This window comes from Anopheles arabiensis, chromosome 2 (assembly GCF_016920715.1).
Source record: "Anopheles arabiensis isolate DONGOLA chromosome 2, AaraD3, whole genome shotgun sequence".
Taxonomy (NCBI): Eukaryota; Metazoa; Arthropoda; class Insecta; order Diptera; family Culicidae; genus Anopheles; species Anopheles arabiensis.
Window position 1 is genome coordinate 111,692,977 of NC_053517.1, and position 280,841 is coordinate 111,973,817.

General features: G+C 42.7%; 22 protein-coding genes and 2 long non-coding RNA genes across 126 annotated transcripts; 12 read left to right on the forward strand and 12 right to left on the reverse strand.

Moving 5' to 3' along the window:
* Positions 1-282: 282 nt before the first annotated feature.
* On the reverse strand, positions 283-3,242 carry LOC120908674 (glycine receptor subunit alpha-1-like). Of its 3 annotated transcripts, XM_040319923.1 has the most exons (11): positions 2,828-3,242; positions 2,683-2,754; positions 2,325-2,422; positions 2,163-2,233; positions 1,855-2,084; positions 1,702-1,784; positions 1,462-1,614; positions 1,138-1,376; positions 888-1,070; positions 628-806; positions 284-519 (listed from the first exon to the last, which is right to left on the reverse strand). In XM_040319923.1, the coding sequence occupies exons 2-11, from the start codon at positions 2,703-2,705 to the stop codon at positions 363-365; spliced, it is 1,416 nt and encodes a 471-aa protein (XP_040175857.1). In that variant the 5' UTR covers positions 2,706-2,754; positions 2,828-3,242; the 3' UTR covers positions 284-362. The 3 variants fall into 3 exon arrangements, with proteins under 3 accessions (XP_040175858.1, XP_040175857.1, XP_040175856.1); XM_040319924.1 differs by having other exon boundaries at positions 283-519; positions 2,163-2,230; positions 2,683-3,242; XM_040319922.1 differs by having other exon boundaries at positions 2,683-3,241.
* An 831-nt stretch (positions 3,243-4,073) lies between these two features.
* Positions 4,074-32,496, reverse strand: LOC120908670 (potassium voltage-gated channel subfamily H member 6). Of its 14 annotated transcripts, none has more exons than XM_040319898.1 (31): positions 32,138-32,496; positions 31,911-32,056; positions 31,547-31,846; positions 30,365-31,465; positions 28,644-28,852; positions 28,224-28,454; positions 24,037-24,174; positions 23,814-23,967; positions 23,580-23,736; positions 23,398-23,500; positions 22,537-22,641; positions 20,070-20,230; positions 19,905-19,973; positions 17,186-18,283; positions 13,383-13,626; positions 13,118-13,299; positions 11,256-11,276; positions 9,463-9,617; positions 9,260-9,383; positions 9,051-9,171; positions 8,830-8,948; positions 8,527-8,717; positions 8,314-8,456; positions 8,039-8,232; positions 7,408-7,499; positions 7,219-7,331; positions 6,734-6,808; positions 5,678-5,975; positions 5,223-5,582; positions 5,018-5,129; positions 4,074-4,936 (listed from the first exon to the last, which is right to left on the reverse strand). In XM_040319898.1, the coding sequence occupies exons 5-31, from the start codon at positions 28,717-28,719 to the stop codon at positions 4,898-4,900; spliced, it is 4,875 nt and encodes a 1,624-aa protein (XP_040175832.1). In that variant the 5' UTR covers positions 28,720-28,852; positions 30,365-31,465; positions 31,547-31,846; positions 31,911-32,056; positions 32,138-32,496; the 3' UTR covers positions 4,074-4,897. The 14 variants fall into 14 exon arrangements, with proteins under 14 accessions (XP_040175832.1, XP_040175834.1, XP_040175833.1 ...); XM_040319900.1 differs by having other exon boundaries at positions 30,502-31,465; positions 32,138-32,495; XM_040319899.1 differs by having other exon boundaries at positions 30,456-31,465; positions 32,138-32,495.
* On the reverse strand, positions 24,549-26,893 carry LOC120908673 (mucolipin-3-like). Its single transcript, XM_040319921.1, has one exon. The coding sequence runs from the start codon at positions 26,567-26,569 to the stop codon at positions 24,632-24,634; it is 1,938 nt and encodes a 645-aa protein (XP_040175855.1). The 5' UTR covers positions 26,570-26,893; the 3' UTR covers positions 24,549-24,631.
* An 865-nt stretch (positions 32,497-33,361) lies between the features above and the next one.
* On the forward strand, positions 33,362-47,588 carry LOC120908672 (rho guanine nucleotide exchange factor 18). 9 transcript variants are annotated; one of them, XM_040319914.1, is made up of 26 exons: positions 33,401-33,463; positions 33,628-33,687; positions 33,798-33,913; positions 34,178-34,438; positions 34,508-34,605; positions 34,688-34,860; positions 34,926-35,055; positions 35,141-35,274; positions 35,692-35,760; positions 36,322-36,428; positions 36,495-36,565; positions 36,641-36,696; positions 37,734-37,811; positions 38,833-38,904; positions 39,257-39,422; positions 39,515-40,209; positions 40,274-40,406; positions 40,490-40,647; positions 40,735-40,847; positions 41,573-41,596; positions 41,859-42,868; positions 42,963-43,131; positions 43,205-43,310; positions 43,377-43,503; positions 43,565-43,662; positions 43,732-47,588. In XM_040319914.1, exons 3-26 carry the CDS (start codon positions 33,859-33,861, stop codon positions 44,060-44,062), a joined length of 4,434 nt encoding a protein of 1,477 aa, XP_040175848.1. In that variant the 5' UTR covers positions 33,401-33,463; positions 33,628-33,687; positions 33,798-33,858; the 3' UTR covers positions 44,063-47,588. The 9 variants fall into 9 exon arrangements, with proteins under 9 accessions (XP_040175854.1, XP_040175847.1, XP_040175846.1 ...); XM_040319913.1 differs by having other exon boundaries at positions 33,380-33,687; positions 33,835-33,913; XM_040319920.1 differs by lacking the exons at positions 33,628-33,687; positions 33,798-33,913 and having other exon boundaries at positions 33,362-33,463.
* LOC120908678 lies at positions 43,533-47,821 on the reverse strand. Its single transcript, XR_005741161.1, has 2 exons — positions 47,571-47,821; positions 43,533-44,213 (listed from the first exon to the last, which is right to left on the reverse strand). It is a non-coding gene; the product is annotated as an uncharacterized LOC120908678 (long non-coding RNA).
* A 275-nt stretch (positions 47,822-48,096) lies between these two features.
* On the forward strand, positions 48,097-51,523 carry LOC120908675 (zinc transporter ZIP11). Of its 7 annotated transcripts, XM_040319925.1 has the most exons (7): positions 48,097-48,254; positions 48,325-48,409; positions 48,493-48,890; positions 49,813-50,275; positions 50,352-50,742; positions 50,821-51,078; positions 51,163-51,523. In XM_040319925.1, exons 4-7 carry the CDS (start codon positions 49,933-49,935, stop codon positions 51,239-51,241), a joined length of 1,071 nt encoding a protein of 356 aa, XP_040175859.1. In that variant the 5' UTR covers positions 48,097-48,254; positions 48,325-48,409; positions 48,493-48,890; positions 49,813-49,932; the 3' UTR covers positions 51,242-51,523. The 7 variants fall into 7 exon arrangements, with proteins under 7 accessions (XP_040175859.1, XP_040175865.1, XP_040175864.1 ...); XM_040319931.1 differs by lacking the exons at positions 48,097-48,254; positions 48,325-48,409; positions 48,493-48,890 and adding an exon at positions 49,015-49,152; XM_040319930.1 differs by lacking the exons at positions 48,097-48,254; positions 48,325-48,409; positions 48,493-48,890 and adding an exon at positions 49,186-49,350.
* Positions 51,524-51,726: 203 nt separating this feature from the next.
* LOC120908676 (ubiquinol-cytochrome-c reductase complex assembly factor 1) lies at positions 51,727-53,291 on the forward strand. Its single transcript, XM_040319932.1, has 3 exons — positions 51,727-51,863; positions 51,930-52,622; positions 52,693-53,291. Exons 1-3 carry the CDS (start codon positions 51,831-51,833, stop codon positions 52,783-52,785), a joined length of 819 nt encoding a protein of 272 aa, XP_040175866.1. The 5' UTR covers positions 51,727-51,830; the 3' UTR covers positions 52,786-53,291.
* Positions 53,292-53,949: 658 nt separating this feature from the next.
* On the reverse strand, positions 53,950-63,804 carry LOC120908821 (activated Cdc42 kinase-like). The gene is given in 10 exon segments (XM_040320209.1): positions 53,950-54,380; positions 54,457-56,022; positions 57,028-59,079; positions 59,995-60,322; positions 60,392-60,497; positions 60,587-60,860; positions 61,046-61,375; positions 61,440-62,880; positions 62,953-63,022; positions 63,281-63,804. Coding segments are annotated over 10 exon segments (6,390 nt in total). The 5' UTR covers positions 63,306-63,804; the 3' UTR covers positions 53,950-54,182.
* A 626-nt stretch (positions 63,805-64,430) lies between these two features.
* Positions 64,431-97,274, reverse strand: LOC120896718. 18 transcript variants are annotated; one of them, XM_040301070.1, is made up of 20 exons: positions 87,929-88,047; positions 84,975-87,866; positions 83,964-84,428; positions 81,547-81,603; positions 79,424-79,888; positions 79,034-79,195; positions 78,826-78,962; positions 78,666-78,738; positions 78,523-78,558; positions 78,058-78,187; positions 77,836-77,986; positions 77,448-77,480; positions 76,755-76,813; positions 76,305-76,480; positions 71,494-75,666; positions 66,842-67,181; positions 66,652-66,766; positions 66,356-66,574; positions 66,022-66,242; positions 64,431-65,948 (listed from the first exon to the last, which is right to left on the reverse strand). In XM_040301070.1, the coding sequence occupies exons 1-20, from the start codon at positions 87,945-87,947 to the stop codon at positions 65,780-65,782; spliced, it is 10,092 nt and encodes a 3,363-aa protein (XP_040157004.1). In that variant the 5' UTR covers positions 87,948-88,047; the 3' UTR covers positions 64,431-65,779. The 18 variants fall into 18 exon arrangements, with proteins under 18 accessions (XP_040157004.1, XP_040157008.1, XP_040157011.1 ...); XM_040301074.1 differs by lacking the exons at positions 84,975-87,866; positions 87,929-88,047 and adding an exon at positions 97,252-97,273; XM_040301077.1 differs by lacking the exons at positions 84,975-87,866; positions 87,929-88,047 and adding an exon at positions 88,898-88,915.
* A 5,796-nt stretch (positions 97,275-103,070) lies between these two features.
* Positions 103,071-106,909, forward strand: LOC120896719. 3 transcript variants are annotated; one of them, XR_005738454.1, is made up of 5 exons: positions 103,087-103,950; positions 104,020-104,095; positions 104,165-104,445; positions 104,642-104,899; positions 104,991-106,909. XR_005738454.1 is itself a non-coding variant. In XM_040301085.1 (4 exons), exons 1-4 carry the CDS (start codon positions 103,759-103,761, stop codon positions 104,701-104,703), a joined length of 399 nt encoding a protein of 132 aa, XP_040157019.1. In that variant the 5' UTR covers positions 103,071-103,758; the 3' UTR covers positions 104,704-106,909. The 3 variants fall into 3 exon arrangements, 2 of the variants coding, with proteins under 2 accessions (XP_040157019.1, XP_040157018.1); XM_040301085.1 differs by having other exon boundaries at positions 103,071-103,950; positions 104,165-104,233; positions 104,642-106,909; XM_040301084.1 differs by having other exon boundaries at positions 104,642-106,909.
* Positions 106,910-115,323: 8,414 nt separating this feature from the next.
* LOC120895738 (beta-1,4-galactosyltransferase galt-1) lies at positions 115,324-117,627 on the forward strand. Of its 2 annotated transcripts, none has more exons than XM_040299313.1 (7): positions 115,324-115,580; positions 115,657-115,855; positions 115,929-116,031; positions 116,169-116,375; positions 116,448-116,689; positions 116,774-117,175; positions 117,254-117,627. In XM_040299313.1, the coding sequence occupies exons 1-7, from the start codon at positions 115,410-115,412 to the stop codon at positions 117,475-117,477; spliced, it is 1,548 nt and encodes a 515-aa protein (XP_040155247.1). In that variant the 5' UTR covers positions 115,324-115,409; the 3' UTR covers positions 117,478-117,627. The 2 variants fall into 2 exon arrangements, with proteins under 2 accessions (XP_040155247.1, XP_040155248.1); XM_040299314.1 differs by having other exon boundaries at positions 115,326-115,580; positions 115,675-115,855.
* LOC120895736 (hornerin) lies at positions 117,498-123,572 on the reverse strand. 4 transcript variants are annotated; one of them, XM_040299310.1, is made up of 6 exons: positions 123,207-123,572; positions 121,572-121,942; positions 121,057-121,292; positions 120,889-120,985; positions 119,122-119,742; positions 117,498-118,075 (listed from the first exon to the last, which is right to left on the reverse strand). In XM_040299310.1, exons 1-6 carry the CDS (start codon positions 123,213-123,215, stop codon positions 117,829-117,831), a joined length of 1,581 nt encoding a protein of 526 aa, XP_040155244.1. In that variant the 5' UTR covers positions 123,216-123,572; the 3' UTR covers positions 117,498-117,828. The 4 variants fall into 4 exon arrangements, with proteins under 4 accessions (XP_040155244.1, XP_040155243.1, XP_040155246.1 ...); XM_040299309.1 differs by having other exon boundaries at positions 119,122-119,790; XM_040299311.1 differs by having other exon boundaries at positions 117,931-118,101; positions 119,122-119,790.
* A 3,869-nt stretch (positions 123,573-127,441) lies between these two features.
* Positions 127,442-135,758, reverse strand: LOC120893196 (chondroitin sulfate N-acetylgalactosaminyltransferase 1). 4 transcript variants are annotated; one of them, XM_040294935.1, is made up of 5 exons: positions 135,501-135,758; positions 134,736-135,013; positions 129,728-131,007; positions 129,490-129,638; positions 127,442-129,412 (listed from the first exon to the last, which is right to left on the reverse strand). In XM_040294935.1, exons 3-5 carry the CDS (start codon positions 130,932-130,934, stop codon positions 128,783-128,785), a joined length of 1,986 nt encoding a protein of 661 aa, XP_040150869.1. In that variant the 5' UTR covers positions 130,935-131,007; positions 134,736-135,013; positions 135,501-135,758; the 3' UTR covers positions 127,442-128,782. The 4 variants fall into 4 exon arrangements, with proteins under 4 accessions (XP_040150869.1, XP_040150868.1, XP_040150870.1 ...); XM_040294934.1 differs by having other exon boundaries at positions 135,184-135,758; XM_040294936.1 differs by lacking the exons at positions 134,736-135,013; positions 135,501-135,758 and adding an exon at positions 131,392-131,502.
* Positions 131,377-134,547, forward strand: LOC120893198 (synaptobrevin-1). Of its 10 annotated transcripts, XR_005738112.1 has the most exons (5): positions 131,377-131,490; positions 132,017-132,081; positions 132,252-132,574; positions 133,361-134,122; positions 134,206-134,547. XR_005738112.1 is itself a non-coding variant. In XM_040294940.1 (4 exons), the coding sequence occupies exons 2-4, from the start codon at positions 132,050-132,052 to the stop codon at positions 134,292-134,294; spliced, it is 444 nt and encodes a 147-aa protein (XP_040150874.1). In that variant the 5' UTR covers positions 131,377-131,490; positions 132,017-132,049; the 3' UTR covers positions 134,295-134,547. The 10 variants fall into 10 exon arrangements, 9 of the variants coding, with proteins under 9 accessions (XP_040150874.1, XP_040150881.1, XP_040150876.1 ...); XM_040294940.1 differs by lacking the exon at positions 133,361-134,122; XM_040294947.1 differs by lacking the exon at positions 133,361-134,122 and having other exon boundaries at positions 132,285-132,574.
* A 725-nt stretch (positions 135,759-136,483) lies between the features above and the next one.
* On the forward strand, positions 136,484-138,548 carry LOC120893197 (adenylate kinase). Of its 2 annotated transcripts, none has more exons than XM_040294938.1 (3): positions 136,484-136,866; positions 136,950-137,074; positions 137,635-138,548. In XM_040294938.1, the coding sequence occupies exons 2-3, from the start codon at positions 136,973-136,975 to the stop codon at positions 138,253-138,255; spliced, it is 723 nt and encodes a 240-aa protein (XP_040150872.1). In that variant the 5' UTR covers positions 136,484-136,866; positions 136,950-136,972; the 3' UTR covers positions 138,256-138,548. The 2 variants fall into 2 exon arrangements, with proteins under 2 accessions (XP_040150872.1, XP_040150873.1); XM_040294939.1 differs by lacking the exon at positions 136,484-136,866 and adding an exon at positions 137,144-137,327 and having other exon boundaries at positions 136,958-137,074.
* A 1,115-nt stretch (positions 138,549-139,663) lies between these two features.
* Positions 139,664-165,749, reverse strand: LOC120908763 (guanine nucleotide exchange factor DBS-like). Of its 6 annotated transcripts, none has more exons than XM_040320106.1 (17): positions 165,710-165,749; positions 165,344-165,625; positions 164,669-165,255; positions 164,487-164,602; positions 162,918-163,038; positions 162,522-162,839; positions 162,255-162,464; positions 161,787-161,966; positions 150,538-150,657; positions 150,371-150,466; positions 142,583-142,768; positions 142,316-142,518; positions 142,130-142,244; positions 141,859-142,056; positions 141,580-141,785; positions 141,053-141,480; positions 139,664-140,963 (listed from the first exon to the last, which is right to left on the reverse strand). In XM_040320106.1, coding segments are annotated over exons 1-17 (3,474 nt in total). In that variant the 5' UTR covers positions 165,711-165,749; the 3' UTR covers positions 139,664-140,856. The 6 variants fall into 6 exon arrangements, with proteins under 6 accessions (XP_040176040.1, XP_040176039.1, XP_040176038.1 ...); XM_040320105.1 differs by having other exon boundaries at positions 162,918-163,053; XM_040320104.1 differs by having other exon boundaries at positions 162,918-163,074.
* A 2,507-nt stretch (positions 165,750-168,256) lies between these two features.
* Positions 168,257-180,570, forward strand: LOC120895289 (glycogenin-1). 13 transcript variants are annotated; one of them, XM_040298493.1, is made up of 9 exons: positions 168,257-168,414; positions 168,517-168,683; positions 170,475-170,610; positions 170,683-171,147; positions 171,214-171,394; positions 173,325-174,155; positions 174,946-175,303; positions 177,301-178,404; positions 180,429-180,570. In XM_040298493.1, the coding sequence occupies exons 2-9, from the start codon at positions 168,677-168,679 to the stop codon at positions 180,461-180,463; spliced, it is 3,117 nt and encodes a 1,038-aa protein (XP_040154427.1). In that variant the 5' UTR covers positions 168,257-168,414; positions 168,517-168,676; the 3' UTR covers positions 180,464-180,570. The 13 variants fall into 13 exon arrangements, with proteins under 13 accessions (XP_040154427.1, XP_040154424.1, XP_040154426.1 ...); XM_040298490.1 differs by lacking the exon at positions 180,429-180,570 and adding an exon at positions 179,983-180,336 and having other exon boundaries at positions 168,257-168,434; XM_040298492.1 differs by lacking the exon at positions 180,429-180,570 and adding an exon at positions 179,983-180,336 and having other exon boundaries at positions 168,257-168,434; positions 168,585-168,683.
* On the reverse strand, positions 169,304-169,505 carry LOC120895291. The gene is made up of 2 exons (XR_005738307.1): positions 169,443-169,505; positions 169,304-169,364 (listed from the first exon to the last, which is right to left on the reverse strand). It is a non-coding gene; the product is annotated as an uncharacterized LOC120895291 (long non-coding RNA).
* Positions 180,571-182,078: 1,508 nt separating the features above from the next.
* LOC120895290 (E3 ubiquitin-protein ligase ZNF598) lies at positions 182,079-186,402 on the reverse strand. Its single transcript, XM_040298503.1, has 6 exons — positions 185,806-186,402; positions 185,576-185,721; positions 185,028-185,339; positions 183,242-184,955; positions 182,965-183,162; positions 182,079-182,876 (listed from the first exon to the last, which is right to left on the reverse strand). The coding sequence occupies exons 1-6, from the start codon at positions 186,013-186,015 to the stop codon at positions 182,652-182,654; spliced, it is 2,805 nt and encodes a 934-aa protein (XP_040154437.1). The 5' UTR covers positions 186,016-186,402; the 3' UTR covers positions 182,079-182,651.
* A 571-nt stretch (positions 186,403-186,973) lies between these two features.
* On the forward strand, positions 186,974-195,544 carry LOC120895288 (arfGAP with SH3 domain, ANK repeat and PH domain-containing protein). Of its 4 annotated transcripts, none has more exons than XM_040298488.1 (16): positions 186,974-186,991; positions 188,318-188,840; positions 189,415-189,487; positions 189,546-189,691; positions 189,784-190,038; positions 190,124-190,209; positions 190,430-190,869; positions 190,940-191,375; positions 191,449-191,629; positions 191,819-192,118; positions 192,205-192,727; positions 192,796-193,242; positions 193,314-193,430; positions 193,496-193,569; positions 193,647-193,883; positions 193,950-195,544. In XM_040298488.1, exons 2-16 carry the CDS (start codon positions 188,715-188,717, stop codon positions 194,148-194,150), a joined length of 3,642 nt encoding a protein of 1,213 aa, XP_040154422.1. In that variant the 5' UTR covers positions 186,974-186,991; positions 188,318-188,714; the 3' UTR covers positions 194,151-195,544. The 4 variants fall into 4 exon arrangements, with proteins under 4 accessions (XP_040154422.1, XP_040154419.1, XP_040154418.1 ...); XM_040298485.1 differs by lacking the exon at positions 186,974-186,991 and adding an exon at positions 187,095-187,644; XM_040298484.1 differs by lacking the exon at positions 186,974-186,991 and adding an exon at positions 187,095-187,303.
* A 695-nt stretch (positions 195,545-196,239) lies between these two features.
* Positions 196,240-200,693, forward strand: LOC120904096 (cullin-4A). The gene is made up of 7 exons (XM_040313857.1): positions 196,240-197,038; positions 197,169-198,550; positions 198,629-198,856; positions 199,480-199,587; positions 199,652-199,822; positions 199,883-200,035; positions 200,224-200,693. The coding sequence occupies exons 1-7, from the start codon at positions 196,906-196,908 to the stop codon at positions 200,317-200,319; spliced, it is 2,271 nt and encodes a 756-aa protein (XP_040169791.1). The 5' UTR covers positions 196,240-196,905; the 3' UTR covers positions 200,320-200,693.
* Positions 200,694-200,907: 214 nt separating this feature from the next.
* LOC120904105 (mitochondrial intermediate peptidase) lies at positions 200,908-203,517 on the reverse strand. The gene is made up of 3 exons (XM_040313870.1): positions 203,089-203,517; positions 202,496-203,025; positions 200,908-202,431 (listed from the first exon to the last, which is right to left on the reverse strand). The coding sequence occupies exons 1-3, from the start codon at positions 203,215-203,217 to the stop codon at positions 201,000-201,002; spliced, it is 2,091 nt and encodes a 696-aa protein (XP_040169804.1). The 5' UTR covers positions 203,218-203,517; the 3' UTR covers positions 200,908-200,999.
* A 1,509-nt stretch (positions 203,518-205,026) lies between these two features.
* Positions 205,027-210,241, forward strand: LOC120904110 (activin receptor type-1). Of its 4 annotated transcripts, none has more exons than XM_040313900.1 (10): positions 205,027-205,153; positions 205,809-205,923; positions 206,093-206,128; positions 206,337-206,647; positions 206,715-206,938; positions 207,007-207,221; positions 207,277-207,499; positions 207,570-207,757; positions 207,830-208,055; positions 208,132-209,134. In XM_040313900.1, the coding sequence occupies exons 1-10, from the start codon at positions 205,099-205,101 to the stop codon at positions 208,282-208,284; spliced, it is 1,746 nt and encodes a 581-aa protein (XP_040169834.1). In that variant the 5' UTR covers positions 205,027-205,098; the 3' UTR covers positions 208,285-209,134. The 4 variants fall into 4 exon arrangements, with proteins under 4 accessions (XP_040169834.1, XP_040169842.1, XP_040169817.1 ...); XM_040313883.1 differs by lacking the exon at positions 205,027-205,153 and adding an exon at positions 205,172-205,609 and having other exon boundaries at positions 208,132-210,241; XM_040313908.1 differs by lacking the exon at positions 206,093-206,128 and having other exon boundaries at positions 205,028-205,153.
* A 1,006-nt stretch (positions 210,242-211,247) lies between these two features.
* Positions 211,248-217,215, forward strand: LOC120894913 (trifunctional nucleotide phosphoesterase protein YfkN). 15 transcript variants are annotated; one of them, XM_040297788.1, is made up of 9 exons: positions 211,255-211,460; positions 212,234-212,387; positions 213,480-213,629; positions 214,072-214,462; positions 214,548-214,813; positions 215,090-215,212; positions 215,284-216,216; positions 216,296-216,391; positions 216,459-217,215. In XM_040297788.1, the coding sequence occupies exons 2-9, from the start codon at positions 212,334-212,336 to the stop codon at positions 216,537-216,539; spliced, it is 2,094 nt and encodes a 697-aa protein (XP_040153722.1). In that variant the 5' UTR covers positions 211,255-211,460; positions 212,234-212,333; the 3' UTR covers positions 216,540-217,215. The 15 variants fall into 15 exon arrangements, with proteins under 15 accessions (XP_040153721.1, XP_040153722.1, XP_040153724.1 ...); XM_040297790.1 differs by having other exon boundaries at positions 212,244-212,387; XM_040297787.1 differs by lacking the exon at positions 212,234-212,387 and having other exon boundaries at positions 211,248-211,273; positions 213,434-213,629.
* Positions 217,216-280,841: the final 63,626 nt, after the last annotated feature.

Genomic DNA, 280,841 nt, shown 5'->3' on the forward strand with positions numbered 1-280,841 from the left:
TGCTCGTATATGATTGGCCAACCCAGGAACTTAACCAACTGTAGCCCTCGTACTCCTACAACATAGCGAAACATTCAAGAGTTTGTAACGAACGATGCAGCACTTCACCGAGAGTGGTTTCATAGACTACCCTACCCTTCGACAACTTCCCAGACAGTGTGTTTGTTGCTTCCGTTGATGCTGTAAGTAGTGTAGTAAGCTATCAATTTCATGTGCTAACAACCCTCTTACTTATTTACATACATATACATATCCATTTTCTTCACGTCGAAAGAAAGTTAAGAATGAATTTACAACAGGCAATTCAATTTATTACTGTATCAACTATAGGGCTTGTTTGAAGCAATACTCGAGGAAAAATGTTACTTGAAATTTTTCTTAGATTCAGTTAAATACATAGTCCAATAGGATATGGTGAATATAAGAAAGCTGACAGGGAAAATGATTAAAGATAGCTGATCCAATCTGCCTCGCTGGGAGCCAGCATACAGGAGTGCAACATCTGCGACGTTCCGAAACCTGAAATGAACAAGTAAAATGTTCATTTTGGGGCAGGAAGGATGCAACAACCAACCTGTCTTGGCCTTTTGGTTGCATTCACTTCTGAGATATGAGGTTTAATCTCACCTTTTTCTGGTCATCACAGACGACACTTTCTGGGCGCTTTGTACAGTGTCTTGTATATTGCTGAGGGAAGCTGACGTTGTTTTGCTGTTGTGATCGTGCGGTTGAATCTTGTTAGTGCCTGAAACCTTCAGGGTGGCATGCTCAAGACCGTTTTCGCGTTGAAATGATGCCGAATTTATCTGTTGGGTGTAAATGTTGGTAAGGGTGGTGTGTGCTTTTACTAAAATGAAGCATAAACGAACAAAAAATGCACTTCTTACCGATGTGTCCATCGTGCTTTGAGCCATCGTCACTGCTGACTGCAGTGTGATGGAAGGTGGTATTGATGAGGCATGCTGAGCTTTGGCCACACGCCAATGCTTATCGTATCGTATCCCGAACAGCACAATAAAATACTCCATTAGTGCAAAGAACACAAACAAAGTACAGGATATGAGCCACACCTAAACGGAGATAGTTGATCATAAGTATAGAGTAGAGAGTCTAAAATCGACCTATGCAACTGCTTACTTCAAGGCACTTCAGTTCCAGCGCATCTGGTGAATTATTCCTCACTGTATCGAACATCGTTATCAATGATAGCAGTGTTGTGACTAGCAGCACCATCCGCCCTGGCACGATTTCTGGGACGACCACAAAAGACCCCCAGGATATAGAGACGAATAACGTGGATGGAAGATAGTTTTCTAGCAGATAGCTCTTTACTTCCCTCGACAGGGTTATTTCTAATCTCGCTGAACTATGATTATCTGCAAGTACAGTGCAAACAACATATGTACCATTTGCGTTAGTTGCGTTGCATTTTGGTGTAAGTTTTGTTTCGTTTTCAAGTACCATCGCTGTAATTGACTATCTGTGATTCCTGTTCAGTGTAGAAAGAAACCACATACTTTGGAAGCCGAAAAAAACCGTCCCCAAAGTCATTGGGGAAGGATAAGGCATTTTCGGATCTCCAGCGGAACCGTAAATCTTTTACTGGATATTTGTCTATAAACAGAAACAGTTAAAGTAGTGAGTAGTGGTCAAGATGAAACGCTTCGTATGTACGAAGCGCTGAAGAGGCGAGATACGTACAGCTGCTGAAATCGACAGGACATCTCTGCACATCGAGCGGGTACAGCACAAAGTCCATGTCGCATTTGATGATGATTGTTGCTCTAAAAGTGAGTTTAGAAATTGACTGTTTTCATTTGTATACCTTGTTGCGAATCATCTTTGCAGGCTTACCCTATGCTCAAGCTGATGGTGCTGTTTTCATATAACCGTAGGCTGGATATTTCCTCGAATAAGGTTAGCATTTTCATCTCTCGCAGTTGTCGAATGTAAAGATCCGGAACCCATATCATATCTCGGTCGGCTTTCGTCAGTTCCACATACTCGCCTACCTTGTTGTTAAACACAGGCTGTATTCGAAGGTCTTCCCATGTAATTTGAAGGAAGACATCGAAGGAAATTTCCTACAAGCAAAAACAGTGCGCGCTCTAGTGTGAGACAGCGTATGAAGCTTTGGGGGCATGGCAAGCTCGATAACTTACTTCCTTGTTTTCATCCACGCCTGATATTCGGTTAATGTAGAGCGAAACGGATACATCTGTAAGTGTACCTGCTGGTGTTGGCGTGTGCACAACAAAGTGGACGTAAAACATTACAACATTACCTGATTGTTAGAGTAAGACAAATAGATATATTTGTTTTACCTGGCTTTACGTTTTTATCATACTCGATGCCCTCTTGATACTGGTAATTGATAGTGGCCGTCCTAGCGGGGATACATAGTTCGAAAAGCCAAAACAAACTGCAACGAGAGCGATGCATCGAGTCATTAAGATAATTGAAACGATATTTGCTCCATTCGTTCATGTCCGCGCGTCAACTGATATTGCATACTAAAGCAAGACACTTTACAGCGTGCATAAGCATAGTCAAAATAAAGGCAAAACCTGCGCCAGTAAGTAGGGCGTTTGAACAAACCGCCAGCCGCCAGCCACTCAGCCAGCGAATGTGTGTTAATAGGTTAATGCCGTATAAACAATTAATTGGTTTCAACAGATTTACCTTGCTATGTATGTGCAACGCATAGTCTTTGTATGCTGTAGGCCACTTCATTCATGCTTCACATTTCACACTCTGGAACACGGGAACAAGTATTACTGAACGTGAATATATAGTAAGCGCACTGAGACTGGCTTTCTGATCGTACACCAGAGATGATAACGCATTTAGTTCACTGCACGATCCATTTTCAGCGACGCCATCATTAGGAATCGATAAAACTTTTCCTTTCTTATTGTTCACCGAAAGCTCGCACCATAGCACGTGTTTCGCAGAATGGCCTGCTTCGATAGTCCTGTTTGATTCACCGCTTTGAGTTTACGTACAGGAAAGGGCGCTTTTCTTGTGGTGGGGATGGGTATTTTTAGTCTTCGTACAATTAAATGTAATACCGATATTTGTTTGATGATTAAAGCGTAGTACACAGAATTTCTATTTATGATTCGGTTAAATTACGCACTGACAAACTTTCCCTGGGTGATTGGTTGGCGCCGAGCGTTGCACAATCGATGAATTCAGATCCACAACTAAAAACCACACCAGAGAGAGCTTATACCAACCACGACAGGAGGGTGCGTGTTACGAAAGTAGTGTGTTCAGCTCATTCATTCAAGCCGTTATGAATATTCGTGTGCCCGCGAGCGGTTTTTTTTATTCGCTTTAATTTAATCAATAATAGCTAGCTCATAAACTTGAAAGCAGTCTTAGTGCTGGTGTGTTGGTCTGACATCTACCAGCTCCTCCAGGGAACCGCAGGGTCGCGTTGTTCAGGCGCCGCCAAAGGTGCGGGTGTCCTAGGTGGAGCCTTGTAAGACGACACACAAGGCAAGGTAGAAATGAAACGATGACACGCAACGATATCATTACTTTTTTTTGGTGTATGTAGCACATGGCCACACGAACACACGGGGCCATCACGCTCGCTGTGTAGGAAGACGTGTAGGATGTGTAGGAGCTTTGTGTATTTTACTTGTAGCTTCACACTATTTACTACAACATTTCTTATTGCTCAGGTATTGGAAAGAGTGTAGCATTGACGTACGGTGGGTTCCTCTCGCGTTTTCCGCCATGCGTACGACCCTGTCCGAGTGCTGTTCGTTTCCACCCCACCCATACCGACACACACACACAAACAGGGCGCATGTTTGCAGTGTTTGTTATCATTGCGGAAACGGAAACGATATAAACGGCGGCTACTTAGTATGGCAAGGTGCTGGGGGCGGCCCACCGTTCCAACCAACTCGTGGAGGCTGACGAGGCAAACGGTGGATGCCGTGGTTAACAATATATACTAGAAGGTGGTGAAGTTGGGCTACTTTTCTCTTGCCCGATGTGCTGTGATATATCGCGGTGCCGCAAGAAGGTGCTAATAATGAGGCCATCAATCAAAAAAGTAAAGTATTATAAATCAGTTCATTAGCAGTAACTTTATTTGCTTTTTTCTGTGTTTGTTGTTTTTTGCGTTCGACTTAAACAAAGGCAATATGCTGTTTCCAATATGCGCTGTTGATTTGCTTGCTGATTTTGTGTGTTATTTCATTGATATTCATAAGTCTCTATTGGTTGTGATTTTGCATTAAGCTAGCATTCGTTCATGTACCTTTTTACCCTCAACGTTTTCCATTACCTTTACCTCGCTTGGGCGCTTGCTTCCCTAGTTTTTCCTAGCGTTCCGTAGCGTTCCTTCAAACACCTCTCTCACTTGGGTTGAATAGGGTTGAAATGTACTTCGCTCGAAAAAAGATTGCTATTAAATTGTCATTATTGCTGTTTTAAGACTTGACGCAGTCAATCAACAAAAAGCTTTTGGTTTGTCTTTTATTCTTCTTGCTGCATCGATTAATATAGAGTGAAAATGAAAACTAAAGACATTGCATTTTGTTTCACACGATTTTTTTTCCTGGTGAAGAATTCTATATTAATATATGAAATGTACGTAACGATCGATCTCTGAAAGTGGTGTTAAATGTGCCATAAATGTTGTGTTAGGGTGTGGCGTCGAGTATTCTCATGTGTCTTTCTAGTTGTGTGTTTGTGTGTCCTGGCTTTGACTTCGCTATGCGTAGAAGAATATGTACAAAGATTATTCTTGCTTTGAAACTTTCAAAAAACAGAAAAAGATAAAACAACATTTACTAGATAGTAGATTAGAACTGGATCGGTGTTTCTTCTCTCTGTCTCTTCCCAAGCGACGAAGCATTATGAACGTTTGATTTCTTCATTGCATCTTATCATGACTGGATGAGGGTTTGGTTTCCTGCAAGTGGCAAACAGAGAAACGTATCGTTAGCCTTACGGTACAATGTGCTTTGGCGATGATTTATAGTAAACAATCTACCTGATCTATTTCGTCCAGTGATTCAAGCTTAGCAATTGGGGCAAATATATTCCAATTTTGTCCCTCGGGCGTGTCATCCATGGGATGATTGAATGATGAGAACTTTGAACATCTGCAACAACGGAGTATCAGAATGTCCGTAAAGAGTGTAAGACGCTTTACCAGAGTAGTTAGGTGAACGAAGATTGTGGCTTTTCATACGTACTTAAATAAACTACGATCATCGGTGCACTCTGGTTGCGATACGGAACGAGCCACGTGTATGCGATGTTGCGATGAAGGAGGCTGCTGGTGTTTGACTTCTCGGCAGTCCATCGGAGGCCCGCACATGTCAAAAGAAAAATCACTTTCGGACGGTTGGTACGAAGACATTGCTGTCTTGCCGATGTGCATCTGATGCATTTGTTGCTGTTGCTGTGCAAAAGAGTGCTGCTGTTGCTGAATCTGCATCTGCATCTGTTGTTGCTGGTGTAGAATTTCTAGTATTGTTCTGATGTCGTGCTTGAGACTTGATTCCAGAACACCAATCCTATTCGTTAACTCAGAGAGCTGATGCGCCATAGTTCTAGTGAATATGAAACACATATTATAGATAAAATATGGTCAATTTATGATAAGTTTACTGTTTTAGCAATGCGTTCTAGAGATCCTAATGCTTACTCTAGATTCTGTTTTGATTCATCCGGTTTGCTCATGTTGCTACTGTTGGGTGCGGTATGATGAAAGATTTCCTCATCTGGGCTGCTCTTTGGAGAACAATCGCTGACCCGCATTGGCCCGACCGGGACATCGGTCTTAGAACCGCACGTGCAGGCACGATGGCTAACTGCACTCAACGTGACGGTATCTGGTACCCTTCCAAGTGCCGCCGAAGATGCTACAATGGCCGACGATTGATGTTCGTGATGATGGGGTATTGTCTGCTTGTGCGTACTTTTAGGGCTTTCGTTGGGTGAAGCTGAAATCGACATGCAAACAAATTTAATCAACCTTTCGTAGACATATCATAGGGTCTAACACTTTGGTGTCCATCGCTCAGCCATCAGAGCAGATAGAAGGAATTGACACAACTATTAACACATCAAGCTTTCCGAATAAACGTTTATCTGGTGGAAAGCAAAAGGTTACAACTCCATTAATCGTTTGGAACGGAAAAGACAAAAATATTGATAAACAAATGCGCAATATGTCCAAGCAAAACGTAACATACATTCACGTGCGAACGTAACTCGAGCATATAGAGTCTGTCTTCTCAACCATACTATACACGACGCAGAAAGGATGAACTAGAGCTCTATTTATGCAACTTGGTGAGATTTGGCTTTAGTTTTTATGTACACAACTGTAACAGCACTCATGCAGAGTACGTATGAAACCATGTCGATTATTCAAAGAAATAGAAAATAGGATATGATTTGTGTTCGAGTAGTTGACGGTTTTCAATAGCTTGTCAGGTTTCACAATTTTGCGCAATGGATGGGATAAGATTGCAAGGGCAGGAAAGGATTGGAAAGTGCTTGCTATTGTATTGGAAAGCCTGGGTGTAAAGGGGGTACTCTGGGCCGACCGACATTAAGGTGTAGGAAATACAGCTATTGTGGAGCGATAAATGATGTATTTTTTGCCTGAAGGAAATCAAAACATATGTTTTATAGGCTAATAATGATGATAGTGGGAACACACTGAACCAAACGAAATCAAAGATGCTTTGCTTACCACACTTGTTCGTTAATGGCTGATGTTTATATGAATTAAGGTCTGGTATGCTTCTTTTCAATTGATTTATAATACCTGTTTTAGGAGGCACACGCATTTTAGGTGGTTTGTAGTTGTTTTGGAATGAGTGGTGTGATATTTGTGGGTGAATGGTAAGATAGATAGAAAGAAATATTGTTATGTTAGAAAGGGTTTCTTATCGTTATCGGACATGGCTTCGGCAAGAGAGGATGGACAGTAACGAAATACGAAAATTGTAAGCAATTCGGTTGATTATCTATCAACTTATGTTAAACCACTACTGGCATTGCTTGCTACTGTAGCACGGATAGGAAGAGATCAAAACGCGCGGGAAAGGTGGGTGGGGTTTGGTGGGTACTGTTAATGCCATCACAGCAATACTATGTGTAGTAGAATACTTGGTATTTCAAATGAGGAAAGCAGGGTTGATTAGCAACGCACGAAAATGTGTTTGAGTTACATACCTGATAGGGAAAATTTACGATCATCATCATAGTTAGTGCTCATTTGTCCTATCGAACTTCTATCATTGGGCATATCACATTTATTGCCTGGTGGCCTGTGGTGCACGGTATTTCTGCAAGACAAATGGTGGGTCGGTTAGTGGCCTTAAAGATAGTTCACCGCGTACTAGGGTACAGAAGGACAGTTACAGTTTTCTAACGTAAGATCTCGTCTCACTCTCACGATCTTGGGATCCAGTCCGCATGTACCTATGTCTAAGTTCGACACCAGCTTGCTCTTCCTAAAACAACGGATGCACATCATATTTGACATTGAATAATTTGCAATCCACGGTACAGTCCACGATAGAAAACAAGGCTACAAATGCTTGCACACTAGAAAATTAGCGCACTAGAAGATGCGAAAACAGGCTAGCATACGATACGATAAATAAAAACGAGTGCACACACTAATAACTTAAACGAATCCCATGCAAAATCCAAACAGCGAAACAAAACATTTTATAGTTAAAATAGTAAAATGTGCTTTGTGACACAATCGAACATTGAATCGAATGCACATCGTACATATGCTGAACGCAAAACAGAGAATGATGACACACCGTAACTGTTATACCGTAGATGTTATAGTAAGAAAACAAATTGTTGATCTATTGTTGATTCGTTCTTGCTCCACTAAGTAATCGATCTTGCATTAAGGAGCATTGCTAATGGTAAAAAAACGTACAACTTAAGACAATAATAATCCAGCGTGCTCAAAATTGGAAACAGAACAATAACACTAGTGTAAAATGTATGTAATCGTTGAAAGTAGACTCACATCTCGCATATTATATGTAATTTCCAAACTATTTACAAAACTATCATAAAATTCCGGGAATAAATCTAACACGTCTAATAAGTCATCTCTATGAATTTTATGCAGATCACAATATGTCAGAGCTTTAACATTACTATTTGATTTTCCGAGAGTGGAATGTATGCACGGATTTTCTCCAAAAATATCATCCTTGCCTGGTGGTAGTAGGGAGAGAGAGAAAGAAAACACAATTTAGAGCAGTTGATGGATGCATAGTGTGAAGGTTTACCATTTACCTAGAATCGCCATTACAACGTCGTCTTTGAGAATTTCAATTGACCCTCTGGCTATGAAATAAAGGTACGTCAAAACATCCCCTTTGTGCACCAAAATATCACCCGGCGGAGCATGAGTGGTTTTAAATTTAAGGGAAAGCGCTCTGCAATGGAATTGTTATGTGTTTCTTTGTCAGTGCAATGTGTTTGGTTAGCGCACGCGTCTATCCTTACCTTAAGCATCCTGGACTAGCCGCTTCAAAAGCTGAACAATTGTTTAACAAATTTCTATTCAAATGCAAGCATATATCAGCTTGTAAGCACTCAGGGAACCCTTTCAGCACCGAATTCATATCGATACCATTGGTGTACGTCCAGGCGTGCTGGAAATATTCTTCTAGGCGTTGTCTTAACGGGTTCGGTATCTGTAAAGAGCAACGATGGATGATTGTAACGAAGTTTGCGCAAGAAAAAAAAAAGATAGTTAATTATTAGCTTCAGTTATACGCTTCAATAGCGTAACATCTCGTGACTTACCTGATGGAATCGTATGAATTCGCGTACCCGCAGCATCTGTGTGTGGTATCTTGCAGTTCCTGAGTAAAGCCGCTGTATGATGGCGGAAACGTTTCCAAAGATACTAGCGTACATAAGCGCTGCGAAAGAGAATGATTCACATATTTCAAATAGATATTACCCATTGGACAGTGCGTGTTCCAGCGACTGTGCGCTGGAGACTGTGCGTGTTTGAAACTTACAGCCAACAAGCATAACACATATCGTAAATATCTTTTCGGCATCTGTATTTGGCGCAACATTGCCGAAACCAACCGATGTGAGCGATGTAAAGGTAAAGTACAGGGCAGTAACGTAGCGGGACTGTAACGAGAGATGGTGTACATCAATTGCTTGCAATTTGTTTGGCAAATTGCGACGAAGAATGCAGTGCGGTAACACACAGGCTTACCTTCACAGAAGGACCTCCACCGGTATTGTTCGGGAAGTAATACTCCTGAGTATCCTGTGCCAGTGCATCCAGCCACCCTATCTTTGCTTTCAACAGTGGTCGTTCCGCATTTCCTATGGCATACCTGGATAATATATACGATGTTAATTACCCACCTTGCGCATTGTCCCACCTTGAGCCCTTTGTCATGGGTCAAAACTCACCATATGCAGGCTAACCAATGTGCGATCAGGGCGAACGTCGCCATTAAAAGTACGAGCACGGCTGCTCCGTACTCAGAGTACCGGTCGATTTTCCGTGCCACGCGTACTAGGCGAAGTAATCGTGCTGTTTTCAACAGCCCAATCAAGGTGGTTGTCTGTAAAGGGGAAATAAATTGTACGTTAAACCGAACATACTCAGTTTGGCTGTGTTCAGTAACCAAATTAGATTAAAATGGTGTGAAGCAAATATTTGAATTAAGTTCAATTGAATTGAAATTGGATAACATAAACGTTTACCACATATGCAACTAGCTTAACGATACTAAAAAGAGCAAAAGCTTATTAAGTGTGCTATTTATGATACACAATGGTTATCAAAGGAACAAAATAACAATGAGAAATAAATCGACAATATTATCATAAACGCATGTGGCAGCAGCAAATACTTTAAAGAACAACTTGTGTTTGCATAAACAATTAAAACAGAATGTAAATTCGAAATACAGGCATGGGGGGCTATGAAAAACATTACAATGAAAAAAAAAACAACAATTCTGTCAAAAATAGCTAATTATATTGATCTTCCTTTACATACTGTTAGTCAACATTTCGTGCTTAGTTGATGCTTAGTAGTTTCGTGCTAATTTTGACTCTAACGGGCATTCATTAATGCTAGATTATAACGCATTTACCTCGATTTATGACAACATTTATGTTTAATGCATGGATTGGAACCGTACACGTTAATAGAACTCTTGTATTGTACGTAACAAATTAGTGCTTTGTTATAGCTCTAATCAGTTATAATCAGTGTTTTGAGGTAAAATATTCAGTTTTTATAAACAAAACACAGAAAAAAATTATTCAAAACGCAAAATTATAAAATGAGCAATTTATTTATCCACTCTACTATGATTATATTCTGGTGTCGGTTAGTTTCTCTGTGGCGAAATGATAACGTAGTATCGCTAAGGTTGTTAACGCCGTATCATACAGCAAGCACATTTAAAAATAAATTATGTCTTGTGTAGGTTATGGTTATATCTTTCATTTTGTGACATTAAACACAACCAGTATTATTGAAAGAAGTGCAGGCATAACATATAAAACATGTAAAACAATAGATGTAGATTTATATCTAATTATGTTGATTTAGGCATGCCATCGAGAAAATAACCGATATCAATACTCATTACACTAAACATAAACTAGTGTCGAAATGCGGCACGCCTAGGGGGATGTCTTTAGAGATAGAATTAGGTTATATAAATGATACATTTGAACTGAACCAAGAACATGCGTGTAATACAAATTTTGTCAAGTTGAATGGAACGGTTCTACTGGTGTTGGCGTCTGTACGGTAAAAATGCATAAAAACTAGAACAGGATCTGACTTAATCCAAAAAAAGTAATGATTTGTACACGCGTGAGTGTGTGTCGAATTAGTTTGCTTTAATAGTCGTCCAAATTGTGTTCGCTCATGAAGCATTGCAATAAAATGATTATTTATTTTACTATTATTACAGAAAAACTCGATTATTGTAGGCAGTAGCATTCATTCGTAGGGTGCATTACGATTGTTCAAACGTGAAACTGTATACATTTCAGAGTGTATATATTTTGAACAGTGTTAGAAGAAGGTAAGGTTGTTAAAACAAGAGATTAGGAAACAAAACAAAAAAATATTTATAATACTTTGTTGAGGAACTGAGTAATATTTTGTTGGTAAGTGGTTTAAATGTCGTTTATAAACAAAAGACATAGTTATACTTCCAAAATCTCGAGTGCAATACCTCATCTTTGTCCAAGCCAAGCTGTAAAATACAAAAACTGGCGTCATTCAGTAAAATAACAATTAATGTGTTAAAGGTTATATTAAATTCACATTGGCACTACTAGGGAATAGGTGAATGTGAGAATGAAAGACGATTAGGGACTATATTTCATATACGTTTGTAGCGATCATTTGAGTGTTGGTTCAAAACGTCGAATTGAGCGCATGTTTTGTACCAAATTCAGGCAAACAATGCATAACAGGAGTCACTGATTGATTTAAAGTTGAATTTCACCAGCAGCAGCTAAACAATGTAGAACAACACTACTTTTTGGGCAGTCATTGCTCAAAGTTCGGCTTGCAAGCTTCGATAATCATTTGTTTAAACCTAACATGTCTTTTGGAATTGATATTCTTGGTATATTTCTAGGTATTACATAGTATTATTTGGTAGATGAAACGAGATGATAAAAACAGAAAAATAAATTAAGATGTAGCTATTTTAACCTCATCATTGTGCTGATTAAACAATTAACAACAAGTATGAACCTCACGAGATGTAGTCCTCCAATATGAGATGTGGCCTTTTCTAATAAGCCTTTGTTGTTAGGATTGTTGGAACTGTGGATACTATAGATAATTCTTGGGCGTATAACAGTATTGAAGAAAAAAATCTAGTTCGATTCGACTTAATTTCATGTCAACACCACATTAGTTCCACGGAGAGTAAAAAGGAACGAAGAATTGTACTTTAATAGTTTAGCAAGATTAATTAGTAAAACGCAATTAAAGTGGAATTGGCCATTGCTAGAGATTGAGCTAATAGTGATGAATGAGTTGAGTATAAACCATTATGAAACAAAAAGGAACTAATAATTACAGAGCAAATTGGGAAAAAATTATAAGCGAGTGGAAATATTAATGAATCTAATAGTATTGTAATCGATTCCTATTTGAAAAGAAGTTATAAGTGCATGTATTACGTTTGTAACTAATGTTTGAAGATGATTTGTGGTTACGAACGATAGACAATATACAGAGGGCATATTCACAAAAAGAATTAACAGTACAGTATAACAAAAAATGCGAGACCCGTTCAGAAGGCTAAACTAGCTAGTTTTGGTAGGAAAGTTAAAACAGAGACATTACATAAGGTAAAACATGTCTGTATCAATATGATCCTGTCTTATGATAAATTAGGGATGTAGAAAGAAGGTGAACAAAATAAACATAACAATGCCGAAACACAGGAAGTGATTGGGTTGGGTTGGGTTTGTATGGCGTTTGGTTTGATATATTTAACCTCAAATTACTGTTAATCATCGGGTGTTTAGATTTGTTTTTTTTTATTATCCTGTATTCGTAAACAGCAACTTCATTGGACAAATCAATGATATCGTTTGTGTCGAGGGTGTTTATTAAGGATTTTGTATGATCATATAATAATAAGCAATGAAAGTATAAAAACAACAATTGTGTATGAACTGTCTTTGTAAGTTCAAACAAGAATTTTTCGTGTAATCAACACTCGAATCAATCACACAGTATCCATTTGTACCATCCATCGCCGCGAAATCCGTTTCAGGCGTGTTGTCTTGTTGAAGACATTCTGTCTTATTTTGAAGAAAGAGCAGAAAACAATATCGCAAAATGCTTTGCTCCGGTTTCGAATGTTGCCTAGTAATCATATTTATCGTAATATCATAATTTTTATCATAGTGTGTCTCTCAATATCATCGACCACGACTTCCCTAGACTGGGGAACTAGTTTTGCAAATTGGAAGTTGTGCAGCACACAAAGATGCTCATTAGTATAGTACCGTACGATGTATAATTCGCGTATATTAAAACGAAAAACCCTAAAGTTCATAACCAATTTACCTCATCTGTGTCACTTCCCACGAGAAGCAGGTCGAAGGGTATGGCTGCTACCAGATCTATCAGAAACCATCCGCTCAAATAGTGAACGGCGATTCGTCCCGGGTGGGATACTACCTCGTCCTGCCCGTTTACGAACGTGGTTCGGAAGTTAATCAGTATATCAACAACGAAGGTTACGTCAACTGTAAATAGAGGTACATAGTGCGAGCGAATAGTTAGTATTGCATGTTTGTGTGAGTGAAGGATTGGTTTGGTGGTGGTTTACCTATTAAATCAATTATCACAATTGGATCATCTGCATATTTTCGATTCTTTCGCTGATTATAGTCCGGCTCGCTGAGCAGAAATGCGGCCACATACGGTGTAAATATTGCTGTGTACATAACTAACAACAGGATTATCCAATCCCAGACTGCTTTGAAGGGTGAGTAGTGCAGTATTGTCCATTTGTGAACACGAGGACTCTGCAGTTTGTACTCCGGCAGGACGTCAGCTCCCAGTGATAGAACCTGCAAGTACGCGCCATTGAGGCGACCCGGAAAGAGAAGAGAGAAAAAAACAACGTTCCGAGTGTAATTAACAGCAAAGTCAAGGGTATCTCCATCTTCTTCCGGCTTCGTTCGCAGTCCGCATTAACCGGTCGCCGGTGGCGGTTCGCGTGGGATTTGATATGGAAATAGAATTGAAATATTGATTCACAAAGCTCTCGATCATCATGCTAGCTAGCAGCTGCACCAAATCGTACACACGCTCATTGTTCCTGTGCTTTAGTTCTAGCCTCGCGATGACTGCCGAGGGAGAGAGAGGAGTTTCGGAAACGGTGAAGTTACGTAAACATGATCAAACATTTCTACCAATATTTTAATGCTATAAGGCTAAAAGTGCAGCAAAAGAAAGGGGAGCGTTTTAACTGTTCGATACACACGAGCTCTAACGCTGATGTGTCCGCGGCATGCTCTCGAAAGTCTAGCGCGGCCATGCCATAGCTGTTGCGTGCTCGTTGATAAGCAGGGTAGCGGATTAATAGCAAAAACTACTCAAACGGCCATGAAATGTTCGTACATGTACATGAGGTTCGCACATGAGACAGGGTGGGTAGGAGGTGGCGGAAGGTTGATTGGGCAAACGTATGTAGCGCTGGAAAATGCTTGCTGATACTGCTAAACGGCTTGATACGCGCGGAAAGAGCAGGATAAGCGGGATTGGAACTGGAGCATGAGCAGAATGATATAATTACCTCTTTTCCCAAATTAGCTTTGTCGCCACTGAGCCCATTGAGGTTCAAATTGGAGTGGGTGGATATATGGTTTTCAATTTTGATCTGATTTTTCTTTGAATCCGAACTGAGCCGAACACTGGACCATTTTTCTTGCGCCTGAGATGTTACAGCGGAGCAAAGGAATAAACATAGCATGTCAATGAGAAGAAGGACATCAGAGGGACATTTTTGTTTAACAGCGGTCGATGGAAGCTTCCAAACATGGATGCTTCCCGTTCTCGATAACCGCAGTATTGCTGTGAAGTTTACACAGACCTGTAAATTTTGGGGAACAGATTTGTTGCGATGTTCATGGCTTAGCTTCGATTGGCGCACAAAGCTACGGCAGGATTTGGTTTTAAACGCAGAGTCTAGGCTAGTCGCGGTCGATGAGCTCGGCTTAGCTCCGATCTCGTTAGTCGTTACTATAAGCGGTATGTTGGTTTGATCCTGACTGTGTGCTCTATTCATCTTCATGACACACGATGATAACGATCGTTTGATTTTCCTTTCTTCGGTGTAAACCTTATTCATATATGCTTCCTTGTGCTTGGACCGGTTTCTTGAGTAGAAGGCGCAAAAAGCGCACGCACCTAAGTGTAACTTCTTTGTTGTTTCTTTTTGTATTCACTCCTCAACTATGTTGCATTGTTGCCACACAGTATGGGAGTGACAGGCAACTGACCTCACGACAAAGTGTCGTGTTTAGTAGTGTATCACTAACACCAATACCACCACAATCGGAAATGGTTAAATTGAACCAATTCGCCTCAATTTGGCATTTCACAGCCGCAAAGAATGTCACGAAACAGGGTACGGAAAACGTGAAAATCCACCCTATTGCAAACGGTCAAAGTGTTGTTCGTTTTTGTTCTGTTCAGGTTTGTATAATAGTACCTGATGCATGTGTTCATGTTGCGAGAGAGAATTTTCTACACACTACTACGAAATACATCGCTCTCCTATGCTCTGCATCTCATCCTCCCACACTTCCACACACATAAACTAACGCACGAACATACACAAACACACACACACACATACATAAGGGCGCGCGCTTCGGCGCTTTCACTCCAAGTTTACTAGAGCTACAGTCCCAACGCTTGATCCTAGGATTCGTAGAAACGTAAAATTTTCCTTGCATGCGTTGGTGTGGATGCTCGGGTGGGAGCTCTCGCGTATTGAACTGTGCCGTTTCCGTTCCGCCTCAATATTGAAACACTACTATAGGGACGTTCAGAGGACGGCACTGTAGAAAAATATGTTGTAGATAATGCGGTCGGAGCAAGTTACACTTCGGCGAAGAGTGAATGATTATTGATTTCTCAATTACACACGCGATTTCAAAAGTAGTGGGATATAGATTTTATGTTGTTATCGTCGTGTGTCTTTGTCGTCTTCGGTTTTAACCATTCTCATCATATTTCATTGAAGATGCGCAATACTCCTAAATGGGACGGTCAGATATGCTGGACTTTCTGGCAGCGATTAGAAGGCTCCCAACACTTTATGTGACAAACCGAAACCGACATTAACGCGACAGTATCCGATATTGCTTGAGTAAACACGTGAATGGGTTAGATTTCCGTACTTTACTATACTACACGAGTATTTTTTTACTGAGCTAGCTTCACATCGCCGCAATTGTCTAACACTGCGGGACGACTCATTGTAAAATTCGCGTCCTCGCGCTAACGATTCTCGCTCTCCACTAAAACTCATCGTGGGCCTGGGAGAAACATCCCTCCATGGTTTGCGCGAGATCCGCGTGGCTTTAGATGTGTGTGCAATCGACACAACGTGTATCCTTTGGCAGCGCTCAGTCTCCGGAACTGGGATACGTCCTCTCCCGAAACCGGGGCCAACTCGTGACGGTATTGCTAAGGCTCGCTTCTATGTATTTGTTTACCGTTGCCCAATGCACAGCGAAGGATGTGTATGTGAAATGGATGAATGAGAGTGTATTGTACGTATGTGTGTTTTGTTGTTTGCTCTATCCTCTCATCTAGGTAGGACAAAAAACACAGAAAATATCTCTGGGAATCCCTGCGGCGACAGCTCGAATGCAGCGAGGGGGGGAGGGGTTTAGGAATCATCACACGGGGTATTTCGAGGCACATAAAGAACAAACGCTAAAATTATTTATTTTTCAATTGGCAAATGATCGCCGTAAAAGCTACGTATACGGGTGAAAACGTAGAAGAGTGGAAACTAGATGGATGGGACTGGCTGTCAAAAGTAGTGAGCACATCATGTGTCACCTGCCACGTTCACGAACAGATGGTTTGTATTAATCAAAGCAACCGGTTACGATACAACTGGGAATTATTGGACGTAAATATAATTAGGACAACCTGTGCAGCCCACCAGCCAGCAGTCGCACCTAACTAGTTTAGGAAATATTTATGATCTCTCCGGAACGTATCATGAGCGAGCACGGCGTGTTTTAATATTTACGGGCGTACTAAGCGAAGGGATTGAAATGGAAGTCGTGACCTGTCCCAAAGAAATTCAATAATTACTCCATCGAGCCAGCAATACCTCCAGCTACGAGAATATTGTACGCTACCTTAGGAAGCGATTTCCATCTTTATGGCATGATTTTCACATCCTTGAACTCGCTCGGTAATGTTTGCTAAGTTAATACGAGAGTACAGCATATTTTTACATTCACCGTTTCTAGCTCGACGACTCGACGGGAATATGTAATGAGCATAAACAGTTGGGAATAATGTACGTCACTATTCGCTACACCTAGAAGGTTCTACTTGGCTAATGCATTGATCGGAAAAAGCATGCTGAGAACTTACTGTTTCCACCGGCTCAGGGAGTATTTTTTCGAACTTGTGCCCCAGTAGAGACTCCTTCGCGCCCTCGGTAGGCTCCGTGTCGAAACTGTTGGTCTTATGTGAAACCTTGCGCGATAGCGGCGAGAACTTGGACCGCGACTTTACACTGTTGGCCTGCGAAAGTAACGATTTGTCCGACTTATTGTCAAAGGACTTCTGCGCTTTCGTCGTGTAGCACAGCCGTTCGGATAGGGCACTGTTGAGACTCTTCATAGAAATCGGCACTATGTTGGGCGTTTCGATGATGTTTACGATCCGATTGTCTTCGTCTGGAGCGAGACATTGATTCTTGCGATGCACACTTTTTCCACTGTCTTCACAGCTTTGCTCCACTGTTGCTGGGACGCCTATCGGTAGTTGTAGCGTATTCGGTGGGTTTGGGTTCGGGCTACTGGTAGAACATCCGCAAGTTTCTCGGTTAGCTGGTTTCACATGCACGGCATGAGCAGCTTTGCGTAAGTTGGAAAGTATAGTCTCGGAAAGGCTGCATAAGTTGTCCACCGGCTGCTGGTGTAGCGGTTTACCGATCGGCCCCAATCCGGCCGACGGATGAAAGCACATCCCTTTCGGAAGATTTGAGCAACTTTTCGTGGTGAAAGACTTCTGCGACAGAAGCCAGCAATCATCATTATTGGTACCCGACTTCAGCCCGCCCGGCCCGTTCATCGCGCCCATTATCCTTCGCGCGCCGTTGAGAATGTTCAGGCTTGAGAGCATCGATAGAGTAGACTTGTTGATGGGTGGCGTAAAAATACAGTTCCCAGAGGAATTGCGGCGCCTTCGGACGTGCTTTCTCTGTTCCATATAGTCCTCTAGCTCCCGTTCGCCATTGCTACCCGAGGACAGATCATCGTAGCTGAGCGTTTCGCACTGCCTCAGCAAGCTGTCCAGTTTGCGTATTTCGGACAGTTCGACGCACGAATTAGCCCGCAAACTTGCCTCGGACATGATGTTGTCAACATAATTTATCTTGCACTCTGTTGATGGTGTGCCACTTACTCTTCCATCGCGCGTCCTTCGCGCCAGCTGAACAGTGTCGCTAGTTACGGTAAGAAGGACCTGTTCAAGAGGCCATAAAGGTTCAATATGTATGAAAACGGTGTGCAAGGCAGGCAGTATGTTTGTAACAGTAACGTATAATTCACTTCACGAATATCGACAGTAGGCGTATACTGCACACTAATCACACCAAACCACCAAAATCCAGTGACGGAAAGCTTCTGCCAACACACGAACTATTATTAGGCTGTTACTACTACTATACAATGCTATCGTCGAGAGCTTCAATTGAGGGCACTTGGATGGCTGAACACGGGACACAATGTACTGATTTTTTTGTATGTATTGAATGTTAGCAGAAACAACATATCTACGGGAAACTAGATACCGATAGGCAACAATATTATATAATTATGTTTTTCGATATGTATGCTGCTTCGAATAGAATGGGCACTCGGGATACGAACGTGAATTGCGAGGAAACGGATTCCCAACAGGCTAGGGAAAAAGTGTATTCGCTACTTTCACACTCTCTCCTACCATTCAAGCACGGTTTCGCTCTGGTACTACAGACTAGCGGGATACCGATATTATGGTGCGACTGCGACACCTACCAAGCGTTTCGAAGGCTTAACTTCCACTAGTGGCTGGCGCTGTCGGGAATAGTCCTTTTTGCACTTGGATTTGAAGAGGGAGTCGAAGATATTCGTGTCCTTCCACCTACACACACCTTTACGCGTCTAGCTTGTAGGTCGGGAAAGGCTCGGCATGAGAGGGTGGCGTGAGATAGCATCGTGGAATGGGTTCGTTCCAAGAAACATGATTCGTTCTCTCACTGGCGCGTGCTCAACGAAACGCAGCGTCTTCTCTACGCGGCGTGGTGAGCTAAATCTCTATACAAGTGAAACATACATTCATACAGGGACTCAGGAACACAGACACACACACCCACACACCCACATACACTCCCGTGAATGGGGGCGCCTAGTGTTTGACGGTGTTGCTAGAACGGAGCACATAGACATGCAAAGCAGCAACTCACTCTACCTACCGTCGGTGTGATTGGCGTTTGCGGGTGCGTAGAGTGAAAAGGACATCCGGCTAGCGGATCCGGTGTGTATAGCGCGTAGTAGACAAACAACTGCCAACGAGAGAGCATAACAGGTGTGATGGACAGAAATGAGTGTGGCCCGCGCTGTATCTCCCGTGCTTTGCTCCCTAATACTCATGGAGAAGGCGTTTAGGGGCGAGTAGGGAAAGGAGCGTACCTTTATTTTCCTTTTTTGGAAAGAAGGGGAACAGGCCAAACACCCGCAGTCACTCACATTGCTCTCTGGCAAACGAATTCGGTACGATCTCAAGCTCCTAATAATGATTTTACATAATCAAACAGAACAGCCCGTGCAATCAAGCATAACAGGTGATGAAAGCACACCAAGCATCACAGATATAGAGCAAGAAGCGGAAAGCAGCAGGCAGAGAAGCAGACGGACAGGCAATTGAAGCATCTGGGCATAGAAGCAGTTGTGGCTAATAAATAGCGTTACTTTTTCTTTCAAGCAGTACGATGCAAGATAAGAGCATAGCAGCGTGCATGCACATGCACAGGACGGATAGATTCTTATTCGAAAACGTTGCAAACAGTGTCGACACATTGACACAGAAGGTCGTGTCTTCTTACCTGAGCCACCTTCTCTCCCATGTTAATGGTCTGCCTTGTACCTTGGAAATATTTGCCAGAGCCATTGTCCTGCGTTTTATAAATAATTTTTGAAGTGAATAAAAACATAGAAAGCGGCAAGTCCGGCAAAAGCCAAATCCATTGGGCAATAAAGTGAACAGGTACCTTAGCTTTGAGCGAGTCTGAAGGCACATTTGAAAGTGATGAACTGGTCCTCGCATCCTGAGCTGCCGCAGCTTGCTTCACGGGGACTGTTTTGTACCGCTGCAGGTCGCTTTCTGATGAGACGTAGGGAAAGTACAATCGTGCATTATGATTTACGGGACCTGTGTTGGCGAAAGGGACACACACGCAAAGAATATTCGATTAGTTTGCTACCAGAACGCACTTTGCTCAGCGAATAATAAATAATCCAATCGAAGGAAAATTTAGTAAGTTTCGTGTTGTAACAGTGTGTACACACTACTTTTGCTATGCCAAACTGCAGCGTATAATAATGAACGACAGCGCCGCATTACCACATAGCTAACGATCAAACGAACATATACAGGCCAGGCGTATGGATGAAACGGGATGATCTACTCTTGATCGAACTGCTCGAACAACAACCATTCAACAAATTCTACATGGGTGGTGCTTTTTTCACATGCATTTTCTATATTACAGTGTGAATCCAAGTGTTTGGCAAACATATTATTTTTGATACAGCCATATCCCGCACTACGCGGTTTGATAATATCACATACGGTTGATCAATTATTTACGAGGTGTGCAAATGCTGAATTTAATTGCATTTCGGAGTATTTCAGTGTCCCGGAAAATATCAGCTGATGGATCCATGAACTGCGACGAGCGGGATATGCTTGCATTTATTTTGGAATCTACTGCATTATATTCATTCCTCCATAGGACTTCATGAGTGTTCGTTTTATTAATACAGACAAATTGAAACCAAATCATTAAAACTAGGGTGCGTAAGCTTTCCTTACAAAGCAAAGCGAACCATTTAGTTTATCGTTTGCAGTGCACTTTCACTATTTCAATCAGCCAATCTTGTGTGGCTTATCTAGTATAGTTTGGTTGATTTAATGGCCCTCGAAAGCATACAACATATACATTACAGGGAACAACGGGCTATTGTTATATTACGAATGAACAAATAGAAAACACACTGTTTTTGTCCTAGTAACCCGAAAGCGTATCTCACAAATAACCATACAAAGCAAGAGCGAGAGACAGAGAGAAGAGGAGAATGTTGAGATAGGAAAGAACATTTAAAGCTTGTAGACAGAGACGGCGAGGAAATGAATAAACGGAGGCGCATATGGACACAGGTATTACGGGAACACGTGTTGTTGTTTTACGCAGGCATAACAAATATTGTGATCGGAACCGTTACTCACCTCGTGGGATGGCGAATGTTCAGCAACAATAAAAAAAGTTGATTCTTGATTGAATATTATACAGTTTCAGCCAGCAAACTAAAATAATGAAAATTTTCAACAATAGCAAATATACCCTCCATATGAAGCTTTTACAAATAGTAATATTATTTTGCAGCTGAAAATAGCAGAGTTTGATTCGAAAAACGTTAAGTGGAAATAATAAAACAAAAACAAAACAACAAAACAAAAAAAGAAGTGGAAAGCTCAACAAAATTAAGTGAATTTGTTGTAGTAGTGTACTTTCTACAATATAGCAAAAGGCATGCAGTTAAGAACAATGAAAGGTTGAATGTGGTTGTCCTAACATTAAGACGACGGTTGGATGAATAGTAGATATACAGCATGATATATGTGGTTTAACATGTTTGTAATGATGATTAAATAGTATTTGTTTTATTAAATTATCTACAAAACACGTGAACAATGCGTAAAAAATGCAATATTAATGGCATCAATTAATTGACAGCTGCATCTTGATTTACATCTTATCTAGTAAGCAGCATGTCGGTGGTACGATTGGCGGAGTAATGGAAAGCGAAAATAGATGGTAAAATTAGGGTAGATAGAGAGAGAGAGAGAATGAAAGAGACATATATAGGGATAGATGTATGGAGAGACAGAGAAAGAGAGAGATGTAGAGAGCAGAGAGAGTTAAAAGAGGATTTGCAAAAAAATCTAATTGTCAATCGAGTATCGGTTCTAATTTTGTGCTGTACATCGCGACAGTGTAAAGAAAGAAAAATGTTGGCTCGTGCTTCCAGTTTTGTTAACATTCGCGGGCTGTCGCGAAGTGCTTTTCAATTGCCAAAGGCTTTTTGCGTTCTTCGCAAAAGCAACGAGAGTTTAAACTGCTAGCGAAGAAGGTGCATTGACCTAAAAGCATAAACGGGAGCTGGTTGGTATGCGCTTGATGACCTATTCTGGTCTGCTCGCCGCAAATAATGTTTCAAATGATGCCTACAAGCAACTGTTGAGAAATGTACGCAAGATTGTCAGAATATTGTTGCACGTTGCAGGTGGTATCTGTATCATCTTTATGCAGATTTTTTGCATAATAAAAATGTGTCGAGCTTGTTATGGGTGCCAGAGCTGTAGAGATCAGTTGTAAAAATGTGGAAATGATGTTTTGTTCTAATTTTCTTATACGCAGGAAGTGTTGCAGATTCATACAGAAAATGTGGGTTTACCTCTCATGAAATCATCTACCGTATGGGCACGTTTTTCTACGAATCCACGGCTTGTTTGGAAATGTGTATTTTCGTAACAGCGAATTAGCTTAGCGCTTTCCACATCTACAAAGTAACCAAAACGTTAGGTTTGTATGAAAAAATCCACAAAGAAATGGGCAGCCATTGTAATCAATGTCCCATTTAGGTTCCCGCACCCTCGTTAGCTACGGTATAGAAGGTGCATTAATACAAGGAATGTTAACCTAAAAAGAATAATAGATCAAGTCATATCTGAATAATTTAATGCATTTTTTTGCCCAGGCTGAAGAAAGTGCAATGGCAATGGTGTAGTTGAACCCGATAGTATAAGAAGCTGCTAGAGCAGACAATCCACTTTCAACAAAGAATATCAACAACAAACATATTTGATCAATTATCATTTATAACAAAAATGTGGCTTAGCATTTCGATGCTACGAAGCGTCAATGTTCCAGCCAGCAGCAAAACATGTCTGATATGCACTCTAGCAATATCCCGCCTTTTAGTATCAACAAATTTAGTTTAGACATGATGTAACGTTCATTTGTTCGAAAAGAATGTGATTTCTTTTTTAAATAAGTGGAGTTTAACCATTTCGAACGGAAAGGAAAGAGTTCTGATAGGGAAAGCAACATAAAGATTAGAAAATCTCATTGTGAGCATTGTGATAGAAATAGAGAGAAAAGGAAGGAGAGAGGGAGGGAGAAAGGAAGATGGACAGAAAGAGAGATAGATAATGAGCAAGAAAAAGAAGAAGAAGAGACACAGGAATGGGAGAGAGTAGAAAATGCGAAAAAAGGGTGAATGGAAGATTTGAATGTGTAAGTAAAACGCACTTACGTTTTAATTGCGCTTCAAAATCTAAGCTCTTAGTTTGCACAAATTCTGGCTTCATATCTTTCGTACTTTGTTCCTTGCTTTCATCTCTCGTTGTTTGCGTTATCTGAAAGGGTTTAAAGCAGAACAGGAAATGAATCGGAAATTCGGCCCATTTTCACAAAAGGAGGGTTCATTCCTCGTACATCGGGAGCCGTTATAACAATCTCTCCTGGTCCGCTGAGTGTATCGATATCATGTGGGAGACAGTCCAGCTCCTTTGTTCTTGTCAGGGCAGGCGTTGACATGGGTGCCCAAATGTTGGCTTCCACTTTGAGGACTGTATTCTTGTTAGCAGGACTGCTGCAAAAGGTAACCAGCACGTCTTACTGTAGGATCACATTAAACAACGAGGATGATAGGTGATGATAGGTACGTACCTCTCGATGTGATGTTTCGGTGCAATAATCTCGTCCTCATCTTGTGTGGCATCGGAGGGAGGGGTCAGATATCCTGCCAGACGTAGACCTCGATCACGAAGGGCTATGTGACCGATTCTAAATGATTGTCGAAAACTAGCTCTCGCTTTGTCAACTGCAACGAGTAATACAGATTCTAATGGTGCGGTGTCAATGCCAAAAGTGATACAACAATCATACTTACATTTGCTTAGTTTAACTTGTTCGATCGGCTCTGGGTTAGATGGATTTGATAGATCCTCAAAGTTTATGATGAATAGAGAGATGTCATCGACTTCCGAGCGGATTGGAGCAATTACTTCCGAGCATAGAAACTTCGTACCTAAGATATAGAAACAAAAGTGATAAACAGTCTTAAACGTTATTTATCATTTTCGTTCATTCACCCTAGCGTGTATCTTATTTAAGAAAAGTTGTTCAATATTTGATTACTGATGAGCGAATAAATCACCAATTGAGTGATTCACCGTGCCCGTTATTTTATTAGGATAAAAAGTTTATTACTTTCAGTCTACATAAATGCAATGACACAAAGAAAACGCGCAAAGTTCCAAACCTTTGTTGCTTACACTGAAACATGCAGTGGCATAATTGCAGAAAAGAAATCAGGTTTAAACAAAAATTTACTGCACTTCTTGCATGCTCGAAAACCAGTATACCTTTCTTTCATTAAAGATAGTGGAACAAATAGTCAGGTGTATTTTTTATGGCTTTTTAAAATTTATTACATACTTCATAACAAATTAATGAACAACGATACTGAAGAGATTTGAAAGTGGCTAATTGTTGACATAGCTTGAAGAAGAAGCCTTTGGTAATAATGATGTGTAGCCCGTTGGGCCGTTGGTCCTGGTGGAAAAACAAAATATGCGTTTTACCACATCGAAAAACGACATGTTCTCCAGATCGAATTCTTCGTGCTCCCGGAAAACACCGCTAGAGAAGTCATTAGGACTGATCGGTCCAACAAACAGTCGAAGATCGGACTGTGGGAAACCATCCTTGTAATACTTCTTGATCGTATCGTACGCGTCCATAATGACGGATATGAACAAAGATAATACCACATATATATAGAGGCTGGTAAAGGAGTACAGATAGATTCGGCAAAACCACCACAGCATCAATGATTTTTCCGACATGATCGAGAAGGTTGCAAACATATCGTCACCGTTGATAAGAGCGAACAGACACTCGGAGGTGGTAGAAAGCGAACGAAACTTAATGTGGTACGGTCCAAGCACCAGCCATCCACAGAAGGTGAAGCCAGCATAGATTAAAAGAGCACAGAGCAAAAATCGGCTAATTTTAGGTGCAGCCTTCTTCAGTGTTAGTATGACGACATTGTACGTTTTGAAGAATCCAAGGTAACGCAAAACACCGAACCAAACTAACGAGTTGCCCACGCCCAAAAGCAGGGAGCAAACGTTCCAGTCGTCTGCAATAAAGTGCTTCCTTTCAATCTGCTCCTTAAGTGCCGATCCAATAATAAGCAGTATGTCGTTGAATACGATCATGATGTACCACATGTTGACGAACTCCCATTTGCCTTCGCAGCTAAGATCCTTGCCATAGGCTTGCTTGAAAAAATCACAAGTAGTCAGCCGCAAAATCTGGGCACGAAAAATTGCACGTGCACAGAGAGCAAACGAAACCAGACATATCACGATCACTAGAATGTTCAACAAGCTGCGCAGTGCGTCGTCTATTTGTGAGTTTTTGATAAACTCTACATCGCCGTGGCAAACCAACCGTGTAGGTTCTGCTTCCAGCCGAAGTACCATTTGGCCATCGTGGTCTTGGTTGTTGAAGAAAATCATTATATCGAAACGATAGCAATCGGGAGCTGTTATTGGCCCCGCCGCCTTGAAGTTAACAGTTTTGATGGCAAATTTCAATTCCGCCTTTACTAACGCCGAGAAGTTGATATGAATATCTTTATCGTGCAGGTACGCCTGGCTCCCGTTTGTGGTCACGTTCTGATACAGATCCACGCACAGTGTGTCAATTTCCGGGTTAAATACGTAGCTTTCGTTAAATCCAAAGATAGTACCATCCTTGTATCGGTACAGACACAATCGCATGGGTGCCATCGTATTGTCCTCGGTTGGGAAGGAGTAGGGCCCGATCGCCTGAGGAAGGTTTGCGTATCCTGCTGCAGCGTAATCAATCGTTTTGAAGAACTCATCGATCATGTACACCGATAGCGGGCCCGTCTCGGGTGGATAGTTGTTGACCTCCATCGTGATATCCCAGCCGCGGAGGAAGAGGTGTGAAAAGGTGACCGTGTTGTCCCATGTGTAGTTCACGTGCGTGTATCGCGAATGCGCAAAAAGACACAGTTGCAGCGTTACGAGCACTATTTTGATAACTTGTACCACAAACTTGTAAGGGAAACGTCGCTTCGCTTCCCATTTTTCGATTGGATTCATGAAGAAAAACTGCAACTTCCGCCTCAAACGTTCTTCCATCTCGTTGATGCGGGTATCCTGCAGTACGGGAGACTCAACGATGCCCTCGTCGTCAGTTGGTTCCTTTGTTTCCACCGCCATGTCACTGTTGCTTCTGGTTCGCTGGCTCGAAACGTAAGGGCGTATGGGTCTCATCGTATCATCGAATTGTACGTTTTGCGCTCGGCTAATACCTCTGTCTCTGGATACACTACTTTCTTCTTGATCACCAGTCGAGATAGTGGAGGATGAGTAAACACTACTCATTGCAGCAGTATAGATTAACGCGTAGCCAGCTTCTTTTTTTTTGTTCTCGCTTATCAGTTAGGTTGGAATGAAAAGTAAACAAGAACAATTGTGATGATACTGTCAACGGCAGGTTCTTGTGTGATTCACTGTTCTATCCCGTTTTCTATGTACACCAACGCAAACGAATTTTTCGAGCCATAGGAACTTTAGAACTCTTATAAAAGTTGTGCGTTGATTTGAATTGGTTTCATTTTTACCAATCGATACAGCTTTTCTTCGTGACAATGAATTTCTCTTCTTGGGTCATATTTATGTTGACGAACAGTGGGTGTACCATTCGGACAAGAGCGCAGAAGTCAATGTGACGTTCGGTCAAATATAAATAGAAGCGTGAGAAAACTATGGGCCCACTGCATGCCAGATGAACGAAATTTTTTGCCATATTTTCCAAATGTTCGTGAAATATCCACATCGCATGATACATTGACTGCTGATTTATTATATTTACAAAAACAGACATAATTTGCGCGATTTAAAGATATACTATAATGGCATACCATTTCAATGGAAATATATTCTGAAATGTTATGTGAGAGCTACCACTGTGCATAGCCATAATTGTGGCTAAATTCTGTTTTCAATCATTTTAGCTTCCGTTTTTTATGCTAAAATAACAATCTTATAAATATTCGTTCGTATAAAATTTGAGTACGCGGGGCATTCAAATTATGAAATACTGTCGAGTACGTTTACATTTAATGTTCTTATTTCTCTTTAACTTCTTAATTTATGACGTTTTTAGGAGCACAAGTCATACGAGTCTAGTTCCCATTTTTATAATAAAAATGTAGCATGTTTTCGCTAGCTACATATTTAATGCATTCATAAGAACTTTTACAAAGTCCTTTAGTTGGTCTTTGATTACAGATTATTGAACTGTTGAATGAATTGGTCATGCATCTTTTTTAATTAATTTATTCATACATGCGGACACGAGTGAAATTTTATTGTGAAAAGATTTCAACGTTTTAGTAGGAAGAAACGAAATAATGTAGGTAATAGACTAATTTTGTAATTAATGTAGTTTTAGAACAAATTTCACCCGTATTTCATGTATTTGAAATTTTAACGGGCAATCTCATATGCAGGTAAATTAAATCGGAGCGAGCTATTTATATGCACTGTAGTTTAGATTTGTTTGCTTACACATTTTACAGTGAAGTGGATATAAAAACTTTGGTGATTAAAAATGTCGTAAGTTGAATACGATGAAAAAAGTTCTAATAATTAAAAATCATATTGTTGTTATTCTTCTTCTTCTTCTTCTTCTTTTTCTTCTTCTTCTTCTTCTTTGGCTTAACAACCGTTGTTGGCCAAGGCCTGTAGCACTAATGGGCTTGACTGTCAGTGACTTATTTATTAAATAGCTGGATAGTCAGTCAGTATGAGGGCACGGTCCATTGAGGGCTTGAACCCATGACGGGAATGTTTTTTTAAATCGTACGGTATGACAACTGTACCATGAAACAAGCCCATTGTTATTATTATATGTATAATAATATTAAAAAGACAATAAATAACTTTTTCCGTTAGGATTGACCGATACCAAACAAGATAATATACTTGCCAAACGGAAAACTGCGAAATGACTGTTAAACGCACAAATACTTACCATCTTTTCGGTAGTAAAGAATTTCAAAATGTTTTTCTTCGCCTTTTCTTAGTGCTTCCTTTATAGAGTCCATGACACCGACGGAGGTCATTTGGCCCTGCAGGAAGTCGGTGCAGGCTGATCGCTGCATCACTTCCGCCCTGGTAAATCCCGTCATTTTGCAGAATCCATCGGAACAGAAGATAATGTGGCATGATTCTGGTTGTGCGTTCGCTACTAAAAAACTTCGATCTGCAAGTAGAAACGATAATTCAAGCTCTAGAATTCGATCGCTGCAGCGAAAGTAGCTAGTATGTAGAACAACTATTAGCATACGCCACAAAAAGACTAGTAATGTGAGTCATTATGCAGTAAGAAATTGAAGCAGAAATATTTGTGAAATACAATGTACGGTTTTTAGTATTTAGCAATAATACTTACTGTGTGTATCAAATTTTCGAATAATTGTTTCGATAAGCGTTGTTTTGGGAGCAACGTGTCCTCTGCGTACTGGCATTGTGCATCAATAATATTTTAATTGCGCTACTATTGAAAACAATCAATCGTGTCGAATTGATTGATATCACATTAATTAAATTTACTGCTATTCTCATTCAAGTATGCTGTACAGTATCACTTCACATTTCAGGCTGCAAACAACAATAGTTATTAGAACAATAATCAGTATGAGTGTATGCACTTGTATTGTTTTTTTGCTTATGGCAATGTTGTGGATTGATAGATTTGAAACATAATTTTGATTCGCAACAAACAACATCGATGGGAATTGAATATTTGATAATAGTTCAAATAAAAATGAATCTTTTGTTAACAAAATCTCTATGCTGTGTGTAACGAGTTGCTTGTGTAAGGTAAGCGCAGTTCCAAAGGCAGCTTTAATTCTAAAGGTGTGCAAACAACTATCCCTGGGGTAAGGTTCATTTGCTTTATTTTTATTTTATTGATTTTAATAATTCGCACCACTATTACCGCCCGAGTACGGGTAGCGAAACGCAACCAAGTTTGAAAAAAAGAACAGTACTAAAGAAGGGAACAAAGGGACAAATAGACAATAAAAACAACGACAAAAATAACAGCAAATGCAAATCGTTTTGAAAGTTGAGAGCTGATTGCATGACAATAAATAAATAGATCCGAATAAATACATGTAGACGGTGTGAAAATGCAACAAAATAACAGATCGTTGTATACAAACAACAAATAAACACTTTTCACTGCCTTGCGTTCAAGAACTAGTACATGAACTGAAACGCTAAATAGGACAACTATTTGCACATCGTCAAATCAATGGTACGATTTCTATGATGCCGTACAAAGTATCCTTTTGGAAATGTTCTCGCTCCTCGAAAAGTGGAACCGCATGATGTGCCATATACTCGATATCGTAGCAAATGCTGCTCGAGCCTCCACGCCAGGTATCACTTTCATGGCTGTATTTTACGTTCATTCACGCTCTCACGAATGGAATACATAATTGCTTATATACTCATGTAGTAAGCACTGCAGATGTCCATAACACGCTTTGTGTTGATAACTATTCAATGCCTTACTTCATTTTTAGGGAACGGTGACACTACACGCTTTTGCGCACTTCTGTGATAGCAGTTTTTCAGCTCTCTGCCATAGCAAAACAAAAAAGGAACAAAATGCTCCTGAAAAGGGTCCCTCCTTTTGCATGACGAACTCTTGTGACACTTTTCACCAACTTCTTCCCCTACACAACATTCTGTTTAATATTATTTTAATTTATTGAGTTTACTAAATAAACTGCACTGATGCTTTTCGGAACGATATTTTACAATTTCTCGCTATTTCTGTGACGTCATCGATATTCTTGGCCTGGGTCAGACCTTTTTTGTTCGTGCTATTAATCTGCACTGCACGTCCCCTCTGCTATGCGGATTGTTTTTTTGTGCACTCAATTATAACGCTTCATAATGAAATAGTGTAAAGAGAAGGCTCACGAGTCAGGAGCTTTTATAAGCGTAGATTGGTATTAACAAAGCCGAGGCGGATATGAACTCTCGTGAATTGTAAAATTCTGTACTCTGAGAATTTCCATAAAGTTTAGTACACAGAAAAGCATACGCCGGTACTATCACTTGTTATCCTTTGCGTCGAATAAATGTAATTGAGCGTACGGAAATGTATAATTTTGTGGCGCTTTCGAATATTGCCGTACCACGATGAACTGCGGAAACGCACAGCACTCGCACTCGTTTATTTTTGAACCTTTGTTCTATAATCACTAAGCGTTGAATAGGTGTAAAAAATGTACAAATGTAGCACGAAATTGAGCGTATCCTTGTGCAGAGGCAGGTGCCGCGCGGGCCGGACATGCGGGAACTATGACACTACACGGACGCGTGCAACTTCGCCTAAATGTCTGCATAAACTAACTGAAAATAAAGTAGTTAAATGCGGCTTCACAAACGTCATTTCTGTACAGGGGTTTTCACTTTGAATTTTCCAATGCCGCAATCTGCTTAGCAATAGCTCCATAAATATTTTCCCCAATTCTTATTGTGTAGTAGGTTACATTTTAATGAACGCAGGTGTTACTTTATAGTCGATAGTAAAATACAAGTTACTGTAAGCAAAACATGATATTCTCACTAGGAACGAAAGAAATAAGCATATCAATGCGGTATTTTGGAAAATTTCGGAAAACCCCTACAATCGGCTCTCGTGAGCGTAGGTAGTTTGTTTTGATCCCTGAAACCTAGAGAGCGAGAGAGAATGAAAGAAATAGAGAGAAAGAAAGAAAGAGAGAACGAGAGAAAGTGCGGCGTTTACCGAAGGATATGCTATTTCGACAAAAGTTCCAGAGGCTTTCTGTGTAAGGTATAAGCGCTTTATTTACTCAAATTTTCTTTTTCCCATCCGTCGCTTATACATTTTACTACTGTGTTGAGGGTGGTACGGCGGGTGGTGATTGTTGTTGGTATACGGGAAAAACTAACAAAAGAGACTACTGTCTTTCCACTACTGTTTTCGGTAGATTGATTGACGAATTTGCGGTTCACTTTACGTTTCGTATGGCAGAAATGATGTTGCAGAGACGCATGTTCTTTTTCTAGCCAATGGTTCTCGGTAGGATAGTTTTCTTATCAAAATGTCGTTGACTTTGGAGGAATCGTAGCTTTAAGAATTATTCTGCTTTTGCAAGTATATGCGTTGTGTATTAAACAGTACTGCTGGTAAGACCATGAATATGGCTCATAAGGTCAGCACAATGCAATCTGTAAAAAATATAAAATACGTTGTAAAACTTACGATACTGTCCATTTTAACCAATTGGGTGGAGTGCATTAAAATCATACCTTAGACATAATGAAACCCATGTAGCTCAAATCCAGCATAAGAAACACAAGGCCAAACGGTATGTTCGAGGACCACCAAAGGACGGTTAGTAAAGAAATTATTTGTAGTGCAATATATAGAATGCAGGTGTAGGTCAGGATAGTGAGAATAGCTTTTTTATAAAGTATTATCAAGTTTAAGATGGTTGGCTTTTGCGAATTTGTAATATTTGTCTTTATGCTGTGTCGAACATTTGCAATATTCGGAGTGACGGTTGTCGATGCTTCCAAAATATCACCTCCTGCAGCTGGATAGTAACCCTGCGTTGGATAATGAAAGTGATTTAAATTGGAGAAGAAAAAAAATCAACACCTTCCACAATACCTGCAGTTGGGCACATAGTTTAAAGATGTATTCGTTGAAGAGGATGGTAGTCATACATTTTAAATAAATCGAAATCACATAAGCTCGCGTTGCAATCTTCAGCAGTTTTATGACTGTTTTGATGTGTTCCTTATACGATTGAATTGCTGGTGGAAGGCCAAAAATATATTAAATTAAATTTATATTCAACATTTTCATGAAGATAAGGAAGATGGTCTTAAATTCACCTTCTATTTTGAAACTGTACGGTATAGAGCACAACTTCTGAAACGAGGTACTGCGTAACAGCACCTTTGCCTCAAAGTGAGACTTTTTTGGAATGTTCACAGAAGACATGATTGACGGTGTTCACTATGTATCGATATCACAGAAACTTTAACTCCACTGGTCGAAAAATCTCGGCACTGTATTTAAAAATTCGAAAAGATCTTCATGTTTGCGTTAGAGCAAATAGGAAATTCGACACACTCTCGTTCCGTCCTACGTGTTTACTACGACTGAGAAATCACTGCAGGTAGCAGCTCCGGTCGTGAGGATCATTTGCTGAAGATGTGTTGAATAAAGTCATACCGGACAATCGCGTAAGTAGCGTCACAGATTAAGTGAGTGCTTTTGAGCAAGGAAGAGACGGCAACACTATTTGGGCGTACCGTTCAGAACTGATAACTTCTGACCTTTTGGCATTAAATATTCAATAACATGCATCTACTTGGTGTTGGCGGTGCACATGCTTTTCAAAAGTGGCAGCGAATCAACAGCGGCAGTATGCGTTTACTGTTTTTGTTTCAGGAAGGAAATATGGTTTCAAGCAAGCATATTTTATCCGGTCATTTTTTACTGCTACAAAGTTAAATTTATGAAGGAGCTTCACGTTGCCAAAAATCACGTGAATGTTATTTCGATTCAATTACTTACCTAACATTCGACCTTATCGCTTCCTTATCGCTTGTGTTACACCGCCCCACACAAGTATAGTGATTGTTAACATTTGTACAAATAGGTACGAGGCACATGTTGACCATTTCCTGTTTCTCGCCAATATCGAGTGATTTTAGTGAATCAATCGTAGTTGCAGTAATGCAGAGTGCAATGAGATAATTTTTTTTTAAATTTCATCGTACACTATATGGCCATTGTTTGTACCTAATAACAGGGCTCTGCTCAGTTAGCATTGAGCAAATCAATCCATCAATGTCAGCTACTAGCCATGCTTGTGTGCTGCAAAAAGCTTATAAATATAAAATAGAACGTCATAAATATAAAATAGGATGTGTAATAAATTGATTTTGAACACGTGTAACGTATTTTTATTGTGATATATAAACGATCTGTAGTAATACTAGCTAGCGGTAGATGGCGCCAGTGTCGGTCAAGAAGAGCTGTCACAAAAGGTAGACAATGACATCAACAATGTCAAACAGGCAAATTGTGCTGCTTGGGCACTCGTCATTGATTTTTCTTGAAAAAAGGCAAAGAAGAAAAAGCTAAGAAAGATTATTAAGTTTATAAGTTAAGAAATAGCACAAAAATCGCTGCTAATACGTAGTAAAAACGTATGTAAATGTTTGTTTTGCATGTTTCGTGCTACAATGTGTGTCTAGTTTTGTGTGTGCGTGTTTATTTGCTTGTGTGTAAACGATATTTTGTAAAATAAATTTTCAACTAAAAGGTTGTATCGAACGTGTGCAAAAAACATACTTTTTCCTTCTTTCGGTAGTTGTTGTAGGAAGGGAACTAAGAATGTTTTTAAGTTGAATTGTACCTGTGCGAAGCAAATGTGAGTAGAAAAGGGCATTGGAGTGCCGAAGTGTCGCAAACAGGTGCATTTTCTTGCTGATGCAGACAAGCTATCTTGTTTGGTATTGCACGGGACGCTGAATGCTGTAGGTTGGCTATTTACACCCCCAACATCCCCTGTTTCTAGCTGTTGCACATTTTGCAGTACAAGATGGATGGTATACATCATAATGTGTTATCAGAAGAACTTTTGTTGTTGTCATCAGGTAAAGAGTTTTTTCGTTCCGCAACAAGTTAGTGGCACTTGGATGTAAATAGAGGAAACTAACCGCATAATAAAACAAGGGCGACATTGTATCCAGGAATGTAAAGAATTTGTATACGATTGAAATGCATAATGGTGTGCTTGGGCTTAAACGTAGTCTTTGTGTGCTTGTTGGTAGTTTGTGTGTTGCTTGAATCTTAACAAGGGTCTCTTCTACAGTAGCGCTCTTTCAACTTTCAATTTAACAAAATGTTTCCTATTGTAGATGATGAGAATGACGCAGATTTGGTTATCGATTATTTGAGCGAAGATCAATCCATCACTCCGAAATGCCCGGAAGCTTCGGCTTGCCCACAAGACATTGAGAATTACAATGATCTGAAGACAACAGGTGCAGGAAGCGTAATCGGATCGGCAAGAACGAACGGTAGCCACAACAGTGACGCGATTACAAATAACCACAGCAACATGGTGCCAATTATAAGTGTCACCCCTCACAGCCCTGGAGCCAAGTTCAACTTCCTTGGTAAGTCGAAATAATATACTAGCGATATGAGCTTCAAAATAAACTTTAAACAAAACATCCTTTTTGCAGAGGACACTCTTAATCAACTACAATGTCTCCGGGAAAGTGTAGCGCACATGAAAAATACCACACTACAAAATACGGCTCTAGGGGGCATTGGCTCAACTGTATGTAGCTTTGTTGTTATTGATACTTAATAATGCGATCCAGCAAGTGTTTATAAAATCTAAATCTACTCCATCTCCCAAGGTATCCTCGACAAAGCTCTTTTCCTCATGTCCTTCGCTGCCCGATCTAACCATAGCCAACCCTATCAACGTTTGGCCGCATCACCATGTGTTGTATGGGTTAAACAATGATAGGCGAAAATCATGGACGGCTATCGAGGATTTAACAGAGTGCACAAAATCATCACACAAAAGGTTTGGTTGTCGTTATCGAAATGACGATAAAACAGTAATGTAACTCATTGTAATTGTAATTGCAGTGTCAGTTTGTCGAGTCTCGACAGCGAAGAGCAGGAATCGTTGCGAGCAGCAGAACGGCTTCATAATCGAACTAGTCGAAATAGTACGGGTGGAATTTCGACACATTCTTTAAATGAGGCTGAACTAGCGGTTAGTGTTGATAAGAAACAAAAGAATCAAAATTGTTCGCATCCTTGTTGGACACATGAATTTATATTCTTATATATATTTGCAGAGAGACTTTGAGAAAGTAGTGGCCAAAAGAAATTTGGTTCCTGTGGTTCCAAGGATTCCGTTGCAGAAAAGCATATCGACTCCATCTATAGCTCCGGTTCGAAATCAAAATGTTAAGGAGGATAACCTAGTATCGTAAGTAGCCAATGTCCCCGTGCTTTGTAACTAAAAATATTAGCTATCATAAGGCAATCTCTTAGGTATAGCTGATGTGTGTTTTTCTTTCGACAATTTGGGTATATGATCCCTAGTTAAGCAGTGTAGTAATTCTTTATAGTTTGCAATATCAGATTCTGAGCATAATGCGATGTTTCAAATCCGGTTCCGTTCCCTGGGTGTAATATGAATTGGGTCCATCTAGCTATGAATTGCAATCCATGACAATTAATCATCGCATCCACTCAAACTTATCGTACACAATTACATATCGCAAGTTGTTGTCAATCGTAAATTGGCTACAGTTTAATTTTGATCATTTGGAAAATCGGCTTGTTATGCTTTATAATGTTGTATTTTCCTTTCTTTCCCTACAAAAAATCCTAAAATGGCAAGTTCGAGGCATCTTTCTGACAGTGAAGATGAAACTCATGATCGATCACTACTTTGTGTGAGAGATAAAAAGTAAGTGTGCCGTGTTGTTTAATCGATTTTGATTGATGTTGAATATTTTTAAGCGTTTTTATACAACGACTGAAACATCTCTTCTTCACTAGTGCCGCGTTACTATCCGATGTAATGTGAATGTAGTTGGTAGTTTGTTCATGTTTTACTGTCACACTAATGTTCGTACCTCTTTCAAAAGATTTCACATTTATTGGTTTGGGCCTATACCAATGATATGCCCATTCGCTATATTCTACTCTATACCTCTCTACTTCTTCTTGGGTTCCTATCTAGATTCTTACACCGGTCTAGATGATGTAACTATAATAGTTTGTTGTATATCTTTTAAAGGCCGGAGCAGGCTGACCATTTTTATCTTTTTTATGCTTTACCGATGTTTTTAATGTGTGTGTATACTTCATCCTTACATCGAATAAAATAATTAATATAACGGTTAATAAATACTTATGCAGAGGGTTTGGTTGAAATATTTTTCATTTCTATGGTATGGTTTTGCTCAAATCGATAATAAGTTAAACTGACGATTTCCTTTCTTTCTACAATACACTTCCAATTTAGTGAGGAATATCCCGAGCATCATGAAAAACGGCGTAAACGTGGGTCGTTATTCTTTCGTAAGAAGAAAGATAAATCAAAAACAAAAGGGCAATCTTCTGTTTGTGACGGTTTGTATAACAGTTTGTTTTACACGTAGTAAGTAATTTGACATTAATGCTAATATTTCATTGTAGCATGCGGAGCTGTAATAAACCTGGCTACATACAAAGAGCATGCCGTAGAATGCAAAGCAAAAATTGCAAAGGTATGTTTGAAGCTTACTTTCCTTCTGCACTATGCATCCATTGCCATGATATATTTCTCTTCCTCTATTTTCTAGAAATACTTTCAAGCTCAGCCAAAACCTAGCTCCAACAAGAAGAGCTCTGCCAACAGGTAATTAGATATTGTTTAAAGACGCTTTCTATGTCATGTACAATTTTTAGAAATTGAAATTGGCTGCATCAGTTTCATTCTAAATCGTATTGTAATGAGCCTGTCCATATATTGAATTTATATAAATAATGGATTACATTTTGGCCTGCAAATAATTTGGGTTTAATTTTTCTAATTTGCAACATACAAAAAGATTTGACTAACAAAAACGCAATTAGTGTCGCAAGACCGCTTAAATAAGGATTAAACTAAATTAAAACAAATTCCATGCATCCTTAATGAAATATTTGTATTTTTGCTTTTGATTATGAATTAAATTTTTGCATTGGTATGAACGTTGAAATTAGTTAAAAACTATGTTTTAGGAATGCATTTTCCAGTTGGTATAGTTTCTACGTTAATAACTCTGGCAAATAAACAAACTCGAATAATATCACTTACATTGTGAATGAGCTTGCTTTAAGCCTTATATTTCTTATATTTCGCCGTACGTTTGAGTATTAATTTCAACGTAATGTTTGGTTGCTTTTTATTGTATCAGTTCCGTTCCTAATTTAAGCTTGAAAGCCAATAATAAGTAGTTGTAATTTACGGCATGAACTATAGAAAATGATGCAAGAGTATGTGCGCTATTCACACAAGCAGTCGATAGTTAATGCTAATTCGCTTTGTATCATTATTGGTATACAAGATATTAGCCATTTTTATTGTTGCCCAAGCAAAAGAAAGCAGTTAAGAATGTACAGTAGGTGTTGGTCTTTTTTGAAGGTCACAGTTGGAACTAGTGCTAATACGAAACTGTCTTCTCTTGTCAGTTTGTTATGTTTTATACGGACTTATTGATCTACTAATGGTATATGTTGAGTTAGTATCCAGTTTCTGTGTCATATGTTTCATCAGCCGGGCAGTTATTTACTATCTATGAAAATTTAAACTCTGGGTAAAAATCTATTAAATGATCACAAATGTCTTTATTCTTATGTATTACTAACGCTAACCACCATTATGCATATTGCATTGTGTTAAAAATTAAAAAGTGGCAAAAAAATGACTGGATGTTACTCTCCGTGGCGATTGGTTGCTAACAAATTAGGCGTGGTATCACAACACGCTAGGTAACGCTAGTAAAAAACTTTTCACTCACTAACAACCTGATTATCTATCTATCTTCATTACCACCGCTATCCTTTTACTCCATAGTCTTCTTGTGAAGAAAACTATTGCTTTTTCCCTTCGAAAAATAAACACATTCTATTTCTTCTCTGTTCAGCGGTAGAATTCCTGAAAAAATGGTAGATAAATCTCTCACTATTTCTCTTCTCTTCATCTCTGTTAAACTTTCCTATTTGTCCGTATCTGTCTTCAACAAGTAAAATGCTACAACTTTCTGCTATGTTTGTGCGTGCAATTGGTACATGCATTTACCGTAAGACGCTATCGGTCGAAGCCTGATATACTATCCTGCCGCCCTTGATCTTTGTTTCTAGATTGCATTATTGCATTTGAACTTCATTCATACATAGATAAGCTGTTAGCTATGGTTATTATGTGTATTCGCAACAAAATGTGTGCATTGTTTTACATTTATAATTGTTTATATTAACGAAAGAAAATGAAGGAAACAGGCGCAACGCAGCTTATATTTTATTTTGCTGCTATTTTTGGATTATTATCCAAAAACAGCTTCTAAAGAAAGTAAGCAAAATGGAAAGATAAATGAGCTAGCATATTAGAGACTGAACAAACAAGCTTAAAGTAACAGCGGCAAGGCGAGATCGTTTTTTTTTACATTTCTTATAGAAGACCGTACTTAAAGCACATGTTTCTTTACTATACTGTCTGTTTTTTCTCTTCAATCTCTTCTGTATTCTCAATTGCAATCTTAAAAACCACATTCCACTGCGCACTCTCTTCTCTAAATATGTTTTAAAACATAGCGGCAGCAAATCGATGCCGATGTGTTCTACCCTTTTCAGAACTCTGCTATATTTTCTCTTTTATTTGCTATTTGCAACTTTTGTTTGTGTGTTATAATCTTCGTTATTTGCTTTGCAATTTTCTGTTGCGGACCGTGTGGTCATTTTTTTTATTTATACGTTTTCATGTGTTTTTTGTATTTACTTTCGCTTGCTATAGCCACAATTCCTCGCAACACGATGATCAGGGTAGAGACTATTATGATGGAAACGTGCATAATGATAACGCTAAGTGAGTATATATTGAATAGAAAAAGAAAGATATCTTTAAATGAGTTTGTGTCATCTTTTGCTCTCTTTTTGTAACTTTTTTATAACTATGAATGTATTTGTATTGAGTATTTATTTTTCCTACATCGTAAAAGGATCTCATTATTTTAATGCATTATGAAATAATACACAAAGCATATCTAAAACATTAAAATCGCATGCAGAAAATGTGTATATGTCGATGCTTCAAGATCATCGAATTATTTTATTAAATATTCAATACACAGTACCGGTGTGGGTGATGCTTCATCTACTGGTACTGATATCTAGGAAAATGTGAATTCAAACTTATGCATTCGTTACTTGCATTGCAGTTATTCTGACGACGTGCCGCTAATAAGAGACGAATTTCTGCACGAAGCGCCTATTGGCCCACATGATCTGGGTGCTGAACCTATCTTAGGCGTTGCAATCGATGAACATGACTCGTGGAGCCCCAGTGTCCCCAAAGAAGTTGTTAAAGCATTAAAAGATAAACAGGTGAGTAGTATATAGTTGAGAAAATGCGGATTCGTTGTAATACGTTGTTGAAACCTCCCAATACTTTATTATCTTTTTCTCTGATTGCTTAGGTGAAACGACAAGAACACATTTATGAATTTATCATGACTGAGAAGCATCATGTTCAAACATTACTAGTCATGCAGAAGGTATTTGTGGAGAGTCTTCAGAAACACTTCAGCCATCTGAACCTAGAACGGATGTTTCCCCGACTTGTTGAGTTAACCGAGTTACATACGGGATTTCTTCGTAAGCTGAGATTAAAACAAAGAGAACATCACGTAGTTGACAGCATCGCCGACATCTTGCTCGATTTCTTTTCCTCTATGTCGGCTCAAAAGCTTAAAAGCGCTTATGGTGAATTTTGTTCAAATCATCGATCTGCATTGGATACGTTCAAGTGTTATATGACTGGCGACAACGTTTTTGCTGAATGGTATAAGCATTGTCAGCAGAATCCACTTTTAAAGAAGAAAGGCATTCCTGAGTGTATTCTGTTTGTCACTCAGCGCCTAACTAAATACCCTTTGTTGATCGATCCGTTGTTGAAGAGTTCTCGCGAGGATAAAATTGAACAAGAGAAGCTACAGAAAGCGATGTCGCTGGTAAAAGAGATACTAGTTGATGTGGATGCTAGGGTGGCCGATAAGGAGAAAGAGGATCGTCAATTAGAGATATTCAAAAGAATCGATGCCAAGTCTTGTGCTACATTTAAAAAGGACAAATTCAAAAAGTCGGACATAATATCGTGTAACAGAAAATTGAGGTAAATACTGAAAGGGGATACTTTAACGAATGGATATAGATATGAAATGCCGAAACCGTTACAGATTTGAGGGAGTGGCCACTCTGATGCAAGGACGATCGAAAATGCAGACCGTGCTGGTGGTTGTCTTGTCGGATTGCCTGTTTTTTCTTTTAGAAAACTCGCATAAATATTCATTTTTCACTCCCGAGAATAAGGTATGCCTGTTATGGCGCTTTATCGATGTAACGGATCAGTATAATCGAACACGATGTTTAATGTATATTTGTTTGTATTTCAGGCTGGTGTTGTTTCATTGCAAAAGCTTTTAATTCGCGAAAAGGCTGGTACAGAATCAAGAGGTATTTACATAATATCTTCTAATCCGGCTTATCCGGAAATGTACGAACTGAAGGTACAAAATCCAAAAGATAAAAATGTATGGATTCAATCAATACGGTACGCATTATAATTTGGTTGTAGTATTTGCATATTTCATATTTCCCTGACGTAATCATTTTGGTTTTTATTGTTTGTTTGCTATAGCGCTGCTGTCATCGACTGTCCCTCGGATGAGTCGGAAGCAGAAGACTACATGAGCATGGAACAGCGACAAAAAATCATAGATCTGAAGCAAGCCAATATGAGAGAAATAATTTGTAAGTATATTATTTATTACGAAAGCAACTAAAGTATGTGTCGTTCTTAGAACTGTGTCATATTGTGTTGTCACATCAAAAGAATTAAGCTACACTTGCTGTAAATTAGTATTCAAAACGGATCCTCTATCTCTTGCTAGATTGCACCTTTCTTCAACTGATTTAAATGGCTTAATCTATTGAACTGTGTTATGTTTAAATATATGGCAGATCTAATGTGACAGCGTTTCATAATTGAAATTATTTATTCGTGGCGCATAATTGTTTGACATATTTAAAACATGTAATCCATCCGTACTATTAAAACGTCGTGACAACAACAAGTAATAGTATTTTACATTGCATTGAATATATGTGATGTACGTATACAAGTACAATAATGCGATAGTTCGACATACTGTTAACATGGAAGATAGACAGCAAAGCATATTTTGATACAGTTGACTTATTGATATTTTGGCATTTGTCAGTTTTTTTTCAAATATTTTGCTATTAATTCGTACAGGTTTGACTTTTTCAAAGACATTCTGAATACTTAAAGTAACTTTGCGCCTTAAGAAATGTATGGCTATTTATTCTTATGTTTGTAAAGTGGCAAACAGATCTTTATACACGACGTGTTGAAAACGACATCGAATGCTAACAAAATGACAGTCTTATATAGCTAGGAATTGGTGTACTAAATATAGATTGCTTGTTCTGTTTCTAACATTTCTACGCTGAAGCTCTCGGAACAACCGAATTGGAAGGTAATATTCTAAATCTTCGATTGATCGCGTCGTATATTATTTAGCATTATTATTGTATAAGTGGAGTGCATGAGCAGTTTTGGCATATTTCAAAGTTTTATTGACCTTTTATGTAGTTTTTTTTGTTTTTAATTAGATTGAATTTAAACACTGTGATATTTATTGATGATAACGTATGAGCAAATCATAATGAGGGTTAACAATATTAGTTCAATCCAGTTAAATCTACAGAACAATTAACCCCCACCCCTCCTTTCGACAGGTAAAATGCGACAGAAAGACTTTGAGCAAGCCATATTGCTCGAAGAAAAGATTGCACTGCAGCTGAGCTTGTTGCTGGATAATGAGCAAAACGCTGAGCAGCTGGGTCCCGCTGTAGAGTCTTTTATCTCGAACTACGGATCGTATAGAGATCTTATTTCCGATGACTGTGATACTATAGAAATATGGAAACGGGTGTTGAACTCTATTCAAGAAATAAGTTCTCTGGCTTCATCGCTCTATACGGCTGCTACGGGATTACCGCTATCTAGGTCCAGTAGCTCGGTTGGCGAACGTCAGAGTGAGTTGTTTATATCTCCTACTTTACCAAAACGAGCAGAAACGTTTGGTGGATTTGACGAACGTCGATCCAAGCAACTTATCACAGCTGCAGGAACTGGTGGTGGTAATTTGACAATGCACAGTGTCAACTCAAGAGATGCCGTTCTTTCAACATTATCTGCTGGATATTTTACCAACCGCGAAACGTATGAGAAACGCGAACAACAGACAAATGCTCATTCCTCGTCCTCCCCGTTGGACGTGGAGGCATTGTTGATGCTGGCTAATCCGTACGGTCAACAGAAACTTTTGGGCAGCAGCAACGCCCCAGAGGGGATCACATCTGACCTAGCCAAAGATCAGAATTACGCAGCATTACACGTATCACATCATTTGCATACCCTGCTTTGCATTATTTCACAACAAATGACAACTATTCAGAGCCTGCAACATCAGTTAAACAATTATCGCGAAAATCCAAAAACTCTGTATCGGCATAACGACCAGCTGGAAGAGCTGCGCAACTTACAGGATAAATTACAAGAGGAAAAGACAGCTTGGCAAAAGCAAAAAGAACAAGAGGAGCGAGAGCTCGAAGAAACTAAAAAGTCACAAAAAGCACAACAGGAACAAATACGAGCTGAGCAGGAAGATATCAGACAGCAACGCGAACAGTTGTATCGCAAGATGGAAATATTATCCAGCCAAGGACTTTTGCTTTCACCCAGCGTAAGTATACTTTTAATTGTTTGAACAATTTGATTTCGATATCATTTTATATTTTGCACTCACACTCATACCATCATACCATCAACAATTGCAGGTTGCGCTACCAATACCAACCGGGGTAGTTACTTCTTTAGACGAGGCTCTAAGTGTTAGTGAAGAGCATCACGTTGATAGTGCGTTCGCTGGAAGCATCCCGGCAAGTTCGATGATTGGATCTTCTGTTACAATCGATCGCAAAAAGGATAAATGGCGAACAGCAAGCAGTGCGTATTGTATTGGAAATTGTAACGTTTTGGATTTAATTTGATTGTAAAATTTCTTCCGACTGTATTTTAGTCACGAAGACACCTCCAGCTAACTTAGTGAGCGCAACCAATGCAGCAAAGATCAATGCAACAAACATAAAACAGCAGCTCCCGTTAAAACTATCCTCGTTATCTAGGTAAGGCTTAAGGGTAAGGGATGAGAGGAGGGAATTTATTATTTAAAAATAATATGTTTGTTGTAGTACAAAGGCTGGTTCTACTGCATGTAACATGGTAATGTCACCTAACAGTGGTAATGTAGCTGCGGCTGCTCATGGAACAAATAGTGGTGTGACACAAATGTTTCCCTTGAAGCTTGCAGACAAGAAGGTATGCGTGGCGTTCGTTAGTTGAAATTGTACATTGTATTAATGGTGCATTTATTGTTAAGATTTCTTCCACTGGTACTCCGAATCATTCACGGACCGGCAGCAGTCCTGCCGTGATACAGCAGCAAATTCAAGTACAATCGGGCAATCCTGCTACTAGGTATGTCTTCTATAATTTGGTACCTAATTTTACGTTCTTTTGTGCTAATGTTATTAATGTAATGTGCAGAACCAATACCTATCCAAAAATACCTGAACGCTTTCGCCTAAGAAGTTCGGACAACTATCCTCTTTCATCTGGCACCACGGCCAATTCGCCTGTTCCTCAAACGTATCAGTATTCGCCGTCGACACACTCTATGGGAGCAATGTCTTCGACTCCTCCGCCACTCGTTCCTGCTAGAAACACGGCTCACCACGAATCAACCGGACAGCGTACTTCCTCGCCAATATCCTCCCGTCATCCTAGCCTGCAATCTCCTCCTAAATCATCCGACACTACGACAAGTAAAAGTGACAGCAACAACAAAGCCAAAGAGGAAGAAGTTATGTACTTTTGATATACGCCAGTCGAGGTAGAAATCTAAGAACATACCATTCTGCTTTGGTTTTCGTCAATAAGTAAACAAACATTCCGCTTCATCATTCCTCGTCATGATTTAGACTTCTTTAAAACACTGAGCTCAGCTGTATGAGTATTAGTTGGTGTGACTGAAACCCCCCAAAAAGAAATGCATGCAATTCAATAGGTGATGGAGAGTTACTGTACTTAATTCTACATTATGGCCTATATCAAGTATTTTACGTAATGGTTATGAAAGACCATTAGGAATGAATGTTACATTAATGTCAAATATATGTGTTATTGAGATGTGCTGCTAATTGATAAAACGTGTATGGCATCTTTACGATGTAAAATGTGGGTAGCGATGAGAGCTGTTGTATTGAAGTAGAGCGACTTTAGTGATAGCGTGAAACATAGTGTTAGTTGAACGTGTTTTATATGTTTTATGGACATACGACTAACAAGAAGGATTAGTATGATATGTTTTCCGCAATGATATCTATCATGAGTAACGAAGCGTATATTAATAATTCAGCAAGAAATCGTGTTTCGTCAACATTTTAACCCATTTTTTTTTATTACCGCGCGCGTCTGTTTGTCGATCCTTCAATCACACTGCTCGACACACTTTTGTTTGGAATCACCGAACCTTCCATTACTACTACTCCTATCTACTTAGCACAACTTCTTATGAGTGATGAACTGTTTGAACTAAAACTGATTTATTGATACTGTGATGACGTTTTTGTCGGTTTGAGAAATCGTAAAAAAGTATTTTTCCCCCCTGGACTAGCAGAGACTAGAAAGATATATGAATTTTATTATTCTTCAACTTGTTCGCCCATGCACATCAATGGCAGTATGTGTTCATGGTAACTCCTATGTAGAATGTACCTAGAACTATATAATGCAAGCATGACTGTAAGACTGTACTGAACAAAAACTAGCCCTGTTTTAATTAAATGCGTAATTGTTAGCAAGAATAGTACTGGATTTCTATTCAACATTTGAAACTGTATATTCTACAAAGTGTATTAAAATATAACTTTGCGTCGAAAAAAAAAACGATATACTAACGTACATTAACACATACCCAACAAACGCACATGTACACTACAATCACTTAGGGACAATATATAGTAAATCATAAAACATCCTAAATGACATGAAAGGAAATTGTTTTTACCTAACTTCCACTACTACTGCTATTACTGCTATTACAAATACCACTTAAAATAATACCGATAATAATAATAATAGTGTTTAGTAGCAGTATAAAAGTTAAAGTAAAGCAAACCATTTGATTTAAACAAACAATCTGCCAAGGTAAAAGATGGTTAAAAAACAATATCTGTGTACAGACAAAAGCAAACCAAATGACGGAGGGTGTGACAAAAAAAAACGCTACAAAGGATGTCCTCAAAACTACAATGCTCTGTTTAGCTAACTTCTTGACAATACAATTATTGAATTTTATAAATGGTTAATAATGAAATGTTGCTATAAAAGAAATCTTAAATCAAACGAACGCTAGGAATGAAAATGAAGAAACTCAACGTGTAGTACGAATGAGAATGAATATTAAGGGGCTAGCAGAAAGCAAAAGAATGGCAGTATGTAGGAATCAACACTCGTAAGCAAACAAAATCATGCGAGTAACAAAAAACAAATAATATGATTATAAAAATAGAATGGCCGCCTGAGGCCGGCCAACATGATTCCACACTACTCGAATGCAATCACCAATGTGAAAGTTGTGTACTATTACGTAAATAAAATGTATTTGTAATATGATTAAGGACACAAGAGAACATAAAATCCCTTCGCATATGAACCATTCTTTTCGAACAACCCTCTTCGTAAGTGTACATTGTAAGAGTTTCGTCTAGTTTTGAGGGAAGAACACAAAGCTCCATTTTATCGGAACATATATTCAAACATATGAATACCAATGTGTTAATGCATACATTCATGTATATAAACCCTATGTATAGCATATGATGGCGTATCAAGTAATATGAAAAAGACTATAAACTGCTCAATCATTTTACACACTATTTATATCGAGAAACGGAAACAAACACTGAAGCGCTAAAGCCTTTGGCACATGTTGTTAACATTCCTTCCTACATTGTTCTTTAGACATGAGAAACTCAATAATCATATTTATTGAAATGATCGTTGAATGCCTAGTGCGCCTCCTAAGCTATGGATCTGGTGATAAGATGATGTATGTAACATGTTGTGTTCTGTTGCAGAATGCCAATTGCAGGCAAAACAATATAAATGGAGAAAACATGCTTTGTATCCACATTTCACGCATTGTTCTAATCAGTCCCATCATGTAAGAATGCTCAGCTCGCATTAAGTTGATCAGAAACCGGTCTCAAACGAAAAGATTTCTTATCTACCACCTGCAGAACCGCACATTAACGCTGTTTCCGTTTAGTTAATTTACCTTCGCTAATGTGGTTTAACTGTTTGTACTTTGTTGAAGGTAGGGTGGCGTTTCAACGAATACGTTGTTGGATAGCAAACAACAATAGACGTTAGAAAGCGAAGAATTAACGAGCATATTGTGTCACTCAATCCACCGAATTTCTCTACTAGAAGGAAAAGAACACTGCAAAACAATCATGAATTTAGACTGTCGAGAATGTAACGGCTTATTCAAATGTCAAATAGAATGGGTAGCGTGTATCGTGTAATAAGCAAGAAAAAAAAAACACTGTTAAACCAGGCGAAGAGAAAGGTATATTTAAAAAAAGGCAAATACTTTAAATTGTTACGAAATAATTGTATGTGAAGAAAGCAACAGGCGGAGTAACTATCGCTGCAGACAGACGTGTGTATCCGTAGTAGGATTTGTGTTGACTTCACTCACTCGATGGATTAGTAGTGGATCTTCTATAAAATTTTAACAAACAATCGTTGCCTGGGTCATTAGTGACAATACAGAATGTTGAACAAACTTTGTCTTCAGAAGCAACTATTTCTTCCTCCTTACTTCTTAATCCCTTACAAAGAATGAATACATATATTGCACATTATATTGCATAATATTTTAACAGTTAATGTATTTACGCGATCAGTATTGTTGTCTGATGAGTGTTACATACCCACCCACTTCCCCCAGACATACACGCGCATACACACATACATGCATTCACGACACGCATTGGACACACCACAATCAGGCCAACACACTACACACAACATACCAGCGATCAGCTTAAGCAAACGGTGTACCATTATGAATCAGTTGAGTAGTGAAGATTATTTGAAGAAATAAATGTACCAGTACCACAAACGGACTAATAAATTGAACTGTAAACCATGTACACAGCAAACAAAAGAAAAATGGAATGCAGCTGAAAAACAGCTCCTGCTATTTGCCACACACACATACACACGTACACACACACAAATTTTCGACGGCGGAAATGTTATTGAAATGTTATCATTCAATCACTGTTGAAATGTTAGAATAAATATGAACGAACAGATGAGAAACTCAATAACCGATTGTAGAGCGGAATGTTATTTTCGATCGTTTCGTTTTTGGTCCCTTCTTATCAACTGATGCAAAAATAAAAAGGAAAAGAATTCATCATCGTATTGTGTTTGGGAAGCATTCTATGACGTTTTTTTTAAATAATCGAATGGAGTAAATTTTTTTTCGTAGTGGCTTGTCACTGTTTTTAAGCTGATTAGAGCCACATTACATCATGAGCTTTGATCGTCACTGTGGTTCGGACATGGCTTACCGCAACAATAAAAATATTGCTTGGGATCGTGATCAAGGATGAAATGAATTGAATGGTCATTTGAAGCGTGATCATCTAGAACACACATAAAAAAAACGGACACAAGAGCGGTGGATGGACTAATGAGCGTGGTAAAAAGCACGGAAAGGAAGCATTACACGCGCAGACCGTTGATAGTGCTTATCAAAAAAAGGTCCATATTTCGTTCAATTATTTCAGGCTCTTTGCACTCATTGTATATCAGTCTGAACGCTGCAGAGTCGAGTGAGGCTCTGATGATCAATGCTTAGTACTACGTGACGACTGGATCGACAGGGATCGTATCCGACCAGATCAAAGGAGCCAAGAAAGCAACACGGCATGGATAATTGGCATAACGCCCTTTTATGGATGAGTTGGTTTTTTGGGTTGTGTGTTTTGGTAAGTACCATCATGCATCTTGCATTGTGATGGACCCATATTTCACGACTGTGTCGTTCTACCTTTTCAGCTATACGTTTGCACCGTAAGGGCCAGTCTTAAGCAGTGGAAAGGGCGGTTTGGGCAAGCGGTAACATTGAAGCCGAATCCAGCAGGTTCGAACAGCGCCAGTGGACTCCGGTGTGTGGACGCTCAAGAGCCTATGTTTTACAATTTCTGTTATGTACATATTTTCTAGGAAACTTGCCCGTATCGGTATATGTAATTGAACCCGACACAAAGCATGGACCATGCATTGTTCATTTAAATTACGACAGTTTGTTGAAAGACTCGAAGCCTTCGAAACCGAAACTAGAACTCCTTGATACCGTTCAGCACGGAAGTACGGTTAATTTAGTTGGCGATATTTGATAGCAATTTATTTAGTGTGATTTAGTGTTGCATAGGATAGTAGTAGTAATATTTAACGTAATAAAAATTAAACCCGCTTCAACAATCATTCCTGCGTGTCGGCGACCTAGACGTTTGCCACCCAACAAGATCAGCTGTCATCGTGAACTGTCATCGCGCGGAATAACAACGAAGCAAAACAACGAATAGTGGTGATTGGTTTTCCCCCGAAAGAGAAGCTGCTAGGTGAGTTTGTGAAGCGGTTCCTGTATTTAAGAAGTGTAGTAAACACCCTTAACAAACTCCATAGTTGCTGGCCACTAGCGGTATACTTCCTATTCCTACTGATTAATGGCTATGAAGGCTAAAGACTGATGTAGAGCCGCAAAAGCAGAAAGCTCTGTCGGCTGGAAATACACGGCCGCTTCATTAATGTGTGTTTGGTTGAGTGCGATTATTATACTATTGCGATAGCCCACAGAGAGCATTCGGAAGTTGTGGAGAAGATGTATGTGAATGTAAAAAATGTGTGTTTTTTTATTTGGTGTTTGCTTTAGCAGCTTAACAAACAAGTGTAACAGCATCTGTTACATTATTTGCGATGCGGGCAGCATCAACCTGTGTCGAATGATGGGTGTCGAACACCGTGTCGGGTTGTGAAGTAAAAGAAGCATTCGTGTTTGTTTTTGTGTTGGCATTGCGCTGGGTAATCAGTTTATAGTTTTATTACTTGATCACTGATACGTGCGAGATGTCGGGCATCAAATAGTGAGAAACAATCTTTATCAGCGAACGAGAGCGACGTGTCACTTATTATCGGGCTCAAGGAACGAAGCGACGGTGCACTATGTACCTTTGTACGTAGCGATGCGTTGTTGTTGTGTTGTGTAGCAGTTACACACACCCGCGAGCATACAACATATCTAAGGAGGCTAGATGATAATTTACCATCCCTCCTTTTGCTGTAACCTTCCTCATGTATATAAGTGATGTGCACCTGTGGAGCATTCTCACCCGATTTGACTGCATTGCATTGTGAGCTCTCTGTGGTGAACAGCCATTGTTCATACAGCGCACTGCACGTGGGTTTGGTGTGAATGTTTTTGTGCATTTTTCTTTTTATCAGTGCAACATTTTAACTAGCATGACTTGTTAATTTTCTTTCCAGAAACCGTTGGTGCATGCTCATCAAGCCGGCGCCAGCTTACTGATTATCTCTGGCGCATCCACTCCATCTGCTGCTGCCGCCTATGTACGGCGTAAATCAATCCGCAATTAATTTTTCATCATGATTCAAGGCTACGGCTCGGTCACTCAAGCCCTACTGGGGACGCTTTTAACATGGGGGTTAACGGCCCTTGGATCCGGGCTGGTGGTATTGCTGAGAGGTAATCAACGGAAATCGTTGGATATATCTCTTGGCTTCGCAGCCGGCGTCATGATTGCAGCCTCGTTTTGGTCCTTACTTGCACCAGCGATTGAACTGGCCGAAAATTCGCACATGTATGGCAGCAAAGGCGAGTTTGCTTTTATACCCGTTGCGGTAGGATTTCTGTTTGGCGCTATTTTTGTATACGGTACCGACAAAGTCATCTCTTACTTGGGCATTAACAGCCCAACGATGATGATTGGTAAGTATCTGTTTTTTTTATTGTGGAGCTACGATTAATCCGTTCGGTTTGAAATTCTTGTACGGTTTATTTCTAGCTCTTACCAATGCCAACAAAGACAAGGCAGATATTGCTATGGATGATCAAGTCTCTGCTGAGCATGGCAAAAGCTCATACGCTGGAATGGCACCAAATCCTGCAGATCATTCGTTAGCAATCGGAATGGACAGCTTTGCAGACTGCCTTAATGCACAGCACGGTAGCGTGTCTCGGAAGCGAAGGAAGGGTAGCGCTACGACATCGGTCAAGGAACAGGCTGTGTATACAAACAACAGCCAAAGTCAGTTGGACGCACAGTTGTCGCAGTGGAAACGAATTATGCTGTTGGTGGTAGCGATCACAGTGCACAACATACCAGAAGGTTTAGCCGTAGGCGTTAGTTTTGGTGCAATTGGAACGACCGAGTCGGCCACATTTGAAGCAGCTCGGTATGAGGAGATACAGTCTCTATTGGCATGCAATATTGCTTGTAATTGATGTTGTTTTATTTATGTTCTAATTCATAGCAATCTGGCGATTGGCATTGGTATACAGAATTTCCCAGAGGGCTTAGCAGTGAGTTTACCGCTACATGCTGCTGGGTTTAGTTTGGGGAAAAGCTTTTGGTACGGGCAGCTTTCGGGCATGGTGGAACCTATATTTGGAGTGCTCGGGGCAGTTGCTGTCAGTGTCGCCACCATCATACTGCCATATGCCTTATCGTTTGCCGCTGGCGCCATGATTTACATAGTAGCCGACGATATTCTTCCGGAAGCACATGCCAGGTATGATCTGTTGCAGCTAGAATGCAACTAGTAATTATCGGTTTAGTAAGATATTAGCTAACTGCAAGATTGTATACATTCCAGTGACAATGGACTAATAGCAACGTGGGGTACGATCGCAGGCTTCGTAGTAATGATGTGTCTAGATGTGGGGCTTGGATAAGACGGATCTGATGGAGATGTATGTAGTCTGAGTTTTATGGGAATGACTGCGTTCTGGATGACGGAACGCTGCATCTGGATTGAACGAGCCAGTGTCTACTAAATGGTACTTGATTCTAAGTATTATAATGAATTGTGAATTATATTTTTTGTTCCAATCACTCACTTGATTATGGATCAGTGTATAGATTTTAATTTAATTTTTTATCGGCACACTACAAATCAGAAACATAGTGCTTAAATAAACATCTAATTAATGCTGATTATAGCGGTATAATTTTAACTGGTTTGTCTGCTGTTTTGCATTAGGTTGATGTACGTTTCAATCGAAATAATGTCACATTTAGTAAATCAAAGCTCGTTGGTGGCATTTTCAGCTTCTACATTTTAACATTTCGTTCCAGCTGTGTGCACTTTGTGGTCAACAGCCAATTTATTCGCTGCCAAGCGAGCTGTCAAATAACTGTCTCCCATAATCCGTGGCGTTTGATTATTCGTGCAGTACAGGTGTTGTGAAATGCGAAGGTATTGCATGCTCCACAGCAAATAATATAAAAATAGTGCAAAAGTATTACGAAATTCGCAATAAGATGATTCGAGCCACGAGCAGGCTCACAGGATCGGTATAGAAGACGATTGGTAGTACTTAATTTTGTCATTCTGTTTAACCTTTGCAATTATGTTTACAGCTTTGCCGCGAGGTTCGCGTGGGGTTCGCCGTAAATCTAGTGCATTCGGAAAACCGGACCCCAACCGAATTAGGTTGCTCATATGTTGCTCACCGATGTCCCACAACTACAATCCGAAATGCGCGAAAGATATATACCGGACGTATATTGGCCACTGTATCGACGAATGTGCATGATGTGGAATCTAAAGATGGCTTTCTGAAACGATTTATCAAGAAAATGGGATGGATTGATAATTCTGCTACAAGATTGCGCGTTTCCAGCTGTTTACTTTACGAATCCGTCGTTGACCATATCAACTATTCGCAGTTCTTCGAGTACTTCAATATGCCAGATACGTTCAATACCTGGTTCTTGATCACGGAACTGCATGTATGGATGTTGCTTGTACGATCCATGGCAGAAGGGGATGAAAAGGGCGCCGCTGGACGATTTATGCGTAACTGCATCGTAGAAACCATGTGGAATGATGTGACTACCCGAGCCAAGCAACTGACAATGGACAATCCATCGGCGGTGCGTCCACAAATACAGCAACTCTCCGAACAGTTCCAGGCAGCGCTGATTTCGTACGACGAGGGTATTAGCTACGACGATAAAGCGCTAGCGGCTGCCTTGTGGCGCCGGTTTTTGGGCGGACGATGTGACGACTACGAAAAGCTGGAACTCTTGGTCGGATATGTACGCAAGCAGGTAGGTCGATGAATGAATGCATCCACCGTACAAAATATGGACTCAACATTTGTTCAACGTCATTCTGTAGGTCTCGATGCTTGATCAGCTAAGCAGATACGATTTTGCTATCAAACCAGCGATCAAATGGGCACCATTAGTTGAAAGTAGACAACCTACATAGCCTAAACGGTCAAAAGAGTGAACGAGTTTTCGGATCCATCGGCTATGCACTGCCGTATGTACTACCCGTGGCCGAATGGTTCGAGAAAGTAGTTCTATGTAAAGGTATGTGCATTATTTATACATAGCAGAACATGTCGTTGAAATGTGATGTACCTATAGGCGATGGTGCGCATAAGGGATGAAATGAAATAATTTATCTGTGTTGTGATGCGTACTTCTATGTTTTACTTCCACACATGAATAACAACAATCTTAAAGCAATCCATTTTAAATTCGTGTACAGCAGTGCAAAAACAAATATTTTTGATATTTTTTTGTTGAAATTCTTAACAGCAAACATCAAGCAAAGTTAAACATTTCAGTTTTAAGATTTCTTTCAATTTGTCCGCATGTAACGGATTGCACGATTAGCTCAACCAAATAGATTAATTAGTGTAAAGTAGCTATTTGAATCCTGAAAATTAGTTGAATAATAACGAAAATAAAAAGACTCGTTCGTCAGCATATCATGTCCAGCAAACAATAAAGTAATATCCGAAATTAGCAGAATCTACCTACATTTCAGAGATTAAAAAAAAAATACTTTTGCTACTACTTTTGACTGTTTTGCTTAGAAAAGATTAAAACGTTTACTTTCCCTAACAGTTTCAATTTGCTAGTTAATTTAACTTGGTTACAGGGCTACGCAATGAAATTTTAAATACCGCTTTATTATAAGGTGTTGGAATCAGTTCCCATAACGGTCCTGGAACTGATACTAAACCCATTCCGGTCTTGGAGCTGATACTAAACCCATAACGGTTCTAGAACCGATACCGAACCCATTCCGGTTCTAGAACGGATACTGAATCCATACCGTTCCCGGAACTGATGTTTAATCCCTACTGATTCTGAAATAGCTTCCGATTTAATTCTGCTCCTGAACGCTCCCGCCCCTTGATCTTTTCTGGATTCGGAACGAATCTTGAACCGGGTCCGGATCTGGAACAGACACAGTTGCTGTTCCGATCGAGTAACTGATCTCGCTGGTCGAAAACCCATACTCGCAGTATAAGTGCAGCGCAGGAAATAGTGTAGTAATTAATCGTAAGAATTTTAGCCCAATTTGTATTGCGATTATGATGATTAGTTCGGAACAATCTTCTACTCATACGAGAACACATTGAAAGCATATCGACAGTCCTTTTATTATTATTTGTTGTATATTTATTCAAATATCTTGTACTTCAAATATTTGTAGTTAAAATATGGCCTATATTACGAATACAATTTTAAAACGTTCAATCGTATGAAATTAACTGGCATACTCACGATTAAAAGAGAGCTCGTGAGTATTGTAGTTTTTAGGCATTTGCTTAGGGAGTATTTGTATTTTTATGCGTTGGTTTCTTACGATCACCTGGAGCTATTGCCACTTTTTAACTTTAGGGCCGTAGTATGAAGATCCCAATCGTACATTTGCAGTGCATCACTGCATTCCTGCAGCGAGAGATTAAATGATTCGAGAATGGTTTGCAGCTTGCATAACTTGATTGCTTTGTGTATATCCCAGTCAATAAACTCCAGCGTTAGCAAACATTGTGCAGGAGAAGGCTAAAGGCGAAAAAAAGAAAATAGATTGTGAAAAAAACTTTCTGCCTGCGGGGAAGAGTTGGCGAACGCTACCTACCTTTTTACCAAGGACCTTTGACATGATTCTTACTTCATCGGACTCTAGTCCTCGGGCACGTCCTTTAGGCTTTTCGGCAAACTCTAGCAAATCTTCACAGCTGACAAAGTTCATGGACTTTTTCAATTCGCCTTCGGCAGTTGGCTGTGTGGTACGATCATGCTGTTCATTTTCGGCACTGGGTGGTTTGATCGGTTGTCGCGTTTGGTGGAACTCGCTGCTATTAATACTGTCAAAGACAATGGACGCTTCAAATCCGTCCACCAGATCGGTAGCTGCCGTTGAACCTCCGATGCCGTGGGGTGTCGGACAGGAGTCGGCGTCATTCTCTAATATCGATTCACAGTGCAGCGAGGCTGTATCAATGCAAAAGCTGTTGTGCGTCTGAAAAATGTCTAAATTTTCGTACGTTGGATCGCGAGATTCCGACTCGGGGGCAATGGAAGAGAGCATCAGTGGTGCTGGAGGTGGTGGAGGTGGTGGTGGCTGCCTTCTTTGTGCCGACGCACCTAACACGCTTGCATCGCTTGCCGTTCGTCGACGCGTAAGAATTGCGCTAGCAGCTGGTATAGTGGCAGGAAGTGTTGTTGTGGTTATCTTGTTGGATAGTGTGGAAGAGTGTTGTTCACCGCACACCATAGGCAGAGGATTAGCCGATACGCTGGGAAAATTGTTCTGTAGAAATTCCTTGCTGTATCCCTTCTGCTGCGCCAATTGTTCAGTTGCATTCGAGGGCAAATCAGTAAGAGCTTCATCGATTTCGCCCAGCTTAATTGATTCTATGGACTTGTGCAATACATCCAAATTGCTGCACTCATCCGGATCGTTTCGCAGATGGTCGTCGTGGATGTTGTTGCCAGCTGTGGTGGGTTCTGCCGTATCCGTGATAGAAAACACGTTTGATTTTTCATCGATCGGTGTAACTTGGGTGACTTTATTCAACGTACGCTGCAATCCAGCCGCAGGTATTATAAGCGGATACTTCCTGACGTGCCGTTTTTGATTGACTGGTATCGTTTTGTTGCGGTCACGAGGAGGCAAGGGAATTGGATTATCCGTCCCTTCGGCGGCAGTCCTCGTTTCGGTCAGAGTTGATGTCAGCGCATTGTTATACGTGTACTCGGGATTCGTCAGGTAGCTTGGGCTTTCGGCCTGATTTGTTGAACCTGACGCCGTATCCAGCTGCTCTTCCCATGACACCTGATGGGTGCTAATCTTGTTCTTTGATCGCGGTACGATGGAGAAATTTTTGTTCCTCATCATACGCAGTGGATTACATTCGGCCGTAATATTGTCGCACATTGATCCTTCGGAGAGCAGCAAATCGGCTTCTTCTGGAGACTTGGGAGCAGGTTCTGACGGTGGGGAACAGCAATCGATGTCCTTGAATCGGAAGCTCGCGGTTGCAAGAGAGTTGGTCAATTTTGCCCGTGGCAATGTGGAACAGGTAAAGCTACTGTTCCCTCCTTGGCCGACACTGTTCGAGAAGCCGCCGCTGGCACCTGACGTACAAGGGTTTTCTACCAGGCTGTTGTACGCTATTCGTGCCTCCTCGGTAATTGTGCTCTGTAACAGGGAAACAAGGAAAACAGGGAAGGACGGCCAAAGCAAACAGTCAAAACAAAATTAAAGAAATAAAGGCAAAACCAAAAAATAATAAGCAAATACAAAACATAATTAATAATAAAGATACCAAATAAACCAATCTTAACATAACACTGGTTAGTACAACGTTTCTGAAATTTGGCGTTGTTCCACTCTTGATGCTTGAAACCATCAAACAGTGCTATCTAAATTTCGACAGGTAGAAAATTTGCATTAAATAATAATAGTGATCTCCTAGAGCACAAGGAAACACACTAATAAAGACACAGTTTTTTCTATGCATGCAGAAAATTTTCCCTTGTTATTCATGTATGTGTATTACGATACATCGTAAATAGAAAAGACAAATAGTAGAGGCTCAGTTTGAAAACGACCGATCTTTCCATTTAACGTCAGCTTCTGTGTGTCTAATTGGAAAGATATTTGGAGTATACCCTACCGCGTACCTTCGATGCTCGTTCAAACATACTGCAACAGAATTCCTCTTTCTGTATTTACACTGTGTTTCAAGCGTCAAGCCGCTTTCAACTATCGGTGCTTCAATATTGGCAAACGTTTTTAATCAATAGAACCTAATGATACGATTTATCGAATGGTGATACACTTGAGTAATTCTTACGACGTTGTAACATAATCATAATATGTTTGATTAATTTTAAATGTTATTTTCCAAAACTGTTCCATTATTGCTTTCAATATTGTGCAATGCAGTTAGTTTGTTAGTGTCGCAAATGTCTTATTTTAGAGCATATCTTTTTTTACACCCATATCATAATATAGTAAATGGAGTGTAAGATGTAGTCTTGATCAAACTTTTGCCAGTTGTGTGGTTTGAAAGGAAACATTTGGGATTAGATTCCCCATACACGATAAGAACCGCTGATTGGCGACTCTTAATGGTCAGAAAGCTAACGTAAGGTTCGCTAGTATTGTTGGGTAGTGCATACATATACCATTTCCAACGACTCAAGGTGCTGGAGAGGGAGGCATGATCGGTAAGCATTCCACAGGACGGCGGAAATCAATGGAGTCTGTCTCGGTAGAGGACGTATCACTGGAATAGTGTCTGTCCGATTGCCCAACGCTTTTGTAGATGGTTGCTGGCTGTTGCTGTCGCCAGAGCATATCATTGTGTTTCACGAATGCGCCATGTATCTTTTCTGGCCACTGAAATCCTGGCTGTGGCTGAGCTTGCAAGTGTGTGGCAAGTGTTGCGTTTGTTCCTGCGATTGGCGTCACTGGATTAGTTTTAGCAGTCGCTGGGATGACGGTCGGTTTTTGAACTGGTTGCTGTCCTTGCCCGGCTGCCGTTCCCGTCGGAAAGTAGCTTTGTGTGGTGGGGCTTTTGCCTGTCAGCTTCGAAACGTCGAACTCTGAGTAGAGATACTCTCGCTCGAGAGCCTTGTTTGTGTAGTTTGGCGCTTCGGTTCCGCCAAATTTGGCACCGCTCACTAGCGATACGGATCCTGGGGATGAAGCAGCTGGTACCATGGACGATGAAGCTGCAGCTACAGCTGCTGCAGGCACCGCGGCCGCCGGCAGCTTGTGCGTAGATGTGGTCGTTAGCTTTCCTTCCGATTGTAAATGCGCATGGCGTACTCCGAATTCGTAGATGCTTTCGTCTTCCTCGTCATTGTCTCTAATGCCGAAATCGTCAGCGTAGTGATAGGGAGGGTGCTGTAAATGATTATAATACTGGCGTCGGTCGCTGTGGTAGTTATATTGCGGAGCACTTTTGATGCTCGCATTTGAACCGTAGAGCTTATCCTGGCTGCTGGCACTGTTGCTATTTGATTTTCGAGTCATGTAATGATGCCTCCGGCGCCGAGTGGCCGTTGTGTGAAGCCGGGTCCGTATGTCACATTCGGAATGGGCTAGATTACGGTCGAGTTCGCTCTCACTGCTAGACGAAGAGCTGTCGACCATGTTTATCGGATTGTAGCTGAGACGTCGCAAGTTCCGAGCGCGAATGCTTCTAGGTTTGTAGGTTATTACATTACGCGCTGTTGTTAGTAGTGGCGGTACCGATGGCTGCGATTCACTCTGCGTTTTGACAATCATTCCACTTTTATTAGAAGTTAGCGATGGTTTCAGTTCATAGTTTTCCGTAAAGGATAAAGATCGTTGGCGTACTGCGGATGAGGATGGGGCAGTTATAGAAGCTGAACTATCTTCATACTTTCGGCCCTGCATTGGCGTGTTGTAAATTTGATAGAGCTGGTTTATTTTTTGGCTTTGCTGCTGTTTGCTACCAACAGCGCCCGTTTGCTGCAGAACGGAAGCCGAGCCAAGCACCTGGCTTTGCTGTTTGCGCGTCAGCTCTGAAAGATATTCATTCTTGATGTTGTAGTAATCCGACCGTTCCTTCGGGCGAGCGTCAAATGAGCGAAATTTAAAATCGCGAATACCATACTTATTGTTGTGATCTTGCTGCATCGTTGGCTTAGGAGACGTTCCGTTTAACTCCGAGAAACAGCGACTGACTCCGCCACTGGTTGGAACATTTCCAGCAGCACTTCCTCCCAAACCAATGCTTGGCGGACTCTTGCCGGTGACGGACGATGATCCGGAAGATCCTTTCTCGCTGAGAGCACAATTTACCCGCGAATTGGATGATTCAATTGAAGAATTTCGTATAAGCGATCCTGATGGGGGACTCTTTTGAAATGGCGACGATGAACACATCATGGAAGAGTAACATTCGACGAAGAGCGTTTCGGCAGAATCCGCCTTTTCGAGCTCGTGGTAGGTCTGTAGAAAGTCCAGATTCAGCGCATTTAGAGTTTTTTCGATATCTAGCAAATTTTCTCCAATCAAATCACGCGTTTTCTTGTCGAGCGTTTTGCTACCGTTCAGTTTAGCCGTCACCGAAGACAGGTCAGTCGTCATGTTGAATGGCTGTTTGCTTAACAACTCCCGCGACTTCTTGAAACAAAAGTCCGACGATTCTTTATCGAACAAGGGTATTCTGATGTCATTGTTCTGACAATTTTCTATCCCTGTCAGAGATCGATAGCGCTGTTTGAGGCAAAGCAGGATATTTGCCATTTTGAAATTCAATGCGTAAACCCGTATTAAACACGCAACCAAATAATATATATAATAAAGAAAAACAACAAATCCGTATGGGAAGAACATATCATAGTCGAGTTTTGGTTGGTGGCAGTATTAATGCGTGTGTTTGACGGTTTGTGGGACGTGTATGCAAACAAGAACACCAAAAGGATAAGGGAAAAGTAACGCAAAAATGGAGGGAAAAATCGTATGGGGAAACTTGTAGTTATATCCATTTGCGTGTACGAAAAACAAATTACAGATCAATAGAATCATCGAGTTCATCTATGAACTGTACGGTATTTCATATTCATGTTTGTGTGATAGTGAGCATTGATAATATATGTGATGATCATGTTGAATGTGATTTTTTTTATGAATCGAGTATGTAGATGGTTGAACATATTAGAACACACATACGGATATGAAAACGAAAGCGATTTAAAAGTTACACAATCAAAACAAAAAGATTAGAAAGAGAAATAGAGTGGGGGTAGACAGATAAAAAGATTTGAAACCCATTTAAAACACGAGCCGAAACATAAAAATTTAACACAATTCAGCAATAAAGTTAATGGAAATGCAACAGAGTTGTCGATGGGCGTGAGAGAAAAAAGAAAAGAAACATATTTTTGAATGATAACGGATGTTAACTCAAATACATTTATATACAGAGCCAATATGGAAATGAAGCGTATGAGATGTAGAACGATGTAGGCAATAGAAGTGGAAAACGGGATTGCTCATGCCGTACCGTAACGTGAATGTGGATCAGGTTACAACACGGCAGAGTGGTAATTTAATGAGCATATGGCATCTGAAATGGTGTGCATGCAAGGGTATTGGATAACCGATATATAGTTATTGACTATAGTGTACCTGTAAATCCGGCACATTGTTCACTTCCTGAGAAAAGTTACGTTTCTCGCGATACGAATTCGTTAACGTATTCGAACTGTGAGGGTGGTGCTGTCCAGCGCCTGACAATATACCGTGATCTTTGTCCTGTAAGCCGCGTCCGGCATGTGAAGAGCTTCCAGCGCTCAAGCCAGAGACGTGCGGCTGATTGCCCGCGATGCTACTGTTCGAGGAGCCCCGTAAACCATCACCTCCAACCACATTGTGGATGTGTGGAAAGCGGAAGCTGAATTTACGCTTCGGGCTCAATGTTTGATGGTTTGCATCCGTCACCAGGTCCGTCATGGATCTGTGCAAATGGGAATCAATAATAAACAGAGTCCGTACAACAGCTGTGTGGTTAGTTTTGTAAACTTACTTGGCACTTATTTCATTTGCCATTTCAATCACTTGATTCAACAATTTTTCATCTTTCATTGAAATGGGTTTAACTGTGCTGGCTTTCTTGGGTTTTGCTTTACTTCCTACAAATGAGAACAACGATAAACGAACATTAATACTCGCTGCGTACCAGGGCACAGGCGCTGCTACCAGTTTATGGCACGTTCATCACCTTTGCTACCAAGTGTTCCCGCACTAGTAGAGGAACTAGTTTTTCGACTCATTTTAGACGACAGTTCTGCCAGCTCGTTACGCATGTTAGTATTCTCCGCGTCGGGGGACAGCGGTACGCCCTGCTCAGAGATTGTGCTCATGGATTTGAACACATGTTCCATTTCGTCCATCAAAGAAGGTCCTTGATCGAAAACTTTCTCCGTGGCGATGTCATCGTCGGAGATTTCATGATATTCATGCTGATTTTGTCCATCCCTTGAGGACGTTGCGACCTTAGTGGGAAGAAGAATATAATTAAAATATTCAGCATGCAGCATACTTTCGGTTTTCAATTTACAGTGTCCATAAGAGAGAGAGAGAGAGAGAGAGAGAGAGAGAGAGAGAGAGAGAGAGAGAGAGAGAGAGAGAGAGAGAGAGAGAGAGAGAGAGAGAGAGAGAGAGAGTAGCTATGACTTACGGCTGTGTTATTGTAGGCTGCTGCATTATCCCCATTATCGTCAGCATTGATGAAGGGATTCGAGTCCTTGAAACCGCTATTACGGAAATCAAATGCACTAGTTGTGAGACCATCGACAACAGTACTTGCAGTGCCGCCGTGGTCAATTATATGATGATGATTTTCGCCGGCGTTTATGAAAGATTGGTGACCGGCTAGCTGCAGCGTTTCGGAAAAATAACCGCTCGCAGTTTGAATGGAATCCGGACTGGTAGGCGTTGGAGGAAGCAGCAAAGGCGTTTGTTCCAAATCTTCGGAAGGCTTGTACGGTGTTACAATTTGGCGTGGAAGCTATAATGAAAATGTGTGAGTATTGATGAGACAAGAGCATGCTATTGAACAGAACATTGCTTACGTTTTGTGGGCTAGATAAAAAGGCAACGTCTCCAAATGAAACTCCATCGATCCCAACGTGGCCGGTGTGTTTTAGATCGTTCTGTGGCCGGGAGATCATGTCAGTGCGTATTTTGCGCTTGCTAGATCGCTCAGCTGTTCTGCAGAAGTTGTCCCGATTTACAGACGATGGCAGACTATCTAGGTAAGCCACCGTATTCGCAGGGTTGAACAAACCCGTCTTGCCCGAATTGAGCACACCCTTCCAGTACGGCGCGTTATTATTCTTATCCAAAACGGTAATGATTTCGCCTTGACGGTACATCAGGTAATCTTTTTTGTGCTCACTGTATGCTACGATTGTTTTCAACTGTTCCGGCTTAATGTCGGGAAGCATAAGGAATATATCGCTGAATTTGGGTCGTTTGGCGGCATCATGTTGCCAGCATTTCAGCATCAGAGCGTAATATTCCTTAGGGCAGCATTCTGGTTTCTCGAGCCGTTGGTAGTGTGGTTCGTCTATTGCTTCCAAAATTTGATGTCCGGTCAGGGCAGCCCAAGGTTGAAATCCGTACGAGAATATTTCCCACAAACAAACACCAAACGCCCACACGTCCGATGCGTGCGTAAATCGCAGAAAGTTAATACATTCCGGTGCGCACCACGCAATCGGCAGCTTGAGATTAACGTTAAAGTTCGTTTGATAATAGTCCTTTCCGACGCCGAGCGCTCGGGATAAGCCAAAGTCGGAGATTTTCACCTTGTTCTTGCTGAACACTAGAATGTTACGAGCGGCCAGATCTCGGTGAATGAAGCGTTTGTTTTCGAGATACATCATACCGTTGCAGATTTGCGACGCAAATTCACACAACGTGGGCACGGTGAGAAAGCTCACTCGCAAACCCGGGTCTTTGAGGCACTCTAGCAGCGAGCGCAGATGCGCCAGCTCCGTTACGAGCATAAGTGATTCTGTATCGAGTACTACGCCATACAAGCGCACTATGTTTTCATGTTCGATGGAGTGCATCATCGCCGCCTCCTTGAGAAACTCCATCGGGTTGGACTGCATACGCTCCCGGCAAAGGCATTTGATAGCTACCTGTATTCTTTCGGAACCGTTCGTCCACACTCCTTGCTGGACAATGCCGAACTCGCCAGTGCCAAGCTGCTTGTTCACGCATATAGCATCGGGCGGGATGATATGTTTGTTGTTGGGTATTTTGCTCGGCGAAGGGCACGCTTTAATCGGTTCGACGCTCGAGGTCGGACTGTTTGGATTGTTCTCATCCTTGCGTGGCGTTTGCAGCAGCCGACGTATCTTGTTGAGGTATCCGTGCGGATAATACTTTTCGTAATACTTCCGCAAACGTCTGATTTCGGGTCGCGATAACCCACTAACTTGTCTTAGATCCTCATCGGTTGCATACTTAAGGTGTGTGACGTTCGTTATCTTCAGTTCGTTTCTGCAAATACAAAAAGGATATTTAACAAAAACAAACCCATTTTGAAGAATTTTAGCGGCTCAGGCAACCTACTTTAATGAGTTATAATACTGCTGCAACTCGGCTTCTGCCAAAAACTCGTACAAATCCGGCACTTTGGGCTCTGAAAGGAAAAGGAATGTTTTGTTTTTTGTTATGAAGCTTTCATGTTTCTGGTGTGGCAACGATTTGGGTGGGGTGGGTGTGAAGCGTTCGTGAAAAAAGTGAGCTTATCTTATATGTGCTACTTTTAAGTCAAATGCATTATGGATTGTCCCCAAAGCTCTGTTTTTTTAATAATTGTACAAGATTGAAAGCAAACTGCACTCTTCCTAATACATTTGTAGGACGTGAAAAACTGTACCACTTTGCCAATATTTACCCATGATTGGTGCCGCACTCCACATGATGGAAGATACACGCCCTGCACGATGTGTTGTTGTATGTTATTCTGCGGCTTTACACTGCCCGTCGATCGTTAAATGTGATATAGAAATGTTTCGCACAAATCATTACGCCTTTTTCCGCACATTCATCAGTTTTGCTGCGAGGGAGGTTGGTGTGGGAGGAGGCAGTCTGGTGATAATTGCACAGTTTGCATTCCCAAACCCAACACTGCCAGTGTGCTTTTCGAGAGTGCTGATTTCATTCACTGGTCAACTATTTGATTTTGCTTACACGCCACGAACTGAGGCATAAGTTTTGTATGTTTTCATGCTTGAAGATCTTTACTACGCGAGAATACGTGAGTTATTTTTGGGACGACATCTATTCTTGTAAACTCTATTGTGGCAGGTGTGTAGTTGTGATGGTTAGAGTCGCCATTGTGAAACATTATATTTCACTGCGTCTTGTAACAATCACGACTTTAGGCATTTTCTAGGAAAGCTTGAAATGTAACACTAGAGATTGTACAATAAACAAAAAAGAAATGAATATTTATGGCTTGCCTAGTGAGTTGTACATCTTAAAAACAATCTTAGAAGAGAAAATGGCAAAGAGAATAGCAAATTAGAGCGCTTGTGTCAGATGATAAAGTGTCAAAGTTGTCAAAATTGAAACAAGTATGTGCTGTCGTCACCTGACAAAACTGTTTGACAATTATGTTTCGTCAAATGTTGAATATCTTCGTTAAATGTGTGGGGTTTTCAAATTCTATGCTACGAAATTAATATGACCGTTAAAATGATACCACCGGTTCCATTTTCAATACTTGTCTTATCTGACACGACAACCGTTCCATCACTCGAGGCCTTCCTGTACCACTAATGGGCTTTCAGTGACTTACTGATTACACATATAGCAGGATAGTCAGTCCTATCTATGGGGGCACGGTCCATTCAGGGCTTGAACCCATCACGGGCATGTTGTTAAGTCGTACGAGTTGACGACTGGTGATACATATCGGTCTACATTTTCAATACACATTATTTAAATCTTTAGTGCATTTTATACTATTGCAAGTAAATAAGATCATAAGTAAGATAATGTTTCGGATACATTTGGGTGTTTTTTATTTAATAATATGAAAATTCGGCCAGTAGTTGTCTGGATGTTTATTGTATTATTATTAAACCACTCAAAGGAAAAGTTATACCACGTGTCATTAAAACCTAGCAATAGGATTCTCTTCGACTAAAACGTGCATATCTTGCTGAACAATTGGTTAAGTATCTGATTTGGGGGAGGGTTTCTCTTTAGATGACCGTTACAAGTTGTAGCTAGTTGTTATGTTGCTAATGGTGGTATGCTGGGCATAAAGTTTAATACATCTCACTAGCTGATAACGATTAAAGTTAGTGTGTGTGTTTTTTGTTTACCAGTTTTTGATTGTACACAATGTGATCGTTTATTGAAACATGTTACGTTTAATGAGGTGTCGACTCGGTTACGATAAACATCGAAAGTGAGTTATTCTTATGTAAGAAACAACAAACACAAATTTGAGTGTGTTAATGCACTGCATTATGTTATTAGGATGCGTGCATAAATGAAGGTGAGTCAGTGTTCACACGAAATTAAAATGTTCCTACTGTGCATTACAAACGGTTAAGGTATGAGATATCCAGACGAGATTTGCTTAAACTTTGTGGTGATGCTAACCCTGGTGCGCATTGTTTTGTTTGGCTTCACTAGATTTAATCAGTTGAACCGAAGGCAAGCAATATCGTTTGTTTTTTTTTGCGGATGGTGTAACGCTTCCGTTAGTTTTATCGAAATCTTTGTCGAAGAAAATTGAATTTGTAAGGCAATTTCAGTTTGTCAGTCCCTGTGAATCAAATCTGAGTTTTAATGGGATCGCAATTGCTTGTGGTATGAAGGCACCTCTGTTTTGCTTACGATTTGCTACGATTGTTTGCTACGACACTAGTCCAATAATTTGTTTTGTTGCTGTTGTTTGAAAAAAGGCAAATGTGTTTTTTCTTCTTCTTCTTCTGTTTGTTTGCATGTGGACCAAAAAGCTACAAACAACAACGGCTAATGTTCTTCTCTGTTTCTATGTTATGCTTTACAATAGTAATTAATTTGTACGCATAATCAACTCTTTCCACGTTTGGTTGTAAATGGTAGATATCACTATGACTAGCAAGCCACTACTTCGATAGAATTAGCTTTTTTTGTATGGTTGTGATTTTTTGGTATTGCTCTTTGTCGCATCACAAATGTAGGTGAATTGTTGGCAAGGGTGAGAGTTAGTTCTTATCTCGCGGTGTAGGCAGCCACTAAAACATTGCTATCGTGCTAGCCTTTAGCTGCCCTTTTGTGTGCATTGGCACGGTCGTTTCGTTTCGTTCCGCGTGCATCCAGAACCATGGGTGTTCGGGCGGGGTTTGGTGATGTTGAGTTGAAGATTTTCAAAGACACATCATCATCCGCTGTCTCACATTTTGTTGACGTAGTTTCCGGGAAACGTGCCGAAGCATCCTGTGCGTGCGGACGTGCCGACATACCAACCATCGTCACATTTCTCCAAAACGTAGACTACATCCCCTTCCAGCAGCTCTAGTTCATCGGTGTTTTGTGGTTTGTAGTTATACAAAGCGCGATAGCTGTAAGCAGACGATTGGAAGCAACTGGAAACTATAGCAACGCGTCATACGGTGGTTGTGCTAATACACTTACGATATAGGTTCATTAGATGTGTCTACGTGCAAAACTTCCGTTTTCTGAATCGTTTTCGTTTCTCGTACGATACCGGGCGAGATGCGGCCGTTGGTGTGCGAGTTGTCGAAGTGCGTTGTCAGTGCCTGTGACGTTTGGCTAGTGACTCCCAGAGCGGACTGAGGGCGGCTGACAATTGGTTCGATGTCGTAGCTCTCCTCACCATCGATGTCGGTCAGTATCTGTATGTGTGTGTTTGTGTGTGTCGAACAGCGAGAGAGAGAGAGAGAGCATACATTTTGGTTTAAAAGGGCGAACACACAGTGAAATGAGAACACTTTTGGCAATGGCTTACCTCTACATACGATACTGGAAAGATTCCCTTTTTGCTTCCTATTTTGCCTTCGAACCAGTTGTCATCCACTCTTCTCGTGAGCGTCACCAGCTCACCCTTCAGAAGCGACAGCTCGACGGCAGTTTGTGCGGTGAAATTGAACTTAGCCCTTGCCTTACCTTCCCGAGTGGGTTTCTTGGGTAGCGGTTGCTTTACATTCACGATGTCTCTAGTAAGAATCTGAGAACGAGTGTAAATGCATTAAATGCGGATTGATTGCTTTCCCTTAAGTTGGGATGGATGCTAACTGCACCTACCTCTATATAATTAGCTGGCAATAGGCCGACCGTGGCATTATGCTCTCCTTCGTACCAATTCTTATCGATTTGCCTTCTCAAATAAATTATATCGCCCTTGCGGAAAGACAGTTCCCTAGAAACGAGAGAATGTTATTGTGATGCATAAACGGGCGTGTACTGAAAACGAATACAACGGTGGTGAATTTACCTTACGCTCTGTCCCTGAAAGTTGTACAACGCTCGGGCAATGGTTTTGGGCTGCTGAACGATCAGCGGTTTCGGAGACAGATCAGCGGGAAAATCGTCATACCGGTTCAGCGGGATGGGCGATTTTTGCGACGGCAAAATGTTGTCCATGTGCCGCCGGGCATTCATGTCTTCCAATTCATGTATGTACTTCCGGCGGCGTTCTTCCTGATAAACCCGTCGCATATGCTCCGCCTGCCGATAGGCAAGTTCATCGTCCGGGATCGGTTCCTTATACTCGAACCGGATCGGCGTTTTGTAATGGATGTTGACATCACTTTCGATGTAGCGGCGCGGAGACTCTGTGAGACACAAATGTGGTTGAGGTAATGTCAAAACGTGATTCTGCTTTAGCATCGCAACAGTACTCAAGTTTGGCGGGAAATGGGGATTCGATCTTGTTAAGAGGGTACGTATCATCTTGTGTATAAGGAAATAAATGGAGTGGTGAATCATCGCCGTCTATTGCTTTAAATCCTAATGTGAAAAAAACAACTGTTTCCGTTGCCGATGTGTGTGGTTGATGTTACTAGCGGCACAAGAGCCGGCAAAAGTTAAGGAATCAGTCAGTTTTGTTTTACATCACTTTCACTTGCCTCCCCACCACTATGCGAAACAGTCCGGAGGGGGATGTTAATGCTCATGCGTCGTTCCTGTATGTTGCGGAGGCATGTTGTGCAAGAAGTATCATATTTTTATTGTACCTTGACCGCTGTTGGTCCCCTTGGTAGCTTGTTTATCTGCCCTGCAACTACGGTTTTATGCCCTTCCTCCTCAGGAGAAAGCGTGCAAATGCGAGTTGCGGCCTGTGGTGCAACTGACGCCACACGATCGTCCGTGTTTGGGGAATGACCACGCGTGCAGTCCGAGCGTGCACACACACACACCCAAACACACACTCCGTTAACATTGTTTCACAGGCTTGGTGGCTAGTAGCTATCTGTTTCGTTTTCGAGCACAACTTTGCCATGAACATAAATATGCGATTGGATAACTGCTTAATACTCGTGTATGATCATCTTTTCCGCAATTATAAAGCTGTTGAGAGCAAACCATTAGGAGTGTGGTATCGGACCCAAGTACATATAGCAGCATTGGGTAGCAGCAAAACAATAAGCAATGCCTGTGCACACTATATGCATTGTGATTCTATTAAGACGGGTGTACTAACGGTATATTTTCGTCTTCATCGTATCTTTAACGATGAACGGTCCGAATGCAGTACATTAACATAGAGGCGTCTGCCCGCGATCGGCAGAAAAGGGCAGCTAAAAGGACGGTGTCATAAACATAATCATGGTGACCATTACTAAAAAATAAAGGCACAGCAGTAAAATAAAAGCGCATCAAAACACTACCCAAATAGCATTACATCACATGTAAGACCCTCTCGGCGTTTAACGACTTACCTCGGTCGCTTCGTCTCCTGTTTTGTTGGTTGCTTTTGATAACAAACGTAATGCGCATAATTTCTTGCCCAACTAATTTCGCGTGTGTCAATTGCCAGTAAAAATCAACACTGCTGCTGTACCTTTTCTTTCACTTTATGATTTTGTTTTTTTAAATTGATGTTGCAAAAAATGCATATCGCTGCGGATAACGCTATTGTTGTATATCGGTACACTATTCCCGTAGCTTAACCTTGTGACGGATTGTCGGTGAATGATGTTAGAAAGAGCATCGGTGAGCCTAAGACTATAACGGTACGCGGTACCGGCCGCATTGATTACGCGGGAGTGTTACGCTTCGAATACAAAACCGCTCACTGCTTTTGATGAAAACGCTTCACGCGTGTGACGGACGGCAATAGCGCATTGAGAAACGAGCACAATATATTCAATTTTTTATGCTTGTGTTATCTCTTGTTTAGTCGATGATGTTTACGTCACCCATGGTAACGTATCACCATGGTACGACGATATTAGGTTGTGTATAAAGTAAGTCAGTGAGCGAACGAGCTGACATACGTGTAACATACAATTGAATTCTCCGCGAGAATGGATGAGCGATTGCGGATGGCAACTGATCTATACACTTCAGTTTCAGTTTTGTTAGCTGCATGGCAAAACGTGCTAATTTTCATTATAAACTGTTTGTTGCACACTACTAGCACATTATGCTTCGTTCAAATAACGAACCCTTTAAATTGTGTTAATTTGTCTCACTTTAACTGCAACTCGAACTGGTTAAAACATCAATCCAAAAACCACCAATTGCACCAGATGAAAAGAGGGTAGTATGAACGAACCTGCAAACATATTTGTTTAGAAGCACGTCGCGCTACTCGCACGTAAAACTGTTGTGAATCACACTCTCGAAAGCAACTGCACGAGTGACGCGACCCTTAGAGCGCGTGAACGGTGTGACCGAGAAGCGAAACCTTTGCGAAGCCACCTGTGCAAAGGCCCCAGAGCGACGCATATTTATCCCTTCCCCTTTGTACGAAGCAATCTGGCGCTCTCGAGCAGTGGCTCCCCCAGCACGCGATACCGGTAGTTTCGGTTGCATGTTGCTCGCGCATTTCTCGGTTCGCTCTCTTTTAATGTTGGGTTTTATGTGTTTGCATTCGATCGTACGCTCTTTCTCTTAGTTTAGCAGTTTTGATCAATATGTCCAGATGTATGATGTATGTTTGCTTTGAAATGTGTGCAGGTAATTATGGTTTGTTCTTCGGGTACCTCTTCCATGCTCTTCAATTCTTATGTCATTTAAACATTGTTTAACAGCAATGTGTGAAACACTGTTTCGGTGGAATACATAGTTAACACAGCATAGAGCTTGCTGTAAAGGCAGATTAGTATAGCCATAGTCAACTTGGACACAATAGATGAAGCCATCTTGTCTAAGCAGTTAAAAGAATCCTTTGAAATAAAGCAATTACATTGATTTCTGTATAAGCCTGTTTGGGATTGATACAACAATAGGCAGTTGCCACTTTTTGGATGAAAAATATAAAATAGGTAAAATAATCAAACCCCCTTATTCCTTATTCACTTGCATACACAAGTATGTTAAAGTGTTCAATACTGGATAATCAGCTGTTGCCGTATGAAGTTTAACTCGTGCTTTACTTTCACCTTCAACAGCCCTTCTAACTTTCACCAATTAGCCCCGCAATGGGACGAAGTTGCGAGAGTACCTGTGAATCCATTAGGCAAGAAGTGCCGGGTTGAGGAGGAGCAACGCATAGTAGCACCCCGAATCAGTTGCCAATGTCGCTGTGGCTTTGTTCGTAAATAACTTTTGTTGATTTTGTTGTCGCAAGATATCTTGAGATGTAATTAAAATGTGTGATTCGTTGTTCGATTGCTAATAACTTGATCAAAGGTGATGGGGGTTGGGTGTGAGGGATACGGTGCGATGATGATGCCAAGATCTCAGAAACCAAACCGAGGGGGGACGTTTTTGATCAGTGCTTCCGTCTGTGATGTTGATGTTGCGGCTGCTGTTACTGCTGCTGCTGGCAGAAAACGGACATGACTCACCTGGGCCGTTCGTGGTGATCGCGATCGGTGATGATGAAATTAAGGTTGGAGGTGGTGGTGGTGGTGGTGGTGGTGATTGTGCTCCTTTCAGGAGGGGCGAAGGGAACGTGACGTGCGGTTCTAAAGGGATGCGCAAACGAATTGAAGAGACAATGCAGTCGGGACACGGACTAGATGGTTTGATTTTGGACGATGATCGATGAGTTTGTTTGTGGGTGCGATAACATTTTGAGTATCCTCTGAACAAGGGGTAGGATATGTTAGCAGCTGATTGGGAGAATACACCAGCTTAATGCGTAATTGAGACAGTTAAACGGTTTGTTCGAAGCATAGCACAGAGTGGCAGTTGATGATGGTAAGAAGAGTATGAGACACAGAGCAGAGGGCTTAGGTTAAGTTGGTGACTAGACATGATACGTTACAGATAGCGAGCGAAAATAAACGTAAGACGTAATTGACAACATTGAGTTTAGAGAGTAGGGCTCGAAATGTTTCCACAATTGTTAGAAGAGTAATAAACAACAGTGGTTCATATAGAGTAAGTCTACGGTTCAAGAAGTAAAAATGTAAGAAATCAATTTAAAACCTTCGAATGTAACAGATGGTTTGTCGAGCTGTCCTCTCGTCCCTGCGGTTGAGTTGCCAGTCATTAATTGTATCTTTCTCCAGAGGGCTTCAGCTTCTAAGCGGCGGTTGGACTTGGAACGTTCGCAAGCATCCTTGTGATCGCCAAATGTATCACCATTGGTGGTATAAAATTGTTTGAGACAATCTGCCCCATCGTTACTGTTACAGTCGCCGTACACCTTTCGATGTTTGGAAGACTGCCGCGGTGCAGAAGAAGAGTGCAATTGAAGCGAGTCTGGTTGATTGGAAAGGGGACGGAAAGCATTGTGGTGGCGGTGAGGACGATCCGGGCTCGGAGCCGATCCCTTGCGAACAATCAGCTTGCCCGGGGGCGATTGATTTGGTGCAGCAAGCGAGCGTGCATTATCCGTCGGCCTGGGGAATTGATGTGCAATCCACGTACCGGACAAATAGCCGGAAATGTCCTTCAACTCACGAATATCAGGCACGGAAGTGTACATCTTTCCGAGTAGTGAAAGTTCCGCTGGGGGTTCAAACTTACTTTTGAGCTTTTCAAACTCCTCACTACCCGAGGACGCGCTGCGACGTGCGCTGCCAGTTGGAGTTGGAGTAGTTCGAGACGATGCGCACGTTTCATGAGGCGCCTGGAGTACTGCGGACGTCGTTTTGGCTGACGGATGATGCTGATGATGGTGGAGAGCACGCGTAGGCTTAATTTCTTGCTTAAGCGACGCTGTCTTACTGATGACGTTTATATGCGGCATGAACCGATCATCCTTCCGAAAGGGGTTTTTTGGTATGGGTGATATTACGCGATCTTTTCGTGATTTGCGGCACCGGGCACGTTCCGACTGTGCCTCGTATTTATGTGTGATACGGGAAACGTCCCCTGATTCGTGATGGCGCACGATCGTAGATGGTGTCGTTTGCTTGCTTTGGTCTTTCTTGCTGGAGTTTTCAGTGTCACGTTTCTCGTACTCACCGAACGGTTGGCGACTTAGCTCTGAATCGCTCTGATAATGTCGTTCTGAACTTGCTGCGATGTCTTCCGATTGGCGCCATATGTTCACGTCCAAACTTTCAAACTTATCTTTAATCTTTTTCACCTCACCCGTCTGTATGCAGGTAGCGTAGTCCGGGGTGGAACTTCGGGATCGAAAAGTGAAGCGTTTCGGTGACATTTTTCGCACTGAAGTACGCTTCGATTCCTGGCTGGAACTATTGGCAGTGTAGGCGGAACAGGACACCGATCGTTTTTCGCCGAAAAGATCTTTCAGATCAGTGAATGATTGGGATAGCGTTATCATTGAACCGGACGTTCCTTTAGCTGCGCTTTTCTTGCTTGCTGCTTGTTGTTTAGTCCCGGACTCATCCTCGGAGAGAGACGAATCCTCTCGGGCATGGTAAATGGTCACAGTGGGAGTGTCCTCTCCTTGCTTGTTTTCAAAATACTTGATCTTAGTTTTGATATCCTCTACAGGTACATCGTCTGCTGCAGCCTGGCACAATGTCTGACTGCGAAAAATGACCGTTTTGTTGGAGGTTTCTGAGGAGATACTTTCGGTGTCGCAGTGCGACTGTAGCCTTTCTTTACGTGCCCTATCCTCAATATGTTTGTTGGCACCCTCACTTGTTTGTTGTCGGATTAACGGTTGTTGTTGTGGTTGTGTTGATGAAGTTGTGTTTGCATCGTCCCTTTTCTTGGTGTTCTCTAACGATGAGAATATCGATGCCTCCGACGCAAGAATTGTTGGTCGAGCATTTTTTTTCTTTTTACCGATCGATGGTAGTGTATGATGCTTTTCCAAAATTTTATCCTTTAGCTCCTGGCAGAGCGATCGTGAAAGAGCAACTCGATCAAATGTTTTTGAAGGCAAGGAGTTGCTTTGAAAGGTTTGTTGATTACTCTGGGGGGATGATTTGCTGGCTAGTTTTTCGCCGGTTTTATGCTCGAGTTTAAGCGATTGCGCTCGAAGCTGGCATTGATTTACTTTATCCTGTGTGAGCACCGAGTGGCTGCGTACTTTAAGCAACGATTCCAGTCGGCTAGCTCTTTCGGGCACGTTGATAATGTATTCCTCTTGATGATGGTACATTTCGGAGGAAACGCGCGATGGCGTGGCCGGGTCCTTTGGGGTACTGTTGCTATAAATTTCACTCAGTTGGTTCTTTAGTTTTTTCATTTGCTCCGACGATAGTGTGCTGAGCAGGTTACTGCTGATAATATCCAGCGACTGGGGTTCATCTCTTTTTTCGCCTTGAGTAGAATATTTTTCCTCCAAATGGGAGGCGACATCAATGACTGATGATCCCCGCCACAGCGGTTTGTAATGGTCTTTGCGAGTTTCGAGATCGCGTAGTTTTGCATCCTCAAAGTTAAGCGCCTGTTCATTCAGAATACATTTTAAATCCTCTACCGATTTTTCTCGATTGCGCAGTCCCGTATCCAGGTCGCTTCGCCAGCGTACATCTTCTGGATCGCGAGGCAAGAAAAACAGATCCTTCTCGCGCTGATCTTGTTTGAGCTTGCTCTTCAGCTGACTCAACTCACGTTCTGCTTTCTCTTGGACGCGTACACGCTTCCAGAGATCGTAGTCGATGATTTCTTCTTCTCGCATGCGCCGAGAAGGCCGTAAGTCGTTGGACGAAGATGACGTTTCGCGTTCTAGCTGTCCGAGTCGCTCGAGGCTATTGTAGAAAGTGTTCAGCTCACGAAAGCGGCTACGCGAAACACTGGAATCTTGGCTGAGATTTAGTGAGTGGCTGCGGACCAGCTCATCCTTGGGTTTGTCCAAACGACCTCGCTGCCCGTTGGTACCACTCAGGCTGCGTGCTCGTATGATTTTCTTTACCTGTCCTTCTTTCCCTTTGAGATACTGAATGCGTCGACAGGAGGGCGACCGGGATGTGCGTTGAGCAATTTGGCACCGTCGACCCACGATTGTTCTTGGCGTGTCTGTACCGATCAGCTCTTCCTGTATAATCGTACTAGTGGTAGTGGTGGTCGTTTTCTCTGCCGGTGGCTCACTGCGGCTGCGCTCGTGGAAGCTGTAATCTATTTCCATACGTCGCCCACGAACGTACCCAAATTGATGTTGGTCGTCTTGCTGATTATCCGTGAGTTTTATCATCGATTCGAACCGGTTTACTTGTTCGACTACGTCTCCACCAATCTGGCGTACGATTTGATATGCAGTGGATAGCTCTGAAATATCGGACCGGTCGTTGGTTTTAAATTTGGAGGATGATACGGGTTTCACTTGAGAGAGATAGTAATTAGATTGTTTGAGTGAAGGCTCCGAACGGCACGTAAGACTATTCCACATGCGGGCTTTTTCTAGTACACTTGTCGGTTTTCCATCGCCATCTGTTTCACCTTGGGGCGGATGTCCTCGAAGGAAAAGTTTCTGGAAAAAATCATCACTGCGCATACTTTCGTTACGTTGTACCATAGACTGAAGGTGTGTTTCCTGTAACACTGGTGTGAGTGATTTGGTCTTTACAGTCTTAAGTCCACGGTCTAGACTGTTGCCCAGAAATATTTTTTGAGCAGATCTCGGATGGTTTCTGGTCGGTGGTATGGTGCTTGATGGACCGTCTGAAATACGGGATCGTCGGGTCTTGGAATTGGTAGAATCGATTGAATAAGTCGAGCAAGTACGGGCGAGACTTTGATTTGAGGATGTTTTGGCTTTGAGTCCGAAAGCTTTCGATGCTTTTTGGAAGCTTGTTTTAATTGTGATGCTTGGCGTCGTGGTGCGCACTGTGGAGGATTTCCGATTGAAGGATTTCTTTAGCTGGTGATGATGTGAGCCATTCTTCTCTTCCCTCTTATACGTCGAAGCAGGAGATGAAACTCGATTAATACTTTTGTTCGAAGAATAAATGCTTGATGCGCTGCGATACGTTCCATACGATGAGTAGCGTTTCAGTGATGACCTTTCAGGGGTTTCTACTCTGCCCACTATCGGAAGATACGAACTGCGCAAGGCTTTCTTGACTTCATTCGGAGATTTTAGTTCTGGATTGCGCAAAATGCTTGTTGAAACTGAAACAATTTTGGGTAGTTTTTCCTCGATGCGTTTCTTTTCTTCCGCGAACGTACGCTCCTTCGAGATGCCTCTACCGAATGCCACCGGACTTTGACTCGCCTTTCGCTGCTGTCCGGTGGGGCTGCTCGAGCTTGTTCGATACGAGCCAGCGGTATAGCGTTTGGAAGCTACTCGTGTACTGTTTTCTTGATTTTTTTCCTCTTTCATCAGCGACGCGGATGTTACAATCGAAGAGCTCGAAGTAGCACCCCCGTAGAATAAGGGTCCCGCCGATTTTGATCGGAATTTTGATGGTTGTTTCATTCCAGACGATGACGACGTTGTGGTGGTGGTTCGTTCGAGCATCGTACGTCTATTGAATGTGTTTGTTTTGACCTGCGACATGATTTTTAACGTTGAGTTGCTGCGCGAAGACTTTCGGCTCGGCGGTGCGGGTGGTACGAACGTGCGGTACTCTTTCGGAAAAGGTCCAAACATGTCCAGCGGTCGGTGAATGTTTGTAATAGGATAACAGGCAATGGTCTCCCGATGGCGGAATGGATTGGTACTGCCGTCAGCGGACATGGCCAGTTTTCCGGCATTTGCGCCGTTGGATTGGCTGCCAGTCATACTTTCCTTGATTTCCACCATCAAATCCGACTCGATCTGTTCTTCACTGTGATCTGTTTGGAAACATGGGTTACGGTAGACCGATCCACGGAACCCGGGAGAGATAACTCAATGAAAATCGGTTCGTTTATACAATAGATTGGTGCAACTTTCGGCAGGTGTGCGTAGGATCAATTCTATAATCAGCAGCAGTGCTCTTGCCACACTCACACTTTTGTGTTCCACGCGATGCTGGTTGAACCGTTTGCTAAACTGGTACATTTTTCATGTGCATCAAACTGTGTTGTAAAAATGGTCACACATTAACTTTAAAGTAATATATTTATTTTGCGTTAAAAATAGGTGCCTTTGCTTGTTGGTAAATTTACTCCATTTGTACTAACGTACCCACCATCACCAATATTGTGTTGTAAAGTAGAAGAAGTAATACTCTAAAATCCCTCCACCGTCACCCTAAACCCGATCCGTCCTTGATGTAGTCTAATTATTGCACACATTTAAGACAATGTGAGACCCGCATGAAAAATAAGCCAACAGCTTGGTCATGAGATTGTTATCTAGTATCAGTGTTAGTGAGTACATGAAGAAGAGGTGAATGAATAGATCAGGAAATATTAATGGTAGTTTTGAAAAGTGACATGTATGGTGGTGTGGTAGGGTGCTATAGTAGATCAATAGCATGACGACTTACCTTTTGGCCTTTCTGGAGCAGGTTTCCGAAACCCTTGTAGTGGGACTTCGCCCCCAGCTTGCATGTTTTTATAGTATTGCTTTTGCTCTACTGGACTCAATGCAGCACTGGCGGGAGGATCTCGTTTACGAAAGACCAGCGTAGAATCACTCTCGTACCCTTGCTCTTTCAGTGCTCTGAAATGATTGAATAGATGTAGGGATCTTAGGTTAATATGCTTGGAAAACCTAGATAAGATTTACCGAACCGAGAAGAATGTTGCATTAAATCAAATTAAATACTATGATCGATTATATACCCTTTTCGCTCTCCCTAATCGGGTTTTGCTTCGTGTACCTTAACACAATCACGGTTACTTACTGGTGGTCGGCTACCTCGTTGCGTTATGTGACAACAATATGTATTTAATTCCAAATTCTGTTTAACATGGGCTATCGGATGCACTCTTACCTTGATAAGTTCCCTTCAGTGTATGTCTTGCTAGTCGTCAGTTTCTGATGCTCTAATTGCTGCAAAAGACATAAAATCGAGCGTTATTATGTTGGTAGTGCCTGCAGAAGAACAATTCAAGGAGTGTTATTGGACAGAAATCCTAAGCTGGCTGATAGTCTGAAGGATTAGTTGCGCCGTAAAGGATAAAATAAACTATAGCAATTTGAAGCAGCAAAAGTGTCTTATTGTATGAACGGTCCCAATTTTATATGTTCACTTGTAGACAAATATTTATTTTGAAGAAATGTTTCATTGGCTATTGTGAGCATTAAACTTTGAGTAGTATAGGGCGTGTTAGAAAAATGGTATCTATTATTTACACATACATGATGCGGTGCGGTTTTGCGGTGGTGTTAGGTTTGCTAGTTGTATTTTATTTTGTACAAGCGAATAAATTCAATCGTGTTAAAGAATCAGATACACATGAGCTATGTGACCTAGTTTTGCATGATTACATACACATCACATGTTAGCACAAATTAAATCCCATAGGAGACGGACAAGCACCGATCGATTCTTGGATCATCCTAAGTGCAGTAAAAATACGAGCCTTCTACGTGTAAGTTTTAAAAAGTAAGCAAAACATTGATAATCAACCCAAAATAATGCGTAAAACGTAGATTAAAGATCAAATTTGAAGAAGATCCGTACCCCGTTAAAAATGTCCATTACTTCATCCCACCACTGTGTTTTGTATGGTGAGCGCATACATTTTACACACGTGATTACACAATAATAGGGGTGGAAGATCGTTAACAGTGGGAATGTCATTCGTGAAATGAGAAGAGTAAAATAATCGAATAGATTAACCGTGTGGCAGGAACATACATAGTGGAAATTGATTCAGCATTTTTAGCTGGTGTTATAGTAGAACAATGTGTCGCCTTTTTACAGTCGCTATGCTCATAAGTTGCTGCAAGTGATCAGTGAATTGTTTATAATTATTTAGTTTATGGTAGCGAGTACGATTGCAATTGCAAGTTGTAAGATTGCTCCTTTTTTGTAACCAATTCCATCCGTATGCTGCATGCAACATTACCTCTTTAGATTCTTTTTCCGAGATTGACGAGCGGCCCGGAATGTAATCTTCAATTTTTCCTGGCTGATTTTTATAGGAAGAATGTACCGACTTTATCGACTGTTGGTGGTACTGTTGAGGTGTTGTGGGTTTGTTCTGCAGTGTGTTGAACCTGTTAACAGATGGGCATAGATAGTATCATGGGAGAGTATCGAGTAATAAACAAATGTCTGTTTTACTTACTTGCTGTAGCTAGTCGAACTTAGCCCGATCGGTGTTCGTCTACGATCGAGTGTGCTATACTTGACGGTGTAGTCCGAATCGTAGTTTGGTTCCGGCTCCGACTGATAGCCGCTAGATTTGTAAGGATATCCTAAAACCATATTTGAAACGATTAAGAACAGTGATACACTACCAGAACTAGCTAAGTATATAGCTAAAGCAAACTGGCACAAACACGTGCTCCCATGTAAAACGTTGGTTTCAGTGCAAAATGTTGTTACGTGTTGTAAAAAATTGCTATGTCTGGTTAGATGTTACGGAGGTACCCAGATATAATTTTATATAACTTGATAATAATGATATGAATACGATAAAACGGGTGCAAAATGTATGACAAAAGGAGACGAGCAAATGGCGCATATGTAATCTTATGGTTAGGATTAAAGTAAATCGGTAGAAACTGAAGATAAATCAGACTCTTATCACCTCTGCGAGTTTTGTATCGAACGGTAACATAATCGGCTGAAAAGGGAAAAATGCGTGGTGTAAAAAGTATAGAAATATGCACTGTTTATTTGTTTTTGTTCGATTCTTTGTTTCAATAAACAAAGCAGACCCCAATTACTCACCATCATCCTGGGTTTTGTGCAGCGTTTGGTACATTTGTTTATACCATTTGTCTCGATTGCCTTCATCAATTTCCTAAAAGCAAGTTAGGTCGTTTTACTCATTTTGAAACTTCTGTTGATTGATTGATTGAAGATCATTTCACTATGCTTTGAAACTTACTGATCGTAACGTGAGTGGCATTCCTTCCCTGGTAATAGGGCCGATGCCATCAACCTTGTGAGCTGTCTGTTGCATCTTGCGATCCTGGGAATAATTGTTATCTTGCAAAGATGTGCTAGCTTGTTCCGATCTTTGTCCTATTGAACATTGAGGACAGAAATTAGTTTACAAATACTTTTGCGGCTTCCATTTTGATGCAAGTACTGACCTACTAAAGGCTTTTGATTAGCTGTAGGATTTATGATGCCCGCGCTACTCTGTCGAGAGGAGTTCGTCATTAAAGACGATGAGGTGCGAATAATACTAGTAGTTGAGCCTTTCTGCTGGCTCTCTGATGTTTCAGATGCTTTTATAGTCGCTGTTTTTCCATCTAGATATGAAACTTATTGGTTAGTCGTTAGTTAACACACTTGGTGCGGATATTGATAAAGCAATGTATTGTGCCTAAATGTTATTACCCGTTTGCCCGCACACTCAACTGTAGAATGCAGATCAAACAATAACCGTAAGATCTGGAGAGAATTGTGCTACCAAACCGGTGAGATGGTTGCACTCTTGCATAGGTTCGCGTCGCAAATTTTAATAGAACATTTCTTACCTTTCGATTTAAGAAGTGTATTTATCGTTGGGTCATGTGAGATGGTAGATTTTTGCTGGGGTGGAAATCGTACTTGAGTAGCCTGACCTTGTGAGGTTGTGGATGCGCTTGCCGAGCGAACAGGTGCCCCAAGTGTTGGGTTTGAGGCGGAGTTTTGAATTGGGTAAGGTTTGAAGTTGTCTGAAATGGGCAGTGGGGGATTGTAGCCGGGCTGGTTCCAGGGGGGCGCTACCACGGTCGAAGGATCAGCCGGACTTGGGGTTAAAGTTCTCCGTGTTGGTTTCGGCGATTCAAACCCGATTGGACGGAATTCGCGACGTTCCGTTGCGGGTGATGGGGGCGCGCTGCGTGGTGTCCAAACGGGAGATTGTTGTGATGTGTTAGACTTGTTCTTGGATGACGATCGTTCGGCAAGTTCTTCCTTGGTTAGGACTTCTGTAGATCGATTGAAGGGGGACCACACGCCTGAAATATTCAATCTCAAATGAGTTATGATAGTTTTCAACAAAACTTCAGAAATGTACATAGCAAGTACACATATAAACGCAACAATGATTTAAATATAACAACAAGATCAGTATCAAAGCATATTCGTGGCATATAATACAATAAGCCAGATAATACACGTTAGCTAGAAGTATTTATATTATTTTATTGGGTTTTATGTATGATTTGTGTAAATGTTGTCGTTTAATAATTATTGAATAAGCGATTGATATAAAAAATTCTCCTTTAAAAACAGTAGAACAGTAGAAACAGAAGCAAAACAGTAGAATGGTTTAAAATAATCAAACGAACTGCACCAATATTAGACCATTTCAGCAAGCCTTTCGATTACAATGTTATATGTAGTTGAATACAAAATCGCGCGTGATTTATGAGTATAAAGCAATATATTTCAGAACTTTTGATTTAATCTTTATCAGCACTGTTAACACATTTCCTTAATCGTATCTCAATGAGCAAGGACATTTTTGAAAAAAAAAAGAAGTTTTTGTGAGTTTTTCTTCTATCGTCGTTCATCGTTTTCCATCCGCAGCGAATACAACGTACAACCATGTGGGCGTGATTCAGAGGATATTATTCCCACGCCTGCTTTCAGACAGAGGTTGGTCGGACTTGCGTCCCACGATTGTGGTTTGCTTATGGTAAACCGTGTGGCATTACAAAATTAGGACTGCGCGCTAGGATGGATACAAGTTTTATTTATAAATTCGTCATTTTTTGACAAACCAGATCTGAATTGGAGCGACGACTTTTTTTTTCTATGTGGAATGAGCATGAATGAGTTGGAAATAAATATGCATTATTGTTTATGTACACCACAAACATAAATATATTGTTTGAATATTTATAATTAATTTTAAACCATGCGTGTATAGTTATATATCAACAAATATATCTACAATTTTGAGTCGCCTGAACCATGATTACATTCAACACTGTTATCAATCGCAAATTCTCTTCAGTATGTCTTGTGTTCGAAATTTGTTCGTAACAAAATCATAATTACGTAACAAGAAAAAAAAACAAAGCATACAAAAATGCGTATTACATTATCTAGAAGACTCATGTATCTTGAACCTGTATGTGAACTGTATGGAACACTTCCATAAGTACATACAGAAAAAATGAACTAGCTGTAAACATCTGGACTCAATTTTTAGCATTTACCCTCGCAACTGAACGGCAAGAGTTTGCGAGAGCACGACAGCACATCGATGGGTGTTGATTTGTTGAGGTTTTTCATTTTCAATTGTAAACATTCGTGTTGGATTACGCTGCCTGAGACTTTAAATTACATCATTAGGCACGAGAAAAGACGATGAACTAACCACTGCCAGTATCGTAAGTCTTTGATATGCGATCGGGCTATGAATGCTTGTATGAATGTATGCTTGTTTTGTGTAAAAATAGCGTACATTACGTGTTAAAATGATTAAAAATTCTGATATGTATCACGATTTTAACATCTTATTTTATGTTTTTTTAAAATACGTATAAATTAACACTAAATCAAATTAGGATATCTTTAGGAATATAAGTTTTACAAAAAATCTTAACAAAAAAAAGTCCTTGAACTTTGTGTATCTTAGGTTATGCATTCATACAACCTCACTTACCTAGGCTAGATGTTTTTGCCTTAAATTTAGGGCCAATTGTTAACGTTGTTCCGCTCTCTGCAATCATATCGACCACCATGTAATAGCTATAGTATATGCTAATGTCTGTTTAGTTTCGCAACGTATAATATTAAACGTTTATGATGGTTTATGATGTACAAAACAACTATCGCTACTGATTTAGATGTATTTGTGCGCTAAACAGATTGTCCCTAGGATTAAGCCAAATATGTTTTTTTTTCCAATAAGAATCTTCCCAAGGAAGACTATGCATGAAATTGAAAGACAAACTCGACTACTAACCCTGACCCATATTCGACGTCTTAACGATCTTGAATGGATCTTCAACTTCGTTTTGGTAGTCTGCCGCACGAGTGTGTATGTTTACGTTATATCGCAAGCCGATCGCAATTCGTCAATTCAACTTTAATACGTTGGCTTTAAGTTTGCAACATAACAACGACATTATAGATACACAAATGTAATGATCAGTTTCAAAAACAAAAAAAGAGAAAAAGAGAACTAGAGTGAAGGTGAGAGAGCAGGGATATACACTGGATCATACACACGACACGCATTCACTTGGCACATATGTAGATGTCACTTAACACGATGTGATCGATGTACTAATGAGTGCTGTTTTCATTTAATAAAATTAAGATCAAGTATGTGTATAATAATGCACTGTAGAATTCACGTGGTGCCTTTCACTGTGATTAACAATACGAAAGCAATCACTATTATTGTTGCCGTGTAATGAACAAATTCACTGCCGTAATCAAATCGTATCTATCTATTGCAATCAGTAAGCAAGTATGCAAGTTTTTATATTGAAACTACATCCTATGCATAAATTGGCACAACATGGTGATGGCGAATTTTCTCATTTCATCTCATGCCATATAACACGATTACACTGATCTTTCAGCAAAAGATTTGAAAATTTACAAAAAAAATGACTGTTCGGTTGGACTCTTTTTCTCAGACTACGCGTGAAGAACCATCGCCCGCGTCGATCGTTTAGAACGAGTTTTCTCTCGCTGCTGTCGTCCGGCACAACATTTTCTTTTCTCCGTTTTAAGTATAACCCTGCGTTGGTGTGTGTATGCATACTGACCATGCGCACTTGGTATTGCTGAGTGCACAACGGTTATAGCTTTCGTCTACTCAGTTGGACCGAAGCCAATAGTTTACAAAAAAAAGATACTTTCTTCCTATCTAATTGTGAAGAATCATCTCTGTTCTCTTGATCCGTTCAACTGGCGTGGTATAGGGTTTGAAAAAGGTGTATTCGTTATAACGGTATTAGAGTAGCTCTTGTTTACCATTTTTTCACGCCGTCACTCGTCCGTACGCCGTCACTCGTATCGTAATATGTGAGCGTATATTTGCGATCAATGGCTAAAAATAATAATGTCTACGTACCGCGCTCTACCTTTGCTTTCTACCGTCTACTTTAGAGTCTGCGTTTCATCATCAGTTCAGTATCGGATAAGATTGATACTCTGCACTGCACACTCACGTTCATCGTATGCCGCTAAAACTACTACGTCAATGTTTTGAATGGCTTGATCCAATTGATCAGTGGAAAAGGTGGTTGCTCCAAGAAGATAAATACAAAAATCACACATCATTCGTCTTTCTCACTGTTATGGTTATTACAGTAAGAATATTACAGGTTCGAAACTTAATAGTAAAGTATTGCCGTTTGATTTAACATGTGTGTTATCTGGTCTTAGTGCATTGGTTTGACAATTATCCTAATAATCCAAATTCAACTATGCAGATACAGATGATTGAACTTTCGGAACTTTTGCACTCCCATCAATTGACTGCATCATTAAGCAGTCAATCTCATCACATCGATGAAGCACAACAAATGTTGTTGTGGTAGCACATGATAAACAAAACCAAACAAATGGTGAATGTAAAGTATTTTCTCAAAGGCTAAAAGAACATATCGTTACAACAGTTATCATGGCTTAGTGAGTGTTATAATCGTCGCGTTAAAGATGTTAGACTGTTGAGAAATCAGGATTATGTTACCTCTTAACACAAACTGTACACGCAATTACGAAGCAGCAAACAGCAACAGTACAAAGTTACATAATAAATCCTTCAATTTTACATAACACAAGCATTGTTTAAATGCATCAGTAAATCAACATCATCAGGTATTAGTCGGGAAAGACAACAGGGCATCAAATGCGTATAAGGATACAGTTCCTTACAAATGCAAATCATTAGCGGGGGAGAAAAAGGACAAACATTAAACATACCGCGCGAAAATAAGAAATCTTTAGCAAGCACTAGTGCGTGATCAATCTCATGCAGCAAGTCGGCTCCCGAGAAAGAACCATTATCAGCATTAACAGCATCACAATAAACTTGTCCATAGATACCATTGTTGGTCGTACCGGGTTTTGGCTGCGATTCGTCCAATGACGCAGAACTGTTGTAGGGTTTTCGCTGGGTAATCGTATTAACACTACTATCAATAGAGTTTTTTCTAATACGCTGTTCGAACTGTTGGCACTTGTCACTGACGCTAACTATCGGTTCGGAAGTTGCTTCATCTTTTTGTGCCGAAACAATACTGTTGTTATCGGCATGTTCTCGTTGGTAAGTAGAGGCACCTTTTAAAGGTTGTGCTGCAGTTGTGGAACCAATACTTTGATGCTGCTTTTCCTGGTGTGTAGCAATGAGTGCCGCTACATTAACCTTGATTTCGGTAGAATTATTATCTTCCAAATGTGATTCATTGTCGTGATTTGATGGGTCTCCTGCACGGGCTTTTCCCGGTGCATCATTGGGTTTGTTTCGTGATACAAATGATATTTTAGACGTTGCGAGAGGAATTCGTGACGGCGAAAAGTTTCTCACTAGTGGAACGCATAAAATTGGAAAAGAAAAATAGAAACAATAAAAACCTCATTTTATAGAAAATCAACGTGTAGAGTTTACTTTGACCTTGTTTAAAACATGAGTTTGGAAATAATACAACATAGTCGGTGCACAGATATGGAATGTTGTAGGATTTAAATCGCACTAATTATTTATTGTGATTATTTTACAGTCATTCACAGTTTCTGTCATTGTTTTTAGGGAATCATTGGGAACAAAGCATTTTTATATCGTATGATAAGGACCAGTCTTCACGCACAAAACAATATAATGAGTATTTTATGTATGGAAAGTACAACAAAAAAATACAATGGATTCTTATGTGTCTATAAAAGCCGTTCACAAAAAAGGTTACAAATTTCAAACACAAAGCAAAACATATTGCAGAATGCTTGTGGAAAAAGGATATTATGAAACGGAAGACATTGCTGATCATTTGCGGAAAGAGGGTGATATGAGACGGACGACACTCCACACAACTATCCCAACGGTGATTGGGACTAGAACGGACATCCAGGACCTACTTGCGCTGTTAGTTTGATCCCGTCGTTCCGCAGACTCACCGGTATGAGTAGGTTGTTGTTTTGCCGAAACGTTGTTGTTGGGCGTAGTCGTAGATTCAAAGTGCTGCCTGTCGGCGATCGCTTCGCGTTGACGGATTTCTCTAAACGCTTTAAACTCTGCTTCGATGTTTTTCCGGCTTGCTGTAGGTGTCGATGGTGCGCTGGCAAATCCACCGCCGCGTAATTTGATGACGTGGTTTGCTTCTTCAGCTGCGGCCTGCGATGCCATTAATTCTCGCACACGATCTTTGACTTTTTTGGTGAACGTTTCTTCGCTATTTGTTGCGGGTTCAGTTAAAGTGTTAGGTGGTGGTGGAGGTGGAGGAATTGGTCCAAGGCCGGATGCAACGGTAGCATTATTTGCGCGATGGTTATTGATGAATGATCTTTGCAGATCATGTTGTTCAAGTTGATCAATCGTATTAAGACTGTCATCTTTTTGTCGATTGTCAGAATCAGTACCAACCCCAGTGCTTATCATCATCGTATTATTGATATTGGCAACGCTAGATCTTTCTATAGCAAAATCCCTCTGTTTTGAGACAAAATATTTTCTGCCGGGCTCAGCATTCCTTGGTGGATTGGACTCATGGGAGGGTACTGTGATTTGTTGCAGCTCTCTTTCAAATCTGGCCGTTTCTATTTCCAGTTTGCGAAATTCTTCCTGTAATTCAGCATCTTTTAAGAAACTGATCTCTGTACGCATATCGGCTACCTTTACTTCCTTCGGTTGGTGCGGTGAGGTGGAGGAATCATTTGCAATTTCTAACGGTTCTGCACACCGGTTAGGAAATTTTGATTGATCTTTGTGCACAGTTTTATGCTGGCTTACAAATATGTGTGTTCCAGTCGTATTGGTACTCCCATTAGTAACTGTTTCATAACTAGTATTTTGTGAATTTGAGGGCAACCGAACAATAGTTTCTTCATAACTGGCACATGAATTCTGTCCACCGTGATCTACATCGCTCTGTTCTATTTTTGGTTCACGGTCGATGTTGTTCCCATGGGCCGCTTGGTTTCGTGTCAAATCAGCTACCGTGCAACCACTCTGGGCATGGATTGCCGGGGAAACTTTGCAGAGTTTTTCTGCGTTTTCTTGATGATGTCTTTCCGATGAGCTCGCGGTGCTTCCTTGTTCTTGTATTAATTTGAATAAAACACTTTGATCATCGCACGAAGCGCTTTTCAAAATTGTCTGCCGCTCAGGTGATGCTACTGCATCGACACAATCTTCCGTACTAGTTTGATTAGCATTTGCATGATCACTTTTACTAGGATGACCGCTACTATGAGCTTGAGCATTTTGCCCAATGGTAGAAGATCCGGTCGAATTCGACGAGAGCGCCTCTACGGTCAGCGGAACTAACTGTGCAAGGGGTGGTGTGTCAGATCTGTTGATTTCTGCTGAATCGGCCGAAAGTTGACCCAGATTAGTCACGTTTGCCTTTTCGTGTACCGGAGGTGGAGGCAACGGGATTGCCGGTTTTGCCACCACTCGCGGCGCAGGAATGGGTTGCGGTGTAGGTGTCTGAACAGTTTGATTTTCCTTTTTCACAACAGTTTCAACAGTAGAGTCTGCCTCCGAGGGGTACATGTTTTTCTCGATTAGCGATGGTGTTTCCTCGTCCCGAACACAATGATTCACCGTAGAATCGATGCCGAACTTTGATGCACGATCACGATCGATCACTGAGAATGGCGGATCCTTCAAATCCGTAATGGCATTGTGATTATTACCGAGGACAGCCGATGCGCGATCACGATCAACGACTACTACAGAGGAGCTACTAACCCCGAGCGATGACCAATTTTCAGTTGCTACGGTTGTATCGGATGCTCCGCTCTTTAGAGTATTTCTATACTCGCTCATCGCTTTCGCTACGTTATGGACCTGCCGGTTGGCTCTCTCAGCATTGTGAAGCTCACACAGATCATCACGAACGCCACCACTTAACGTAGAATCATTAAGAATAGCGTCTTCATACTCGCGCATTTGGTTTGGCTGAAAATTGCTAGCCTGCGCATGCGTTGCAGAATCTCCACTGTGGTTGAGAATATCGTACTGTAAACACTGATCTCCTGAAATCGCAAGATTTTGCGTACACTCATTTGCCTTACAAATATGCGGATCAGTTGGTTCGTCGGCATCTATATGATCGATAAATTCTTCAAAACTGGGTGTATCGACAAGTTTTAGTTCAAGGTGTGCAGGTGTTTTCTCCCGATTGTCCGCGTCTAAATCGCTAAGATCATCCAGACTGCTTGAGTTTGAACCGATATTGATTACTTCAGCCTGCATCATTTCATTATTGACCGTTTCCGTGGTGCAAATGCTTCTGTACTCCACTGGTGCCATGTCGCTCTCCTTGGTGTCTACTAACATACACGTTGTTGCAACCTGATGCTCTTTTTGCTGAAATCGAGTTGAAGCGCCCTGGCGCGGAATATCACGTCGCCGCTTTCTCCGTTGATGGTGTTTTATAAACTCGCGCAGTACATTTGCCGGACTGAATTTGGTTGTTACGTGCGCAGCAGTGTTTTCGTCTCCACCTGCTCCATCAACTAAATTATTCACAGGCGCTAGTTGAACTGTGTGATCGTTTGCCGGTAAAATGTGTGAATATTCACTGTCACTGCATTCGCTGGTTTCTTCTTCTTGTATCACTTCTAGCCGCGAAGGGTGTGTTGAGAGACGAATAAAATTATCACCGGTTGGATCATGACTGTCCTCGTACTGTTGGTAGATTGTAGATGGGTTTCTTTCCCTATCTGCAACGGCACCGTTATCGTTGTCGTCGTCGTAAACATCCTCAAGCTCTTCGATTATTATCGATGGATGGCGATAATCACCTGCAACAGTGGACATTCCGTTTAGGCACTCTTGTTTTGAGGAAGGCGAATCCACCCTATACTCGGGGCTATGCTCTCCATCCGGTTGTTGATCCATGTTCTGGTGGCTGTGTACCAAATCAGCTGTTCTATTCGCCTTCACCGCTGATGTTGATCCATAGTCGCTACTCGATTGACTACCTCTGTTGCCACTGATACACGAACTACACCTCATGTTTTCCGATTCAAAATGACACTTCTTCTTACTCACACGATCGCATTCTGCACTCGCATACAGCCATGCGCGTAAGTGCTATCGTATCTATACCCTATCGTATCCGCGACTTAACCAACACACGATCGTTCACAAATCTACCACCACATAGGTTTGGTAGTGTGTTTTGCCGACACTCATTATCAATGTCACTACCGTGAATGCAAGAACGCCGCGAAACGTACCGAACAAACGTAAATGGTGTTGGCTGTAGAGTTAGTTAGGCTGTCGAATTAGTAACAGATGCTACAAGCTACGATTTTTGAAAATTACACAATGTTTTCACTAACACCACTATTCGATTACCATCGTTGATATTGTTGATATACCAATGGCATCAAACCAAACGTGCCTTTGCATGCACTCCCAAAATAGCGAGCCATCGTAATATTCTTTTCGTTCACGGTATAGAATCGTACATATGCTTATGGCAATCACTACGCACAACAGTTTCAGACATAAAATCCCAACGCAGTTTTCCGGCACTCCTATTTGGTTCTAGCGCTTACGTAGGGACGTGAATTGAATGCAAAAGAGGTAATTTGGCACTCAACCAATCTAACACGGCAATGGAATGTGTCTCGGCTCGTTTTCATAAAACACCACGCGCAGTCAGTTCTAACAGAGGATCACTATGCGACTCACTTTATATTTTCCTTGCGTCTCTGTACTGATATCTGGACCGTGCCACTGTGTTCTAGCGTTTGAACAGCTGATCGAAAAATTCAAAACTGTGTTAAGTGTATGATCATGATTATTTGTTTAAACAGATATTTACTGTACGCTTGCTACGTAAATTCGTCTATTGCGCTCACGTGCTTTAAGCAACGATAGAAAAACACACATAGACTGATTATGGCACTACCACAGCTTTCTCATTTCACTTCAGCAAACAACGAACGGTGTTGAAATGTATAATTTCACTTTTAAATAGTATCGTGCCTGACGCCGGCTAAAACTAAGAGAATGCTGCCGAATCTTGGCAAACGCAAACGTCGAGTGTTTATGTCCCGTGTGCACTCTGCAGCCATCTGATTTGGATAGGCCGTTTTCGAGTGAATGAGAAATGGAGCGATAGAATGCTAAAGGGGTGTTTTTTCTCGTTTCAAATTTCCTTTTTTGATGCATATTGCCATCGCACCACCGCGAAAAGATTGGCTCTTCTGTGCAATGGAACGCAAGATGGGATGACGTATGTGGCTAAAAAGCTGCTTCCCTCGTGCTTTATTAGCTCAAACTCAGTTTGTGGAGGCACGTTGTTTTATAGAAATTTTGTTAGCACGTATTTTATTAAATCAAAACAGCACTACTTTGAAAAGGAACTATATGGCCAAGAAAAATATACACATTCACAGGGACTTTACGGTTCGGAGCTTAACTTTTTTCATCAACAAATAGGCCTGGGTCTGCCTTTTTCACTGTTGAAAACTTCGCTTAGAATATACAAGTTTACCCATTTCAGGCTGTTATCAAAATTACTGATAAGGGTTTACACCGTTTCACTGACACTCATACGTTCATTGGATGTGCGTTTCTCTCCAACGTTGGAGAATAGAACGGGAATTATAAAGTTGACCAGCAATGCCGGGACACGTTTTCACAATACATCTAAGCAGAGGTAACACAGTGTGGCGTGTACTTTTGATAAGAGGTGTAAGTCGCAATCATTATAGTATACTATAACAGATGCTCATATTTCTGTTTAACATCAACAATGACGGTCTTCCCATGCACAAACAATCTGGCTTCTAAATTTACCACAAGTGGGTTGAGATAGTTAAAATTGGGAATTTGAAGAGCATAACAGCTTGAAATCTATTACTTTAGTGTATGTTATGTTACCATCTGGTTTTGAGCTATGCTTCGAAAGTGTTTTATCGATTATTTAGAAATAATAACCATATTCGTTTGGAATATATTATGTCCGATCGCTTAAGAGCAGTTTGCATGACTTAAGTGAAGCTAGTGCTTTTTATATAGTTATTCGCGAACTACTAAATCAAAGTTATTTACAAACTACACATACCTGAATGAAATTTCTCCAAAGATTTCGTGTGTTGAATATTTAGTTCTGGACTGTTTAATGGAGTACCTGAAACAAGTTATAATTCTGGCTTTGAGCATCTGTTATACAAACAAAGCACAAATTAATGCCACATATTAAATTAAAGCATTTGGCATTTCACTCAGAGCGTGCTGATTTCACAAATTTTAAGATTGGTTTTATCACGAGAGTACCGCTTTGCAGTGTCAAAGATTGGTTTTATATAGCCTACATTTAGGCGTATATGCTACATGAACGGTAAGATGATTTCTAATATTTTTGTAGAATCGGTTTCATTGCATACCGATATCATATCTATAAGATTGATGCAATTTATAAATTATTTCATACTTCTATTAAGAAGAAATTATTGACCAAATGTGAACTGAACCACTGTATTATGTTAAACATTGCAGTTATCAAGCACAACGAATCCTAAAAAATGCCCATTTTCGTTTTTTTGTCAATCACAACTCAGCAAAGTTTTTCACATCACCATTCGCCGACTTAGCAACGGAATGCCGTTCGCTGTTGATTACTGCGAGAGAAGCTTGAAGATTCAATTGTTGAGAACCTGTCAACAGCTCTCCGAACATGCATAATTAATTTACAACGGCAAATTTAAACTTATGCTTAACGATCTGTCCATTGTATTGCTATGTCCAATGCGTCGGACGTCTCATATGACATAATATCAGAAGATTTTGTTTACACACTAACACACTGATGACTGAATTTCAAAATAAAACTCAAATATCTATCCCTCCTCCACGATTCGTATCCCTCTAATTCGCTATGCAATTTCATACACGGGGAGTTAATGAAACTCGAACACACACTGCTTCTTGCTATTCACAATTCTTACTCACGGCTCACTAGCTTTTGTAGAACTTTTCGTTCCATTATTCACAAATGACATTTGTTGACGATCATTACATGCTCACTAACGCCGAACAGCAAATTACTGATTTGTGTTGGCCTTGTGCACCTGTTCATGCTTTTGTGGTTGGTTCACAATCGTAAACTTGTCCTGATACTTGTTTCATAATCCATACACATACCATGTATGATCACTGTTTCATAATTGCAAATCCAATAACATCATCTTTTATCCGTGATTGGTTTAGATTTTCCGATACATATCTAGTCGGGTATGGAATTCTGTATTTGATCATGCTTGGTAGTAGTGGTTTCAGGAGACCGCAAAATGGTAAAGGTAACGCTGTCCACCGCACGTAAACCGGCATCGATAACGTTTTCGACCTCTCTTCCTTATGAATTATACATTCTTAAACAAACTGTTTGGTTGTATGCTAATATGCAAATTAGTTTAAATAATTCAAGTTTTAAATATTCGTTTTTTGTGCGATATTTCTCCAGGTTACTGTTAATATAAATCAACTCTCGCGGTTCCATGATTGTGTACATTGCAGCACGAATGGAGTAAAAACACATTTAAAATCGATCAAGTTAGTCCATTTTTCAATTATAGAAGCATAGACAATTAAAAATACAACAACCAACCGTAGAGAGTCTGTGCCTCTGACTATTCTGCTACGTGGTAAAACTACATTAGTGACCCTGTATACACGGTAGACATGGTGATCGGGTCGTTTCGCAAAAGAAGATGAACAAGAACTACCTAGTAATGTCGTGCCGGAAACGATGAGATCTGTGTTTCACGATGCTGTGAATCAGCCTTGCTCGAGTATGTACGATCGTAGAAACACTGTGAGAACGAAACACAGCCGTGTATGCAAAACCAGAGTAAATGTGTATTCTGGAATGCTCAGTTCCGTTAATCACAGCAAATAGTTCGGTAGGAGCTATGGATTACTATGCATGCTATAGTACACTGATTCCGATGTCGTTGTGGTGCTCTGATGGACACGTTAATGTTATGCTTAGGAAATCACTTGCAACATAACTGGAATTAGTGGGTCGCACTTTCGCGTTCGACGGACGAAACACCGCACAGCACACTCTCGGCGGTATTGGACGGACGGTTTGAACTTTATCGTTCAAGCTGTAACGCGATACTGTGCGCGACTGGTTTCATCGTCGACATCATCGTCGTCGAGGCACGCCGATCGCGATGTGGTGCTAGATGGCACGGTCTCTCTGTGTTGAATGCTGCTGTTTGTTGTTGTCGCTCTACCACCATCCCATCCCTTCTTCGAGGCTCGTTACTCTGCTCCCCCAGTGGTTTGACCGATTCGGGTTCAGTTGGCTTAGGAAGGGATACAGCGTGCACAGAACGCGCGAGCCGCGCTCTATCGCGCACATTCACACAGGGTTACCAGTGATTGTTAATGACTTTGCAGTGGAGGCTTCGTCAAATTTTTGTACACCAATACATAAGCCACATATCAAAGCATTACTATAGAAATGTTCTCGGTAATACAAAAGAACTTGTTTTGAACGGATGTTGTAAATGGCTAGTACTTATTTGAAACAAAACACCTCTAATATAATTTATAATATTATAAACCTTTTTAGTTTAGTATAATCATTAAAAAATAGTACTTATGCACATCGTTTACATCCGGGTATCTATTTGTAATATCTATTTCAGCTTTTGGGATCGGTTGTTGTTCTTCTGATACAACCGAAAATGACTAAATAGTTACTTGAATGTATGCGCGATCTCCGTAAACGCGGCAGACTAGCGGGATCTGCTTGCTGGAGTTAAAAAGTTATGCTTCGGTCACAGTAATGCAGTGTCGACAAAGGCAAAAGAGCCTAGCTGAAAGAGCATGGTGTGATTGCCGTGATGATGTTAATTAAGTGGACGCACACACGCATGCAACATCAATACGCTGCAGTGCAGCGTTTAAACGCCAAAACGCCGAGAGCAGCGGAGTACTGGTTGCTGAGAATGGAATCTCTTCTCTCGGGTGCGCCACTCCGAACGGTCGAGCTTCGATCGTACGAACCTAACACACTTTTACGCATGTGTTTGAAATAATGGTAGACAATACTTTTAACAGTTCCGTTGTGTGTTTGTTTTCATTTCCATTTCGTTTGACCGCTGACTTTGTTCAGGGTGTTTCGAAGGTTCCGTTTCAAAGGTGGGGTACATTGGGTTCGAGTGACAATAGAGCAGTACAACCAAACAGAGATGAGAAGTGGAGCCCCAGCACTTGATCATTCGTTCAAGCAAATGATTGATGCCGGAAAAGTGTACGAGGGAGGACAATGAAGATGAGCTACTAGTATTGTGTTAATCAAGAAGGGTGTGGTCTAAAATTGAGTATTTAGACTCTGTGAGATCATTGATGTTTGTGCTCGGCCGACCTAATAGATGGTCTAAGGTATCGAGGCATTGGCTCCAAAATAGTCTGACAGATATCGAATTCCAACTGGGTTAAATGGCATAAAAATGCGTCTAAGAGGCAGCTTAACAAAATGATGTGTAACTAGTTTGTAACGACGCTGAATAATCTCACAGACCATCGATGCAGACATATTTTTACTTTTTCGTTTTATCTGGTCTGATCGTGTATCGCATGCGTAAATTAATTCACTATTTATATAAAGGTCCAAAGTATTGAAAAGAATCATCGCAATACGAAGGTATATGAAACAAATTTTTCTATCATATTCCAATACATGTGTTTAAACATATTCCTCTAGCAGTCTGGAATTTTGGAACAATCATCTGCCGCATTTATAAATTGCATACGCAATCAACCGTACCCGACTTACCCTGGATTCGGATCAATGAACAGCATGAACAGTAAGTATAGGAAAGAGAGGGCACAAATGAGTCTATATCACCAGTCAGAACATATACGCTTGACAACTTATGTAGGCCTTATTGAATTGTAAAAGCAAAATAATTTATGTTATTCTAAATTTATTATGTTGACATAATAAATCAAATGATTTATATTCTGGAATGATTTATTTCGACAAAAAATTAATTCAATTTAGAAAAAAGTAACATCAGGCCTGTTTTTTCGATTAAAAGGCCAGTTTTAATAACAAGTACTACTTAAACCTCACCACAGTTCCACGAACACGATCGTTTTCCATCTAAACTTTGCATTGTGTGTCGTTTTTTTGTTATTGTTATTTTCGTCGCCATTCGTTACACTTCAATGCAGTTCAACTAGTTATGCGAATTGGCAACCATGTATCTGCGTATACTGCTACTCGCATTGACTCCCAGGTTGAGTGAAGTCCATTATGGAATTTTGTAACTTGAGGGCCAATGGGAGCAGCATAGCTGGCAGATTCTGGTGTTAGATAAAGATAGAATGAAAAAATACCTTGAAAATCGATTTTGTTCATTCCGTTGTATGCGTTTCATTCTTTACCCCGGATATCGGGAGTGTACTATTGTACTGCATGATTGTGATGTTCTGATCACTGAAAAGGGATGAGGACAGGGCCGGAACTATCGATTAACATACACAAAAGATCAACTTCCGCTTTTGCACCTGTGTTGGGTTGGGAGTTGGGTGTGCTCTATCTTTTATGCAAGAAAAATAGTAACACAACTCTTTCTAGGTAAATGGTTAACAATTGACACATTATTCAAACACTTTTTTAAGGCAATATAAATATACTATACAGGCATGTCATAATTTTAAAACTGAATCATACCAATCGTTTCTTTTTCTTTTCTGAATATCGATTTATCAACTATGATATTAGATATTAGGAACTCTAAAGTATTGATTTAAGAAGGCGACAGTATAACTCCAATGAACCTTTGTTTTTTCATGGCTCCAAGATTCAACTTGTCATCCTTGTCATTTGATGTTAATCATTCTATTGACACTGTCAATCGTCACAAATTAGCTACTTTTTATCATGGATAGTTTTTAAGTTACTTAGGCGACAATCAGAGTATTGCAAATAAATCAAGATGATCTAGATGATCTTCGTATCTTCACGTTGATTAATGTTTTTAAAAAGAAGAAAAACTTTAAGCCTTTCAAGTTATGGTAAATAAATATTTACTAATATTAACCTCCATTAAATGAAATGAGATTGAAGGAAGAGGCTTGGTTATTTCCAAATGCTGTGTTATGCAGGTGTGTTTCATTTGCAATTTTCAGCCACCCTTTATTGTGTTTTCATTGGTACGCTATGTTAGTGCTTTGAAGCGGACTCATAAACCATTGTTATTTTTTGTTTGTAGCAAAGTCGAAGAAACGTTTTCGATTATGTATTACCTCCGCATATTGCTATGTGGCATTATTCAGTCTGTTTTGCATTTGCCGAAAACCAAGTTTGCATTATATTAAATTATCCAAAAAATGTTAATTGGCATTGTTAGTGATATAATAGTCTTTTAAATATATGTTATAGTTAAAACATCTAAAATGATGTTTTTTTTGACAGCCTGCAATTGTCAATTGCGTATATAGAACCATCCTTACATTAAATTTTAGACTGCTCGACGAAGTCAACACTAGATCAAAGGTGTTTTGCTACATTTGTCGCCGCATATTATTGTTTATCTTGATAGATGATGTGAAAGTTTTTGTTGACTATTATGCATGCCTTACCCGTGCGTATGTCACTATTCGTCGCAAACGATTCACGTTGTGTTTTAGATTCAGGCTTCATTTGCTTCTGCGGACCTTTGCGGAATTCCTTATTGGTCTGCTGTGATTCCTGCTGACTCTGCATTTGGAGACGATCACGTTTCTTCACTTTATGCTTCCGCTCGATAGTATATTTTCCATTTCCAACGTGAGTCTGTGGCGTGAAGACATATTGGTGAAAAGATCGGTAGATGCATCGATTGCGATCGCCGTGTAACTCAGAAGTTGAGCCTAGGGCCACTGAGAAAGCACGTAGATCACCGCTGTTGTTTCTGGCATCACTTTCAAGGGTGGTGATGGTGTCATCTGTCGAAGTAGCCATCAATGGCGGTGAGAGGTTTGTAACAACTCGGTACAACGAAGGTGGCATGTAACGGTCCTCATCAAAAGCACGATAAACCTGATGGTCTGTGGTGTTTGAAGTTTTCGAGTTAGCTCCTGTGCTGAGATGGAGCAGCATATTGTTGCCAATTCGCTTCAAAAATGCGACCGATCTATTCCTGGTTTGTTTCTTGCACGTATCACATTTAACATTTTCAAATGCACTATCTTTCGTGGCACTATAACTTTCACTATATTTCTTCTTCCCAATGCTCATGCAGTTGCAAGCTTCCAAGCGTTTTCGAAATGCATTATCTGACTCCGAGGTTATACACAACGGCGAAGGACATTTTAACTTCATATTTAGTGTTATGATTCAAATATTAGTATAATAAATAACTAAAATCAATTCCCTTCGACATTAACAGTGATACCGAAACAAAACAACACATGTAGCGAATAAAAGTGTTACATCCAAGACAGCAAATGACGTACCGTACTGCTCGAAGGCCACACTTTCAATGAAATTGTGGCACAGTTTCTCTGTTTCGTGACACACTGTTGGCGACACTAATTCTTAAACCTAGGACCGTCTCTTCCATGATTGTTGTCTTCAGAGAGTAACGAAGGAGAAGCCCTGGGAAGCAGATTGTTTCCGTTTGTTCATAAGCATAAAACAATGCAGAACACCTAATTGTACACAAGAACGACAAAACAATCGAAATTAATGGTAGTCGCTCTAGAAAAAGTATCTTACTTTCTTTGTTTATCTTCTATCTCGCTCATTTTAATTTCATGTATTTCTGTATATTTCTTCTCTCTCTCTCTATCTCTCTCTCTCTCTCTCTCTCTCTCTCTTTGTCTGTCTATCTCTCTCTCTTTCTCTCTCTTACTGTATTTCACTCTCCTTTTTTGTGATGGATTTTATTCTCTCCGTTTTCTTAGTATTATTGCGCACAGACACCATAACAAAGCTGCTTGATCTGTCCTTCATTTCATAAGATGATACGCATGATCGATCGAGCTTTGGTTTTGAACGAAAGCCGTATTATCAAAAGGCATGAATAAGTAGAAGAAACTGTGATTAAAGAGGAAATGTGTGTACTTCTGATATTTAATTCAATGGTACAATTGTTTTAAAATCAAATAACTTCTTAAAAAGTAGCGTGGTTTATATTTAAGGAACACGCAAAGGTAATTATTTACCTGACATCACAGTATGTTGAACATGTGAGGCACTGTGAACGACAACAGAAAACTTAAAAACATGTTTAAAAACCGATGAGCTTTCTTTTCAATTGTTTACCTCGAGGTTGATGAAAGATTTTGAAAACGAAAAGATTTTACACCATTATTAGCCCTAGAACCCCTTCTAAACCGCGTTGAATATTGTCGCACAAATGATAAAAGGGTTTCTTGCACACTTTCACTTTCACCAAGGTCACTTCGTTTCGAGGAAGACGTTTTAAACTTATGTAGTTTACAAAATTTCAACATGGTGTTGTTGGTACAAAATGGTTCTGAATGGACGATCTCTTTCCAATCAGTAGCACTGCAATAATGAGACAACTAATAGAAATGGGCGTTAAGTTTCTCGAGCGGTCTTGTTTTCTATCTATTTTTTGTTCGTAGTTGTACGCAACCCATACAAACGTGTTCACGAGTGACCGAACACATCATGTAGAGTATGGGATAACAGGCAAGCCTCATATTTAATTGCAAAAATATAGCTTCATCATTACATTGTGAGAAAAATACAGTTACAAATAACATATTCTTCTGATGTTTAATTTTGAATTAAATATAAAATTATACAGATTATTGAATTATATGAGTTACCTCCATAAAAAGGTTGTTGAACTGTTAGATGTAAATCGCGGTGTTCATTATGTAATGTAGTTTTTAATTTGGGGTTTTCCAAGTTGAAAAATTCATCTGCACTCATTTTAGTACTTAAAAAAAATAACTGTATTTTTAAGCGTTATGGAATAGCATACGCATAGCATTTGAAACGCCAAAATGTATGCAATACGTAAAACACGGCGCAATGCCTGTGTCGATCTGTGATTTGCCATCAGCTGCAAGCTGTTTCGTCTTTGGTATATAGTAATTGTTACGAATGTTTATATGGCCTACGATGCAACATTACAATTAGAGACATTTCTCACACAATATGTTGGCTTAATAGTTAACACAAGTTAAAAATATGACCAGACGGATGATAAAATACTGACTCGGGTCCGCGTAACACTTTATTTTAGATTGATTTGTAAATATGTCCCAAATCCCTGCGATATGTTGTAGTTTGTTACTTACATTGTGGTGATAGTTGGTATCAACTCGATCACATCATTTTAGACTTTAGTTGCTTGAATCATTCTGATGTCATATTATGCTATGTTTATTTTCTTTACATAGAGACTCGGCAAATAATGGTTTATTTTCTCTGTCATTGTCAGCTGTTGATACTCTGGTAAGTGAATAAAAAAAAATTAACACCGTACAAACTCACATGCACATACGCACACAAAATAATTCAGAGAAACATTTAGCATCACAAACACTTTATCATTCCAGCAGCTCTAATTTAGTTCAGTTTGCTATATGGCACTAAGGTTTAGATGAATTAAATTAGTGATAATACGGCTACATAAAAAGATGTTCCAATGCTAGTTTCTCTTTGCATTGTTTGTAATTTGCTATAGGCTGGCGGAACTGCCAAACCGATAGAGCTTAATGTCAGTTCTAGCGTTTGCGCATTACGGTGTTTTCATTTCTTTCATTTACTTTGGCGTCATTATACACATAGACACAGGTTATTTAAACATAAAATTGAGCATGCTTATTATTACGTTAGAAACAGTATGATTAATAATTTGAACTGATTGGTCATACTATCTAACCAAAGACACATAATTTAATACACAACATAAACATTGGAATGTGTCGTGAATACATGATTTGAGTGTTTTCAATGTTTTAAATTTAAACTGTTAATGTTTCTCGATTATGAAAATCAAATTATAGCTTCGAAGAAGAAAATTGCCTAAAGCTATGCTGTGTATTAATTGATTAACATTACTATTTTCACCTGGGTTTTAAAGATCAATAAGTTTTGTTTTTCTGGGTTTTTTTTTATTATTAACTTGCATCCATGTTCCGGTGTTACGGTATATGGCACACCAAGAATCTCCTTGTTTTGTTCACACTATCTTCTTAAAACTAGTCAACAGATGATAAAATTTTTATGTCACAACAATTTGTTTGCGCTATACTATATTATTACGTATGCAGGATACTGATAATATCATATGATTGTGCCAGGAGAAAGAAATTAACGCTTTGTTGTATTGATAAACGTAATGATTGCTTGGGCTATTTCAAACGCATGGATGTATAATTTATCACAATTATCGCACAATAAAAGATAAGGAAATATGTATGCCGAAGTAAGTAAACTGAAAAGGTAATGTAATTTAGATCAACTTGAAAGCATAGTACTGAGGCAAGTTTTTTTGACCAACATTAGTCCATGAGAATTAGTAACAAGAACCAAAATGAAAACATTTTAAACATTAAAACACTTTCCGTAATTCAGAACTGCAAAATCCAACATTGATTAACATTGTGAAAAGTAACAAAAACAAACGATAAGCACAAATGAAAAAGAAAACAAAAGCAGGTACATCAACAGCATCAAAAACAGGCCTTAAACAATGCTGTATGAAGGATAACAAACAGTGTTGGCTTTGCAATATACTGTATTCAGCAAAACACTACAGCTTTAATAGAGCTAACGGTAACTGAAAGATGTGTAATATTAACATTGAAGAATGTAACAATAATAGAAAACAATAATAAATAACAAAAAAATAACAACAAAACAATCTGCGTATCAGATTGTTGCTAAACGATCATAATGTGTCGAATTCACCTTAACATTTTTGTAGAAACCTTTTCTTCAATTATTCTGACTGTATTATAACAAGTGTTATGCAAAACTGTTTTCGAACTGACAGGAACAATAATTGGTTTTTCATTTTTAATGTACTAAAAATGAAAAAGCAAAATGTTCGCTGTAGGTTGATGACACTATCACGCGTAACTCATTGTAATAACACGAAACTTAACAAATTGTTCAAACATCAAACTTAACGATGCAACAGTTAGAAAAAGCCAACGAGGAACAAAACAATCTCAAAATAAAATTGAAGTTCAAAAATGGACATGAAGGTCAAAAACACCCTACTCAACTATGCCGCTATACTTTTGTATGAAAATCAAAAGGCACACGTTAGCAAACGAAACGTAACAGCAGAACAGACTATTGTTTGTAGTGCGATATAAAAACGGTGAAATGATGCATTTGGGAACTGAAATACCAGTAATGGTTATGTTAATGCTGATTATGAACAGTTTATAATGTACGGAGAGTGTAAATAGCCAACAGCGTGCAATCGTCCAGCGTCCAATGTGGTTTGTTGTATCTGCTTTATGTATCCATTTTTCAGCTTCCATGGTTCAGGCTTGAAGTTTGTCGTCCTAAGCAGAATCTCTTCATGTTATGATTTCTCTAACATCTTAATCATGGCAGATTCTGTTGTACAGCAGTTGAGCTCAACAATTAGGGTTTTTTTTTGTTGGAGCTAGCAGTTTACAGTTGATGATGTTGACGTCATATTTACGATTTATCAAAGTCTCTCCAGTCCAATCATAGAAATGTATTCTTCAGAAAAATAGTACTCCATAGCGATGCAATCAGTGTTATCTTTACTCTCCTTTCAGTGTGATGATCTCCAATTGCAATAGCAGAATGCATCTTCATTTGTGAGTGAATAGCGTAAACGATTCTAAAATTGAAAAAAGGTTCCGTATCGTTATGATTAATTTCAACATATTTTCATTTTAGTAATGTTTATAATAGCAATTTAAAGTTTAATTATGTCTGTGATTTCATGCAATATTGTTTCATGTTACAATCATCCGTGGTTTATGAAAATAAAAAAATAGATATCTAAATTAATTTTTCCAAAGTAAATGCAACGGAAACATGTTTTATAGAAAGCGCGGTTTTAATATCAGGCAACATTGTATGCATTAAAAGTGAACTTGTTTTAGCGATTTTGGTAAGAGCTAAAAAAAAGATCCGTAATTAGCTCAAATCACGTTTTGGATCGCCTCCTTGACCTAGGAGGCTGGATCAACCGATCGAGAGGCGAGATAGCACTTGAATAAATCGGTCATTTATATCCAAAAGGAGGTTTGATAATATTTCTACTCTGGTTTCTAGACTGGATTTCGTTTTGGAATGGAAAATGCGTCATCTAATAGTCTAATAGACTGCCGAATCACTGATTGACTGATACACTGACTCACGAATCATAGACGAATTTTACAACATCCACATTACCAAACCACAAGTTATAATATGGATAAATAATCCACGCTAACGTTTTGCTAAGATTCCTACTCTGGTTTTTATACTGGATTTCGTTTTGGAATGGAAAATGCGTCATCTAATAGTCTAATAGACTGCCGAATCACTGACTGACTGATACACTGACTCACGAATCACAGACGCATTTTACAACATCTACATTATCAAACCACAAGTTATAATATAGATAAATAATCCACGCTTACCTCTTCCTTTGTTGTAGCCACAGGTGTTACAAGTTTAGTTAAACAGTTTTTATCACACATTACTGAATGAACAGCAATATTCTAGCAATTGATTTTCAACAACAATGTTTTAGCCAACAACACAGTAATTGAAGCTTTCATTTACAACTTGGAATTACATCACTGCTGTATCACACATTTCGCTTTCTGTTCGAATCCTGGCTCGACCAGGTTTTGCGCCCTGAGTCGAGCCAGTGAAGACTGCGTTGCAAAGTTTGGCACTTTATACGAAAGCAGATCTGCCCGGTTCGATGATACAAACGGTTATGGGTGATGTTTTCTAGGTGTACGGGGTTTATATACGTTTAACTCTACGCAACGCACACCCCTCCACTATCAAATGTGCAGTTATTTCTCCTTGCGATGGTACCGGCATGGGAAAAATGATTTCACACCACCATTATCTTACTACCACCATGGTGCATACGCTCCTTGATGCCCAGATTTAAGACCCCTGTAAAACTTTTTTCTTTTTTTGTTTTGTGCATAACAACATTGAGAGCATATCATAACGTACCGAAACGTTTTTCTGCATCAAAAGAAAACCAGGTGAGTATTCATGCGTTCCGTTGCCCTTGCCCAATGCCGGGATAAAGAATATGGTAAGGTAAATGTCCTTTTAAGGGAGCTAAGAATCCACGGTGTAGGGCCGAATGATGCGTTACGCAGTTGATTTAAGAGGGGAATAGTCCCGAAGGGTCTTTTTATTTTTGAAAAAATATCATACAAAATCCTGGGAAAACTTTCCCCTACCTTAATTGACACTGTGTCTTCAACTACGACGAATGATAGTACGTACTAGCATATCCTATGTATTAAAGTCATACCCCATATGCTCGATTATAGTACATGGTAGTCAAATTATACCGAATAACAAGTATATAAGAATAAATAATTTATTTTACTTATGTTATTTTACACAGTACTTGCACATTGGTACGTAATTTAGAAACATGAATGTGCTAAAATGGGCTTTGATAGTTGCTCTATATTACTTGATATGTAGTGCTAGCAACCCCTCTTATGTGACAGAACGGTACAATCCCGGACTAGTTGATGCAGTTGGAAGACAATTGAACCATCCGCATTGTCCTTACTTTCTTCCCTAGTTTTGTGAATATAATGCATAAGGGAACGAAAACCAGTCACGGTAGATGTCTTGGTTTGTTGTGTTATGGGAAAAGGTAAATTTTAAGAAATAGGGGTTGCATACGGACCTCGGCTTGCCCAACTTTTCGGCAATAGTAGGAAGGTAAAAAAAAACAACGGATTATGCACCCTATAAGAAATGAAAAATGCGCCAATGGTTTCAGCCATTTCCTAGCTATGCATCTTCTGCACGCCGTTGAATTGAGCGAAAATTGCGTCGCAGCTGAAGTTGAGAAGACACAGAAAGGTAGCAGCCAGCTGTTATAATACTTAAGAAAATCGAAAGCATGTCATCTTGTAGCGAAAACAGTACACAAATAGGACGAAAAGGATGTCCTTTTGTGCTGTTCTAGCAGACAATAGAACAAATTGAATTTAAAACCCGTTACAACGGCGCCCAAGATACCGTTTCATCTTCTGTTCTGGCATTGTGATAAGCGCCAGGTGATACCGGTTACACGCAAAATTATCTATTTGCGTGCCATACTGTAAGCGTTGATTGCTATCGATGTCTCCTACCTGTACAACCGACTAATAGCAATAACAAAACTATCACATTATGTGTAAAACTTGATTTAATTAAAAAGTTTATGTTGCTGTTGACCGATGTGTATGAGTATACAGACCATTTCAAAAACAAAACCATCGAAATCGATTTCTGCTGCCATTGAAAGGTTTCATTCCAGGCATGACTTGAGCGATACGTCACTTCAGTTGTAAGTTTGACGAACTGTAGGCTAGTTTGGAAGCGAGTGCGCTACGTACATTGTTCTTTAATTATAATACGATAGTTAACTGGAAATTTAATTGCTGTGTGATTGTAACAACGTAAAAAAATAAAACAGAGTTAAACCATTTGTTTGAACCTAGACGATCGTGAAAATGGCAAAACATACAATTACGTCTTTAGCATTTAAAATAATTATTGGAGTAGCTAGTGTTATGCTTATGCTGCATTATGCACCCATTTCTGAAATACCTAGCATGTATGCAGTAGAGTGCTATCAAAGCTATCATGTATCGCACCACTCCAAATTGTACGATTTTGTGATGATGACAGAAACTGCAAATAAGGTAATTTCAATTTAGTCCAGCCAATGGGCAATTACATTCAATTTTGTATCTTATTTTTGCATGCTGAAGTGGATGAAATTCGTAACTTTCGTCGCTACAGACCACAAACCCATTGGAATCGGCAAAATATATAAGACTGTAATAGGTTTGTAATTTATCTGCTTAAATGTTTATGCTGGTATGCGTTTAAACTTTTTTCCTTCTTATTCTTCAGACACAAATATATTTCTGCTTGCTGTTGTTGAGCACCAGCAAGGTCAATATGCTGCTTTGGAAACGATGAGTAAGGATAGCACACCGCAGTTTCGCATTGAAATACGCTTTACCAGTGATCTTTATGCACCATGTCAAAAACGGCAACCAAGTGATTTCGATTCACGACGTTTAGATCTATTTTCATTGTTGCGCGTTAAAGCTGCTAGCCCTTCAAATAGAATCAATGCAAATGGATTAACATTAAAAATATTGTTGTTACACGACTCATTGCTATTTCAGGTAATTTTTTGTTTGTTTTAAAATTGCTAATGCGATAGTTTTACAATCAAAACTACATATTGTGGTAATTTTTAAAACGACAAGTAGATCAAAGCAGACATTTGAACGATTTTCAGACTAATACATTTTATTCATCTTCAAAATCAAGCAGTAAATACCGATTGTCCAAATTATGATTTGGCTTTTTCTTTTTCAGAACACTATCGGAGCGTTGTATCGATACTCTTTGAGACGGCATCTCAGACGGTCCTTGGCTAACCTGGCGTACGTATTACCACACTTAGAGGAGCAGGAACGTACCTTATCACCATCTGCATGCTTAAACCACTGACCTTACAAAAAATACACACGTTTTGTGATTTAAATCCATTCTGCAAGTGGATTTTCGGTCGGTCGTTCATATCTTCGAATCATCGGTAGCATGGTTGTGTTGAAAAAACGTTGAAAATAATCAGTAAGTTGCTAAATCAGAAGCAGTAAAAACAATCGAATTAGAACTACCGTCGGATAGAGTAAACCAAATATTCATACCTTCATCATATCAGATAGGTCGAAGCCTCGAACATCTTTTAAAAGCGTGAGTATCATCAAAAGGGAAAGCGGCAACATGATGATCCACCGGTTGTGATCGCTCATTCTCAACTGTGAATTATCGATGTGTAAGCACTACAAACAGGTCACATTTTGCAAAATATCATGGTGTTTTGAAGCTTACGAAAATATCACGCTCTATCGAGTAGTTACATCAATACACAACACATACAAAACAGATTTAATATCTAATGACTGCAATAATACCGATTTGGTCTAGCTGTTCCATCTGTAGTAGAATTAAAAAAATTGTTCTAAAAACAGGACTAAGGCGTCATCCATTAATTACGTAACACTGCTTCTAGACGACCAACTTACTGCGACAAATTTTCTGCGAGCGCTTTGTGCTAATAACACTTCACAGTGTTAGAACAAAATCAAGGGCAACCGTGATTGTCGCGGGTTTTGTGAAATGTACACAGAAACGCAGCGCTCGCGTTTCGCGACAAAACAATCGAAGTTAGCCATACTATTGTGCTTAAACGTAGACGGTTTGACAGATGGAAAGTGTCGCCAAAAATTGTCACGGACGATTTGTTGGGTCGTCTATAAGCAGTGTAATATACCAATTGATAACTATCAAACGCTAACAACGTCTCGGGCGACAAAAAGTAGCTCAATTAGCTCAAGTAGCTGTTATTCGATGAATTGCGATGCAAAATTTCACTCTGCATGCCGGCCTATACAGGCTTTCAAGACTTTGACTGGTATTATTGAAACCGTTCGTAGCGGGAACGTACGGCGCTCACATGAAATTCTAGGGATGGCAACACATTTCTTGAGCCCGGTCCTACAACGCCGCGGAAAATAACTGTAGCTACCATCTAGTACGTTAGGAAAATGAGTGTCGGGACGTACGCCGCCGCTACGAACGGATTCAATAATACCAGCCGTTTTTTTGTTTAAAAACAGAAAAAATAAGTTAAAATGTGTTCAAATGTAATTTTTTGGGTTTGGCATTAAGTTGGTTCGTAAAAAAACTGGATAATTCGATTGTTTCGAATGAAGCAGAGATGTCGCGCGAGACAAGTTGCTCTGTTTGCAAAACTTATTGTTGTTGCTCTATGTCTATTTGAACGATTAGGTAGCGGTAATCACTACTGCGGGCGTGCGGGCGTGCGTGCGGAAAAATCAAAACTGTTTGATTCTGACGCATGCGGTTTCAAACTGTCATCCGCTGCGGGTGTCAAATTCCATACATTTTCAGAAAACGCACGCACGCCCGCATCAGCTCATCATGATAGAAGGATCTCAACTGTTGAAGTAGGCATGTATTTTGCATGCTGCATCAAAGAGGCAAGCACGATATATAGTAGACTATGAGTAAAGTTACGTTAATGTTGTGGATACTTTGGGCCCTGAGCGCAGAGCCTTGCTACTCAGCCCTGTCGCTAAATGACGGGTGCTGACGTACGCGTTCGGCTCCCTCCGGCTCTACCCGGAAGCGAAGGGCTCGTGCCGTCGATCGCTCTCTTGCACCTGGCCCTTCGACCCGATCGAACATGAGCGCGCTCCCACGTCGTTATCGTCCAGTGTGCGTCAAACGTGTTAGTTTTAAGATCCGTACAATGTTTAATTTGTGAAATAAAGTAATTTTAAAGTGTATGAGCGGTTGAACATTTTTACTTATATTGACGACACAAAAGATAATGAGTTAGGAAGAAATATAAATTAGATACGAGAAGGCTTATTTCAATAACTCCAAGACCAACGACCAGTTCACGTTCGAACATTCGCATTAGGAATTTGTTAGAGAGAAAAATAGATCGATAAAAATTGAGAAAAAGTTATTTTAAAACGATAAAACGATCTCGAAATGCAAGTTCGACATTTACTACGAAGCAGTGGAATAAAGAGACTAATTGTTTGGCTATTTTTTTGGAATTTGTTACAGAGAAAAATAGATCGATAAAAAGGGAGAAAAACCTATGTTAAAACGATGAAGCGATCTCGAAATGCAAGTCAGACTAATTTTTTTGGCAACATCTAAAGTAACACAAAAAACCTTTAACGTGTTCGGCACTTATTTTACTGCTTCGATTTCTAACATCGGTACTGTTTGCAGGAGTTTTGGCTACATTTTCGATCCATAAAATTATAAACAATGATCAACTCTGACGAAAGAATAGCTAATTGCATTAACTCCATTTCCATTCTGGTCGAAACTAATTGGAAAGAAATTTGGATTGCTATTACTTGTTTCCAGCGTTACAGTCAAATCTCGTGCAATTCGAATCGATTGTCGTCGCCTGCGAATCGCATGTGTGCCACTACGATCAAATGTGTGCCATTGCAATGGAATACATGTGACTGCGATCGTAGCAGTAATGGAATGCAACTTTATTACGACGATCCTATGGTAAGTTTTTTCCGTCCGTCCATCCGTGGTAATTAAATTCCCTAGCAATGACGGTATATTCGGTTGCGCGGTACATAAAAAGTAGCGAACTCCAATTTAGGCCAGCATTACTGCGAAGGTGAAGTAAAAAAGAATCAACATTAACATATTACTCATTTGTTATTCGAATAAAAACAAATAAACCAACTTAATTTGCGTTACATAACAAATGTTAAATGTCTCCCCCATGTAAAAAATCGTAACGTTTGAAGACACCCCCTTCCCAACCATCCATTAAGCTCTATCGATCCACACTCTCACCACTAATGTGAGAAGATCTATTGCTTACTTTCTCTTGTATCAGGCGCTGTTCACATACTCTTATCATACGAGAGGAAAGATGACGAGCGTAGTGTGTATCCTTTCTCTCGCTCCTTCCGCTACCTTTGAGGGATGCTGCGACCAATCGAAACGCTACTAGCGCGGACCAAAATACCAGGCATTGTAACAGGAGATCATCCAAATCAGGAGGTAGCTCTATCGATCCATCCACTCGCTCTCGCTAGTGTGAGAAGATCTACAGCTCCTCTCTCTTATTGGGCGCTTATCGCCTTATCGCTTATCGCGAGAGGAAAGATGACGAGCGTAGTGTGTATCCTTTCTCTCGCTCCTTCCGCTACCTTTGAGGGATGCTGCGACCAATCGAAACGCTACTAGCGCGGACCAAAATACCAGGCATTGTAACAGGAGATCATCCAAATCAGGAGGTAGTTCTATCGATCCATCCACTCGCTCTCGCTAGTGTGAGAAGATCTACAGCTCCTCTCTCTTATTGGGCGCTTATCGCCTTATCGCTTATCGCGAGAGGAAAGATGACGAGCGTAGTGTGTATCCTTTCTCTCGCTCCTTCCGCTACCTTTGAGGGATGCTGCGACCAATCGAAACGCTACTAGCGCGGACCAAAATACCAGGCATTGTAACAGGAGATCATCCAAATCAGGAGGTAGCTCTATCGATCCATCCACTCGCTCTCGCTAGTGTGAGAAGATCTACAGCTCCTCTCTCTTATTGGGCGCTTATCGCCTGCTCTTATCATACGAGAGGAAAGATGACGAGCGTAGTGTGTATCCTTTCTCTCGCTCCTTCCGCTACCTTTGAGGGATGCTGCGACCAATCGAAACGCTACTAGCGCAGACCAAAATACCAGGCATTGTAACAGGAGATCATCCAAATCAGGAGGTAGCTCTATCGATCCATCCACTCGCTCTCGCTAGTGTGAGAAGATCTACAGCTCCTCTCTCTTATTGGGCGCTTATCGCCTGCTCTTATCATACGAGAGGAAAGATGACGAGCGTAGTGTGTATCCTTTCTCTCGCTCCTTCCGCTACCTTTGAGGGATGCTGCGACCAATCGAAACGCTACTAGCGCAGACCAAAATACCAGGCATTGTAACAGGAGATCATCCAAATCAGGAGGTAGCTCTATCGATCCATCCACTCGCTCTCGCTAGTGTGAGAAGATCTACAGCTCCTCTCTCTTATTGGGCGCTTATCGCCTGCTCTTATCATACGAGAGGAAAGATGACGAGCGTAGTGTGTATCCTTTCTCTCGCTCCTTCCGCTACCTTTGAGGGATGCTGCGACCAATCGAAACGCTACTAGCGCGGACCAAAATACCAGGCATCGTACCAGGAGATCATCCAAATCAGGAGGTAGCTCTATCGATCCATCCACTCGCTCTCGCTAGTGTGAGAAGATCTACAGCTCCTCTCTCTTATTGGGCGCTTATCGCCTTATCGCTTATCGCGAGAGGAAAGATGACGAGCGTAGTGTGTATCCTTTCTCTCGCTCCTTCCGCTACCTTTGAGGGATGCTGCGACCAATCGAAACGCTACTAGCGCGGACCAAAATACCAGGCATTGTAACAGGAGATCATCCAAATCAGGAGGTAGCTCTATCGATCCATCCACTCGCTCTCGCTAGTGTGAGAAGATCTACAGCTCCTCTCTCTTATTGGGCGCTTATCGCCTGCTCTTATCATACGAGAGGAAAGATGACGAGCGTAGTGTGTATCCTTTCTCTCGCTCCTTCCGCTACCTTTGAGGGATGCTGCGACCAATCGAAACGCTACTAGCGCGGACCAAAATACCAGGCATTCTAACAGGAGATCATCCAAATCAGGAGGTAGTTCTATCGATCCATCCACTCGCTCTCGCTAGTGTGAGAAGATCTACAGCTCCTCTCTCTTATTGGGCGCTTATCGCCTTATCGCTTATCGCGAGAGGAAAGATGACGAGCGTAGTGTGTATCCTTTCTCTCGCTCCTTCCGCTACCTTTGAGGGATGCTGCGACCAATCGAAACGCTACTAGCGCGGACCAAAATACCAGGCATCGTACCAGGAGATCATCCAAATCAGGAGGTAGCTCTATCGATCCATCCACTCGCTCTCGCTAGTGTGAGAAGATCTACAGCTCCTCTCTCTTATTGGGCGCTTATCGCCTTATCGCTTATCGCGAGAGGAAAGATGACGAGCGTAGTGTGTATCCTTTCTCTCGCTCCTTCCGCTACCTTTGAGGGATGCTGCGACCAATCGAAACGCTACTAGCGCGGACCAAAATACCAGGCATTGTACCAGGAGATCATCCAAATCAGGAGGTAGCTCTATCGATCCATCCACTCGCTCTCGCTAGTGTGAGAAGATCTATAGCTCCTCTCTCTTATTGGGCCCTTATCACCTGCTCTTATCATACGAGAGGAAAGATGACAAGCGTAGTGTGTATCCTTTCTCTCGCTCCTTCCGCTACCTTTGAGGGATGCTGCGACCAATCGAAACGCTACTAGCGCGGACCAAAATACCAGGCATTGTAACAGGAGATCATCCAAATCAGGAGGTAGCTCTATCGATCCATCCACTCGCTCTCGCTAGTGTGAGAAGATCTATAGCTCCTCTCTCTTATTGGGCCCTTATCACCTGCTCTTATCATACGAGAGGAAAGATGACGAGCGTAGTGTGTATCCTTTCTCTCGCTCCTTCCGCTACCTTTGAGGGATGCTGCGACCAATCGAAACGCTACTAGCGCAGACCAAAATACCAGGCATTGTAACAGGAGATCATCCAAATCAGGAGGTAGCTCTATCGATCCATCCACTCGCTCTCGCTAGTGTGAGAAGATCTACAGCTCCTCTCTCTTATTGGGCGCTTATCGCCTTATCGCTTATCGCGAGAGGAAAGATGACGAGCGGAGTGTGTATCCTTTCTCTCGCTCCTTCCGCTACCTTTGAGGGATGCTGCGACCAATCGAAACGCTACTAGCGCGGATCAAAATACCAGGCATTGTAACAGGAGATCATCCAAATCAGGAGGTAGCTCTATCGATCCATCCACTCGCTCTCGCTAGTGTGAGAAGATCTACAGCTCCTCTCTCTTATTGGGCGCTTATCGCCTTATCGCTTATCGCGAGAGGAAAGATGACGAGCATAGTGTGTATCCTTTCTCTCGCTCCTTCCGCTACCTTTGAGGGATGCTGCGACCAATCGAAACGCTACTAGCGCGGACCAAAATACCAGGCATTGTAACAGGAGATCATCCAAATCAGGAGGTAGCTCTATCGATCCACACTCTCACCATGTCTCACTCTCGCTAGTGTGAGAAGATCTACAGCTCCTCTCTCTTATTGGGCGCTTATCGCCTGCTCTTATCATACGAGAGGAAAGATGACGAGCGTAGTGTGTATCCTTTCTCTCGCTCCTTCCGCTACCTTTGAGGGATGCTGCGACCAATCGAAACGCTACTAGCGCGGACCAAAATACCAGGCATTGTACCAGGAGATCATCCAAATCAGGAGGTAGCTCTATCGATCCATCCACTCGCTCTCGCTAGTGTGAGAAGATCTATAGCTCCTCTCTCTTATTGGGCCCTTATCACCTGCTCTTATCATACGAGAGGAAAGATGACAAGCGTAGTGTGTATCCTTTCTCTCGCTCCTTCCGCTACCTTTGAGGGATGCTGCGACCAATCGAAACGCTACTAGCGCGGACCAAAATACCAGGCATTGTAACAGGAGATCATCCAAATCAGGAGGTAGCTCTATCGATCCATCCACTCGCTCTCGCTAGTGTGAGAAGATCTATAGCTCCTCTCTCTTATTGGGCCCTTATCACCTGCTCTTATCATACGAGAGGAAAGATGACGAGCGTAGTGTGTATCCTTTCTCTCGCTCCTTCCGCTACCTTTGAGGGATGCTGCGACCAATCGAAACGCTACTAGCGCAGACCAAAATACCAGGCATTGTAACAGGAGATCATCCAAATCAGGAGGTAGCTCTATCGATCCATCCACTCGCTCTCGCTAGTGTGAGAAGATCTACAGCTCCTCTCTCTTATTGGGCGCTTATCGCCTTATCGCTTATCGCGAGAGGAAAGATGACGAGCGGAGTGTGTATCCTTTCTCTCGCTCCTTCCGCTACCTTTGAGGGATGCTGCGACCAATCGAAACGCTACTAGCGCGGATCAAAATACCAGGCATTGTAACAGGAGATCATCCAAATCAGGAGGTAGCTCTATCGATCCATCCACTCGCTCTCGCTAGTGTGAGAAGATCTACAGCTCCTCTCTCTTATTGGGCGCTTATCGCCTTATCGCTTATCGCGAGAGGAAAGATGACGAGCATAGTGTGTATCCTTTCTCTCGCTCCTTCCGCTACCTTTGAGGGATGCTGCGACCAATCGAAACGCTACTAGCGCGGACCAAAATACCAGGCATTGTAACAGGAGATCATCCAAATCAGGAGGTAGCTCTATCGATCCACACTCTCACCATGTCTCACTCTCGCTAGTGTGAGAAGATCTACAGCTCCTCTCTCTTATTGGGCGCTTATCGCCTTATCGCTTATCGCGAGAGGAAAGATGACGAGCGGAGTGTGTATCCTTTCTCTCGCTCCTTCCGCTACCTTTGAGGGATGCTGCGACCAATCGAAACGCTACTAGCGCGAACCAAAATACCAGGCATTGTACCAGGAGATCATCCAAATCAGGAGGTAGCTCTATCGATCCATCCACTCGCTCTCGCTAGTGTGAGAAGATCTATAGCTCCTCTCTCTTATTGGGCGCTTATCGCCTTATCGCTTATCGCGAGAGGAAAGATGACGAGCGTAGTGTGTATCCTTTCTCTCGCTCCTTCCGCTACCTTTGAGGGATGCTGCGACCAATCGAAACGCTACTAGCGCAGACCAAAATACCAGGCATTGTAACAGGAGATCATCCAAATCAGGAGGTAGCTCTATCGATCCATCCACTCGCTCTCGCTAGTGTGAGAAGATCTACAGCTCCTCTCTCTTATTGGGCGCTTATCGCCTGCTCTTATCATACGAGAGGAAAGATGACGAGCGTAGTGTGTATCCTTTCTCTCGCTCCTTCCGCTACCTTTGAGGGATGCTGCGACCAATCGAAACGCTACTAGCACGGACCAAAATACCAGGCATTGTAACAGGAGATCATCCAAATCAGGAGGTAGCTCTATCGATCCATCCACTCGCTCTCCTAGTGTGAGAAGATCTACAGCTCCTCTCTCTTATTGGGCGCTTATCGCCTTATCGCTTATCGCGAGAGGAAAGATGACGAGCATAGTGTGTATCCTTTCTCTCGCTCCTTCCGCTACCTTTGAGGGATGCTGCGACCAATCGAAACGCTACTAGCGCGGACCAAAATACCAGGCATCGTACCAGGAGATCATCCAAATCAGGAGGTAGCTCTATCGATCCACACTCTCACCATGTCTCGCTCTCGCTAGTGTGAGAAGATCTACAGCTCCTCTCTCTTATTGGGCGCTTATCGCCTTATCGCTTATCGCGAGAGGAAAGATGACGAGCGTAGTGTGTATCCTTTCTCTCGCTCCTTCCGCTACCTTTGAGGGATGCTGCGACCAATCGAAACGCTACTAGCGCGGACCAAAATACCAGGCATTGTACCAGGAGATCATCCAAATCAGGAGGTAGCTCTATCGATCCATCCACTCGCTCTCGCTAGTGTGAGAAGATCTATAGCTCCTCTCTCTTATTGGGCCCTTATCACCTGCTCTTATCATACGAGAGGAAAGATGACGAGCGTAGTGTGTATCCTTTCTCTCGCTCCTTCCGCTACCTTTGAGGGATGCTGCGACCAATCGAAACGCTACTAGCGCAGACCAAAATACCAGGCATTGTAACAGGAGATCATCCAAATCAGGAGGTAGCTCTATCGATCCATCCACTCGCTCTCGCTAGTGTGAGAAGATCTACAGCTCCTCTCTCTTATTGGGCGCTTATCGCCTTATCGCTTATCGCGAGAGGAAAGATGACGAGCGGAGTGTGTATCCTTTCTCTCGCTCCTTCCGCTACCTTTGAGGGATGCTGCGACCAATCGAAACGCTACTAGCGCGGATCAAAATACCAGGCATTGTAACAGGAGATCATCCAAATCAGGAGGTAGCTCTATCGATCCATCCACTCGCTCTCGCTAGTGTGAGAAGATCTATAGCTCCTCTCTCTTATTGGGCGCTTATCGCCTTATCGCTTATCGCGAGAGGAAAGATGACGAGCGTAGTGTGTATCCTTTCTCTCGCTCCTTCCGCTACCTTTGAGGAATGCTGCGACCAATCGAAACGCTACTAGCGCGGACCAAAATACCAGGCATTGTAACAGGAGATCATCCAAATCAGGAGGTAGCTCTATCGATCCATCCACTCGCTCTCGCTAGTGTGAGAAGATCTATAGCTCCTCTCTCTTATTGGGCCCTTATCGCCTGCTCTTATCATACGAGAGGAAAGATGGCGAGCGTAGTGTGTATCCTTTCTCTCGCTCCTTCCGCTACCTTTGAGGGATGCTGCGACCAATCGAAACGCTACTAGCGCGGACCAAAATACCAGGCATTGTAACAGGAGATCATCCAAATCAGGAGGTAGCTCTATCGATCCACACTCTCACCATGTCTCGCTCTCGCTAGTGTGAGAAGATCTACAGCTCCTCTCTCTTATTAGGCGCTTATTGCCCGTTCTTATCAACGCATGTCGCATATGCATGTCGCAATCGTGTTCTGCAAGTAGTGTGCCGGATCCAATAATTGGTTCTTGGCTAGCTACGTAAAGGATGCTCGGGAATTCCATTGTATTCGATGGAGTAAGTCCCGTTTTTTCTTTAAAGAACTATGTTGCTCTTTTTGGGTTTGTGTATGACTCGAAGAGTTCCATTGAGAGTTTTCTGATGCCACTCTGCCACTGATCACTTGCTCTATTTCCATTACACATACTAAAGTATAATAATCTTATAAATACTTTCGTCCTTCTCTAGCCTGGGGTAAGATGCGGGACTTATCATCATCATCATCATCATCATCATCGTTATAAGGAGGTGCTGCATGTTCGATCCATGAAATTACGGACAATGATCAACTCTGACGAAAGAATAGCTAATTGCATTAACTCCATTTCCGATTTGTTTGAAAGAAATTGGATTGGTATTACTTGTTTCCAGCGTTTCAGTCAAATCTCGTGTAGTTTGTTTCAAATCGCTTGTCATCGCCTGCGAATCGCATGCGTCAAATCAAATGTGATCAAATGATCAAAATCAAAATCAAAATGATGAAATGTGTGCCTTTATAATGGAATACGTGTGACTGCGATCGTAGCAGTAATGGAATGCACCTTTATTGCGACGATCCTATGGTAAGTTATAAGTCCATCAGTGGTAATCAAATTAATTACATAAAAAATGTTAAACGTCTTCCCCATGTAACAAATCGTAACGTTTGACGACACCCGCCCCTCTCCTCCCTCCATTAAGCGTTACGTAATTGATGGACGACGCCTAATGCGTTTTGATGTATGCATACCACTCTAACATATTTTGTCGCTCTCTCTCATTATTGTTTGCTTATCAGTAAAAGATAAGGCCATCATACCAATACACAGGTGTCACTCAGGGCGTGGATAGATTGCGACCTTTTGTTGCTCAGTAAGATAATGCGTTCGGATCGTGAATGTTAGTTGCGATACACAGTATTAAATGCGACCCAAAATGGTTCGAGAAATATCGTACGTTTCCATCAAATCTCGTTCTAAACCAGTGATTTTTGTGCACTCGTTAGTATCAAATCGATTTACGCGAAAATATGGCGTATTGTCCCTAATTCTGTTGACAGCCCTCGGGCTGCTTTATTACCGACGAGTTTTGTTTGTAAGTATGCTTAACCACGCTCATCCCGACGAGTGTGTAAGCGATAGATAAAAAAAAAAAACAAATCAAAACACAGTTCTGTGATGATTTGCAGCAAAAGTACATCCATCAAACACTACCACTGTATCAGCGTTCCGTATCCTTAACGTTTGGAAATGAAAGCTGGTTACAAGGTGAAGATACAGGAGAACGTGATCACTGGCTACCGATTGGTGAACCGAATAAAAGGTTTAAAATATATTCAGCTTATTTTGATCCCCGGCTTGAGGTGGTTGGTGAGTATCGGTGTGTGGATTGCTCAGCAACCGAACATGACGTTGCTAACAGCGTTTTCTAACCTGCTTTAAGAGTCCTTCCCTACGCCAGATGGATTTCTACCGTTCGGCAGTGTTCGCATCTTTGCAATATTGCCATTTCACGTACAAAAAGGAGACATATTTTGCAATTTCAGGTAGGCTGCATGGTTCATTTACGTGACATGTGCTATCAGGAAAAAAAAATCGAAAAAAGGGTTACCTGTGACTAACACGAGTGTATCTAATTTCTTTTTTTTCGATAATAAACGTGATAACACACACACATCAACAGATCAGATAACACCTATGTAGCGCAACATCAAGCAGACCGGGTTGAAGCGGTTCATGAGCATTGGAATATGGAATTTGCCGCCAGTTATGTGATATGCAAACTTGCCGGAAATATTACTAAACGCGAAGCCCGCCTACCGGACGAGGTAGCTTTAAGCTATCTTTCTGAGCCCAGCATGCGGGAAGCAACCAGCTTTGTTCGTATAAAGTAGGGTAATCAATAGCATGGTAAAGTATAGCAGCAGGAAAATTGCATTATCAAACCGCTTCGATGTTGCAGATACCCTACCACGGACCGACTTCTCCGATCTGCTCCCACCCGATCATTGGCTGTTTGCGTTGGTCCATTGCATCACGACTTTGCACATGCTCTTCGAGTGGTGGAATTTTTTGAATATTACCAAATGAATGGAGCAGAACGGTTCTACGTGTATAACAAATCGGCTACACCAGAAGTAGACACCGTGTTGCGACACTATCAAGCCGCTGGGCTGGTACAGGTTTTGGACTGGCATTTCGAAGGTAGGTTGTAGCAAATATGACTACCTATTTAACGAGGAATTTCTCTATAAATGGAAAGTTAACTCCAAGATTTTACGTTCATAGGATACAAGTTCGAGAGCGAGCTGCGCTACGAGGGCATATTTGTGGCCCTAAATGATTGCTTTTATCGTGCTACAATTGCCGGAGGGTTTAAATACACAGCGATAGTCGATTTCGACGAGCTGCTATTTCCGACCAGTGATAACGAAACGCTTCTAGAGTATTTGCAAACAAAAGACCGATACGATGTGCATTCGTTCAACTTCCAAGGTGTGTTTTTCTACGACATCTATTCGCCTGATTTCTCAAAGGTTCCACCGTGGGCAAACAATACTTACCTGTACACACAGGTGCGTAATGTGCGCACGAAAAACCCTCTTTTACATCACAACCGCAGCAAATATGTGCTGAAGGGTCGCAACGTCTTAGAAGCTGGTAATCATTTTGTCTGGAAGGCGGTAAGAGGTAAGAACCATTATGGTTTCAAGAACCCGTTCACAAAATGATTTGAATTAAGCACGTTTTCAATAAAAATTATTACAGATACTCACGAATATGCCGTACCGGAAAATGAAGGACTTTTGATGCATTATCGCGATGGCAGCCTGGGCTACGACTTTGAAAACGTTGTACTAGATAACCGAGTCCGGGAGCGGTTTGGAGATGCAATATGGCGAAGGGTGAATGCGCAGTGTGCACTTATCTTTCCTGAGACGACTATGTGTCCCCTAGGAGAACACTATACTCGAACTGCATCAGTTCGATAAAACAGCAAATGCATCACAAGTGATTTTTGAGAGCTTTATTTGACTTATAAATAACCTTATGCCTAAAATGCTACGTACTGGAGGACATAGGTGGGCTTAGAAGATCGTTGGTAGTTGGAAATGAAGAAAAACACACCATCCCTGGACAGAGAGACTGTGTCATTGTTCATTTTCTTGCCCTGTGTTTTAGTTTTACCGTGTTATTCCCTCAGCATCCAGCGTTGATAGAAGGATCTGAGAATTCCGAAGATACTACCGTTGGCTTCTGTTGTGCCATGCAAGCCGTCTTTGCGCGAGGCTGTTGAATTTATTCCGTATCCTGAGTCATTCTATTGCTACCGTTACCAAGCGTTATGCGTTTGGAGTTTTGTTTTCTGACTCGGTACTTTCGACACTTTCAACAATTCCGTCTTTATCCTTTGGTACATCAGATGCAGAGGATCTATTGTCTGATTTGGCACGCGTATCGCTATCGTCGTCAATAGTTCGTTCGGATTCCTGACCCAAGGAAACTCTATTGCTCTGATTGTTATCACGATCCATCAGGTAGCTGGTGTCCCCTAGTGACGCTGGCCGCGGACGTCCACCATAGGCAACGCTAGTAAAGGAGAAAGTAATATTGCTCTGCTTTTAATGGTTAGGAAATAGGGACATCTTTAATTAAGGGGGTGGGGAACTACTAAAGCATCAAGCGATACCATCGCACAGACTCGTATTCTCCATGGCCTAATGGCAATGAAAGTGTATACATTACATAGCGTTTCATTTGTATGGAAGCAATCTACGTCGGTTTGATAATTTGGTTTGTCCTGGCACGCAGTTTAAAAGTTTGTTTATCAATTACAATACGCATACGAACTGATTGAAAAATTCAACATATTCATAAAAAAGCATTCGCATGCTCTGCACAATCATTTAAGTGTAATTTACGCTACCAGAGGAAAAGTAGCGTTATCACAAGGAAAGGTGTCTTTCATAGCGTTACCATTTTCTTCCGATATTTCCTTTCTGTTATGCTGCGTTGCTAAATGACAAGCTTATCAGGTGTGGTGGTGCAAGTGTTTAGCCGCTGCCGCAAAAATCTATCATATAGGACTATGTGATTGTGAAACGATGTGCGTGGGTTGTGAAATGCTGTATATACGCTGATTGATAAGATTATGATTTGAAATAGTTTTATAGAAGAGGTAGTGTTATTGCTACAGAACAAACAATATAAATTACTGCTCGTATTTGTTATTTGAAGTAATGGTGTTTGATACCATCAGCTTATACTTGTTATTTATATTTAGATTGTTTGTTGTGTAATTTGTATTGTTTGTGCTAAAATAATAACATAAATTATTGGTTCCTCGAAGTAAATGTGATGATTAAAAGTGCACTGCTTGTTGTTTAATCTTACCTTTTATACTTAAAACATGTTTCAGTTTGCTATTTTACTAACGAAAGTGCATTGAATCAAGAAAATACGAATTGAAGGTGTAATTTTTCCAGCAATACAATAAAACAGTATATGTTATGAGTTTTGCTATTCTGATATTGTATGTTATGGTTAGTTGCATGTAGTTGCTCCAACTGATTCACATCGATCCTGCATTAGTTCCATGCCAAGCATTTTAACGACCTAAGACAGATACTACATACCTTTGTTGTCGGTGATCTGTTTCTCGACGATTATCGCTACCACGATTGGTCCCGTACTCATGGGCAGTAGCACTACCTCCTCCTCCTCCTCCTGAATATTGTCCTGGAGCGCTATGAGCCTCACCGTAAGATCCATGAGTGTTAATATTTACCCCAACATGGCCACTGCTCACACCATGGCTACCACTGCCGGAGCCCGTAGTTCCGCTACTAGCGTAATGCCAGCTACCAGCAGAATTGGAGGGTCTTTGAGCACCTGCCCCACTACCATAAATTCCTGCACTGGGCCCCGGGGAGTTGTGTCCAGCGTAAGAACTGCCTTGATTTGTGTGGCCGTGAGAAACTGTTTCTGGGTGGCGATTTTTACAACAGTTTTGCGTATAGTCCGATGGCTCATAATCGGGGCGATCCGATCCAGTGTATTGATGTTGATGATGTGCAGGTGCTACTGGACGATAGTTAGCAGAATTCGCATGATCTGCAGGACGTTGATCGTGACCGTTGTGTTGATCTCCGTAGCCTGATTCCGACGCTTGATGTGAGTGGGCATGGTGTGATGCATGTGCAGACAAGGGGGATGAAGGTGATGATAGTGGTGGTTGTGATGGAGAAGATGGACGACTTGCAAAATAATAACCACGTCCAGAATTATCAAAACCAGAAATTCCTCTGAGGGTTGAAGGAGGATGGGTGTCGATAAAAGTATATATTTATACATGTATATTCAATTCAACATCTGCAACCAATGGATGTTAGTGCATCAAATGTTAGGGTGCTATGTTTTTTTATTCTAGAATTTTTCTACACGTTTTTCTAAATATACACAACATATAAATGATTCTATGATTTTATGATTCTATTTATACAACACATATATGTCAACTATAATATTGCTTCTAACGGACCTATCTGTGCAGAAAATTAGTTGCCTCAATATTGAACAACATAATACTAACTTGTTAGCATTCAACCAACTATTCTCATTGCATTTGCTCATAGTTTAACGCTATAGCCTATATAAAAAGAACACAAATTAACAAGCAGCATAGATTTAGGAATGATGAATGCAAAGAATAGTATTGTGTATTGTACAAATTTAAATGATGCATGATTAAATAAGAACATATGTGTTAGGTGTTCTCGAAAACGTTAAATTGATAAATGGGTTGAAACACAGTCTCTATCGTTGACAGTTAATAAAACACGCAATATTAAATGTCTGATTATGTTTCTCAATTTTTCTTGATGTATTCATTGAATTTACAAACAGAAGGGATAATTTTTAACGGCTCATTTCATCGGAATGGATGAGATTTCGTTACTGTGATTTACATAAAGTTGTCCTAACAATGCTATTGGCTTTTTTATTGTTTGTAATATGAAAAACTAGTTAGTTAATAAAATTACGCACTGTATTGTAATATTTGTGGTGACATGCCTAAAAAGCAGTGTTGTTTATGCTTAAAACACGTTTAAGCAAAGAACAGGATTTAATGTTGTTAATCGATCTACACCAGAATAAATGTACAGTTTTGAAAATGCGTAACAGAAAAATGCATATATTTACACAAACCACATTCATAAACAAAGAAAATCGTAAAGCCAAGTTGACGTTAATGCACTAATAAATAAAGTTCATTGAATTTGGAATTAAGCATGCTGGTTTACAAAGCACAAGTTATTGTAATACCTCGAGTGAAGGTATAAAGCGACTAATAATAATTATAATAATTATAATAAGGATTGTAGCTGTATGTGGGGTAGTACCTGTATGTTTGATCCCAAGGTCGGAAATTCTTCTGGTCGTACTGTCCACCGTAGCTCATACGATCGTCATAGATACCTTGATTGCCATACATTCGATCTGAATGGGAGTGCAAGCACAGAAAATACAATTACTTTTGCATTTCTATTGGATTTCTAAAATGGTATTACCCCTGTTGTTCATTCCAATAGGACTACCTCCACCACGTTGTGTCATGTAGTACTCGTAATGTGGATCAAGATTATCGTATCCGTTGCCACGATAACCATAGCCGCGCATCATTTCCGGATAGTACGGCATTCGACTGACGCCTCCATCATAGTAGCCGGCTCGCATTGCCATGGCTGGGTAACCATACCCATATCCTCGATCATCTGGACGATTCATATAGCGATCATATTCGTATCTGGAAGAAAAATATCACATTCTTGGTTGGTGGTGAACTGGTTAAAATATAAATTGTTGGTTGTGGTCATTCAAAATGGGTCAATACGATTTTATCATCGTTTCAATTGTAAACTTCAGTTATCTTTGTTTAACCATCAGTAAATCAGAAATCTTTACGCACACTAATTCTGTCACTTTACGTCTACAGGTTTGAGGAAAAACTTTTCCGAACATACAAGGTAAAGATGGATGAATGTGTTTCAATTAGAATTGCTCACCATTAATCCCTTTAACTTACCCCATATACGGAGACTGGCGATATGATCCCGAGTACGATGCGTGCATTCCTGCACCCCGGTAACGATCATCAAAGCTTTCCGGACGATAGTACCAGTTTCGGTCATCTTCTATTGGACCCATACCACTGTAGTATCCTGTAATACCAGTAGGGCGTCCATAGCTGCGCATATCGCGTTCATATCCTGGTCCACAATTTGAACAGTGTCTTCTTGAGTTGTAGTCATCTCTGGCACTTCGATAAAGGCTACCGAGAGATGTAGTGGGCAATGGTGGCGGAGCGTTGATGAGCTTTGCTGACGTTACAGTACTTTCGGCGGCCAGGTTAGCACGTGCTAGGTGCACCACCAGTAGAAATAGTGCTCCAGTAAGCTACCGTTTATGATGGAAAAATGGTGATGAATACATAAGAAAGATCTATTCAAAATTCTACAGCAAATAATTTGGCACTAAAATTATCAATTTAATTCGTATGACCTTCTCGTCATTACAAACCGATCTGTTTTTTGTTGTTTTTTTTTGTTTTTTTTTTTTAAATTATACTTAGAGGCAATGAGATATGTCGATGATAACATAGTCAAATTGGGCAATTGAAAATTAAACTACACCCACATGCAAGCACCCTCGCAGCCATGGGCAAAGTAATATAACGTTTCACTCATTAATGATGTCCAGTCACAATTGACGTATCACCCCACATATAATCCCTAGTGCCCCTGCTAGGTCCACATCCGACCATATGAATCTATGCATGGTTAATAAAGCGTATCATGCGTACACGAGCACGTTTACGTAAGTTTGACAAAAAAAAAAACAACGAGCATGTCTCCACACAGCCTATTTCTACTACATTCTAAACGATCAACGACATGAATGGTCTCGCAGAACATTTGAATGTTAAAGTTGGAATGACAAAGTAAAATGAATTCGTTCCGTTGTTCTGGCGTAAGAGTAGCAGATTTTGTTTGATGTAATATGTAGTGAATAAAATTACGCTATTAAGAGTCCAAAACCTTACAACAAGTGGGTCATTTTTTGTTTTGGTGGGTGAAGGTGAAAAAAATACTGAAAAGGTGAAGTGGATGAGAAGGTTCACCATATATGTATGCTATCATATATATAGTTTTGTGTCGACTGTATTACTTTATTGCCATGCAGTTCACTTACGGCTGTTCCGAACTTGCCACGAAAGGAGTCGCAATTTCTCTCTAGTCGTTGTATTGTATGGTATCCCAACATATAGTAGCTTATTTTGAACAATCGGACACTGTCACAAAACGATCTCATGTAAGCTTACAGCAATAATCGTGGAAATTGTATTGAAAATAATAGATTTCACGCTCCATTTACTCTATTACACACCATTCACGAAATCACAATTGACAAATACGGAAATAATGTCTGTTCTAGTGTAGTGTGGGCTGAATGAAGCACATAAAATCATGGAGACATACTTAAGTACAACTTTGACGTACACTTTAAAACACTACTCTAATGACAGCGAAACAACGATTTCACATCTCTTATAGTGAGCACGAACAATATGTTTACGTTTATATATACATATTCATGTATTACACGTCTCTAGATTAACCTTATTCGTTTTTCAGTTTCGAGAAATATTTCACAAACTTACCTTGAACATGTTGTTGATTTTAGTTGAAAATATTTAAAGTAACGTAGTTTTTGTATCAGTTGGTACCAAATCTTCGCTTGATATTTTTTTCAATTTCCACGCGATTCAGTATCATTTGGGAACTATAATTTTCACAAGACCCGTTCACGGACACGCGACTGAATGAATTGAAACCTAGATGGTGTGGGAATTTTTTGCGAAATACTTCGTCACACAAAACTTGGCTCTTCAAGTACACTAACCGTTCCCAGGTAACATAACGCACAAAACTCAAACACTTCACGCTGACACAGGCACATAACAAAAGTCTGGTTCCACCAAATGTCCGCCACAGCCGACGATCGACAGTGGAATCGAGCAAGAACTTTCCTGGACAAACCATTTTATATAATACCCTCTTAATTTGAGTCCATCATCATCACCCCGCACACTAGTCTGGTGGAAAACCGACGGAAGGGTGGGGGGGGTGGGGGATTTTGAAGCAAAAAGCTAACCTTTTTCTCGCGATACACTTTTTAACCCTGTTTCCTATCTACCTTTTGTCACGTTCTCTACCCAACAGTAACACCAGTAGAGAGAAGTGTTTATGTTTTGTTTCATCTCACTGAACAATGCCATTTATGCCTGAAATGTGTGGCATGTTAGAGACAGAGAGAGAGACAGAGAGAGAGAGAGAGAGAGAGAGAGAGAGAGAGATGGATAGAGAGGGAGAGATATGTCCACCTTATTTAGCTGGCTTGTGTTATTCCTTATAATTACATTCCAACATACATCACATAAATAGTTGTGGCCATAAGCTAGTAGACCGTAGTCAAAAAATAGTTCTACCCTCTCTGTGTAGCGTGTGTATGAAAATGGTAGAAAAAGAGGAAGAGAAGAAGGATCATTGTGCCAAGTTCACAGACCGCAACTACTAACCCTTGCCGGAATGAGCCGCATATTGCCCTCGAGCATGTAAAATCCAGTCAATGATTATCATTCTCCGATGATCGCAACGCCGTCGTCCAGTGGTACAGTCAAATGCAACGGTGACGACCTCTCCGCATTCTATCCGGTTGCGCATAGACGCGTGAAAATCAACACGCCACCGCATGGGTTGCGGGTGGAACTGCCGCAGTGTGTTTAGCTTATTGCGGTCATTAGCATTTTCACTTCGTCATATTCGTTTTCCATCGTATTTTGTGGGTGTACTACCGCCACGTCAGGTAATCATCAGGTACGCTGCCTCTGAGAGGGAGCCTCGAAAGCACTGTACAATGTCATCCCCCCGAACCTGTACGAGCAATGTCCGACAGAGGATGTGAAGCCTACCGTGTCACAAACCGTAGTAAACTGCGGTTGTTGAACTACAGTTCAGAAAATCATCTTTTCTTTATCACCATTTACTTAACCAATTCTTGCTTTGTCACATAATAAGAGTCACGCAAAATGTTCGAATATATTTCATGGCATTTTTTTAGCACACAAAATGCAGAGTCTTCCTCATTGCGTAGCATACTAAACATTGATGCGTTCTTTGAACTTAAATAAATTATTTTTACATCGTGATATCGGATGTCAGTCCTTACGCTATGCACTATAGTGTTGGGTAAATCTGATCCAGATTCATGAACCTGAATGAATATTTGGAATGATTCAATGAATCTAAATCTCGATTGGAAAGATTAATGAATCTCAAACATTCATGAATCTCAAAAGAACTCAAAAGATTTATGAATCTCCAAAGATTCTTGTATGTCGAAAGATTAGTGACTCTGAAGGGATTCATAAGTCTCTAAAAATTCATAGAGCTTTAGCTTTTAACTATTCTGCTTCATGGCGTAACTATCTATGTGGTCATGCCAGCCTATACAAGCTTTCGAGACTTCTTGGCAAGTACCACGCAGCCGGATAGTTTGTTTTGCAATGGGGAGACGGTCCATGCTATGGGGAGGCTTGAACCCATGACGGGGATGTTATAGGTAGGATTGGGAAAATTCAATATTTTGAAAATCGTATACTTCTAAAGAATCAAATATCCCTAGAGATATATGAATTTTAATGGATTTGTGAATTTTGTAGATTCATGAATCATTCGAAATACATGAATCTTCAAAGATTCATGATTCCTTGGAGACTCATAGTTAGAATATTAGAGATACATATTTATTTAGAATATTTATATTCATGAATCTTTTAAAAATTCATGTATCGTTGAAGATTCGACTCGAGAAATCAACGAAAGATTCATGAAACCCAACACTAATGCGCTATGATGTTACTGAAACCACTGGTTTCTAAACACTATATTGTGGAACCCTTTTTATCGATCAGTTGTGCACCATTACACAGCATAATAGTATTTTCAATTGAACTGTTTCACTGTTTAATCCAATTTGATGATTGTAACATTTATTATTTCCAAACATCATGTTGTTGATATTAGACCGGAAGCGTTTGGCTGAAAGCTCATACTGCATCTTCTTTTTCATTGGCACAACAACCGCTGTCGGTCAAGGCCTGCCTCTGTACCCACTTGTGAAGTGAGCTTGGCTTTCAGTGACTTATTGTTACCATAGCAGGATAGTCAGTCCTACGTATGGGGGCACGGTCAATTCGAGGGTTGAACCCATGACGGGCATATTGTTAAGTCGTACGAGTTGACGACTGCACTACCAGACCAGCTCACACTGCATATGTTTCGATTATCCTCTCAAGCAACAAAATCAACATGCTCTCTCGCTCTGTCTGGTTTGATCGTCTGTTGGGTAGAACAAGAGAGCATGTTGATTTTGTTCGTTGGGTTGTTAAATTTTTACGCTCATCGTTACATGAATCCGGATTATTCTATTGAAAAAAATGGTTTAACCTTCTTCCGTAACCATGCGCCTCTCAGGGGTCCATCGAAGCGTTGCGCAAGTCCGTTGACATTTTAACTGCTGGCGGACAAGGAGTCCATGGAGAAAGAGTGCAGGGATGGAGGAGGCGTAGAGAGATTTTGAAATCAGGTTGGTTCTGCTAACGTATCTAAACACATATGTACATACATACATACAGCGACACGAGCAACGAATATTGTGAAAATAGGTTTTCCACTCTCAACCGGAACTAAATGGATCAATCATCATTGATAACCGCTACGGACGAATCATGCGAGATCATCATCAAAGATGTAACATACATGTGTGTGAGTACCTATGTGGATGTTTGTTAGCATTATGTGCGGCTGCGACAAATTTAGTTCATGATGATGCTCTCTACCATGTTGTGAGGCGAAACAAATCAAAATTATTAATCTATTTCACTACTCCAATGTACTCATGCCCCAGATTTAAAAAAAAACCCAACTGAAATGTTTTAAACATGAAAAACTGAAGGTGTGAAAAGTTACTGCAGTTACTACACAAGCACGACAAAAAAACGTTTTATTTAATTCTCCCTTATCGTGCTTTCTGCAGCACTGCCTGTGTGTAATAATCATTCGTCTTGAAATCCCACAATGCTGTTTTCAAGTTCATCCCATTTTCTCCTGTCATTCGAAATGATGTTGCGTTTACCTCCCTTCATTCGGTGGCTGTTTGTCTTCGCTCTGAAAACGCTTGTCTCATTTGTCTGATGCTGTCGACGCAGAAACTAAACTCGTCACTTTCAGTACTTCCACTATGCACCATATTTCCCAGAACCTTGAAATCAGGTGACCCCTGCCAGGTGCCTTTAACCTTCGAATCGTGTGTACTTTTGTTGTGAAGGAACAGCCGACCACCCAAATTCTGGCAGCTATGAATTTAATTTGCTTACGGTAGCAGAACGGAAACAAAGCAATTTCAACGTTCCGAATGCTTCCGAAATTTGAATGCCGCTAACTCAACAACGAATAAAAAACGAATTATCAAATGGGTGTTATAAAACTCATCCCTACCTTTAAGCATGTGGGTGTTCACCACATGTCTCATGTTTTATTGAGTAAATTAATAGGATTAAAAACTCCCAGATAATATCCATTTTAGATTAACAAAATTGACTTGTGTTTACGAAAATTGTACGAATATTTTGTTATTCTACATTATTAGGACGGGTTATAGTTACCATACGATCTCGTAGTATTGTAATATTGTGTCAACTAAGTACCCACGAAATGTTTTGTGATATTTGTAAACGAAATTGTAGCGCTAGTGAATTATTAATTTTAACCATTTTACCAATGTAGCTAATGTGAAAATGCAAATAATGTATTTAATAATGGTGTGAAAGCAAAATAGTTCCTTATGTCTGTTTATTTATATCTGGTTATTTATCTTTGGCTTTGTTCTGTGCAATTATAATTATAAACTGTTTTAGCACTGATAGTTCGCTTACTGTTTTCTTTCATTGCGCAATAAATTACAATCGATTGCATTTTTCTTTTTTGTTGGGAAATTGTTAAACATATCAGAAGGAAAACTAAAGAAGTATGCCGTATTTATGTGGCGGTCTACGCTATTATCGTAAAAATGTTTGGATCGTTGATGTTATGAAATTTCATAAAGTTTTACGCAACAATTGAATGGTATATACAGTTCGACAGCGGATGTACTATTCTTGTTTATTTCATTTCAATTTTATTTAATCTTTGAACAATTTCCATACCCTATGATATGATTACCGTCACTATCAAAATAAAGTAAAATAGAAAATTAGTAATGTTTATGTGCCCATACTGCCTAACAAACCTCAGGTTTCAAAGGCCTTCATTTGAAATTCAATTTGGAATGAATGCACTGTGGCATGTTTGTTTCTTTACGATTCTATGCTCCTACGGATAATTGTATAAATGTTGTAACGTTAGAACATTTCTTTTGCGCACGATTCAAATTTTCTCACTCACACACAGCATACATCATGTATTCCGGAAAGTCATGAAAAATAAACATAATAGGTAATGCAAATTGTGAGCAGCTACTAGTCTTACTAATTAAAACTAGGTAAAAACTATTTGGATTTGAACAAGTTATACGCTATTATTTAATACGTAATGCGAAACAGCGGTTATTATAGAATCATCAATTGCGGTTGATACTGCTAAGTAAGTTAACAAAGCAAATATTTTTAATCAAGTGTAAATTCTTTTTCATTCTTAACTATCGCACTTTTATCTTTCCAGTTATATTTTATGTATGAGTATTTAAATTAACTCATGCATTGCCAAAAATCAATCCAACGACTCATATCAATGTAAACTTCAAAAAAGATTTCGCCTATGACATTTTTATAATTAAAAAAAAACGTTCATTATTAAGCAATACGGCGGATCGTTCCTACTGAATAAAAAACGTCCTTACTCGCTGTGTTATTTATATACAGCGCTATGTACATAAAACCCAACTGATAATATCCTTTATCGATCGGCATTGTCAGGATTGTACATTTGGCGTGAAATGAGTAATCATAATAGATGACACATGTATTGTTCTTTTTGTCCTTTACCATCAGGGATTATACGCAAAATTAATTAAAGTTGTCAAATTCAGAAGAGGATACGAAGGATCATTATCGATGTTATTGCCCCAATGCTAAAATTCCATCCTCCATATGCTCTCCTGATGCTTTGTCATGAACGATCATGTAGCCTTCTTACTGTCGATGCCTTTATTTGGTGTCCAGCTCGAACCGTTCGGAACCATTACACTATCTCTAATGGAATTCGTGGGACTATGAACGAAAGCATTATCCGGATGAGTAAGGTTAGTTTTGGTCGTAGATGACTCTTGGTTTAGTTTGGCACCCTGTGCTAATATGTATTCATTGGCCGCGATATCATCCCGGAAGGCTAGAAATCCTAGTTGTGCGTGTGATGCTTCATTGAGTGCTCGTGACCGAATGCAGGCCCGGTATTGGTCGAGAGTAAGCCGTTGATTTGAGGTGACGGACATCACTGGACCGGTACACACCTTCGGATGCCAAATATGAAAGACTCCAGGATCGGTAGCTCTTATCACCTTTATATGTGATCTCACGTACTTTCGATAAAGCATCACATCCTCTCCACCCCAACCAATGATCTCCTCGTCAAAGCCTCGAACTCGTAAAAAGTCCGAGCGATATTGACAAGTCATACCGTAACCGAAATCCCGCCAAAATCCGGAATCCTTCGAAATGACTAGCTGGTCAGTCTCGGGAGGCACATCTTTGCCCTGTAGTGTGTACACGACATGAGGATTATAGAGACTGAAGACAACTGGATAATAGACCTGAGACGTTTGGGAACACCATAATTAGTTGCCACTCTAAGGACTGACGAATGTTGATGCTAATATGTAATAGTTACCTTTTTATTTGGCTTGGTGTTCCATCTACATCTATCTAGAAACTTGGCGCTAAAAACGATATCTACATCACACATGAATAATAATATGTCGTTGTTTTTATCTGCCTGTGAACTCCACACATTTTCTGCACCCACTCGCAACGCCTTGGCTGTGAAGTAAAAAGTGCACACCAAGCATGATTGGTTTGTCATGAATTGTTATAAATATTCGACTGTTTTCGGCCAGTGTCTAGCTTACCTCTGGAGAACGTTTCATTTAATGCGAGCAGCTTCAAATTAGAGTTCGTAGCTCCGCTGTTTTTCATTCCGATTACTCTACTCATAATTGTACGTGCCTCAGCTAAGCCTTCCTCGCCGAAATACACGACAGTAAGGTGTACACGTTTATCGTGTTTGAGCGCGATCTTTACGTATTTCTCCATAAAGCTTTGAAACGTGCTGGTGCGTCCGGACAAGGGCAGGATAATGTAAATTATTTCCTTTTCTTGGTGTTTCGAATACGCTTCCAGTTGGACTGTCTGCAGTGAGGCAAAGGGTCGCATGACTATAAGCTTCGTAGTACCATGTGATTCGTGATGCTGTGCAATCTGTTGCTGTTGCTGACTGCGATTAGCGGATTCCTTCGTGCGAAAGTACAGCTCGTACTGTGTACCAGTAGTTGGCTCGTTTCGATAAATACCTTCGATAAAGTCGTCCAAAGTGTAACGCTGCGCTGACGAACTTGCATTACGATTGAGCGTCTCCAGCGCCTTATTCAGTGCACTTAGAATATCTTTTCTTTTGTAACCGATTGGTTTTTCTACCACTCGCTTTCCTAACCCAAGCTCGATTGGATAAACACGGCTAAATGTGAAGTGGTTGAACGGGATTAGTTCGTACTCATTGTTTAGAGGTAAGCCGTGCAGTATTTCGGCTGAACCAACTTGACGTCGTATGAACGCCGTGCAGTCGTGTAACATTTGCGATGTTTGAGGAGCATTAGCAACTATTGCGCTACTATCGTTTGACAAAGAGACTGCTGCCTCAACAACGTTTGGTTGAACCATGCCCATTCCGGCGTTGGTTAGCCCGTTTTTCAACTGCAAGATCTGAAGCTTCAACGCTTTTATTTCAGCGGTCAGTTTCGCTACCTCCTTAAGGTTTTCTTCTTCACGTTGTTGCAGCATTTGCATGTAACCGTTCTGCTGTTGTTCAGCATCTGCTTGGTAATGGTTCTGTTGTAGGGAGAATTCGACAGCCATTGGTGGTAGTTTTCGATCAGAAAGATAGTAGTTTTCAGCATCAGCTTCAGCATCGCTAGCAGACGCGCTAACGATTGATCCATTTTCTTTTACAATTAGTCCTCCCAAGCCGCAGCGAGTTAGTACCATCAGCGAAATTAGCGTGATGGACGATATGAGCAGCAACAGTCTGGCGAACAGCTTGGAACCCAATATGCGCACCATTCTTACAACTCACGTGAAAAATCCGATATTCATTGGGAAATAGTGTACTACACTTTCACTAACATATTTGAACCTGTTAAAGAAAACAAAATTGGTATACGATTATAGCTGGCTTTACATTTGCCATTGAAGCTATGCTATGCTATGATTGAAACTGCATTTTTAAATTTGAAATGTTCACATTGAAACATATACATGTTGAAATGTTTCAAATTTAGTACATTTGGTACGAACAAAATCGTGCTTCTGATGAGACGTTCATGTATATTTCAATAAATGACTTTTCATTTAATTAAATGTGAATAAATCATAGGCACCGAAACAATACAGTTTGAATCATAAAAACAGCACAATAAAACATTATTCATAATGGTCGAAAAGCTTAAAAATAAACATTCCATCACACCTTTGTTACCACGGTAATCACATGACAAACTGCGCGAAGCTATGATCCTACCTCTCGTACATACACTTCGATTGGGTGTGCGCGTGTGTGAGCTCATCAACTTGTTTTTCAGCGATCCGTGAATTTGTGGATTAACGTTCCTTGTGCAAGGTAAAAGCAATAATAACTTACAGGTTAAACGTAATTTTCACTGTTTTTATACAACAAACGTTATGATTCGAGAGTATTCTAAAGAAGCTCTCTAGAAACTGGAAGCTCGTTAAGAGAAAAAAAACACCTAGGCCTCGTCATTGTATGACATCGCACAGAAAGACAGGAATGGGTGTGAGTATGTGTGTGCGTGCGTGAGGCAATTTTCATTGGTTGGTAGACAGTACAGCGTTTGTAACATTCATTCCTTCCAGCTATGAATCATTAGCTTTAATAATGATCCGAATGTCTACATACGTTATCGCTGTTAAACATCACAACTGTTGCTCCGATAATAAGAAGTAAAACATTTTTCCCACTTTCTGAGTGTGGTACTAAACTGCAAGTAAATTAAAGCTTATCGTATGTGAAAACATTTTAACGAATTTACTTCAGCTAGTACAAATGATATCTATTATAGCACCATTGCAGACGGCCGAGGACCTTACGTGGCGGATCAGTAACAGATTGTTTGATTATTTTCCAGTTTCCTACTTAACTGCGATACGAAACGTTAACGATGTCGACACCTGAAGCTGGAAACTCAAATGGGTAAGAATGAACATTAACTTTTCGGGTAGTTGTGTAGGGATGTAGGTTTTTCTAAAAACATCTATCGCAGACCGTAACAATAACCGTAGTTTGCAATGCATGGGGTAAAATGTTAGCTAAACTAATCGTTATTCCATTTCGCTGGCTTTCGACCACCTTTGATTAATCAGTTTTCCTAAATTACCGCCTCCGCCTACGGACAGTACGCAGCCGGCTGGAGCCAACGCATCCAACAATGCTACCACCAATCGATTGAAGCAAACGCAGGCCCAGGTCGATGAAGTAGTTGGAATTATGCGTGTTAACGTGGAAAAGGTGTTAGAACGCGACCAAAAACTTTCGGAATTGGATCAGCGGGCCGATGCCCTGCAGCATGGAGCATCGCAATTCGAGCAACAGGCCGGCAAACTCAAGAGAAAACAATGGTGGGCCAACATGAAGATGATGATCATCATGGGTGTGATTGGCGTGGTTCTCCTAATAATTATCATTCGTAAGTAATTTTATCTTCTATGTAAGACTTGTTTCTGGAAATAGGGTGGTTGTGTTGTTGATTTCATGTAACAAACCATGGAGGTTGGCGTTGTTGTCTTCTGTATCTTGTGTGCATAGCGGTTCCGAAAAGCTCCGATCATTTTGTACTATTTTCTTATATTTAATGCTTAATTCATAGTCTCGTATTGGCAACGCCTTGCGAATTAGGGTTAAATAATTCGTTTTGGGCTTCTTGAGCACTACTCATATTTTGTGCTGCTTTCTTTTTTTTGACACTTTGCCGCATACAGTTGAAATCGAACTATGGTACAAGATTAAACTAATACGTGCCCTTTTCAACGTATTAAAAAATGCAGCAATACTTAGTGTTGACTGCGGTGTTTATGCGGAGTACTGTATGCGGTGTTGATCTCGATTGTTGGTAAATGTATTTGCAATAAGATTAAGCAGTACTTTGATTCAGTGGCTAATTCAATAATGTATGAGTTTTGTGTACTTGTTTTTTTTTCGTTTATCGCTTCCAATCAATGTGACTGACGAATCGTTTTATTGATTTGGTCTATAGACTGTAAAAAAAGTCTAATATATACAACAGGCCTACGTTAAAGATTCGATTTGTTTCTTGATATATAATTACAATATCAACTTCAATGGTTAAACCACTATCTATAACAAAATGCTCAACAGACCCATTATCAATATTCACACTCATCCAATTATAGTTCGTTTTTGTGTTGTTGCCTTTCATCGTCACATCATTTTTTTTTTTATCTTTTCGTTTCAGTGTCCATCATTTATTAAGAAACATTTTATTTTGCATTATTATATGTACTCAGATATTTGTTCTTAAATCGATACATACATCTTTGTTGCAACGGTGAGGTTTGAAAAACATATTTGTGATATATCTTTGTCACACCGTTTAATACTACGCGAGGGTATACTTGAATAGACGTTCCAACAAAGGACTAATACCAGCTTGTTCTACAATTATTTTCTCTTCGTTAACTATCATAGATGAATCCAATGTTGTTTTTAATTTTAACACTAGAGTTATCCAGTAATAGCGTATGTGCAACAAGGACATTTTCACTTTTCAAATGTATATTTAACGTTACATGTTATCTGCTGGAAATTCACGAACGTTTATGATGCAATATATCATAGGTAAATAGACGTATAAAATCCACAAATGTCTATGTTTCATTACAAGTTACAGGCTTATATTTCAAGTATAGAAATGTATATGTATAAAGAAAAACATTGACTGCGATTCGTAAAGATATCACGTGGTTTGCAATATATCTACGCTTTGATGCATTGTTTCATTTAAATCTCTGATAGCTGTTGTTCATATGAAGCTTCGGAGTTGTGTGTAAGGGAAACGTTCCAATTTGAGTACCAACCATCTTTTTTCGTGTTTTGTTTAAGATTAATTGAATTAAATTCATTTTTTACGTCTATTTGTTGGGATTGAATGTTATTGGAAAAAGGTGATGGTATAAAATATATGCATCATGGATTACATTTCATAATGAACAGCGAGGTATGCATACAACTGTGTATTAGGTATAGAAAATAAACCTTTTGAATGAACGTATATCTAATACGTTTGATATTCTTCCACAGTTTGGATTGTTCCCAGTGGAGGCTCTTCCAGCTCACCATCAGTTGAAACGACTACAACGGTCAAGGAACAGGTAACGGAGTCGGCATGAATCCAAAGAAAAACATACATTTTAGGGGGAAATATGGTATTCCTATGAATTAACAAGAATTATGAAATTGTGTTGATGCATTTTCTATGAATGAATGGATAACTGTGCCGACTTATTGTTTAATTTTATTGCTTTGTCAACTTTTTAGCTTATTTTTACATTCTAAACTAATCTTTTATTGGCATAGTGATTTCAAATGTTTTAATTCACGACAATAAAGACTTATAAAACGGGAATATTGAATATTAACAAAGCAATAAGAAATATAACAGACATTTCTAATGTTCAATATCACACATAAGGCATTTTATTTCCTACCACTTTGGTGTTATTTATATTGTCAGCTGGTTGGGAAGATTTATTAAGTAGATAATGTAGATCTAACTAACTGAAAATTTATTTAAATAGTTGAAAAAAAAAACTCTTTTTTTTAACACTCACCTATTACATTCCCGCCAGGCAGTGTTACAAAGCATGCTTCTAATGAAAACGCTCCACGGTGTAGATTGATTCTCCGCCTCAAAGCGGCAGCTAGCTGTACATAGTTAGAATTGATAACGTGCTGTTGACTCTTTTACACCACCATCACTCGTACTCTCGTACCCAATGTTGTTAGGAAGCTTGTAAAAATCACTTTACTCTGCATCATTCAATTCATCTCTCTTCCTTTCTCTTGTTTCTCATGCGATACCGCGCATGGAAATTCGGTCCTCTGGATCCTGGCAGTAAAATCCCCAAAATAGTAGCAAAGTTATTCATTCAATCAATATTGTGCTTCGATTTCTCTTAGTTCTCCGAAAAAAAAACATTCTTTAGCATTGATAATGAGGGAAATGGAAGGTTAAACAAAGCCGTAAACATTTAACTTATATTAAACATTCGAACTGACATTAGTGTGTCACGAACTATTACACACGGCAAACTTTTCGACAGGATGTCAATTAATTATTCATACTCCAACCACAGTAAAGGTGTCGCTTGCAGTAAGTCACATTTTACACTAACCACTTTATAGAATGAATGAAAACCACAACATTTATGGCTGGTTTCTAAACAGCTGCACATTCAGACCTGCTATTAATGCCCACGTGTTACGGTTTTGCTGAATACACCATTCATTACTCTACTAGCACGCTAATGTTTTGTTGTATACTTTGTATCCAAACAGTGAAGAAGCATAGGTAACGCATAGGTTAACTTAATTACCCTAGCAAACAAACAATCCGTTCGTACGGAAGCAAAAACACACAGTTAGATCGAAACGATATTGATGCACAAAACAAGAACCACACTTTGTGAAAAATTGCCAGTAACTAGCGCAAGCAAATGGTGTACCACTTTCTAGTCAGGTTGTTCGTGCTTGGGCCGTTCTCTCGTCCTGTCACAATCACGCAATGCTGGTAATATTTTCATTCAAAAATCGCTTGCGCTTAAGAGAAGGAAGCAATACTCGAGAGAGTTTTAACAGCCATAAGGCTTCCAAAACCAAAAGCAGAGAGAATTTTTGTTAATACTGTAGCATCTATACTCTACGTTGAGAGTTTTTAGACGTTTTACTGCAGGATTTTGACACAGCTAAAGAGCAAGTGCAGCAGTTCTGTTGAGAAATATCAGAGTGGTTCATTAATATAACGTACTGCTGCAGCAATCTGAAATAAATATGTGTTGGTAAAACGAATATCAGCTGATACTTGCCTGCAGGAGCATGTAAACAACAGCTGTCGCCTATTTATGCTGAACGCAGGGGAGGGTAATGTTGTGTACCTCCTTCAATATGCTATGTTACGTTCAATGTGCGCTTTTACTGCGTATGTGCCTATGCTCCTGATTTATGTATTTTATTGCTATTCCATTTTATTGTGTACCTGAATGTTGCTAAAAGGTATAAGGCACACAAGATTATTTTATTCTTGGGATGTGTAAAGTCGGTATCTTCTCCATTTTATTGTCTTAACGACCTACGCGGTCTACCGGTCTATACAAGCGTTCGAGACTTATTGAGTACCAAGCAGCTGGATAGTCAGCCCTTTCTACGAGCGGACTGTCCATATGAGGCTTGAACCCACGAAAGTCGGTATAAAGTTATTTTTTCGAATGATTGAAAGCAGTACTTACTGTAGTACATGATTACAATCGCATGGTATTCATTTTTAATTCATCATTTCACCCGATAGATAGAGTGTATTTTATGCCTGTATACCTGCAGCAATATTTACACACGTGCCGAGGTTACTAAATCAGCCCTTTCTAGGTATCTTGGCTCAGATGTGTAGAGCACAACTATATAATGTAAACGGAACGACGATGACATGCCTTGTGTAAACCTTGTGACATGCCAACCAAAATACAGAAACAGCAACGAAAGAGATGACCGTGAAAATCAGCTATAGAAGACAGAGATAGTATGTTTCATATGAGCTAACGTGTGCACATGGAGAAAGAAGAAGAAACACTGCCTGCCAAATTGTGCGTGTGGTCCAATGCGAGCAAGACGTGTGGTCAAATCATAAACGTCTCGGCTGTGCAACTTCATTCGGAAGGCGAAACATTGAGCTAGAGAGTAGCTATTCAGGTATAATTTCGCTAAACTTTCTATTGGCGCTAATTATGATTCTTTCCGTTTACGACTCATTTACCTACTCGCTTTTTTATTAGACTGGGAACGCTGAGTTGTTAAGATGGCACCGAATGCAGCAGAGCTGAAAGTGAAACCCGCATCGGATTCGACCGGCATTAATGCCATACTGCTGGGACCTCCCGGTTCCGGAAAAGGAACACAGGTATGAAAAATGCATTGAAAACGCGGTCGCACATGTGTCACATTCCGTTTGTATTTTTTCTGCATAAAGTCCTGCTTCCGTTATAATCTGCTCCCACCATCCACAGCAGACGGGGGGAGCGCCCTGCAAGAGTAGCAACAACGCTTCTGTTACATAATCCAAATCATGCCGAACCATGCTGGAGATTATCAGTGATAAGCCAAAGGGACAGTATCAGCAGGAGTTGTTTATCGCGGATACGAAACGAATGTTCGTAAGTCTCGTTCGTTCTGAGCGATACATGAACCTTGCACTTACCGCGCGGTTAATACTCGCGGCTTTAACCAACGAAATGATCAGACAAAGTAGACAAATCCAGCTTCACTCATAATCACCGGTATGGATTTGCACAGATTATTGGTGTGTGATCAAATGTGTGTATGCAACAATACTGCCGTCGTGTTCAATCGGCTTATCCATAATCTTAGCGCTAACACAAATCGCTCAGGGTTGCGACCTTCTATTTTTGTACTAATTGTAACTGATTGATGGTATATGTGTATTGTTCCTATTATTTGCAGGCGCCACTATTAAAGGAAAAATATTGCGTATGTCACCTTTCGACCGGGGATATGCTTCGAGCAGAAATAGCGTCCGGTTCAAAGCTGGGCGCGCAGCTCAAAAAGGTGATGGATGAGGGCAAGTTGGTATCCGATGAGCTAGTGGTGGATATGATCGATTCCAACCTGGACAAGCCGGAATGTCGCAATGGTTTTCTGTTGGACGGCTTCCCACGTACGGTAGTACAGGCGGAGAAATTGGATAATCTGCTTGAAAAACGCAACACCGGCCTGGACGCAGTAATTGAGTTCGGCATCGATGATAGTCTGCTGGTGCGTCGTATTACCGGACGCCTGATCCATCAGGCAAGCGGACGGTCTTACCATGAGGAATTTGCGCCACCCAAGGTGCCTATGCGCGACGACGAAACGGGAGAGCCTTTGATGCGCCGCAGTGATGACAACGCGCAGGCACTGGTGAAACGTCTTGAATCGTATCACCGACAAACCAAGCCTCTGGCCGATTACTATGCGTTGCGAGGATTGCATTTCCGCGTGGATGCCGCAAAAAGTGCATCTGACGTGTTTGCTAATATCGACAGCATCTTTACCAAACAGCGTGCTCATCGATTAGGATTCTAATGATTCCCAGACCGGTAACTCCTTCATACCACATTCGACTGGAAACACACGACAACGGATAATGACACCCGGATAACGCAACCAGCTAACTACCTGTGACTTCTTTTTACGTTACTTTTAAATTAACCACACGTGCGTCACTGATCGACGTGCGCTCGGCATTTCCCACCATTGTGTCCCAATCCTATATCTGCAACACTGGTAGTAAGAATTTAAAGTTGTTCAAAAATAAGCAAATAAAAAGTGGATCATTTTGGAATCTTGTTGCTGATGGTTGTACAGTAATGCGAAAATATGCTTATTTTTTATTGCTGCCGAAATATGGGGTAAGCAAATTAACGAATTACTTTTGTGGATTTTGTTTCCTTCCAGTGTGATTGTGGGGTGTTACTCGTTGAACTAAACGCCTGCGGTAGGCCAGCCTCATAATTTGATTTGACTGTCAGAAACGGCTGCCAGCAATTTGATGATGATCATGAGTCCCACCTCTTACTCCAATACAGCTTTGAGAAGGACGGAAGTATGTTTGGGAGAAGCTCGATGAGAGCCCTTTCGGACCGTTTGTAATACTTAAGCCTTATCGTTCGATGGTTGGGGTTGAAGAGAAATCATATCGTTCATTTTCGAACCGAGGTATCGTGGGCGAGCAAACTTGAACATGCAAATTATGGTACCACACTTACTGTGCGGTTGCACAGCTTATATTGTTTTTGGTTACTTCACGGCAGTGTGTGTACCACTACACTTTTACTGCGGTTCCGCGCTGATTCTATGTTAGGTACTCCTTTAGATATTGATTAATTTAGCAAGGGAACTGTATTTTAAGGCTCGTATTTTTTCCCATTACGCCTTGCATTTTGCAGAATTGGTTGGTCCTGACAAACTTATAATATTTCATCCGGAATGGCGACCCGTTCTCGACCACTCTATCTATCCGTTCTATCCGTCGGGGTCAACCCGCACCTACCGGGTTGGAGCCATCCGTAAGCGACTCAGAGTCAGACTCGGTACAAGTAGGTTCAGTAGGAGCAACGATTCCGGTAAGTGCAAAAAGAATAAGCGGCTCCAACCCGTTGGTTCATCGGGACAGACCAAGGAAGGTCCAATGCGAATCGTGGGTGCAGCAAGTTCGAGTCAACCCGAATGAATGAAAGTATAAGCGATTCCGATTCGTTGGAGCTGCGAGTTCGGGTCGGGTATTGTACCTATTTTGACCTGATCCGTTGTCAGATATCAACATTGAGTCTCTAATTGAGAATTAATATACCCACCAAAATTTACACGTTAAACACACAAAGCTAAACATTAACACAACTGCCCTTGTCATCAATCACATGTCAGATATCAAAATTGAGTCATTAATTGAGAATTCAAAAAAGTAACACATTTCAAAACTTTACAGAAACAATTGAGCGCATCGGTAACATTTACAAACAAATATTTCCTGAAAGATTATTTTATTTTATTTCAATATCACGATCAATTAATGTCACCATCGGCGGTTTCTTTCATTGACTTAAAGATTATTTGATTTGTTAAATTGCGTGCGCAATCATATTTCACTGTCTTACATGAGCGATTTAATCACCTTTTTCAAAGATTATTAAACGTTATACCTTACATTGTTCAATTGCTATGCTTAAATAGATTTTCTTCGATCATTTTTCAGCTATACACAATGAAGCGAAACATTCACGCGACTATTGGAAAAATTATAACAAAACTTACGGATATAGAAATATATGACATATTACGTTGAATAATCAAGCAGAACTCAAACGATTATAGAAACATAACCGAGAAAACGAAAAATGACTATTGCTTTAAATTACGATCATGAGATTTACAACTTTTCCCAGGACATACCCAGCAGACATTCGACTTATATTATTACACGTAGGTGAGTTTTGCAAATGTGGTTGATCAATTGAGTGTTAAAAAAGCACCATAATTTCTTAATTCGGTTATACATTAGCGAAAAAAATGTAGTACATGTATCTATAAACAGCGCTATTTTTTATCGCAATTGTACGGGTCCGTTAATTCGATAACCACGAGTATATGCTGATTGATGTACCAATTTCCCATATCCATGCAATTGTCATTCAATCTTTTCAAGCATTTTTTTCAGGATAAAACAATCCGATGTGTTTCACGTTGATTGCTTTTCGTAAATACGCAAGATACAAAGGAATTGAACTGACTATTGAGCGATATTGAATAACGATCTGATTACTTTATACGATTACTGGCAATGTCGTATTACCATCTTGAATGTTAAACAGCGTGTCATTCGCTAAGACGAAATAGTAAAGCATTAATCGAAAACATTTCGAGGATTAGATTTTGCTAACATAGTAAAGAATTGACGTAGCAATTCGAGGTACATAATTCAGACTTTGTCATGTCTGTTGTCGGGTCCGTAAAGTGACAACATGATCATAGATATTGACTATCTAAATAAGTGAGATTATTACGTTTTTCATAGACTCCAGAACGTTCCTTTTCATAAACTTTGGCTCAATTCATCCATCCTTTTAGATGGTAGTACGATCGATAGGTTAATAGCTCCTATTAGTTATTAAACTTATTTTTGGTTTTTTAGTGGTCGTTCAGTCGGTCTTGGCTGCGCGCGCTTCTAAGGCGAGAATTTTTGCGTGCCACTGGCTCTAAGTATGCTGCTGGAGCCCATCCTTCAAGGCCGGTAGCTAAATAAAGAACACAGTTTGGATTGAATGAGTTTTGATTTTGTTATTGTAGCACCATTTGCCGTGCGATGGGGTCCATGGATACTTACCGATCACTTTCACAAACCACCATCCTGCACAGCCGACTTTCAGCAGCTCCACTACTTCAGCCTCTTTCATAGAAACTTCTGAATTTCCCATTGCACAGTAATCAGCCAATGACACAAACTTGTGCCCCGGCACGACACTATCCTCTACAGTAGTAAACTCATCTTCGCTATTCGAGTAGTCGGAGCTCCATGCATTGCTTTCCTGGTTATCGTGTTCGGACGAGGAGCATGAGATTCCGGTAGCGTTTAGAAGACTATCATCGTTCATATGAGCTATCCGTGTGACCACGTCCTGTGCCAGGCCGACCATTCCTCCTATGCCTATACCGTTGGCCTGCAATGGCGGCTGTTGGTCGCTGCTTAATATTCGGTTCGGTGTTCCTTGCACAGCTTGTGGAACGTCCCATGAAGTCATGTGCCGCAAAGGTCTGGATGGAGGAAATAAGTAGGAAAACCACCAAATCATTGCCAGATTCTACGTGTTTTACATAATTGGCTAAATCTTAATGAAATGAAATGAATCTTACTTGTGGTTCAAGCCGTATTGCTTGATTTTTTCACCCTTTAGCTCTTCCAGTTGGTTCAGCAAAACACGCTTGATTTCAGCGACCCATTTGTTTTTTATTTCAATAGTGGTAGCTTGTATAGTATGCACTTCTTGGCGTCCTTGCAGCCAGACCTCGAATCGTCTAGAGTCGCCGCGAACGGATTCCGTTAAACCGATTTGTGACATCTGTTTTTTTGGCCAGATAATATAAGCAATATTACTATTATATCGAATGCAGCTATCTGACGCATGTCCATACCTGTAGCCAGTGTTTAAATTGATAAGTACTCTTGTTGTGCCCCGTTTTCGACCCTTGTTTACAAAATAGCATTGCTTTTTGATACAAGAAAATGTGCCTATTTTGTGTTTTCAGCCGTAGCCGCAAGTCCTTTTTACTTTCCGTCCAAACTTGGAACGAATCTTGCATCAGTAGTTCGCCTTGCTGGGATAGGTCAGCCTGCATTTGCAACGATACGAAGGTACATCGTAAGGAAATGCCCGCACAGTTGTAGATGTATTTTCGAACTTACCGGGAATCCCGTTATTGCAATTTGGTGCATTGAATCATTGACACACTTTAATACAACCAACATACAATCCAATGCTTTCTGCAACTCTCGCGAGCATGTACCAGTATCGCTGAACCTAAGGAAGGGAGAAGATGGAAATCTATTATCGAAAGGACCGATGAAGTAAATCAAGATAGTAGACCTTACTTTAGCAAATCTTTAAGCAAAAGTTGATACTTTGTAATTCTTTGTACCGGCTTTAGCAGATAAGCGGCCAACGGCAGTTTATGACCGAGCTTCTTTTGGCATTCTTGCAGGAACAGATGCGTATCAACGAGCGTCTCCCGAAGACGTTCAGACCGGGGTATGTTTTGGCAATAGTACGAGTAGAGGCGGAAAAACGTATCTCGCTGAAATGAAACATTGTAAAACATTTGTAATCCTACAGGAATCTATAGGACCCGGGCGCCTTACCCGTTGTACGAAGCAAAGGGCAACAAGTTCTGTGGTGGAAATACAATTTTCCAAATCCTTCAAGAAAATGTCATTGTGAAAGGTGTACAGCTCATGCAAGTTGCCAAACAGTATGTCCGACTTTCCTTGCAAACCCGGCGGCACCAATGAGCTCATTTCCTCCGAGAGCATTTCATCCTTATAGCCCTAAAGAAGTAGTAAGAAAAAGGAAATAATCAGTATATTAGCAACATTTTGAAGAATATAATGTTGAACACTCGAACGACTTAACAACATGACCGTCATGGGTTCAAGCCCTGTATGAATGGACCGTGCCCCCATACGTAGGACTGACTGTCCTGCTATGGTAATCAATAAGTCACTGAAAGCCAAGCCCCCCAAGTTCACTAGTGGTGCAGGAGGCCTTGACCGACAACGGTCGTGGTGCCAAAAGAAGAAGAAGATGAATAATGTTGATTAAATGATGCGGTAGGGTCGGATGAGGACTAATCCGCAGTGAGTTAATATTTCGTATAGGAGGATCATCCTGCTATGAAAAAACTATTGCTAAAATAAATTTGATATACATTTTGTTAAATATAATGTTTTACAGAAAAAAAATGCTAGTTTGTCACGAGTAAATGAAAGATATATTATTTGCTAAAATTTGTGTAAATCTTCAAACGTGATTTACACTTTCAACGTATTACAAGGATTTTTAAGAAGTAATTTAACAATTATCATGTAAAATAAAAGTAGATAATATGTATCAGGCCCTGTTTCATAATTTATTTCGATTCTTCCATTACAAGTTCTGCGGAATCCAAGGAACCAGTACACGTTGCCCCGTGTAACCCAAAACTCAACAACCACTCACATTCACGGCTTTTATATGGCATATGGTCATATTCGACAGACATCAATTTGAACCCCCAAAAGCGGTCAACTTTCTCTTGCTGCAGCATACGATTCGGCACATAATTATAGTCAAACACGTAGCTGAATACAAAGCAGTACCCGACGGCAACCCAAAAATGCGCTCCGTTGCTGGTCATTTGTTTAATGGAGGCAGTTAACCATCGACTTTTTTATGAATTGTGTTAAAGAGAGGGAGATAAAGAGAGAGGGAGATAAAGAGAGAGAGAGATAAAGAGAGAGAGAGAAAGAAAGAAAGAGAGAGAGAGAGAGATAAAGAGATAAAGCAACCACTATAAAACGAAAAAAATTAAAGCATCTTGCCTTAGTGGTCATATTGTAATAAGATGTAGGCAGTTGTACGAAATTGCTAATAAACCAACATTGTCTTTAAATGCCGATGGCAAGCTGCAAAGATAGTAGGACACATAGTGGGCAAACATCTGTTGTCATGTTGTTGTAAGTTTAACATGTTGCTATAGTTATTAAAGAGAACTTACTATGTGTTTATGTTCATCATAGTTTTGGTATTCAACATCCATCTTGGAATTTCGGAATGTTGGTTGTCGTTGTTGGCTTAGACCAGCATATTTTTCTCCCGCTGCATTTATGAAAGATTCCTTGCGCGATCGCATTTCGGCTCGCAAAAGTTCCTTCTTGTTTCGGGACCGTATTGTTTCATAGACGCCTATGTCGTCAAAAATATACGGCAGATTTGTTTGGTCACTTCTTGCAATCACTTCCCCCAGCTGCAGCTCTTCGTCGGGCGGCATAAAAGAACTGGCCGGTCCATGAAGCAATTCTTCTTCTCCGTCACTGTTTACTGGCAAAAAAATTTGTCTCCGATCATTTAATCGAAAGCCTGCGGATGTTGCCGACTCGGCGCCACGGCGACAACGCTGTAAAGTCATGGCTTGGTTGACGTAGTCGAAATTTTTGAACCTGTCCGAGCAGATAAGATCGCACACGTTGGGCAACGAATTGCTGGCCAGCGATGGCTTTTCTGGCTCGAATTCGAAAAGTAAATTGGTTGGTAAATTGCGGGCCGTTGGTGTTGTGGCCTTTGACTCCCGAGATACCGGTGTGAGAGGCGCATGATGATAGTCTCCGCTGGAATACGGAGGCGGTGGTAAAGAGTTGTACAGAAGCTGCTGATGAGCGTTGTACTGTTCTTTCTCCGCCTTTTCCTCTTTTGATGATCGCTTTTTTGACCGACGATTACCCGTTCGAACTAGTTTGTGGCGTAGAAAATTGCCATAATGGTATCGCGTGTATTCATCGGCACTCGAGAATCCTCGTTGACGCACAAAATCGTTTATTACACGACGGTATTGCTTTTCTGAATAACCCCGTGCTGGTTTGCATTTCTTAAGCGTCATAGCACTACCATTCAATGAACGATTTAAAGAGTATTTCATCAGGGACTTTTCACAAAACGCTCGAATTTGACGGTACGTTCTTTGGCATCGCGATGGTGCCTTGGTTTTTGTGATCCTCAGCAATGTCGCGTAAGGGGGAACATCCCGTTGGTCGCGGTTCTTTTCCAACCTACGCGATGAAACAAAGCTATGGTTTCCTGGCGTACGGTGGTAGTTCAACGTTCCATAGTGCTGGTTTTGATTGTGATAATACTGTTCGAAGCTGCTGTTCCGACGACAAAACACCTGCGAGTTACTATTCGAAGAATAGTACCGTCGTATTGGAGGCTGAGGCGGTAGCGTAGGTGATGGAACAGATTCAGCCCTAAGCTTCTCTTTTTTTACCGAATCGCAATCGTTGTTCGAGGCGGATATGGACGGCGGGGCCATCGTAGAGGGTGCACGAGAAAATTGACCATTGTCCGATGCTCCGCTACTGTTGTAAATGTACTCCATGATATCAAGGTATCGTTTCTTCATTAAATAGTTCCGAAAGTCGCGGTCTTTAACAATTTCTGTATAGGACATGGTGTCGAAGTATTCCTGTAGGATGGCCATCTCAACGGTTTCATCGTTATCTTCGGATTCATTACGCTCTAAAAGCTGCACTATCTTACTCTTTCGAAATCGATTGCTGCCATTTCCGTTGCTTACGTTAGAGGAGCGTTGGGATTTGTAGCTCTTCCGGGATTGCATTGTGTCGGACGCTGCATGTATTTCGGGACAGCTTCCACCAAAGTTTTGAGCAGATCTTCGAAGGGTGGACCCACTCTTCAGCGAATGATAAGAGTACGGCAACAGCTGTGCTCCTTCAACGTTTGAGAATGGCAGGATGCCATGCTTTCCGGTGATCGATTTGTTCTTGTGGAACAATTGCGCTCGACTACCGAACGGCTGAAAGGCAGAATCATCTTGCTGGCTGCCTAACATTCCATTGCACAACTTCCTCTGCAAATCGAACAGTGTGCTGTCCAGACCAGTGTTCTTTCCTATCCAGCTAGTTGGAAAATCTTTCGGAGAGAAACGTGGTATGGTAATTTCTCGCTCCCGATGCCCTTTTGCTACCATATCGTCCTGTTCCCCGAACAGAGATGCTCGATAAGACAATGTGGACGAAGATTCTGATCCATTAGATACAAAGGACTTCATGAAACAAGCAGCGGAAAGCTGCTCATTTTGAGCTATGTTTTCGTGTTCAACGTTGACGACGTCATTCAAACACCTGGAGCCTGCTACTACGGATGATGACATCCTTGTGCTTACAATGCTGCCGAGACGACGGTGAACCTTCCCAACGATGTAATTTGCAGTGCTCTTTACCTTTCCGGGCCGAAAAAGAGAGAGATGCCGTCGTTTGTTATCACATGGTTCCGTTGCGGTTGATGTAAGATTATAGTTGCCAAATTTCATCCTCGTTTTCTTGCGTTATATCCTAATGAAATGCAGCTATACTGAACTTTCGAGTAAATATTCACTTCACTTTTATCACTGTTCTTCGCTGCTGTTATTCGCTTCTTTTCGCAAACTAACTGAAACTACACACCAAAATATTAAACTCACACACATATTAAACGACTATCAAACAATGATCACTTTAAAATGAGCATTTTTCCATTGCCGCATTCATTTAGCCATATGAACAATATCCATAGACACCAACTTTTACAAATCATCTGTTAGTTTGCGCGTACACGGTTTTTTTTTTTTCATTTTCTTCACTTCACATTGTGTTGTGTTACTTTTTCTGTTATCAACCAGCGTCCCTAATACACCGAACGTAAGACCAAATTAAAAACTAAAATGTTGTACACCATTGAAACGCCTAATAAACCACCCACTTTGCCATGTTGGCGAAATTTAAACGTTTTATACTTCGCGTTTAACGGTTATTTGAGGTGCAAATAATAAAAAGGTACCACAGAAAACTTTCTTCTTCACGAGCGCAGTGTGTATTAGTGTGGAACCGGAGGGGGAACGAGTGCACCCATCTTAAACATGGACGTTGCTAGAGATTTGGCGAAACTTGGCCAACAGACTAAATGCGCTTTAATGATGTTGGACGGTTTGCTGATATGATCGGAAACACTTATGTTTGAACGTGTTTGAACATTATTTTTTTAAACAAGTTACAATAAACAGTTGCTTATTGAACTCAACATTTATTCTTGTAACTTCATATACTAACGAGATTTCAATTGTGCTAACAATGGTTATCGTACTACTCGTTGTGCATCTAGCTCAACTGTTCATTGATGTTTGATTCGCAGTTCCTGTTGGACTGATCTTTTTGTTTCACTGAACTATATTAACATATCTGTACGAAACTCGATGCTTCTTTAATTCCGAATCGCTTCATAAATAACCAGAGATTGGCCTCACAGCTCTAGATTAGTGGCACACATAAAGCGCGCAGCCGCCTCAAAACACAATTGTTGGCCACCAAAAGCTAAAAACGTCATCGTTTTCAAATCGTTTAGTAGTCGAAACTTTCCACATTTTTTACACTATGTCTCGCGAACATTACAATACAAACTTGTACGCTTTTTAACTCCGAAGGAGAGCATTATACATATTTCATTACTTGACTTTCTATACTCTGAAACGCTTCACGCACTGCTATATAACGGTAACATGATCTCACAGGGCGGTCTTTACGTTTAAAAATTAAACCGAATACATTTCAAACCATGATTCACAAACATAAAACACTGTTTGTACCTTTCAACATTAAATCTTATAAGCACACATGTGAATATATATATAAAAAAAAGAAAAAAAAATAAATAAATATATATATATATATATATATATATATATATATATATATATATATATATATATATATATATATCATATATGATCATAGATCACCGGGAACCAATCAAATGATTTTATAGAAAAATTAAAAAAAATATATAGAAAAATAAGCAAAACACAAACTAGTCACTATAAAGCAATAAAAACCACAAAACTTGCACTCCTTTTTTGCGTAGAGCTATTCGCATAATTTATAAATTTAACATAATTTTGAATCGTTTCGGCACTTTTTTTATAACACAACACAATAAACTTTACAACAATTGAACAAATTTACACACACATCCATATAAAAGCTGTTACAATCCTTTGGTGCTGTAAGATTTATACAGACCCCCAATCACGGTGAGCTATCGATACGAACTGAAAACAATAGATGTAGCGGATGATATTTGAGCCTGGATGAAAGGCACTACTACTGCGCGCCTGCTGCATGGAGTGCACACTAGTTGTGCGCTCTTTTTCGGAGACGATGCAGGTAAACTGGTCAAACACACGCAAGTCTTGTAGTAGTCTACCATGGATGCGCATCCCATTTATGATTATGCCAATATGTGATGATAGCATGTGCGCATTTGCAACGGAGAAACCAAGACGCTCTGGATAGCGCGCTTTTCTTTTTTCTAATTGTCTGATAAGACCCGAGAGCGGCTGTACTGCATATCGTTTCACGAGCTCGAGTAAATACTCACCTCATTGCATCGATACAAAAGAATCGGATCGTTTTTTATATGGTTTCTTTCGCTTACGGTATAAGCGTTATCTCAAACAACTATCGTATACTTCTTCGCGCTCAGCTGCCTTCACTTCACGAACCAAAGCAACACATAGGTTTTCAGGTAAAGTTTATGCGCATCAAACTACTGCACGTAACCACATGTGTTTAGTTAGAGGCACATAATGCAACAGGAGAAACAACATAATCTTCCGGTGTAATAGAAAATGATCGCTACATTTTTTTTCCTAATTGTTCCATTGTTTATATCATTATTTGCATTTTTTGCGCAAACAATCTTAGAAATAAGTCGCAAAACGATTTGTGCTTTTTGATCAGTTCATGCGATGCTTAATTGATTTTATGGATTGTACTAAACATGGCGATGCGTGCGAAGAGAGCGACATACACCAGAGGTCAATTGATAAATGTGCCTGTCCATTTGGATCGTCATCCTGTAGCAAGAACCCGCAATGAATAAGTTTAATGAATCTGTGTTAAAGACATGGCACTGGCAAATGTTTTCTCCGTACAAAAAAGTATGGAGAGGCTAGCTCAATCAAACGGTCAGTAAGAAAGAGTAGCATCTCTATGGTTCTTTGCTATGGATTCGAGTATAATAAAGGTTTTTCCTGTGTAACGGCAACTCGTTACCCACTGCTTAATACATAGGATGGTCCGTTGAGCGAAACGAAAAACCGTTGACTAGAACAACTGACCAGCTTTCAGCAAACCACATCAAGCGCGCATCGCGATTCATTGTTAGGTATTATTTTGGCGCTACTCACTAGACCACGCGTAGATCTGCCCAATCCGTCTTTTGAATTGCTTTGTAAACCTCTTTGCTGTTAACCAGGAATACTAATTTAAATTAACATCCGTTGTTGATGTCCGAATCGCAAAGTCATTAACACAAGTAAGGATTTTCATGGTTTCCGCATTTCATTGTACAAATCCTGCTAACAAACGCGCGAGAATATCGATCTAGCGATCTTTACCCCATGATGGATGAACTTAGGTTGAATCAAACCTTTATGACTACATTATGTGAACATTTTCAATATTACAGATTTCCATTAATAATGTTACAGTACTTTGAAAGTTGTATAAATTTTCACGGACCATACTTCCAGTTTTGGAAAGCCATGCCATACAAATACAAACGCGTTGGGCTCATGTATTTATGCCAGGTTAAAAAAATGCAGCAGCTCCAAAATAAATGTGTAAAGGAAAGGTAGAAAGCTGTAAAACGGGACCGTTGATTACTTCGGACAAAGCAACAGAGCCTTTTGGTCTGCTGCATGCACGTTACCAACACAACGAATATAAGATCCAACAGATATTTTGAATAAAATCCAAAGTCTAGCAACGCCAAAAATCTGAAGAGACGGCGAAGAAAACCGAGAGAGAAAAGGAATAAAAGCATGAAGATGCTCTGGTTTGTTCCACCCATCCAAAGTTGAAAAGCCAGTTTCTCTTGCACCGAACTCGTTTCTACACATTCAACAGCATACATCTATTTCTTGCTGCCGTGCTACGTTGCTACACTGACACCGTTTAACTGTTAATTGCTTCTCATTTCCGCAGATCGCTTCGAGTCAATCTCATATTGATCGGCCAATGTATGTTATATTCCCACATGATTAACCATTTGCTCAAATGTAACACGTTAATGCAAACGTGCTACATGTTTAGACAAATTAAAAGCATCGTTTACTTGCTAGCTTTACTTGAACTGATGCTTAGGAAGTATTTATTATTTACCATAACACGAACTATTAACTGTGTTCGTCAATTGCGTATGCCAGGACATTGCCAGGACAGTCAATACAAAGTTTAATGCAGTAGCAAATTGAACTAAGAATGCGTTTTTAAGCGTTTCAACGGATGAATATTTTAAATTACGTGTAATCGAACATGAAATAAGAAAAAAACACCACTTACCTTTAAAATAGATCCCATTTCCGCGACATATATACGCTCCGTTTCCAAAAGTTCAGCTAGCACGTGTCCTCTCTTCAGCTTTCTTTCGTCAGCGTCCTAACATAAGAGAAACGGCGTTGAAGCATATCTATTCTTTGCAACTGTACACAGGGTTTCGAGTAATTTACCGTTTGACTTTGCGAATTCAGATCACTGTCCGAGCTGGTTATGGCCGTATCGCTGCTAATCGAAATACCCGAGTCCAGGGGTCCTTCAATCGAACGTGGTCGTGATGAATAATTTTCAATCTGTAAATCGGTTGCAAGAAGAGGTTAATTGTTATTTTGACGTAAAGTCTATCAAATGTATTGTCCCCTGTTTATATCTGTGTATAATCAAACAGTATGTATAGGACACTCTTTTAAACTTTATTGAAAACAACAAGTGAATGACAATAGATTAAACCCTTTTAGTTATATTCAAAAAATCAAAAAAAATCGATCTAAAAACGGTTGTCAGCATAATTTCTATGCGTATCTTGTGAAACGTTTTCAAATGCAACAATGCGTTGAGATAATTTGAATTTGAATTAAAAAAATGATTCGAAGCACGTTATATCAGAAGGAAAACGTACCTCATATTGAGGTATAATGTCTGAATTATTATTTCATTTTCATCCATTATTAATCATGATTCTTACCTTGTTTTGAGAATTTCTGTGCTTTTTGACACACGCACAGGTTTCATTCTTGTTATGTAACGCATTATCACTCTGCAAAGCATTGTTGTCTGTTGCTGCCGAAGCTGTAAACAGGTTGCATGCTAAAGCCGATTTTCCCGTGCTGCTAGCATTTGTCACATCTATCGAACTGACAAGACGCGATGAACGGTGGGCAAATGTTTGTGGTTTTTTTAGGGCACAACAACAAACATTGACAGTGTTAAAACATTCTCGAAAATCACTAGATGCATTTTCGTTATCATCACCATCCAAATCGCTCGTTACCGGGCTAGAAGGTCCCTCAACTTCTTCGAGATAGTTCCGGTTTAAGAACAGCGAGCCATCACATCCTAAACGGATACTTGTTTTAGAAGTGTATCGATTTCCGCCACTGTTTGAAATCGTGGTCGCTGAACCGTTACCGCCCGGTAAACTGTTTGCACAGGTAACATTTGAAACATGGGTGGACTCGCTGCAAACTGTGCTGCTGCCGTTACTGCAGCTGCTATTGCTACTGATGGTACTGCTGCTTGTCGATACAATCGAAGATGGTTGCTGCTTGTCGGGAATAGTTGAACATTCACTCTGGTCGCAGTAACCATCGTCCTTATCGGATTCACTCCCGGTAGAGCCACAAGAAGAGGTGGATGCGTAGGAACAGGAAGAAGATCTATCGCCCACGTCCGTAGTAGAGATCAGCGATACAGGTTCTGGTAAAACGTTACAGCTGTTTCCATTGGCGCCGGTACTGCTGCTGATGAAGATTTTGATGCTGTTATTCTCTTCGTTTTTTATCTTGTTGTTAATGTCTATCTTGTCGTCGTAAGCCTTTGTTTGCGGATTGTTTTTCAGTTTAATGTTGCGCTGATTTTGATGATTCCAAAACTTATGGCGAGACGATGAAATTCGGCAGTTCTGGGGAGATTGAGCCAAGGATTTTTCAATGATCATGCTATTGCTCTCCAAATCTATTTGCTTTATCTTCGAAGTAATAATAACACGTGAATCATCATTCATATGCTTTATATCGGTGGTAGTAGCATTATTCATTTTTTCATTGAACGTGCTGCTGTTAAGGAGGTTATTAATTACCAACTGATCCTTTATACACGCGGACGATTCCTTCTTGCTCGCCTTCGCCATATCGCCATCATCTGTACTCACAACCGAAGTTCGTTTGCCATTCGAAATTATTTCTAATTTATCTGGTGGGGGTGGTTTGTTATTGATGGCAGTTGACGGAACCTTCTCGCTACCGCCCTCCATCCTAGCTCTAGTCTTGCAAGAGACAGATGATGAGGTCGAAGAAGCTGAGGATGAAGAAGACGACGAAGACATTGGACAGTTTGAAAATTTACAGTTCTTGTAACCACAAGTACTGCTTGTCTTACTGTTTTTCTCCTTTCCTTCTGCTGCATCCCCGATCTGGTTTCTATCCATGATAAGCTTTTCAGTCGATTTCGACTTTGACAAACGTTGAAATTTCTTGGAACACACTTGTACCTGTTGCTGTTCCTCGTTTTTCCCTTTGCCGATTCCATGTTTCTGAGCCTCGTTCATGCTTTTCTCTGCCAGTTGATCAACACCCTCTGTCGAGCCAATATGGTCTTGTCCTTTAATTATTTGTCGAATGCGCTTGCTGATTGTGTCGTCACCGGATAAACCATACGAGTTGCCATTATCCGGTGAAACGGGAGGTAACGTTACTTCTGTTGTATTTGTATTTGTTAAATTACTTTCTGTTTTATACCTGGCACTTAATCGTTTATGCACTAGATATTTGTTCGGCTCCGATTTCCTATGCTTCTCAAACCGATGCCCTGTAGTAGTTTCTCGGTCTGCTGTCATATTGTTTGAGCGGATAGGATCGCAGCTTTCGTTAGTGGTCGAATTACAATTTTGACGATTCGATAGTGAAATATTTGAAGCAGGGTTAGAATCCCCCTTGCAATCCAGGAACAGTTGATTGATGCGATGGATATCGTTCATCGACTTATGGCGCGTAAGTAAGTTTGTGCTCGTATGGCTTTTCTGAAGTTTGAACATGCGACAGTTTTCCTGCTTCAAACCTCCACTTTCAAGCAGCTCTGGGGCCTCTGCACTCAGTGGTTTTGTCAATATTTGATGGTTCATCATGATTACGTTGGCACATTTTTTGGCCGCCGGCGATTGATTGATCACACGCATCATACTGGGTCTGTTGTGCTGCCTAACATCCCAACTGAGTCTTTTATGTTGAACATCGCTAGTCTTTGTCAGAACTGCAGAACTAGATTGCGCAGTGTGCGCATCCAAGTTCTTTTTCTCGTTGATCACTCCGTATAACTTGTTGTCTACATACCGCTCGTAGCCGCGGCTGTCGAAATAATATTGCACCGTTTCTAGTTTGCTTTTCTTCTTATTTTCAAAAAGTAATCCGTATTTTTTTTTCGCCAATGCCTTGATTTTGATATCCGAGTCGTTGATGTACTGCAATTTACCACCTGCCGAACTACTTTCCGTTGTGTGCGATGAGTTTGTACCAAAACCATTATGTTTTTTATATACCAAATATTTAGATTTGCCAGTTTCTCCATCATTATGATCCTGGTCTTTGCTGGTTATTGACGTTCTTTTATCTTTATTTTCACCTTTGCTTATCAATGGGGTGGATGGTTGCAACTGATCAATTGTCATGTTCTTCACTACCTTTCCATTATTAGGACTCTTTGTCTTACACTCCACGATAATAGCTGTGGAGGATGTACTTTTTGTATCGATATCTTGCTTTAAAACCATTGTATGATTATTCAGATTCGAAGATTGTGCAGCTAGATCGATCGTATCCACCTCTGACGCTTGCTTATTTTCGACTTCTTCTTTCTTTAAATTCACATAGTTTACTTTCAACAGCTTCATTTTGGGGATCCTAGCGGTAGCGAAGGATTCATCCTCAACTCCGCTGCTGCCTTTGTTCGGTAATCCTGGTTGGATTTTCCGTCGGCAGTCCACCTTGGGTTCTACCTTGATTTCACTTCTGTGTCCACCTAACACTCGGCTGCTGCTCGCGCTACGATTGTTTCGGAACTTAGCGTAATGCTGGGACCCTTTCCCAGGGTTACTATTTGACGCCTCATTTGTCGCAGGCACTGCCGACCCCGGGCGATGTGCGTTTTGTTGTGAAATCGATCTAAGGGGTGCCGTAGATTGATGTACAACACGGGATGATTGATGCATCATCATTTTCTTCACATTGCGTACTTATGTAACACTTTTATTCACTTCACGTTTTTATTCAAAAATATAACTTTCGATTGTATAATACAACGTTCACTTCCGATCAATCATTGGAAACCCTGCTAGGAATAATATACACGTTGTTGTATATATATGTATAAACACGTAACATCTAATAAGCTTAGTTAAAAGATTAAATTCTAGATTTTGTTTTGTTGAACCAGAAACGACAAATGAGACAGTTTATCGGAAAATCTATAAAAATACCTCATCTTGTTTTCTCTAGTATTATCTTTGTGGATACCCATGCACTAGACCATCTTTGTATGTAATCGATTGTAATGTCTCAGGAGTAATCGAAAGGGTGCACTATCTGTGTATAATAACCCCCTTAATCTGATTTTGGTCATTTTTGACCTAACAAATCCTTTCTCCATGCTAAAATATGGTCTATTATCATACTTTTATTTTCAAAAAATTTCGAAATTTAACAATAAATACTCTGCCTATTTTGCCGAAGTCATCGTGGTAATATGTGTAAGAGTTCCCACCGTTTACATTTATATAAAATATACTGTACATGTGCGATGAATGCATTAAAATATGTTAATAAAAATCAAGCTACTCTAATTCGACCTGATCACTCGAAAAAGAGCAGCAAACAAAAAACATCAAAGTACTCATGTTCATTACCATCTTCTTTTTCAATGGTGAAACCAAAATAAAAATCAAAAAAGAAGCTTAGAAACTGTAACTGCATGATTTGTTCAACCAGGAAAACCCAAGCATTTTCGAAAGTCGATTTCCTACAACTGGAGATGAGCTCAATTTTCCGTGCGCTTCTTCATCTATCCATCAATTGATTATCCGATTCAAGAAGCAGGCTTACGAAGGAACGAGAGAAGAGGTTCAGCATAACAAATTGCAGGACCAGGAAAACCACAATTAACCACTCTTCTCTTGATGCTGCGATTCTCCACCATTTCAATACAGAAAGTGGCTGCGCAAATTGCATGGAGAAAAGATGAACCAATGTAATTCCAATGGTACAGCAAATTGCTATGTGGGATAAAGTGCGGATGGATTATGCATAGCTATGTACAAATTTCGTGAAACTTTGTCTAGTTTTGGCTGTGAACGGTCGCTTTGCATTCCTTACGTAAGCAAAAACAATCTTCTTTCCATTAACAAAACAACACGCATATTTTTATCCATCGATTTCAGGTAGCTATTGCCACAGAGCCACAGCTATTGAAGTGTTTGCTCGTTTCAATCGACGACAATTTACTTTTTTGGGGCGGTGATTTAACTTTTCTTTTAATTTGCATGCATCTACTATTGACGTAACATGTATTCGAACTTCAGTAAACACGCCTCCAACTCCCGTAAACTCGCGATCAACTAACGTGGCTTTTGTGATACACTGCACTGAATCAGCACGGAAATAAAATCCTCATATTTCAATGCTTTTAGTTGGGCGAGAACCACATGTTTACAAAACACATCCTGCTTATTTGGTGCAACAACCGTAGCCGGTCAAGGCTTTACTGTGGGGCTTGGCTATTAGTGACTTATAGATTACCCATATAGTATGCTTGTCAATCCTGCACTATTGGAGATTGGTGCATTCGGGGCTTGAACCAACGACGGGCATGTTGTTAAGTCAATCGAATTGACGACTGTACCACGGAATCGACTGACATTACATTATGTTACATTATACCCATTTGAAATAGCCACCACATGTTTACAAAACACATCCTGCTTATTTGGTGCAACAACCGTAGCCGGTCAAGGCTTTACTGTGGGGCTTGGCTATTAGTGACTTATAGATTACCCATATAGTATGCTTGTCAATCCTGCACTATTGGAGATTGGTGCATTCGGGGCTTGAACCAACGACGGGCATGTTGTTAAGTCAATCGAATTGACGACTGTACCACGGAATCGACTGACATTACATTATGTTACATTATACCCATTTGAAATAGCTTACGCGTTATATGGCTTCAGCAACGAACAAAAACAGAAATCGAACCCTTTCATTCGTCAATACTACTTTTAAGGATTGCTTATGATGGTACATATTTATGTTGTTCATCTCAATTGTCACTTAGTTTATTTATAGACAATAATAAGGGAGAAAATGTTACGTTGCTGAAAAGTGAAAACCTGCGATTGTGAAAGTAGCTTCCACATCCAAATTGTATACAACAATGAACCCTGGCAAAAAGTAAACGAAAAGCTCTGTAGATGCTATAGCGCGACCAACGTAACAATATAGTAAACGTCATCTTAAAAACTCCCACGCTGTAATGCTTTACTCTTTCAATAGCATTCCTGCAGCGTAATTCTGGGAGAAAAAAGAAAACAAACACTTGAACGCACCTTACCATTGCATAGGATCGAAAGTGAAAATACCGCCGCTCTTCTTACAACGTTTCTTACTATTGAAATGCTTTCTATTGTAGCTTTCGTCAAATGGTTTATATCTGGGTACCAATATATTTATAATTGTTGCAGAACTGTTGTCTTCTATAATTATGCTCTCTTGAACATTTGTGTTCCTTTCAATTCAATATCTTCACATCGTCAACATTTGCAGACACTTTTGCATCCCCAAACGAGGATATTGGTTATTATACATATTAAACCAGTTGAAAACTATTCTCTTTCATATGGAAGACTGAAGCAAAATATGTAATTTCAGTTTTTCATTATCATTTACTAGTTCAACAAAACAATCTCTACGAAATCACAACGATGCAGCTATATTATAATCATCATGTACACATCAAACACACAACAGCTGGGAAATCCAAAGTTGTTATAATCACTGGTTCTATTTTTCTTTTATGACATGAATGTAAAGATTTTGCAATTATTTTAAAACAGTATCACTTAGTATCGTGTTTACCAAACAAACTACGGTTTACACTAAACATCACTCACACACCAGAAAGCTGTGAACAAACATTTAATGTTGAGATGAATATATCCATAACATCATCTCATGTTCACACCTGTTTAACTACTCCATCAAATTTCGCATTAATTCTAAACTTGAATGCTATAAAAAACACAAACTCCACCAAATGTATAACGAACAATTCGCCGTCAAATGTACTAATGATACATATTTCTCTTTTCTTGTTGGTTCAACCAGCAAGCTTTATGCTTATCAACGTACACACGTTCGCCACAACACTGCGGAAATGCACGACTCAAAACAAGATTTGTCACATATTCTCACATATTAATCTTCAGATAACAATAAAATATTGTTTGCACATTCCACGACACATACCACTAGGTACTAGGACACACCACTACCTCTACAAAACCCTTCACACATAACCCCATGCACATTTGGTATCACACAAAAATCCCAACGGTTTGACAGTTACAAACAGGTTACAAAACTGTGTAAAACTTGTTAATAACACAATAAAGTCTAACATAGTAAATCCGAATAGCAGCACGACACCACGACGTCCAACCGCTACGAAGCGCCTCGGTAGACGAATGAACTGTGACTGAAGAAAGCAACACACTCGGGAATGCGCGCTCGGTAGCGTGCGATCACAGAGAGAAAACCTCACGAAAAAAACATATTTCCGTTAGCTCACTTGCTCATGATGATCATGGCGGCATACTCTCTTGCCTCGCGCATTAACGGAAGCATTATCGATCTCTCATTCCAGCATTATGGCAGAGAGTGAAGCATTAAAGAGCAATTCATAACGTTCAGATCATGGAATGGGTGGATAGCAAATAGAAATGTTCGTTCATTTCAATATTTCAAAAATATTATCACCTACTATTTAATCCACTATAGTATTCTAGTTCACTTGAATCAATCACTGTACAATAATCGAACATAATATGAGTTGCTCACGATTACATATAATGGTTGTACGTTTAATTACGAACACGAATACGAATAATACGTATTTACAATACATCAATGTAAATCAACATTTGTTCAGATGTACTCCAATTTTTATTTTCCAACCAACACATTGTCCAAATCAAGCACAAATGACTACCGTTGAAATGTACTCTTGACCTACACTGTCCAGCAAAGTACCGCTACTGCTGCAACACCATCTAGTCTACAGTACCCAAGGCAAAACATGCTTCCCCAATTAACCCGCATTTCTCTGCACGCCTTGTAGGTTTTTTTGTTGTTGTTTTGGCTAGCCACAGCTTCAAGTATTGCTGTAGCTTACGTGAGACAAAAATGCTTCGTCTCGGCACCATTACAAAATTGCGTTAAGACACGTTTTTAAGAGCATTTTAATTGAAAAAAAGAAACTTAATCTGCAAATCGATTCATCTTATACGATACTAATTGATTCTTTTTGTGACGTACACTTTATAGTGCGTCAATTTTTGAGTTACCATTTCCTATGGGACAAGATAAAATATAATCAAAAATAAAACGTTCAAGTCAATCTAGAACTAACTAGATAGTCATTAAATTCACCATTTATTTTAACATTCTAGTGGGAATGTTAGCTTTAGCGTAGCATGTATCATTTGCATCTATTTCGACTGCACGATTTAAACATACAAGCGTTCTTGACGTTCAGGAAAAGGACGGTTCTATGCTCCATAAATCATTTCATCATCCCCCCTCCATTAACAATTAAATCGCATATCTCGTAGTAAAACACATTTCTATTCGTCCGACACTATATGTTTATGTACAATATATAATCATAAGATAAAACTCCTACCCTAAGCCATCTCCTCAATTCATTTTCACTTCATTTGTTACACCTCTTGTTGGTGGTTTGTTTCGACCGATGACATTGTTTCCCAACATGCCATAACGAAAGGTCGATGTGCTTTTCTTTGTTTACCCCTCTGCAGACAGCGAACAATTCATCGCAACAGACGAAACATTTTACTTCATTCCTGTATCTCATATATATCTTCTATCCTCTCAGTCTATTGTTACATAGTTAACGAACAATAAATCGTGTCACTCGATCGCGATATTTATAATGAAAGTTTATATGGCAACCATTGATACTAACTAACTTTTTAATCTAATCTAATCAAATCTAACTGACTAAGAAACATTACGTTGATAAGCATAAGAACTGTCCGCAATGCAAAATGTAGACTTCTGCAATGCAAACGGATAAATTCCAAGACAACACGAGTGAAAAAATAATAATCCAACTGTGAGTAATCAATTTCCAACATTAATTTATGTTCAGTTTACTCACACCATCGCTGGTTGATAAAAGTAAATTCAAAGGTGTGAGTATTCTGAAATAGTATTGTATGCGTTTCACGCCAAAAAACGAACTTTACTTTTGCTCTATATATGTATTGCCAAGCCCATGCGAATCGACACATACCAACAATAACAAATATGGATTCACATAGATTCGCTGAGAAGCATAACTCGATGCATTATAACGTTGTTATGAAAACTGTATTTACAAATCCCAAACAATTCACATAAATGGTAACAGCGCTAGGTGTTTGATCTCGTTTTTCATTGTTGCATATACATTGGTTGATCAATCTTGCGTTTGAGAAACAATGTGTTGATTTTTCGTACACAAACATTAGTATCAAACGTTACTAAGAAAACAATCTTACAGAGCAGCGATATTGCAGAACCGTTCGATTTGAATTTCAAACAAAAAAAAACTACAACTCTTTTTTACTCAAAACGAATTGTTCTTTTTCTTGAAGAGCTTAATTCAATTGATCATAAAGAAGTACAAAAATGAGAACAGATTAATTGCTATTTCAATAATATATTTAATTTAGGTTCATGATGATTCATGAGAGTTTTTTTTTATTACTAATTTTTCATACCAAAATAAGTTCCACACAGTTCATCGTCCTTCTCGTAATTTCATTTAACATGCACATTTCCTGAAACATGAGTGTAACTGATGTACACTTTCAGCCGATAACAGAAAATGTCGATTACGGGCATAAATTTGCGTGTAACGATGATTGCATGATTGGGTTTGCTGTACGAACGGATAATCGTACACAATCGAAGAAAATGTATACTGAAGTCTTCTGATGTATGGCAGGAGGATTGTGATATTGTATAGAAAATGTTTGTTTCGAAAAAGGCAAATCAGTAAATATTAACTAATTTCAACTCAATAATCACTAAATAGACTATTCTGCCACAGATAGCACCGTAGAAAGTAATAGGTATACGTTACGAGACAATTTAAGTAGACACTATTATTGTGTTAGCGCTTACAGCATTTGTTCGACAAAATATGATCACTAAAAAAGGAAAAGTTTAATTTCCACAAAACGGGTCGTCCGCAGGAAAGGAATTACGTGCATCAATTATATAGAACATAACAAGATGTTCGCTTTCCCTCACGTGATATTTTTAGGTCATGAGTTCTGGAAACAACTTGTCCTTCCTTGCCTCTTAACCAAAAGAATGAGGCGAATGCAGTCAAAGATTCCGGTTGAGAACCACTTTTCACGCCTCACCTTCCTCGTGCTAACTTGTCTGCATTTAGGCCAACCACAAAACTAAAGGCCTACATCCGACGATAGCCTGTTTAGTTATTACACTAGCTTTCTGGTCAGCTAAGAGAACCAAGGTAATTCCTGTTTTCCGTATAATCTGCAACAGGAGTACCGTAATCTTTATTGCCTAACGTCCCGCTGCAGCCTTGACAGGTTGCATTAGACCTCTCCCAAGCATCCGATTTTTAGTTTTTCTTGGCCGTTCTCTACATTCTTTTGCTTATTACTGCTCTTGCATCAGTACAGCGTTTTGCACACTTCCTCTTTGCTTTATCTCTCATCCTTGCTGAGTGAAGAAGCTGCCTAGTCAGAGAAGGAAAATGGGCCACAATAAATGACGCAATGAGAAAGTCCAACCATATCGTAACGTAAGGGCCTCGACCTACATAGCATGTAATGTAGGTAATTCATTCTTGCAAGGTAGAACAAGTTTTGAAAACAAACTGTTCGGTAACCATCTCGCAGACATCACAAAATTACCTCGATTGAAATGTTGTGATGCAATTTCTCGTTATTCAAGGTTACAGCATAACTTCTAGTTTGTAAACTGGAATTATTAATCGTGTCATGAGATCAAACGAAATTAGAACAAATCTTTTGCGGCCAACAGTCTAACTGACCCATAACCCATAACTGACCATTGATCATAGTTGAAGTTTGTATAAATGTCTCGAGCGGCTGGATGGTATGCTCTGAATAATGTATGATGACTACGATAATAAGTAAAAATAAATAAAATGAGTACAGAATACTGCACAAAAATCATCTTTATATTAACGAGAGACAAATGAAATGAAGCAGAGATGAGATACTCAATTCTCTATGATGCAAAAAAACCAACCAAACCAACCTTTTTATCGATGAATGTATTATATAATTATTATTTATTGTCTAGATTGTCCAGATAGTTATTGAAAAATGCAAATTAGTATGATCCCTTTGTGACGAGAAGTACAACATACTCACCTTACTATACGAGCGTCGCGTACGAAACATAGGATGAGGAGCACCACCTGGAGGCTGCAGCGGTACCGCAGGTTCCGGGGTAACGGTTTGTACTGGACGTGGCGGTTTTAAGGTCAGCTTCTTTAATGTAGTCATGCGCTTATCACACATCAGTTGTACGTCATCGATACGTTGCAGCACCTATTTAAAAATGTATGTAACATAACATACATTTTTATAACATAAAACCATTACATTATAACTTAAATATTTAAAAAAAACATTCGCACATGTATGATTAACACAGAATTTCAAAAACAAATAATTACGTACAATATTTTTACGATTTGCAAATGACTGAAATTATTTTTACAAGTTTTTTTATTCAAATGTATCTGGTTGGCTATACCAAGAGTTTGTATAATGGTTTCAATGTTAAATTTACCTCATGCTGAAACAATCCATGCAATTATATTTATGAAGACTTACCTGGGAAACTAACGCCTTTGTTTCAAGAGTTGTATTTTCTTGAATTTCATTCTTTATTTCGTTTGGACTAGATAATTTAAATTCCGCAGCTGATGCCAGATAATCCTGAATCTCCTGCAGGCTCTGTTCTGCTATTTCTGCTGAAACAGAACATTTTTCGATTCGCTGAGTTGCCAACAGTTCAATACCTCGTGTACACCATTTATTTGCCTAAAAGTAAGGAAAATAATAACCTTGCCTACATTTGCCCTATTATTTGACCCTTACCTTCTCAACCCGTTCCATCAACTCGCGAGCTTTGGCAAGTGTGTCTATTCGTTTCGATAAACGATTGTGTATCAATTCGCACACACGATTCAACTCATCACATTTTGGTTGAACCACCTCCTTTGGACAAGAACTAATACAGCCTCTTGAGCCTATTAGACGTTGACCAACATTGATCACTTGTTCTGCTCGCTCAACATCTACACTACAGATCACCTGAAATTCTTTGGTTTCTTGCAGCAATTGGTCCATTCTGGTCACAGTTTCGCCAATTTCAGTCATATCCGATACGACTTTTAAGTGTCGGTCAAAGTTATTCTGATGTAATGAAGAAAGATCGTATATAAAATTATTTCACAACCTACAACCTTATACAACATAACGTTAAAATCTTACCTGTAGCTCGCGAAATTCTTGCTCAAAGCGACGAAGTTCAAGACATTTCTTCAGTCTCGACAAGTGCATAGTCCAAAAGTCCTCAAACTGACGCTCGGTTTCCTCCAGTTGTACCAAAAGTCTGTGACAATCGCGACTGTCATCAAAATGATGCGTACTAATATTTAAATAATTTCTTGCACTGGATGTTTTATCGGCATGCGCTCAAAGGTTTTTGTTTGACAACATAGCCATGACGTATGTTTCATTTAACAAAATAATGGTTTCGTTTTTTTACTTAACATCAGTTATTAAAATTGAAAATCATATGAGTAATTGACATTAAAATATTGTCACAATTTCAATAGCACTATGCCTCAGAATATCAATTCATGAGAACATTTTTTTATTATTAACCAAATTCTTGACCTTTACCAATGATTTCTTTGAAATTTGTTTATCGTATATTTAAAAAAAATATAAATATGTATGTTCATAGTGCGCAGATCAGTTAATGCAAGGTAAACAATAACATGGTCGTAAATGTATGTATCAATGGAATATTGTCATTTTCTTTTTCTTAATCTTTAGTGTATCAACATATGTAGGTTGTTATAAATGCTTCATAGACAAATAAGTAGCATACTACTCATATATACTAACTCATATACGCATATACTCTATATATACTATACGCATATATTCGAATATTTAGTACTATGCTATGGTGTGACGACTAAGAGATAAGAGCCATTCCGTTTATTACAGAGCCGTCTATAGAAAAAACTCAATGGCGAATACTCTATAACATTTCTTCATAATATTATATATAAATAAATATAATATAATATACAAATATATTAGAATATTTCAAAGATTCTTCCTCTGCTTTGGCTCAAACCAATCGTAGTCGGTCAAAGCCTGGGCTTTCAGACACTTACTAATTACACATAATAGCAGGATAGTCAGTCCTATGTATGGGGGGCACGGTCCATTCTGGGCTTGAAACCAAGACGGGCATGTCTGTAAGTCGTACGAGTTGACGACTGTACCACCAGACCGGCCCTATTTTAATGTATAATAAATCAAAATACATGAAATCAATCAAATTGTAGAAATAGCTATATGTCCAAAACTGATACTGTAGTTTTCTAATGGTTTTGTTTGCATTTCAATTACACATTGTTAAACACGCAGTTGAAAACTTGCCTCATGCTATAAAAATTCATTGATATTGTATTCATAAAATAACCAGTGCAAGGTAAAGTGTTATCTTATATTTATCTTAAATTCTAAATCCTAAAGGACTGCTAACATGAACAGAACAACCATGGACAGTCAAAAAGATAAAAATTAACCAACAATTGTATCTATGTTACGATCAATAGGATAATATTTTCTTGATCCAAGTTGATCATCATTATCTGTAAAGTGCCTTTCAAAAGTAATAATAGCGACAAAGTAACAGTAAATTATATCAAGGCTCATTGGCAGCAACACCTCTCCCTAACAGAACATTTTATAAAATACTGTTTGCATATTCTTCTATTTCTATTAAACAAATTTGTTAGCATTTAACGCATCACTTACCTTTCAATTGAGCTTATATTTCCAAAACGCTCAACAGTTTCCCGATCGCATTCCTTTTTGCTTTTCATTTCCTCTAGCAAGACCTCTCCGTGCTGTCCAGCAGAAAGTATATCCTCCTGAAATAACCGTATATTTCGTTTGATGCTTAATTCATCACAGCTTAATCGTCCATTATCACATACCTTCAATTTTTCATATTGTTCTCCTTGATCGTGGATCAATTTTTCTGTTGCTTCTACTGAATTCGGAAATTCCATATCATGAATTGATTTCATGAAGGCATCCAAATTTGAAGAGATGATATTAGTCAAACCAGAAAATTTTTCTAATGAAATGCGTTGCTGTATCCAATCATGATGAGAATAGGCAAGCTCACCGCCTAATTCTATGGTTAGCTGACTGCGACAAACATAGTCATACAATTCCTCTAGCGTTGCACAAACTATAACGCGGAAGCGAAACTCATCCTTGAAGAATTTATTGCTCACTTCTGAAATAGCTTTCTGTAAAAAGCCTGCCGGTCGGATCACAAAAACGAAGTGTACTATCGCCGGGAAATAGATGGAAATTTTCAACAATACTGCTTTCACTGCCGCCCATCTATCTTTGCGCCGATCGATGATTAGGTTAAACCCTAGATCCGCCTCGGATAGCGAAGGTACAGACGTAAGGTAAAGCATTAGCTTCTGATATTCGAGATCAGTAAGATTTTGAAAGTTGTTATAATCCGGAAACGTTATCAACGGGCAACCGTCCTTGGATCGACCGCCTTAAATGAGACCAATCAAAATGTATCACTACACCAGTCGGATATAAGCAATGGCAATGAGACCATCCTACGAAGCGATCGATCTTACCCGTGATGATGGCATACTGCGGATGTAGTAGGTCTGCCACATCTCCTACGCTAAGTGGTTCCTCGGCAGAGCTGACACTCACGCCCGAATTCATATTGTCTCTTATGGTTGACCCATTCGAAGATACGTGTCCGTTCGTAGTAATCAAAGAACTACAACTGCCAAACGTATTCAAATTGAAGTTGTTACCATTTTGGCACACATTTTCAATGAGCCTATTGATGTTGGTAGAATTCTGCAAACTTTGATTTAGCACAGTCTGCACAGATGAGACGGATGTCACTGATGATTGATGTTGAAAAGCATTATGATAATTATTAAACTGATGATTCTGCTGGTGGTTTTGGTGGGCTGAGTGATACGAACTTGCGTTGCTACTTGTACTTCCGTTGGTTGCAATATTACAATTTTCTAAAATAAAAAAAAGAAACCGAAAGGACATGGTAATCTTTTTATCGAGATTTGATGTGGCTCGTTAGGTGAGTTCTTACTAATTTAAACAGTTCTTGATAATGCCTTTAAAAACGTATCATCTTGTAGAAGAAAACAAGATATTATAAACTTTACTACATACCGAAATTGTGGATATCCTGGTCATACCTGATCTTTCTTCTTCTTTTGGTACAACGACCGTTGTCGGTCAAGGCCGCCTGTACCACTAGTGGGCTTGAGGGGCTTGGCTTTCAGTGACTTATTGATTACCATAGCAGGACAGTCAGTCCTACGTATGGGGGCACGGTCCATTCATACGGGGCTTGAACCCATGACGGTCATGTTGTTAAGTCGTACGAGTTTACGACTGTACCACCAGACCGGCGGGCTTTACCTGATCCTGCCATGCCTAAAATCTAGCACAGTTGCACACTTTTTAAAGAATCCCCTTACTCTGAGGTATCCCCTATTGTCAGCTTCGAAACCCAATTCAAATCAGGAACTGATAACAGCCCATTAAGATACCTAAAACCATAACCAAACCCATACCGGTCCTGAGACCGATAAAGTAATCATACCGTGTATTTACATTTACATTTTTTACCTCTCGAACCTTTCGAAACAGAGCCACTGGATTTCCGCAAGTGATGGAAACCCCATCCATCGAACCCATCGCACCCTCAACTCCATATAATTTTGGCAGGATTTCGATTAGTTCGCTACTGGCTATTGGCATAGAGACAGGGGGATACAGGGCTTGGAACAGATCATGAGCCCATACCGGTCCTGGAGTTGATACTGATTCCATATTTGTCCTGGAACCGGTCATGAGCTCATACCGAACCTGGAACCGATACTGAATCCACACCGGTTCTGAAACTGATTCAGAACCTTTACCCATCCTAAAACAGATTTTCAACAATCCTGGAACTGTTCCTGGCCTTTATCGGATCCGTAAACGTAACCCTGTTTCGGTCCTGGAACATATACAGTTCCTGTTCTGATCGAGTAAATGATTCTACAGATCTCCAAACCATAGGAGGCAGTACATGTGCAGATTAGGAATACCGTATGAATTAGCATAGGATTTGAATTAGCGAATGAATGAATCAATGAATTAGCGTAGGAAATAGCTTAGGAACTTTAGCTCAATTTGTGTATAGAATATTTTCGTTGCGAAACTAGAAAAAAAATGTAGGAACATGTAGTTGGACTGTTGCATTACGTTTTGACTATTTGTACCGTCGTTCTAACGCACGTTTGACAACCTGCCATAAAACCTAGTGGCAACTTTTGAACCATCCATCAATTGAAAGCAGACGCAGGCTGTTTTACAGATATGTCTCTTGTAGCTCCAACACCATCCAGATTCTCCCGTAAAAATTCTTACACATTTGAATAATTGATCTTAACATTAGGACTTTTCATAGTTCATTCATTGAAAGCTTATTGTTAATTGATAACTGATGAAACTGACCACTTACGATTGTGCGGAAGAAGATAAGTATCCATAGCCTTCGAGGCGCTGCGTTTGAACTGTTCTAAAAAATTATCGATTTGTACTTCGATTGAACTGGGCGTTCCGGCCGCCATAACAAAACATAACAGCAACTTTGACACTCTGGTACTTAATATAGTCTTAAAAAAGTTTTCTTCTTAAACAACATTTATAATTATAAAGATTCATTAAGCTAGTAAGTTCTGCTTCTGTTCTACAAGCATTCACCTGCGTTCTATGTGGACTAAACACTGCACTCTTTTTCTACATCTGTGCATTTTCCAAACCAAAATATATAATGTTGTACGTTCAATACACAATCGTTTATCAATCGTTTATCTTTCTTCCAAGACGTGTTAAAGGTAGCTAATAAATGCACTCGTGGTATAATAGATTTGTTCTATGTCACGCAATCTCACGCCGCATCAGAACCAGCTTCCGAAGAACACCTGTCTAACATATAATATTCGTCGAATAATTACATTTTCTCGCTATCCCAACTGTGCAATGATATTTCTGCACTTTAAATTTCAATGTTTTGATTCGTTTTATTGAAACCCAACTCGATTAAAAACCACGCACATAATTTTATGCACCTGTCGAAATAAACAATACTTCTTTCAGTGTTGTTTTCTTTTTTCTAACTGCTACATATATCTCTTTTGTGAGAGCAGGAAAGCGACAGAGAGATAAGGATATAAAATGCATAGAAGATGATACATCACTGTGGTAGATTCCAATGAACAAACAATTGACATTTTTGCTCCACTTATTTATGCAAAAATTAAAATGTTCAGTGCGAGAGAGTGCTGTGCATATGTAGTGTATTTACTCGATGCTCTCAAAATTACCAATAATATTTAATATGATAGAAAACATTTCTATTTTATTTTGATCGTTCGGTTTGAATGGTCATACCTTACTTCTATTGACTTTGGCTTATTATTGCCAACGACACGAGCGCGATTAACCGTGGTGTCGTCAACGCCGGCCTTTCCTTGAGTTGATTGTATTTATAGAACTATGTGAAACAACTTCTCACAAAATACCGGTTGCGTTTCCGCGGCTCTTATCATCGTCATTTCGAACAAAACCTGCCACCACGGAGTTTCGTGCGATGCTGTAGTGTTTTTAGGTTTAGGTAACTTCATTAACGAAACGGTGCGAGGGGGATATTTCTATGAGAAAAGTGCTTGCGTCTAGAGCGTATCTTCGTTTAGCATTAATACTGTTGTATTTTTAGTCTTTCCTCAATTTTCTATCAATAACCGTCGTCCTTCCCTGCGCCGCTAAACTTGTTTTATTCAATAGCCTGCAGCATTTCTTTGGTTGATCTTCTCAGTGTGGAGACATCAAGTGCATCTCAGTTTACACCAGCAAAGAATTGTCAACAAGTCAACAAAATGAGCAGTAAGTATAAACTATTGTTTTAAATCCAGCTTTCCCAACCAACCGTACACAAAGTTTCGAAATAATATTAAGTTGTGGTCGATTGATACCAAAACATTAAGCAACGACAATAACATCATTCCGACCACGAGACAGGGATTTTAGATGTCAAAGTAGGTGACCTAGAATGACCTTGACAATAGATTTGAATAATAATTAAATGCATGTTGCAATTAAATATAATCTATAGCATTCTCAAAAATTTAGACACTTCGAAAAAGTTATTGTAATCGGATATGTATATGGAGTTGTTAAGCACTTTTCGTATGCATACACGTTCAATCAATTGTTGGCTCTATATTGTAAAATGTAGGCTTTTCTGTCGTATACATTATTTTGTCTAAAATGATACTTATGAGCATTTAGCTTATTCAATCAATTCGAGATTTTACATACAAACATTGTATGAATGAAAATATCGCTTATTTTTCTCCCGCATGCGAACAAAAATTCTAAATTTAATCGTGCGTAGGACGGCGTGATTGGCAACTACGTTAGGAGGAATCGTGTTTGCCTTGCCGAAAATATCTGGCGCCGTTTTCTTTTTTTTCGTCATTGTTGGTTACTGGTTTGATTTTTTCAGTAAAATATCCATAACTGATGTTGACTTTCTAACAGCAAATGATGATAAACTGTGAACGACTAAATAATAAGACAAAATATTAGAACATAATAGTTGTCTATACATAAAAAAAAAAACACACACACACACACACTAACATTTTCTAGCGTAAAACTGTAAATAAAAGCGTCAATCCTTAGCGGCTGCAACAGATAGGAATGACCGGCGTCAGTAAATGTCATCTATGGCAACATAACATCCTCATCGGTCGTTTCTTATCGATGTTGTCATTATGGTTGTTTAACTTTAACCGTAATGAGTCGGCGCCAGCCTGATTTAAGGCATAAGATAATTTATTCTGTCATTATTAAGCAGTGATTAGTTATCTACATTTTTTAAATGATTACTTTGTTTAATCTTACAAAAATATTTGTGTGTAAGATTTGCCATAGTTTAAATTTAAAATCACTAAATCACGTGCAGTAAGCATGCGTTGGCGAAATACACGAGAAAGGTCTTTAAAATAATTTCGTGTATGACTATTTTTGTTTATGAGTAAGAAGAACGTACGCAGACTAATTATATTATTTTTGACACGTTTGAAACACACGTTCCTAATTGCTTGTTCGAGTATTTCTTATTTAAAATGCTATTATCAGAGTAACCAAGAAAAAGTTTATGCATCGGTTACAAATAGAAAATTTAAAATGATTTTGATTTGCAAACATAAATTTAAAATGACTCTTCTTCTAAATAAAGATCCGTCTAATCGTTTTCGCATTGGTTGTATTGTTTGTATTATTATTATTATCGAAAAATCTGGCGACTGTCCTCTAGCAACAGACATCCAAATAAGTGCTCTGATTATAGCACAAAAATAAATTCACACCAAAGCGCATTGGTAGCATTATCAATTGTTTCTAGCTTCCTAGCTTCTTTAGATTGTTTCGCCCTGTATTCGAATATGATTACATCATGCACAACGCTGGGAAAAGCAGTTGGTAGGAAAAATTAAAAAAGGTGTTGCGTTCAAGGTCAGCTACAGAAAATTGGAGATAGCACGGAGATTTAGTTGGCAGTTATCAAGCATCTTCCGTTATTTATTACGCCACGTTCATTTTGCAAATGTAGGAACATGGTGATTTCTTCTTTATTATTTCATTCGATATTTTTCTTCTTGCCATTTTCAGAATACGCCTGGGTGACTTTAGCGACCAATGATTCCTACTCCCTTGGAGCTCTTGTTGTAGCTCACTCGCTAAAGCGAGTTCATACTGAGCATCAAACAGCTGTGCTCATTACGCCAGGTGTATCGGAATCAATGAAGTAAGACGTGACTACCCTCTACTCGGCTTCAACCCATCGTTACTCAATTTATGTGATTTGATACTATTACAGAACAAAGCTACGCGCTGTATTCAATGTTGTAGAAGAGGTTAATCTACTGGATTCAAAAGATGAAGCAAATCTTGCGCTTCTTAAGCGACCAGAGCTGGGTGTTACTTTCACCAAATTACACTGTTGGCGCCTTACACAATTCGAGAAATGTGTTTTCCTCGATGCTGATACGCTGGTTTTGCGCAACTGTGATGAGCTTTTCGAACGAGAAGAGCTATCGGCTGCACCTGACATTGGCTGGCCGGATTGTTTCAATTCAGGCGTGTATGTGTACACCCCAAATATGGAAACATTCTCTAGCTTGGTTCAGTACGCTGTCACTCACGGTAGTTTCGATGGCGGGGATCAAGGATTGCTGAATTCATACTTCTCTGATTGGGCTCACAAGGACATCCAGAAGCACTTGCCCTTCATTTACAACACGTCTTCGGTGGCGACGTACTCTTACTTGCCTGCATTTAAACAGTTCGTACCGTAGATTCCGTTAAACCTAGCAACATCAATCAACTTTATTCTCTGTCTGTTTTGCAGGTTTGGACAAAACACAAAAATTCTTCATTTCATCGGTGTTGCTAAGCCATGGCTGCAGAACTTTAACTCTGAAACACGAAAAGTTTATGTTCCTTCCGAATGTCAGCATCTAGCCAACTTTCTTCAGTACTGGTGGGACATTTTTGCTGAAGATGTTCATTCACGGCTAAGTCCGGATATGGTAAGTTATCAGCATAGCAGCCGTAATTCCTGAAACAGAATATCGATGCACACATTTTTGCGATACAGGTTTTATGAACAGTTGTTTCTACTGCTTTTCTTTTGCGTACATAATTTGATAAACGTTAGCCTAATGGCTAACTTGTTTCTGTCTTTTATGAATATGTTCACCTACCTCATGATTCATAAGTTACGATTCAGTGAGGCTGGTTTGGCAAATACACAATCCTGCTGACCAAGAAATTAATTTGAAAAATAATCCATTTAAATTTCAAGTCTGAACATTTCAAATTTTGGGATTATAGTATAGAATATAAGGCGGAGGTAAGATGACTATTATGCTGTTGTATTCCTTTTGTATAATGATTATATATTGTGCTATGCTTTTCATCAGCTTTTGCAAACGCTTTTTATTAACTACTAATTCATATTTCAATTTCGGAGTTGCTTGATGCAATTAAACTATCAATGCACGGTATTGCACTTTTTTGTAGTGTTTATTTTTGCGCATAGTTGTTGTAGGAAGAATTAAACTTACTTGCATAGTGTTATCATAATGAGAGCAAACCGAAATGGAGAAGACATGTATTCTATTGACACAAAGTTTTATTAGTATTCTATTTCATTTTGTACCGGTGCTGTTGTGATTTATAAAGTTTTGTGTTATATGGATCTTTGCACAAAAATAAGTGACTACGACATGCCACTACTACTTTTTAATGGATGTGTGTTGCATCATTCTTTTGTATCGGATACATCACGGCACATTATTGTAATCATCACAATAAGTCACAAATATGACAACATACTGCGCGCACTGGTCACGGTACAGGTAAAAATGTTGGTTACGCTAAATATCATTTAAACATCATACAAAAGGGAAATGAAACAACAAAAAGGCATTTGCACAGCTGATAAAAGCTGATTCACAAATGACAAATAATGCGAAAAATACTAAACTTAATGATACTTTTTGTACCCTCATTGCTGCCTTTTCGATCAAATCAAAACATTTTCGGCTTATCGTAATAATATGATTTGGCTAATTTATTCATTTCTTTGCCACACATTTCGCCATTTTCTCTCACCTTTTCCTTTCCAAATCTTCCTAAATGTCATACCAATGTACATATCCAATCATGCGCTAATTCATAGAGTGGCCTCGCTGGGGCGTTAGCAAATGTTACGCTTGGAGAACCGCGCACTTCGGAGCAGGACCGCATTGAAGAGAAACTTCGCCGACAATACTGGGAAGCGGGCAATGCAGAGTATGTTGGACGAGACGCTTTTAAGCATATCTGGGCAAAAATTCAACAAACTATGGATAAATGATGCTGTATGAAAAGTTAAAATAACCTTCATACATTTGACAAATATCGTATAATGTGTCCTATTTGGAAAAAAATAAGCGCAATATCAAATCGCATGATTATTATTTTTTCGTAAGCTTCCTATTGTTTGATGTGTAGCAATTTTCTGTTATATTGATCTTGTTATAATAACCAATATAAAAAAAAACAATGCTTATCTAGTTCTTAGAAATTCGGTACAATTTTTCTTTAGGTGTAGGTGTATGCATTATTCATTATGCACTAAGCACACAGCAAATAAATGATTGATAAATGTAAAGAAAACAAAACGTTATGTGATTTTCATTATGAAATCGGTGGGGGGAATCCCTTACGCGTGACCTTAAACGTGCTTCAGGCGTAGTTTTTGTGCTGCTGTATGTATGTTGTCATCCGACTATCATGTGCATATAATCTCTTTTCATTACGATGCTGTCTTGCGATCTCCAAGTGCAAGATGTAGATCGTCTGTTGGAAAAGAGAACTTGATTTAAGATGTATTATGTATATGTTGTGTGTGCTTGCGTGTTTGTGTGTGTGTGTGTTTTGTGCTAAGAACATTTGAGTTTTATTTCCTAACAGCAACAAGCTTTAAAACACTGGATGAAGCCTTTAAGCAAGGTTAGTGCTAATCAATATCGTTCCACCAGTTCGGGAACGATCTATGTAACTAATGAGACCGACATCGATAATCAGATGTTATGTTGGCAAAATGAACAAAACCATCAATCGCAGCAACAGCAAAGAGACGGATACGTTCCTTCATATGATCCACAAATGGTATATACAGATCCCTGGGAGGATTATCTGCAAAGACAAGAGCATGCAAAAAATATGAGAAAACAAGAAGAAGAGCGGCTATACTTCCTATATTTAGATCAACTACGTGTTCAAGAACATGAAAGCCGCCAAGAGTATGAATCATCTCTTGTAAACACAAAGAGTCACCATGAACAGTCATATCATGTACATCATGATCAACATGTTTCCCAACATCAGAATCTTCACCAAGGTACTGATGAGGGTCATGATGGACATCGCCATGAAGTTCATTATGATACAAATGCCTTCCAGCGTACAGATCAATGGGTCGATAAAATGATACAACAACACGAAGCAAATATAGGACACTGGGAAAAAGCTCCTAGCAAAGTATATGAGGTTCAGGAACGAGAGCCATTCAGCTTCAATACTGTGGACCCGACCGGTTATCAATTGAACAACAAATTAAATCCACAAGACTCAACTGGTGATAGAAGCACTTCCGTTAAGGATAGTACTGAAACTATCACAGTAGAAGAAATCAAAACGGTTGCTTTAACCTCCCAACAACAAACATCATGTCCCGACCTGTACGAACCAGCCGAATGCCAAGCAAATGTTGATGGTGGTAAAAATGGGGAAGGGGATGGGGTAGGTACCTTTGAACAGTGTACGTGACCATTATCATCGTTGAAAGACATCGTATGTCATCGCCTAAAAGTGTATAACGCCTTCGCATTTGATCATTTTTTTCGGTCTTATCTAATGTATCGAGTAAATGCATGCATAAACCGCATTTATCACAATATTTTGCAGTTGTTATAGTAAAATCGTCATACTTAGAACTATCCAGTCTTATTAACGTTATTAACCATCATCAAAGTTGTTATTTCATGCTGTCTAGAACCAAGTCGATAATTTCAAGAATACTAACTCATGTGATTTATTTACATTTTTTTAGTTTAAAAAATATAATGTTTCTATATTAGTATGATAAATAACGCTTTTGTTACGCCCTGAAAACTAATCCATTGTATATTGTGGGAGTATCGCGCTATTATTGACATACAATTTTATTAAACCAGTATAAAATTCCACAGTGCAAGCTTTGGGGCAGACCAATTTGCCTTAGTTAAATGATGAAAATAAATAAAATATAAAACTGTTGTAGATGGCGTTCATGTCGCCATTTTTTGATTCCACAACGTATTTTCCATCTGTGTTTATGTGCTACAATTTGTTGTGTGTATGACGTCCAATTTTGCATATTCATATCATACATAAGTGATGTTCTGTATTTCAAATAAATTGGAAATAAAATAGTATGTTCCATAGGATTGTCTGTATGATACATTCAACATTCGTTTTGTGTCCATCAAATGTGTTTTGCTTGCCGACGAAGTATTTAAATTGTCGCTGTTTTGCATTTATTCAATTACAGAGTGGTATTGCTGGGGCATTGGCTCAGTTGCATCTTGGCGAAGCGAAATCTAAGGAACAAGAAGCCTACGAAGAGCATATGAGACGTCAATGCTGGGAAACAGGCAACATCGATTATATGGGTCGGGACTCATTTGACAACATTTGGAAACGCATTCAACAAACCATAAACACCGGCACCGGCTCATGCATGGAAGAAGCATCCGAGGCTTCCGTTGCGCAAACTACTGCACCTGGTACAACACAACGCGCAAGCCGCCGCCCATCACGTTCGCGATCTGCAACTCCGAAAAGAGATCCGAAAGACCGCTCTCCAACGCCACAACCAGAAGAGAAAATATCTGTTGATAAAAAGGAAGGTAATTGACCCAGCACCATCATTGCCTGTGTTCAACGGCGGCACCAGTCAGGCAATTGCTTCCAACTAACCAACATCGTTCATCGTTTATATTTGTTTTCCTGCTGTGTGTTATCTCCATTATCATGCGTAAGTCCTGTCTCTAATAATGTCACTATTACCAGTATCAATGATTCATCTAATTGGTCAACATATGTGTCTTCGTTCCGACTCGTGCAACCAACATTAGTGTAACCAATAGGCTATAATCATGGAACTATTTCAGTTGTTGAAGTCTGGAAAATAGGATTCCTTTTTACAAGTATCGGTAATTATGGCATTGAATAATTTTTCAGTTCTGTTTGTCAGATCTTATCTTAATGGAACATATGATTCGAAACCTTTACGTGCCATTCGCTAGGAGATGGTATAAAATTTCCTACGTGATAGAAATGTCGTACTGCACAAAGTAACAGAAAGATTAAAATGTAGACAGAACATAGAATACTAACAGTTTCCGTTTAAAATTATGCATGATGAAGTAATGAACCCCAATAAGTTTTTTAGGACAAATGTAACAAACATCGATATTATTTCCCATTTGTTCATCCTTCAAACCCGTGATGATACATAAAGCTATATCAGTCGTGGAATGATACATGAATAATTAGCAAATGTGTATATGTGTCCCAAACGAGTTCATACAAGATTAGCTAAATATATTTACTCAATACTACTCCTAATTGTGTTGCATTTTGTGATGTCTACGGCATTTCTTCAGCATACATTTCACTTTTGGACGGATAAAGTGAACTATATAACAGATACACAAATTGCAGATTTACCTTGCAAAAATATTCATGATAGACAGTACTTCAATCATTCAGCATTCTTGTTAACATTCAACATTCAATTAATTTCCTCTAACAGACACCTTTTCAATAAAGATGATAAAAAAAAACTCGTATTCGTCTACAAGGAAAGTAATCGATAAGATTCATGAATAATAAAACTAATACTTATTATGCATTTTAACATCTTTCACCGGTCATACATGATTTTTGGAAAAAGCATAAAAGTAAAAATATGCACGATTGAGTACCAAATTTCCACTTCTTGTCGCTGGTTTTAGCGAAAAGTGTGTTGAAACATAACTGTACACACGAAGAACGTTGATCACTCAGCAAGTTACACGGTTGCTGCGCATTCGTATACAGTTAGAATGTCGTTCAAATCACAGTACATATGATGTGTGTTTACTATTACCACAGATGAAACTACTAATTTACAGCCATACATCTAGTTATAGTTAAGGTGCATGCAGTAATCCACACTGCGTCATGCAATTAGCATGATTCCATGATTCTCAGAGCTGCTCTGCTCAATACCAATGGTAACACAAGCAAATGTTCGCGATTTTCTCAACATTTGCGATTTATGCATATGCATACAAATGGGCACCGCAAAGTATCAAAGTTTAAGAACACTGAAACGGAATTGAATAAGCTGGTGTTCTTGATTTTTAAGGCGTTGATTTTTATAATTAATATATAATTAATATATTTTTTATAATTATATTTTACATTTGAGACACAACAACAATGATAAATCGTAAACAAATAATGCCATTTCTGTTTCAATAACTAAAACTTGTGCAACGGAATTAATTGATGGGTGGTGTTCTACTTACAGTGTTGCGTTTTTAAACATATCTCGGTGCCGCTTATAAAACCGATCAGAAACTAACTAGGATTTCCTTTTCTTCTTAAATTTTCTTTTCTCTCCCCGTATTCTACTGTGCAATAATGACTACATTCTTTATCGATATTGACCATTTCAACTTTCTTTTTGGGGTTGTGTTGCGTTATGCACGCATTACTTCTTTGATGGTTTTATAATTTGCATTGCTTGCTTACTTCCGTGGGAAATAACCCCGTATGCATGCTTATACCACATTCATACGGTTTATTCGGGTACGTCGGGACTACGCTCATCATCAAACATTGTAACATTCTACAGCCCAAGTCGTTCCTCCACCGGTCATTGCGGAGGAGGACGATGTTGCTGTCAGTTTATCTACGATGGACTGTAGTAGTTTTGCAATACGACTCCAAACCTCCAGGCTGCCACCACCAATTCAGTATGATCCAACTACCAATACGACAACATTGACGAAGAAAGTTTTTGCAGGTTACCAACAAATTATAACGACCAAGAGTCCAGAAGGAAAAACTCGAACGCACACGAAGCTGGTCTACGATCCCTCGGTCGAAGATGATGAAACTAAAGAGGAGGCGAATGTGCCACTTACTACACCCACAGTAGCCTCGAACCAGGACGTAGTAGATGGTACTGTGATGCAGAAGGCGACCGTAAATACTCCTCCAGTATCGTCGAAGCAAAAGATAACGACGGCAGCTGCTGAAGGTGGCATGAAGGAAATGTCTTCAACAAAAACTGCAATGCAGGCACCGAATATCACTCCTGGAATTAAAAGAGATGCCATTGTTTCTCAGTCACCGATGCCAAAATCTGCATCAAACCCCACGGCTCCATCCTCAGCCCAACAGCGTCAACAGCAGGTGGCACAGGAATCGCTTGCAGGTAAAACGAACGCATTCTTCGAAACACAGCAACCGGTCAAAGCATTGCGTAAAAAAAGACACATGTCTCCACCGCCGCAACCACTGCCTACTACAAACGCGACGTCCAACAATCAAGCCTCAGGAAAAGCATCAACTTCATCTTCGCCATTATCACCATCATCGTCATCTGCAACGAACGCTTTGCACCGTGGGCTGCCGGCTAATCCAAAGGCTTCCGTAACTACAGCTATTTTGCCATCTGTCGTATCGCATCCATCAATAGCATCCTCTAGCAAGGCAGAAGCGAGCAACACACAGAACACTCTCAACACACGCACTTTTCTAAATAATCAAAAAGATGAATCGGCTCTAACACTGCCATTACTTGAGAAGACTTCAACACCCGCGTCACAGTCATCACCGTCTACCAAGAGTTCCACTGAAACGAAACCAAACCACACCGCCGTCGAAGGTTCTAAAGTTGGTTCGCCTCCAGTGCCTCCACGTCGTAAGCGTGAATCAAGAACTGCAAAAATAGGTAAAATTTAATAGCCACGTCTCTCTATGAACGTGTTCGTTTCTTCATCAAATCCTAGTTCATCGAGCGGAAACACACAAGCGGTAAACAAAAATTGAACAATTGCAACTTGGGCTTCGTTACAAATAATAATCCCTTATTGGGAATAGAACATCGATACACAATACAACGATTCCGTCAATAATCGGTTTCGATACTATGATGATTATCCAGATTTAAGTCAACTTTCCTTCTAACCCGCCTTAATAGCTTCGGTGATTGCATCTTTTATCTTTAAAAAGCATTCAAATTCAATTTGTTTGAAAGGGATCGTTTTTTTTTTATTTCCATCGCCACTACAATAATTGGCAATCTACTAATCCTGACCAAACCTGAGCCTTACCGAGACTTTGACCCATAGCGGGACAGTCCACGTCCACGGCAACTCCTTATTGTTATAGGTGGGTCGGTCCTATCCATATATGGAACTAGGATGGACGTTTTGTTGAGTCATACGTTTAACGACTACACTTCTCAAGGACTGTGCCGAAATTTGTCAATTCAGTATTTCACAAAGTCACTCACCTCGACAACCACACTAGACGGACAAAAAGCAATACAGCAACTGTCTGTGTTTAGCTATTGAACTTTGGTTTGAACGCAAAAAGTCTAATGATTCATTTTCAAGATACAAGACAATTTTCGTTTCAAGTTTAAAAATTCACAATTCACTTGCTATTGGCTGGTATTATTGAATCCGTTCGTTGCGGGAACGTACGGCGCTCACATGAAATTCTAGGGATGGCAACACATTTCTTGAGCCCGCTCCTACAACGCCGATGTGAATAACTGTAGCAACCATCTAGTACGTTAGGAAAATGAGTGTCGGGACGTACGCCGCCGCTACGAACGGATTCAATAATACCAGCCATTTTTCGTCGCACAAAGCTACACTTGAGACATTTGATCAAACTGTTTACTTAAAACAAATCTGCATCTACATTGCAATTCGCAATTGTTTGCATTACCGTACGCGTTTATTGTATAACCGCACAAAACCCATGTTTTTGTTTCAAAATTGTACGTCACAGCTAACACGTAAACGGACTCAATTGCAAACATCCTTTGGACACTTTCATCAATGTTCTAAGATTGTTCTAATAAAGCTCAATTTGTGTATTATATAGTCAAAGTTATTATTCATTACATTTAATAACCCGATCCGTTTCATGTTGCGTACCTGTAGGTCGATGCCATGTTTTCTCTATCAGAATGTTGTTCGTTGGTTTCGTTCTCAAAAACCTAGCACTAGCCTAGAACGTGATTACACAAAATTATGTTTTGTTCGTCTATCAATCGCCTGCTTGCCATACCAGCATTTCATGATTTTTATAATGGAATTTGAGTTATAATCTATCTTATTCTCTTGTTCTCTTCTCTTTTCTTTCTTTTGTGTAATTGTGTGACCTTAAACGTCCTTATGTGTAACACTTTTGTTAACGTGACGTACAAACCTTTCATGTCTGTTCATATTATCATATTATTGTGGTTTCAAAATGTGGTTTGTCACACAATAAATGGCTCTAACGGCTCTAACAGCAAAAGCGAAAAGATCGAAAATATATCAATTGTTACTATCTTGTATTTCTTGCACGAAGAAAAAGCGTTGATAGAATTTCATTTGAAAATAACGTATGATGCTATCGTTATTAATGTGTCAATTATCAAAATGGACTCAAATATCGAAAAATATATTATTTACATTTTGAAAAACTACAACAAAACGAATGTTTCGTACAGTTTCGTATAAGCGAATCAAAAAAAAAATACATATCTTGTAAAGTCGTCAACTCTTATTCCTGTAACAACAAACAATATCCATATGTTAGGTATCATTTCCTTCCACCATGAATATTACATTCAGGTAGCTGAAACATAAATTTGACCAGATCACATTGTCTTTTGTTACAACCCATCTCAATATCACTGGATAATCCTGATTTCGATAACTCTCCTTTTTCCTTTCCCATTTTTATTCCCACCAGCACGGCTCATTCGAACGTTCTGCACTATCTTGTGAGGCCACAAGGCTTGGTATAAAATTATTCACCCACCAACCCGTGCCCGTAGCCTGTTGTAATTCTTCAATGATTCTAAAAGTTTACTATAGATGGATGGTAACAGCTTACAGTGCATTGTTCAAATGAACGAACGTTTGTCTTTGCACGGGCATACGTATGATGTGACCTATTAAAATTGTTCTATCCATCCTTATTGCACTGGCCGTTTTTCGATGCATTTTTGTTGCTACTGAACTATATGCAACTATTTTAATGAATGAATGTTTTATTTCCAACTAACATGCCGAACTTGCAAAACTATTTGGTAGTTCATGAATGTGCTTCTTCTGTTCTATTTTTTTTGAAATAAACTGTTGTGTACACTTACAGCGCTACTTTTTTAAACACTCCACTTTGATAATACAAAAGTTTGGGTAAGTATTTCAAACAACTGTGTTGGTTTTATTATAACTAGATAATTTGACCAGGTTACAGTGCTGCGCAACGAAATTACTAAGATCCCCTTTACCCTGAAAAGTACGCAGAAATGATTGGCCTCGAAGCTTTCGGACACTGCATTTATATCAGTCCTTGAAGAAATACTAAGCCCATACCAGTGCAGGAGTCGGTATTGTGTTCATACCGGTTCTGGAACTTATCATATCCTACATATATATGCTGGAACCGATCATGAAACCAATCTGGTCCTCGAACTGATCATGAACCGTAGGAGTTAGCGCAGAAAGTAGTCCGGGTCTGGAACCGATACAGTTACAGTTTTGATTGAGTAACTAATGCTGCTGGTGCTACAACCCATACCTGGCAGTACATGTGCAGCGTAGGAATCGTGTAGGAATTGATTTCGGAAAGATTTCGGTAGGAAATAGCGGGGAAATTTTAGTAGATTCTGTATAGTGATGATCAAATGCATCCAAATGGTAATACTCAACAATTACTAATCTTGCGGCTATTAATCATATTTACGGCTTAACAACATGCCCGCCATGAGTTCGAGGCCCCGCGCCTCTGTTTTGACGTCAATAATATCCGAGAAGTGCCCCCCGTCAATCATAGCGTGATTGATTTGGGAATATGTCTGGCTTGAAGCGAGGTGAAGTTGCTACGAATGTGCATGTGCTTGGAGGAGGTAAAGTTAATAAACCTGAAGCCGTTGTCGTTTGTCAGCTGGTGCTGCACCCATCACCATGAACCCAGTAATGATGGGTAAATTCAACAAAAATCCGGAATCGCAAATGACTCCGCCAAAATTGGAAGTTAGGAGTGGTTCCGAAAGTTAGGAGCAACACTTCAGACTCGGAACCATCCGGAGCCGTCCGGAGCAGAAGAAGCCGTCGAAGCCGACCGTAACCCGTTGTAACTGTCGAAAGTATATTTAAGCGCTTCGCCGGTATCTGCGATATAAGCTAATAAAAAATTAGGAGTTGATGAGTAAAAAATGTCTTATTCATTTACTATACTGAAGTAAATGTTGGTTACATTTACAACCAACATTACAGATCTTCACACTTTTTCTCAAGACTGAGGGACTCTTTCCGAATGTTCCGGATCCGACCTCACTGTCACGTAACTGATACTAGCACGAGTAATTAATTAAATAAACGAAACACGACAACATCCATTTAAAAATATATTATTATTTTCACATTTCAATAGATATTGCAGCTTTTATTATTATGTACATGATATTTTCAGCAACATTTGTACAAATTCGATATTTTGGTTCGTCCGTCCTGCAAAACAAAGCCAACACTTTTCAGTACTTTTTTTATCCTGCAATGCTATCTCTGTATTACAAATCGACATTTTAAGTGTGTTTTGTACGAACCATTCGACCGTAGCAAGTAATCGTAATTGGAGTTTATTTGTGTAACTCTTTCTAGCACAAGCTAAGCAATTTCACTGTGTCTCGTAAATATGTGTTAACCAATAACTGTTTACTTGTAGTACCCAGATCGGTATTTAAAAAATAACAAAAAGCATTTCATTCTGGAAATTTATAGCATAAGCACCTTTTGTATGGTTTGAAGCTAGTTCATATTGAACAAAGCGATGCTGAATATACATTTTTGTATTTCCATGCCTTATAACAAGTATCCGTTTGCGCATTTATCTTTTCTATGCACAGCTTAATCTACGGGCGGTATTACAAGTTGGCCAACATACGCCAATGTAGAACTTTGACATAGATTATTTCTTCCATGCAGATGAACCGACTTTTCCGTCATCTACTTTTCCGAGCTTTGGAAAATTGTTTTCCATATAATGTGTCTGATAGTGTTCGGTCAAATCGTCTTGGATGAGCACTTGCTTACAAACTTGACAAACCTCTAGTTTCGAGGAATTAGAAGCTTTCCCTTTGCCGAAAGATTTCGGTCTATTGTTTTCGTCTTGGCAGTATACCAAATAAAGTTCCTATAAAGAAATAATACAATACTTTTAACGAAAATCGTATCTTTTCATCCATCTTTTTCAACCCAATAATACACGAAGTATAGTTTACCTGTTGTTTGCTGATGGTTGGCAGTAACGCGATCAGTTCAGGAAAAATTTCATGGAAACGATCACCTAGTGCTACTCTGCAGTGCTCATAATAAGCTGATGCTTCGTATTGCCCATCACGGAACATCTGTGAAATGGTTCGGAACTCCATTAACGCGTCTTGACTTTTCAACGCTCTTTGAAAATGTGTTACAAGCACCTGAGAAAGAAAAGAAATAAATACGTTTTATATTTAGAATGAGTACATCTTAACGGAATGCGTATGTTGTGTTCCTCACTTGATTTCTTTTACTGGCGTTTGAAGGAGAGACATAACTGTAAGTGGGCAAGATATTGTACGATTCCCCTGTTGAGTTCGTAAAAGTCATGTTGTTCGCATTCCTTGCAACGGAATTTAATGTGACATTCCCAAAGCCAGGTGGAGGACCGGGCATTCGTTTTAAATTTACGTTTTCAAATCCAGGTGGCGTACGTTTGGGACCGGCTGCTAGTGCAAAATGAACACTGTTAGAACTGCCTAACACAGGGAAAGAACTATTTAACGACGAAGGGATGTTATTGTTGTTTGTGGGAGAAGATTGTGTAGCGGCTGAGCTTTGTCCATTGGATTTACTGTGTTGCTGTTGCTTCTGCTGTTGCTCTTTGTTACGATCCTTCGCTCCGCCGCCACCCCCTTTGGAAACAGATTCACTATTATTATTCCGCGTGTCTGCTGAATTAACGGTGGACAAATCTTTTTGTTTCATTTTTTCACCAGATTTTTTTCCGGTCAGGGCGTTTAGATTAACAAAGCCAGTATCATCTTTTAGCTGTGGGGCCGGCATGGGTTTCTTCTTGCTTGAAGAGCTACCGGCAGTGGTTTGTGAACCTCCTCCAGCTCCAGACACCCAAGGGATAGGTTTTGCTGTTCCTGGTTTATTCCCTTCTCCGAGTGATGGAAATGCTTTGGTTGAATGCACACTTGGCACGGTTCCCTGAACGGTAGCAGATGCGTTTTTCTTCAAATCCTTGGCAGATATTGTGGTTACCTTTGAGGCGACGCTTGACACTGACACGTAATCATCCACTAATGCCCGATGCTTTGCCGATATTGCGTTCAAGTTCACCATCGATGAGTTCCCACTTCGATCGTTCATATCCGAAAAAACATCTCCAGTAAGCTTCTTATTTGAACCAGTCAGCGCTTTACTACTAGAACCCGGCAAAGCCGGAAAGTCAGAAGAATTTTTCTTCCCAATCATAGAACCAACAGAAGCTCCGTTAGATTTACCAGTGCTCGATCCTGAGGGTCGATTTGAAACGTGAATCATCATGCTCGTACCAGCTGAGGAAGTAGGTTGGCTTGGTTTGAGAAGCGAACTCGCAGTAATTTTGCTACTAAAACCTTCATTTAGGCTGGTTGGGCCAGTCGTTTCGCCTCCACCCGATCCAAGAGCGGGAAAGTTTTCTTTCGTGCGCGCAAGTCCTGCTGTTCCATACACACGCTGTCGTATCGTAACATTATTTGGACGAAATACTGGATTTGGTGCGGAGCCACCAAGCGTAGGAAAGTCCTGTTCACTGGTGGCATCAATCACCTTTTTAGGGTGTTGCTTACTTGTTTGATCATTTGTCAATTCAAGATTATCAAGCTCGTGTTGCAGTGTCTCGCCTGATGTGCCACTACCGGCACTGCGACCTGTGGCACTGCCTCCTCGTCCCACACGAGATCGACTCGATAAAGGCCCACTGCCGGAAGAGCCTGCAGCAGCTGATGGTCCCGCACTTCCGGGCGCAGCAGCTCCATGACGCGGAGCATAAGTAAATTCAAGTTCTAAGGTACGAGTCTGTTTGTTCGCTAATCGGTTCATTGATTTGCCGTGCACTGATGCACGATGCGCTCGCAAATCGATTTCCGTTCGAAATACAGATGTAAATTGTTCTTGCTCACATTCACCTTCCTCACAAAGAAAATGATCTGCCCGGAAGTGATCACGTAACGATGCATAATCCCTATAAAGAGGATAATGAATCATAAGTAAGTTACAGATTCATATTAAATAACTGTCTTCGCTTTTTACATACCCATAGAAGTAGTTTCTGCCATCTGCATCGCAATAGTGGCAGAAGAAATGGTCTTTACGTAGGTGACGGAACAGTTCATCCTTATCGAGAAACCGTGTATCGCAATATTCACATAGCGGATGCCCGCGATGACCAACCTTGTCTGGATCACCTTTACGACGATGCAGAGCCAGCTCCTGTCTGTTATAGCATCGTCGTTCGGAAGAAAACACCTTCAGATGCTCTGTGCATATGTCACAATAGAACAGCTCGTGTTTTTTCCGTACATGCTCACGCAGAAGTTCGAATTTTGGGAAATTTTTTTGATCACACCTGAAAGATAGTTGGCATAAGCTCATTAGTTATTGTACGGAATAAATCTTGTAATTATACTGCGCAACATATCGGTGAATTCTTTGTTGGTAGGGTGTATTGACACGAAAGAGATGCATTTACATGCATCACACATTTTTTCGTGCCAATGGTCAATATGCGCGCGCAACTAATGGTTAAATTAATACGTAAGATGAGCACTAGTTGTGATTATGTATGCTTACTGTTATGCTTACCGAGGGCATTTGTAATCTAGAAGATCGAAATAAGCGTGTTGTACCTCTGCGTCCGTAAAGCAGATCCGGTATTTTTTATCATACAGTCCTGATCGATTTTTTACGTCCAATTGCTGGTAAGGTGTAAGCGTTTTCGAAAATATTACCTGCAACAAAACGGGAAAGCAAAATACATCCTTCTGCCAGCAAAGCGGTAATCCACTCACAGTCCAAAATCTTCCAAAACATACCTTGGCTAAATCACGACGGCAAATAGGGCAATCATTCTGCTGACATAGTACTCTAATACGGGTAGAGCACTCGTAGCAGCAAAGATGATCGCACTCACCGATGGCAAAATATACAATTGGCTTGAAGCATACGACACATAGAGTTTCCGTTGTCTCTACGTCGGAGACATTCTTCTCCTGAGTGGTGGTTTGTTGTCGTTTAGAGGCCATGTTGTCGCACGCAAAATGCAATGTTAATATAGCTCCTGTTGCAAACCGTTGCTCAATTCGCGAAATAGCGCTTGCCTCAATAAAGTGGACTTTCCGAAAGCAATGTGCACAGAATTGACAGCCGGAGGCAAAAATCGCTAACCTTAGAAGAGGTTACGAAAGGTAATAAACCTCGACACGTACACGCTGGTTTTCTAGCTCGACGGGTTGCTATTGATGATTTGTTCAAGTATTCTTTCGTTCACATAAGATGCAATCGAAAATGAAATTGCAATCGTGAAAAGGGATATGCGGCTGAAGCTGCAGAATCGTTTTGCTAATTTAGATTTTTTACCAACGAAACCATATCAACACTTGGACCTCCAACGCGAAAAGGAATTTTTGACAATAAGCAGATTTGTCGTGCATCAAGGTTGGTACAGTATTTGTCAACTTGTCTGCAGATTTAAATTCGCCCGTCTTAATTAAAAAAGAGAAACAAGTAAAAAGCAGAAAATCGTGGAAACCCGCGTAAATTTACTTCTCAAACTATATTTTCTTTTTGTGTAGCAAAATAAATGAAACAAATGAATAACGACATATCCGTGTATTCAAACACATTCAAACACCTTGGCCATTCCTTTCCAAACCACAATGATTCATCGCTGGAGTCGTTAGTAGTTTGAGCTTTTCCTTGCATGTAACCTAATGATGAATGGAAAACTGTAAACTCTGCGACTGATATGTCTTCCTGTTGCTCATTTATTGAACAAAATATGAATATCGTAACCATCGAGCACAGTCATGTTTGTTTGGTTTATTCCTCTCAACATTTGCAAGAGCGCTGGATTATCATGATTCTGCAACACCTCATACTGCTCCCATCTTGGTTATTATCTGTCAACGTAGAAACAGTCTGCTACCGTGGTGCCAGATAAATAGGCGATTTTTATGTGTTAATTGTGAAACCAAGACATTTTTATTAGAATTATCAAATGTAAAGTACATGTAACGGTTTTTAATTTAATTAAATAATTTCATGACACTTCTATCATTTTCTATATTTGTGTTCTATGCAATTTTTAAACGTCGTGTACAAAAAGGCAAATCTTGAACATGTAGTTTCACGCAACACTGCTATGAAGCAAAGAGACGCAAGAAGCAGACATAAAAGAAACATAATTGCAAAACGAACAGCTTTTCGGGGCGATGGCAAAACAGCCAAGTGCGGGACTGTAATCGCGGTGATCGAAATGTAATCAACTCGGCGCGAAATTCCAAAAGAGATCTGAACATAGTGTGCAACAAAGTAAAAATATTTAGTCCAAGATTGCTTTCACGTAAAATCTTCAGAGCAAACGACTGATGATTCCGATGCAATTGCAACAAAAGTGCGCTCTGTCTGTGATATGATATTACATTCTGTATATATCGAGGGCGTGTTTATACGGAAACAACTTTGGTTATATTGCGGCCACCAAAAACTTATATACAGTGCTCTAACAAAAGTGTTGACCAGTTATGAATTGAATACAATGCATTTTTTACCCTAAATAATGAAGTAATGAGTCATACAACGCAGTTCGTAACATCAATTCCTCAACCTTCAAATTGAGAAGCGAATTCGGCTCTCTGCTCCATGCAAATGAAGTACACGTATTTCCATTTTAGTTTTTAGTAATGTTAGTTTAGTCAAATTTTCTGAATAGGTAGAAACTGTTCTAAACATACCCGCGCAATGCCATGATGTTTCGAGCCATTTAAAAGATACGTGGTGATGTTCATTGCCCGCTTCTCTATTTCCTTCAAACTCCTGTGTAATATGCAAAACTGATATTGCATTATTTTTTGTTTATATTATAATCATTACTGGAATAATACGTACCAGATAAATTTAAGGAAATATTGAAATCGTGCTAATATCCATTATATTTTCTACATGTTTCATCAATTAAATTATATTCATAAATCACTTTTTTCTGAGCCTTGGCGTTTAAAGGGCTTTTTGGTTGAAAATAAAAAGGCCCTTTTTAATCATTTGATGGATATTATAAAAAAATGTTAGTGGACTATTTGCATATTTTGATTATTTGTTCATAAAAGAAGAGATTAGTGTTTGCCAAGATAGGGTGCTACATTGGAGCGCCAGAACAACTGGTGTCCGTTATCCTACTATCGTATAAATAACACAGAATGCGAAAAACGTATTTTTAGACATTATGGAACTCAACGATACTGGTCGTCAAGATGTATGGGGAATATTTTAGGCACACCTAAAATGTAAAATATTTAGCCAAATCACATCTTACTATTTCCACTTCAGATAGAAATTATGATTTAAAACGACAAGTGACGGAGAACAGTAAAAGCAAACAAATCTGTTGTTCGAACCAATCGTGATCAAACTTGATATCAAAAACCATTATAAAATATGCAATGGTGCAGTCAGTGATTTTGTTGTGGCGGAAAAACATCGATACATTGCTCCAATATTACATTACTGTGTCGATCATAATGCATGTGAAAGCAGTGAGTACAAAGAGTAAATGTTCGGTCTTTGAAAGAAATCGGCATCTTACATTCGCTCTAGTCAGAGTTTAAAGTGCTATGCACGATAAAAGATTCAACAATCGTGTCCGATAAAACTATTTGTCTGATTGTTACCCAAGTGAATACTGTAAAATTTTAAATAAACAACTAAACACATAAATTAAAAAAAGATGCCTGAGCTAATTGGTGTGGGGGAGTTCCTTGAGGAAACTCGAGAGGACTATAATTCTCCTACTACATCCACCTTTGTGTCACGGATGGCCCAGTGCCGACAAACAATAGCAACACTAGAAGAGGTGAGCTTATAAAGACCACAATTAAAATATATATTATGTTGAAGTTCTCGTGAAGTACTCTTTACTGTTAATTTGTGTTCCTGGGCATATACTCTATCATATTATATATGCAAATTAAATGGTGTTAGGTATGCAATATTTAATAAAAGGGTAAGAAGGCTACATGGGTGTATAAAACTGAAATACTGCGAGACGTCATTTTGCGATGGTGAATTGAATTTTAATTAATGGCCCTCTGCACTCCAAAAACGATAGCTGGCTGCACTTGTATATACATGTCATATAAGGACATCGAGTTAAGACGTGAATCTTATGGATGATTGTTTATTGTTTGACTGCCGTTTCTACTGAACTATGTTGGCGGTACCTTTTTATAGGAAAATTCATTTTGATTAGTTTTGTGTAATTTTTAGCTTAGAATTTCACATCAATTAATGCCAATGTATGAAAGCTATCAAAAGTAATTGCAATTCTGATTCATATGATAGATGCCAGAGGATTGAAAAGCACGAGTATTTATTTTTAACACCAATTTGGCTCTCCAATAAATTTGTATTTATGTTCCCTTAATCAGACATTGGATTTCGATCGTGAAGGATTAACAAAACTAAAAAAGGCAGTTAAGGCCATACATAATTCAGGAAACAGTAAGTATAATTTTTGAAACATGAAATTAAGGATTGACTAACATTATTTCAATTTCAGCTCATGTGGATAATGAGATGTGTTTGGTCCGAGCATTGGAACGTCTTGGTTCGGTAGCTTTGTCGAAAGAAGAACCGGATATTGGGGCTGCATTCCTAAAATTTTCCGTTGTAACCAAAGAGCTGAGTGCACTAATGAAAACATTGGTAGGTTTAAAGCAACAGATAGACCACATGCATTGCTGTGTTAGTTTTATATCATTCTTACAGATATATTTTTCAATATCTCATTCCTACAGATGCAAAACATCAACAATATTGTAATGTTTCCGGTGGATTCTTTGCTTAAGTCGGAACTGCGCGGAATGAAAGGTGAAATGAAACGACCATTTGATAAAGCGGCCAAAGACTATGATTCAAAATTGATGAAAATTGAAAAGGAGAAAAAAGCTCTGGCAAAAGAAGTAGGAATGATGAGAACGGAAGTGACACCCGCAGAAATTGCGGAAGAAATCGAAAAAGAAAGACGTGTTTTTCAGTTACAAATGTGCGAGGTAATAATTAATGTGTTAATATTATTGCATTTTTTACTCCCCCAAATGGCCACCGATAAATAGCTTTGTTGTTATGTGATTTCAGTACCTTATAAAATTCAACGAAATCAAAACCAAAAAGGGAATCGAGTTGCTACAGCACTTGGTGGAATATTACCACGCTCAAAATAAGTAAGTATGCCAACAAGAGAGAGCAAGAGAGCGACTTCCTTGGGAATTTACCGATCATAGGGTGTACCTTGACAAACAATCATAAAATAATTTAAAAAAAAACACACACACACACACACAAATACACGCATTGAAGTATACATATGAAGGTTTCGCGTAACCAAGTCCAACTCATTTCTTATATTTGTCACGTTATTTGTATTTTTTTTTGCTTTTTCAGTTACTTTAAGGATGGTCTCAAAACAATAGCTCATTTTGGCACATACATAGAAGAACTAAGTATCAAGCTGCAAACAATCCGGCACAAACAGGACGAGGAACGTCGAAAGCTACTCGAATTGCGCACCCTATTGCGTTCAACGCCAGATTTTGATCGCGTAGAGAATGTTCCATCCGGTGATAAGAGTGGAGCCATTGGATACTCACTACATCAATTGCAAGGCGATAAAAATCATGGTATTACTCGAAGTGGACATCTCCTAAAAAAGAGTGAAGGCAAAGTGCGCCGTGTGTGGCAGAAGCGACGATGCCGTGTGACAGCCGATGGATTCCTAGACATTTGCCATGCAGATGAAACAAAAGCACCGACACGAGTCAATCTACTAACCTGTCAAATAAAACCTCTTGCAGACGACAGGAAAGGCTTTGACTTAATTAGTTGTAAATATGCATCTTTGTTCATCTTGCACTTTTATTTTTTATCATGAAATAACACTTTTTCTTTTTGCAGACAATCGATCCTATCACTTTCAAGCAGAGGATGAGGCGGATCAAAAAGCTTGGATGTCAGTATTGATAAATTGCAAAGAAAAAGCACTGGCTAAAGCGTTCCAACATGCCAATCCACAGATGAGCCCAAGTTTAATAGAACTGCAAAAAACTGTTATTAAACATATACAAAATTTACCTGGGAATGACCAGTGTTGCGATTGTGGTTCCCGTAATGATGTCACTTGGATAAGTTTGAATTTCGGAATTTTGGTGTGCATCCAATGCTCCGGGGTACATCGAGACCTTGGTGTGCATCATTCGCGTATACAAAGTCTAACTTTGGATAATCTAACAACTGCACAGCTCCTAGTTGCCCGTGCAATGGGTAATAACGCTTTAAATGAAGTAATGGAAGCCACCCTTGCACAGGGCAAATTAACCCCGGAAAGCACTATGTAAGTATTTGTCTATTTTGGATTTTTTGAATGCATTTAATATTCGGCTGAATGTTTTTTTTTTTGGTTTCAGGGAGGAACGATACGATTTTATTCGTGCAAAATATGTGGCTAAACGATACGTAATGCGAACGTGCGCCGATGATCGAGATCTTAGAAATGATCTAGAACAAGCGGTCATCAACGCTGATCTCGGCCAACTTTTGCAAGTATGGGCAGAAGGCGCAGATCTTACCTGTGTTTTACCATCCTCGGTAAGTTGAAAAATATCCAACGCAAAGCTAGTACAGTACAGAAAATATAAAGCACTTGATATAAACGTCATGTCTACTAATTCAAAGCCTTATTGAACATTCAACATTTTATTATTTCATATCTTGAATGTTTAAGACAAACATTATTTTCGAATTTTTTAACTAAAAGAGAGTGATGGTTCTTTATAGGATTTTGGAGAAACCGCTCTACATTTAGCAGTGTTGCGCGAAATGGGTTCAACGCTACACATTGTAGATTTTCTCATTCAAAACATGACTGCACAAGGATTGAATAAGCAAACCAACCCGCCCGGCCCAATGGAAATGAGCGGTAAAAACACTGCACTACATCTATGCGCTTTACACGATCGTCGAGAATGCATGAAGTTGTTGCTTCGTTCTGGCTGTGACTGCGATATACGTAATTCCCAAAATAAGCTAGCGTTGGATATAGCCAAAGAAATGGGAAACGAAGCATGCAAAGAATTGGTAACGAATTTAACTATTATGATTAGAATTTTTTCGTTATTTACGTTCCGCTAAAAATGACTGATGGTTTATTTTGCTGTTTATAGATTGAACATGCGATGAAGCGCGAGAAAAGTGCATTTGATCACATTAATACTGATTGGAATATACATGACGATGGCTCAACAGACTTTTCTGACGATGATACGGCTTTGATGGATGAACGAAAATCGCGTTCCAGACCGCCTAGTTTTGTTGGAGGAGATTCCCCAGTAGCATTGCGATCGCGATCCTCTACGTGTGACTCAATTCAAAGTGGTTCAAGTCCAAGTTCAAGTTGTAATCCTAATATTGCGCGAGACCAGCGTCAAATACCACCAATCCCTTCATCTGGTACTAGTCCAAAACAGTTCAACACATCGACAGTTTTCTCCTCGCATTATGCTAGCGGCACCAGTAGTTCTGTACAAAATTCCATTGGCATGATTGGAGTATCTGCTCCAACATCAGGATCTAGTCCAATAGGTAACAGCTCCAGTAGCAGCGTTAGGCAGGGAGTTTCAACGTCACAACTAACGTCTACAAGCGTAGCAACCTTTAACACGTCCACAAACAAAAAACCATCTTCTGGTGTGTAATATTCAACCCTCCCCCCTTTCCTTGTTTAGTACAGGTATGATTGTTCCATATCTTTACAGTAAATGTAGGATCTTTGAAGAAACGGACTGCTCCAGCGCCTCCACCTACAACATACGGCACGCTACCACATGCTCCTCGACATTCACAAAACTTAGACAATGAATTGTTTGGAGTTTCGTCGCAGCATGTTCTACACGGACTTCATCATCATCATCCAGATATGTATAGTACATTGCCACATTTGCGAGGATCCGACCCGATATCTAACAACAGTGCATCGTCAGTGCCAGCCGCGCTTTTATCAAGCGAAATGCGAGGAGGTTCGACTAAATCAATGCAAGCACAACTGCTCTTTGATAACAAAATATTTGATCGGTACGAGCCGTATACATCTTCAGGAGCTGCGGTCAGTGTAGGTAGTGGAAACCGTGACCCAAATTTCTTAAGTACCTTCACTGGAGGCCACAAGCGATCTCCAAGTGGAGAATCTCTTGGACGAAACTTAGGCATGTTATATTCTCGCCGACCAAAGCATAGCATAACAAATTGCCAACACATCTACCTTTACTTTTTGCAGCTGGCGCTAAGCTGGTCCTGCCGCCTGCCGGAGAAATCCCTCAACTGAAACCTGTTTCCAACCGTCCCAAGCAGCCAATACCTTCACAAATTGCTGTAACGCAAATATCTAATACAGGTATTGCCGCAGTTCCTCGACAAAAAGAAAACAATATAATCACGTGTTTTTTTAACTTTTCACAGAAAAATCTTTTGCTAATGGACAATCCAATGAAAGCTTGACATCTGTTGATGATGCTATTATTATGAGACGTAAGGTAATTATGTTTAACAAACTTGAATTTAGCTGCTACAACGAATTAATTGCATATTGCTTTACTATTCAAAACTAAAGATAAAAGGACCAGCTTCAAGCGCCGGTTATGACTCAAACTTAGATGGGGATACAAAGGAAACAAGTTATTCCAAATATGACACATCCGGTATACGTTCTAACGCTTTAGATAACTCGGTGGCATCTTCGTCCGGTGGCCATATGGATTCTTTGAATAGTAGCTATAGTCGCAATGATAATAGTGGGGATGCATCTTGTGTTGATTTGGATTCATTTAATTTATCCAGTAGAAGTTTTGTAAGTATGATTGTGCTACATAAAGCGACGGTTTTAATTACAATTATTTTGGTAATTTACCTACAGGGAGGTGCATTGCGTCGGTGCCGTGCGTTATACGATTGTAATGCTGATAACGATGATGAACTTGAGTTCAAAGAGGGTGAAATATTAATAGTACTGAACGAAAGAACTGACGATGAAAACTGGATGGAAGGCCAAATAGAAGGAGACAGTATGAGACGTGGAATGTTTCCGGTTAGTTTTGTACAAATGATGGATGACTAAACGGCTCAATATTCTAATGACTGCGACAAAGTGAAGCCCAATGAAACAAATAACTGATCAAATTGTACAACCCATTACTGTTCCTAGTCTCATACTGACCAAATGCTTGGAGGAAGCTTATATGTGACCAGTACCGGTGCAGTTTTCCTTATTGTTTTACTTATATACTAGCATTCACTGTTCAGCTCCATTTTTATATTCTATTAGTATCCAATAATATATGACGTACCATGATCGTTGCATAATGATGGGATTTCAGGATATGCTATCTATTTTTGTGTTCATGTAATCGGTTTAAACTGCAACTGTATATGGTTAAACGAGGTTTAGCTTACACCAATGTCGAGCATAATTAATCGTTTGGTTAAGCGAACATAAGACCTGACGTTCTTATGTTTCCTTCTGGCTGTTACATTTTAAACAGATTAGTCTAAATAGCATTTTACTCCTTCCGTTACACATGTCATTAATTCAACACACAGCAAGACAGTCGTTATAACGTAAGAATATATTAACGTTGTAGTTTTAATTTCGGCAATAACCAATTCATCATAAATATTGCAAAAAAGTGCATGCATTTGTTAATACAGCTGCTGGGTACGATAAGCAACAAACACAGTTCAACCAAAATAGAGGGGCAGTTATTGTAATATATATATATATTTAAAAACACGGTAAATGTCGGTAGCGTGGAACCATTATCATACATATGTATACAGCATATAAAAAATCGCAAAGTAAATGGGATATATTGATTGAAACTAACAATGGAATATGCAGAATTATTATATGTTACAATACATAAAATGAATGTACGAAAATTGCACGTGCCAGTATGTATAGAATTTTGCTAAGCATCTATTCAATCAAATTTATTTTAGGAAATATTTATATACATCTTCTTTAGTTTCATATTAAGTTACCTTCAACATATGTGTTTTAAAATATATTCTCGGTGAATTGTTCAATGTAGCATCGTAGCTTCTATGGGATCACCTTTTATGTCAGTTTCATACCTGTATTTTGGCATTTGATATTGGTTCTGTAGTATAATATTCAAGAAATCTTTTTCGTCAACAATAGAAATAATACAAGTAAGTGATAACTGCCAAATGATGGAAAATATGCAATCGAATGGAAATTGTTTGAATACTTCTGTCACACTCTTACACAGCAAAGCGTAATAATAGTAATTTTAACAGAAATTCCTCATAAAAAATGTTAGTTGTGACATAGACTATCACCAGCAAAAATTAATAAAATCCATTAATCAAACCAAAATGAACAAAATCACAGAAACAGCTTATAGTTACTGAAATCATTGTAGTATTTATCGAATGAAATGTTGAACTGCTAAATAGATTAAATGTACAGATTTCATTGTTAGACCTCAATAACTGTATGGAACTTATTTTTTTCCGAAACTATTAATTCATTGTGTAACTTTGCATATTGTTGTTGTTTTAAGACCTCTTAGAGTCTCCTTTGCCTCTAAACTTTGCATATTGTTATATGCACACGCATTAAACAGCGCCTCTGTTTCTTCTGTTATGTGCTACAACCGTATTCTCACATTTGCGATATTCTTCGTGAAAATTATGCGCATTTTGACACTGCAGCGCACAAACTGCTATGAGTAGCAACATATATCCAACTGAGTTTAGTGGATTAAAAGTAAATTTTCACGTTTAAATATGGTTTATGTACTATGTATATCCGCAATTGTGGTCCATTATTGCTAGCTGCTCAATATTTTGTGCAAAATTTCCGCTAGATCACACCAAACATTTGCAACACTCGGAAGCTACGTATTTTATCGGCTACTTATGGCCGATAAAAACACTTAGTTGTGATATCAATTATAAAACAATACAGAGAACCAACATAACATGCCCAAACATTACTGCTAAAAGAGAACGAGCTTTAGTCTATAAACAAAACATAACCGTAACCGCTGTTTTGCAATGTAGTGCAATAAATTCTTAGCACTAGACAACCGTTCCGCAGAGTTCGTCTCTCAAATGTACAACATAAACTGGCAATGACGCGAAATTGACGTTTGATTGACGTTTTCAGGAGCGACAGCAAAATTGTTAACCAATAAAATACATAGCTTCCGAGTGTTGCAAATGTTTGGTGTGATCTTCTAGCGGAAATTTTGCACAAAATATTGAGCAGCTAGTTGTCCGCATTGTGTAAAGTATAGTCTGAAAAAGGATCTGCTTTATGCTTGTACGCATTTCTGCTGTAGTTTCGTTGTAGAGCCACCTGTGGTGTTTGCGCTGCAGCCGCGGACATTCGGGCATTTTTGTTTTTTTTTTTCCTTCGTTTGAGCGTTCTAACCACAGTGGAAGTGTTCTTTTCTGCTAGATGATAAAAATTCGCAGCTAAAGGCTGCAGCATCTGATTCTGGCACTACTAGTAGAAAACAACAGTGATTCTTTATACAAATACGTTCTCAATCACTTTGTGTAATTGAAATAATAAAAAGAGAAGTAAAACGCTGGAAAATTTAAAGCGACGATAGGAGAAGAGTTCATCACAACAAGGGCTATATATCGTACGCTAAGTGGCGTTATACCACAGTAAAAATTTTTTGGTGCACAAAACGTCACTATTTCAAAAGTTATGTTATTTCACAAAGTGCCTAACTGAAAAGAATAAGCCTTATAGGAAAACTTAGCAGCTAGTTTCATTTATTAGAAATTACCACAAATACCCCTCACCAGTGAAAGTGAATAGTAAAACTAAGAAAATGCACCATACCGAAAACGATAAAAAACGGGCCAATTTTTCGGCCCTGAGCCCTATCAACGGAGCAATTATTAAAACAACTGCAACTGGAAAGCCCGGAGATGTTAAAAAAATAATAATTAAAAATATGAAATGTAAGTATTATGTGCTGCTCCTTTCGCTTGTATGACCTTGCGTAAATCGACATTACAGACGTCGAGCTGCTGCGCAAGAGCCTCTTATATTTTTGGTCAGGATCTCAATGTCGTTCCGGTTTGATTTCAGCTTACCCATCAATTCCGGAAAATTTTGAAGAAACTACATGGAATCAGCTACGCAAAGCAGTAATTGCTATTCAGACGTCTACACCTATTGAATACTCGCTAGAATGTCTCTGCCAGGCCGTATCGCATATGTGTGAAGACAAGATGGATTCGCAATTATACGTCAACCTGACGGCCCTAGTGGAGCAGCATGTGAAGGCAAACATTGTACCTTTTTTGTCTGAATCGGGCGACAAATTGGTGTATCTAAAGAAAATGAACGATTATTGGCAATCGCACTGCCAACAGATGATCATGATTCGTAGCATTTTCCTATATCTTGATCGCATATACGTTTTGAATAATCCAACAGTGCATTCGATTTGGGAAATGGGGCTAGAACTTTTCCGTGATCATATTGCTATGAACAACTTAGTACAAGCACGTACCGTCGAAGGAATTCTTATATTGATCGAAAAAGAGCGGCATGGTGACACGGTAGATCGGTCTCTACTAAAGAGCCTTTTAAGAATGCTATCTGATTTGCAAATCTATAGAGACGCGTTCGAGCAAAAGTTCCTCATGGCCACGAAACATTTGTATCAAGCGGAAGGCCAAGCCAAGATGGAAGAGCTTGATGTTCCGGATTATTTGCAGCACGTGGACAAGCGTTTGAACGAAGAAGAAGAACGCTTAGAACACTATCTCGATGGCTGTACAAGGCATCAACTGATCGTAACCGTTGAGAGACAGCTTATCAATGAACATGTAACTGGAATTTTGCAAAAAGGTTTAGACCAACTATTAGAGGAAAACAGGCTGAGTGATCTTACCCGACTTTACAAGTTGTTCAGTCGTGTCAAAAATGGTACGACGGAACTCTGTGCACATTTTAATGCTTACATAAAAAAGAAGGGACGAACCATCGTCATAGATCCAGAGAAGGACAAATCGATGGTGCAGGATCTACTGGACTATAAAGACAAAATGGATAACATTGTTAATACATGCTTCGAAAGGAATGAAAAATTCGGAAACTCGCTACGCGAAGCTTTTGAGTACTTCATAAACCAACGATCTAATAAACCGGCAGAATTGATTGCGAAATATGTCGATATGAAATTGCGCGCAGGAAACAAGGAGGCAACCGAAGAAGAGTTAGAACAGATTCTTGATAAGATAATGGTGCAATTTAGGTTCATTCACGGCAAGGACGTGTTTGAAGCATTTTACAAAAAAGATTTGGCCAAACGCCTGCTAGTTGGCAAGTCTGCTTCAGTTGATGCGGAAAAAAGCATGTTATCCAAACTCAAACAAGAATGCGGCGGAGGATTCACATCAAAGCTAGAAGGAATGTTCAAGGATATGGAACTGAGTCGTGACATAAATTTTGCTTTTAAACAGGTAAGTTAACACGTGGCTTTTACTTTTATGTCACAAATTCTCATGGGCTCTGATGGTGTTTTCTTATTCTGTCTTCAGAGCATGCAGAACTCGGAACACAAGGAACTTCAGAACATCGATCTAACTGTTAACATCTTGACAATGGGATTTTGGCCAACGTATCCTGTCATGGAGGTTACACTTCCTCAGGAATTATTACAGTATCAATCGATTTTCAACAAATTCTACCTAGCAAAACACAGTGGCCGAAAACTGCAATGGCAGCCAACGCTTGGACATTGCGTACTTAAAGCCCAATTTGATGCGGTAAGGTTAATTATCTACATACAAATTGAGCTAAAATTTCTGCACGATTTCCTCCGTTAATTCATACGCCATTCGTAGTCTGTACATATAATGCCTTATATGGTTCGTAGCCATGCAGAATTAGTTACTGGGCCAGAACAGGAACTGTATTGGTTCCAGAACCCAAACAGGTTCATGTTGCGATCCGGCTCTTACACAGGTCCAGGAACAGTTCCTGGATCGTAATAAGATCGGGAGCTGTTTCAGGATTGGTAAAGGTTCAGTATCAGTTTCAGGACCAATATGAGTTCAGCATCGGCCTCAGGATCGGTGTAGGTGCATGATAGGTAGTAAGACCGGCATAAGTTCCTGATTGGATCCATGACCGGTATGGGTTTATTATGTGTACTGTATCGGTTTCGGGATCAGTAGGGGTTTGGTTTTGGTTAAAGTACTCTTAATGGGTCGTTCCTGATTTGAATTGGGTTTCGAAGCCAATTATTACAGCGTAAACCTCATAGTAAAGAGTATCCTTCAATTTTTGTTGCGCAGCCCTGTATCCGGGCTAAATGTACCAGTTACCACAAAAGGTATATACATAGATAGTTGATATAACACAACGTCTTCTTTTTTATTGTTTACAGGGACCAAAAGATTTGCAAGTGTCTCTGTTTCAGGCACTAGTGTTGCTGTTGTTCAACTATAATGCTGCTATTACATTCGAAGAAATTCGTGCAGCAGTTAATATAGAGGTAGCTTTATACATCTGGTTTTCAAAAGTTCACTATAATTTGCATACTTACCAATTGTTTACAGAATGGAGAATTGAAACGCACCTTACAATCGCTCGCTTGTGGAAAGGCACGTGTTTTGACGAAAATACCCAAAGGTCGTGAAGTGGAAAACACTGACAAATTTCAGTTCAACAATGAATTCACCAATAAGTTGTTTAGGATTAAAATAAATCAAATCCAAATGAAGGAAACGGTAACATTTAAAATATTAGTGAGAAAAAACCAAAACATAACAAATCTTTTTTTTTTTCAGACGGAAGAACAAAAAGCCACAGAAGAACGTGTATATCAAGACCGACAATATCAAATTGACGCAGCAATTGTCCGCATTATGAAGATGAGAAAAACACTTAGTCACAACTTGTTAATCACGGAATTATATAAACAGCTCACTTTTCCAGTTAAGGTGAGCTCTTTTGTTGTTATGGTTTTTATATTTCAACCTATGTTTTATTATAAAAGAATCTAACCTAGTATGTAGCTATAACAGCAGCAAAAAGAGAAAAAAAAATCGTTTCTTAGTAAAATTTAAGAACACTTACAAATTCATGTTTTATCAAATCATGTAACCTTTTCAAATTCCTTTTTTTTCAGCCGGCCGATTTAAAGAAACGAATCGAATCATTGATAGATCGAGATTATATGGAACGTGATAAGGATAACCAAAACCAGTATAATTACGTTGCCTAATTCCTTTCGTTTACTCTAAAAAATACGTTTTACTTTATAAATTGTAAAATTGAGCAGGTGTTTGTGAAAATATCTTTTTTTTTTGTTAAAAACAACTGCGAACTATAGGGATATCCAAGGATTCGTCACAAAAATGAAGAAACAACATACACATTGAGAAGCATTCTTTTGTAGTAGACTTTTTTTATCACTAATGAAATGAATTTAAAGAATTTTCGAGTTTCTGTTTAAATTCATTCGATTAAAAGATAAGCAAAAAGTAATGTTCATCGCAACCTACTGAAAAAGGCATTAGACTTGAACTGCTCTTTGATTTTAAACATCCGCATGTACATTTTGTAATAAATCTGCGAAGATCGTATATGTAATAATAATTGGACAACATTTCAAAGTATGTTGTTATGAACCAACGCAAGATGATTCAAATGAGAAAATAACCCACAGTAATTTAACAATAAGGTAATTATAAGCATTTGGGGTTTACCATTTTTCAGTTGAAGGCATACGTTTACGCTTCTCTCGCTCATAATGAATAACGTTTATGGCCGTTTAATGTTCAGATGTGTTAAAAAAAGATTTTTTACTAAATAGTTTTAACTCGCGATTTTATGTTTGCTCTCATTCCCTTGGTTTGCTATTCGCACATTACTAATTTAAACACCAGTTTCAAACAAATTAGACTATCTGAAGTAGTCGTCTACGTGCTTCAGACGCTCGTTAAATGTATCTATCTCACTAATCAGACTCGAGGTTAAATTCGTGGGAGTGATTTCACGTCCTAAGAAATTGGATACTAACAAACGACTAGGAATGCCGCCACCGTATGCCAGACAACCTCGACGATATTTCTCTCCTTCGGTTCGACTGAATGGATCCCGTTCAAAGTATGTTTGCCATATCCAGGAAGCAATTGCACGTGAAATAAGGTAAGAATAATACTTCGCACCGTATCCAACCAGGTGTGAAAAGCGCAGCTGCCATGCTGTATTTTCGACATAGGGAAGGCCGTAATACTTTTCTTGCACTCTTTGTAACGTCTGAGTTGTGTTTTCGGCATGCATATCATGATTTCCATGGTAAACTTGATCCAAAGCGGAATAAAAAACTTGCAACTGCATCTCACTTGAAGCGAACAAATGTTTGGATGTGCAGAGACGTTCTAACATGCTTTCTGGCATGGGTTCTTGCGTTTGAAAATGTTTAGCGAACGACCGTAACACGCGTGGATCATTGGCAAAATATTCCATTAACACTGAGGGAACTTCTGCAAAGTCTGTGCTGCACCTAGTACCTGTCACATGTTGAAATTCCGTCCGTGCAAGCATCGAATGCATGGCATGCCCCATCTCATGAAATAGGTTGTCCACCATGGAGGGAGTCAACAGCGTCGGCCCTGACCAGCGGGGTTGCGAAAGATTCAACATAACGACAACAATTGGATTTTGAAAACTTCCGTCCGGCATTACTTTGCCTCCTTGAATTGTGAAATGACAATCTTGGTTCGGTTTTCCTTGTCGTTCAAAGAAATCACAATAAATGTGACCGAGCAAACCCTCCGTTTCATGTTCAACAGCAAGTTTGTATATATCATGAAACCACGATTCACCCGGCTCCATTTCAGTATTTCTTAGAGAAATCCCAAACAGACTATTCATCAAAAGATTTAATCCTTCCATACATGCCCCTAGACTGAAATATGGTGAAAACTCTGACGCACTGGCCTGCAGATGTTTGCGTTTTAGTGAGGATGTGAAGTACGGAGTGTCCCAAGCCGCTAGCGGAACATTAGCACCACATTCTAAAGATTTCATTTTCTGCATAATTGCAAAATCATTTGCCGCACGAGGTTGCAATTGTTCGTTCAGCGAATCCAAAAACATATCGACCATTTCTGGTGTTTCTACAGTGCTTGCTTTAAGCGCTCGATGAGCATAGGTTGGAAATCCGCAAACGGTTGCCAGCTCGTTGCGGCATTTAAGCATCTCCGCCAAAAGTCGCTCCTGCTGTTCGTCTGGGTAAAGGAATAGGCGATATGCCGATTCACGAGCCACACTGTTAGCAGAATCGGCATAAAGTCCGGATACGAGGATATTTTCACCATCCGATGCAAAGCTGTGAACAATAATAAAATGAATTATTTATATCTTTCTGCCAAAGCAATGCAAGAAACACTCACAAAGGCAAAACAGCTGCCGGGAGGATATTTTTTGAAATGCTTCTGGGATGAACCGCTCCGGCCATGAAACGTTGACCAAGCTGAAGGATACAATCATTTAGAAACACCACCCGCTGACGAGCCTCTTCTTCTAAGTGAATACCACTTTGTTCAAAATCAAACAGGAAAAGCCTGGCCACATGTTTATCGACATCGCTTGTCTCAAACTGGTCTCCGTTGTCAACAACACTTTTCAAAGCGTTGAATAGCTTCTTATGTGTGTTCAGTTTTTCTACAATGCCGCTTATCGTGATGCACGCGTCTTCAGCAGCCGAGCAATAATTTGATGCTGGGTGAGCTAGTCTTATGAATTCTGACAGGTCAGCCACTTTGCACAAGGTGTCGGAGAGCTCGTCGAAGATAACAACCATTTTGCGTGAACGATTGGATGAAGTAGCTTCCTCAATAAGATCGTCCGTTTTAAAGATAGCCTTTTCCTTGAGTACATAAAACCCTTCATGCGAAGTAAGTTCCGGTTTTCCAAAAAGACCCTACAAGATACAACACAGTTATATATTAGCTGTCCCAGAACCGGACCGCAAACGCATACAAACCACTTCATTTTTGGTAAAATTAATCCTTTTCTCCGGACGAGTGTTAAATGCAGTGGTCAAGGGAGACCATGTACTGACCCTTCGTTTCAGTAAAACGTTTTTTGAAAAGTGCTGCATCCGACGTAACATTTCCGCTGCTTGGATTATTATTAAACTTTGCCGTAGGTTCTATGAGGCATGGGATGGCACTGTCGTTCGTGAACAATACAGCTGTCCAATGGTTGTTTCAGTTAATCTTCTAAAAAGGTTGGGATTTATTTTTTGATACTAGTTTTGCTACTGCTAGAGCTCCATTGCTTGATGCCAGCCGTTGTACTGATAGTGTGGAAACAATATATGTTTTTTTTTAACAATTTTTTTCAGGCTCTCCGCGATATTAGCCGTGATGTATATAAGTATTGAACTAGAAGCTGTAAATTGAATGACCGCAGACCAAAAACCGGGTTTTGCGAGCTCGCCAACGCTCCAAATCGTTGCGATTTTTCTTCGCTGGCGAGCGTTTTTTAAAGTCGTTATGAGGGTTTTTGAGGGTTCAAGATGGCCGCCGAAAAGCTCGTGCTTTTATGCGATTGTGTTGGTGGACAAAATTAAATGGCAAAAAAATAAATATACTCCACTTCCCACCTCCCACCCTCCCTACAGGGCTCCATCATTCCATGTGTGCGCCATATTAGCAGTAGATGAGGGGGTGACCATTTATGTACAGTTTTCAATATAAAAAGGACATGAAAAAGGGCAAAAAGCAAGACAAATTGTTCACTCCTCATTCACAGCAACCACAGAGTTTGTTTATCTTTTTTCAAGCGTCCACATGCGCGGAAAAGACGGCACGACAAATCGAGCGAGAACATACACACCTCGGTATATGATGCGCGTAAATTGTAACACAACGAAAGGCATATGGACTAGAGTTGGGCAAAACGCACAAAAAAGCGGAACTGGGTCCGGACGATTCCAACAAATTTCGGACCCAGTTCCGAATGGTAGGTTCAATCCGACATACCGGAACCGCCCGGAATCGTCCGGAATCGTCTGGAATCGTCGGAATCGTTGGAATCGTGCGGAGTCGTTGGAACCGTCCAGAATCGTCCGGAATCGTCTGGAATCGACGGGAGTCGCCCGGAATCGCCCGGAATCGCCCGGAATCGTCCGGAATCGCCCGGAATCGCCCGGAATCGCCCGGAATCGCCCGAAATCGTCCGGAATCGTCCGGAATCGCCCGGAATCGTCTGGAATCGTCGGAATTCCATTTCATTTCATGTCATTTATTCAGTGCATAACCTAATACAAATAGATACAAACAGTAACACAAGATGCTAGCGTCCATATCGAACGATATTGAGGAACTCAGTGCTCGACATTCCTGGCTTAAATGTACGACAGACAGCATTGACATATGCGCGGCGGCCGGAACGTGAACTTGAATCGTCTGGAATCGTCGGAACAGTCGGAATCGACCGGAATCGGCTCTACTATTCACTACTATCGATTGACTACGATTCCGCACGATTCCGGACGATTTCGGTCGATTCCGAATGTTCCGACGATTCCGGACGATTACGACGATTCCGCACGATTCCAGACGATTTCAGACGATTCCGGACGATTCCGGACGATTCCGACGATTCCGACGATTCCGGACGATTCCGACGATTCCGGACGATTCCGGACGATTCCGGACGATTCCGGACGATTCCGGTGGAACTAGCGATTCCTTCTCTCTGGAATCGGAATCGGAATCATACTTGCCGGAACCGGAGCGGAACCGTGGGTGCGATCCGCAGAACCCATCTCTAATATGGACAAAGGAGTACGAGTTCTTTAAACCGAAGTGGGAGAGGGGGGCACAAAAGCTCACTTCGAAACGAGCACTGTAGACAAGAAAAGGAAGGGTAGAAAAAATGAGCGAGATGCAGCGATATTCGAACGTCAAAAACCCTCGCCATGTTGTACGGGTATTTGATTGAATACAAGCAAAACTCCATAGCTGTGAAGAAAACATAAGCAAAAATGGTGTTGGCTCGTGGGCTTGTATTTTTCGTGTTAACTTTAAATATATGCAAAGGTGAGTATAAACACTTATGGAAAAGTATGAAATATGTGTCAGGTGTAGAACAAATATGTGGACTACAGTGTTGTACAGTGTGTCGAAAAGTATTATGGCGTTTTACAAAATCTATCTGCTTGAACACTTAATGGACATGCAGAAAAGCAAGGGGTTCACTTTAACGAAGGGCAAATTGGTACCAATGTTAGATTTTGCGAAGAGATCCGGCGGGGATGCTGTTTACTGTTTAGAAAATTACTAACAGAATTGTATGTGCGCAAGAAGTAGCTTGCCCGGATAAACGATAACGAAAGGGTGATGAATATAGCAGAGCCTTTAAAGTGCGTAAGATGAGTACGGAACGAATAGAAGAAATAATAAGGAAAACCACAAGCGATAGCCAATGGTGGAACAGCGATCGAAAGACGATAGTCTTAACCAGACCGACTGTATCGGATCTTGCCTCGTGGAATCGTGAGTGCTTCTCATTTATGTATGTAATATTGAGAAAACTTATTTGTTGCTGGTGTCTCATTAAATGGTTCAGTGACGAGGCCATTCTTGTTTCCATAATTATTTAATGTTAACAATTACCTCCTCAGGTATTCGTCGCACTAAATCTGCTCTGCATATAGATAATTTATTTTATTTATTATTTTATACGCTACTTCAGGTGATTTGGATGGCAAACTGTTGGACGAGATGGATGATAACGACATGGAAATTGAATCTGTTCAGGAAAATCGTAACTTACCTATTCATGCCAATGGTATATTAGCACATCCTAGGTAAGTAAATAACATAAATATAGTGGTTAGCGTGTGAAAAGCTCAATGATGTATTTTCTATAATGTCCATGACTAAAACATGATGTATGTTATTAACTAATCCTTTAAATAATTACTATATGGTATATGTGTGTGTGTTCTGGACTATTGCTACATTGGTCCTTCATAGGAGACATTCAAAGTCAAAAAACCGGATAAAAAGAAGGTAACCGAAGCTGCAAAGTAAAAATACATGCTTTATTTTGTATTATGAACATTGTGTTAAGTTTGCTGTGACTTTTGTTTTAATATCCATTATAAGAAGAGACATGTGTTCATTCGTGCGATAAAATAATGCTTTAGTTTGTTTTACTATATTCTCCTAAGTCAAAATCGAAATAGTTAAAAATTGAAACATTTTGTTTTTATTTCAGATACAAATGTTATTCTTGCGAACCTCCAGACTGCGCAGATACGGCGATTCATGCACACTATTGTCAAAATGCTATTCAGTGCTGGAAATCACGAACCCGCGACCCAGAAGGAAATGAAAATGTACAACGAGGATGCACTACTGAACATGAGCAGCTGCCTTTGTATTGTAGTCAAAATCAAAAATCTAGCACTGGCGATAGTGGAGGACCTAAAAAACGTCATGTTTCTAGCACTGGAATGTATAATATTGAGTGCTGCACGGGAGATTATTGTAATAATGGATCTTTTCCAGAGCTCCCACCGATGAGAGGTAAACATTCCTATTCTACTTGAGTAGGAAAAACTTATAGCAAAAAGTTATCATTTGTCTATTACAGTTTCTAATACAGAACAAGATGCGGATCCCTTCGCGCTGAAGATGGCGGCAGCAATTCTAATACCTTTTGGTACAGTTGTTTTACTCGCTGTTACCGTGATCTATTGGATGCGTCGAGCACACAAGAAACGAATGAGCGCTTGCCGTACGAAATACGATGCTGAAACTTATTATACAAATGATGATGTATTACGCGCCACCAGTGCAGGAGATAGCACGTTGCGAGTATGTTGCACATTGATAATTCCATTCTAGTATCTGTTCGTCGAATTTTTTTTTTCATTCATTAATAGGAATATTTACAACACTCTGTTACATCTGGGTCTGGTAGCGGACTCCCTTTACTTATACAACGTACTCTTGCTAAGCAAGTGTCACTTTGTGAATGCATCGGTCGTGGGCGTTATGGAGAAGTCTGGCGTGGCATTTGGCACGGCGAAAGTGTAGCAGTAAAAATATTCTTCAGTCGCGATGAGGATTCATGGAAGCGAGAAACAGAAATTTATGGGTAAGTTGTTATTATAGTACCAAAGAAGATAAACTTAACAATTTATGAGTTTTAGCACCGTTTTGTTGAGACATGAAAACATCTTGGGGTACGTTGGTTCAGACATGACTTCTAGAAATTCTTGTACGCAGTTATGGCTTATAACGCACTATTATCCTCAAGGATCTCTTTTTGATTACTTAAATCGTACTGCAATTTCCACACATCAAATGATTACCATTTGCCTCTCTATTGCCAATGGGATGGTACATTTACACACTGAAATTTTTGGAACTGAGGTTTGTGAACACATCTTTAAATTTGATTCCTATTCTTAATTATAATTTACATTTTCTTGGAAAATTTAAGGGTAAACCGGCTATCGCGCATCGTGATTTAAAGACAAAAAATATTCTAATTCGAGCAAATGGTACATGTGTCATTGCGGATTTTGGCCTGGCCGTAATGCACAGTCAAACAACTAATAAAATTGATATAGGTAACACCGCTCGTGTCGGAACAAAGCGCTATATGGCTCCGGAAGTTCTAGACGAAAGGTACGAAAGGTTTAAATAAGAATGATAGATGTTGCATAGATTGTTGTTTTTTAATTTTGCTTTCAATTGTAGTATCAGTATGGAATGTTTCGATGCCTTAAGGAAAGCTGACATTTACGCAATTGGTTTAATATTTTGGGAAGTATGTCGCCGCACTATCTCTTGTGGCATTGCAGAAGAGTATAAAGTTCCATACTTCGACTACGTTTCATCAGATCCTAGTTTTGAAGAAATGCGCAAAGTTGTGTGTGTTGACAATTATAGACCATCCGTACAAAATCGTTGGACATCTGATCCGGTAAGTAATGAAGAAATAGAATGAGTAAATGTAATGTAAAGTCTAGTAAAAATCTAATCTTTGTATTTTTCGACAGTTTCTCGCTAGTATGTCAAAGCTGATGCGTGAATGTTGGCATATGAACCCCAATGTTCGATTACCAGCGCTAAGAATTAAAAAAACTTTACTTAAACTGGCTAGCTCTGACGAAACAATAAAAATTACCCCGGATGGCGAAGTAGTAGTATGATGACACTATATTTAATTAGCTATAGATATGTCACGTATGACAAGACGAATAGGATAATCTAACTGTTATTTTTTAATCTTAAGAGTGCTTTTTAATTTGCATGTACAAATAGCATGATACATCAACTTTTTTTTCTATACTCAAACATAGGCACATTCAGAGTCAATTAGAATATGAAAATTAAATAATAGAATATGAAAATAATTGTTTAAAATATAATCAACTATATATACATATATGTGAGTTATTAACCCAACATTAAATATTTGATCACAAATACTGATACAGGAGTTCATTTTTGATTGGAACTTATTCCTGTTTAAAAATTTCAATCAGTGGTAAAATAGAAAAGTAAGTTTATGATTTCTTTGTTCATTAAGTGTGCAGTATTAGTGTATTGAATGTTATAATTTAAACATATTTTTTTCTGCTTACTTAAAACGTAGCAGAAGAATGATTGGTAGTGACGTTTATTTGTGAAACAACGGATCGTACAGATGTTCACTAGCCATCGTGCCATTGATGTAACTGATAAGGAAGTGTCCTTTATAAATGTTAATATACTTCGTGCCTGTAACCGAGGTAGAATATTGTAAATAAACTTTGTATTAACTAGTTGATTAGATTAATTTTTATAAACGAAAATACAGTACGTTCCCGAGTTACGCGGATTTCTAAATTTGACAGGTCATGTATGAAAACAGTACCATTTGCTACAAGAATTGTCAAATGGAAAACTTTTTTGCTAAAATGAAAAAAAATGCATTAAAGTGGAAAACAGACAAACGTTGTACACGAATCTTATTAAATAAATCATTAAGTATATAAAAGTGCCAAAAATCATCCATAATACCCATTTCTCGAATTATTTTGATTGAAAAATGTAATATTCGACTTACGCGGATGCCTCGGGAACGCATAAACTGCGTATCTCGGGAACAAACTGTCGAAGGAATCCTATTATCATATTTTATAGTTTTAATGGATCATCAAATTTCAAAATGATTTAAGAACAGTGCAAAATAGTGATTAGACAAATAACTATGCAAGAAAGTTATTATTGAAAGAATTTTTTTTACTGCATTATTGCATTTTGAACTAATTCATTTATTCATTAATTTATTTAAAAAAAACATTTAAGTGTATTATTTGAGGAATACGGCCTTTTTTGGACCGTTTTACCTGAATAAAAAAGGGTATTATTTCGAACAAACCTGCCGAAACCGCCGAAGGATGGCATGGAGACGTCTGCCGTTAAGGCCGGGATAACGGATTGGCAGACAAAGGCCAAGACCGCAAAGCGGTTGTAGCGTCGGATAGCACAAATAATTGTATTATTTGGAACATCGGTTGCTTCATCTTTACTTATAATGATTAAGTTACTATTTTAATGATGTCTTGCCAATCACAAGAACTTTAAGGCATACGCCGGAATAATTGACCTCGAAACCCATTTATAATCAGAAACTGATGACAACCTCTTAAGACAGTGGTCTCCAACCTTTGGATTTTCCACATTCAAGATTAAATTTTCATTCCAGTTTTATTAAAAACTTTAAACTACGTGTATAAAATGTATCCCCTCAATAGATTTGGGCCGCTTCATATGTTTTTTCAAAGCCAAGTGGTCCGCAATCCTAAAAAGGTTAGAGAGCACTGCCTTAAGAAACCTAAAACCAAAATGAAACCCATACCGATCCTGAAACCGATACAGTACCCATACTGGTCCAGGGACTGATCTTGACATCATGCCGGTTCTAGACCTGATAATGAACCTATGCCGGTCCAGGAACCGCTACTGAGCTCACACCAGGAACTACCGTACAAATGGAAGATGAATCCAACAAAACAGACGCAGACACATAAGAAGTAGCATCTGCCTAACCAGAATTGGAAATGAAAGATACTAAAACGAAATATCAATGCAATAAGTTACATTAAAAAATATCCAAAACCACACGGATGACATTGGGAGATTGTAGCTTCTTGAACATTTGTTTTTATGTGGATAGTTGCAAGTATGTTCACTACGAGTTAGATACATATGTAGACCAGACACCGAATACGGTGCCAATCAAGTTTGAAACAACAAACGAACACATTGCTGGATCTAAACGTCATATTGTTGATTGGTCTTCAAGCCCTGCAAGACGATGGATTAATTTTCCTGTGGGTTAATGGGGGAGCTATGGAGTTGGGTCATGAATGTTTAAAATTATGGTGCTATGAATGTATTAACGAACTGATATGGGAAAAAATAAACCAATTGCAACGCATCATACGAACAGGACGTAATGGCGATTGGCTAACCCGTTGAAAGGAACATTGTTTGGTCGGTATGAAGGGTAATCCTCCAAATTTGACTCGTGGGTAAGAGGGCGATGTAATTGTTGCTGAAGTACGGGCCACCAGCCATAAATTAAACGAAATTTATGAGATCATCGAACGTCTAAGTCCAGGGACACGTCCTTTCGGCCGCTTAATGTGCAACCAAACTGGTAAAAAAAAACAAATAAAACTTTTCATCAAACCTGTGATAAACAGGGAACTGATGAATGCTTGTCTTGGTTTTTTTTCAGGATTACTCTTGGCATTAAACTCGGCTGAATTCGTTTAGAAGATGCTGAATTAATGAATTCGTTTCAATAACGTTATCCGGTTATCAGGGAAACTGTATGACACCGGGAAAAATTCCTTAATAATTAATAGTTTGATATAAAATGAAATAACTATTTAAACTCCACATATAATTTCCTCGAAAAAGTCAACAGTAAGATGGAGCAATAAACGAAAGTCTACAAAAACGCTTTTAATATCTATCAATGCTGTTGTACATTCAAAAGTTGAATTATTTCAGGCAGCAACATGACACAATACTGAATGTCAGAAGAATCATGTCAGTTAATGTAATAGTTGCTTTTGTTGAGCATGCGCTAAAAGGATCTGAAATTTTGCGTTAGTTGAAAACATTATTTTCGATGTTCAGTTGGTAAAGAAGAGTTCATCGAATTAGTTTGCATTCACTGTACATGCATATTTCATTGACATGAATGCATTCGCTAAAACGTGAACGGTGTTTGTGTGATGGACTGTGTGTTTAGAGAAACGGACAACTTCTAAAGAAAAGTGAAGCGCAAGAAAGTATACGCCAAAAGTTGCTTGGTGGGGAAAACAAGGTCGAACCTTTCTATTCTAATAGGAAATAGGTGGTCAATATAAAGGGTGATTTTAATTTTGTTTAATACATCCATAAGGAGGTGAATTTTCGGATGGGTGCTTTATGCCATTCCATTGGAAATAATGTTGTGCATCCAGTATCTATCGGGTCATTGCAGAAGTAACATTAGATAGGCAGTTGTAGAAGCAAACAAAAAATGTCCTACGTGGTTCATATCAAAGTAAAAGTACAAACCATAAGGAGTCGTAGGCTGGCTATAGGGTTTGTCTTAAAAAAGTGTTTTTGTTTGCGTGACGTCCAACATGGATGTACATTAAGCAATATAGTCCTGAACATTATTTTAATCAATTTACTTAATTTAACTTTATTAAGCTTCAAGCGTATTTTCAATATTGCCTTATCCCGTTAAACTCGGTTGAACGTATATAATAGACCTTTGACATTATTGGTGGCATACATTTCAAGCCATTGTATGTCATTAACTATCTTGGCGTTTCTTACAGTTATTGATGTAAACTGTGTAATGATTGTTGTTCTTCTTTTTTGGCGAGACAACCTTTGACAGGGTCACAAGTGGACAAAATCACTTTTGAGTTTAGTGTGATTGGTGTACACACTTTAGAAGTCCTATAAATACCCTACCAACGTATAAGGTACCTGTTCCATCCGAGGTTTGAACTCCCGACGAGCATGTCGATAAGCTATGGAAAAACTCAAAACAATGCTATGGTATCGACATATGGAATACATAATGTATGCTTATTCGAAAAGCTTATTTTAGCTTGGAAGATAATTGAGTTTGACGAAAAAGATAAGACAATCTCAACACATAGTGACGTGGCTAATGTGTGGGTACTGAGAAAGAGTAAACATGGATAAGATAGGCGATTGCAACTCTACCAAAGAAATCTACGCTAATTTATCGGTAAAAAGTTAAATTAGATACTTATGAAAGTAAAATAAAATTTATGTTTGTATATTTTAAATCGCTTTTCTTAAACGTTTTTTTTGTAAAAAGTTATTATAAACAATAAAATTTAATTATGACTTGATTGTATTATAAACTGGAATGGAATGATGAAAGGAAGACACTTGTTTGGCATTGACTGTACGACGCATGGATAATCTGATTCTTGATAAGTATGTTTAGTTACGTCACCAGGTATGGGAGCATGCTGTCATGTAACGTTGTGTGCGTGATAGAGTCGAGCCACAGAGCACAAATTTATGTTGAGCGCATGCGTAAACGTTGTCGTGGTTTACTTGCGAATTCTATTCGGATCCGCTTTGACATGGACAATTGTTTCGCATACTTCCGAATAGTTTAACGTAGATAATGTTTGCGGTTGTCTAGATCGTTATTACCAGTGTGAAATTAAGGTAAATGAGTGCGATGCCTAAAGGAGCGTTTATTTTCATATGTGCTATTTAAGGGTGATGAATTGGTGATACATTGTTATGAAATGTGGATTTATACGAAGATGGTGCTGAAAATATCAATACAGATATCGTGCGTAACAATCAAGAGTGTATTTTGTGTTCAAGTGATTGTTTGAAATAAGTTTATTCCGTTCAGTTCAGTTTATTTCGCAAAATCTGTGTTACAAAACTGTAAGAACAGTAACACTTTTTCGATTGCGAACCATTACCGTGCTGCTCTCACATGGGCGAACGTAGGTCAATTTCAAGGATAAGGCCTTGTACGTGAGATACAATCGTGGTGTATAACGTAAGCCCCAAAACCCACACTTGTTCGTTCGATTGTATGTAACGAGAAAAGCTAAACCAGTGACCATTTGATAAAAATAATTTCCGTCCAACAACTGTCGCTTAATCGTCATAAAGGTCTTCGAGCTACATACATGTTTAGACATTTAATTTTTTCCTCAAACGTCGACGTAAATTATGCCGATAGTCTCTACAATCACTATGATTTATATTATATTATATTATTCATTCTATGTTGCTCAGGGTGCGTACGTTCGTACATCTACAGCGTTCAACGTTTCGATTTCAGCACTATAAAGGAATAAAAATGGCTGGGTTTTCATCGAAAGCTACATTACGTTCAAAATGGGGCGATCTAGTCGAAAATGGCACCACAAACACTGAAACCACAGCGGAGGTTTCTCAGGGATTAAAACACGTTGTCGGATGGCTTAAACAGGTGTTGTTTAACAAAACACGTGTATATCTTCGTGTATCCGTTGTTCTTAGTCAATCACAGTGTTTTTTCTTCTATTGTATCTTGCTATATACGTATCAAGACAATGATGTTAGTAACTTGAGTGTTGATTAATTTAATAGTTATTCAAGTTAACGAATCATGTATATACTAATCGTGAAATGTTGTGGCTCTTTTTCAACAAATTAATGATTACTTTTGAAATTTCTTATGTGAACCATCGTAAAAATCATAAACCCTAGACCAGCATGGATGGCAACGCACGATATTTACTGTAACATTAATGTAATATATTTGTGTGTGTTCGTCTATATGTTATGATTTAGTAGAGCCCTTGTATGCAAACGAATACATTACCAAAAATACACGTGGAAAGTTGAAATAACTGAAGTATAACATTTTTCCTTATCTTATTTATTTTTAGGCTTCCGTAGAAGTAAGAGAAGCTGGGAAGCGGGCCGTCTCGCAAATTCAGAATAATACGCCTAATTTGTTACATCTTCACACAACAACTCTTATTCGGCAAGCAAACGATCGGAATTCTGGCAGCATGACGGGAGCAGTGGATAAATTAACTCTCATTCATTATAACGATGTGTATAATATCGATGCCAACAGCAAATCCGAACCAATTGGTGGAGCTGCACGTTTTTGCACGGCGGTTAGATCCTTTAGTCACCTAAATCCTCTTGTCTTGTTTAGTGGTGATGCGTTTTCACCTAGCATGCTAAGTACCTTTACAAAGGGCGAACAGATGATTCCTGTATTGAATACTGTTGGAACTCATTGTGCGGTGTTTGGAAACCATGACTTTGGTAATAATTGAAACAACAGCCATCCATACTATTCATTCAACATTATTATTGTTGTGCATTATTTTCTCATTATTTTCTTTTACAGATCATGGCTTGGATATTTTAAACGAATGGGTTGAAAAGACAAATTTTCCATGGTTGATGTCCAACGTAGTTGATAATGAAACCGGACGGCCGTTAGGTGGTGGTAAAATTACACACATTATGCATCACAATGAGGTGAAAGTGGGACTGATTGGTTTAGTGGAAAAGGAATGGCTTGATACACTTCCTACGATTGATCCAAACGAAGTAACTTATATTGATTTTATTAAGGCTGGAAATCAACTAGCAGATGAACTGCACAATCAGGTAATTTTTCACTTATTGTTAAACCAACGAATTACAGTGAATCCTGGAAAACTCGGTAATGTACAATACATTCAAAATAATTTTAGAAAGGAGTAACGTTCCTCTTTAAATCAAAACAAAGAAAAGAGAGAGTTTGAAAACTGATATCTTTATTTACCATATGTAAATTTTATGATTTCAACGATTTTCCATTTGAATTTCTTTTATCCAGGATTTGCTGTTTTAAGCTAAATACTATGTTACATACAATTTAATAGATATGCTCTATTATTGCAGGGATGCGATATCATTATAGCTTTAACGCATATGCGTACACCTAATGACATCGAGTTGGCCAAACATAGTGGACATATAGATCTAATCTTAGGTGGACATGATCATGTATATGAAATATTAAACGTATGTCGGCGCATCATTAAAAACAAAACCTGCACGACAGTCAATGAATTTTATTTGTTTCATCTTTGTAGATTGACGATACTCATGTAATAAAATCTGGTACAGATTTTAGACAATTTTCAAAAATCGGTATAAGCTTAAATCGCAATCAGAATGGCAAAATTAACATAAATGTGGAGAAAGTAGATGTGAACTCCACAAAATATTCGGAAGATTCCGAGCTGAAAAATGAACTGAAAAAATATTCTGAAACTATTGAATCCAAAATGGACGAAGTGCTTGGAACGTTTGCTGTGGAATTGGATGGAAGGTTTTCTGCTATTCGTACATCTGAGACCAATCTTGGAAATTGGATTTGTGATGTGGCTCTGGCAGCCACCGGAGCTGACTGTGTTATCATCAATTCTGGTACGTTCCGTTCCGATCAAATTCATCCGGCTGGACCGTTTACTATGCGTGATTTGATCAACATCATTCCGATGCAAGACCCATTGATCGTGCTGGAAGTTACGGGAAAAATTTTACATCAAGCGCTTGAAAATTCGGTGTCAACGTATCCTAAATTGGAAGGAAGATTTCCTCAGATAGCCGGAATGTCATTCGTCTTTGATCCTACAAAAAAGGCTGGCGAGCGAGTAGAACCGAAATTAATTCGACTTGGCGACGAATGGTTAAATCTAGAACAAACATATACGCTATGCGTTAAAAGCTACATATACGGAGGATGTGATGGGTACAACATGTTCAAAGAATGCCGCGTGCTCATGGATGACGATGCTGCACCAGAACTTGGGTTAGCCATTCAGAATCATTTCAAAGCTATCGATGTACGTTTGGGAAAAACTCATCACACTAAACATCGCCAGTCCCTTGTAACTCTGTCAAGACGTCACAGCATGGTACAAATGCTTGAAAATCTAGAGTTGGATGGCCCCACCCCAATCAGACGGAAATCGTCAGTAACATTGCCGAAAATGGAACATATTTGTAACAATCGAGGAAAGGTATGTAAAGTATGCATACACATTCAACAATTACAACAAAAAAACTATGTTGTGTATTCCCTATGTTTTGAAATTTTAGCTTTTACGTCGTGCTTCGTTGGATGATTTGGAACAAAACAGCTGCCAACTTGCACCAACAATTCAACACAGAATCATTATGATCCAAAATCAAGAAGTATGGTTGTAGTTTAACGGTTGGTGCTTAACTAACAGTAATTATATTTCCTTAATTTATTTTCCAGCACATTCAAGAGATGATTTTAAGGCGGGAAACAATTGAAAAGAATTCTGTGATTAAAGAAACAGACGAACTTACTCCATAAGTTATTGTATTGGTTAATTCGTTGTACATCTGTTGCGCAATTGTTAAAGTATAGCTTACTATGATGAATATCAATCAAGAAGATGTGGATATTATGCAATCTGTATTGGTGAAGCCCTGTAAATATATTTTAATATTCATTTTCAAAATGAATTATCCTTAACCAACGATATTCTCAGATTGTTAACAAAAAATGTGTTGTAATTATGGAATAATTTTATACGACAGAATAATTTCTAGTAAAATAGTAAATACTACTAAGCAATAGGTTTTATATCTTAAAAGGTGTTATAAAGTGTGGAATGATATTATGTGCTTTGACTATTGCACATATATGTTCTAGATTCTATGATCATCGTACTCTACTATATATCGCCACACGTTGAAGTTTGTTTAGTCTTAATGGACTACGCTAGGAAGTTTGGTATTTGAGCGTTAGGGTTTTTTTCTTGATCCTTATACTTTTTATGCGTTTCATTATCTATAGTCCATGTTTGGCTTATTTATGGATCTTACTTGGTTATTCTTAATATAAAATGGTTAGCCTGCATTTTCGTTGTTCTTTGTTTCATGTTGATTGTGAACTACCGTTAAAATTTGTAAAATCTGCAGGACGTCCAATAAATGAATAAATAAATGGATAGTATATTGTTGCCATGTTGAGATGGTTGTATGAATATAATGTAAGTATTGTTTAAATATGAAGCTCAACACATCTTCCAACACCGTGTTAATCCATATTAACTAAATAAAATACTGATTCACCTTTTTTAAATATGTTCTAATTTGTTAAACGAGTTTGTTTAAAGGCTCCGAAACACAATTTCAACAAAGCGGCTCGAAAACACAGCCGGATAAATTTGCAGGAAAAATTAGCTAACATCCATCACGCGTCCCTTTAAAAAATAATATTGGAAGGTCGTAAGACCAACTATACTCCAATGCGTTGAGAATTCATTCAAAAAACGATTCCATTGCTATCGATGTGTGCGCTCTTGAATTTGGCTTGAATGAAACATGCCGGTACTTGTTCTCGGGCTCGATCGGCCTTTGTGCACACTCTCTCGGCGCTCGGCACACACTAAGCGTTGCGCGCTTAGTGTGTGCGACAGTGTGCGTGTACACACTGTCGTCCCCCTGGACGTTGACCGGTGGCAGCGCAACTGCCACGGCAAGTCCAGGGGTCGGCACGCACGGCTGCCCACAACATCTCCCCCTTTATTTACCCGGAGGGGTCGAACCGACACGGGATATTCCACTGAGGGAATACCGGTGTGGTGACACCCTCCGGCCGATGCTGGTGTATTCGGTGGATGCTGTGGCGCGGACGCTTCTGCTTGCCCTACGGCTACCGGCACCCCTTTTTCCGCCCCGCCATCACCCTTAATCGCGCTCGATCCTCATCGGCGACGATTACTTGCGGCGGCGGTGATGCTGCGTGTACCTGGGCCTTTCTCTGCCCCGCTACTGTCCCTTTGCTCCAGGTCGGCGATGACGATCTTGTAGCGGCGGTGTTGAAAATGAACCACGGGCGGCATAGACTCTCGCCCTTCTCACGAACGAAGCTGTAGCCGGGGCGGCATGACCACCTCGCCCCCATTCCAACCTGCGATGCTGCATCCAGGGCGGCCTCGCCCTCCTTAGAAACTATGACACTGTTGCTGCTGTTAGTGATCCTGGGCGGCATGGACTCTCGCCCTACCTTCACACGTTCCTGTTGCTCGTGGTGCTGAATCCAGGGCGGCATGAAACCTTCGCCCTCTTTGGACACTGTGGCGGCCCCCGGGGCGGCATGACACCCTCGCCCCCATGGTACAGGGCAGCTCCCGGGACGGCATGGGTCCTCGTCCCTTTTCCGCACTGCATCCAGGGCGGCTTAGATTCCTCGCCCTCTTAAGACACAGTGGCTCGACTGCTGTTGTAACTGCAGGGCGGCATTGACCCTCGCCCGCTGAAGCTGTGGCTGCAGCCCGGCGGATGACGCTCTCGCCCATAGCCCGGCAGCAAGGCGGAAAGCTTCCTCGCCGGTGACGCTGCCGGCGTTGCTTGGACTGCAGCCTGGCGACCTTCACACGTCGCCGAGAGTGTGCAGCGCTGCCCCTACGGTCCCCTTGATGGGACGGCAGCCGGGGGCCTCGGTCTTGGCGGTGGCGGCGGCCCAATCCTTCCACGGGATTCCCGGACCTTTGCCATCGCGATGGCTGCTGCGATGATGCAGCGAAAGACGTGCCCAATCGCGATGGCGTCCGCGGGTTCGTACTGGGATCCCCCTTACGCAGGAGGATCCCACCCTCGTCGCCACTGTTATGAACTGTGTTCCTTGCACTTTACTTAAACACTTATTACTTTATTCACACATATTAAAACATACATAAAAAATACTGATGAAACGTACAACACTTTAAAACGTAGGCCGCGCGCCAGCCGCACCGAGCGCCCCTGCCGAGAGCTCCTGCTCGATCGGCCTTCGTACACACTCTGCCTGTATGGCGCTCGGCACACACTAAGCCTCGCGCGCTTAGTGTGTGCGACAGTGTGCGTGGCTGTCGTCCCCCTGGACGTTGACCGGTGGCAGCGCAACTGCCACGGCAAGTCCAGGGGTCGGCACGCACGGCTGCCCACAACAATTATATACGTTTTAAGTGTTTGAATAAAGCAAAGTTATCAAACACAACAGTGGCGACGAGAATGGGATCCTCTTGTGTAAGGAGGATCCCTAGAAGAACCCGCGGTCGCCCTCGCGATCGAGCGCGTCGGTTGGAGCCGGCGCCATCGCGATGGCACGGGCCCTCGCGACAGTGGGACGCCGTTCGACAAGGACCGCTGCCGCTGCCGCCGCCGCCGTTAAGACCGTGGCCCGGCTGTCGTCCCACGATGGGGACGGAAGGGACAGCCGCACACACACACTCGGCGATGTTTGATTCGCCGGGCTGCAGGCCCAGGGAGCGCCGGCAATGGAAAGGTCGAAGCCTGATTGCCGGGCCATCTGCAGAGACGCTAGGTGCCGTCGGGCTGCAGCCCAAGGAGCGCCAGCAGTGTAAGGGGCGAATTGACTTTCTGCCTAGGTGCCGGGCCATCATTGGTGAGGCGAGAGGTTACTGAGTTGCTGCCGCTGTGTTCGACGGATAGGGGGCGAGATGCCATGCCCCGCTGCTGCCGTCGTACACCAGAGAGAGGGGCGAGGTCCCATGCCACCCCGCTGCTGCCGTAGTGTCGACGGAGAGGGGCGAGGTCCCATGCCGCCCCGCTGCAGCTGTAGTGTCAACGGAGAGGGGGCGAGGTCCCATGCCACCCCACTGGTGCCGTTGTATTCGTCGGAGAAAGGGGGAGGTCGCATTCCGTCCCAAGTTGCAGCACCGACGTGTTGTTCTCGACGTGAAGGGCGAAATGTGTGCCATCCTTGCTGCAGCAATTGTACCACCGCTACAGGATGCCATAACGGATAGGGGGCGAGATGCCATGCCCCGCTGCTGCCGTCGTACACCAGAGAGAGGGGGCGAGGTCCCATGCCACCCCGCTGCTGCCGTAGTGTCGACGGAGAGGGGCGAGGTCCCATGCCGCCCCGCTGCAGCTGTAGTGTCAACGGAGAGGGGGGCGAGGTCCCATGCCACCCCACTGGTGCCGTTGTATTCGTCGGAGAAAGGGGGAGGTCGCATTCCGTCCCAAGTTGCAGCACCGACGTGTTGTTCCCGACGTGAAGGGCGAAATGTGTGCCATCCTTGCTGCAGCAATTGTACCACCGCTACAGGATGCCATAACGGATAGGGGGCGAGATGCCATGCCCCGCTGCTGCCGTCGTACACCAGAGAGAGGGGGCGAGGTCCCATGCCACCCCGCTGCTGCCGTAGTGTCGACGGAGAGGGGCGAGGTCCCATGCCGCCCCGCTGCAGCTGTAGTGTCAACGGAGAGGGGGGCGAGGTCCCATGCCACCCCACTGGTGCCGTTGTATTCGTCGGAGAAAGGGGGAGGTCGCATTCCGTCCCAAGTTGCAGCACCGACGTGTTGTTCTCGACGTGAAGGGCGAAATGTGTGCCATCCTTGCTGCAGCAATTGTACCACCGCTACAGGATGCCATAACGGATAGGGGGCGAGATGCCATGCCCCGCTGCTGCCGTCGTACACCAGAGAGAGGGGCGAGGTCCCATGCCACCCCGCTGCTGCCGTAGTGTCGACGGAGAGGGGCGAGGTCCCATGCCGCCCCGCTGCAGCTGTAGTGTCAACGGAGAGGGGGCGAGGTCCCATGCCACCCCACTGGTGCCGTTGTATTCGTCGGAGAAAGGGGGAGGTCGCATTCCGTCCCAAGTTGCAGCACCGACGTGTTGTTCCCGACGTGAAGGGCGAAATGTGTGCCATTCTTGCTGCAGCAATTGTACCACCGCTACAGGATGCCATAACGGGCTGCTGGGAAATGCTCTTCAGCCGGATGGGGCTTGCGGGACAAACCGGTCGCCGCCGGAGAGATCGCCAGCAGCAGCGTAGCAACGTGCGGCACGAGTTGCTGGGACATGCTCTCCTGCCGGATGAGGCTAGCGGGACATTACGGTCGCGGCCGGGGAGATTTCCTGCAACGTCGTAGCAGCGTTGCGGTAGCCGGGTAGCGGGGTCGCAGCTTAGGAGCAGCATTTGCGCAAAATGCCCCAGGACAGCATTTGCGCTGCCACCGGTCAACGTCCAGGGGGACGACAGTGTGTACACGCGCAACGCTTAGTGTGTGCCGAGCGCCGAGAGAGTGTGCACGAAGGCCGATCGAGCAGGAGCACTCGGCAGAGGCGCTCGGTGCGGCTGGCGCGCGCCCGAGTATTTTAGTGTGTATCGTGTCCCATATTTATTATATACGTTTTAAGTGTTTGAATAAAGCAAAGTTATCAAACACAACAGTGGCGACGAGAATGGGATCCTCTTGTGTAAGGAGGATCCCTAGAAGAACCCGCGGTCGCCCTCGCGATCGAGCGCGTCGGTTGGAGCCGGCGCCATCGCGATGGCACGGGCCCCCGCGACAGTGGGACGCCGTTCGACAAGGACCGCTGCCGCTGCCGCCGCCGCCGTTAAGACCGTGGCCCCGGCTGTCGTCCCACGATGGGGACGGAAGGGACAGCCGCACACACACACTCGGCGATGTTTGATTCGCCGGGCTGCAGGCCCAGGGAGCGCCGGCAATGGAAAGGTCGAAGCCTGATTGCCGGGCCATCTGCAGAGACGCTAGGTGCCGTCGGGCTGCAGCCCAAGGAGCGCCAGCAGTGTAAGGGGCGAATTGACTTTCTGCCTAGGTGCCGGGCCATCATTGGTGAGGCGAGAGGTTACTGAGTTGCTGCCGCTGTGTTCGACGGATAGGGGGCGAGATGCCATGCCCCGCTGCTGCCGTCGTACACCAGAGAGAGGGGGCGAGGTCCCATGCCACCCCGCTGCTGCCGTAGTGTCGACGGAGAGGGGCGAGGTCCCATGCCGCCCCGCTGCAGCTGTAGTGTCAACGGAGAGGGGGCGAGGTCCCATGCCACCCCACTGGTGCCGTTGTATTCGTCGGAGAAAGGGGGAGGTCGCATTCCGTCCCAAGTTGCAGCACCGACGTGTTGTTCTCGACGTGAAGGGCGAAATGTGTGCCATCCTTGCTGCAGCAATTGTACCACCGCTACAGGATGCCATAACGGATAGGGGGCGAGATGCCATGCCCCGCTGCTGCCGTCGTACACCAGAGAGAGGGGGCGAGGTCCCATGCCACCCCGCTGCTGCCGTAGTGTCGACGGAGAGGGGCGAGGTCCCATGCCGCCCCGCTGCAGCTGTAGTGTCAACGGAGAGGGGGCGAGGTCCCATGCCACCCCACTGGTGCCGTTGTATTCGTCGGAGAAAGGGGGAGGTCGCATTCCGTCCCAAGTTGCAGCACCGACGTGTTGTTCCCGACGTGAAGGGCGAAATGTGTGCCATCCTTGCTGCAGCAATTGTACCACCGCTACAGGATGCCATAACGGATAGGGGGCGAGATGCCATGCCCCGCTGCTGCCGTCGTACACCAGAGAGAGGGGGCGAGGTCCCATGCCACCCCGCTGCTGCCGTAGTGTCGACGGAGAGGGGCGAGGTCCCATGCCGCTCCGCTGCAGCTGTAGTGTCAACGGAGAGGGGGGCGAGGTCCCATGCCACCCCACTGGTGCCGTTGTATTCGTCGGAGAAAGGGGGAGGTCGCATTCCGTCCCAAGTTGCAGCACCGACGTGTTGTTCCCGACGTGAAGGGCGAAATGTGTGCCATCCTTGCTGCAGCAATTGTACCACCGCTACAGAATGCCATAACGGATAGGGGACGAGATGCCATGCCCCGCTGCTGCCGTCGTACACCAGAGAGAGGGGGCGAGGTCCCATGCCACCCCGCTGCTGCCGTAGTGTCGACGGAGAGGGGGCGAGGTCCCATGCCGCCCCGCTGCAGCTGTAGTGTCAACGGAGAGGGGGCGAGGTCCCATGCCACCCCACTGGTGCCGTTGTATTCGTCGGAGAAAGGGGGAGGTCGCATTCCGTCCCAAGTTGCAGCACCGACGTGTTGTTCCCGACGTGAAGGGCGAAATGTGTGCCATCCTTGCTGCAGCAATTGTACCACCGCTACAGGATGCCATAACGGATAGGGGGCGAGATGCCATGCCCCGCTGCTGCCGTCGTACACCAGAGAGAGGGGGCGAGGTCCCATGCCACCCCGCTGCTGCCGTAGTGTCGACGGAGAGGGGGCGAGGTCCCATGCCGCCCCGCTGCAGCTGTAGTGTCAACGGAGAGGGGGGCGAGGTCCCATGCCACCCCACTGGTGCCGTTGTATTCGTCGGAGAAAGGGGGAGGTCGCATTCCGTCCCAAGTTGCAGCACCGACGTGTTGTTCTCGACGTGAAGGGCGAAATGTGTGCCATCCTTGCTGCAGCAATTGTACCACCGCTACAGGATGCCATAACGGATAGGGGGCGAGATGCCATGCCCCGCTGCTGCCGTCGTACACCAGAGAGAGGGGGCGAGGTCCCATGCCACCCCGCTGCTGCCGTAGTGTCGACGGAGAGGGGCGAGGTCCCATGCCGCCCCGCTGCAGCTGTAGTGTCAACGGAGAGGGGGGCGAGGTCCCATGCCACCCCACTGGTGCCGTTGTATTCGTCGGAGAAAGGGGGAGGTCGCATTCCGTCCCAAGTTGCAGCACCGACGTGTTGTTCCCGACGTGAAGGGCGAAATGTGTGCCATTCTTGCTGCAGCAATTGTACCACCGCTACAGGATGCCATAACGGGCTGCTGGGAAATGCTCTTCAGCCGGATGGGGCTTGCGGGACAAACCGGTCGCCGCCGGAGAGATCGCCAGCAGCAGCGTAGCAACGTGCGGCACGAGTTGCTGGGACATGCTCTCCTGCCGGATGAGGCTAGCGGGACATTACGGTCGCGGCCGGGGAGATTTCCTGCAACGTCGTAGCAGCGTTGCGGTAGCCGGGTAGCGGGGTCGCAGCTTAGGAGCAGCATTTGCGCAAAATGCCCCAGGACAGCATTTGCGCTGCCACCGGTCAATGTCCAGGGGGACGACAGTGTGTACACGCGCAACGCTTAGTGTGTGCCGAGCGCCGAGAGAGTGTGCACGAAGGCCGATCGAGCAGGAGCACTCGGCAGAGGCGCTCGGTGCGGCTGGCGCGCGCCCGAGTATTTTAGTGTGTATCGTGTCCCATATTTATTATATACGTTTTAAGTGTTTGAATAAAGCAAAGTTATCAAACACAACAGTGGCGACGAGAATGGGATCCTCTTGTGTAAGGAGGATCCCTAGAAGAACCCGCGGTCGCCCTCGCGATCGAGCGCGTCGGTTGGAGCCGGCGCCATCGCGATGGCACGGGCCCCCGCGACAGTGGGACGCCGTTCGACAAGGACCGCTGCCGCTGCCGCCGCCGCCGTTAAGACCGTGGCCCCGGCTGTCGTCCCACGATGGGGACGGAAGGGACAGCCGCACACACACACTCGGCGATGTTTGATTCGCCGGGCTGCAGGCCCAGGGAGCGCCGGCAATGGAAAGGTCGAAGCCTGATTGCCGGGCCATCTGCAGAGACGCTAGGTGCCGTCGGGCTGCAGCCCAAGGAGCGCCAGCAGTGTAAGGGGCGAATTGATTTTCTGCCTAGGTGCCGGGCCATCATTGGTGACGCGAGAGGTTACTGAGTTGCTGCCGCTGTGTTCGACGGATAGGGGGCGAGATGCCATGCCCCGCTGCTGCCGTCGTACACCAGAGAGAGGGGGCGAGGTCCCATGCCACCCCGCTGCTGCCGTAGTGTCGACGGAGAGGGGGCGAGGTCCCATGCCGCCCCGCTGCAGCTGTAGTGTCAACGGAGAGGGGGCGAGGTCCCATGCCACCCCACTGGTGCCGTTGTATTCGTCGGAGAAAGGGGGAGGTCGCATTCCGTCCCAAGTTGCAGCACCGACGTGTTGTTCTCGACGTGAAGGGCGAAATGTGTGCCATCCTTGCTGCAGCAATTGTACCACCGCTACAGGATGCCATAACGGATAGGGGGCGAGATGCCATGCCCCGCTGCTGCCGTCGTACACCAGAGAGAGGGGGCGAGGTCCCATGCCACCCCGCTGCTGCCGTAGTGTCGACGGAGAGGGGGCGAGGTCCCATGCCGCCCCGCTGCAGCTGTAGTGTCAACGGAGAGGGGGGCGAGGTGCCACCCCACTGGTGCCGTTGTATTCGTCGGAGAAAGGGGGAGGTCGCATTCCGTCCCAAGTTGCAGCACCGACGTGTTGTTCCCGACGTGAAGGGCGAAATGTGTGCCATCCTTGCTGCAGCAATTGTACCACCGCTACAGGATGCCATAACGGATAGGGGGCGAGATGCCATGCCCCGCTGCTGCCGTCGTACACCAGAGAGAGGGGGCGAGGTCCCATGCCACCCCGCTGCTGCCGTAGTGTCGACGGAGAGGGGGCGAGGTCCCATGCCGCTCCGCTGCAGCTGTAGTGTCAACGGAGAGGGGGCGAGGTCCCATGCCACCCCACTGGTGCCGTTGTATTCGTCGGAGAAAGGGGGAGGTCGCATTCCGTCCCAAGTTGCAGCACCGACGTGTTGTTCCCGACGTGAAGGGCGAAATGTGTGCCATCCTTGCTGCAGCAATTGTACCACCGCTACAGAATGCCATAACGGATAGGGGACGAGATGCCATGCCCCGCTGCTGCCGTCGTACACCAGAGAGAGGGGGCGAGGTCCCATGCCACCCCGCTGCTGCCGTAGTGTCGACGGAGAGGGGCGAGGTCCCATGCCGCCCCGCTGCAGCTGTAGTGTCAACGGAGAGGGGGGCGAGGTCCCATGCCACCCCACTGGTGCCGTTGTATTCGTCGGAGAAAGGGGGAGGTCGCATTCCGTCCCAAGTTGCAGCACCGACGTGTTGTTCCCCGACGTGAAGGGCGAAATGTGTGCCATCCTTGCTGCAGCAATTGTACCACCGCTACAGGATGCCATAACGGATAGGGGGCGAGATGCCATGCCCCGCTGCTGCCGTCGTACACCAGAGAGAGGGGGCGAGGTCCCATGCCACCCCGCTGCTGCCGTAGTGTCGACGGAGAGGGGGCGAGGTCCCATGCCGCCCCGCTGCAGCTGTAGTGTCAACGGAGAGGGGGGCGAGGTCCCATGCCACCCCACTGGTGCCGTTGTATTCGTCGGAGAAAGGGGGAGGTCGCATTCCGTCCCAAGTTGCAGCACCGACGTGTTGTTCTCGACGTGAAGGGCGAAATGTGTGCCATCCTTGCTGCAGCAATTGTACCACCGCTACAGGATGCCATAACGGATAGGGGGCGAGATGCCATGCCCCGCTGCTGCCGTCGTACACCAGAGAGAGGGGGCGAGGTCCCATGCCACCCCGCTGCTGCCGTAGTGTCGACGGAGAGGGGGCGAGGTCCCATGCCGCCCCGCTGCAGCTGTAGTGTCAACGGAGAGGGGGGCGAGGTCCCATGCCACCCCACTGGTGCCGTTGTATTCGTCGGAGAAAGGGGGAGGTCGCATTCCGTCCCAAGTTGCAGCACCGACGTGTTGTTCCCGACGTGAAGGGCGAAATGTGTGCCATTCTTGCTGCAGCAATTGTACCACCGCTACAGGATGCCATAACGGGCTGCTGGGAAATGCTCTTCAGCCGGATGGGGCTTGCGGGACAAACCGGTCGCCGCCGGAGAGATCGCCAGCAGCAGCGTAGCAACGTGCGGCACGAGTTGCTGGGACATGCTCTCCTGCCGGATGAGGCTAGCGGGACATTACGGTCGCGGCCGGGGAGATTTCCTGCAACGTCGTAGCAGCGTTGCGGTAGCCGGGTAGCGGGGTCGCAGCTTAGGAGCAGCATTTGCGCAAAATGCCCCAGGACAGCATTTGCGCTGCCACCGGTCAATGTCCAGGGGGACGACAGTGTGTACACGCGCAACGCTTAGTGTGTGCCGAGCGCCGAGAGAGTGTGCACGAAGGCCGATCGAGCAGGAGCACTCGGTAGAGGCGCTCGGTGCGGCTGGCGCGCGCCCGAGTATTTTAGTGTGTATCGTGTCCCATATTTATTATATACGTTTTAAGTGTTTGAATAAAGCAAAGTTATCAAATACAACAGTGGCGACGAGAATGGGATCCTCTTGTGTAAGGAGGATCCCTAGAAGAACCCGCGGTCGCCCTCGCGATCGAGCGCGTCGGTTGGAGCCGGCGCCATCGCGATGGCACAGTCCCCGCGACAGTGGGACGCCGTTCGACAAGGACCGCTGCCGCTGCCGCCGCCGCCGTTAAGACCGTGGCCCCGGCTGTCGTCCCACGATGGGGACGGAAGGGACAGCCGCACACACACACTCGGCGATGTTTGATTCGCCGGGCTGCAGGCCCAGGGAGCGCCGGCAATGGAAAGGTCGAAGCCTGATTGCCGGGCCATCTGCAGAGACGCTAGGTGCCGTCGGGCTGCAGTCCTAGGAGCGCCAGCAGTGTAAGGGGCGAATTGACTTTCTGCCTAGGTGCCGGGCCATCATTGGTGACGCGAGAGGTTACTGAGTTGCTGCCGCTGTGTTCGACGGATAGGGGGCGAGATGCCATGCCCCGCTGCTGCCGTCGTACACCGGAGAGAGGGGGCGAGGTCCCATGCCACCCCGCTGCTGCCGTAGTGTCGACGGAGAGGGGGCGAGGTCCCATGCCGCCCCGCTGCAGCTGTAGTGTCAACGGAGAGGGGGGCGAGGTCCCATGCCACCCCACTGGTGCCGTTGTATTCGTCGGAGAAAGGGGGAGGTCGCATTCCGTCCCAAGTTGCAGCACCGACGTGTTGTTCTCGACGTGAAGGGCGAAATGTGTGCCATCCTTGCTGCAGCAATTGTACCACCGCTACAGGATGCCATAACGGGCTGCTGGGAAATGCTCTTCAGCTGGATGGGGCTTGCGGGACAAACCGGTCGCCGCCGGAGAGATCGCCAGCAGCAGCGTAGCAACGTGCGGCACGAGTTGCTGGGACATGCTCTCCTGCCGGATGAGGCTAGCGGGACATTACGGTCGCGGCCGGGGAGATTTCCTGCAACGTCGTAGCAGCGTTGCGGTAGCCGGGTAGCGGGGTCGCAGCTTAGGAGCAGCATTTGCGCAAAATGCCCCAGGACAGCATTTGCGCTGCCACCGGTCAACGTCCAGGGGGACGACAGTGTGTACACGCGCAACGCTTAGTGTGTGCCGAGCGCCGAGAGAGTGTGCACGAAGGCCGATCGAGCAGGAGCACTCGGCAGAGGCGCTCGGTGCGGCTGGCGCGCGCCCGAGTATTTTAGTGTGTATCGTGTCCCATATTTATTATATACGTTTTAAGTGTTTGAATAAAGCAAAGTTATCAAACACAACAGTGGCGACGAGAATGGGATCCTCTTGTGTAAGGAGGATCCCTAGAAGAACCCGCGGTCGCCCTCGCGATCGAGCGCGTCGGTTGGAGCCGGCGCCATCGCGATGGCACGGTCCCCGCGACAGTGGGACGCCGTTCGACAAGGACCGCTGCCGCTGCCGCCGCCGCCGTTAAGACCGTGGCCCGGCTGTCGTCCCACGATGGGGACGGAAGGGACAGCCGCACACACACACTCGGCGATGTTTGATTCGCCGGGCTGCAGGCCCAGGGAGCGCCGGCAATGGAAAGGTCGAAGCCTGATTGCCGGGCCATCTGCAGAGACGCTAGGTGCCGTCGGGCTGCAGCCCAAGGAGCGCCAGCAGTGTAAGGGGCGAATTGACTTTCTGCCTAGGTGCCGGGCCATCATTGGTGACGCGAGAGGTTACTGAGTTGCTGCCGCTGTGTTCGACGGATAGGGGGCGAGATGCCATGCCCCGCTGCTGCCGTCGTACACCGGAGAGAGGGGGCGAGGTCCCATGCCACCCCGCTGCTGCCGTAGTGTCGACGGAGAGGGGGCGAGGTCCCATGCCGCCCCGCTGCAGCTGTAGTGTCAACGGAGAGGGGGGCGAGGTCCCATGCCACCCCACTGGTGCCGTTGTATTCGTCGGAGAAAGGGGGAGGTCGCATTCCGTCCCAAGTTGCAGCACCGACGTGTTGTTCCCGACGTGAAGGGCGAAATGTGTGCCATCCTTGCTGCAGCAATTGTACCACCGCTACAGGATGCCATAACGGATAGGGGGCGAGATGCCATGCCCCGCTGCTGCCGTCGTACACCAGAGAGAGGGGGCGAGGTCCCATGCCACCCCGCTGCTGCCGTAGTGTCGACGGAGAGGGGGCGAGGTCCCATGCCGCCCCGCTGCAGCTGTAGTGTCAACGGAGAGGGGGGCGAGGTCCCATGCCACCCCACTGGTGCCGTTGTATTCGTCGGAGAAAGGGGGAGGTCGCATTCCGTCCCAAGTTGCAGCACCGACGTGTTGTTCCCCGACGTGAAGGGCGAAATGTGTGCCATCCTTGCTGCAGCAATTGTACCACCGCTACAGGATGCCATAACGGGCTGCTGGGAAATGCTCTTCAGCCGGATGGGGCTTGCGGGACAAACCGGTCGCCGCCGGAGAGATCGCCAGCAGCAGCGTAGCAACGTGCGGCACGAGTTGCTGGGACATGCTCTCCTGCCGGATGAGGCTAGCGGGACATTACGGTCGCGGCCGGGGAGATTTCCTGCAACGTCGTAGCAGCGTTGCGGTAGCCGGGTAGCGGGGTCGCAGCTTAGGAGCAGCATTTGCGCAAAATGCCCCAGGACAGCATTTGCGCTGCCACCGGTCAACGTCCAGGGGGACGACAGTGTGTACACGCGCAACGCTTAGTGTGTGCCGAGCGCCGAGAGAGTGTGCACGAAGGCCGATCGAGCAGGAGCACTCGGCAGAGGCGCTCGGTGCGGCTGGCGCGCGCCCGAGTATTTTAGTGTGTATCGTGTCCCATATTTATTATATACGTTTTAAGTGTTTGAATAAAGCAAAGTTATCAAACACAACAGTGGCGACGAGAATGGGATCCTCTTGTGTAAGGAGGATCCCTAGAAGAACCCGCGGTCGCCCTCGCGATCGAGCGCGTCGGTTGGAGCCGGCGCCATCGCGATGGCACGGTCCCCGCGACAGTGGGACGCCGTTCGACAAGGACCGCTGCCGCTGCCGCCGCCGCCGTTAAGACCGTGGCCCGGCTGTCGTCCCACGATGGGGACGGAAGGGACAGCCGCACACACACACTCGGCGATGTTTGATTCGCCGGGCTGCAGGCCCAGGGAGCGCCGGCAATGGAAAGGTCGAAGCCTGATTGCCGGGCCATCTGCAGAGACGCTAGGTGCCGTCGGGCTGCAGCCCAAGGAGCGCCAGCAGTGTAAGGGGCGAATTGACTTTCTGCCTAGGTGCCGGGCCATCATTGGTGACGCGAGAGGTTACTGAGTTGCTGCCGCTGTGTTCGACGGATAGGGGGCGAGATGCCATGCCCCGCTGCTGCCGTCGTACACCAGAGAGAGGGGCGAGGTCCCATGCCACCCCGCTGCTGCCGTAGTGTCGACGGAGAGGGGCGAGGTCCCATGCCGCCCCGCTGCAGCTGTAGTTTCAACGGAGAGGGGGGCGAGGTCCCATGCCACCCCACTGGTGCCGTTGTATTCGTCGGAGAAAGGGGGAGGTCGCATTCCGTCCCAAGTTGCAGCACCGACGTGTTGTTCCCGACGTGAAGGGCGAAATGTGTGCCATCCTTGCTGCAGCAATTGTACCACCGCTACAGGATGCCATAACGGATAGGGGACGAGATGCCATGCCCCGCTGCTGCCGTCGTACACCAGAGAGAGGGGGCGAGGTCCCATGCCACCCCGCTGCTGCCGTAGTGTCGACGGAGAGGGGCGAGGTCCCATGCCGCCCCGCTGCAGCTGTAGTTTCAACGGAGAGGGGGCGAGGTCCCATGCCACCCCACTGGTGCCGTTGTATTCGTCGGAGAAAGGGGGAGGTCGCATTCCGTCCCAAGTTGCAGCACCGACGTGTTGTTCCCGACGTGAAGGGCAAATGTGTGCCATCCTTGCTGCAGCAATTGTACCACCGCTACAGGATGCCATAACGGATAGGGGGCGAGATGCCATGCCCCGCTGCTGCCGTCGTACACCAGAGAGAGGGGGCGAGGTCCCATGCCACCCCGCTGCTGCCGTAGTGTCGACGGAGAGGGGCGAGGTCCCATGCCGCCCGGCTGCAGCTGTAGTGTCAACGGAGAGGGGGCGAGGTCCCATGCCACCCCACTGGTGCCGTTGTATTCGTCGGAGAAAGGGGGAGGTCGCATTCCGTCCCAAGTTGCAGCACCGACGTGTTGTTCTCGACGTGAAGGGCGAAATGTGTGCCATCCTTGCTGCAGCAATTGTACCACCGCTACAGGATGCCATAACGGATAGGGGGCGAGATGCCATGCCCCGCTGCTGCCGTCGTACACCAGAGAGAGGGGGCGAGGTCCCATGCCACCCCGCTGCTGCCGTAGTGTCGACGGAGAGGGGGCGAGGTCCCATGCCGCCCCGCTGCAGCTGTAGTGTCAACGGAGAGGGGGGCGAGGTCCCATGCCACCCCACTGGTGCCGTTGTATTCGTCGGAGAAAGGGGGAGGTCGCATTCCGTCCCAAGTTGCAGCACCGACGTGTTGTTCCCGACGTGAAGGGCGAAATGTGTGCCATCCTTGCTGCAGCAATTGTACCACCGCTACAGGATGCCATAACGGATAGGGGGCGAGATGCCATGCCCCGCTGCTGCCGTCGTACACCAGAGAGAGGGGGCGAGGTCCCATGCCACCCCGCTGCTGCCGTAGTGTCGACGGAGAGGGGGCGAGGTCCCATGCCGCCCCGCTGCAGCTGTAGTGTCAACGGAGAGGGGGCGAGGTCCCATGCCACCCCACTGGTGCCGTTGTATTCGTCGGAGAAAGGGGGAGGTCGCATTCCGTCCCAAGTTGCAGCACCGACGTGTTGTTCTCGACGTGAAGGGCGAAATGTGTGCCATCCTTGCTGCAGCAATTGTACCACCGCTACAGGATGCCATAACGGGCTGCTGGGAAATGCTCTTCAGCCGGATGGGGCTTGCGGGACAAACCGGTCGCCAGTCGTAACGGCGTTGCGGTAGCCGGGTAGCGGGGTCGCAGCTTAGGAGCAGCATTTGCGCAAAATGCCCCAGGACAGCATTTGCGCTGCCACCGGTCAACGTCCAGGGGGACGACAGTGTGTACACGCGCAACGCTTAGTGTGTGCCGAGCGCCGAGAGAGTGTGCACGAAGGCCGATCGAGCAGGAGCACTCGGCAGAGGCGCTCGGTGCGGCTGGCGCGCGCCCGAGTATTTTAGTGTGTATCGTGTCCCATATTTATTATATACGTTTTAAGTGTTTGAATAAAGCAAAGTTATCAAACACAACAGTGGCGACGAGAATGGGATCCTCTTGTGTAAGGAGGATCCCTAGAAGAACCCGCGGTCGCCCTCGCGATCGAGCGCGTCGGTTGGAGCCGGCGCCATCGCGATGGCACGGGCCCCCGCGACAGTGGGACGCCGTTCGACAAGGACCGCTGCCGCTGCCGCCGCCGCCGTTAAGACCGTGGCCCCGGCTGTCGTCCCACGATGGGGACGGAAGGGACAGCCGCACACACACACTCGGCGATGTTTGATTCGCCGGGCTGCAGGCCCAGGGAGCGCCGGCAATGGAAAGGTCGAAGCCTGATTGCCGGGCCATCTGCAGAGACGCTAGGTGCCGTCGGGCTGCAGCTCAAGGAGCGCCAGCAGTGTAAGGGGCGAATTGACTTTCTGCCTAGGTGCCGGGCCATCATTGGTGACGCGAGAGGTTACTGAGTTGCTGCCGCTGTGTTCGACGGATAGGGGGCGAGATGCCATGCCCCGCTGCTGCCGTCGTACACCAGAGAGAGGGGGCGAGGTCCCATGCCACCCCGCTGCTGCCGTAGTGTCGACGGAGAGGGGCGAGGTCCCATGCCGCCCCGCTGCAGCTGTAGTGTCAACGGAGAGGGGGCGAGGTCCCATGCCACCCCACTGGTGCCGTTGTATTCGTCGGAGAAAGGGGGAGGTCGCATTCCGTCCCAAGTTGCAGCACCGACGTGTTGTTCTCGACGTGAAGGGCGAAATGTGTGCCATCCTTGCTGCAGCAATTGTACCACCGCTACAGGATGCCATAACGGATAGGGGACGAGATGCCATGCCCCGCTGCTGCCGTCGTACACCAGAGAGGGGGCGAGGTCCCATGCCACCCCGCTGCTGCCGTAGTGTCGACGGAGAGGGGCGAGGTCCCATGCCGCCCCGCTGCAGCTGTAGTTTCAACGGAGAGGGGGGCGAGGTCCCATGCCACCCCACTGGTGCCGTTGTATTCGTCGGAGAAAGGGGGAGGTCGCATTCCGTCCCAAGTTGCAGCACCGACGTGTTGTTCCCGACGTGAAGGGCGAAATGTGTGCCATCCTTGCTGCAGCAATTGTACCACCGCTACAGGATGCCATAACGGATAGGGGGCGAGATGCCATGCCCCGCTGCTGCCGTCGTACACCAGAGAGAGGGGGCGAGGTCCCATGCCACCCCGCTGCTGCCGTAGTGTCGACGGAGAGGGGCGAGGTCCCATGCCGCCCCGCTGCAGCTGTAGTGTCAACGGAGAGGGGGCGAGGTCCCATGCCACCCCACTGGTGCCGTTGTATTCGTCGGAGAAAGGGGGAGGTCGCATTCCGTCCCAAGTTGCAGCACCGACGTGTTGTTCCCGACGTGAAGGGCGAAATGTGTGCCATCCTTGCTGCAGCAATTGTACCACCGCTACAGGATGCCATAACGGATAGGGGGCGAGATGCCATGCCCCGCTGCTGCCGTCGTACACCAGAGAGAGGGGGCGAGGTCCCATGCCACCCCGCTGCTGCCGTAGTGTCGACGGAGAGGGGGCGAGGTCCCATGCCGCCCCGCTGCAGCTGTAGTGTCAACGGAGAGGGGGCGAGGTTCCATGCCACCCCACTGGTGCCGTTGTATTCGTCGGAGAAAGGGGGAGGTCGCATTCCGTCCCAAGTTGCAGCACCGACGTGTTGTTCCCGACGTGAAGGGCGAAATGTGTGCCATCCTTGCTGCAGCAATTGTACCACCGCTACAGGATGCCATAACGGGCTGCTGGGAAATGCTCTTCAGCCGGATGGGGCTTGCGGGACAAACCGGTCGCCGCCGGAGAGATCGCCAGCAGCAGCGTAGCAACGTGCGGCACGAGTTGCTGGGACATGCTCTCCTGCCGGGTGAGGCTAGCGGGACATTACGGTCGCGGCCGGGGAGATTTCCTGCAACGTCGTAGCAGCGTTGCGGTAGCCGGGTAGCGGGGTCGCAGCTTAGGAGCAGCATTTGCGCAAAAATGCCCCAGGACAGCATTTGCGCTGCCACCGGTCAACGTCCAGGGGGACGACAGTGTGTACACGCGCAACGCTTAGTGTGTGCCGAGCGCCGAGAGAGTGTGCACGAAGGCCGATCGAGCAGGAGCACTCGGCAGAGGCGCTCGGTGCGGCTGGCGCGCGCCCGAGTATTTTAGTGTGTATCGTGTCCCATATTTATTATATACGTTTTAAGTGTTTGAATAAAGCAAAGTTATCAAACACAACAGTGGCGACGAGAATGGGATCCTCTTGTGTAAGGAGGATCCCTAGAAGAACCCGCGGTCGCCCTCGCGATCGAGCGCGTCGGTTGGAGCCGGCGCCATCGCGATGGCACGGGCCCCCGCGACAGTGGGACGCCGTTCGACAAGGACCGCTGCCGCTGCCGCCGCCGCCGTTAAGACCGTGGCCCCGGCTGTCGTCCCACGATGGGGACGGAAGGGACAGCCGCACACACACACTCGGCGATGTTTGATTCGCCGGGCTGCAGGCCCAGGGAGCGCCGGCAATGGAAAGGTCGAAGCCTGATTGCCGGGCCATCTGCAGAGACGCTAGGTGCCGTCGGGCTGCAGCTCAAGGAGCGCCAGCAGTGTAAGGGGCGAATTGACTTTCTGCCTAGGTGCCGGGCCATCATTGGTGACGCGAGAGGTTACTGAGTTGCTGCCGCTGTGTTCGACGGATAGGGGCGAGATGCCATGCCCCGCTGCTGCCGTCGTACACCAGAGAGAGGGGGCGAGGTCCCATGCCACCCCGCTGCTGCCGTAGTGTCGACGGAGAGGGGGCGAGGTCCCATGCCGCCCCGCTGCAGCTGTAGTGTCAACGGAGAGGGGGGCGAGGTCCCATGCCACCCCACTGGTGCCGTTGTATTCGTCGGAGAAAGGGGGAGGTCGCATTCCGTCCCAAGTTGCAGCACCGACGTGTTGTTCCCGACGTGAAGGGCGAAATGTGTGCCATCCTTGCTGCAGCAATTGTACCACCGCTACAGGATGCCATAACGGGCTGCTGGGAAATGCTCTTCAGCCGGATGGGGCTTGCGGGACAAACCGGTCGCCGCCGGAGAGATCGCCAGCAACAGCGTAGCAACGTGTGGCACGAGTTGCTGGGACATGCTCTCCTGCCGGATGAGGCTAGCGGGACATTACGGTCGCGGCCGGGGAGATTTCCTGCAACGTCGTAGCAGCGTTGCGGTAGCCGGGTAGCGGGGTCGCAGCTTGGGAGCAGCATTTGCGCTGCCACCGGTCAACGTCCAGGGGGACGACAGTGTGTACACGCGCAACGCTTAGTGTGTGCCGAGCGCCGAGAGAGTGTGCACGAAGGCCGATCGAGCAGGAGCACTCGGCAGAGGCGCTCGGTGCGGCTGGCGCGCGCCCGAGTATTTTAGTGTGTATCGTGTCCCATATTTATTATATACGTTTTAAGTGTTTGAATAAAGCAAAGTTATCAAACACAACAGTGGCGACGAGAATGGGATCCTCTTGTGTAAGGAGGATCCCTAGAAGAACCCGCGGTCGCCCTCGCGATCGAGCGCGTCGGTTGGAGCCGGCGCCATCGCGATGGCACGGGCCCCCGCGACAGTGGGACGCCGTTCGACAAGGACCGCTGCCGCTGCCGCCGCCGCCGTTAAGACCGTGGCCCTGGCTGTCGTCCCACGATGGGGACGGAAGGGACAGCCGCACACACACACTCGGCGATGTTTGATTCGCCGGGCTGCAGGCCCAGGGAGCGCCGGCAATGGAAAGGTCGAAGCCTGATTGCCGGGCCATCTGCAGAGACGCTAGATGCCGTCGGGCTGCAGTCCTAGGAGCGCCAGCAGTGTAAGGGGCGAATTGACTTTCTGCCTAGGTGCCGGGCCATCATTGGTGACGCGAGAGGTTACTGAGTTGCTGCCGCTGTGTTCGACGGATAGGGGGCGAGATGCCATGCCCCGCTGCTGCCGTCGTACACCGGAGAGAGGGGCGAGGTCCCATGCCACCCCGCTGCTGCCGTAGTGTCGACGGAGAGGGGCGAGGTCCCATGCCGCCCCGCTGCAGCTGTAGTGTCAACGGAGAGGGGGGCGAGGTCCCATGCCACCCCACTGGTGCCGTTGTATTCGTCGGAGAAAGGGGGAGGTCGCATTCCGTCCCAAGTTGCAGCACCGACGTGTTGTTCCCGACGTGAAGGGCGAAATGTGTGCCATCCTTGCTGCAGCAATTGTACCACCGCTACAGGATGCCATAACGGATAGGGGACGAGATGCCATGCCCCGCTGCTGCCGTCGTACACCAGAGAGAGGGGGCGAGGTCCCATGCCACTCCGCTGCTGCCGTAGTGTCGACGGAGAGGGGCGAGGTCCCATGCCGCCCCGCTGCAGCTGTAGTTTCAACGGAGAGGGGGCGAGGTCCCATGCCACCCCACTGGTGCCGTTGTATTCGTCGGAGAAAGGGGGAGGTCGCATTCCGTCCCAAGTTGCAGCACCGACGTGTTGTTCCCGACGTGAAGGGCGAAATGTGTGCCATCCTTGCTGCAGCAATTGTACCACCGCTACAGGATGCCATAACGGATAGGGGACGAGATGCCATGCCCCGCTGCTGCCGTCGTACACCAGAGAGAGGGGGCGAGGTCCCATGCCACTCCGCTGCTGCCGTAGTGTCGACGGAGAGGGGCGAGGTCCCATGCCGCCCCGCTGCAGCTGTAGTGTCAACGGAGAGGGGGCGAGGTCCCATGCCACCCCACTGGTGCCGTTGTATTCGTCGGAGAAAGGGGGAGGTCGCATTCCGTCCCAAGTTGCAGCACCGACGTGTTGTTCCCGACGTGAAGGGCGAAATGTGTGCCATCCTTGCTGCAGCAATTGTACCACCGCTACAGGATGCCATAACGGGCTGCTGGGAAATGCTCTTCAGCCGGATGGGGCTTGCGGGACAAACCGGTCGCCGCCGGAGAGATCGCCAGCAACAGCGTAGCAACGTGTGGCACGAGTTGCTGGGACATGCTCTCCTGCCGGATGAGGCTAGCGGGACATTACGGTCGCGGCCGGGGAGATTTCCTGCAACGTCGTAGCAGCGTTGCGGTAGCCGGGTAGCGGGGTCGCAGCTTGGGAGCAGCATTTGCGCTGCCACCGGTCAACGTCCAGGGGGACGACAGTGTGTACACGCGCAACGCTTAGTGTGTGCCGAGCGCCGAGAGAGTGTGCACGAAGGCCGATCGAGCAGGAGCACTCGGCAGAGGCGCTCGGTGCGGCTGGCGCGCGCCCGAGTATTTTAGTGTGTATCGTGTCCCATATTTATTATATACGTTTTAAGTGTTTGAATAAAGCAAAGTTATCAAACACAACAGTGGCGACGAGAATGGGATCCTCTTGTGTAAGGAGGATCCCTAGAAGAACCCGCGGTCGCCCTCGCGATCGAGCGCGTCGGTTGGAGCCGGCGCCATCGCGATGGCACGGGCCCCCGCGACAGTGGGACGCCGTTCGACAAGGACCGCTGCCGCTGCCGCCGCCGCCGTTAAGACCGTGGCCCTGGCTGTCGTCCCACGATGGGGACGGAAGGGACAGCCGCACACACACACTCGGCGATGTTTGATTCGCCGGGCTGCAGGCCCAGGGAGCGCCGGCAATGGAAAGGTCGAAGCCTGATTGCCGGGCCATCTGCAGAGACGCTAGATGCCGTCGGGCTGCAGTCCTAGGAGCGCCAGCAGTGTAAGGGGCGAATTGACTTTCTGCCTAGGTGCCGGGCCATCATTGGTGACGCGAGAGGTTACTGAGTTGCTGCCGCTGTGTTCGACGGATAGGGGCGAGATGCCATGCCCCGCTGCTGCCGTCGTACACCGGAGAGAGGGGCGAGGTCCCATGCCACCCCGCTGCTGCCGTAGTGTCGACGGAGAGGGGCGAGGTCCCATGCCGCCCCGCTGCAGCTGTAGTGTCAACGGAGAGGGGGCGAGGTCCCATGCCACCCCACTGGTGCCGTTGTATTCGTCGGAGAAAGGGGGAGGTCGCATTCCGTCCCAAGTTGCAGCACCGACGTGTTGTTCCCGACGTGAAGGGCGAAATGTGTGCCATCCTTGCTGCAGCAATTGTACCACCGCTACAGGATGCCATAACGGATAGGGGACGAGATGCCATGCCCCGCTGCTGCCGTCGTACACCAGAGAGAGGGGCGAGGTCCCATGCCACTCCGCTGCTGCCGTAGTGTCGACGGAGAGGGGGCGAGGTCCCATGCCGCCCCGCTGCAGCTGTAGTTTCAACGGAGAGGGGGCGAGGTCCCATGCCACCCCACTGGTGCCGTTGTATTCGTCGGAGAAAGGGGGAGGTCGCATTCCGTCCCAAGTTGCAGCACCGACGTGTTGTTCCCGACGTGAAGGGCGAAATGTGTGCCATCCTTGCTGCAGCAATTGTACCACCGCTACAGGATGCCATAACGGATAGGGGACGAGATGCCATGCCCCGCTGCTGCCGTCGTACACCAGAGAGAGGGGGCGAGGTCCCATGCCACTCCGCTGCTGCCGTAGTGTCGACGGAGAGGGGCGAGGTCCCATGCCGCCCCGCTGCAGCTGTAGTGTCAACGGAGAGGGGGCGAGGTCCCATGCCACCCCACTGGTGCCGTTGTATTCGTCGGAGAAAGGGGGAGGTCGCATTCCGTCCCAAGTTGCAGCACCGACGTGTTGTTCCCGACGTGAAGGGCGAAATGTGTGCCATCCTTGCTGCAGCAATTGTACCACCGCTACAGGATGCCATAACGGATAGGGGACGAGATGCCATGCCCCGCTGCTGCCGTCGTACACCAGAGAGAGGGGCGAGGTCCCATGCCACTCCGCTGCTGCCGTAGTGTCGACGGAGAGGGGGCGAGGTCCCATGCCGCCCCGCTGCAGCTGTAGTGTCAACGGAGAGGGGGCGAGGTCCCATGCCACCCCACTGGTGCCGTTGTATTCGTCGGAGAAAGGGGGAGGTCGCATTCCGTCCCAAGTTGCAGCACCGACGTGTTGTTCCCGACGTGAAGGGCGAAATGTGTGCCATCCTTGCTGCAGCAATTGTACCACCGCTACAGGATGCCATAACGGGCTGCTGGGAAATGCTCTTCAGCCGGATGGGGCTTGCGGGACAAACCGGTCGCCGCCGGAGAGATCGCCAGCAACAGCGTAGCAACGTGTGGCACGAGTTGCTGGGACATGCTCTCCTGCCGGATGAGGCTAGCGGGACATTACGGTCGCGGCCGGGGAGATTTCCTGCAACGTCGTAGCAGCGTTGCGGTAGCCGGGTAGCGGGGTCGCAGCTTGGGAGCAGCATTTGCGCTGCCACCGGTCAACGTCCAGGGGGACGACAGTGTGTACACGCGCAACGCTTAGTGTGTGCCGAGCGCCGAGAGAGTGTGCACGAAGGCCGATCGAGCAGGAGCACTCGGCAGAGGCGCTCGGTGCGGCTGGCGCGCCCGAGTATTTTAGTGTGTATCGTGTCCCATATTTATTATATACGTTTTAAGTGTTTGAATAAAGCAAAGTTATCAAACACAACAGTGGCGACGAGAATGGGATCCTCTTGTGTAAGGAGGATCCCTAGAAGAACCCGCGGTCGCCCTCGCGATCGAGCGCGTCGGTTGGAGCCGGCGCCATCGCGATGGCACGGGCCCCCGCGACAGTGGGACGCCGTTCGACAAGGACCGCTGCCGCTGCCGCCGCCGCCGTTAAGACCGTGGCCCTGGCTGTCGTCCCACGATGGGGACGGAAGGGACAGCCGCACACACACACTCGGCGATGTTTGATTCGCCGGGCTGCAGGCCCAGGGAGCGCCGGCAATGGAAAGGTCGAAGCCTGATTGCCGGGCCATCTGCAGAGACGCTAGATGCCGTCGGGCTGCAGTCCTAGGAGCGCCAGCAGTGTAAGGGGCGAATTGACTTTCTGCCTAGGTGCCGGGCCATCATTGGTGACGCGAGAGGTTACTGAGTTGCTGCCGCTGTGTTCGACGGATAGGGGCGAGATGCCATGCCCCGCTGCTGCCGTCGTACACCGGAGAGAGGGGCGAGGTCCCATGCCACCCCGCTGCTGCCGTAGTGTCGACGGAGAGGGGCGAGGTCCCATGCCGCCCCGCTGCAGCTGTAGTGTCAACGGAGAGGGGGGCGAGGTCCCATGCCACCCCACTGGTGCCGTTGTATTCGTCGGAGAAAGGGGGAGGTCGCATTCCGTCCCAAGTTGCAGCACCGACGTGTTGTTCCCGACGTGAAGGGCGAAATGTGTGCCATCCTTGCTGCAGCAATTGTACCACCGCTACAGGATGCCATAACGGATAGGGGACGAGATGCCATGCCCCGCTGCTGCCGTCGTACACCAGAGAGAGGGGCGAGGTCCCATGCCACTCCGCTGCTGCCGTAGTGTCGACGGAGAGGGGGCGAGGTCCCATGCCGCCCCGCTGCAGCTGTAGTTTCAACGGAGAGGGGGCGAGGTCCCATGCCACCCCACTGGTGCCGTTGTATTCGTCGGAGAAAGGGGGAGGTCGCATTCCGTCCCAAGTTGCAGCACCGACGTGTTGTTCCCGACGTGAAGGGCGAAATGTGTGCCATCCTTGCTGCAGCAATTGTACCACCGCTACAGGATGCCATAACGGGCTGCTGGGAAATGCTCTTCAGCCGGATGGGGCTTGCGGGACAAACCGGTCGCCGCCGGAGAGATCGCCAGCAACAGCGTAGCAACGTGTGGCACGAGTTGCTGGGACATGCTCTCCTGCCGGATGAGGCTAGCGGGACATTACGGTCGCGGCCGGGGAGATTTCCTGCAACGTCGTAGCAGCGTTGCGGTAGCCGGGTAGCGGGGTCGCAGCTTGGGAGCAGCATTTGCGCTGCCACCGGTCAACGTCCAGGGGGACGACAGTGTGTACACGCGCAACGCTTAGTGTGTGCCGAGCGCCGAGAGAGTGTGCACGAAGGCCGATCGAGCAGGAGCACTCGGCAGAGGCGCTCGGTGCGGCTGGCGCGCGCCCGAGTATTTTAGTGTGTATCGTGTCCCATATTTATTATATACGTTTTAAGTGTTTGAATAAAGCAAAGTTATCAAACACAACAGTGGCGACGAGAATGGGATCCTCTTGTGTAAGGAGGATCCCTAGAAGAACCCGCGGTCGCCCTCGCGATCGAGCGCGTCGGTTGGAGCCGGCGCCATCGCGATGGCACGGGCCCCCGCGACAGTGGGACGCCGTTCGACAAGGACCGCTGCCGCTGCCGCCGCCGCCGTTAAGACCGTGGCCCTGGCTGTCGTCCCACGATGGGGACGGAAGGGACAGCCGCACACACACACTCGGCGATGTTTGATTCGCCGGGCTGCAGGCCCAGGGAGCGCCGGCAATGGAAAGGTCGAAGCCTGATTGCCGGGCCATCTGCAGAGACGCTAGATGCCGTCGGGCTGCAGTCCTAGGAGCGCCAGCAGTGTAAGGGGCGAATTGACTTTCTGCCTAGGTGCCGGGCCATCATTGGTGACGCGAGAGGTTACTGAGTTGCTGCCGCTGTGTTCGACGGATAGGGGGCGAGATGCCATGCCCCGCTGCTGCCGTCGTACACCGGAGAGGGGGCGAGGTCCCATGCCACCCCGCTGCTGCCGTAGTGTCGACGGAGAGGGGCGAGGTCCCATGCCGCCCCGCTGCAGCTGTAGTGTCAACGGAGAGGGGGCGAGGTCCCATGCCACCCCACTGGTGCCGTTGTATTCGTCGGAGAAAGGGGGAGGTCGCATTCCGTCCCAAGTTGCAGCACCGACGTGTTGTTCCCAACGTGAAGGGCGAAATGTGTGCCATCCTTGCTGCAGCAATTGTACCACCGCTACAGGATGCCATAACGGATAGGGGACGAGATGCCATGCCCCGCTGCTGCCGTCGTACACCAGAGAGAGGGGCGAGGTCCCATGCCACTCCGCTGCTGCCGTAGTGTCGACGGAGAGGGGCGAGGTCCCATGCCGCCCCGCTGCAGCTGTAGTTTCAACGGAGAGGGGGCGAGGTCCCATGCCACCCCACTGGTGCCGTTGTATTCGTCGGAGAAAGGGGGAGGTCGCATTCCGTCCCAAGTTGCAGCACCGACGTGTTGTTCCCGACGTGAAGGGCGAAATGTGTGCCATCCTTGCTGCAGCAATTGTACCACCGCTACAGGATGCCATAACGGATAGGGGACGAGATGCCATGCCCCGCTGCTGCCGTCGTACACCAGAGAGAGGGGGCGAGGTCCCATGCCACCCCGCTGCTGCCGTAGTGTCGACGGAGAGGGGCGAGGTCCCATGCCGCCCCGCTGCAGCTGTAGTGTCAACGGAGAGGGGGGCGAGGTTCCATGCCACCCCACTGGTGCCGTTGTATTCGTCGGAGAAAGGGGGAGGTCGCATTCCGTCCCAAGTTGCAGCACCGACGTGTTGTTCCCGACGTGAAGGGCGAAATGTGTGCCATCCTTGCTGCAGCAATTGTACCACCGCTACAGGATGCCATAACGGGCTGCTGGGAAATGCTCTTCAGCCGGATGGGGCTTGCGGGACAAACCGGTCGCCGCCGGAGAGATCGCCAGCAGCAGCGTAGCAACGTGCGGCACGAGTTGCTGGGACATGCTCTCCTGCCGGGTGAGGCTAGCGGGACATTACGGTCGCGGCCGGGGAGATTTCCTGCAACGTCGTAGCAGCGTTGCGGTAGCCGGGTAGCGGGGTCGCAGCTTAGGAGCAGCATTTGCGCAAAATGCCCCAGGACAGCATTTGCGCTGCCACCGGTCAACGTCCAGGGGGACGACAGTGTGTACACGCGCAACGCTTAGTGTGTGCCGAGCGCCGAGAGAGTGTGCACGAAGGCCGATCGAGCAGGAGCACTCGGCAGAGGCGCTCGGTGCGGCTGGCGCGCGCCCGAGTATTTTAGTGTGTATCGTGTCCCATATTTATTATATACGTTTTAAGTGTTTGAATAAAGCAAAGTTATCAAACACAACAGTGGCGACGAGAATGGGATCCTCTTGTGTAAGGAGGATCCCTAGAAGAACCCGCGGTCGCCCTCGCGATCGAGCGCGTCGGTTGGAGCCGGCGCCATCGCGATGGCACGGGCCCCCGCGACAGTGGGACGCCGTTCGACAAGGACCGCTGCCGCTGCCGCCGCCGCCGTTAAGACCGTGGCCCCGGCTGTCGTCCCACGATGGGGACGGAAGGGACAGCCGCACACACACACTCGGCGATGTTTGATTCGCCGGGCTGCAGGCCCAGGGAGCGCCGGCAATGGAAAGGTCGAAGCCTGATTGCCGGGCCATCTGCAGAGACGCTAGGTGCCGTCGGGCTGCAGCTCAAGGAGCGCCAGCAGTGTAAGGGGCGAATTGACTTTCTGCCTAGGTGCCGGGCCATCATTGGTGACGCGAGAGGTTACTGAGTTGCTGCCGCTGTGTTCGACGGATAGGGGGCGAGATGCCATGCCCCGCTGCTGCCGTCGTACACCAGAGAGAGGGGCGAGGTCCCATGCCACCCCGCTGCTGCCGTAGTGTCGACGGAGAGGGGGCGAGGTCCCATGCCGCCCCGCTGCAGCTGTAGTGTCAACGGAGAGGGGGGCGAGGTCCCATGCCACCCCACTGGTGCCGTTGTATTCGTCGGAGAAAGGGGGAGGTCGCATTCCGTCCCAAGTTGCAGCACCGACGTGTTGTTCCCGACGTGAAGGGCGAAATGTGTGCCATCCTTGCTGCAGCAATTGTACCACCGCTACAGGATGCCATAACGGGCTGCTGGGAAATGCTCTTCAGCCGGATGGGGCTTGCGGGACAAACCGGTCGCCGCCGGAGAGATCGCCAGCAACAGCGTAGCAACGTGTGGCACGAGTTGCTGGGACATGCTCTCCTGCCGGATGAGGCTAGCGGGACATTACGGTCGCGGCCGGGGAGATTTCCTGCAACGTCGTAGCAGCGTTGCGGTAGCCGGGTAGCGGGGTCGCAGCTTGGGAGCAGCATTTGCGCTGCCACCGGTCAACGTCCAGGGGGACGACAGTGTGTACACGCGCAACGCTTAGTGTGTGCCGAGCGCCGAGAGAGTGTGCACGAAGGCCGATCGAGCAGGAGCACTCGGCAGAGGCGCTCGGTGCGGCTGGCGCGCGCCCGAGTATTTTAGTGTGTATCGTGTCCCATATTTATTATATACGTTTTAAGTGTTTGAATAAAGCAAAGTTATCAAACACAACAGTGGCGACGAGAATGGGATCCTCTTGTGTAAGGAGGATCCCTAGAAGAACCCGCGGTCGCCCTCGCGATCGAGCGCGTCGGTTGGAGCCGGCGCCATCGCGATGGCACGGGCCCCCGCGACAGTGGGACGCCGTTCGACAAGGACCGCTGCCGCTGCCGCCGCCGCCGTTAAGACCGTGGCCCTGGCTGTCGTCCCACGATGGGGACGGAAGGGACAGCCGCACACACACACTCGGCGATGTTTGATTCGCCGGGCTGCAGGCCCAGGGAGCGCCGGCAATGGAAAGGTCGAAGCCTGATTGCCGGGCCATCTGCAGAGACGCTAGATGCCGTCGGGCTGCAGTCCTAGGAGCGCCAGCAGTGTAAGGGGCGAATTGACTTTCTGCCTAGGTGCCGGGCCATCATTGGTGACGCGAGAGGTTACTGAGTTGCTGCCGCTGTGTTCGACGGATAGGGGCGAGATGCCATGCCCGCTGCTGCCGTCGTACACCGGAGAGAGGGGCGAGGTCCCATGCCACCCCGCTGCTGCCGTAGTGTCGACGGAGAGGGGGCGAGGTCCCATGCCGCCCCGCTGCAGCTGTAGTGTCAACGGAGAGGGGGCGAGGTCCCATGCCACCCCACTGGTGCCGTTGTATTCGTCGGAGAAAGGGGGAGGTCGCATTCCGTCCCAAGTTGCAGCACCGACGTGTTGTTCCCGACGTGAAGGGCGAAATGTGTGCCATCCTTGCTGCAGCAATTGTACCACCGCTACAGGATGCCATAACGGATAGGGGACGAGATGCCATGCCCCGCTGCTGCCGTCGTACACCAGAGAGAGGGGGCGAGGTCCCATGCCACTCCGCTGCTGCCGTAGTGTCGACGGAGAGGGGCGAGGTCCCATGCCGCCCCGCTGCAGCTGTAGTTTCAACGGAGAGGGGGCGAGGTCCCATGCCACCCCACTGGTGCCGTTGTATTCGTCGGAGAAAGGGGGAGGTCGCATTCCGTCCCAAGTTGCAGCACCGACGTGTTGTTCCCGACGTGAAGGGCGAAATGTGTGCCATCCTTGCTGCAGCAATTGTACCACCGCTACAGGATGCCATAACGGATAGGGGACGAGATGCCATGCCCCGCTGCTGCCGTCGTACACCAGAGAGAGGGGGCGAGGTCCCATGCCACTCCGCTGCTGCCGTAGTGTCGACGGAGAGGGGCGAGGTCCCATGCCGCCCCGCTGCAGCTGTAGTGTCAACGGAGAGGGGGGCGAGGTCCCATGCCACCCCACTGGTGCCGTTGTATTCGTCGGAGAAAGGGGGAGGTCGCATTCCGTCCCAAGTTGCAGCACCGACGTGTTGTTCCCGACGTGAAGGGCGAAATGTGTGCCATCCTTGCTGCAGCAATTGTACCACCGCTACAGGATGCCATAACGGATAGGGGACGAGATGCCATGCCCCGCTGCTGCCGTCGTACACCAGAGAGAGGGGGCGAGGTCCCATGCCACTCCGCTGCTGCCGTAGTGTCGACGGAGAGGGGCGAGGTCCCATGCCGCCCCGCTGCAGCTGTAGTGTCAACGGAGAGGGGGGCGAGGTCCCATGCCACCCCACTGGTGCCGTTGTATTCGTCGGAGAAAGGGGGAGGTCGCATTCCGTCCCAAGTTGCAGCACCGACGTGTTGTTCCCGACGTGAAGGGCGAAATGTGTGCCATCCTTGCTGCAGCAATTGTACCACCGCTACAGGATGCCATAACGGGCTGCTGGGAAATGCTCTTCAGCCGGATGGGGCTTGCGGGACAAACCGGTCGCCGCCGGAGAGATCGCCAGCAACAGCGTAGCAACGTGTGGCACGAGTTGCTGGGACATGCTCTCCTGCCGGATGAGGCTAGCGGGACATTACGGTCGCGGCCGGGGAGATTTCCTGCAACGTCGTAGCAGCGTTGCGGTAGCCGGGTAGCGGGGTCGCAGCTTGGGAGCAGCATTTGCGCTGCCACCGGTCAACGTCCAGGGGGACGACAGTGTGTACACGCGCAACGCTTAGTGTGTGCCGAGCGCCGAGAGAGTGTGCACGAAGGCCGATCGAGCAGGAGCACTCGGCAGAGGCGCTCGGTGCGGCTGGCGCGCGCCCGAGTATTTTAGTGTGTATCGTGTCCCATATTTATTATATACGTTTTAAGTGTTTGAATAAAGCAAAGTTATCAAACACAACAGTGGCGACGAGAATGGGATCCTCTTGTGTAAGGAGGATCCCTAGAAGAACCCGCGGTCGCCCTCGCGATCGAGCGCGTCGGTTGGAGCCGGCGCCATCGCGATGGCACGGGCCCCCGCGACAGTGGGACGCCGTTCGACAAGGACCGCTGCCGCTGCCGCCGCCGCCGTTAAGACCGTGGCCCTGGCTGTCGTCCCACGATGGGGACGGAAGGGACAGCCGCACACACACACTCGGCGATGTTTGATTCGCCGGGCTGCAGGCCCAGGGAGCGCCGGCAATGGAAAGGTCGAAGCCTGATTGCCGGGCCATCTGCAGAGACGCTAGATGCCGTCGGGCTGCAGTCCTAGGAGCGCCAGCAGTGTAAGGGGCGAATTGACTTTCTGCCTAGGTGCCGGGCCATCATTGGTGACGCGAGAGGTTTACTGAGTTGCTGCCGCTGTGTTCGACGGATAGGGGGCGAGATGCCATGCCCCGCTGCTGCCGTCGTACACCGGAGAGAGGGGCGAGGTCCCATGCCACCCCGCTGCTGCCGTAGTGTCGACGGAGAGGGGCGAGGTCCCATGCCGCCCCGCTGCAGCTGTAGTGTCAACGGAGAGGGGGCGAGGTCCCATGCCACCCCACTGGTGCCGTTGTATTCGTCGGAGAAAGGGGGAGGTCGCATTCCGTCCCAAGTTGCAGCACCGACGTGTTGTTCCCGACGTGAAGGGCGAAATGTGTGCCATCCTTGCTGCAGCAATTGTACCACCGCTACAGGATGCCATAACGGATAGGGGACGAGATGCCATGCCCCGCTGCTGCCGTCGTACACCAGAGAGAGGGGGCGAGGTCCCATGCCACTCCGCTGCTGCCGTAGTGTCGACGGAGAGGGGCGAGGTCCCATGCCGCCCCGCTGCAGCTGTAGTTTCAACGGAGAGGGGGCGAGGTCCCATGCCACCCCACTGGTGCCGTTGTATTCGTCGGAGAAAGGGGGAGGTCGCATTCCGTCCCAAGTTGCAGCACCGACGTGTTGTTCCCGACGTGAAGGGCGAAATGTGTGCCATCCTTGCTGCAGCAATTGTACCACCGCTACAGGATGCCATAACGGGCTGCTGGGAAATGCTCTTCAGCCGGATGGGGCTTGCGGGACAAACCGGTCGCCGCCGGAGAGATCGCCAGCAACAGCGTAGCAACGTGTGGCACGAGTTGCTGGGACATGCTCTCCTGCCGGATGAGGCTAGCGGGACATTACGGTCGCGGCCGGGGAGATTTCCTGCAACGTCGTAGCAGCGTTGCGGTAGCCGGGTAGCGGGGTCGCAGCTTGGGAGCAGCATTTGCGCTGCCACCGGTCAACGTCCAGGGGGACGACAGTGTGTACACGCGCAACGCTTAGTGTGTGCCGAGCGCCGAGAGAGTGTGCACGAAGGCCGATCGAGCAGGAGCACTCGGCAGAGGCGCTCGGTGCGGCTGGCGCGCGCCCGAGTATTTTAGTGTGTATCGTGTCCCATATTTATTATATACGTTTTAAGTGTTTGAATAAAGCAAAGTTATCAAACACAACAGTGGCGACGAGAATGGGATCCTCTTGTGTAAGGAGGATCCCTAGAAGAACCCGCGGTCGCCCTCGCGATCGAGCGCGTCGGTTGGAGCCGGCGCCATCGCGATGGCACGGGCCCCCGCGACAGTGGGACGCCGTTCGACAAGGACCGCTGCCGCTGCCGCCGCCGCCGTTAAGACCGTGGCCCTGGCTGTCGTCCCACGATGGGGACGGAAGGGACAGCCGCACACACACACTCGGCGATGTTTGATTCGCCGGGCTGCAGGCCCAGGGAGCGCCGGCAATGGAAAGGTCGAAGCCTGATTGCCGGGCCATCTGCAGAGACGCTAGATGCCGTCGGGCTGCAGTCCTAGGAGCGCCAGCAGTGTAAGGGGCGAATTGACTTTCTGCCTAGGTGCCGGGCCATCATTGGTGACGCGAGAGGTTACTGAGTTGCTGCCGCTGTGTTCGACGGATAGGGGGCGAGATGCCATGCCCCGCTGCTGCCGTCGTACACCGGAGAGAGGGGCGAGGTCCCATGCCACCCCGCTGCTGCCGTAGTGTCGACGGAGAGGGGCGAGGTCCCATGCCGCCCCGCTGCAGCTGTAGTGTCAACGGAGAGGGGGCGAGGTCCCATGCCACCCCACTGGTGCCGTTGTATTCGTCGGAGAAAGGGGAGGTCGCATTCCGTCCCAAGTTGCAGCACCGACGTGTTGTTCCCGACGTGAAGGGCGAAATGTGTGCCATCCTTGCTGCAGCAATTGTACCACCGCTACAGGATGCCATAACGGATAGGGGACGAGATGCCATGCCCCGCTGCTGCCGTCGTACACCAGAGAGAGGGGGCGAGGTCCCATGCCACTCCGCTGCTGCCGTAGTGTCGACGGAGAGGGGGCGAGGTCCCATGCCGCCCCGCTGCAGCTGTAGTTTCAACGGAGAGGGGGCGAGGTCCCATGCCACCCCACTGGTGCCGTTGTATTCGTCGGAGAAAGGGGGAGGTCGCATTCCGTCCCAAGTTGCAGCACCGACGTGTTGTTCCCGACGTGAAGGGCGAAATGTGTGCCATCCTTGCTGCAGCAATTGTACCACCGCTACAGGATGCCATAACGGGCTGCTGGGAAATGCTCTTCAGCCGGATGGGGCTTGCGGGACAAACCGGTCGCCGCCGGAGAGATCGCCAGCAACAGCGTAGCAACGTGTGGCACGAGTTGCTGGGACATGCTCTCCTGCCGGATGAGGCTAGCGGGACATTACGGTCGCGGCCGGGGAGATTTCCTGCAACGTCGTAGCAGCGTTGCGGTAGCCGGGTAGCGGGGTCGCAGCTTGGGAGCAGCATTTGCGCTGCCACCGGTCAACGTCCAGGGGGACGACAGTGTGTACACGCGCAACGCTTAGTGTGTGCCGAGCGCCGAGAGAGTGTGCACGAAGGCCGATCGAGCAGGAGCACTCGGCAGAGGCGCTCGGTGCGGCTGGCGCGCGCCCGAGTATTTTAGTGTGTATCGTGTCCCATATTTATTATATACGTTTTAAGTGTTTGAATAAAGCAAAGTTATCAAACACAACAGTGGCGACGAGAATGGGATCCTCTTGTGTAAGGAGGATCCCTAAACGCGGTCGCCCTCGCGATCGAGCGCGTCGGTTGGAGCCGGCGCCATCGCGATGGCACGGGCCCCCGCGACAGTGGGACGCCGTTCGACAAGGACCGCTGCCGCTGCCGCCGCCGCCGTTAAGACCGTGGCCTGGCTGTCGTCCCACGATGGGGACGGAAGGGACAGCCGCACACACACACTCGGCGATGTTTGATTCGCCGGGCTGCAGGCCCAGGGAGCGCCGGCAATGGAAAGGTCGAAGCCTGATTGCCGGGCCATCTGCAGAGACGCTAGATGCCGTCGGGCTGCAGTCCTAGGAGCGCCAGCAGTGTAAGGGGCGAATTGACTTTCTGCCTAGGTGCCGGGCCATCATTGGTGACGCGAGAGGTTACTGAGTTGCTGCCGCTGTGTTCGACGGATAGGGGCGAGATGCCATGCCCCGCTGCTGCCGTCGTACACCGGAGAGAGGGGGCGAGGTCCCATGCCACCCCGCTGCTGCCGTAGTGTCGACGGAGAGGGGCGAGGTCCCATGCCGCCCCGCTGCAGCTGTAGTGTCAACGGAGAGGGGGCGAGGTCCCATGCCACCCCACTGGTGCCGTTGTATTCGTCGGAGAAAGGGGGAGGTCGCATTCCGTCCCAAGTTGCAGCACCGACGTGTTGTTCCCGACGTGAAGGGCGAAATGTGTGCCATCCTTGCTGCAGCAATTGTACCACCGCTACAGGATGCCATAACGGATAGGGGACGAGATGCCATGCCCCGCTGCTGCCGTCGTACACCAGAGAGAGGGGCGAGGTCCCATGCCACTCCGCTGCTGCCGTAGTGTCGACGGAGAGGGGCGAGGTCCCATGCCGCCCCGCTGCAGCTGTAGTTTCAACGGAGAGGGGGCGAGGTCCCATGCCACCCCACTGGTGCCGTTGTATTCGTCGGAGAAAGGGGGAGGTCGCATTCCGTCCCAAGTTGCAGCACCGACGTGTTGTTCCCGACGTGAAGGGCGAAATGTGTGCCATCCTTGCTGCAGCAATTGTACCACCGCTACAGGATGCCATAACGGATAGGGGACGAGATGCCATGCCCCGCTGCTGCCGTCGTACACCAGAGAGAGGGGCGAGGTCCCATGCCACTCCGCTGCTGCCGTAGTGTCGACGGAGAGGGGGCGAGGTCCCATGCCGCCCCGCTGCAGCTGTAGTGTCAACGGAGAGGGGGCGAGGTCCCATGCCACCCCACTGGTGCCGTTGTATTCGTCGGAGAAAGGGGGAGGTCGCATTCCGTCCCAAGTTGCAGCACCGACGTGTTGTTCCCGACGTGAAGGGCGAAATGTGTGCCATCCTTGCTGCAGCAATTGTACCACCGCTACAGGATGCCATAACGGATAGGGGACGAGATGCCATGCCCCGCTGCTGCCGTCGTACACCAGAGAGAGGGGCGAGGTCCCATGCCACTCCGCTGCTGCCGTAGTGTCGACGGAGAGGGGCGAGGTCCCATGCCGCCCCGCTGCAGCTGTAGTGTCAACGGAGAGGGGGGCGAGGTCCCATGCCACCCCACTGGTGCCGTTGTATTCGTCGGAGAAAGGGGAGGTCGCATTCCGTCCCAAGTTGCAGCACCGACGTGTTGTTCCCGACGTGAAGGGCGAAATGTGTGCCATCCTTGCTGCAGCAATTGTACCACCGCTACAGGATGCCATAACGGGCTGCTGGGAAATGCTCTTCAGCCGGATGGGGCTTGCGGGACAAACCGGTCGCCGCCGGAGAGATCGCCAGCAACAGCGTAGCAACGTGTGGCACGAGTTGCTGGGACATGCTCTCCTGCCGGATGAGGCTAGCGGGACATTACGGTCGCGGCCGGGGAGATTTCCTGCAACGTCGTAGCAGCGTTGCGGTAGCCGGGTAGCGGGGTCGCAGCTTGGGAGCAGCATTTGCGCTGCCACCGGTCAACGTCCAGGGGGACGACAGTGTGTACACGCGCAACGCTTAGTGTGTGCCGAGCGCCGAGAGTGTGCACGAAGGCCGATCGAGCAGGAGCACTCGGCAGAGGCGCTCGGTGCGGCTGGCGCGCGCCCGAGTATTTTAGTGTGTATCGTGTCCCATATTTATTATATACGTTTTAAGTGTTTGAATAAAGCAAAGTTATCAAACACAACAGTGGCGACGAGAATGGGATCCTCTTGTGTAAGGAGGATCCCTAGAAACTCCGCGGTCGCCCTCGCGATCGAGCGCGTCGGTTGGAGCCGGCGCCATCGCGATGGCACGGGCCCCCGCGACAGTGGGACGCCGTTCGACAAGGACCGCTGCCGCTGCCGCCGCCGCCGTTAAGACCGTGGCCCTGGCTGTCGTCCCACGATGGGGACGGAAGGGACAGCCGCACACACACACTCGGCGATGTTTGATTCGCCGGGCTGCAGGCCCAGGGAGCGCCGGCAATGGAAAGGTCGAAGCCTGATTGCCGGGCCATCTGCAGAGACGCTAGATGCCGTCGGGCTGCAGTCCTAGGAGCGCCAGCAGTGTAAGGGGCGAATTGACTTTCTGCCTAGGTGCCGGGCCATCATTGGTGACGCGAGAGGTTTACTGAGTTGCTGCCGCTGTGTTCGACGGATAGGGGCGAGATGCCATGCCCCGCTGCTGCCGTCGTACACCGGAGAGAGGGGCGAGGTCCCATGCCACCCCGCTGCTGCCGTAGTGTCGACGGAGAGGGGCGAGGTCCCATGCCGCCCCGCTGCAGCTGTAGTGTCAACGGAGAGGGGGCGAGGTCCCATGCCACCCCACTGGTGCCGTTGTATTCGTCGGAGAAAGGGGGAGGTCGCATTCCGTCCCAAGTTGCAGCACCGACGTGTTGTTCCCGACGTGAAGGGCGAAATGTGTGCCATCCTTGCTGCAGCAATTGTACCACCGCTACAGGATGCCATAACGGATAGGGGACGAGATGCCATGCCCCGCTGCTGCCGTCGTACACCAGAGAGAGGGGGCGAGGTCCCATGCCACTCCGCTGCTGCCGTAGTGTCGACGGAGAGGGGCGAGGTCCCATGCCGCCCCGCTGCAGCTGTAGTTTCAACGGAGAGGGGGCGAGGTCCCATGCCACCCCACTGGTGCCGTTGTATTCGTCGGAGAAAGGGGGAGGTCGCATTCCGTCCCAAGTTGCAGCACCGACGTGTTGTTCCCGACGTGAAGGGCGAAATGTGTGCCATCCTTGCTGCAGCAATTGTACCACCGCTACAGGATGCCATAACGGGCTGCTGGGAAATGCTCTTCAGCCGGATGGGGCTTGCGGGACAAACCGGTCGCCGCCGGAGAGATCGCCAGCAACAGCGTAGCAACGTGTGGCACGAGTTGCTGGGACATGCTCTCCTGCCGGATGAGGCTAGCGGGACATTACGGTCGCGGCCGGGGAGATTTCCTGCAACGTCGTAGCAGCGTTGCGGTAGCCGGGTAGCGGGGTCGCAGCTTGGGAGCAGCATTTGCGCTGCCACCGGTCAACGTCCAGGGGGGACGACAGTGTGTACACGCGCAACGCTTAGTGTGTGCCGAGCGCCGAGAGAGTGTGCACGAAGGCCGATCGAGCAGGAGCACTCGGCAGAGGCGCTCGGTGCGGCTGGCGCGCGCCCGAGTATTTTAGTGTGTATCGTGTCCCATATTTATTATATACGTTTTAAGTGTTTGAATAAAGCAAAGTTATCAAACACAACAGTGGCGACGAGAATGGGATCCTCTTGTGTAAGGAGGATCCCTAGAAGAACCCGCGGTCGCCCTCGCGATCGAGCGCGTCGGTTGGAGCCGGCGCCATCGCGATGGCACGGGCCCCCGCGACAGTGGGACGCCGTTCGACAAGGACCGCTGCCGCTGCCGCCGCCGCCGTTAAGACCGTGGCCCTGGCTGTCGTCCCACGATGGGGACGGAAGGGACAGCCGCACACACACACTCGGCGATGTTTGATTCGCCGGGCTGCAGGCCCAGGGAGCGCCGGCAATGGAAAGGTCGAAGCCTGATTGCCGGGCCATCTGCAGAGACGCTAGATGCCGTCGGGCTGCAGTCCTAGGAGCGCCAGCAGTGTAAGGGGCGAATTGACTTTCTGCCTAGGTGCCGGGCCATCATTGGTGACGCGAGAGGTTACTGAGTTGCTGCCGCTGTGTTCGACGGATAGGGGGCGAGATGCCATGCCCCGCTGCTGCCGTCGTACACCGGAGAGAGGGGGCGAGGTCCCATGCCACCCCGCTGCTGCCGTAGTGTCGACGGAGAGGGGGCGAGGTCCCATGCCGCCCCGCTGCAGCTGTAGTGTCAACGGAGAGGGGGCGAGGTCCCATGCCACCCCACTGGTGCCGTTGTATTCGTCGGAGAAAGGGGGAGGTCGCATTCCGTCCCAAGTTGCAGCACCGACGTGTTGTTCCCGACGTGAAGGGCGAAATGTGTGCCATCCTTGCTGCAGCAATTGTACCACCGCTACAGGATGCCATAACGGATAGGGGACGAGATGCCATGCCCCGCTGCTGCCGTCGTACACCAGAGAGAGGGGGCGAGGTCCCATGCCACTCCGCTGCTGCCGTAGTGTCGACGGAGAGGGGGCGAGGTCCCATGCCGCCCCGCTGCAGCTGTAGTTTCAACGGAGAGGGGGGCGAGGTCCCATGCCACCCCACTGGTGCCGTTGTATTCGTCGGAGAAAGGGGGAGGTCGCATTCCGTCCCAAGTTGCAGCACCGACGTGTTGTTCCCGACGTGAAGGGCGAAATGTGTGCCATCCTTGCTGCAGCAATTGTACCACCGCTACAGGATGCCATAACGGGCTGCTGGGAAATGCTCTTCAGCCGGATGGGGCTTGCGGGACAAACCGGTCGCCGCCGGAGAGATCGCCAGCAACAGCGTAGCAACGTGTGGCACGAGTTGCTGGGACATGCTCTCCTGCCGGATGAGGCTAGCGGGACATTACGGTCGCGGCCGGGGAGATTTCCTGCAACGTCGTAGCAGCGTTGCGGTAGCCGGGTAGCGGGGTCGCAGCTTGGGAGCAGCATTTGCGCTGCCACCGGTCAACGTCCAGGGGGACGACAGTGTGTACACGCGCAACGCTTAGTGTGTGCCGAGCGCCGAGAGAGTGTGCACGAAGGCCGATCGAGCAGGAGCACTCGGCAGAGGCGCTCGGTGCGGCTGGCGCGCGCCCGAGTATTTTAGTGTGTATCGTGTCCCATATTTATTATATACGTTTTAAGTGTTTGAATAAAGCAAAGTTATCAAACACAACAGTGGCGACGAGAATGGGATCCTCTTGTGTAAGGAGGATCCCTAGAAGAACCCGCGGTCGCCCTCGCGATCGAGCGCGTCGGTTGGAGCCGGCGCCATCGCGATGGCACGGGCCCCCGCGACAGTGGGACGCCGTTCGACAAGGACCGCTGCCGCTGCCGCCGCCGCCGTTAAGACCGTGGCCCTGGCTGTCGTCCCACGATGGGGACGGAAGGGACAGCCGCACACACACACTCGGCGATGTTTGATTCGCCGGGCTGCAGGCCCAGGGAGCGCCGGCAATGGAAAGGTCGAAGCCTGATTGCCGGGCCATCTGCAGAGACGCTAGATGCCGTCGGGCTGCAGTCCTAGGAGCGCCAGCAGTGTAAGGGGCGAATTGACTTTCTGCCTAGGTGCCGGGCCATCATTGGTGACGCGAGAGGTTACTGAGTTGCTGCCGCTGTGTTCGACGGATAGGGGGCGAGATGCCATGCCCCGCTGCTGCCGTCGTACACCGGAGAGAGGCGAGGTCCCATGCCACCCCGCTGCTGCCGTAGTGTCGACGGAGAGGGGGCGAGGTCCCATGCCGCCCCGCTGCAGCTGTAGTGTCAACGGAGAGGGGGCGAGGTCCCATGCCACCCCACTGGTGCCGTTGTATTCGTCGGAGAAAGGGGGAGGTCGCATTCCGTCCCAAGTTGCAGCACCGACGTGTTGTTCCCGACGTGAAGGGCGAAATGTGTGCCATCCTTGCTGCAGCAATTGTACCACCGCTACAGGATGCCATAACGGATAGGGGACGAGATGCCATGCCCCGCTGCTGCCGTCGTACACCAGAGAGGGGGCGAGGTCCCATGCCACTCCGCTGCTGCCGTAGTGTCGACGGAGAGGGGCGAGGTCCCATGCCGCCCCGCTGCAGCTGTAGTTTCAACGGAGAGGGGGCGAGGTCCCATGCCACCCCACTGGTGCCGTTGTATTCGTCGGAGAAAGGGGGAGGTCGCATTCCGTCCCAAGTTGCAGCACCGACGTGTTGTTCCCGACGTGAAGGGCGAAATGTGTGCCATCCTTGCTGCAGCAATTGTACCACCGCTACAGGATGCCATAACGGGCTGCTGGGAAATGCTCTTCAGCCGGATGGGGCTTGCGGGACAAACCGGTCGCCGCCGGAGAGATCGCCAGCAGCAGCGTAGCAACGTGCGGCACGAGTTGCTGGGACATGCTCTCCTGCCGGATGAGGCTAGCGGGACATTACGGTCGCGGCCGGGGAGATTTCCTGCAACGTCGTAGCAGCGTTGCGGTAGCCGGGTAGCGGGGTCGCAGCTTAGGAGCAGCATTTGCGCAAAAAGTATAGTAGATATTGGAGGCATTAATCATCCATACTGAGACATGGCCATTTTGATAACCATTGCCTGACCATTCCTCTAAGGAAAGGAAATGCCAAAAAGATCGGCCCGGATAGGGGTTCCGGGTTTTCCGGATCGCTTTGATTGACACCCTCGGTGTATTAGATATTTTTACTTCTGTTAGAGGGGCCAAGTTGAGCAACTATTCATTATACTCAAGAAGAGAGAGTATATCGAACGGATTCACTTCTGGGGTACTAAACACCAATGAAAACTATTAGCATTAAAGCAAGTGAGATAATGGTCGTTGGTGTTGATACCCACGTATCTGACCACTCGACTCTTCATATAGATGTTTGCTCGGAAAGTTAGAAGGCTATATAGGTTAAGATAAGAAAAAGCTTTTCGAAACACATTTCAAGAAAAGGACAGCAATATAATGATGAGTTGTAATACGCCATCTATTGTCCAAACCAATGAAGCTATGGAGTTTTCGTTTTGAAGATAGAACTTGAAGGTTTGCTAAGAACGTGTTCCAAACTATGTGGAACTTTAAAGCTTTTTAATGCATGGCATCGGTACAAGGTGGCTCTTGTGTGTGTCCAAGAGTCAAAGACAGACGCCGTCTCGTGGTTTGTGCTCCAGTTTAGTGATGTAAGATCAGATCCGGATTCGTTCAAATGATCCGGATCAGTAAATTGAGCGAGTGAAACATACATCAGTTTTTTTTAAATCCGGATCATCGCCTCCCTGAGCGAAACAAAGGCGATTGCTCGAATGCGCCAAATGAGCAAGTGAGCCGGTATCATTTTCGGAATTCCATTCTTCTCTCTTCAGATAGCAGATCAGACATATCTTACACGCATGTGATTATTTATACCAAAACGAGAAAGCCTGGTCTCAACGCTCCGATCCCACTAATGCTTTAAATTCGACCCCCCATGTGTTTTAAGGCGTTTATACACGAATAGCATATTTGTTCACAATGTGCAATCGTATGCAGAAATCTGCGTGTGAGGTGTCAATTCCATATAAAATTTTCGCTAATCGTGTAGATGAAGCTTTAGCGATATGTTTAGCGTATTGTCCACGCGGCAATGACGAGGAAAATATAACTGATAATCTCATTCGTTCGCTCGTTTACACGTACTGGATTTCTTCGCCTCGTGATTCCTGTTTAACACCACTACTCCAGTTAGATTAGTTATTTGAAGTAGCAATATGTAGTGAAGTGACTTTGATTTATGGGCCGGTCTGGTGGTACAGTCGTCAACTTGTACGACTTAACAACATGCCCGTGATGGGTTTAAGCCCCGAATAGACCGTTTAACCCCATACGTAGGACTGACTATCCTGCTATGGTAACAATAAGTCACTGAAAGCCAAGCTCACTTCACTAGTGGGCACAAGCAGGCCTTGACCGACAGCGGTTGTTGTGCCAAAGAAGAAGAAGACTTTGATTTAACTGTAAATTATTTTAAACTCTGTGAACGTTATGAAAATTTACAGTTCACAAATAAAAATGCACAAAAAAAAACAAAAAAATTAGTTGTTTATTTAAATGATGCTTGCTTAAAATTAAAACACAAAGAAAAATAATCCCCGACACCCTGGCATATGGAAGCTGCTCAGGCACTATTTGGAAGGTCCACCTGGAACTTTGATGCTGTTTATCTACGGCAAAAAGCGAATTCAAGCAACGATCTTTAGCTTGCCAAAATTGGCTGCTTAAGCAATTTTGGCTATTCGGGTAGCTTCAATACTAGTAAGTTACACAATTTTGATACATCCATTTGCTTTTTCTTATCTAAAGGAGCTTTAAACGTTCGACTATTAGCTAAAGGTGACGTCAAATTGCTCCCAAAAACGATACTTGCGGAGCAATGCGGCCCGCGAAGTGTAAAGTTTGGATACCCCTGTTTTAATTCAATAACCTGCACTGCTCGACCGCGTGGATGACAAAATGGCCATAAAAATGCTGCTTGGGAATGTTATAAGGAATGTAACGCTTCTCCAACGTAACGCAGAGGGCTGATCTTTACTTTGGCACGTTTGGTAAAAGTAAAGCTCAGCCCTCTACGTTACGCGTAACGCCGGTCTATCTCGAACCCAAGCACATGTTTTGTACAACTGTTTAAACCGCCGTGGAGGAGCAAATTGATAGTAAATCATGTCTTAATATTGAAAAACTAAAAAGAACTCCAGCAATAGCTACTAACGATAACATTCATTGACAGTTCTTCGGTTCCAGAAATTATCTTATTAATTTATACAGCAATTGGAGTTAAAATAACATAGATAATTTCTTTCTATCACGTATAAGTTTTATTATTTCCTTCGTGTTTAAAAGTGTTTTTTTATTTATATTCCATACAGGCAGCCCGCAAGAAACGAACGAAAGTACGGTTCGTGCTCGTGTGGATGGCTGGAAGGTTGCTGGTAGCTGCAGCTGCGGGAAGGGCTGTATTGCTGGAAGGTTGCTGGTAGCTGGTAGGTTTTTTTTATCACAAATAAGTTTTATTATTTCATTCATATTTTAAGGTGTTTTGTTTTGTTTTTTTTTGCAGGTTGCTGGTAGCTGCAGCTGCTGGTTTTTCATCGTTCCGGTACGCCACGAAGGCGTCAAAGTTTTTTGTTATATAAAAATAAATAAAACGAAAGAAAGAAAAGTGTTTTGGAAAGAAAGAAAGGAAGGAAGAAAAGCAGCTGTCTGGTAGCTGCAGCTGCTGGTTTTTCATCGTTCCGGTACGCCACGAAGGCGTCAAAGTTTTTTGTTATATAAAAATAAATAAAACGAAAGAAAGAAAAGTGTTTTGGAAAGAAAGAAAGGAAGAAAAGCAGCTGTCTGGTAGCTGCAGCTGCTGGTTTTTAATCGTTCCGGTACGCCACGAAGGCCGCGAAGTTTTTTGTTATATAAAAATAAATAAAACGAAAGAAAGAAAAGTGTTTTGGAAAGAAAGAAAGGAAGAAAAGCAGCTGCTGGTTTTTAATCGTTCCGGTACGCCACGAAGGCCGCGAAGTTTTTTGTTATATAAAAATAAATAAAAAGAAAGTAATAAAAGTGATAGATGGGAGGCTTGCCCTCGCTCCTTTTAGGTTGCGATTGGTGGCGCGCCGTGGCTTACTGATTTTTTGCTAAGGATTAGCGCGATAGTTTAGCATTATATTAATTATTTGAATATTATAGCACGGTACCGAGCACAAATTGCGTATGTCGAGTTTCACACGTACGTGCCGATTCCTATGGAAAGAATAGTTTACACGGCCGGCTTCGAGGGTTGAAATGTATCGCCACAGAATTTTGCATTAAATGTTTTTGTTGTTAAACAGGTACTGTTACGCGCAAATTTAATGCAAAATTTATTAGTTTATTTTAGCAATAAAATTCATTATCTGATATACGCTATAGTACGGTACCGAGCACAAATTGCGTATGTCGAGTTTTACACGTACGTGCGGATTCCGATGGAAAGAATAGTTTACACGGCCGGCTTCGAGGGTTGAAATACATCGGCACAGAGGTTCGCCGCATGTTAATGTTTTAGAGTTTGCGTCTCTAAAATTATTTTAACCGTTTTATACGATTCTTACTGAATTTAACACACAGTTTTTAGATTCAGAATAATTTTTTTGAATTGAATCAAACCGGAGGTTCGTTTTTAATTTTACTTTCGAACTTCGAATTATTGTTCAGTGCAAAATGCTATGCTGGTCAAACTCGCCTCGTGGCCCACTGTGAAGCTGTCAAGCTGTCTTGTTGTCGTAAAACACGAGGCGTCCTTTTGTGAAGGTTTGTTTTTTGTATATTTGTGTAATAATAATTATAAATGAGTATTAATTCGTGTTTTTTTATTTATATTCCATACAGGCAGCCCGCAAGAAACGAACGAAAGTACGGTTCGTGCTCGTGTGGATGGCTGGAAGGTTGCTGGTAGCTGCAGCTGCGGGAAGGGCTGTATTGCTGGAAGGTTGCTGGTAGCTGGTAGGTTTTTTTTATCACAAATAAGTTTTATTATTTCATTCATATTTTAAGGTGTTTTGTTTTGTTTTTTTTTTGCAGGTTGCTGGTAGCTGCAGCTGCTGGTTTTTCATCGTTCCGGTACGCCACGAAGGCGTCAAAGTTTTTTGTTATATAAAAATAAATAAAACGAAAGAAAGAAAAGTGTTTTGGAAAGAAAGAAAGGAAGGAAGAAAAGCAGCTGTCTGGTAGCTGCAGCTGCTGGTTTTTCATCGTTCCGGTACGCCACGAAGGCGTCAAAGTTTTTGTTATATAAAAATAAATAAAACGAAAGAAAGAAAAGTGTTTTGGAAAGAAAGAAAGGAAGGAAGAAAAGCAGCTGTCTGGTAGCTGCAGCTGCTGGTTTTTCATCGTTCCGGTACGCCACGAAGGCGTCAAAGTTTTTGTTATATAAAAATAAATAAAACGAAAGAAAGAAAAGTGTTTTGGAAAGAAAGAAAGGAAGGAAGAAAAGCAGCTGTCTGGTAGCTGCAGCTGCTGGTTTTTCATCGTTCCGGTACGCCACGAAGGCGTCAAAGTTTTTGTTATATAAAAATAAATAAAACGAAAGAAAGAAAAGTGTTTTGGAAAGAAAGAAAGGAAGAAAAGCAGCTGTCTGGTAGCTGCAGCTGCTGGTTTTTAATCGTTCCGGTACGCCACGAAGGCCGCGAAGTTTTTGTTATATAAAAATAAATAAAACGAAAGAAAGAAAAGTGTTTTGGAAAGAAAGAAAGGAAGAAAAGCAGCTGCTGGTTTTTAATCGTTCCGGTACGCCACGAAGGCCGCGAAGTTTTTTGTTATATAAAAATAAATAAAAAGAAAGTAATAAAAGTGTGTGTGTTTTTTTTTTGTTCGGATAGATGGGAGGCTTGCCCTCGCTCCTTTTAGGTTGCGATTGGTGGCGCGCCGTGGCTTACTGATTTTTGCTAAGGATTAGCGCGATAGTTTAGCATTATATTAATTATTTGAATATTATAGCACGGTACCGAGCACAAATTGCGTATGTCGAGTTTCACACGTACGTGCCGATTCCTATGGAAAGAATAGTTTACACGGCCGGCTTCGAGGGTTGAAATGTATCGCCACAGAATTTTGCATTAAATGTTTTTGTTGTTAAACAGGTACTGTTACGCGCAAATTTAATGCAAAATTTATTAGTTTATTTTAGCAATAAAATTCATTATCTGATATACGCTATAGTACGGTACCGAGCACAAATTGCGTATGTCGAGTTTTACACGTACGTGCGGATTCCGATGGAAAGAATAGTTTACACGGCCGGCTTCGAGGGTTGAAATACATCGGCACAGAGGTTCGCCGCATGTTAATGTTTTAGAGTTTGCGTCTCTAAAATTATTTTAACCGTTTTATACGATTCTTACTGAATTTAACACACAGTTTTTAGATTCAGAATAATTTTTTGAATTGAATCAAACCGGAGGTTCGTTTTTAATTTTACTTTCGAACTTCGAATTATTGTTCAGTGCAAAATGCTATGCTGGTCAAACTCGCCTCGTGGCCCACTGTGAAGCTGTCAAGCTGTCTTGTTGTCGTAAAACACGAGGCGTCCTTTTGTGAAGGTTTGTTTTTGTATATTTGTGTAATAATAATTATAAATGAGTATTAATTCGTGTTTTTTATTTATATTCCATACAGGCAGCCCGCAAGAAACGAACGAAAGTACGGTTCGTGCTCGTGTGGATGGCTGGAAGGTTGCTGGTAGCTGCAGCTGCGGGAAGGGCTGTATTGCTGGAAGGTTGCTGGTAGCTGGTAGGTTTTTTTTATCACAAATAAGTTTTATTATTTCATTCATATTTTAAGGTGTTTTGTTTTGTTTTTTTTGCAGGTTGCTGGTAGCTGCAGCTGCTGGTTTTTCATCGTTCCGGTACGCCACGAAGGCGTCAAAGTTTTTGTTATATAAAAATAAATAAAACGAAAGAAAGAAAAGTGTTTTGGAAAGAAAGAAAGGAAGGAAGAAAAGCAGCTGTCTGGTAGCTGCAGCTGCTGGTTTTTCATCGTTCCGGTACGCCACGAAGGCGTCAAAGTTTTTGTTATATAAAAATAAATAAAACGAAAGAAAGAAAAGTGTTTTGGAAAGAAAGAAAGGAAGGAAGAAAAAGCAGCTGTCTGGTAGCTGCAGCTGCTGGTTTTTCATCGTTCCGGTACGCCACGAAGGCGTCAAAGTTTTTTGTTATATAAAAATAAATAAAACGAAAGAAAGAAAAGTGTTTTGGAAAGAAAGAAAGGAAGGAAGAAAAGCAGCTGTCTGGTAGCTGCAGCTGCTGGTTTTTCATCGTTCCGGTACGCCACGAAGGCGTCAAAGTTTTTTGTTATATAAAAATAAATAAAACGAAAGAAAGAAAAGTGTTTTGGAAAGAAAGAAAGGAAGAAAAGCAGCTGTCTGGTAGCTGCAGCTGCTGGTTTTTAATCGTTCCGGTACGCCACGAAGGCCGCGAAGTTTTTGTTATATAAAAATAAATAAAACGAAAGAAAGAAAAGTGTTTTGGAAAGAAAGAAAGGAAGAAAAGCAGCTGCTGGTTTTTAATCGTTCCGGTACGCCACGAAGGCCGCGAAGTTTTTGTTATATAAAAATAAATAAAAAGAAAGTAATAAAAGTGTGTGTTTTTTTTGTTCGGATAGATGGGAGGCTTGCCCTCGCTCCTTTTAGGTTGCGATTGGTGGCGCGCCGTGGCTTACTGATTTTTTGCTAAGGATTAGCGCGATAGTTTAGCATTATATTAATTATTTGAATATTATAGCACGGTACCGAGCACAAATTGCGTATGTCGAGTTTCACACGTACGTGCCGATTCCTATGGAAAGAATAGTTTACACGGCCGGCTTCGAGGGTTGAAATGTATCGCCACAGAATTTTGCATTAAATGTTTTTGTTGTTAAACAGGTACTGTTACGCGCAAATTTAATGCAAAATTTATTAGTTTATTTTAGCAATAAAATTCATTATCTGATATACGCTATAGTACGGTACCGAGCACAAATTGCGTATGTCGAGTTTTACACGTACGTGCGGATTCCGATGGAAAGAATAGTTTACACGGCCGGCTTCGAGGGTTGAAATACATCGGCACAGAGGTTCGCCGCATGTTAATGTTTTAGAGTTTGCGTCTCTAAAATTATTTTAACCGTTTTATACGATTCTTACTGAATTTAACACACAGTTTTTAGATTCAGAATAATTTTTTGAATTGAATCAAACCGGAGGTTCGTTTTTAATTTTACTTTCGAACTTCGAATTATTGTTCAGTGCAAAATGCTATGCTGGTCAAACTCGCCTCGTGGCCCACTGTGAAGCTGTCAAGCTGTCTTGTTGTCGTAAAACACGAGGCGTCCTTTTGTGAAGGTTTGTTTTTGTATATTTGTGTAATAATAATTATAAATGAGTATTAATTCGTGTTTTTTATTTATATTCCATACAGGCAGCCCGCAAGAAACGAACGAAAGTACGGTTCGTGCTCGTGTGGATGGCTGGAAGGTTGCTGGTAGCTGCAGCTGCGGGAAGGGCTGTATTGCTGGAAGGTTGCTGGTAGCTGGTAGGTTTTTTTTATCACAAATAAGTTTTATTATTTCATTCATATTTTAAGGTGTTTTGTTTTGTTTTTTTTTGCAGGTTGCTGGTAGCTGCAGCTGCTGGTTTTTCATCGTTCCGGTACGCCACGAAGGCGTCAAAGTTTTTGTTATATAAAAATAAATAAAACGAAAGAAAGAAAAGTGTTTTGGAAAGAAAGAAAGGAAGGAAGAAAAGCAGCTGTCTGGTAGCTGCAGCTGCTGGTTTTTCATCGTTCCGGTACGCCACGAAGGCGTCAAAGTTTTTGTTATATAAAAATAAATAAAACGAAAGAAAGAAAAGTGTTTTGGAAAGAAAGAAAGGAAGGAAGAAAAGCAGCTGTCTGGTAGCTGCAGCTGCTGGTTTTTCATCGTTCCGGTACGCCACGAAGGCGTCAAAGTTTTTTGTTATATAAAAATAAATAAAACGAAAGAAAGAAAAGTGTTTTGGAAAGAAAGAAAGGAAGGAAGAAAAGCAGCTGTCTGGTAGCTGCAGCTGCTGGTTTTTCATCGTTCCGGTACGCCACGAAGGCGTCAAAGTTTTTTGTTATATAAAAATAAATAAAACGAAAGAAAGAAAAGTGTTTTGGAAAGAAAGAAAGGAAGAAAAGCAGCTGTCTGGTAGCTGCAGCTGCTGGTTTTTAATCGTTCCGGTACGCCACGAAGGCCGCGAAGTTTTTTGTTATATAAAAATAAATAAAACGAAAGAAAGAAAAGTGTTTTGGAAAGAAAGAAAGGAAGAAAAGCAGCTGCTGGTTTTTAATCGTTCCGGTACGCCACGAAGGCCGCGAAGTTTTTTGTTATATAAAAATAAATAAAAAGAAAGTAATAAAAGTGTGTGTTTTTTTTTTTGTTCGGATAGATGGGAGGCTTGCCCTCGCTCCTTTTAGGTTGCGATTGGTGGCGCGCCGTGGCTTACTGATTTTTTGCTAAGGATTAGCGCGATAGTTTAGCATTATATTAATTATTTGAATATTATAGCACGGTACCGAGCACAAATTGCGTATGTCGAGTTTCACACGTACGTGCCGATTCCTATGGAAAGAATAGTTTACACGGCCGGCTTCGAGGGTTGAAATGTATCGCCACAGAATTTTGCATTAAATGTTTTTGTTGTTAAACAGGTACTGTTACGCGCAAATTTAATGCAAAATTTATTAGTTTATTTTAGCAATAAAATTCATTATCTGATATACGCTATAGTACGGTACCGAGCACAAATTGCGTATGTCGAGTTTTACACGTACGTGCGGATTCCGATGGAAAGAATAGTTTACACGGCCGGCTTCGAGGGTTGAAATACATCGGCACAGAGGTTCGCCGCATGTTAATGTTTTAGAGTTTGCGTCTCTAAAATTATTTTAACCGTTTTATACGATTCTTACTGAATTTAACACACAGTTTTTAGATTCAGAATAATTTTTTGAATTGAATCAAACCGGAGGTTCGTTTTTAATTTTACTTTCGAACTTCGAATTATTGTTCAGTGCAAAATGCTATGCTGGTCAAACTCGCCTCGTGGCCCACTGTGAAGCTGTCAAGCTGTCTTGTTGTCGTAAAACACGAGGCGTCCTTTTGTGAAGGTTTGTTTTTGTATATTTGTGTAATAATAATTATAAATGAGTATTAATTCGTGTTTTTTATTTATATTCCATACAGGCAGCCCGCAAGAAACGAACGAAAGTACGGTTCGTGCTCGTGTGGATGGCTGGAAGGTTGCTGGTAGCTGCAGCTGCGGGAAGGGCTGTATTGCTGGAAGGTTGCTGGTAGCTGGTAGGTTTTTTTTATCACAAATAAGTTTTATTATTTCATTCATATTTTAAGGTGTTTTGTTTTGTTTTTTTTTTGCAGGTTGCTGGTAGCTGCAGCTGCTGGTTTTTCATCGTTCCGGTACGCCACGAAGGCGTCAAAGTTTTTTGTTATATAAAAATAAATAAAACGAAAGAAAGAAAAAGTGTTTTGGAAAGAAAGAAAGGAAGGAAGAAAAGCAGCTGTCTGGTAGCTGCAGCTGCTGGTTTTTCATCGTTCCGGTACGCCACGAAGGCGTCAAAGTTTTTTGTTATATAAAAATAAATAAAACGAAAGAAAGAAAAGTGTTTTGGAAAGAAAGAAAGGAAGGAAGAAAAGCAGCTGTCTGGTAGCTGCAGCTGCTGGTTTTTCATCGTTCCGGTACGCCACGAAGGCGTCAAAGTTTTTTGTTATATAAAAATAAATAAAACGAAAGAAAGAAAAGTGTTTTGGAAAGAAAGAAAGGAAGGAAGAAAAGCAGCTGTCTGGTAGCTGCAGCTGCTGGTTTTTCATCGTTCCGGTACGCCACGAAGGCGTCAAAGTTTTTGTTATATAAAAATAAATAAAACGAAAGAAAGAAAAGTGTTTTGGAAAGAAAGAAAGGAAGAAAAGCAGCTGTCTGGTAGCTGCAGCTGCTGGTTTTTAATCGTTCCGGTACGCCACGAAGGCCGCGAAGTTTTTGTTATATAAAAATAAATAAAACGAAAGAAAGAAAAGTGTTTTGGAAAGAAAGAAAGGAAGAAAAAGCAGCTGCTGGTTTTTAATCGTTCCGGTACGCCACGAAGGCCGCGAAGTTTTTGTTATATAAAAATAAATAAAAAGAAAGTAATAAAAGTGTGTGTTTTTTTTTTTGTTCGGATAGATGGGAGGCTTGCCCTCGCTCCTTTTAGGTTGCGATTGGTGGCGCGCCGTGGCTTACTGATTTTTGCTAAGGATTAGCGCGATAGTTTAGCATTATATTAATTATTTGAATATTATAGCACGGTACCGAGCACAAATTGCGTATGTCGAGTTTCACACGTACGTGCCGATTCCTATGGAAAGAATAGTTTACACGGCCGGCTTCGAGGGTTGAAATGTATCGCCACAGAATTTTGCATTAAATGTTTTTGTTGTTAAACAGGTACTGTTACGCGCAAATTTAATGCAAAATTTATTAGTTTATTTTAGCAATAAAATTCATTATCTGATATACGCTATAGTACGGTACCGAGCACAAATTGCGTATGTCGAGTTTTACACGTACGTGCGGATTCCGATGGAAAGAATAGTTTACACGGCCGGCTTCGAGGGTTGAAATACATCGGCACAGAGGTTCGCCGCATGTTAATGTTTTAGAGTTTGCGTCTCTAAAATTATTTTAACCGTTTTATACGATTCTTACTGAATTTAACACACAGTTTTTAGATTCAGAATAATTTTTTGAATTGAATCAAACCGGAGGTTCGTTTTTAATTTTACTTTCGAACTTCGAATTATTGTTCAGTGCAAAATGCTATGCTGGTCAAACTCGCCTCGTGGCCCACTGTGAAGCTGTCAAGCTGTCTTGTTGTCGTAAAACACGAGGCGTCCTTTTGTGAAGGTTTGTTTTTGTATATTTGTGTAATAATAATTATAAATGAGTATTAATTCGTGTTTTTTATTTATATTCCATACAGGCAGCCCGCAAGAAACGAACGAAAGTACGGTTCGTGCTCGTGTGGATGGCTGGAAGGTTGCTGGTAGCTGCAGCTGCGGGAAGGGCTGTATTGCTGGAAGGTTGCTGGTAGCTGGTAGGTTTTTTTTATCACAAATAAGTTTTATTATTTCATTCATATTTTAAGGTGTTTTGTTTTGTTTTTTTTTTGCAGGTTGCTGGTAGCTGCAGCTGCTGGTTTTTCATCGTTCCGGTACGCCACGAAGGCGTCAAAGTTTTTTGTTATATAAAAATAAATAAAACGAAAGAAAGAAAAGTGTTTTGGAAAGAAAGAAAGGAAGGAAGAAAAGCAGCTGTCTGGTAGCTGCAGCTGCTGGTTTTTCATCGTTCCGGTACGCCACGAAGGCGTCAAAGTTTTTGTTATATAAAAATAAATAAAACGAAAGAAAGAAAAGTGTTTTGGAAAGAAAGAAAGGAAGGAAGAAAAGCAGCTGTCTGGTAGCTGCAGCTGCTGGTTTTTCATCGTTCCGGTACGCCACGAAGGCGTCAAAGTTTTTGTTATATAAAAATAAATAAAACGAAAGAAAGAAAAGTGTTTTGGAAAGAAAGGAAGGAAGAAAAGCAGCTGTCTGGTAGCTGCAGCTGCTGGTTTTTCATCGTTCCGGTACGCCACGAAGGCCGCGAAGTTTTTGTTATATAAAAATAAATAAAAAGAAAGTAATAAAAGTGTGTGTTTTTTTTTTGTTCGGATAGATGGGAGGCTTGCCCTCGCTCCTTTTAGGTTGCGATTGGTGGCGCGCCGTGGCTTACTGATTTTTGCTAAGGATTAGCGCGTTAGTTTAGCATTATATTAATTATTTGAATATTATAGCACGGTACCGAGCACAAATTGCGTATGTCGAGTTTCACACGTACGTGCCGATTCCTATGGAAAGAATAGTTTACACGGCCGGCTTCGAGGGTTGAAATGTATCGCCACAGAATTTTGCATTAAATGTTTTTGTTGTTAAACAGGTACTGTTACGCGCAAATTTAATGCAAAATTTATTAGTTTATTTTAGCAATAAAATTCATTATCTGATATACGCTATAGTACGGTACCGAGCACAAATTGCGTATGTCGAGTTTTACACGTACGTGCGGATTCCGATGGAAAGAATAGTTTACACGGCCGGCTTCGAGGGTTGAAATACATCGGCACAGAGGTTCGCCGCATGTTAATGTTTTAGAGTTTGCGTCTCTAAAATTATTTTAACCGTTTTATACGATTCTTACTGAATTTAACACACAGTTTTTAGATTCAGAATAATTTTTTGAATTGAATCAAACCGGAGGTTCGTTTTTAATTTTACTTTCGAACTTCGAATTATTGTTCAGTGCAAAATGCTATGCTGGTCAAACTCGCCTCGTGGCCCACTGTGAAGCTGTCAAGCTGTCTTGTTGTCGTAAAACACGAGGCGTCCTTTTGTGAAGGTTTGTTTTTTGTATATTTGTGTAATAATAATTATAAATGAGTATTAATTCGTGTTTTTTTATTTATATTCCATACAGGCAGCCCGCAAGAAACGAACGAAAGTACGGTTCGTGCTCGTGTGGATGGCTGGAAGGTTGCTGGTAGCTGCAGCTGCGGGAAGGGCTGTATTGCTGGAAGGTTGCTGGTAGCTGGTAGGTTTTTTTTATCACAAATAAGTTTTATTATTTCATTCATATTTTAAGGTGTTTTGTTTTGTTTTTTTTTTGCAGGTTGCTGGTAGCTGCAGCTGCTGGTTTTTCATCGTTCCGGTACGCCACGAAGGCGTCAAAGTTTTTTGTTATATAAAAATAAATAAAACGAAAGAAAGAAAAGTGTTTTGGAAAGAAAGGAAGGAAAAGCAGCTGTCTGGTAGCTGCAGCTGCTGGTTTTTCATCGTTCCGGTACGCCACGAAGGCGTCAAAGTTTTTGTTATATAAAAATAAATAAAACGAAAGAAAGAAAAGTGTTTTGGAAAGAAAGAAAGGAAGAAAAGCAGCTGTCTGGTAGCTGCAGCTGCTGGTTTTTAATCGTTCCGGTACGCCACGAAGGCCGCGAAGTTTTTGTTATATAAAAATAAATAAAAAGAAAGTAATAAAAGTGTGTGTTTTTTTTTTGTTCGGATAGATGGGAGGCTTGCCCTCGCTCCTTTTAGGTTGCGATTGGTGGCGCGCCGTGGCTTACTGATTTTTGCTAAGGATTAGCGCGTTAGTTTAGCATTATATTAATTATTTGAATATTATAGCACGGTACCGAGCACAAATTGCGTATGTCGAGTTTCACACGTACGTGCCGATTCCTATGGAAAGAATAGTTTACACGGCCGGCTTCGAGGGTTGAAATGTATCGCCACAGAATTTTGCATTAAATGTTTTTGTTGTTAAACAGGTACTGTTACGCGCAAATTTAATGCAAAATTTATTAGTTTATTTTAGCAATAAAATTCATTATCTGATATACGCTATAGTACGGTACCGAGCACAAATTGCGTATGTCGAGTTTTACACGTACGTGCGGATTCCGATGGAAAGAATAGTTTACACGGCCGGCTTCGAGGGTTGAAATACATCGGCACAGAGGTTCGCCGCATGTTAATGTTTTAGAGTTTGCGTCTCTAAAATTATTTTAACCGTTTTATACGATTCTTACTGAATTTAACACACAGTTTTTAGATTCAGAATAATTTTTTGAATTGAATCAAACCGGAGGTTCGTTTTTAATTTTACTTTCGAACTTCGAATTATTGTTCAGTGCAAAATGCTATGCTGGTCAAACTCGCCTCGTGGCCCACTGTGAAGCTGTCAAGCTGTCTTGTTGTCGTAAAACACGAGGCGTCCTTTTGTGAAGGTTTGTTTTTGTATATTTGTGTAATAATAATTATAAATGAGTATTAATTCGTGTTTTTTATTTATATTCCATACAGGCAGCCCGCAAGAAACGAACGAAAGTACGGTTCGTGCTCGTGTGGATGGCTGGAAGGTTGCTGGTAGCTGCAGCTGCGGGAAGGGCTGTATTGCTGGAAGGTTGCTGGTAGCTGGTAGGTTTTTTTTATCACAAATAAGTTTTATTATTTCATTCATATTTTAAGGTGTTTTGTTTTGTTTTTTTTGCAGGTTGCTGGTAGCTGCAGCTGCTGGTTTTTCATCGTTCCGGTACGCCACGAAGGCGTCAAAGTTTTTGTTATATAAAAATAAATAAAACGAAAGAAAGAAAAGTGTTTTGGAAAGAAAGAAAGGAAGGAAAAGCAGCTGTCTGGTAGCTGCAGCTGCTGGTTTTTCATCGTTCCGGTACGCCACGAAGGCGTCAAAGTTTTTGTTATATAAAAATAAATAAAACGAAAGAAAGAAAAGTGTTTTGGAAAGAAAGAAAGGAAGAAAAGCAGCTGTCTGGTAGCTGCAGCTGCTGGTTTTTAATCGTTCCGGTACGCCACGAAGGCCGCGAAGTTTTTGTTATATAAAAATAAATAAAAAGAAAAGTAATAAAAGTGTGTGTTTTTTTTTTGTTCGGATAGATGGGAGGCTTGCCCTCGCTCCTTTTAGGTTGCGATTGGTGGCGCGCCGTGGCTTACTGATTTTTGCTAAGGATTAGCGCGTTAGTTTAGCATTATATTAATTATTTGAATATTATAGCACGGTACCGAGCACAAATTGCGTATGTCGAGTTTCACACGTACGTGCCGATTCCTATGGAAAGAATAGTTTACACGGCCGGCTTCGAGGGTTGAAATGTATCGCCACAGAATTTTGCATTAAATGTTTTTGTTGTTAAACAGGTACTGTTACGCGCAAATTTAATGCAAAATTTATTAGTTTATTTTAGCAATAAAATTCATTATCTGATATACGCTATAGTACGGTACCGAGCACAAATTGCGTATGTCGAGTTTTACACGTACGTGCGGATTCCGATGGAAAGAATAGTTTACACGGCCGGCTTCGAGGGTTGAAATACATCGGCACAGAGGTTCGCCGCATGTTAATGTTTTAGAGTTTGCGTCTCTAAAATTATTTTAACCGTTTTATACGATTCTTACTGAATTTAACACACAGTTTTTAGATTCAGAATAATTTTTTTGAATTGAATCAAACCGGAGGTTCGTTTTTAATTTTACTTTCGAACTTCGAATTATTGTTCAGTGCAAAATGCTATGCTGGTCAAACTCGCCTCGTGGCCCACTGTGAAGCTGTCAAGCTGTCTTGTTGTCGTAAAACACGAGGCGTCCTTTTGTGAAGGTTTGTTTTTTGTATATTTGTGTAATAATAATTATAAATGAGTATTAATTCGTGTTTTTTATTTATATTCCATACAGGCAGCCCGCAAGAAACGAACGAAAGTACGGTTCGTGCTCGTGTGGATGGCTGGAAGGTTGCTGGTAGCTGCAGCTGCGGGAAGGGCTGTATTGCTGGAAGGTTGCTGGTAGCTGGTAGGTTTTTTTTATCACAAATAAGTTTTATTATTTCATTCATATTTTAAGGTGTTTTGTTTTGTTTTTTTTGCAGGTTGCTGGTAGCTGCAGCTGCTGGTTTTTCATCGTTCCGGTACGCCACGAAGGCGTCAAAGTTTTTGTTATATAAAAATAAATAAAACGAAAGAAAGAAAAGTGTTTTGGAAAGAAAGAAAGGAAGGAAGAAAAGCAGCTGTCTGGTAGCTGCAGCTGCTGGTTTTTCATCGTTCCGGTACGCCACGAAGGCGTCAAAGTTTTTGTTATATAAAAATAAATAAAACGAAAGAAAGAAAAGTGTTTTGGAAAGAAAGAAAGGAAGAAAAGCAGCTGTCTGGTAGCTGCAGCTGCTGGTTTTAATCGTTCCGGTACGCCACGAAGGCCGCGAAGTTTTTGTTATATAAAAATAAATAAAAAGAAAGTAATAAAAGTGTGTGTTTTTTTTTTTGTTCGGATAGATGGGAGGCTTGCCCTCGCTCCTTTTAGGTTGCGATTGGTGGCGCGCCGTGGCTTACTGATTTTTGCTAAGGATTAGCGCGTTAGTTTAGCATTATATTAATTATTTGAATATTATAGCACGGTACCGAGCACAAATTGCGTATGTCGAGTTTCACACGTACGTGCCGATTCCTATGGAAAGAATAGTTTACACGGCCGGCTTCGAGGGTTGAAATGTATCGCCACAGAATTTTGCATTAAATGTTTTTGTTGTTAAACAGGTACTGTTACGCGCAAATTTAATGCAAAATTTATTAGTTTATTTTAGCAATAAAATTCATTATCTGATATACGCTATAGTACGGTACCGAGCACAAATTGCGTATGTCGAGTTTTACACGTACGTGCGGATTCCGATGGAAAGAATAGTTTACACGGCCGGCTTCGAGGGTTGAAATACATCGGCACAGAGGTTCGCCGCATGTTAATGTTTTAGAGTTTGCGTCTCTAAAATTATTTTAACCGTTTTATACGATTCTTACTGAATTTAACACACAGTTTTTAGATTCAGAATAATTTTTTGAATTGAATCAAACCGGAGGTTCGTTTTAATTTTACTTTCGAACTTCGAATTATTGTTCAGTGCAAAATGCTATGCTGGTCAAACTCGCCTCGTGGCCCACTGTGAAGCTGTCAAGCTGTCTTGTTGTCGTAAAACACGAGGCGTCCTTTTGTGAAGGTTTGTTTTTGTATATTTGTGTAATAATAATTATAAATGAGTATTAATTCGTGTTTTTTATTTATATTCCATACAGGCAGCCCGCAAGAAACGAACGAAAGTACGGTTCGTGCTCGTGTGGATGGCTGGAAGGTTGCTGGTAGCTGCAGCTGCGGGAAGGGCTGTATTGCTGGAAGGTTGCTGGTAGCTGGTAGGTTTTTTTTATCACAAATAAGTTTTATTATTTCATTCATATTTTAAGGTGTTTTGTTTTGTTTTTTTGCAGGTTGCTGGTAGCTGCAGCTGCTGGTTTTTCATCGTTCCGGTACGCCACGAAGGCGTCAAAGTTTTTGTTATATAAAAATAAATAAAACGAAAGAAAGAAAAGTGTTTTGGAAAGAAAGAAAGGAAGGAAGAAAAGCAGCTGTCTGGTAGCTGCAGCTGCTGGTTTTTCATCGTTCCGGTACGCCACGAAGGCGTCAAAGTTTTTGTTATATAAAAATAAATAAAACGAAAGAAAGAAAAGTGTTTTGGAAAGAAAGAAAGGAAGAAAAGCAGCTGTCTGGTAGCTGCAGCTGCTGGTTTTTAATCGTTCCGGTACGCCACGAAGGCCGCGAAGTTTTTTGTTATATAAAAATAAATAAAAAGAAAGTAATAAAAGTGTGTGTTTTTTTTTTTTGTTCGGATAGATGGGAGGCTTGCCCTCGCTCCTTTTAGGTTGCGATTGGTGGCGCGCCGTGGCTTACTGATTTTTGCTAAGGATTAGCGCGTTAGTTTAGCATTATATTAATTATTTGAATATTATAGCACGGTACCGAGCACAAATTGCGTATGTCGAGTTTCACACGTACGTGCCGATTCCTATGGAAAGAATAGTTTACACGGCCGGCTTCGAGGGTTGAAATGTATCGCCACAGAATTTTGCATTAAATGTTTTTGTTGTTAAACAGGTACTGTTACGCGCAAATTTAATGCAAAATTTATTAGTTTATTTTAGCAATAAAATTCATTATCTGATATACGCTATAGTACGGTACCGAGCACAAATTGCGTATGTCGAGTTTTACACGTACGTGCGGATTCCGATGGAAAGAATAGTTTACACGGCCGGCTTCGAGGGTTGAAATACATCGGCACAGAGGTTCGCCGCATGTTAATGTTTTAGAGTTTGCGTCTCTAAAATTATTTTAACCGTTTTATACGATTCTTACTGAATTTAACACACAGTTTTAGATTCAGAATAATTTTTTGAATTGAATCAAACCGGAGGTTCGTTTTTAATTTTACTTTCGAACTTCGAATTATTGTTCAGTGCAAAATGCTATGCTGGTCAAACTCGCCTCGTGGCCCACTGTGAAGCTGTCAAGCTGTCTTGTTGTCGTAAAACACGAGGCGTCCTTTTGTGAAGGTTTGTTTTTGTATATTTGTGTAATAATAATTATAAATGAGTATTAATTCGTGTTTTTATTTATATTCCATACAGGCAGCCCGCAAGAAACGAACGAAAGTACGGTTCGTGCTCGTGTGGATGGCTGGAAGGTTGCTGGTAGCTGCAGCTGCGGGAAGGGCTGTATTGCTGGAAGGTTGCTGGTAGCTGGTAGGTTTTTTTTATCACAAATAAGTTTTATTATTTCATTCATATTTTAAGGTGTTTTGTTTTGTTTTTTTGCAGGTTGCTGGTAGCTGCAGCTGCTGGTTTTTCATCGTTCCGGTACGCCACGAAGGCGTCAAAGTTTTTGTTATATAAAAATAAATAAAACGAAAGAAAGAAAAGTGTTTTGGAAAGAAAGAAAGGAAGGAAGAAAAGCAGCTGTCTGGTAGCTGCAGCTGCTGGTTTTTCATCGTTCCGGTACGCCACGAAGGCGTCAAAGTTTTTGTTATATAAAAATAAATAAAACGAAAGAAAGAAAAGTGTTTTGGAAAGAAAGAAAGGAAGAAAAGCAGCTGTCTGGTAGCTGCAGCTGCTGGTTTTAATCGTTCCGGTACGCCACGAAGGCCGCGAAGTTTTTGTTATATAAAAATAAATAAAAAGAAAGTAATAAAAGTGTGTGTTTTTTTGTTCGGATAGATGGGAGGCTTGCCCTCGCTCCTTTTAGGTTGCGATTGGTGGCGCGCCGTGGCTTACTGATTTTTGCTAAGGATTAGCGCGTTAGTTTAGCATTATATTAATTATTTGAATATTATAGCACGGTACCGAGCACAAATTGCGTATGTCGAGTTTCACACGTACGTGCCGATTCCTATGGAAAGAATAGTTTACACGGCCGGCTTCGAGGGTTGAAATGTATCGCCACAGAATTTTGCATTAAATGTTTTTGTTGTTAAACAGGTACTGTTACGCGCAAATTTAATGCAAAATTTATTAGTTTATTTTAGCAATAAAATTCATTATCTGATATACGCTATAGTACGGTACCGAGCACAAATTGCGTATGTCGAGTTTTACACGTACGTGCGGATTCCGATGGAAAGAATAGTTTACACGGCCGGCTTCGAGGGTTGAAATACATCGGCACAGAGGTTCGCCGCATGTTAATGTTTTAGAGTTTGCGTCTCTAAAATTATTTTAACCGTTTTATACGATTCTTACTGAATTTAACACACAGTTTTTAGATTCAGAATAATTTTTTGAATTGAATCAAACCGGAGGTTCGTTTTTAATTTTACTTTCGAACTTCGAATTATTGTTCAGTGCAAAATGCTATGCTGGTCAAACTCGCCTCGTGGCCCACTGTGAAGCTGTCAAGCTGTCTTGTTGTCGTAAAACACGAGGCGTCCTTTTGTGAAGGTTTGTTTTTGTATATTTGTGTAATAATAATTATAAATGAGTATTAATTCGTGTTTTTTATTTATATTCCATACAGGCAGCCCGCAAGAAACGAACGAAAGTACGGTTCGTGCTCGTGTGGATGGCTGGAAGGTTGCTGGTAGCTGCAGCTGCGGGAAGGGCTGTATTGCTGGAAGGTTGCTGGTAGCTGGTAGGTTTTTTATCACAAATAAGTTTTATTATTTCATTCATATTTTAAGGTGTTTTGTTTTGTTTTTTTTTTTGCGGGTTGCTGGTAGCTGCAGCTGCTGGTTTTTCATCGTTCCGGTACGCCACGAAGGCGTCAAAGTTTTTGTTATATAAAAATAAATAAAACGAAAGAAAGAAAAGTGTTTTGGAAAGAAAGAAAGGAAGGAAGAAAAGCAGCTGTCTGGTAGCTGCAGCTGCTGGTTTTTCATCGTTCCGGTACGCCACGAAGGCGTCAAAGTTTTTGTTATATAAAAATAAATAAAACGAAAGAAAGAAAAGTGTTTTGGAAAGAAAGAAAGGAAGAAAAGCAGCTGTCTGGTAGCTGCAGCTGCTGGTTTTAATCGTTCCGGTACGCCACGAAGGCCGCGAAGTTTTTGTTATATAAAAATAAATAAAAGAAAGTAATAAAAGTGTGTGTTTTTTTTGTTCGGATAGATGGGAGGCTTGCCCTCGCTCCTTTTAGGTTGCGATTGGTGGCGCGCCGTGGCTTACTGATTTTTGCTAAGGATTAGCGCGTTAGTTTAGCATTATATTAATTATTTGAATATTATAGCACGGTACCGAGCACAAATTGCGTATGTCGAGTTTCACACGTACGTGCCGATTCCTATGGAAAGAATAGTTTACACGGCCGGCTTCGAGGGTTGAAATGTATCGCCACAGAATTTTGCATTAAATGTTTTTGTTGTTAAACAGGTACTGTTACGCGCAAATTTAATGCAAAATTTATTAGTTTATTTTAGCAATAAAATTCATTATCTGATATACGCTATAGTACGGTACCGAGCACAAATTGCGTATGTCGAGTTTTACACGTACGTGCGGATTCCGATGGAAAGAATAGTTTACACGGCCGGCTTCGAGGGTTGAAATACATCGGCACAGAGGTTCGCCGCATGTTAATGTTTTAGAGTTTGCGTCTCTAAAATTATTTTAACCGTTTTATACGATTCTTACTGAATTTAACACACAGTTTTTAGATTCAGAATAATTTTTGAATTGAATCAAACCGGAGGTTCGTTTTTAATTTTACTTTCGAACTTCGAATTATTGTTCAGTGCAAAATGCTATGCTGGTCAAACTCGCCTCGTGGCCCACTGTGAAGCTGTCAAGCTGTCTTGTTGTCGTAAAACACGAGGCGTCCTTTTGTGAAGGTTTGTTTTTGTATATTTGTGTAATAATAATTATAAATGAGTATTAATTCGTGTTTTTTATTTATATTCCATACAGGCAGCCCGCAAGAAACGAACGAAAGTACGGTTCGTGCTCGTGTGGATGGCTGGAAGGTTGCTGGTAGCTGCAGCTGCGGGAAGGGCTGTATTGCTGGAAGGTTGCTGGTAGCTGGTAGGTTTTTTTTTATCACAAATAAGTTTTATTATTTCATTCATATTTTAAGGTGTTTTGTTTTGTTTTTTTGCAGGTTGCTGGTAGCTGCAGCTGCTGGTTTTCATCGTTCCGGTACGCCACGAAGGCGTCAAAGTTTTTGTTATATAAAAATAAATAAAACGAAAGAAAGAAAAGTGTTTTGGAAAGAAAGAAAGGAAGGAAGAAAAGCAGCTGTCTGGTAGCTGCAGCTGCTGGTTTTTCATCGTTCCGGTACGCCACGAAGGCGTCAAAGTTTTTGTTATATAAAAATAAATAAAACGAAAGAAAGAAAAGTGTTTTGGAAAGAAAGAAAGGAAGAAAAGCAGCTGTCTGGTAGCTGCAGCTGCTGGTTTTAATCGTTCCGGTACGCCACGAAGGCCGCGAAGTTTTTGTTATATAAAAATAAATAAAAAGAAAGTAATAAAAGTGTGTGTTTTTTTGTTCGGATAGATGGGAGGCTTGCCCTCGCTCCTTTTAGGTTGCGATTGGTGGCGCGCCGTGGCTTACTGATTTTTGCTAAGGATTAGCGCGTTAGTTTAGCATTATATTAATTATTTGAATATTATAGCACGGTACCGAGCACAAATTGCGTATGTCGAGTTTCACACGTACGTGCCGATTCCTATGGAAAGAATAGTTTACACGGCCGGCTTCGAGGGTTGAAATGTATCGCCACAGAATTTTGCATTAAATGTTTTTGTTGTTAAACAGGTACTGTTACGCGCAAATTTAATGCAAAATTTATTAGTTTATTTTAGCAATAAAATTCATTATCTGATATACGCTATAGTACGGTACCGAGCACAAATTGCGTATGTCGAGTTTTACACGTACGTGCGGATTCCGATGGAAAGAATAGTTTACACGGCCGGCTTCGAGGGTTGAAATACATCGGCACAGAGGTTCGCCGCATGTTAATGTTTTAGAGTTTGCGTCTCTAAAATTATTTTAACCGTTTTATACGATTCTTACTGAATTTAACACACAGTTTTTAGATTCAGAATAATTTTTTGAATTGAATCAAACCGGAGGTTCGTTTTAATTTTACTTTCGAACTTCGAATTATTGTTCAGTGCAAAATGCTATGCTGGTCAAACTCGCCTCGTGGCCCACTGTGAAGCTGTCAAGCTGTCTTGTTGTCGTAAAACACGAGGCGTCCTTTTGTGAAGGTTTGTTTTTGTATATTTGTGTAATAATAATTATAAATGAGTATTAATTCGTGTTTTTTATTTATATTCCATACAGGCAGCCCGCAAGAAACGAACGAAAGTACGGTTCGTGCTCGTGTGGATGGCTGGAAGGTTGCTGGTAGCTGCAGCTGCGGGAAGGGCTGTATTGCTGGAAGGTTGCTGGTAGCTGGTAGGTTTTTTTATCACAAATAAGTTTTATTATTTCATTCATATTTTAAGGTGTTTTGTTTTGTTTTTTTTGCAGGTTGCTGGTAGCTGCAGCTGCTGGTTTTTCATCGTTCCGGTACGCCACGAAGGCGTCAAAGTTTTTGTTATATAAAAATAAATAAAACGAAAGAAAGAAAAGTGTTTTGGAAAGAAAGAAAGGAAGGAAGAAAAGCAGCTGTCTGGTAGCTGCAGCTGCTGGTTTTCATCGTTCCGGTACGCCACGAAGGCGTCAAAGTTTTTGTTATATAAAAATAAATAAAACGAAAGAAAGAAAAGTGTTTTGGAAAGAAAGAAAGGAAGAAAAGCAGCTGTCTGGTAGCTGCAGCTGCTGGTTTTTAATCGTTCCGGTACGCCACGAAGGCCGCGAAGTTTTTGTTATATAAAAATAAATAAAAAGAAAGTAATAAAAGTGTGTGTTTTTTTGTTCGGATAGATGGGAGGCTTGCCCTCGCTCCTTTTAGGTTGCGATTGGTGGCGCGCCGTGGCTTACTGATTTTTGCTAAGGATTAGCGCGTTAGTTTAGCATTATATTAATTATTTGAATATTATAGCACGGTACCGAGCACAAATTGCGTATGTCGAGTTTCACACGTACGTGCCGATTCCTATGGAAAGAATAGTTTACACGGCCGGCTTCGAGGGTTGAAATGTATCGCCACAGAATTTTGCATTAAATGTTTTTGTTGTTAAACAGGTACTGTTACGCGCAAATTTAATGCAAAATTTATTAGTTTATTTTAGCAATAAAATTCATTATCTGATATACGCTATAGTACGGTACCGAGCACAAATTGCGTATGTCGAGTTTTACACGTACGTGCGGATTCCGATGGAAAGAATAGTTTACACGGCCGGCTTCGAGGGTTGAAATACATCGGCACAGAGGTTCGCCGCATGTTAATGTTTTAGAGTTTGCGTCTCTAAAATTATTTTAACCGTTTTATACGATTCTTACTGAATTTAACACACAGTTTTTAGATTCAGAATAATTTTTGAATTGAATCAAACCGGAGGTTCGTTTTTAATTTTACTTTCGAACTTCGAATTATTGTTCAGTGCAAAATGCTATGCTGGTCAAACTCGCCTCGTGGCCCACTGTGAAGCTGTCAAGCTGTCTTGTTGTCGTAAAACACGAGGCGTCCTTTTGTGAAGGTTTGTTTTTGTATATTTGTGTAATAATAATTATAAATGAGTATTAATTCGTGTTTTTTATTTATATTCCATACAGGCAGCCCGCAAGAAACGAACGAAAGTACGGTTCGTGCTCGTGTGGATGGCTGGAAGGTTGCTGGTAGCTGCAGCTGCGGGAAGGGCTGTATTGCTGGAAGGTTGCTGGTAGCTGGTAGGTTTTTTTTATCACAAATAAGTTTTATTATTTCATTCATATTTTAAGGTGTTTTGTTTTGTTTTTTTTGCAGGTTGCTGGTAGCTGCAGCTGCTGGTTTTTCATCGTTCCGGTACGCCACGAAGGCGTCAAAGTTTTTGTTATATAAAAATAAATAAAACGAAAGAAAGAAAAGTGTTTTGGAAAGAAAGAAAGGAAGGAAGAAAAGCAGCTGTCTGGTAGCTGCAGCTGCTGGTTTTTCATCGTTCCGGTACGCCACGAAGGCGTCAAAGTTTTTGTTATATAAAAATAAATAAAACGAAAGAAAGAAAAGTGTTTTGGAAAGAAAGAAAGGAAGAAAAGCAGCTGTCTGGTAGCTGCAGCTGCTGGTTTTTAATCGTTCCGGTACGCCACGAAGGCCGCGAAGTTTTTGTTATATAAAAATAAATAAAAAGAAAGTAATAAAAGTGTGTGTTTTTTTGTTCGGATAGATGGGAGGCTTGCCCTCGCTCCTTTTAGGTTGCGATTGGTGGCGCGCCGTGGCTTACTGATTTTTGCTAAGGATTAGCGCGTTAGTTTAGCATTATATTAATTATTTGAATATTATAGCACGGTACCGAGCACAAATTGCGTATGTCGAGTTTCACACGTACGTGCCGATTCCTATGGAAAGAATAGTTTACACGGCCGGCTTCGAGGGTTGAAATGTATCGCCACAGAATTTTGCATTAAATGTTTTTGTTGTTAAACAGGTACTGTTACGCGCAAATTTAATGCAAAATTTATTAGTTTATTTTAGCAATAAAATTCATTATCTGATATACGCTATAGTACGGTACCGAGCACAAATTGCGTATGTCGAGTTTTACACGTACGTGCGGATTCCGATGGAAAGAATAGTTTACAC

Bases quoted from the DNA above. Each gene is read 5' to 3' on its own strand.
- LOC120908674 (XM_040319923.1), bottom strand. From the start codon at position 2,705: ATGCGTTGCACATACATAGCAAG. The intron at 2,234-2,324 runs GTAAAACAAATA...CGCCAACACCAG, and splicing joins TGATAAAAACGTAAAGCCAG to CAGGTACACTTACAGATGTA. The intron at 1,615-1,701 runs GTACGTATCTCG...TTCTGTTTATAG, and splicing joins TCCTGTCGATTTCAGCAGCT to ACAAATATCCAGTAAAAGAT.
- LOC120908673 (XM_040319921.1), bottom strand. From the start codon at position 26,569: ATGAGTAGTGTTTACTCATCCTCCACTATCTCGACTGGTGATCAAGAA.
- LOC120908670 (XM_040319898.1), bottom strand. From the start codon at position 28,719: ATGCCAGTACGCAGAGGACACGTTGCTCCCAAAACAACGCTTATCGAA. The intron at 9,384-9,462 runs GTGAGTTTTGAC...TATATTATCCAG, and splicing joins CATTGGTTAGCCTGCATATG to GTATGCCATAGGAAATGCGG. The intron at 7,332-7,407 runs GTAACTGTCCTT...TTTGTCTTGCAG, and splicing joins AGATCTTACGTTAGAAAACT to AAATACCGTGCACCACAGGC.
- LOC120908672 (XM_040319912.1), top strand. From the start codon at position 33,859: ATGGATGGTATACATCATAATGTGTTATCAGAAGAACTTTTGTTGTTG. The intron at 34,439-34,507 runs GTAAGTCGAAAT...TCCTTTTTGCAG, and splicing joins AGCCAAGTTCAACTTCCTTG to AGGACACTCTTAATCAACTA. The intron at 43,663-43,731 runs GTATGTCTTCTA...TGTAATGTGCAG, and splicing joins TCGGGCAATCCTGCTACTAG to AACCAATACCTATCCAAAAA.
- LOC120908675 (XM_040319925.1), top strand. From the start codon at position 49,933: ATGATTCAAGGCTACGGCTCGGTCACTCAAGCCCTACTGGGGACGCTT. The intron at 50,743-50,820 runs GTATGAGGAGAT...TCTAATTCATAG, and splicing joins GCCACATTTGAAGCAGCTCG to CAATCTGGCGATTGGCATTG. The intron at 51,079-51,162 runs GTATGATCTGTT...TATACATTCCAG, and splicing joins CTTCCGGAAGCACATGCCAG to TGACAATGGACTAATAGCAA.
- LOC120908676 (XM_040319932.1), top strand. From the start codon at position 51,831: ATGATTCGAGCCACGAGCAGGCTCACAGGATCG. The intron at 51,864-51,929 runs GTATAGAAGACG...TTATGTTTACAG, and splicing joins CGAGCAGGCTCACAGGATCG to CTTTGCCGCGAGGTTCGCGT. The intron at 52,623-52,692 runs GTAGGTCGATGA...GTCATTCTGTAG, and splicing joins TCGGATATGTACGCAAGCAG to GTCTCGATGCTTGATCAGCT.
- LOC120896718 (XM_040301065.1), bottom strand. From the start codon at position 88,080: ATGAGGTGTAGTTCGTGTATCAGTGGCAACAGAGGTAGTCAATCGAGT. The intron at 77,987-78,057 runs GTAAGTAAAACA...ATCTGTTAACAG, and splicing joins AGTTCGACTAGCTACAGCAA to GTTCAACACACTGCAGAACA. The intron at 66,243-66,355 runs GTAAGCCATTGC...ACACACATACAG, and splicing joins TTCCAGTATCGTATGTAGAG to ATACTGACCGACATCGATGG.
- LOC120896719 (XM_040301084.1), top strand. From the start codon at position 103,759: ATGGCAAAACATACAATTACGTCTTTAGCATTTAAAATAATTATTGGA. The intron at 103,951-104,019 runs GTAATTTCAATT...TGCATGCTGAAG, and splicing joins TGACAGAAACTGCAAATAAG to TGGATGAAATTCGTAACTTT. The intron at 104,096-104,164 runs GTTTGTAATTTA...CTTATTCTTCAG, and splicing joins AATATATAAGACTGTAATAG to ACACAAATATATTTCTGCTT.
- LOC120895738 (XM_040299313.1), top strand. From the start codon at position 115,410: ATGCGACCCAAAATGGTTCGAGAAATATCGTACGTTTCCATCAAATCT. The intron at 116,032-116,168 runs GTAGGCTGCATG...ACACATCAACAG, and splicing joins GACATATTTTGCAATTTCAG to ATCAGATAACACCTATGTAG. The intron at 116,376-116,447 runs GTAGGGTAATCA...TCGATGTTGCAG, and splicing joins ACCAGCTTTGTTCGTATAAA to ATACCCTACCACGGACCGAC.
- LOC120895736 (XM_040299309.1), bottom strand. The intron at 120,986-121,056 runs GTAATACCATTT...ACTCCCATTCAG, and splicing joins TATTGGAATGAACAACAGGG to ATCGAATGTATGGCAATCAA. The intron at 118,076-119,121 runs GTATGTAGTATC...CTCCTTTACTAG, and splicing joins ACAGATCACCGACAACAAAG to CGTTGCCTATGGTGGACGTC.
- LOC120893196 (XM_040294935.1), bottom strand. From the start codon at position 130,934: ATGGTGCGCATATTGGGTTCCAAGCTGTTCGCCAGACTGTTGCTGCTC. The intron at 129,639-129,727 runs GTAAGCTAGACA...TTTACTTCACAG, and splicing joins AAATGAAACGTTCTCCAGAG to CCAAGGCGTTGCGAGTGGGT. The intron at 129,413-129,489 runs GTAACTATTACA...CAAACGTCTCAG, and splicing joins ACACCAAGCCAAATAAAAAG to GTCTATTATCCAGTTGTCTT.
- LOC120893198 (XM_040294940.1), top strand. From the start codon at position 132,050: ATGTCGACACCTGAAGCTGGAAACTCAAATGG. The intron at 132,082-132,251 runs GTAAGAATGAAC...TTGATTAATCAG, and splicing joins GAAGCTGGAAACTCAAATGG to TTTTCCTAAATTACCGCCTC. The intron at 132,575-134,205 runs GTAAGTAATTTT...ATTCTTCCACAG, and splicing joins TCTCCTAATAATTATCATTC to TTTGGATTGTTCCCAGTGGA.
- LOC120893197 (XM_040294938.1), top strand. From the start codon at position 136,973: ATGGCACCGAATGCAGCAGAGCTGAAAGTGAAACCCGCATCGGATTCG. The intron at 137,075-137,634 runs GTATGAAAAATG...TATTATTTGCAG, and splicing joins GTTCCGGAAAAGGAACACAG to GCGCCACTATTAAAGGAAAA.
- LOC120908763 (XM_040320102.1), bottom strand. From the start codon at position 154,292: ATGATGATGCATCAATCATCCCGTGTTGTACATCAATCTACGGCACCC. The intron at 150,467-150,537 runs GTAAATTACTCG...CTCTTATGTTAG, and splicing joins TGAATTCGCAAAGTCAAACG to GACGCTGACGAAAGAAAGCT. The intron at 142,245-142,315 runs GTAAGGTCTACT...TCCCTTCCTTAG, and splicing joins TTGCTTAAAGATTTGCTAAA to GTTCAGCGATACTGGTACAT.
- LOC120895289 (XM_040298490.1), top strand. The intron at 175,304-177,300 runs GTAATTGACCCA...AACATTCTACAG, and splicing joins ATCTGTTGATAAAAAGGAAG to CCCAAGTCGTTCCTCCACCG. The intron at 178,405-179,982 runs GTAAAATTTAAT...CGGCTCTAACAG, and splicing joins ATCAAGAACTGCAAAAATAG to CAAAAGCGAAAAGATCGAAA.
- LOC120895290 (XM_040298503.1), bottom strand. From the start codon at position 186,015: ATGGCCTCTAAACGACAACAAACCACCACTCAGGAGAAGAATGTCTCC. The intron at 184,956-185,027 runs GTATGTAAAAAG...TCCTCTTTATAG, and splicing joins GGCAGAAACTACTTCTATGG to GGATTATGCATCGTTACGTG. The intron at 182,877-182,964 runs GTAAACTATACT...ATTTCTTTATAG, and splicing joins CAACCATCAGCAAACAACAG to GAACTTTATTTGGTATACTG.
- LOC120895288 (XM_040298488.1), top strand. From the start codon at position 188,715: ATGCCTGAGCTAATTGGTGTGGGGGAGTTCCTTGAGGAAACTCGAGAG. The intron at 190,870-190,939 runs GTAAATATGCAT...TTCTTTTTGCAG, and splicing joins AGGCTTTGACTTAATTAGTT to ACAATCGATCCTATCACTTT. The intron at 191,376-191,448 runs GTAAGTATTTGT...TTTTGGTTTCAG, and splicing joins TTAACCCCGGAAAGCACTAT to GGAGGAACGATACGATTTTA.
- LOC120904096 (XM_040313857.1), top strand. From the start codon at position 196,906: ATGCACCATACCGAAAACGATAAAAAACGGGCCAATTTTTCGGCCCTG. The intron at 197,039-197,168 runs GTAAGTATTATG...GTTTGATTTCAG, and splicing joins AATAATTAAAAATATGAAAT to CTTACCCATCAATTCCGGAA. The intron at 198,551-198,628 runs GTAAGTTAACAC...TTCTGTCTTCAG, and splicing joins TAAATTTTGCTTTTAAACAG to AGCATGCAGAACTCGGAACA.
- LOC120904105 (XM_040313870.1), bottom strand. From the start codon at position 203,217: ATGTTACGTCGGATGCAGCACTTTTCAAAAAACGTTTTACTGAAACGA. The intron at 203,026-203,088 runs GTTTGTATGCGT...TGTATCTTGTAG, and splicing joins ATTTTACCAAAAATGAAGTG to GGTCTTTTTGGAAAACCGGA. The intron at 202,432-202,495 runs GTGAGTGTTTCT...TATTGTTCACAG, and splicing joins CCGGCAGCTGTTTTGCCTTT to CTTTGCATCGGATGGTGAAA.
- LOC120904110 (XM_040313883.1), top strand. From the start codon at position 205,486: ATGAGTACGGAACGAATAGAAGAAATAATAAGGAAAACCACAAGCGAT. The intron at 205,610-205,808 runs GTGAGTGCTTCT...ACGCTACTTCAG, and splicing joins GGATCTTGCCTCGTGGAATC to GTGATTTGGATGGCAAACTG. The intron at 207,758-207,829 runs GTACGAAAGGTT...TTTCAATTGTAG, and splicing joins CCGGAAGTTCTAGACGAAAG to TATCAGTATGGAATGTTTCG.
- LOC120894913 (XM_040297787.1), top strand. The intron at 214,814-215,089 runs GTAATTTTTCAC...CTATTATTGCAG, and splicing joins CAGATGAACTGCACAATCAG to GGATGCGATATCATTATAGC. The intron at 216,392-216,458 runs GTATGGTTGTAG...TTTATTTTCCAG, and splicing joins TTATGATCCAAAATCAAGAA to CACATTCAAGAGATGATTTT.